This window comes from Schistocerca gregaria, chromosome 4 (assembly GCF_023897955.1).
Source record: "Schistocerca gregaria isolate iqSchGreg1 chromosome 4, iqSchGreg1.2, whole genome shotgun sequence".
NCBI classification, from domain to species: domain Eukaryota; kingdom Metazoa; phylum Arthropoda; class Insecta; order Orthoptera; family Acrididae; genus Schistocerca; species Schistocerca gregaria.
Window position 1 is genome coordinate 344997580 of NC_064923.1, and position 288358 is coordinate 345285937.

At 39.9% G+C, this 288358-nt stretch overlaps 2 protein-coding genes across 3 annotated transcripts; one reads left to right on the top strand and one right to left on the bottom strand.

Moving 5' to 3' along the window:
* Positions 1 to 66064: 66064 nt before the first annotated feature.
* LOC126365756 (zinc finger protein chinmo-like) lies at positions 66065 to 192318 on the bottom strand. Of its 2 annotated transcripts, none has more exons than XM_050008253.1 (6): positions 191804 to 192318; positions 191416 to 191559; positions 178273 to 178490; positions 145862 to 146708; positions 116263 to 116445; positions 66065 to 76737 (listed from the first exon to the last, which is right to left on the bottom strand). In XM_050008253.1, exons 2-6 carry the CDS (start codon positions 191531 to 191533, stop codon positions 76511 to 76513), a joined length of 1593 nt encoding a protein of 530 aa, XP_049864210.1. In that variant the 5' UTR covers positions 191534 to 191559; positions 191804 to 192318; the 3' UTR covers positions 66065 to 76510. The 2 variants fall into 2 exon arrangements, with proteins under 2 accessions (XP_049864210.1, XP_049864211.1); XM_050008254.1 differs by having other exon boundaries at positions 192223 to 192305.
* A 49-nt stretch (positions 192319 to 192367) lies between these two features.
* LOC126365757 (cytochrome b-c1 complex subunit Rieske, mitochondrial) lies at positions 192368 to 213538 on the top strand. The gene is made up of 5 exons (XM_050008255.1): positions 192368 to 192848; positions 192931 to 193071; positions 193423 to 193600; positions 207239 to 207387; positions 213166 to 213538. The coding sequence occupies exons 1-5, from the start codon at positions 192638 to 192640 to the stop codon at positions 213303 to 213305; spliced, it is 819 nt and encodes a 272-aa protein (XP_049864212.1). The 5' UTR covers positions 192368 to 192637; the 3' UTR covers positions 213306 to 213538.
* Positions 213539 to 288358: the final 74820 nt, after the last annotated feature.

A 288358-nucleotide genomic window follows, 5' to 3' on the forward strand; every position in this document is an offset into this window, starting at 1 on the left:
AATGCATTAAGTCTAGATTAAAAATAAAGTGGCAAACCAGATGTATGTAGAAGACAAAAGAAATGCATGTCGGTGGTGAAAGCTACATTCACACTGTCAAGGGTAAAATAAATCTCACAAAGTAAAGTTTGTATGATAGGTAACGAATGTCAAGTTTAGATAAAATGTTGCTTATGAAACAGATCATCTAGATTTTGATGGGGGGGGGGTCGGGTAGGTGGTGAGGGGGGAGGTGGGGATGGAGCTAAGAAAAGGTAGAATTCAGGGAAAATTGTCCTGATACAGAAAAAGTATAATAAGGATAAAGCGGAAAATCAGATGGGCTGTAAAAGTACAAAACGAATTATGTGAGGTGATAGGTCTAGTCTATGTAAAATGTTGTTTGGAAAACAGACCATCATCTAGGTAAAAGAAGGACTGGAGAAAAGAATCTTGTAACATTATATATACATACCACATGTGTAACATTGCCATGACAACATGAGGTCTGCAGTGACAATGTAGATTAACTGAGGTGAATCAGTGCTGGTACTGATAAGGAAACAGGTGTATCCACATGACAACATATGCAAGGTGAGGTGGCATAGCAATAGAATCATAAACAGTGGGAGGAGGGAAAGTTGGGTAGCATCATTTTAAGTAATGTCACATGTGAAAAGCAGAATAACCTAATATACACTTGTTATTTTATTTTTAAAATAAGGGTAGCAATCATGCATAATGGAATGCAACAACAAAATAATATGAATTATGTAGACTTTATTAATAAACTTCGTTATGAATTGTGATGTACAAATATCACAATGATTAACAATTCTAGAGGTCAAGGATGGAATGGCAGAGTAGAGAATTTTGATTTGAGGGATAAACATCAAATAACTGCATGTAAAAATGTTTTAAAAATATGAAACAAACATATGTACCAGGTTATTCTATCGAACCGATCAAAGTTTTACTTATCAGCACTGTTGCTGGTTCAGTTCAGTTTGTCTAGGTGTTCACTGTAGACCTCATATTGTCATAATGATGCAGCACATATGGTATGTCTGTATAATATTTTCAATTTTCCTTTCTCCAGTCCTTCTTTTATCTAGATGATGGTTTATTTTTTAAGTAGCATTTTATCAGGACTGGAGCCTCATTATCTATCATACAGTCATGCCTTTTCAGATAAATTTTACTGTACCAGGTGAACATTTGTTTACTCACCTACACTTCATTTGTTTTATACTTTCACAGTCCACCTTGTTTATTGTTTTATCCTTATTTTAGATATCCTGTATCTGGGTGATGTTCCCTATATTCTGTCTTTTCCCAGTCTTTCTTTTAGTTTGATAGTTTATTCTGTAAGCAGCATTTTATCTAAACTTGACCTTCATTACCCACAGTACAATCATACAAGCCCTGCTTTATGAGATTTTCTTTTACCCTTGCCAGTGCTCATGCAGCTTTCACCACCAACACATACCATTTGTTTTATATTTTAGATCCATTTGGTTTACTACATTATTCATATTCTAGATTTATTATATCAGGATGACATTTCCTGTATTTGGTCCTATTTTAAATTGGACTACTAACCTATTTTATCACAACTGGACAAAGTATGTTGGGCCATATACAGGTTATCATTTGAAATAAATTATAAAATAAATGTGAGCATATATTTTTTCCTGTATAGCTTCATGTTAGTTCAACTACATTTTAACCAAAGCAGGATATTTATTCATTTTACTCTTGTTTGTATACAGATGTTCTCCTGAAGATGTGGGTCAAACACTATGAAACCAGCTGGAGCATAAATAAAGATTCATCATACAGCTGAAGTAGTTTCTTTCATCATGGTATTAATTCTATAGCTATGGATGCCCACAATATAAAATGTGCTACACTGACAGGTGTTACTCATTAGAACATAACCAAAACTCAATGGAAATTAAATGAGTGTTTGGCGCTATTGGCCAGGAGGCCCCTTATGGGGCAGGTCCAACCGCCTTGGTGCAGGTCTTATTACATTCGGTGCCACATTGGGCAACCTGCATTCTGGTTGGGGATGACATGATGATGAAGACAACACAACACAACACCCAGCCAGGAATTGAACCCGGGCCCCTTAGGACGGCAGTCCACCATGTTGACCATTGAGCTATCAAGGTGGACACCAAAACTCTATTGGCCAAATGAACCTTTGGAAATGTTTCCTAAACAAAACCTTGCCTTCCTAAATCATAACAGGGAGCCAAATCTAGTTCATTCTCTGAATTAGATGATAGCTGCACAGGAAAGGCAGATCACTGTGGAGCAACTAATGCTGCACATTGAACATTACTAGGATGACAGAAGATGGATAGCCATTAACTTGAGTCTCTCTATTCCTAGCACCATAAGGAGTCTAACTTCGTTTTCCATTGCTTGTATTTATGTGAGATGGAGGAACAACCAATCTGTGGGTAATCTAGATCTCAATGGTCTGGAGAATATTTTGTAAGAGATAAATTTGTTAGACTTTAAGGAAGATTATAAGCACAGAGATAGCTTTGTCATGAGCAAAGATGTGTCATGGGCACAGATACAGAAAGAAAAGCCTTAGGTGTTAAAAGGAAGCTGCCATGAAATGTAATGTAATATAAGAAATGTATAGTACTTTAGACTGCTACCCGAGTATCATTTTGGAAGTATCACCTGTTTCGTAATTCAATGAAAAAAAGTAGTTACAGTGGCAAACCGGTCCTGAGCAAAACCTAGGGACTTGATCTTTCCCATGGAGAGGTGTTATGCAGTGCTGCGACATAGTCTTAGGTGAAATTTGTAAGAAACTGCTGTAAAGCACTGTATTAGCTGCCACTGGCCGGTAAGCACATAGAGGTGACACATAGGTTATAGCAACATGTACACACAAAGATTGCAAGGTGGCCTCATCGTGCTCTGCAAAACCTGCAATGTGCAGTAGTAACAGCCAGAGTGGGCAAGAGGGTGTGACCACACAAGGACTAGAACTTTGCTATGTGCTAAGTGACCGACAACCAGGCAATGATGCAACAAATGTGTCCTGGACCAGTATAAATAAATGTAAATGTTGTGATGGAGGTATTTGAAGCCCTGCAGTACTACAATGATGGAAGAACTACACTGTCAGCTGCAGCCACGTACTGAAGACCACTAAGTCCACCTTGGGGGGCTTGGTGCAGCAGTGCAGCAGTTCTACCACCAACACTAGCCACTGCCAGACACCTACCAGGAAGCAGTAGGTCAGGTTGCATGTACAGCAGTTATCTGTCATCACTGTGGAAGATGTGAGCTGTGGCCCCAGTGGCCCACCATTCACCATACCCTTGGGCAAGTAGCCACTGCAATAGAAATGAGGATGGTTAGGACGAGGAACTTGATGGTATAATTTCTGTTGAGGCAAAAGGAGAATTAGCAGAATTAGATGTTGATGATGAGACAAGTACTGGAAGTGAAGACACTGGCAATACAAATCATGACAGCCAGAGTTCACCAATGAAGATCAGTAATGCATTAACTGAAAAGGAGGACATAAGTAAAAATAATCATATGGTTAAAATTTTGAGAATGGTACATGATAATTATGAAGACAGTAATGAGAAAAAGGGAGTAAAGACCAAAATCATAGCGTTTTGAGAGAAATTTCATCCTGATTGGTGGGGGAAGTCAGGCCACAGTTCGAGTAAAATCTGTAGAAGTCAGTCAGTATGAAACTGCATTAGTGAAGAGTGATTTTGTGTTGTTCCAAGCAACTTATAAAGATTGTTGTTGTTGTTGTTGTTGTTGTTGTTGTTGTTGTTGTGGTCTTCAGTCCTGAGACTGGTTTAATGCAGCTCTCTATGCTACCTACATCCTTCTGAATCTGCTTAGTGTTCTCATCTCTTGGTCTCCCTCTATGAGTTTTACCCTCCACGCTGCCCTCCAATACTAAATTGGTGATCCCTTGATGCCTCAGAACATGTCCTACCAACCGATCCCTTCTTCTGGTCAAGTTGTGCCACAAACTTCTCCTCTCCCCAATCCTATTCAATACTTCCTCATTAGTTATGTGAGCTACCCATCTAATCTTCAGCATTCTTCTGTAGCATCACATTTCGAAAGCTTCTATTCTCTTCTTGTCCAAACTATTTATTGTCCATGTTTTGCTTCCATACATGGCTAAACTCCATAAAAGTACTTTCAGAAATGACTTCCTGACACTTAAATCTATACTCAATGTTAACAAATTTGTCTTCTTCAGGAACACTTTCCTTGCCATTGCCAGACTACATTTTATATCCTCTCTACTTCGACCACCATCAGTTATTTTGCTCCCCAAATAGCAAAATTCCTTTACTATTTTAAGTGTCTCATTTCCTAATCTAATTCTCTCAGCATCACCCGACTTAATTCGACTACATTCCATTATCCTCGTTTTGCTTTTGTTGATGTTCATCTTATATCCTCCTTTCAAGACACTATCCATTCCGTTCAACTGCTCTTCCAAGTCCTTTGCTGCCTCTGACAGAATTACGATGTCATCGGCAAACCTCAAAGTTTTGATTTCTTCTCCATGGATTTTAATACCTACTCCGAATTTTTCTTTTGTTTCCTTCACTGCTTGCTCAATATAGAGATTGAATAACATCGGGGAGAGACTACAACCCTGTCTCACTCCCTTCCTAACCACTGCCTCCCTTTCACGTCCCTTGACTCTAATAACTGCCATCTGGTTTCTATACAAATTGTAAATAGCCTTTCGCTCCCTGTATTTTACCCCTGCCACCTTTAGAATTTGAAAGAGAGTATTCCAGTCAACATTGTCAAAAGCTTTCTCTAAGTCTACAAATGCTAGAAATGTAGGTTTGCCTTTTCTTAATCTAGCTTCTAAGATAAGTTGTAGGGTCAGTATTGCCTCATGTGTTCCAACATTTCTACAGAATTCAAACTGATCTTCCCCTAGGTCAGCTTCTACTAGTTTTTCAATTCGTCTGTAAAGAATTCACGTTAGTATTTTGCAGCTGTGACTTATTAAACTGATAGTTCGGTAATTTTCACACCTGTCAACACCTGCTTCCTTTAAGATTGGAATTCTTATATTCTTCTTGAAGTCTGAGGGTATTTCGCCTGTCTCACACATCTTGCTCACCAAATGGTAGAGTTTTGTCAGGACTGGCTCTCCCAAGGCCGTCAGTAGTTCCAATGGAATGTTGTCTACTCCCGGGGCCTTGTTTCGACTCAGGTCTTTCAGTGCTCTGTCAAACTCTTCACGCATTATTGTATCTCCCATTTCATCTTCATCTACATCCTCTTCCATTTCCATAATATTGTCCTCAAGTACATCACCCTTGTATAGACCCTCTATATACTCCTTCCACCTTTCTGCTTTCCCTTCTTTGCTTAGAACTGGGTTTCCATCTGAGCTCTTGATGTTCATACAAATGGTTCTCTTATCTCCAAAGGTCTCTTTAATTTTCCTGCAGGCAGTATCTATCTTACCCCTAGTGAGGTAAGCCTCTACATCCATACATTTGTCCTCAAGCCATGCCTGCTTGGCCATTTTGCACTTCCTGTCGATCTCATTATTGAGACGTCTGTATTCCTTTTTGCCTGCTTCATTTACTGCATTTTTATATTTTCTCCTTTCATCAATTATATTCAATATTTCTTCTGTTACCCAAGGATTTCTACTAGCCCTCATCTTTTTACCTACTTAATCCTCTGCTGCCTTCGCTACTTCATCCCTCAAAGCTACCCATTATTCTTCTACTGTATTTCTTTCCCCCATTCCTGTCAATTGCTCCCTTATGCTCTCCCTGAAACTCTGTACAACCTCTGGTTCTTTTAGTTTATCCAGGTCCCATCTCCTTAAATTCCCACCTTTTTGCAGCTTCTTCAGTTTTAATCTACAGGTCATAACCAATAGATTGTGGTCAGAGTCCACATCTGCCCCTGGAAATGTCTTACAATTTAAAACCTGGTTCCTAAATCTCTGTCTTACCATTATATAATCTATCTGATACCTTTTAGTATCTCCAGGCTTCTTCCATGTATACAGCCTTCTTTTATGATTATTCAACCAAGTGTTAGCTATAATTAAGTTGTGCTCTGTACCAAATTCTACCAGACGGCTTCCTCTTTCATTTCTTAACCCCAATCCATATTCACCTACTATGTTTCCTTCTCTCCCTTTTCCTTCTGTCGAATTCCAGTCACCCATGACTATTAAATTTTCGTCTCCCTTCACTACCTGAATAATTTCTTTTATCTCATCATACACTTCTTCAATTTCTTCGTCATCTGCAGAGCTAGTTGGCACATAAACTTGTACTACTGTAGTAGGTATGGGCTTTGTATCTATCTTGGTCACAATAATGCATTCACTATGCTGTTTGTAGTAGCTTACCCACATTCCTGTTTTCCTATTCATTATTAAACCTACTCCTGCATTACCCCTATTTGATTTTGTGTTTATAACCCTGTATTCACTTGACCAAAAGTCTTGTTCCTCCTGCCACCGAACTTCACTAATTCCCACTATATCTAACATAAACCTATCCATTTCCCTTTTTAAATTTTCTAACCTACCTGCCCGATTAAGAGATCTGACATTGCACGCTCCGATCCGTAGAACGCCAGTTTTCTTTCTCCTGTTAACGACATCCTCTTGAGTAGTCCCCACCCGCAGATCCGAATGGGGGACTATTTTACCTCCGGAATATTTTACCCAAGAGGACGCCACCATCATTTAATCATACAGTCAAGCTGCATGCCCTCGGGAAAAATTACGGCCGTAGTTTCCCTTTGCTTTCAGCCATTCGCAGTACCAGCACAGCAAAGCCGTTTTGGTTATTGTTACAAGGCCAGATCAGTCAATCATCCAGACTGTTGCCCCTGCAACTACTAAAAAGGCTGCTGCCCCTCTTCAGGAACCACATGTTTGTCTGGCCTCTAACAGATACCCCTCCGTTGTCGTTGCACCTACGGTATGGATATCTGTATTGCTCAGGCACGCAAGCCTCCCCACGAACAGCAAGGTCCATGGTTCATGGGGGGAGGCTTATAAAGATAAAGAGAAAAATTAGCAAATAATTGTGAAGTAAAAGATACAGGCTTTAGAAACACTGTAGATGATTTTTTGTATAAGGAAGATGAGGGTAAAAAATACAGAGTGTTACAAAAAGCTACTGCCAAACTTTCAGGAAACATTCCTCACAAACAAACAAAGAAAATATGTTATGTGGACATGTGTCCGGAGACAGTTACTTTCCATGTTAGAGCTCATTTTATTACTTCTCTTCAAATCACATTAATCATGGAATGGAAACACACAGCAACAGAATGTACCATGCTCCATTGAAGAACATGGGGCCCAATCAAGACATCACCAACAATGCCTGCCCAAATGTTCACAGAAAATCTGTGTTGGTGATGTGATTGCACAATTGCAAGCGGATTCTCATCAGTCCACACATCTTGATTGTTACAATTTGATCACATTGGAATGAAGCCTCATCCATAAAGAGAACATTTGCACTGAAATGAGGACTGACACATTGTTGGATGAACCATTCGCAGAAGTGTACCCGCGGAGGCCATTCAGCTGCTGATAGTGCCAGCACACACTGTACATGGTACAGTAACAACTGGTTCTCCTGTAGCACTCTCCATACAGTGACGTGGTCAACATTACCTTGTACAGAAGCAACTTCTCTGATGCTGACATTAGGGTTATCGTCAACTGCAAGAAGAATTGCCTCATCCATTGCACCTGTCCTCATCATTCTAGGTCTTCCCCAGTTGCGAGTCATAGGCTGGAATATTCCGTGCTCCCTTAGATGCCGATCAATTGCCTCGAACATCTTCCTGTCGGGACACCTTCGTTCTGGAAATCTGTCTTGATACAAACATACCGCGCCACGGCTATTACCCCGTGCTAATCCATACATCAAATGGCCATCTGCCAACTCCGCATTTGTAAACACTGCACTGACTGCAAAACCACATGCGTGATTAATACTAACCTGTTGATGTTACGTACTGATGTGCTTGATGCTAGTACTGTAGAGCAATGAGTCGCATGTCAACACAAGCACCAAAGTCAACATTACCTTCCTTCAATTGGGCCAACTGATGGTGAATCGAGGAAGTACAGTATGTGCTGACGAAACTAAAATGAGCTCTAACATGGAAATTAAGTGTTTCTGGACACATGTCCACATAACATCTTCTCTTTATTTGTGTGTGAGGAATGTTTCCTGAAAGTTTGGCCGTACCTTTTTGTAACATCCTGTATAGCACTACATGGGAGCCCATACATTTACTTAAACAAAAGAAGATAGCAGGATAATTATTTAAACAATACTGGTAGTCCAATCTGCAAGGTTTTTGAAAAATAAAAAATAAATGCAGACAAAATTCTGATTTAACTGAAATTCCTGCTGTATGGGCAAAAATGAGGGGAGCAAATGGTAGTTATAGTAAAATTGTGAGCAGACAGGTATTTCCACATTTTTCTGTCAGGGATATCCAGTTCACACAAGGTTGACTTGTAGTTCCTGATTGTAGTGAAAATGTCATCTTTGGGATGGACTGGATACAAATGTAGAGGTAGGATTTTCCAATTTAATAATAAAAATAGTATTTACTTATCCAAAAAGCAAAATCACTTTAGAAACAAGACTGGCTATTTAGACCATATTAGGGGGTAACTTCAGCTGATGCTAGAGGATACTTTGATGATGATTGTTATTATAATGGATAAGAGTTTACTGATGAGTGTTATACAACTTACCAGAAACTACATTAGAGGAGGATGAAAAATTAAGTCATGACTAGAAGATACAATTAAGTGGACTATCATTGAAATAGTACAGTACTTTTGATGAGAAAAAAGAAAAATATAAATGTACATTAAAACTGAAACCACATGAACTAAATTTCATTAAAGGCAGTAGTAAGGGAATTGCAAAAGATGGAGAGCTGGAAAATAATTGAAAAGATACAATATTTCTATGGCTTCTGTCACCAAAAAAAAAGGGGGGGAGAGAGGGAGAGAGAGGGAGAGAGAGAGAGAGAGAGAGAGAGAGAGAGAGAGAGGGAGAGAGAGAGAGAGAGAGACAGGGGTGTAAGAATGGTATTGGATTTCAAGACAAATAAATCTGTGGAAAAAGAGACAGATCATCCACAAGATATTGATGTCCACATAAAGGTTGTCTTTAACACAAAAAGGGGCACACAATGTTGCAACGAAAAGTTATGATGACTTAGCTAGCAATATAAAATTTCTGAAAGACAGAAAAGTACAGTGTGAGAACAAAATGAGAAAGCTACCCCTTGACAAGTCCTTCTACTTCATAGAAAAATTTCTATTACTGGAATGTGTAAAAGGTGGAGGGTACAAATTACCAAATCACTTCTGTATACCAAATAGAACAAAAAAAAATAGAAATGTTGAGAATATAACCATATGTACATAATAGAGAGAAACATTCCACATCAGAAAAATACATATAAAAAACAAAGATGGTTTAACTTACGAAACAAGAAAGCGCTGGTATGTTGATAGACACAATAAAATAAAAAACCCACAAACACACACACAAATATTCAAGCTTTTGCAACCCATGGTTACTTCATCAGGAAAGAGGGAAGGGTAAGGAAAGATGAAAAGATGTGGGTTTTAAGGGAGAGGGTAAGGAGTCATTCCAATACCGGGAGCGGAAAGACTTACCTTAGAGGGAAAAAAGGACAGGTATACACTCAAGTACACACACACATCCATCCGCACATATACAGACACAGGCAGACATATGTAAATGCAAAGAGATTGGGCAGAGATGTCAGTTGAGGCGGAAGTACAGAGGCAAAGATGTTGAATGACAGGTGAAGTATGAGGGGCAGCAACATGAAATTAGTGGAGGTTGAGGCCTGGTGGGTAATGGGAAGAGAGAATATATTGAAGGGCAAGTTCCCATCTCCAGAGTTCTGATAGGCTGGTGTCAGTGGGAAGTATCCAGATAACCCGGACTGTGTAACACTGTGCCACGATTTGCAGGCCGTGCACCAAGGCATGTTTAGCCACAGGGTGATCCTCATTACCAACAAACACTGTCTGCCTGTGTCCGTTCATGCAAATGGACAGTTTGCTACATGATCAAAGGCAGAGCCATGTGTGAAAGCACCCACGTGATTTACCAAATGACATGCCTACACTGTGAAGCCTTCTATGTGGGAATGACCAGCAAAAAACTGACCATTCGCATGAACAGACACAGGCAGGCAGTGTACAACATCTTTACCTCTGTACTTACGCCTTGACTGATATCTCTGCTCAACCTCTTTGCATTTACACATGTCTGCCTGTGTCTGTATACAAGGTGTTACAAAAAGATATGGCCAAACTTTCAGGAAACATTCCTCACACACAAATAAAGAAAAGATGTTATGTGGACATGTGTCCGGAAACGCTTAATTTCCATGTTAGAATTCATTTTAGTTTCGTCCACCTACACTCAATGGAGCACGTTATCATGATTTCATACAGGATACTCTACCTGTGCTGCTAGAACATGTGCCTTTACAAGTACAACACATCATGTGGTTCATGCGCAATGGAGCTCCTGCACATTTCAGTCGAAGTGTTCGCACGCTTCTCAACAACAGATTCGATGACCGACGGATTGGTAGAGGCGGACCAATTCCATGGCCTCCACATTCTCCTGACCTCAGCCCTCTTGACTTTCATTTATGGGGGCATTTGAAAGCTCTTGTCTATGCAACCCCGGTACCAAATGTAGCGACTCTTCGTGCTCGTAGTGTGGACAGCTGTGATACAGTACGCCATTCTCCAGGGCTGCATCAGCGCATCAGGGATTCCAAGCGATGGAGGGTGGATGTATGTATCCTCACTAATGGAAGACATTTTGAACGTTTCCTGTAACAAAGTGTTTGAAGTCATTCTGGTACATTCTGTTGTGTGTTTCCATTCCATAATTAATGTGATTTGAAGGAAGTAATAAAATGAGCTCTAACATGGAAAGTAAGTGTTTCCGGACATATGTCCACATAACATATTTTCTTTCTTTGTGTGTGAGGAATGTTTCCTGAAAGTTTGGCCATACCTTTTAGTAACACCCTGTATGTGGGGATGGATGTGTGTGTGTGTGCGAGTGTATACCTGTCGTTTTTCCCCCCTAAGGTAAGTCTCTCCGCTCCTGTGATTGGAATGACTCCTTGCCCTCTCCCTTAAAACCCACTTCCTTTCGTTTTTCCCTCTCCTGGATCTTTCCTGATGAAGCAACTATGGGTTGCGAAAGTTTGAATATATGTGTGTGTGGTTTTTATTTTATTGTGTCTATCAACATACCAGCGCTTTCTTGTTTGGTAAGTTAAAGCATCTTTGTTTTTTATATGTAACCATATACATACATTAATATGAAATTTGAATGTAAAATGACTTATTCCACATCATTATGATTTATTGTGTAAAATGATCTATGGAAAATGTAACTTAATAACTTCAGATTTTGTCTTTTGGTGGGAACTTCTGGGTAAGTTAAACATTTACGTAAATGATGTCTTAATCACTGGGAAAAACTGGGAGTAATATTTTGTCTTATTGAGGGAAGTTAGTAAGAAATTGAGGCAGGGAGGGGGAGAGGGGTGTCACTGATGTTAGGAAAGTGTGAAGCATCTGGGACTTTTAGGCCACAGCATTACCAAACAAGGAGTTTTGAGACAGCAGTGACAGTGGGTTGGGGTTCACCTCCTCAAGGAAAAGACTTAGATGGAAAGATAGAACACATGCCAATAACGTTTGCAAGTAGGACACTACAGAAACATGAAGAGCGATACACCTTTACAGAGAAGGAATTTTTTACAATTCATTACACACAGTAAATTTAAAATTTAGGTATTGGGAAACATGACTGTAGTATATACTGATCATAATATTTTAATTTAATTACAAGAATGTAAGCTGTACCACAGCAGAATAACTATGTGGGCACTTTTTCTTCAACAGTTTGAGTGTACCATCGCATATATAAAAAGGAAGGACAACCTGAGTGCCAAAGCACTGTCAAGACTTACAGTGGAGACTGAATTTGAAAACAGCAGTGGGGAATTTGAGTAGATTAAATTAATAGATTTTAATGGGATTGAAGATAAAAAGGAGATAAGAAGCATAGGCCTATGCAATGATACCAGGAGAAACCAGAATAGTTATCAATCTTGGAGATTGGTAATCAGTTATTTGTGGAAAATGGGGAATGAAAAGGAGTGACAATATTATAAAGGACATAAGAGCTAATATTTAGAAGGACAAGTGTTGACAATGAGAACTGGAAGTTAAGTGCACCTGAACAGTGCACTGAGGTGTTAATAAAACTAGTACCTGAAAGTTTCAGGCATTTTGGGACACAAAATGCATTCAGAAAATTCAAGAAAACTTTTATCGTTATAATATCTCAGGGAGAGCTAGAAAACAATAAGCAACCAGCAATAGGCGTCAAAGGGTGAATCTCAGTACCAGACAGGTAGGGGAATATGCAGAATATTTTTCCTAAAGAACAGCTGGACTCATTGCTGCAGATTTGTATGTAGCATTGCCAAAATTGATAGGGGTTTTTTGGTATGTACTTGTGGTGGTTGATTTGTTTTCCACATTTATAATATTTATATATATTCACGAAAGTATCAAGTGAGAATATTATTTTCAACATCAGTAGAGACTATTTCACAAATGGCAGCAATGGTCAAGATGTCGCCAGTAGTACTGCGTGGTGAAAGGATACTCCAAAATCAATTAAAATGAAATGGTTCTTCATGCAGAAAGTATAAAAACGTGTTATCAAAGGAATTCAGTGCATTAAGTACAACTTTTGGTTACACAATAAGTGTGTGAACATAAGCCTGAAATTTATAATTATATTCAGTGGACATGCCTCGACTTACAAGTGAGTCACTAAAATAGATTTGTACCATGAGTGTAAAGTGCCTGACGTGCCGTAGGATCGTTAGCTCCGGGGTCTGGTGTGATGGATGTAGTAACTTTTTTCATTGGGGCGACTGTAGTGGCGTGGGAATTGGGAAAATGAGCGAGACTCATCAGTGGTTCTGTAGGCTATGCAGTAGAGATAGGAAGATTGTGGAACAGGAGGGGAAAATTGCTGCCCTTCAGGCTGAGTTAGATGAGGCTAGGCGAGAACTGGGCAGGTTAAGGGGGGAGAAGGGTAAACAGGGGTGGGAAGTGGCAACAGGCATGAGGAACAGGCCAAGAAATTCTTCTGACCGCTTTGCTATTAATGTACAAAATAGGTTTGACCTGTTGCCTCAGTCAGAAACTGATGAGCCTCTCACAGAAGTAGATGTACACAGGGCTCAACAAGCTTTCAGCAGCAAATTGATTAAGAATGTAGGGAAGTCTGCAAAGAGAAAGAAAGTCTTGTTGCTAGGTAGTTCGCATGCTAGGGGTGTGGGCCAACTTCTGCAGGATGAATTAGGGTTGGATTACCAGGTCACAAGTTTTTTCAAACCTAGTGCTGAACTTGGGCAGGTTACAGAGGATTTAGGAAGACACCGTGGTTATTGTGGGTGGGCCGGGCAACAGTATTGACAGAGATCCGAGGTACAGCATAGAGTGTGACCTGGCAAATATTGCATCGGCATCGAATCATACCAGTGTTGGGTTTGTGTCGGTTGTGGAGCGCCACGACCGACCTCATTTGACCTCTTCTGTCAGGAGAGTTAATTTGGAGTTGGAACGGCTACTTGGATCTGATGCGGGGTCACACATTGGTGTGGTTCGTGTTGATTCACTCTGTAGGTGGGACTATACTAGACATGGCCTACACCTCAACAGGAAAGGGAAGGGTAAACTGGCTGGGCTGATAGCAGGAAATTTAAAGGGGGGAGGAACTACATCTCATGGTGGAAACTCTTTTTTAGTGTAAGATCAGTGTCCAGTGGGAAACTCAGCCATGCAAGTACTAAAGATGTCAAAAAAGTTCAAGATAGTTGCAAAAGTAAAATGAAAAATGTTAGTATATTTCATCAAAATATTGGGGGATTGAACAATAAAATTGATGAGCTTCTGCTTTGTTTAGAAGATATAGAAACTGAGAATGTAATAGATGTACTATGCCTGTCTGAGCATCACATTGTCACTGATATGCAAAAGGTTAGCATCAATGGGTACAAATTAGCTGCACATGTAAGTAGAGATAATATGATGAGAGGAGGAGTTGCCATATATGTCAAAAGCTTCCACAGTGCAAAAAATTTAGAAACTAAAAAATTTTGTGTAGAGCAACATATGGAAGCATGTGCCACTGAACTTAAACTAAAGGATGGCACTTTCATAATTGTAACAGTGTATAGGTCCCCCTCAGGGAATTTCCAGCTATTTCTGGAAAACTTGGATGCTTTGTTGTGCTATCTGTCAGACAGGGGGAAGCAAATTATCATTTGTGGGGATTTCAATGTTGATTCCCTGAAAGAGTGTAATAGGAAGAATGACCTTTTAGTATTACTCAGTTCTTTCAATTTGAGCTCCGTCATTGATTTTCCTACTCGGATAACAAAGAACAGCAGTACATTGATAGATAACTTTTTTATAGACCAAGATAAGTTTAAGGACATAAATGCTTATCCTGTTGAGAATGGTCTTTCAGATCATAGTGCACAGCTAGTTACAGTACATGACATAGCTCCATGCAGTATAATAAATCAGACTTTCAAAGCAGTGCGTTCAATTAACAATATAAATATTGCAAACTTTAGGGAAAGCCTACAGCAGCTAGACTGGGATGAAGTGTATAAGGAACCCGATGCAAACTTGAAATATAACTTATTTCACAATACATTTTTAAGGGTATTTGAAAATTGTTTTCCCAAGAAAATAGTTAAACATAATTCCAAGAAAACATATAAAAAACCTTGGCTAACTAAAGGAATAAGAATATCTTGCAACCGCAAAAGAGAACTGTATCTAACAGCAAGATGGAGTACTGACCCCGAAATTGTTCAATATTATAAAAACTATTGTGCGGTACTAAGAAAAGTTATTAAAAAGTCCAGAAGCATGTGTATCATGTCTGAGATCAGTAACTCTGATAATAAAATTAAAGCAATTTGGAATATTATTGAAAGGGAAACAGGGCAACCAAGAGCACAGGAAGACTTGAATGACAAGTGCACTAACAAACAATCAGAAATTGAAAATATTTTGAATAATCATTTTTTAAATGTTGTGGAGAAAATAGGATCTAGATCTTCACTAGAAGAGGCAAGGCTATTAATAGAAGAGGCCATACCTGCACAGTTTGAAACAGCTGTAATTCCACCAACCTCTCCCTCTGAAATCAGTAAAATAATAAACTCACTGAAAAGTAAAAGCTCTTACGGAATTGATGGCGTTTCCAGCAAAGTACTTAAAGCTTGTTCCCCACAGATAAGTAGAATTCTCAGCCACGTATGTAATAGCTCTTTGGAGCAGGGTGTTTTCCCTGATAGACTGAAATATGCCATTGTAAAACCATTGCATAAAAAGGGGGATATGTCGGATGTCAACAACTACCGCCCAATCTCTCTTCTGACAGCTCTATCAAAAATTTTTGAGAAAGTAATGTATTCAAGAGTAGCCTCCCATATTTGTAAAAATAAAGTACTAACAAAATGTCAGTTTGGTTTTCAGAAAGGCTTTTCAACAGAAAATGCTATATATGCTTTCACTGATCAAATATTAAATGCTCTGAATAACCGGACATCACCCATTGGTATTTTTTGTGATCTCTCAAAGGCCTTTGATTGTGTAAATCATGGAATTCTTTTAGATAAGCTAAATCATTATGGTTTGAGTGGGGCAGTGCACAAATGGTTTAATTCATACTTAACTGGAAGAATGCAGAAAGTTGAAATAAGTGGTTCGTGTAATGTTAAAACAGCTGATTCCTCAAACTGGGGTGCTATCAAGCACGGGGTCCCACAGGGTTCGGTCTTAGGTCCTTTACTGTTCTTGATATACATTAATGACTTACCATTCCACATTGAGGAAGATGCAAAGTTAGTTCTTTTTGCTGATGATACAAGTATAGTAATAACATCCAAAAACCAAGAACTAAGTGATGTAATTGTAAATGATGTTTTTCACAAAATTATTAAGTGGTTCTCAGCAAACGGACTCTCTTTAAATTTTGATAAAACACAGTATATACAGTTCCGTACAGTAAATGGCAAAACTCCAGTAATAAATATAGAATTTGAACAGAAGTCTGTAGCTAAGGTAGAATTTTCAAAATTTTTAGGTGTGTCCATTGATGAGAGGTTAAACTGGAAGCAACACATTGATGGTCTGCTGAAACGTCTGAGTTCAGCTACGTATGCTATTAGGGTTATTGCAAATTTTGGTGATAAGAATCTCAGTAAATTAGCTTACTATGCCTACTTTCATTCACTGCTTTTGTATGGCATCATATTCTGGGGTAATTCATCGTTGAGTAGAAAAGTATTCATTGCACAAAAACGTGTAATCAGAATAATTGCTGGAGCCCACCCACGGTCATCCTGCAGACATCTATTTAAGGATCTAGGGATCCTCACAGTAACCTCACAGTATATATATTCCCTTATGAAATTTGTTGATAATAATCCAACCCAATTCAAAAGTAATAGCAGTGTGCATACCTATAACACCAGGAGAAAGGATGATCTTCACTATGCAGGGTTAAATCTGACTTTGGCACAGAAAGGGGTAAATTATGCTGCCACAAAAGTCTTTGGGCACCTACCAAACAGCATCAAAAGCCTGACAGATAGCCAACTAACATTTAAAAATAAATTAAAAGAATTTCTAGATGACAACTCCTTCTACTCATTGGCTGAATTTTTAGATATAAAGTAAGGAAAAAAAAAAAAAAAAAAACTTAATCATTAGTGTCATGCAATATTTTGTGTAATGTAATTTCTTGTACAGACATCTTTTATTAACCTGACACGTTCCACATCATTACGAAGTGTCGTATTCATGATCTATGGAACAAGTATTAATCTAATCTAATCTAATCTAATCAAAAATGCGCAATTAACATCCGCATTAAGTTCTAAAGATGAAATTATTCGTGTTCTTCAAAGTGACATTGATGCCCTGAAAGCAGAACTGATGTTGCTAAACCAGGAAAATATTGCATTGGAACATAAAAAAACGTTGTGTACTGAAAAAACTCCAGTATTAGATTGACCTACATCGACAAATATGCGTAGTGATACAACTGACAAACAACGAAAAAATTCAGCCACCATAATGAAACAAAAAGTAACTGAAGATACGGAAGAACTTAATAAATATAAGTGGAACAGAGTAACGTACTGTAAACTGGGGAGAATAGGGACAGTTTTGTGTTTGTTTTTTTTTTTTTACTCCTGGACATTAAATAACTTCTGTACTGATGTTAATGTTTTTATATTGTGTAACATTGCTCATGCAATCCATGCCAAGTAATAGAAATCTGTTCTCCTTTTTCTTCAGCATGTATATATTTCTTTTGTTTGTGTCCCTACTCCCGTCAATGTCGGGGTGAAAAGGGACATGTATTTAGTTATCATTGTGTTCCCTATCCAAATATCTGGTGGGCTGTATAGGGACATAATTTATCTTTTCAAGGCTGAGTTGATGATATTTATTACACAGGTGTGGCAGTATAAAGGAACTTTTGTTTATTTAAACCCACAACTATTATTTTTCCAATACAATTTACAATTATACAAACCAGGGGTGACAAAAAATAAACAAATTGATTATCCAAACAAATCAGTCATTACACAAATGGGTTTGGTTTGAAGGTGTAACGTCCTCTTCAGAATATCAGCTTTTGAGAAAATACACTCATTGCGCACATCAGGAAAAACAAACCAATCGGAGCACTTGTTCGACTGGCGAGAAAACGTTCCCTTGTACTGCCTATTTTATTTATCAATTTGAAGAATCTTTCCAATGAACACCTTCATACACTTATCATAGGAAAACTTGACCTTAACCCAGTCTCCTTCCTTTAAATTATTTATCTCAACATCTGTAGTGGCTGCATCTCCATTTTGCGCATCTTCTACAGAAGAGTCTAGGTCATCTAGAATGATTTCTTCCTCTTCATCTGGTAATTTTTTGTGATCATCTTCATCAGTTTTCTGAAGGTCCACTAGAGTAACACTGCGACAATCTGGGACATTCAGTCTCTTTTTCTGGCCCCTTGTCTGCTCTGTGTCATCATTCCCATAATGCATTACTTTTAAAAATTCTGTCAGACTCTCTGGTGGCAGCAGTTCCTGCACTTTCTTCAATTGGCAAGTTGTCAAGTACTTTCTTCAGGTTATGAGGAAATACACCTGCCTTTTGAAAATGAAATCGGATATTATCTTCCAACATTCTTTCATTAAATTCAATTCAATTCAATGATTTCTTCAGAACAGAAGGAATATACTTTTTTATCAAATGCTGTATGTCTGACATTTGCTCTGGATTTACTGTTTTCAAGAATTTTTCTCCACCGTATCTTGAGTGGTTGGAATAGGGCAACATCTAATGGTTGTGTCAAATGCGTCGAATTTGCAGGAAGGACTACAAATGAGATATTATGGTCCTTGCATAGCCTGACATCAGCTGGTGATAAGTGAGAACTTAAACTGTCACCTATCAAAAGCTTCCTCCCCTCAAATCAGCGATAATAGTATTATAACTCTCTGGAACCAGTCAAGGAAGCAATTTCCATCCAGTCACCCAGCCAGACTTACTGCAGTCATAAATGGCACCTTGAGGGCCACTTTCAGTCCACAAGTCATACATAAATGTTGCTTTGTAGATTACATAGGGAGGGGACAGCAACATCCCGGAAGCAGATGCTACAAACATGATAGATACCCTCTCTGGGTATTTGCACCCTCTTTTAAAAATAAGTTTCCGTCATTCTGGGTTGTCAGAGAGAGCAGTCTCGTCATAGTTAATTATCAGATGTGATGGTACACTGGCTCCAGTACCTTCATTGATGCTGTAAACTCATCAAAGTAAGTGTTGATAATTGCTGGGGATAGTTGTGCTTGACTCCATTAAATATTGTGACACATGCACAGGGTGATTTTAGTTTCGTGTCTAGTCAGGAAGTATAATGCACACTCATATACAGACATGTTGTCTTTAAATTTGGCTACATTCTTGCCCTCTATGCCCAAGTGGTATTTTACTAAGCAACACAAATCATAGGCACTTAAAGGATAGCCCCAATATGCACAAATTGGAAGGCATTCAACAAGTTATTGTTCTAGATGATTAGGAAGACAAGTCTGACCACCTTTCTTCCTGAACTCAATATTCCCAGCAAGAATGTCTCTTGATTGGTTCACATAATGCTTTAGGGCTGATTTAGAAACTTCAGTTTTTTTCTGCTTTTCTTATGGACATTCCAAGAGCAATTGCCTGAACATTCTGCGTTATCATCTTCTTATCAACAGGACGATGTATGTTCAACCAAGGGTCACTTTTGTATCTCCTAAGCATCGTGAAACACTGGAATGAGGTTAACATCGAGGTTAGGTTAACCAATAAGTAACTTAAGTTGTTAAAAGTAAATTTTGTCCGTTTTCAAATTAAATATATTTAAGTTAAATATGTCACCAGAACTACTTTCGTCATTTTTCATCTTGTCCCTATTCACCCCAATATAGCTACACAAACGCTACTTCAAACAAACAAATTAAATGGTTGCTTTCAGAGTGAAGGTAACTCAACATTTATTATGTCTAAATACTCACCAAAATACACTGCACTGAAAATATAGGTCCAATAACACGTTAATCCAGACATCAGCAAGCAACAAACAACAGTTTAAAAGGTATAAAAATTTTATTCAGATTACCAGTAGATTAAAATGTCTACCAGCATGATAAAAATAAAAACACGATTTTGGTGCCAAAACATCTTGTAGACAACAGAAGGGCCATCTTAACACCTTAGACGAAAACACAAGTGAGAGGTTACATTTAATTCGATTTTCCCAGTTTTTGTCCCTATCCACTCCCTATCCCTATTCACCCCAGTTTATGATGCAAAAAATAAAAAAAGGAGCGCTATAGTAAGGCAGAAAGTGAATTCTTTATTATAGATGACTCATTGTTGAAAAACATAGTCATTCCAAACTCCAAAATCGACGTTCGAACAGGAATCAGGATGCATTAATTGCATAAAAATCCAAACAACGACTTAAACTCAAGAGAGAGGGCAACATATAAGACTAACAGAAATCCAAAAGGCGTTTTTATCCATGTGGGAATAGATTTCCTTCGAAACAACAGCGAAGAAGAAATTGTACCGTAAAGTGGGGTGACTTTGAACATTTTAAATTTATTTTTGTAAATTAAACAGAAACTTCTTAAGATATTGACATGAAACTTTTTGAGAAGTTTCAAGAGGTATTGCTGACTATGATACAGCACATTATACATTTTTATCCCCCATGCCTGTTTTTTTTTTTTTTCATATGAAACAGCATGACATTTTGTATGTAAATTTAGTTTTGAAAGTCACTTTTTTAGAAAATTTGAGTATTTTTTATGAGTTTTCTTTAATCACCTGAAACTGTTTGTATGATTACAGCTTAATTTTGCTAATATGGAAATGGGTGCTGAGCTAGTTATGAAATAAGAAAATTATTTAAAACCATATCTTTTCAAAACAGTCTGTATGACTTTTAATAAAAGAAATGAACAAAAAGTTATCATATTTTAAAGAATTACATCTGTAAACACTCTACAGGATAGGAAGTTGCCATGAAAGAGTGTCCACTTTAGCAGATATCATAGACTTCAAAATTAAACTCAAAATGAAACCTTCCCCTTCTATCTACCGTAGAATCAGGTCATCTTTCTCAAAATCTGACACATTGGGAACGTTAGGCCACACAAAAAACTTCATCTGATTCCACCTTGGAATGCCATTTCCTCTGAAGTGCAATTTCATCATCAGTGATAACATGTCCAACACTATTTTACACTTTTCATGTAAACATGTTCCCCATAGAGCTGATGTGTCAAAGAATAGGGAAGGTGCTGTTCAAAGTCACCCCTTGAAAGACAAGCCTTCTTCTGCCTTTAGGAACAGTTTCCCACCCCAAGCACAAGATAGTGTCCTGAACCTCTCTCCACTCTCCTCTTTGACAAGACTGTTGGCAGAATGAGGGTGACTTCTTATGCTGGAAGCCTTCAGGTGCCAGTCCTGATTATTAATCAAAATTTAAGTGGTGGTGGGTTTGGAACCTGGGACCGAGAACATTTTGATTAGTAATCAAAGCTGCAACCCCACTTTTTTTATCTCATTTTGTTCTATATTGTTTGCTGAATTTGTTTGGGGCAGATGTCCAATGACACCCATTCAGGTTGTTGGTTGATCTGTTCAATTCAGTTTTTTTATTACAAAGGGTAGCTAATCCAGAGACCGAACACACTGAGTTGCTGTGCTGGTGCCCTAGACGATGGGTCTAGGCATAATGACCCCCTGATCATAGCAAAGGTAGACACTAAGCCACACCCACCACAGTAGTACAAGTTCATATGTCAACTAGCTCCACAAATGATGAAGAGATTGAAGAAATGTATAACGAGATAAAAGAAATTATGCACATAGTTAAGGGAGACACAAATTTAATTGTAATGAGGGACTGGAATTTGATAGTGGGTAAAGGAAGAGAAGGAAAAATGGTAGGTGAATATGTACTGGGGGAAATGAATGAAAGAGGAAGCTGCCTGGTAGAATTCTGCACAGAACATAACTTAATCATAGCTAACATTTTGTTTAAGAATCATGAAAGAAGGTTGTATATGTGGAAGAGTCTTGGAGACACCAGAAGGTTCCAGACTGATTATATAAGGGTAAGACAGAGATCCTGGAACCAGATTTTAAATTGCAAGACATTTCCAGGGGCAGATGTGGACTTTGACCATAATTTATTGGTTATGAAATGTAGATTAAAACTAAAGAAATTGCAAAAGTTGGGAATTGAAGGAAATTGGACCTGGATGATTTGAAAGAACCAGAGGTTGCAGAGAGTTTCTGAGGAAGCATTAGGGAGTGATTTACTAGACCATGGGAAAGGAATACTGTAGAAGATGAATGGCTAGTTTTGCGAGATGAAACACTGAAGGCAATTGAGTATCAAATAGCTAAAAAGACTAGGTCTAGTAGAAACTCTTGGGTGACACCGAATATAATGAAATCAGCTGATGAAAGGAGAAAGTATAAAAACCTGTCAAATGAAACAAACGAAAGAAAATAAAAATATCTAAAAGATGAGTTTTACAGAAAGCACAAAATGGCTAAGAAGGAATGGATAGAGGACAACTGTAGGAATGCATAGAGGACAACTGTACGGATTTAGAAGCATGGATCACTAGGGGAAAGATAAATACTGCCTGCAGGAAAATTAAAAAGGCCTTTGGAGAAAACAGAAGCAGTGGTATGAATATCAAGAGACCGAGCAAGGTGGCGCATTGGTTAGACACTGGACTCGCATTCGGGAGGACGGCGGTTCAATCCCCCATCCGGCCATCCTGATTTAGGTTTTCCAGGATTTCCCTAAATCGTTCCAGGCAAATGGCGGGATGATTCCTTTGAAAGGGCACGGCTGACTTCCTTCCCCATCCTTCCCTAATCCAATGAGACTGAAGACCTCACTGTCTGGTCTCCTTCCCCAAACAACCAATATCAAGAGCTCAGATGGAAAACTAACCCTAAGCAAAGAAGGGAAAGCTGAAAGGTGGAAGGAGTATGTAGAGAGTCTATACAATGAAGATGAACTTGCAGGAAATATTACAGAGATGGTGGAGCACACAGATTAAGATGAGATGGCAGACATTATTCTCTGAGAAGTTGAAATAAGACCTTAGGGGTAGATGACATTCCATCAGACCTACTGACACTCTTGGGAGAGCCAGCTGTGACAATACTCTTCCACCTGGTCTACAAGATGTATGAGACAGGAGAAATATCCTCAGACTTCAAGTTGAATGTAATCATTTTTATCCCAAAGAAAGCTGATGCTGACAGATGTGAATATTACTGAACTATCAGTTTAATAAGTCATGGTTGCAAAATACCAACACTAATGGAAAAACTGGTAGAAGCTGACTTTGGAAAAGATCTGTTTACATTCTGTGTCACAATACTGACACCATGACTTATTTTAGAACTTAGGTTAATGAAAGGCAAACCTACCTTTATATCATTCATAGACTTTAAGAAAGATTTTGACAATGTTACAATGTTGTGTGTGTGTGTGTGTGTGTGTGAGTGTGTGTGTGTGTGTGTGTGTGTGTGTGTGTGTGTGTGTGTGTGTTTGAGGTTTACTGGCACTAAACAGCATGGTCATCAGTGCCCAAAAGCATAGAAACAGGAACACATGCGGTGAAGGGACGAAGACGGACACCAAACAAGGAGAACGGCTAAAAGACACAGGCCTGACGCAGTTCCAAATGCTCACATACAGAGGCAAAACAAGAGGAGAAGAAACACACTAAAAAAGGAAAGAAAACACAAGGAAAAGAGAACAGAAACCGAAGGGAAACAAGGAGGTAATCGTGACTGGCGGACCTCTTACCTAAAACCTGGGTGAGCCAGTCACCCAGCAGCACATTAAAACCCACTCCCTAAAATCCGAGGCAACAGATTGGACAGGACACAAAACCGTAAGACCTTAACCACAGTCGCTGCGTAGTCTTGCAAAATAGAGGGCAAATCCGGTGGCAAAGAAACCACCACCCTCTGGTCAGAGAATAAAAGACAGTCAAGTAAAATGTGGCGGACAGTAATCTAGACGCCACAAGCACTGCAGATTGGGGGGTCCTCTCGCCGGAGTAAAAAACCATGCATTAAGGGACTGTGCCCAATGCGGAGGCGAGTGAGGAGAACCTCATCCCGCCTGTACGACTGGTAGGACGTACGGCATGTTCGCGTAGTGGCCTTTACCAGACGCAGCTTATTGTCAGAAACTGCCAGCCACTCCTCTTCCCATTGTTGCATAACACGAAAACGCAAAAGGGAGGTTACAGCATGGAGTGGGACGGCACATTCAACAACGTGAGGGAGGGAACATGCATCTTTGGCAGCCACATCCGCCAGTTCGTTTCCCCTAATACCCACGTGCCCCGGCACCCAGAAGAAAGAAACCTCTTTCCCCTGCCATTGCAGGTGGAGTAGGGCATCATGGATGTTCTGGACGACCGTATCCACTGGGTACAAGTGTTGCATGGTCTGAAGGGCACTCAGGGAGTCAGAACAGACGAGGAACTTAAGACTGGGAACACATCTCATCTGCTCCAATGCCCGCAAGATTGCAAACAATTCAGCATTGAGGATGGTAAACGCCGCAGGAAGCCGTAACTTGACGACTCCATCAGGGAAAACAACAGCACAACCAACAGAGTCCCCCTGTTTAGAGCCATCTGTGAATACAGGTACATGGTCCGGATGCTGGTTTAAAATACCGTAAAATAAGGAGGTAAAAACAAACGCTGGAGTGCAGTTCCTCCAGTTCTCCGACAAGTCTAGAAGGATGCTGGGCCTCTTGAGCAACCAGGGAGGCAGGCGAGTAAAACCTTGTCATTGGGGGGCCACATGTTCCACACCAAGGGACTCAAGCAAATGCTTGGCACGAATCCCAAATGGTCTCGTTGCCCTGGGATGACTGGAAAAGAGACGTTCCATAGGCAGTCGGGCAACGGTAGGGTACGCAGGGGAGGTAGGACAGGCAAGGAAATGACACACCCGTCGCACCATGAGGAGTTTCCGCTGGATGGCGAGCGGCGGTTCTCCTGCCTCAGCATACAGGCTGGGGATGGGACTGGTATGGAAGGCACCAGTGGCCAGCCTGATACCCACATGGTGTACTGCGCCAAAGGATCTTCAGATACGAAGGCCTTGCTGACCCATACACGGTGCAAGCATAGTCAAGACGCGATCGGATGAAAGCCCTATAAAACTGCAGCAGACGCACCTGATCTGCTCCCCAGGACCGATGGCTCAGACACTTCAAAATATTCAGTGCCTTCAGGACCCGCACCTTGAGGTCTTTAAGGTGAGGCAACCACGACAACTTGGAATCAAAAGTGAGGCCCAGGAACCTCACAGTGTCTCTAAAAGGAAGAACGGTGTCCCTCAGACGCAATTCAGGGGAGGTAAAAAGACGCCGAGAACGATTAAAATGAGCACACACAGATTTGTCTGCAGAAAAGGTAAAACCCGTCTTTGCAGTCCATGCCTCTAAGCACTTTATCGTAAGCTGCAACTGCCGACTAGCAGTGACAAGACTGGAGGAAGAACAGAAAACAGCAAAATCGTCCACAAACAAGGAGCATTGGGCAGGACTCTGGATAGTGGACGTGATACTGTTAATAGCGACGGCGAAGAGGGTGACACTTAAAACGCTGCCCTGAGGAACACCATTCTCCTGCACGTACAAATCCGATAACACATTACCAACCCGATACCGAAAGAGGCGGTGAGAAAGAAAGGACCGAATGAAGATGGGGAGATGGCCACGAAAGCCCCACTCATGGAGTTGATTGAGGATAAGGCGGCGCCAAGTACTGTCATATGCCTTATTAATGTCAAAGAAGACCAGTAGACAATGCTGGTTACGTAGAAAGGCCTGCTGGATGGCGGCCTCAAGCAGGGTCAAGTTGTCTATAGTGGAACGACATCTCCGAAAGCCACACTGAGAGGGGCTAAGGAGCTGCCTGGTCTCGAGCAGCCAAACCAGGCGGCGGTTGACCATGCGTTCCAACGTCTTCCCAACACAGCTCGTCAAAGCAATACTCCGATAACTACTGGGATGCGTTCGGTCCTTCCCTGGTTTGAGGAGGGGAATCAAAATCGCCTCCCTCCACGAGTCAGGGTACGTGCCGGATAACCATATCATATTGAAACAGTTCAGGAGAACTTCCTTGGATGGCAGCAACAGGTGCCGCAGCATGCTGTACCGGATTTGATCATGACCAGGCGCAGTATCATGAGCCACAGACAGTGCAGAATCCAGTTCCCACATTGTGAAGGGGCAGTTATAAGGTTCAGAATTTAGAGACCGGAAGTCCAAGTGACCCCTTTCGATGGCAGTGCAGAAGCGGCAGAAATCTGGATCACAGTTAATAGTGGCGGTAGAGTCCGCAAAATGCATGGCCAGTGTCTGGGCAATGTCTCTCGGCGCTGTGAGGAGACATCCCTGATGCAGCAATGCCGTGACAGGGAGCTGGCTGAGTTTCCCGGAAATCCTCCTGATGGCTTCCCATACTTTCGTAGAACTTGTGGAGTGAGAGATGGAGTTCAAGAACGATTGCCATGACTGTCGTTTGCTCTCTTTAATCACTCGCCGCACTCTGGCCCTTGCTACCCGAAAGGCCGCAAGATTGTCAGCTGAGGGACGGCACTTGAAGCGGCGCAGTGCTGCAAAGCAGGCGCGGATGGCTGAGTGGCACTCAGTGGTCCACCAAGGGACAGGACGCCTCTTGGGATGACCAGATGACCGTGGGATTGACAATTCAGCAGCATGTGAGATCACGGCTGTAACATGGTCTACCCATTCGTGGTCGCTGGCACGGTGTTCCAAAACAGCTAGTTGGCTGAAAAGTGTCCAGTCACCTCTGCAGAGGTGCCACTGGGGTGGCACTGGTAATGCCACAGCCTCATCCAGGAGGCGAATCCAGAGGGGGAAGTGGTCACTAGAATGGAGGTCAGCTGCAGCCTCCCACAGAGCAGAATCCGCGAGTGCTGGAGAGCAAAAGGAAAGGTTAATAGCCGATGACGACCTGGAAGCAGTACAGAAATGAGTGGGAGCACCAGAGTTGAGGAGGCACAGTTCTTCAGACATCATGACGCTTTCCAGAATGCGACCCCTGGGGCAAGTAGACGGAGAGCCCCATAAGACATTATGAGCGTTGAAGTCCCCCAGAAGAAGAAATGGGCGGGGGAGTTAGCTAATAAGGTCTGTGAGAGCCTCAGTGTCTATCGCATCCGGAGGTGGTAAATAAACTGAACATACTGTGAGCCTCTGACCCACAAGAATGTCAACTGCAACTGCTTGCAAGTCGGTGACGAGAGGGAGCTCAGATGAGGGGTGCATGTCACGGGCAAAAACAGCAACACCACCCTTTGCCCTTTGCCCCATCAGATCATCTTTTCGATATACGGTATAGCCCCGTAAAGAAGGAGAATCAGTGGCCCAAAAATGTGTCTCTTGGAGACATAAGCACAAAGGGCACTCTCGTATAAGGAGTTGTAATTCGGCCACATGCGTCCTGAACCCATTCAGGTTCCACTGTAATATGGGAGCCAGTGATCAGGGTGGCTGAACTTTCACCCTGCCTCTGTGCTTTGGAGGAGAGACCGTACTGGCTGGAGATTTATTCCTGGGGCGAGAAGATTGCCCCCGGTCGACATCAATGTCCATAAGCTCCAATGACGACCCACGGGAGATGTCAGACAGTACGATGGCCTCATCATCGGACTGACGCTGACTAGTCTCCTCAGGTGGCAGAACCTTCATCTTCTGAGGCTTTGTCTTGGGGGGCTTGGAATGCAGAGCCTTGTCAACAGTTGGAGGTTGACTCACCTGGGCAGAAGGCGCCATATGGGGAGAGGCAGGAAGTACCTCAATGTCAGCAACCACGGCCTTGTTACAATGTTGACTGGAATGCTCTCTTTCAAATTATGAGGGTAGCAGGGGTAAAATACAGGGAGTAAAAGACTATTTACAACATGCTCAGAAAGCAGATGGCAATTATAAGAGATGAGGGACATGAAAAGGAAGCAACTATTGAGAAGGCAGTGAGATAGGGTGGTAGGCTATCATAGTGTTATTCAGCGCGTACATTGGTAAAGGTCCAAACAAAAATTTGGAGAAGGAATTAAAATTCACAGAGCAGAAATAAAAATTTTGATGTTTACCAATGACAACATAATTCTATCAGAGTGTAGGGTGGCAGGTAAAAGTTAATCATTTGTTTGTTCCCCATTTTTCTCACACGAGTCTGGCAACTAATTTAGTGGGCAGCCAGAAAGCGAAGGGTAACATACTGACCTTAGTTTCCAGTGTGCATGGCCACATTCTCATCCAGCCCACTGAAATGAAAGTTTCTATTTTCCTATTTCTTTGTGGGATCAGGACTTTGATTTTAAATAAAAGTATGAAGTTCCAATAAAAATTATATTACATAAAGTTTCTCCCATACCACACTTGGAAATTCACTATTTTCAACTGAAAGCAAGTCTTTCTATTCTAACAGCACATTTATCAGTTCAGAGGCGACCTCTACAGTATGTTCCTACCAGACTGTCTTTCGTCCTGACTAAAATTACTCAATGAAAGTTTGCAATAAATGTTCAAAATTAATGCTGTCCGTAAAAGTGGAAAGAAAGTCACCATTTGCCACACAGAATTGTAATTCACATCAATGGCACACTAACAATTACTCTGGCAAATTCTAATCAATCCAGGACAGTATACAATCCTCTTGAGTTCACTATCCATTTTTACCGCAAAATATGCACTTTGACACAGTTCGGTTCTGACTTCATCTGAGGCACATCGCGATCGAACGTTTAACACATGTGGATCTTACAGTAGCTGAATGCAAAGTGAACCTTACTACTGCCTCTTGGGATGCATTTATATAGGTGCCAGAACAGACAGCCGAGGGAACATATGTTGTCTACAGCTAGCAGCATACTGCACCAGCCTCCGAACAACCGCTATCTCACGCACATAATCGCTAATAACATAGTCACAAATTACTTCAGAAAGTTCTTTATTTTTACTTATATATAGTTAAGCTGTTTTAAATCACAGACAAAGTTTCAGCTCACTAGACTGAAAACTTTGCCTTCTAGAATTTTTATAGTGGAACTAACGGTAGATCGTTACCTCTGAACCATATATTTACTAGACCTTTTGTCGGCAGTTATTAATACTACAACTCTCAAAATCAGTATAGCTCTATCACTTGGTATATTTTATCATCCAATTTAACCAAAATTCTCTATCATTAAGATCACAGGTAGTTAATCTGCAACAATTGGGTACATTTTAGCTAAAAATTGGTTTTTTACTTAATTACTCAAAAACTATAAAGTCGTCTTTCAGTTATTATTTCTGGGGTGAAGTGAAGCATAAAACAAATTTTCATGTTTCTAAGTCCATTATTTAGTGCCACTTATTTCCTCTTAAAATGGCATTTTTATGAAAACTGTTAAGTCTAGAACATAAAGACTATGTATTGGAACATTATAATACTAACTTATACTTTAACAGAGTTTTAAACATAAATTATGATTTTTAATTTCATACTTAATTGTGGCACAATACTTGCCCGCTATGCACAGATGTGTTAAGATGCTGTGATGCTACTAGCAGTGAACTGGGATAAGTCCCGGCACACTCTCTCACCTATGAATCTCACACACAATACAATGCTTGGCTTGCTTCACCACCCTCTTTTTAATTTTTGTGAAAAAAAATTACTTTTGAACAAAACAAAATATCCAGAAAGAAACAAACAAGTAATGTAATAATTTAGTTTACTCTTTTAAATAAAATGGATTTTAAGAAAATTCCTTATTACTGCACATACAAAATAACCATACATAAACAGGGTGGTCCATTGATAGTGACCAGGCCAAATATCTCACAAAATAAGCATCAAATGAAAAATCTACAAAGAACAAAACTCGTCTAGCTTGAAGGGGGAAACCAGATGGCGCTATGGTTGGCCCGCTAGATGGTGCTGCAATAGGTCAAACAGATTTGAACTGCGTTTTTAAAAATAGGAACCCCCATTTTTTATTACATATTCATGTAGTATATAAAGAAATATAAATGTTTTAGTTGGACCACTTTTTTCGCTTTGTGATAGGTGGTGCTGTAATAGTCACAAACATATAAGTACAAGGTATCACATAACATTCCGCCAGTGTGGGCGGTATTTGCTTCGTGATACATCACCCATGTTGAAATGGGCCGATTACCAATTGCGAAAAATGTCAATATCGTGTTGATGTATGACTATTGTGATGAAAATGCCGAACGGGTGTGTGCTATGTATGCTGCTCGGTATCCTGGATGGCATCATCCAAGTGTATGGACTGTTCGCTGGATAATTATGTTATTTAAGGAAACAGGAAGTGTTCAGCCACATGTGAAATGTCAACCACAACCTGCAACAAATAATGATGCCCAAGTAGGTGTTTTAGCTGCTGTTGCTGCTAATCTGCACATCAATAGCAGACAAACTGCGTGAGAATCAGGAATCTCAAAAACGTCAGTGTTGAGAATGCTACATCAACATTGATTGCACACGGACCATATTTCTATGCACCAGGAATTGCACGGTGATGACTTTGAACATCGTGTACAGTTCTGCCACTGGGCATAAGAGAAATTTCGGGATGGTGGAAGATTTTTTGCACACGTTCTATTTAGCGATGAAGTGTCATTCACCAACAGTGGTAACATAAACCGGCATAATATACACTATTGGGCAACAGAAAATTCACGATGGCTGCAACAATTGGAACATCAGCAATCTTGGCGGGTTAATACATGGTGCGGCATTACGAAACAAAGGATAATTGGCCCCCATTCTATCGATAGCAATCTGAATGGTGCAATGTATGCTGATTTCCTACGTAATGTTCTACTGATGTTACTACAAGATGTTTCACTGCATGACATAATGGCAATGTACTTCCAACATGATGAATGTCTGGCACATAGCTTGCATGCAGTTGGAGCAGTATTGAATAGCACTTTTCATGACTAGTGGATTAATCGTTGAAGCACATTCACCAGATCTGACGTCCCCGGATTTCTTTCTGTGGGGAAAGTTGAAGGATATTTGCTATTGTGATCCACTGACAATGCCTGACAACATGCATCAGTGCATAGTCAATGCATGTGCGATCTTTATGGAAGTGAACTACTCACTGCTGAGAGGAACGTCATAACATGTATTGCCAAATGCATTGAGGTTGACAGAAATCATTTTGAGCATTTATTGCATTAATGTGGTATTTAGAGGTAATCACACAGTAACAGCATGCATTCTCAGAAATGATAAGTTCACAAAGGTACATGTATTGCATAGGAACAACAAAAATAAAATGTTCAAACATACCTACGTTCTGTATTTCCATTTAAAAAACCTACCTTTTACCAGCTGTTTGTCTAAAACTGTGAGACATTGTTGTTGTTGTTGTGGTCTTTAGTCCTAAGATTGGTTTGATGCAGCTCTCAATGCTACTCTATCTTGTGCTAGCTGCTTCATCTCCCAGTACATACTGCAGCTTACATCATTCAGAATCTGCTTAGTTTATTCATCTCTTGGTCTCCCTTTACGATTTTTACCATCCACACTGACCTCCAATGCTAAATTTGTGATCCCTTGAGCCTCAGGACATATCCTACCAACCAATCCCTTCTTCTAGTCAAGTTGTGCCACAAACTCCTCTTCTCCCCAATTCTCTTCAGTACCTCCTCATTAGTTATGTGATCTATCCACGTAATCTTCAACATTCTTCTGTAGCACCACATTTTGAAAGATTCTATTCTCTTCCTGTCCAAACTATTTATTGTCCATGTTTTGCTTCCATACATGGCTACACTCCATACAAATACTTTCAGAAATGACTTCCTGACACTTAAATCTATAATCGATGTTAACAAATTTCTCTTCTTCAGAAACACTTTCCTTGCCATTGCCAGTCTACATTTTATATCCTCTCTACTTCGACCATCATCAGTTGTTTTGCTCCCCAAATAGCAAAACTCCTTTACTACTTTAGGTGTCTCATTTCCTAATCTAATTCTCTCAGCATCACCCGACTTAATTCGACTACATTCCATTATACTCGTATTCCTTTTGTTGATGTTCATCTTATATCCTCCTTTCAAGACACTGTCCATTTCACTCAAATGCTCTTCCAAGTCCTTTGATGTCTCTGACAGAATTACAATGTCATCGGTGAACCTCAAAGTTTTTATTTCTTCTCCGTGGATTTTAATACCTACTCCAAATTTTTCTTTTGTTTCCTTCACTGCTTGCTCAATATAGAGATTGAATAACATTGGGGAGAGGCTACAACCCTGTCTCACTCCCTTCCCAACCACTGCTTCCCTTTCATGCCCCTAAACTCTTATAACTGCCATCTGCTTTCTGTACAAATTGTAAATAGCCCTTCGCTCCCTGTATTTTACCCCTGCCACCTTTAGAATTTGAAAGAGAGTATTCCAGTCAACATTGTCAAAAGCTTTCTCTTAGTCTACAAATGCTAGAAATGTAGGTTTGCCTTTCCTTAATCTCCCTTCTAAGATAAGTCGTAACGTCAGTATTTCTTCACGTGTTCCAACATTTCTACGGAATCCAAACTGATCTTCCCCGAAGTCAGCTCCTACCAGTTTTTCCATTCGTCTGTAAATAATTTGCGTTATTATTTTGCAGCTGTGACTTATTGCACTGATAGTTTGGTAATTATAACATCTGTCAACACCTGCTTCCTTTGGGATTGGAATTATTCTATTATTCTTGAAGTCTGAGGGTATTTCGCCTGTCTCGTACATCTTGCTCACCAGATGGTAGAGTTTTGTCAGGACTGGTGCTCCCAAGGCCGTCAGTAGTTCTAATGGAATGTTGTCTACTCCAGGACCTTGTTTCGACTCAGGTCTTTCAGTGCTCTGTCAAACTCTTCACGCATTATTGTATCTCCCATTTCATCTTCATCTACATCCTCTTCCATTTCCATAATATTGTCCTCAAGCACATCACCCTTGTATAGACCCTCTATATACTCCTTCCACCTTTCTGCTTTCTCTTCTTTGCTTAGAACTGGGTTTCCATCTGAGCTCTTGATGTTCATACAAGTGGCTCTCTTATCTCCAAAGGTCTCTTTAATTTTCCTGTAGGCAGTATCTATCTTACCCCTATTGAGGTAAGCCTCTACATCCTTACATTTGTCCTCTAGCCATGCCTGCTTAGCCATTTTGCACTTCCTGTCGATCTCATTTTTGAAACGTCTGTATTCCTTTTTGCCTGCTTCATTTACTGCATTTTTATATTTTCTTCTTTAATCAATTAAATTCAATATTTCTTCTGTTACCCAAGGATTTCTACTAGCCCTCATCTTTTTACCTACTTAATCCTCTGCTGCCTTCGCTACTTCATCCCTCAAAGCTACCCATTATTCTTCTACTGTATTTCTTTCCCCCATTCCTGTCAATTGCTCCCTTATGCTCTCCCTGAAACTCTGTACAACCTCTGGTTCTTTTAGTTTATCCAGGTCCCATCTCCTTAAATTTCCACCTTTTTGCAGCTTCTTCAGTTTTAATCTACAGGTCATAACCAATAGATTGTGGTCAGAGTCCACATCTGCCCCTGGAAATGTCTTACAATTTAAAACCTGGTTCCTAAACCTCTGTCTTACCATTATATAATCTATCTGATACCTTTTAGTATCTCCAGGCTTCTTCCATGTATACAGCCTTCTTTTATGATTATTCAACCAAGTGTTAGCTATAATTAAGTTGTGCTCTGTACCAAATTCTACCAGACGGCTTCCTCTTTCATTTCTTAACCCCAATCCATATTCACCTACTATGTTTCCTTCTCTCCCTTTTCCTTCTGTCGAATTCCAGTCACCCATGACTATTAAATTTTCGTCTCCCTTCACTACCTGAATAATTTCTTTTATCTCATCATACACTTCTTCAATTTCTTCGTCATCTGCAGAGCTAGTTGGCATATAAACTTGTACTACTGTAGTAGGCATGGGCTTTGTGTCTATCTTGGCCACTATAATACGCACTCCCAGATAATTTATAGAATTAACTGCTTCCAGTTGCTGACCTGCTATATTGTAGCTAAATGATAAGGGATTTTTCTTTCTATGTATTGGCAGCACATTACACTTGTCTACATTGAGATTCAATTGCCATTCCCTGCGCCATGTGTCAATTCACTGCAGATCCTCCTGCATTTCAGTACAATTTTCGATTGTTACAACCTCTCAATATACCACAGCATCATCCGCAAAAAGCCTCAGTGAACTTCTGATGTCATCCACAAGGTCATTTATGTATAATGTGAATAGCAATGGTCCTAGGTCACTCCCCTGTGGCACACCTGAAATCACTCTCACTTCGGAATACTACTCTCCATGGAGAATGACATGCTGCATTCTGTTATCTAGGAACTCTTCAATCCAATCACACAATTGGTCTGATAGTCCATATGCTCTTACTTCATTAAACGACTGTGGGGAACTGTATCAAACGCCTTTCAGAAGTCAAGAAACACAGCATCTACCTGGGAACCCGTGTCTATGGTCCTCTGAGTCTCAAGGACGAATAGCGCAAGCTGGGTTTCACACGACCGTCTTTTTCGAAACCCATGCTGATTCTTACAGAGTAGATTTCTAGTCTCCAGAAAAGTCATTATACTCGAACATAATACGTGTTCCAAAATTCTACAACTGATTGACGTTAGAGATATAGGTCTATAGTTCTGCACATCTGTTCGATGTCACTTCTTGAAAATGGGGATGACCTGTGCCCTTTTCCAATCCTTTGGAATGCTACGCTCTTCTAGAGACCTACGGTACACCGCTGCAAAAAGGGTGGCAACTTGCTTCACATACTCTGTGTAAAATTGAACTGGTATCCCATCAGGTCCAGCAGCCTTTCCTCTTTTGAGTGATTGTAATTGTTTCTCTATCTATTTCGATATCTACCATTTTGTCATCTGTGCGACAATCTAGAGAAGGAACTGCAGTGCATTCTTCCTCTGTGAAACAGCTTTGGAAAAAGACATTTAGTATTTTGGCCTTCAGTCTGTCATCCGCTGTTTCAGTACCATTTTGGTCACAGTGTGTCTGGACATTTTGTTTTGATCCAACTACCGCTTTGGCATAAGACCAAAATTTCTTACGATTTTCTGCCAAGTCAGTACATAGAACTTTACTTCCGAAATCACTGAACGCCTCTCGCATAGCCCTCATCACATTACATTTCGCTTCACGTAATTTTTGTTTGTCTGCAAGGCTTTGTCTATGTTTATGTTTGCTGTGAAGTTCCCTTTGTTTCCGCAGCAGTTTTATAACTTGGTTGTTGTACCACGGTGGCTCTTTTCCATCTCTTACAATCTTGCTTGGCACATACTCAACTAATGCATATTGTATGATGGTTTTGAACTTTGTCCACTGATCCTCAACACTGTCTGTACTTGAGACAAAACTTTTTCATTGAGCTGTCAGGTACTCTGTACTCTGCTTTTTGTCACTTTTGCTAAACAGAAAAATCTTCCTACCTTTTTTAATATTTCTATTTACGGCTGTAATCATCGATGCAGTAACTGCTTTATGATCGCTGACTCCCTGTTCTGCATTAACTGTTTCAAATAGTTCGGCTCCGTTTGTCACCAGGAGGGCCAATATGTTATCGCCACAAGTCGGTTCTCTGTTTAACTGCTCAAGGTATTTTCAGATAAAGCACTTAAAAAATTTCACTGGATTCTTTGTCCCTGCCATCCGTTATGAATGTTTGAGTATCCCAGTCTATATCCGGCAAATTAAAATCTCCACCCAGAACTATAACATGGTGGGGATATCTGCTCAAAATATGTTCCAAATTATCCTTTAGGTGCTCAGCCACAACAGCTGCTGAGCCAGGGGGCTGCATTTATATATGTGTCGGAGTGGACGGCCGAGAGAACATCTGTTGTCTATGGCTATCTGCATACTGCAGCAGCCTCCGAACAACCGCTATCTCAGGCACATAATCTCTAATAACATAATCACAAATTACTTCATAAAGTACTTAATTTTTACTTGTATATAGTTAAGCTGTTTTAAATCACAGACAAAGTTTCAGCTTGCTAGACTGAAAACTTTGCCTTCTAGAATTTTTATAGTGGAACTAACTGTAGATCGTTACCTCTTAACCAAATATTTTCTAGACCTTTTGTCGGCAGTTATTAATACTACAACTCTCAAATTCAGTATAGCTCTATCATTTGGTATATTTTATCATCCAATTTAACTAAAATTCTCTATCATTAAAATCACAGGTACTTAATCGGCAACAATTGGGTGCATTTTAGCTACAAAATTGGTTTTTTACTTAATTACTCAAAAACTATAAAGTCGTCTTTCAGTTATTATTTCTGGGGTGAACTGAAGCATAAAACAAATTTTCATGTTTCAAATTCCATTATTTAGCGCCACTTATTTTTCTCTTAAAACGGAATTTTTACATAAACTGTTAAGTCTAGATCATAAAGACTTTGTATTTGGAACATTATAACACTAAATTATATTTTAACAGAGTTTTAAATATAAACTTTGATTTTTAATTTCACACTTAATTGTGGCGCAATACTTGCACGCTACACGCGGATGCGTTAAGGTGATGTGGTGCTACTAGCAGTCAACTGGGGTAAGTCACGGCACACTCACTTGCCTCTGTATCTCACACACTATACAGCACTTGGCTTGCTTCAAGAGACACCAGATGACTTGGAAGAGCAGTTGAATGGGGTGGATATAAGATGAACACCAATGAAAGCAAAACAAGGATAATAGAATGTAGTTGAATTAAACCAGGTGAAGTTGAGAGAATTAGATTAGGAAATGAGACTCTGAAAGTAGTAAACAAGTTTTACTGCTTGAGAAGTAAAATAACAGGTGATGGCCAAAGTAGAGAGGATATAAAATGTAGACTGGCAATGGCATGAAAAGCATTTCCGAAGAAGAGAAATTTATTAACATCAAATATAGATTTAAATATTAGGAAGTCCTCTGTTGAAGTATTTGTACAGACTTTGTCAGGAAGTGAAACATGGACAGTAAACAGTTTAGACAAGAAGAGAATAGAAGCTTCAGAGATGTGATGGTACAGAGGAATGCTGAAGATTGGATTGATAGACCACATAACTAATGAGGAGGTGCTGAATGGAATTGGAGAGAAAAAGTATCTGTGGTGCAACCTAATTAGAAGAAGGAACCATTTGACAGGACAAGTTCTGAGACATTAAGGAATCACAAGGTTGGAGGAAATGTAGGAGGCAAAAACCACAGAGGGAGACCAAGAGATGAATACAGTAAGCAGTTTCAGAAGAATGTAAGTTGCAGTAGTTATTCAGAGATGAAAAGGCTTGCACAGGATAGAGCAGCATGGAGAGCTGCATCAAACCAGTCTTTGGACTGAAGACTGCAACAGCAACCCAGATTTAGGTAGACTGAACCTAAGTTGTTCATGGTTTTGATTACTATTACCTATTTTTAATTTTGTGAACCTAATTCCCTACTATACTATACGCACAACTTTTACATGTTGCTTTCCATAAAAGAAGTGATAACAGTGAAGTGTCATTTTTATTATTGTTCTAAAACTGTCTAACACAAAAACATGACTGATTTTGCACCTGGATTAAAGGGGCCCTCACATACTCAATATTTATTCCACAATAATCATAATTGTTTTAATTTTTTATTTTGATTAGACAAAATTTCACTATAGTCTTCTGTAACACATCATCATTGTAGATACCATTGGTTGATAGTATTGATGATTACTGCCAAGAAACTGATGAACCTCATTACACCTAATGCACAGAGAAAAGATACAGTGACGAGTGCAGCAATCAGCCCCAGAATGTTTGTCCATTGTACTACTTTACCAGGCAACTGGAAACACTTTTGAAGACTTCAGATTTTCAACATTCCCCACGCCCAATACTGTATACATAATGGAAATCTGTGTGGCTATTTGGACCTGCCTGAAAAAAAATACATCAAAATGTGTGAAGTGCACACACTAACAAACTTCTGTACACAGCTCGTAAATTCTGTGGTTATAAATCATCATACGTTCTTATAATCAAACAATGGAAAATTCAGGATGGAATGTAACAACAATATGAAAAGGGAAGTTGCTACTCACCATATAGCAGAGATGCTGAGTTGCAGATAGGCACAACAAAAAAACACACACACAAATTCAACTCACACTCACAACTGCAGTATCAGGCAACTGAACTAAACTGAGTGTGGTTTCAGTTTTGTGTGTGTGTGTGTGGGGGGGGGGGGGTGAGGGGGGGGGGTGTTTTGTACCTATCTGTGACTCAGCATCTCTGCTATATGTCCTTGTAAACTTTGACAGTATCGTCTTTCAAAGTTAGCATGTAAAATGTGCCTTTAAAATAGATCATACATTCCTTGGCTGTAGACCTTAATTTTTTCTTGTAATCTTTGTCAATATTGTCTTTGACAGGTAGTCTGTAATATGCACCCTGCAATCCTGAACTTATTAGTTGTTATGATACATAATATTTCAAGAAATGTTTACCAAAATTACACAAATGTTGATTGAAATTTCAATTTTGACCGCATTCAAACAATCTAATGAAAATTAGCAAATGTCATTTATTTATGGATGGTGGAAGTGCCCACCAGTTGCTCAATCAATTGAGTGTTGTACGTATGTCAAAAGTTGGATAGATTCCATGTCGCTAATATTCATATTTTTATTGTGTGTTTTTGAAGACTTTATGTACCTTCATTAGGTATAATACTATGTCAAGAAGTCTCTGTAATAAATGCCAGAAAACATTAATTGCAAGCCTGGTGTTGGCTACATTATTTCAAGAACCTGTTCACACATAGGATTACTCCAGGCAGTGAACAGCAGATAAGACTCCCAGGTCATCGTGGAGGACAATGTCAAAACAGATGAGTATCAATGATGTAAACTACAATGTGAATTATGTTTTGTTGAAATTTATTACTTCATGATGCATGCTTGCTAAAAAGCTTTGTTGCTTGAGTTTAGTACCTTAAATATTGAATCGATTATTAGTTACAAACAATGGAACATCAAGTCAGTAGCAGGAACTTGTATGCTGGCAGGAGTTAGGTGCATTTGCTGGTGCATACTGCCGTGTTGAATGGAAGTTAATTCAAATGATTCTGTGTGATGAAAATTGTGAGTCTAAGTATGCATTGATATATTGTTTTACTTACATATACCTTTTTTGAAGATAATGCATAATTTTTGATTCGTGGAACCATTGTGACTATCTATAATGAAGAAGTACTAAATCTGATACAGCATGAAAACATGAAAACTACTATATATGAAAAGAAGGCAATAAACCAAAAATAAATGTCTCTTAATCACACAGCGTTCTTACACAAGAAGCAAAATCTGGATCATACTACCTACATGCAAATTACTCTTTCAATGAGCCATGTTTTCATTGGAGAGCCCCAAGAAAGAGATGAGTGACCTTTTTCTCAGATATTTTGACTGCACTACACTAGCATTGTCACTGCTTAAAAAGTTCACTCAATTGAAACAAGATTTAAGGACTTTTCTGAAGTTTTTACATTTTAATTGTATTGTGTATTAACTGAGAACGGTATTTCAGGGACGTCCTGCATCCTAATGAGTCCCTTCTCATGTAAGCATATCATAATATCAATTTTCAACAAGACAATGATCATCCACACATGACATGTGTCTCTATGAACTGTCTGCATGATGTTGAGGTACTACTCTGGCCAGCAGGATCCACAGCTCTGTCCCTGATAGAACATGTGCAATTTCAGCTTGGATGTCAATTCCATCTCACTACCAGTGTTTAGGATGGAAAGTACTGCTTACAACAGTTATGAAGCCACCTAACCTCAGGAGAGAATGCAATAGCTTTATGACAATCTCCCCAACTGAATTAATGCATGCATCCACACCAGAGTGGGTGCAACATGTGGTGTAATGTATCACTTTTGGTAAAATAATGAGTTATCTGTCTACTTGGCCAACAAATGATAATCACCACAAAGAAAGTGTTTGTTATTATTTAATTCGTTTAGAACTGTATATTGTTGAGAAGTTGTATCATTTGTGCATGTACACTGGCCCTTATGGGTGCTGCACACCTACAAGGCAGAATGAAGATGACAGTTCCAGAATGAAATTTTCACACTGCAGTGCACTGATATGAAAAATCATGTCAGAGTATAACTGTGTGCCAGACTGAGTCTTGAACTCAGGACCTTTGTCTACTGTGGGCAAGTGCTCTACAAACTGAGCTAACCAAGCACGACTCACAAACTGTCCTCATGGCTTTAATTCTGTCAGTACCTCATCTCCTACATTCCAAACTTCACAGAAGGTCTCCTGCAGAAGGATGACAATTTTCCTATGCATCATGGTACTTACTGGTTGAGTAGTTATTCCATGCTATGCCATATCGAAAAGTGGGATGTGCCATTGAGATAATCAGCATGCCATGACAATCATGCTTTTTTCAGAGGAGTAAAAAGTAGATTCATTCTATCATTGAGACTGGCATATACCTGTCACAAAGTACTCTCAAATTGAGTTTACATAACATGAGATCAAATGTATAAATGTTCATTGTAAATGTTGTGTTCTCTTACACCAACAATTGTGAAATATATTGGAAAGTATAATGGTGATATCATGCAATACAGGGCAGTTCCTGTTAATAAATTCTAATTTTCTGACAAGAACAATTGATCCAGCAATGTCAAATGAATATGTATACATTAGGAAAGACAGGTGAAAGGAATTGCCTGCCGGTGTGCACTAGGGTGAGTAGTTTGATTATATATTTAACATTTATTCAGTAATTAGCTGCAGAAACATTCAAAAAATGTTTTTTATTATTTGTTATGGAAATGTATAACAGCACTACCTCCCTACTTTTCATCTGAAGTAATATAGTTTAATCTTTTAAGGGTTATAAGTCACTTACAGGGCTTTGGAAATTGAAATGTGAAGAGTATATGAGTATATGAACAGAAACTTGAAAAATGAGGCCTACAGTGTGTCTATCAAGAAAAATACCCAGAAGCTAAAAATAATAAATTTGTCACATGCTGCCAGTGCTTCAAGCAATTCACACACTGTACAAAACAGTGCTACTCTATATTTTGCAAATTTGTATCCTTAGTTTTTCTAATGTCCTCCAGTATTCATATTTTATTAGTTTCTGGTCTTTATCATGTTGGATAAAGTAACCATTAAATAATTCCAATAAACTTCCATGTAATGTGTGTAACTTCAAATAAATTCATTATTTTACTCTTCTCATAAAAATCACTTTTGTAACATAGTGTACTTTTCATCTTGGATACAGAAGTTTGTTAGTGTGTGCACTTCACACCTTTTGATGTATTTTTTTCAGGCACGTCCAAATAGCTTCACAGGTTTCCATTACAATACAGCTGACAGTACTGGGTGTGGGGAATGTTGAAAATCTGAAGTCTTCATAAGTGTTTCCAGTTGACTAGTAAAGTAGTACAATGGACAAACTTTCTGGGGCTGATTGCTGCCCTCATCACAGTAACATTTCTGTGTGCATAACGTGTAATGAGGTTTATCAGTTTCTTGAATGATTTTTTGTTCATTCTTAAAAAATTACAGTATGTACCTGGCTCTGCTGAAGTTCTCTTGTAACATTAGTATGGTTGTGTGAAGAAGAGCTTCCAAACCAATTTTTCAGGCATTGTGTTTTTTTAACTGACTTTAATCCAGCTAGGGGTACTGACAGTCTTTGATCTGTAAGCCCTCAGTCACCTCAATCATGTAAAGGAAAACAAGAAAACATTTAGTATGAGGCAGAAATCCACTGTTACATGACTTAGAAAAAGTACCTCTAAATATGGAAAAATGTAAGTTAATGTGAATGAGTAGAAGGAACAAACCTGTAATATTTGGATGCAATATTTGTAGTGTCCAGCTTGACACAGTAAAGTCATTTATATATCTGGGCATAGTGTTGCAAAGCGATAAGAAATGGAAGAAGCTTGTGAGAACTGTGGTAGGTAAGGCAGGTGGTTGACTTCAGTTTATTGGGAGAATTTTAGGAAAGTGTGGTCCACACGTAAAGGAAATCACACACAGGATGCTGGTGTGACCTATTCTTAATAACTGTTCAAGTATACCCTTAAAGGCTGTAGCATTGTTCATGTGCTCTTTTACAGTTTCATCTAAAGTTGAAATGAAATTTATTAGCCCTCTGAATATTCCAGGGATCCGAATCAGGTTGGATTAAAGGAGGACATTCAAGCAATTCAGAGGTGGGCTGATAGATTTGTTACCACCTGGTTCAAATAACAGAGATGTTTTGGGAACTCAAATGGGAATCACAGGAGGGAAGGTGACATCCTTCTTGAGGAACACTACTGAGAAAATTTAGAGAACCAGCATTTGAAAGTGACTGTCAAACAATTTTACTGCTACCAACATACATTGTGCGTAAGGACTGAGAAGATAAGAGAAATTATCACACTTGTAGAGGCACACATACAGTCATTTTTCCCTCATTCTGTTTGCAAAAGGAATGTGGGAAGGAATGATTAGTGGTGGAACATGGTACCCTCTGCCACATGTCGTATGGTGGCTTGCAGAATATCTAAGTAGATTTAGATGTCGATGTAGTTTTAGACAACTCAAGCTGTCAATTACATTAAATATTTGGCAGTTATTCATTAGTGGCACTGATATTGTTTAATGCATTATATTCACTGGAAAGGTCCAAAACAAAAATGCAGAACACTCTGAGACAGTGATGTTTGTGGTGATTTCATGAATTTGTTGAGACTGATCTTGCAAAATAAATTTAATAATAATCTAAGAAGGCACCATTTTAAACTAATCAAAGCATTAGACGCATTTTTGATTACCAAGCAATATATTAACTTGATATGTTTTGTTAACATATTTCTGTTCTATTGTTTGTATATTCCTAATTTATGTATTCCTTTATTTTGACATAAGCTGCTCAGTAGATGCGGTAGTAAATGGTATCAACAAACAGTATACAACAGTATAATCAGCAGCACCACATCTTGGGTGTTCAGTGGTTCTGTAAACCCCTGGAATAAACCTGATTGTTTAAATACATACAATGATAATTTGCATAATCATTCTTCATTTATTTCTCACATTAAATCATTTTATCTGCATTTTAAAGCATTTTTTAAAATCATATGACAACTTTTAAGCTATTCAAATAGCACACACACACGTCAAAGCATTGCCCATCACTGCTCAGTTTGAATTTCCCTTCTGAAGATCCATGAGTAAGCTTATGGGTGTCCCTTTAGCAGGAAGGGGCAAGAGGAAATGAAGCTAGAAATATGTGCATTTGTGCCAGTGAAAGAACCAGCACAAATGCAAGTTGGACCTTGAAGGAAGTATACCTGAACTGAAAGACTGCAGCCCACAACTGTAGCAGTTAGCACATATGTCTTCATGATACCTGTAACTGTAACTGTAAAGATAGTGTATTAAGTTATTTATTATGCTTCAGTGTTTTTATATGCACATTTATCTGTTCTTGGGGTGTGTTTTCAAAAAGAATGAACAATGTTCAATACCTTTTAGAAACAAATTTCTCAGCTCTTTTCTTGGAAGAGAAATATGGAATAAAGAAGCTTGTTAGGTTGATGCTTTAGCTCAAATTAAAACAAGAACAAATAAGCCGAAGTGCAAAATTTTTCAAATCTTTTTAAATGGAAATATATATAAAAGAAATAGTTGGATTTTCAGCCCATTTCTACAAATAAACTATTTTATTTTCTGAGCTTGCTCTTTGCTAAGTGTAAAAATACAACCAGACATGCACTGCCATGTCAGATCTAAGTCATCTAGCACAGAAGGTTGAGATGTATGAGGAATGTTACACATAAGAATGCTTATTTATATTAATCACTTTTTGAAAAAATCAAAATTAGGCAACAGCTTAGTTCAGTTTTCAGACAGAATACAGAAATACACAGAGACAACACAAGGAAAAATTGCTGTGTTATTTCCAAAATAATTGGGACTTGATGACACAGCAGAATTTTAACAACCCTGGAATATTGAGGGCTGATAAATTTCACTTCAGCTTTAGATGAAGCCATAGAAGAGCACGTTAACAATTCTACAGTCTTTAAGGGTACATACAAGTACAGACTAAATGATTTACCAGAGCGTATGTTAAATGTGCTTCATGAGGAAATTAATGTAGAAATAGCTAAGGCAGATTTTGTGTTGTGATGGTAGATGAAACTTCTAATGTATCTTTCAAATTTCAATTGGTTGTAGTATTTCGCCATGTGTTATCTACTGGTGAGCCTGCTGAAAGATTTTGGACATTTTTAAATCCATGGATAACAGTGCCTCCTCCTCAGTATCTTGCATTAAAAATGTTCTCACTGAAGTAGTCCAAGAACAGAAAGAAAAACTAACATCTCAAACTTATGATGGTGCATGTGTTGTGTGGGCAACAAGCTCGGCCCCTAGTAACTGTAAGAGAACAGTATAAATTTACATATTATGTACATTGTTATGCAACCAACTGAACCAAGTTCTTGCCAAAGCTACACTTTGAAATAAACAAATAAAACTGTTTTTTAATTATATTGCAGAGTCTGTAATATTCTCCTCTCATTCATCTCAAATCTTGGATATCCAGATACAATTGTGTAATGAATAGTCCCTCATGGATCAACGCCAAGATGGAACATTAAATTCTCAGTCAGGCAGCAGTAACTAGCCACGACACAAGCAACAATAGGAAAGTAACCGATATTGTGACTTTTATGAGTTCCTAACCAGGAGCGAATTTTATATCATCACCTGTATGCTTTAATAGTTTAGTTTTTTGTGTTTCTGCATTTTTATTTAATATCTAATAGCCACAGTTCTCACATTTTTGTTCATGTCAGAAAGTAAATCGATTTTGTGACATATTATAAGTTCCTAATCAGGGGCGAAATATTTAGTTTCACCTGAGTGCTTTGGTGTTAATCTAATCTCTGCATGTTAATTTAATTTATTAGACACAGTTCCTGTGTTTTCTTCAGGGTCTACAGTAGAGTTGTGCAGCAAGTGCCGATTGTCCGTTTATCTGCAGTTTAGTTTCCCATGGTCTTTATTATGGGCAGGGACTGTGGTGGTTGTGTGCGCATGTGAGCCGAGTTGGTGACACTTTGATCTCAGCTTCAAGCTGTGATGGCTTCAGTTACTCAACTTGAGACAGCAGTGGATGGGCACCACTGTTCTGGGCTGGCCGGGGGGATCCAATGGATGTCCAGCAAGGCCGAGTCCTCCGATCGGTCCTCACCAGTGTACAGCCCAGTTACTGCACGCACTGAGGTTGACCCCTCACCTGTGGTCGAGTGGGAGGTCACCCCAGGACATTGCAGGCAGCAGAAGACTTCCCAGGCAACAGCACATAAAGCCTCCCTGGTTTGTCTGGCGAACAGGTTCCAGGCTCTGTCTGCGGCTGATGCTGCCACTGAGCCAGATGCTGTCGCCTGTCTTGTTTCAGAGGAAAGCTTTCAGCCTGCAAGACTGAACAATCACAGAGGGTGGGATTATTGATAATTGGGAGCTCCAATGTTAGGCGCATTATGGGGCCCCTTAGGGACATGGCTGCCAAGAAGGGAAAGAAAACCAATGTGCACTCCATATGCATACCAGGTGGAGTCATTCCAGATGTGGAACGGATCCTCCTGGATGTCATGAAGAGCACAGGGTGTAAACAACTGCAGGTGTTTGCCCATGTCAGTACGAATGATGTGTGTTGCTTTGGATCAGAAGAGATTCCCTTTTTGCAAGATGAAAGCAGAACTGACCATTTGCAGTATAGTCGACAGGACCAATTGTGGACCTCTGGCACAGAGCCAAGTGGAGGGTCTGAATCAGAGGCTCAGATGGTTCTGCGACCATGTAGGCTGCAGATTCCTCGACTTGTGCCAAAGTGTGGTTGGGTTTCGGGTTCTGCTGAATAGATAAGGTGTTCACTATGTGCAGCAGCTGGCTACATGGGTAACAGGGGCTGTGGGGTGTGAATTGGGCAGTTTTATAGGTTAGAGCACCTTGGGAAAAAACAAGAACGGCTTCAGCCACATAGGGTGCAGACTGAACACAGGAAGAACATAGATACAAGAACCATCAGTATAACAGTAGTAAATTGTAGTAGCTGTTTTGGGAAAGTACCAGAGCTCCAAACACTAATAGAAAGCAATTATGCTCAAATTGTTATAGGCACTGAAAGCTGGCTACAACCAGAGATAAGCTCAGCCAAAATTTTTGTGAAGAACCTAGCGATGTTCCGAAAGGATGGGCTAAACACAGTTGGTGGTGGCGTGTTTATTGCTGTTAGAAGTAGTTCATTTTGTCGCAAAATTGAAGTAGATAGTTCCTGTGAGTTAGTATGGCAACCAGAATAAAATAATATTTGGTTCCTTTTACCAATCTCCCAATTCAGACGATACATTTGCTGAAAGGTTCAAAGAAAAGTTGAGTTTGATTTCAAACACGTACCTGACTCATACAATTATAGTTGTGGTGACTTTAATTTATGCTTCATATGTTGGCGAAAATACATGTTTAATTCTGGGGGTATGCATAAAACATCATCCAAAATTGTGCTAAATGCATTCTCTGAAAATTATTTCGAGCAGTTCGTTCACAAGCTCATGCAAATAGTAAATGGTTGTGAAAACACACTTGACCTCTTAGAAACAAATAATCCTGAATTAATAACGAGCATCAAAACAGATACAGGGATTAGTGAGCATAGGGCTGTCATAGCGAGATTGAATATTGTCACCCCCCCCCCCAAATCCTCCAAAAATAAACAAAAAATATACCTATTCAAAAAAGCAGACAAAAATTCACTTGACACCTTGCTGACAGACAATCTCCACTCCTTCCAAATTAATGATATAAGTGTAGACCAGATGTTGCTTGAATTCAGAGAAATAGTATCAGCAGCAATTGAGAGATTTATACTAAATAAATTAATAAACAATGGAGCTGATCCTCCTTGATACACAAAACGGGTCAGAACACTGTTGCAGAAACAACGAAACAAACATGCTAAATTTAAACAGACACAAAATCTCCCAGATTGGCGATTTTTTACAGAAGCTCGAAATTTAGTGCGGACTTCAATGCGAGATGCTTATAACAGATCCCACAATGAAACTTTGTCTCTAAACCTGGCAGAAAATCCAAAGAGATTCTCGTTGTATGTGAAGTATATTAGTGGCAAGACATAATCAATGCCTTCTCTGTGCAATAGCAATGGAGGTACTATTGAAGACAGTGCTGCCAAAGCAGAGCTACTAAACAGAGCCTTCTGAAATGCCTTCACAAAAGAAGACGAAGTAATTATTCCAGAATTTGAATCAAGAACAGCTGCCAATAAGAGTAACATAGAAGTAAATATCTTCAGAGTAGTGAAGCAACTTAAATCACTTAATAAGAGCAAGTCTTCTGATCCAGACTGTATACCAATTAGGTTCCTTTCAGAGTATGCTGATGCATTAGCTCCATACTATACAATCATATACAACGGTTCGCTTGATGAAAGATCCACAGCCAAGGACCGGAAAGTTGCACAGGTCATACCAATATTCAAGAAAGGTAGTAACAGTAATCCACTTAATTACAGGCCCATATCATTAACGTCAATATGCAGCAGGATTCTGGAACATATATTGTGTTCGAACATTATGAATTACCTCGAAGAAAACGATCTATTGACACACAGTCAACATGTGTTTAGAAAACATCGTTCTTGTGAAACGCAACTAGCTCTTTATTTGCATGAAGTGTTGAGTGCTATTGACAAGGGATTTAGATCGATTCCATATTTCTGGATTTCCAGAAGGCTTTTGACACTGTATCACGCAAGTGGCTTATAGTGAAATTGCGTACTTAGGGAATATCATCTCAATTATGTGACTGGATTTGTGACTTCCTGTCAGAGAGGTCACAGTTCACAGTAACTGATGGAAAGTCATCGAGTAAAACATTAATGATTCCTGGCATTCCCTGAGGTAGTGTTATAGGCCCTTTGCTGTTCCTTATCTACATAAATGATTTGGGAAACAATCTGAGCCGCCGTCTTAGGTTGTTTGCAGATGATGCTGTTGTTTATCAATTAATAAAGTCATCAGAAGATCAAAACAAACTGCAAAATGATTTAGAAAATATATCTGAATTGTGCAAAAATTGGCAGTTGACCCTAAATAACAAAAAGTGTGAGGTCATCCACATGAGCGCTAACAGGAATCCATTAAACTTTGGTTACATGATAAATCAGTCAAATATAAAGGCCATAAATTCAACTAAGTACTTAGGAATTACAATTGCAAACAACTTAAATTGTAAGGAACACATAGAAAATGTTGTGGGGAAGGCTAACCAAAGACTGCATTTTATTGGCAGGACACTTAGAAAATGTAACAGATCTACTAAGGAGACTGCCTACACTACACTTCTCTGGCCTCTTTTAGAATACTGCTGCATGGTGTGGGATCCTTACCAGATAGGACTGACAGAGTACATCAAAAGAGTTCAAAGAAGGGTAGCATCTTTTGAATTATCACAAAATATGGAAGAGAGTGTCACTGAAATGATATAGGATTTGGGCTGGACATCATTAAGAGAAAGGCATTTTTCGTTGCGAAGTAACCTTCTCACGAAATTCCAGTCACCATCTTTCTTCTCTGAATGAGAAAATATTTTGTTGACACTGACCTACATAGGGAGTAATGATAACCATGATAAAATAAGGGACATCAGAGCTCATACAGAAAGATATAGGTGTTCATTCTTTATGTGTGCTATACGAAATTGGAATAATAGAGAATTGTGAAGGTGGTTTGATGAACCCTCTGCCAGGCACTTAAATGTGATTTTCAGAGTATCAATGTAGATGTAGATTGAGACCACTCCTTACAGTTCATGAGAATAAAGAGGCCATTCTAGAATGTCTTCAACACATTGAAGATACTAACAATCAGTTGATAACTGTGAATCAAGCATATGGTCCAAGGTTAAAACTGCAATGACCCAAATTTTCTGTTTTGTTACAAGTATGTTATAAAATAAAGTCCCTTGTGGATCTCTTGTACACACAATTACAAATGTGCACCACTGAACCTGTCTCAGTAAAGCAAGCAATGGCATCAATCAAAAATGAAATTTTGAAAATTAGAAACAATGTTGATAGTATCATAATTGAGAAAGAACAAAATTAGCAAGAACAAAGTGTGAAGATATTTATATAACAAGGAATGTCACAGCAATGGACATATGTGACATAATAATTCAGCTGAATTACCAGTGGTCTGAATTCCCAGGCACTTACTGTCTTGTAATTTATAAGTACTTGACCAGAACTTCCTCTCTTCATTGTAAAATAAAATTTCTTGAAAAATTTGTTTCTGCTGTTGTGCAGTCCCATCCATTTTTAAATAAATCTAAGTTAAAAATGCCACGCGGGATTAGCCGAGTGGTCTAGGGCGCTGCAGTCATGGACTGTGCGGCTGATCCCAGCGGAGGTTTGAGTCCTCCCTCGGGCATGAGTGTGTGTGTTTGTCCTTAGGATAATTTAGGTTAAGTAGTGTGTAAGCTTAGGGACTGATGACCTTAGCAGTTAAGTCCCATAAGATTTGACACACATTTGAACATTTTTTTAAGTTAAAAGCAGAACTACATGTCATTTACTCTCAGAATGATTTTCAAAAATGAAAAGTGCAACAGCTGTGCTGAAGTTTTTAATTGAAAAATCCTGGAATAGCATTTTGGTGGCATTATGAACTTTTTGAAATTAGTAGCTACTGTTCCAACGACAACATTTGAAGCAGGAAGTGTTTTTTCACTTTGTTGCAGATCAAAATGTTTCATGGTTCTGCTATGGATGAAGATAGACTGTCTGTTGTAGCCATTCTGTATTCTGAAAAGGGAAGGATGCACTTGCTTTCAGATTTCAATGATTGAATCATAGACAGATTTGCCATGAAAAAGGAAAGGAGACTGTATTTTTTTCTATAAATATACCTCTACATGAAATTACCCACAAGTAAACTCAGGCTCATTTTAAGATAATTTTAGAGCAACAAAAACATTTTAAGCAATTTAGAAAATTAAATTACTTGGAAACATAAATCATGTAATGTAGGTACAGTATTCAAGCTCAGTCATTTTAGGTGCTAGCTACCACTGGGTATAAAGACAATTAACAGAGTAATTAAAGGTAGGTTGTTTAGCTATTTTTGATGGATACACAGTACTGTTTCAAGGTTTAGGCTTTATTGGATGTACTTTGAATCATTAAATGATTGTAGAGGTAACTCAAGGGTTTGATAGTACTCAGCAAAAGATTTTGAGTCTCTATTAAAATACAATGTAGTCATAAGAACAGCTGCCTTTTTGAAGCCACTTTAGCAAATGTATATTTGACATTAATATTTTCCTGAGGTGTATTAACCTTTTCATTACCAACCTATATACTTTTTTTCCAATGCATGGAAGTTTTCATCACATTTGATGAAGAACAAACGGAATGTGTTATCATTTTTACAGAGCCATCATGGGTGAAGAGAATTCCTATTTTGTGACACAAAGTTCCAGATCTTGCATGGTACAAATGTTTTATTTTCTTGACATCAGATTGGAGAATTTTACAATAAAGTATGAATTATTCTTACTTGCAACATTCCTTCTAATAAAACAGACCTCTCTCTTCCTACCACAAAATTAATCTTGGGTGATATATTTCCTTGCTTCCAGCTTCCATTGGGAGACTTCACCCTTTTGTAATGTGAATTCTAATTAGATGACTAATTTTATGTGGAATAATAAATTTTATGAGGAACAGTTTTTCTTGTTTTTGTTCTCTAACACATGTAGTATTTTAAAAGTCTTTTTACTTTAAACCTTTAAGTATCTGTATCCTCAGCAGTAATCAACTCCATCCTGCAAAAAGTTCTGCAGAAGATTTCTGCTGCTTTTTCTACTGCTTACTCCCTTTATGTTGAAGGTAGTAGTATTGTGGTCATTTACTGGGCTTTGTCTATTTTTGCTCCTTCACATCTGTAATATCTTCTTGTCTGATCCATCTTTCTTATCATGTGGAGATCCAGTTGCACTACAATATCAATCAGCTAAGCCCTTTTCTCAGTTCACTAATGTGCAGTTTCATTCATTCCATGGCCCTAACAGTATTTCTTCATGATCATGCATATAGAGAATAATCAATGACTGAGAGTTCTCCAGCTTTGCCAAATTACTGACTTGGCACAATCGTCTAATTTTAAAATAAGTTTTCAGTTTATTTCCATAATGGCAGCAACCTCCAAACAATCAAGTACGGATCACGTGCACTCACTAAAACTATATATTTGGTGAATAGGTGTTTTCACACTATTACGTTGTTCTTACTGCCACTATGTCTTCATCACACATTTGCTACAGTTTCATTACAACCTGTTGCTCTCATCACATTCTTTTCTATTATTATTATTATGATTGTTACTACTAGCTAAAAATGCTCCTATTAGAGCACCAAAAAAAGGGAATATGCCCTTCCTTAAAAGACCCTGACAGCAAAGTGGAGAACCAGCTGCCTCAGTCCTCATTCCACCTTCGTCACCAAAAATTTTGGCATGCAAACATGTTCACACTCTTTTAAGACACAGTGTTCCATATTCAGCACCTCCCTTTCAGTGCCACTGTCTATACATGTCTCCCTCTCACTGTCTCCTTTTTCTCCCATTGGCACTTTCTCCTGTCTGTCTTTCCCCCCATCATTGTCTTCTTCCTTTTCTCTCTCTCTTCCTTACTACTGTTTCCTTCTCTGCCACTTTCACTGCATCTCTGTTCTACTGTCATTGTCTTGGTCCAATTTTTCTCTCTCCTACTGGTACTGTCTCTTTCTTTCTCACTTACTGTCTGCTCCCATTTTACTTTTTATTTATTTTGACAACATAGGGGATGTAGAGTACTGTACTTTATTAAACCAAAGTATACAATTTTAAAACATAGAGTATATACTCTATTAAATCCAAAAATACATTTATTTTTAAAGAAAACTTAATCCTTGAGTGTATACTCTACATAATTATACAGTCATATCATTCACTATGAAACATGTCCCTAATTTCTAACTGTTGCAATAATGATATGCGATGGTGGCATGCTTTATCACGCAGCCGCTTTACAAGCATTACATCGGTACTGCATGTATCTAGTTGTTGCATAATGTACTCCAGGAAGACCTCGGCAATTTCAGCACCAGCAGTGTGAGAAATCTTCATGCTCTCTCCTCCTATGTTCTCTTCTTCATCACTTTCATCATTACTTTCTTGCACGTTTTTGATTATTTCTTCATCAATTAAAGTTTGGTTCGTATCACAGTTTTCCTCATTCAGCCACTTAGTAACTCCTTCATCATCAATTTCTTCTCCTCCTGGAAGGTTGTGGAACATGTCAGTGTACAAAGTAATTGATAATTCTGAATTGACTGGCTCATTGCTGTCACTCACAACTGGATCCAACTCGGCATCAATGGATGACCATAATTTTCTCCAGTTCTTCACTTTGGTAGTGCTCTCCACTTTATCCCATGCCTCAGCTGCTTGGAAAACCAACATCACATATGTTAATAGCTTTCCACGCCTTCAGCATAGTCTCAATAGAGTCGTTTTCACTTTCGTTCAGCAAGGAGACAAGAAGTGAATGTCGATAATGACGTTTAATTGATTCCAAAATTCCCTGGTCCATGGGCTGAATTAGGGCTACCACATTGGGTGGGAGAACGTGTGCTTGTATACCAATGGACTTTAAAGAAACATCTGAAGGACGACTGGGAGCATTGTCAATTATAAGGATAGCTTCCAGTGGAAGCTTTTTCTTCTCTATTTCTTTTCTCACTGCTGGTACAAACGTTTCATGGAACCACCAAGAGAGTATTTGTCTGTCCATCAATACTGCACTGGTAGAGTATTTTTGTTAGTGTGGTGAAAACAATGTGGATGTTGGGATTTTCCAATCACCATAAGTGGTAGTTTATGACTCCCCTTTGCATTACACTGCACAATTAATGTTACATGCTGTTTCTGTTGCTTGTAACCATGTGCTTCCTTCTCATTCTTGGCAGCTAATGCTTTTTCATCAGCATTATACAAGGCATCCACACTTAAGTCTTCTTCCTTTATTATCTTCTGTATCTTGCTTACAAACTCATCAGTGTCCTTATCGTTAGCTGAGCGACTTTCACTGGTGACTGTCAGCTGCCGAATGTCATATAGTTTTTCCCAGTTTGATAACCAACCTTTGCTTGCTGCAAACAAGTTACTACCACTAAGTTGTTTGTTAAATGCAGCTGTTTTTTCCTGTATAATCGGGCCACTGACTGGAATTCCTTTACTGCACTGTTGTATGAACCATCTATAAATAGCTACATCCAATTCTTCATTCTCACTCTTTTGCACAATCTTCCATTTTCCTAACTCACTATCCATTTGCCTTGAGTACTGTGAAATGCCTTCTTTCTTTTTGATGTCATAAATAGTAGCTCGTCCAACAATGAACTCAGCACCACAGCATCAATGGCTTTCTGTGAAGAATCTTGATTTAACTTATCTAAAATTTCATAATTGCGAATGTTGCCAGTGTAGGAGTTTCTGCGTGATCTGACCTCTCAGTTTTTTTGTCGTACGTCTTTCGACTGGTTTGACGCAGCCCATCATGAATTCTTCTCCTGTTTCAACCTTTCTATCTTTCTATCTAGGAGTAGTACGTACAACTTATATCCTTGATTATTTGTTGGATATATTCCAATCTCTGTCTTTGTCTACAGGTTTTTCCCTCTACAGCTCCCTCTAGTGCCATGTAAGTTATTACCTGATGTTTTAAGGAGGGTAGGACGTCAGATAGGGCGACTTGGAGCAGGAGAGGCACCACAGGACATTTTAATTTTCACTGTCTATACTTTTACAAATAAATTCATAAAACTTTGTCAGCATGACCAGGAAAGGATTCAGCATTCACACTCACAGCAGTGGACGTTCAAAAAGAAAATAATTTTTTTCACAAGTGAAATTTCATCATTTTTTCACTTACTATTGGCTACATTTGTTGCTATAGATACACTTTTCTTCATAAGTCAGAGGGATTCTTCAATGAATTTCGCACAGCATACAAATCATACTTACAGGTGTATGAAACTCTTTCTGCCGTCCACCTAACCTTTGTAATGTCTTGGTTCATCCCTATGAAAACCCTAAACCACCTTTCCTACCCTCTGGCTCCTATCCTTGTAACTGCCCCTGGTGTAAAACCTGTCCCATGCACCCTTCCACCACCAACCCCCCCCTCCAGTTCTGTAACATGGAAGGTGTACATGATGAAAGACAGGGCCACGTGTGTAAATCAGATCCATCCTTCATGAAATCCTCCCCACTCCACCAAGAGTGTCTTTCCGCCATCCACCTAACCTTCGTAACCTCTTGATTCATCCCTATGAAATCCCCAAACCACCTTCCCTACCCTCTGGCTCCTACCCTTGTAACCGCCCCCGGTGTAAAACCTGTCCCATGCACCCTTCCACCACCACCTACTCCAGTCCTGGCAGAGCCACGTGTGAAAGCTACCACGTGATTTACCAACTGACCTGCCTACACTGTGAAGCTGTCTATGTGCGAATGACCAGCAACAAACTGTCCATTCTCATGAATGGACACAGGCAGAGAGTGTTCGTTGGTAATGAGGATCACCCTGTGGCTAAACATGCCTTGGTGCATGGCCAGCACATCTTGGCACAGTGTTACACCTTCCGGGTTATCTGGATACTTCCCACTAACACCAACCTGTCAGAACTCCGGAGATGGGAACTTGCCCTTCAGTATATCCTCTCTTCCCATTACCCACCAGGCCTCAACCTCCGCTAATTTCAAGTTGCCGGCGCTCATACCTCACCCATCATTCAGCAACATCTTTGCCTCTATCCTTCCACCTCAACTGACATCTCTGCCCAAACTCTTTGCCTTTACAAATGTCTGCTTGTGTCTGTGTACGTGCGGATGGATATATATGTGTGTGTGTGCGTGCGAGTGTATACCTATCCCTTTTCCCCCCCTAAGGTAAGTCTTTCCGCTACTGGGATTGAAATGACTCCTTACCCTCTCCCTTAAAACCCACATCCTTCCGTCTTTCCCTCTTTCCTGATGAAGCAACCATTGGTTGCGAAAGCTTGAATTTTGTGTGTCTATCAACATGCCAGCGATTTCGTTTGGTAAGTTACATAATCTTTATTTTTAGATATAAACTCTAGAATTTATTTGATTTATGAAAAAAATTAATGAGCTGTTACATTTTAAGCTTCATGTTTATAAAAAACTCAAATTTCATAGTTAATTATTTCAATTTTTAACACAGTTTTTAATAAATTTGGAAAATCTATCATCCCATCCCATCCTTTCTTCTTGTCAGCATTTTCCATGTATTCCTTTCCTCACCAATTCTGCAGAGAACCATCTTATTCCTTACCTTATCAGTCAATATTCTTCTATAGCACCACATCTCAAATGCTTCAAGTCTCTTTCTTTCCAGTTTTCCCACAGTCCAAGTATCACTACCATACAACAATGTGCTCAAAACGTACATTCTCAGAAATTTCATCTCACATCAAGGACTAGTAGACTTCTCTTGGACCTGAATGCCCTTTTTGTCAGTGTCAGTCTGTTTTTCATATCCTTGCTCCATCTGCAATCGGTTATTTTGCTGCCTAGATACCAGAATGCCTTGGCTTCATATACTTCGTGATCCCCACTTCTGGTGCTAAGTCTGTCAGTGTTCTCATTTATACTACTTCTCATCATTTTTGTCTTTCTTTGATTTACTCTCAGTTCATATTCTGTATTCACTAGAATGTTCATTCCATTCAGCAGATCCTGTGATTCTTCTAAACTTTCACCGAGAATAGCAACGTCATCAGCAAAGCTTATAAGCTTATGTCCTTTCATCCTGAATTTTGATCCCACACTTGAATCTTTCTTTTATTTCCATAATTGCTTCTTTGATGTATAGATGGAACATTAGGGGTTCATTTTACCCCCTTTTTTATCCAAGCTCTTTGTTCTTGGTCTCCCAGTCTTATTGTTCCCTCTTGGCTCTTGTATATATTATATATTACCCATCTTCCCGTATAGTTTACCCCTAGTTTTCTCAGAATTCCAAACTTTTTGCACCATTTTACATTGTCGAACACTTTTTCCAGGTCAAAAAACCCTTTGAACTGCTCTTCATTTTTCTTCAGTCTTGCTCCCATTATCAGTCGTAACATCAGAACTCTCTCTTTGGTACCTTTACCTCTCCTGCAGCCAAACTGACCATCATTTGACAGCTCCTCTATGTTCTTTTCCATTCTTTTATATATTATTTTTGATGGCAGCTTGGATAAATGAGATATTAAGTTAACTGCGCAATAATTCTCACACTTGTTGGCTCTTGCTGTCTTTGTAACTGGGTGGATGATGTTTCTCTGAGTGTCTGATTGCGTATTGCCAGTCTCATACATGGTACACATCAACATCAATAGTAATTTTGTAGCCACTGCTTCCAGTGATTTTAGAAATTCCGACGGAATGTTACGAGGGTGGTTTGGAAAGTTCTTGGAATCACCATGAGAGGTCAGCACTAGCGCAATAAGTTGTTCACATGATATTCTTTGGACTGTTGCCTGTAAACACATGCCAAGTCAGCGCTCTCAGAGGATAGCTGTGGCAGTGATGTGGCACTGTTGTTTTTCCCGCATATGAATTGCGAAGAAGGAAAAAAAATAAAAATCGAGATTTGAGCAGTGATTAAGTACTTCGTAAAGAAAGGTATGAAACCAAAGAACATTCATGGTGATTTCCAGAATAGATTGGGGGACTCCGTTCCTTCATATTCAATTGTTGGCAAGAGGACAAATGTATTTAAACTTGGTCAGGAGAGCTTAGATGATGATCTGCACAGTGGTTGGCTAAGATGTGTCATTACTCCAGAAATCATTGCAAAAGTGCACAAATTGGTCATGGAGGATCGCCGATCAAAAGTGCATGAAATTGCTCATGCTTTCCAGATGTCATCTGAGAGGGTATAACACATTTTAACTGAACAATTAGAAATGAAAAAAAAAAAAAATGTGCGTAATGGGTGTCGCGACTCTTGACCCTGGATCAAAAACATGTGCTGTCGAGGAAAAATTACACGAACGAAGGTATGAACTGTTGCCACACCTGCCTTATTCACACGATATGGCTCCATAAGACTTCCATCTCTTCCCAAAACTGAAAATTTTTCTTAGTGGACGAAGATTCACTTCAAATAAAGAACTGATAGCCGTAGTTGACAACTATTTTGCAGGCCTGGAGGAAACTCATTTTTGAGATGGGATCAAGGCACTGGAACATCATCAGACCAAGTGCATTAATCTACAAGGAGACTACACTGAAAAATAAAAAAAAGGTTCATTGACGTGAAGTATTTTTTTTCTATTCTGTTCCCAGAACTTTTCAAACCACCCTCATCCCTACCTCCTCCTGCATTACTTCATCTTAAGTCCTATAGTTGTTGTTGTGGTCTTCAGTCCTGACACTGTTTGATGCAGCTCTCCATGCTACTCTATCCTGTGCAAGTTTCTTCATCTACCAGTACCCACTGCAACCTACATCCTTCTGAATCTGCTTAGTGTAGTCATCTCTTGGTCTCCCTCTACGAGTTCTACCCTCTACGCTGCCTTCCAATACTAAATTGGTGATCCCTTGATGCCTCAGAACATTTCCTACCAACCGATCCCTTCTCTGGGCAAGTTGTGCCACAAACTTCTCTTCTGTCCAATCCTATTCAATACTTCCTCATTAGTTATGTGATCTACCCATTTAATCTTCAGCATTCTTCTGTAGCACCACATTTGGAAAACTTCTATTCTCTTCAAGTCCAAACTATTTATCGTCCATGTTTCACTTCCATACATGGCTACACTCCATACAAATACTTTCAGAAATGACTTCCTGACACTTAAATCTATACTCGATGTTAACAAATTTCTCTTCTTCAGAAACGCTTTCCTTGCCATTGCCAGTCTACATTTTATATCCTCTCTACTTCGACAATAATCAGTTATTTTGCTCCCCAAATAGCAAAATTCCTTTACTATTTTAAGTGTCTCATTTCCTAATCTAATTCCTTCAGCATCACCCGACTTAATTCGACTACATTCCATTATCCTCGTATTGCTTTTGTTGATGTTCATTTTATAGCCTCCTTTCAAGACACTATCCATTCCGTTCAACTGCTCTTCCAAGTCCTTTGCCGTCTCTGACAGAATTACAATGTCATCGGCGAACCTCAAAGTTTTTATTTCTTCTACATGGATTTTCATACCTATTCCGAATTTTTCTTTTGTTTCCCTCACTGTTTGCTCAATATACAGATAGAATAACTTCGGGGAGAGGTTACAACCTTGTCTCACTCCTTTCCCAACCACTGCTTCCCTTTCTGGTCCCTCGACTCGTATAACTGCCATCTGGTTTCTGTACAAATTGTAAATAGCCTTTCGCTCCCTGTATTTTACCCCTGCCACCTTCAGAATTTGAAAGAGAGTATTCCAGTCAACATTGTCAAAAGCTTTCTCTAAGTATACAAATGCTAGACACGTAGGTTTGCCCTTCCTTAATCTAGCTTCTAATATAAGTCGTAGGGTCAGTATTGTCTCACGTGTTCCAACATTTCTACACAATCCAAACTGATATTCCCCAAGGTCGGCTTCTACTAGTTTTTCCATTTGTCTGTAAAGAATCTGCATTAGTATTTTGCAGCTGTGACTTAATAAACTGATAGTTTGGTAATTTTCACATCTGTCAACATCTGCTTTCTTTGGGATTGGTATTATTATATTCTTCTTGACGTCTGAGGGCATTTCGCCTGTGTCATACATCTTGCTCACCAGATGGTAGAGCTTTGTCAGGACTGGCTCTCCCAAGGCCGTCAGTAGTTCCAATGGAATGTTGTCTACTCCGGGGGCCTTGTTTCGACTCAGGTCTTTCAGTGGTCTGTCAAACTCTACACGCAGTATTGTATCTCCCATTTCATCTTCATCTACATCCTCTTCCAATTCCATAATATTGTCCTCAAGTACATCACCCTTGTAGAGACCCTCTATATACTCCTTCCATCTTTCTGCTTTCACTTCTTTGCTTAGAACTGGGTTTCCATCTGAGCTCTTGATGTTCATACAAGTAGTTCTCTTATTTCCAAAGGTCTCTTTAATTTTACTGTAGGCAGTATATATCTTACCCCTAGTGAGATAAGCCTCTACATCCGTACATTTGTCCTCTAGCCATCCCTGCTTAGCCACTTTGCACTTACTGTCAATCTCATTTTTGAGACGCTTGTATTCCTTTTTGCCTGCTTCATTTACTGCATTTTTATATTTTCTCCTTTCATCAATTATATTCAATATTTCTACTGTTACCCAAGGATTTCTACTAGCCCTTGTCTTTTTACCTACTTGATCCTCTGCTGCCTTCACTACTTCATCCCTCAAAGCTACCCATTCTTCTTCTAGTGTATTTCTTTCCCCCATTCCTGTCAATTGCTCCCTTATGCTCTCCCTGAAACTCTGTACAACCTCTGGTTCTTTTAGTTTATCCATGTCCCATCTCCTTAAATTTCCACCTTTTTGCAGTTTCTTCAGTTTTAATCTACAGGTCATAACCAATAGATTGTGGTCAGAGTCCACATCTGCCCCTGGAAATGTCTTACAATTTAAAACCTGGTTCCTAAATCTCTGTCTTACCATTATATAATCTATCTGATACCTTTTAGTACCTCCAGGCTTCTTCTATGTATACAGCCTTCTTTTATGATTCTTGAACCAAGTGTTACCTATGATTAAGTTGTGCTCTGTGCAAAATTCTACCAGGTGGCTTCCTCTTTCATTTCTTAGCCCCAGTCCATATTCACCTACTACGTTTCCTTCTCTCCCTTTTCCTACTACCGAATTCCAGTCACCCATGACTATTAAATTTTCATCTCCCTTCACTATCTGAATAATTTCTTTTATTTGATCATTCATTTCTTCAATTTCTTCGTCATCTGCAAAGCTAGTTGGCATATAAACTTGTACTACTGTAGTAGGTGTGGGCTTCGTATCTATCTTGGGCACAGTAATGCGTTCACTATGCTGTTTGTAGTAGCTTACCCGCATTCCTATTTTCCTATTCATTATTAAACCTACTTCCGCATTACCCCTATTTGATTTTGTGTTTATAACCCTGTAGTCACCTGACCAGAAGTCTTGTTCCTCCTGCCACCGAACTTCACTAATTCCCACTATATCTAACTTTAACCTATCCATTTCCCTTTTTAAATTTTCTAACCTACCTGCCCGATTAAGGGATCTGACATTGCACGCTCCGCTCCGTAGAATGCCAGTTTTCTTTCTCCTGATAATGACATCCTCTTGAGTAGTCCCCGCCCGAAGATCCGAATGGGGGACTATTTTACCTCCAGAATATTTTACCAAAGAGGATGCCATCATCATTTAATCATACAGTAAAGCTGCATGCCCTCGGGAAAAATTACGGCCGTAGTTTCCCCTTGCTTTCAGCCGTTCGCAGTAGCAGCACAGCAAGGCCGTTTTGGTTATTTTTACAAGGGCAGATCAGTCAATCATCCAGACTGTTGCCCCTGCAACCGCTGAAAAGGCTGCTGCCCCTCTTCAGGAACCACACTTTGTCTGGCCTCTCAACAGATACCCCTCCATTGTGGTTGCACCTACGATACGGCTATCTGTATCGCTGAGGCACGCAAGCCTCCCCACCAATGGCAAGGTCCATGGTTCATGGGGGGAGGAAGTCCTATAGTTCTTTTTTAAATTCAGGCCCTAATACTGAGAACCCTATCTCTTTCCTGTCAACTACTGTTTCTTCTTCTGTCATGTCATCAGCTAAGTCCTCCCCCTCATAGAGCCATTCAGTGTACTCTTTTCAACAATCTGCTCTCTCCCCTGCATTTAACAGAAGTTCTCATTTCATTCTTAATGTTACCACCCATGCTTTTAATTTCACTGAAGATTGTTTTGACTTTCCTACATGCTGAGTCATTCCTTCTGCCAATCAATTCTTTGTCAATATCTTCGCATTTTTCATGCAGACATTTCATCTTAGCTTCACTGCACTTCCTGTTTATTTCTTTCCTAAGTGACTTGTATCTCTGAATTCCTGAACATTTTTGTACTTCCTTCTTTCGTCGAACAGCTGAAGTATTTCTTATGTTACCCATGGTTTCCTCACAGTTACCTTCTTTGTACCTATATTTTTCATTCATCTCATGTGACTGCCCTTTCTAGAGATTTCCATTCCCCTTTAACTGAACTGGCTAAAAGGCTATTCATTACCACAGTGCCTATAGCTTCAGAGAATTTGAAATGTAGCTCTTCATTCCTTAGCACTTCTGTGTCCCACCTTTTTGTGTGCTGATTATTCTTGACTATCTCTTAAACTTCAGCCTATGCTTTATCAGTACCAAATTATGATCTGAATCTATATCTGCTCCTGCCTTTAAATCCGGTACCTGATTTCAGAATCTCTGCCTGACCATGATGTAATCTAACTGAAATCTTCCCATATCTCCTGACCTTTACCAAGTACACCTTCCCTCTTGTGATTCTTGAACAGAATATTTGCTATTACTAGCTGAAATTTATTGCAAAACTCAATTAGTCTTTCCTCTCTCTCATTCCTAGTACCAAACCCATATTATCCAGTAATGCTTTCTTGTACTCCTTCCCCTACAATCACATTCCATTCCCCATGATTACTTCACTTTTGTCTCCCGTTAAGTACTGAATTACCCGGTCAGTATCCTCCTATACTTTCTCTCTCTCATCATCACCTGCTTGCGATGTTGGTATGTCTACCTGAACTATTGTTGACAGTGCTGGATTGCTGTGGATTCTGATGAGAGCAACCCTATCACTTAACTGTTCACAGTAACACTCTTGCCTACCTTTCTATACGTAACAAATCCTACTCATTTATACCATTTAATGCTGCGGTAGACAGTACCCTATACTTCTCTGGCCAGAAATCCTTGTCTTCTTTCCATTTCATTTCAATGATCCCCACTGTATAAAGATTGAGCCTTAGCATTCCCCTTTCCAGATTTTCTAGCCTCTCTACCAAGTCCAGACTTCTGACATCCCATGCCCCGACTCATAGAAACTTACTCTTTTGAAGGCAGTTTCTCACACTAATGGGAAGTGTGTGTCCTCAACCTCTGTCTACCTCTCTACCGTCTTTGATAAGGCAATCAGCCAAGTGAGGGCGAATTCTTATGCTGGAAGTATATGGCCACCATTGCTGATTATTTTTATTCAAGATTTAAGCAGTGGCGTGGTTTGAACCCAGGACCAAGGACATTTTAATTTCCAGTTAAAAGATGCTAGCCCTAGAGCACAGATTACTGCCTCAGTGTGATTATGTTCCGTAAATGTTCAATGGGACTCAAGCAGGCAATCTGGATGGTCAAATCATTCACTCGAATCATCCAGAATGTTCTCCACACGTCATGAACAGTTCTAGACTGGCAATTGGTGCATTGTCATTCATAAAAATTCCATCATTATTTAGAAATATGAATGACTGCAAATGACTCCAAGTAGCTGAACATAACAATTTGCAGTCAATGATTGGTTCAGTTGGACCAGAGGATCCATTCCATGCAAACACAGCCCACACCATTAGGGGAGCCACCAACAGCTTACACAGTACCTTGTTGACAACTTGGGTCTATGGCTTTGTGGGGTCTGCACCACACCATCAGCTCTTAATAGCTGAAATTGGAACTCATCAGACCAGGCTATGGTTTGCCAGTTGTCTAGGATCCAGCTGATGTACTCACGAGCCCAGGATGGCCCTGCAGGCACTTGCATTGGTGGTCTGCTGCCACGGCCCATTAACACCAGATTTCACCATACTGTTCTAATGCTAGGTTTGTCATACATCTCACATTGATTCCTGTGGTTATTTCATGCAGTGTTGCTTCTTTGTTAGCACTGACAGCTATACACGAACAGAACTGCTCCCAGTCATTGGGTGAACGCCTTCGGCCACTGCATTGCATTGCCTGTGGTGAGAGATAATGCATTATATCATCATATTTGCTATTATAAGCACATTCTTGATACTGTGGATCTCAAAATATTAAATTCCCTTAATGATTTCCAAAATGGAATGTCCCATGCATCTAGCACCTACTACCATTCTGCATTCAAAGTATATTAATTTCCATTGTGTGCCCTTAATCGTCAGAAACCCTTCCACATGAATCACCCACGTGCAAATGACTAGTCCGCCAATGCACTGCCATCTTATACCTTGTGTATGCGATCCTACCACCATCTGTATACGAGGGTCACTCCAAAAGAAATGCACACTATTTTTGTAAAAATGCAGTTTTTATTCTGCATGTGTGAAAGTTTTACAGTGTGTTGACACATTCTTCCCGCTTGTTTTCAAACTTAGTTCAACCAGTTCCCGTGAGTGGTGCAGTAACAGCACGTCTTCAAGAGGGCTGCTACACTTGATGTTCATCAGAGCAACATGCTGTCATAGAATTCCTGTGCTGTGAAAACGAGACAGTGGGGAATATCCACAAGAGGTTTAAAAAGGTGTAAGGAGATGCTGGTGTCGATCGCACTACAGTTAGTCGGTAGGCAAGCAGGTTACGTGATGAAAGTGGGCACGGCAATATTGAGGATTGTGCTCGCAGCGGCAGGCCTCATATTTTACACACTCCAGACAATGTGCAGTGTTAATGAATTGGTGACTGCTCAGAGACATATCACAGCGAACGAATTGTCTCACTACATTGGGATGGGGGGAAGGAAGTGTTTGCAGAATACTGAAAGTGTTGGCGTTAAAAAAGATTTGTGCCAGGTGGGTTCCCAGGATGCTGACAGTGGCTCACAAAGAAACAAGAAAAATAGTATGCAGTGTACTTTTGGAACAGTACGAGAATGGTGAGATGAATTTCTTGGAAGAATTGTGACAGGTGAAGAAACATGGCTCCATCATTTATCACCAGAGACGAAAAGGCAATCAATGGAGTGGCATCATGCAAATTCAACCAAGAAAAAAAATTCAAAACCACACCTTCTGCTGGAAAAGTTATGGCTATTGTGTTTTTTGATTCTGAAGGACTCTTGCTTGTGGACATCATACCAAGTGGAACCACCATAAATTCTGATGCATATGTGATGACACTGAAGAAACTTCAAGCTCGACTGAGTTGTGTTCGACCACATCGGCAAAAGCGGGATGTTTTGCTGTTGCGCGACAATGCTCGGCCACATGTCAGACAAAAAACCATGGAAGTGATCACAAAACTCGGATGAACAACACTGAAACACCTGCCTTACAGTCCTGACCTTTGGGAAACTGAAAGACTCTCTTCGTGGAACAAGGTTTGAAGATGATGACTCCCTTGTGCACGCTGCCAAACAGTGGCTCCAACAGGTTGGTCCAAAATTTTACCATTCGGGTATACAGGCACTGGTTCCAAGATGGCATAAGGCAGTTGAGAGGGAAAATATTATTCCTAAAGGATGAATCTACACACTGTAAAACTTTCAAACGTGTAGAATAAAAAGATGGATTTTTTTAAAAAAATAGCGTGCATTTCTTTTGGAGTGATCCTCGTACATGCATATCGCTGTCTCATCACTCTTGTAACCTATTAATAAGGCGTGTTGTTACCTATACTCCTTCCATTATTTATACTCTGCATACAACTTCCCATTACCACAGGAAGATAGATATAAATGAGGGTTCATATTAATAAACTTTCACTCCATTTCCTTTTTTAGTAGGCACAACAAATAATTGAGAATTCAATGTTTTTATCCATGACAGCAAGATCTTTGGATTTTGAAGAAAGGAAATGTTCGGTGAAATCCACAAAGCATTTTTGCTTAGAATGACGTCTGCAGCTTAGTCACTGAAAAGTGTTTCTCCAGATTTGTGCATCTAAATAATTCAGTTTTAAATGTAGCCTCTGGTGACTGTTGGCTATATTGATGGCTTTTGGAATGATCCATCTTTAGCCCTAATGTCTTATTTGCATTGTCTCCTCCACACTTTTAACTAAAAATAGATATTGCTTCACGTATGTGGGTGTTTGAGGATGTGAAACACCCTGGCATAATAAAACTGCAGTACAAACATGCATTCTGTTCACTCTGATATGTTTCGCTTGATTACAACTAATGTAGATAGCAATTGACAGGTTTTTTCCTTTTTTTCAGCCATGAGGAAGACATGCTACTTCAAAAATAGTATGGAGAGATACAAGTGCACTGACGTCATTGCTGGCAAAAACACATTTCCTACGTCTGACAATTTTTATTCATCCATTATTGATCAAAAACATTATTCAATTTGAACACGAGAGTTTTCAGTTCTGTGAGACACTATCACCTGCAAGAACATCTAACCTAGACTGTTTAGCAAAATATCCATAATTTGTTGCTTCTATAACACTTCTTCAAACAATGTCTTTGTGTTCACCTCCCCTCCCTCTCCCATTCATTTCAGAAAATTTAATCTTACAAAAATTACCGTATCTCCCATTCCCCACATCTAACAGCACACAGCACTCAGTGCATTTGAAATGTTAGTAATAGTCGTATTTCTACAATTTTTTTGTAAACGTATGCATCAATAATTAACTGAAGTAACTGTTATGAACAAGCAGAGGTAATAGTTTAATAATTCAAGCATTGTCAGTAATTAAGAAAGATGATTTTACCTTATATGCACTTTACATCTTATAACTTTTTCATTCATTATTTGTGCCTTTCTTTAATTCTGTTCGCCAACCCACTTGCTCTATAATCAGTTTCCTTCTTCTTTAAGAGAAAACAAGAAGTTGACTCTTGACACTGCTTTCTGCATTTTTATAAAAAAATCAGTTGCTTTCACACAGAAAATTAAAAATACACAGTTCAGAAACTACTTAGTTTAACTACAGTGGTGAATAAATCCATAACACAATTAAATTAAGGAAATATCTATTGAATTTTTTCACGATTTCCTTTTGAGTAGGTTAATAACCATAAATAAAAATAAAAACCAAAGTGGCAGAAAATATTTATTTGTGTTACATAATAATTTGATAAATGACTCTGTTTGACAATGTCTGATGGACTGAGGTAGATTTAAAATAAATGGCAGTGTGTAGCATGGAAACAAAAGGAAATATTTATACAATTAGCAACAGACGTTTATTAGTAATCTGTAAATACTTTCAAATTAACTAAAACACTCATTTTTTTCATTTTACAGTAATTATTATTACATCTCGTGCAAATTACATACCATTAAATGATTCAAGGCATGATCATTGCAAACCTGAAACAATCGCCGAAAACTCGATACCAAATCTCAGCAAAGAACTCTTTCAATGAACATGCATATCTGTTTTTGCTTCCTTCCCCCTTTTACACAAATAACCTTTGAGTATAGTTGTCATCAAACATTAGCAACACTGACCACATTTAATGCATCAATAGTTAAAATTAAGCTCCCAGAAGGATATATTGCACTCCCCTCTTTTATTGAAAAGGAGTATCACTACCACTCTCTCAATTTGAGAATTTTCAATGTACAGAATAAGTTTGAGGCTGGCTGATATTAATGAGGAGCATAATATCTGAAGTCTTACACAATTACGAGTTTTAGGAAAAATGCATCTTCCTCATATTTTATTTTCAAAAGTGAGGAAGTGCACAATATGACAAGAACCTGATATAATCATTCCAGTAGGATATAGATAGAAAGTAGACTTCACTGCAACCCTCTCGAAGACTTTAAAAAGGAGTATTTGCCATGCACAAAAATTATTGCACATTTACTGAGGATAAATGTCCCAAAAGTGAGAAAACAACATGCTGTACAAGAATAAGTTTCAACAACTGAAACATATTTCTTCTGATAATTAAAACAATTAAAAGAACACACATTTCACACAGCACCACTTATACAGTTTTATAATGGAACGTAAGATGCAACATGTAACTAATGACTGAATGTGTGCAGGTATACTTTTGTGAGTCACAGTTAATTTGACTATGGTATATGATTAATGTATGTGTAAAGATGTGTTGGGAGACAGCAGACCTTTCTGAGGGGGAGGGGGGAGGGTGTGTGATTGCAAATATACAACATAAGATGGATATGTAATGGAAGATCACAGAAAATTAGAATAATTTCCACCCACTATGCACAAGCCACTTCAGCTACTGGATCACATTTTATGTTGCACATGCAATTCAGGTATTTTGAGGAGCAAGCAGCCCTTTGAAACATTTAAATGTGGTCAGTCATCATGAAATTAAAGTGCTGCAAGAAAATTGCTCAACAAAGAAGTGTAAAAGAAAAATAATATGTTGTGAGATGCTCAATTTTCTGTTTCTTCTTCTTTTTCTTTTTTTTGAACAATTAATTTGTGGAATTTCAACACGAATGAATTTTAGAATATACCGAAAACTAACACCTACTTGCCAATAACACTAATTTTAAAGTAATTAAGTCACATATGTAGAATGGGACATCATTATCCACCTTCTCCAAGAAGAATATTCAGCTCAACTATGGCTTACGCCTAGAATACTTCAGTTTCTTTACCAGAAACATTCACCTCAATACAAGGTAAAGTAACTAGAAGTTACAAAAAGTAGCTTTGGCAGTTCTAGTCCATCACTAATCTTCAGGAAACTTTGTATTAAAATATTCTGGTTAATGGATAATGAGCCCATTTATGGTACATCAAAATTTCAAAAACTTTTACATCCAAACACACTTTAAGAATAATTGCTTTATTTTTAAAAATAAATTTCATATCAACATTGAAATATTTGTTCAGTATTTTGTAGGTCATTACCAAGCTTGGTTCTGACAACTAAGCAGTCCACTTTTTGAGCACATTCAGAGCATAAGGGAGTACTTGAAAAGGCACAAGTCAATTGCTAGATTTGCAGACTGTGCAGGTCAAAAACTTAATCAAATTTGTCTTCTAGGGGAAATGGACTGTAACTCATTCTCACACTGATACCAAATGTGATACAGTTAATGTTAATTATAATGCATTAGCTCTCATCATCTATAATTCCATTACAAGTGGGGGAGGGAGGGTTGGGCAGGGGGGGGGGAGAGATGGATTCAATAAATAAATACGCAAACAAACCTGCTATGTGAATGGAAATAGCATTAAATTCTAGGAAATAGACATCCCCTATAAAGAGAGGATTTTAATTGGTTAAAATGCAAGTTGTTAACTGCAAATGTAAAAATTAATGTTTGATTTAATAATGCTGTGGGGCAAAAGGTGTGGCAAAACCAAACTAACATATCCATTTCAAATATAAATCGATTCAGTTTCTGAGGTTCATGTAGAGCCTTTAATGTCAGCAATTGAACTGTGCCTTCAATTACAGACCTGTGAACTACTGTTCCTCAAGAATACAACACACTTACAATGTTCTCCTATTACGACTACACAATGAGAACACCAGAAAGCGTGCAGTATCATGCCTACTAGCAGAAACATTCAAGAGCTTCCATAACTACAATGTAACGTTTTTTAATAGTTATAGTACCAGTTTTTTTTTATCAAACTTAGTTTGACTGAAAATGATCAAATTTACACTATAATTTTACTAGCTTCAGGCACCAAGATGAATATAATTTTCCTGTCATTAATAATCAATACATCCTGATGACAAAGAAAAAAGTAATGTTGCTGTACCATTTCACACATTGTAGTAAGATAGTACAGCAACAGGTACTCTAATACCACACAGAACAATGAACAACTTAGTACAAATAAACAAAATTTAACATACAATTTTAACAACAGTAGAACATTTTAGTGTTGATTTAATACATACATCAAATAAACATATAACTTTATCATTATTTACATAGTCATAATGATAACTCATGTCATGATACTCATAAAAAATTACTCTCTGTGGACTGCAGTCAGGAAAACTGCTCTCAGAAGCTTAAAATGTATTAAGACAGAGGTGTGAATGAAAGGCTTCATTATGTTCTGTTGTATCACTGGAATATGCAATTTAGTTTGATGCTGCAGCATAATTTGCAAAGGACACAAGAACTGAAGCTAGTCAACAGTCCAGTGATTTTTATGGAATTTTTAAAATTAAAGAAAAAATATCTGTTATCGTAACAAGACAAAGGAGTCATTTAGTCATATAGCAAACCGAACTGTGCTTTATTTTTGTTATAGTCACAAATATTTCACAGACTTTTATTCACACCTACACCCTGAGAAAAATGGTATGTTTGTTAAATGTTAAAAATGGTTAAATTTGGTACAAGAAATTATTTCATGTACAGGTGCATACTCATTTAAACTATGGATACATATACCGAAAAATCCATGTTCTTTATTTATTTGTGTTCACATATATTATAATAAAGTTTCTCAATACACATATTTGAATACCATCAAACATTAATGCAATTTTTTGTAAATATCCAATACACATTACAGACAAAAACAATAACTATCCACATTCCACATAATAATGCAATTTTATGTCACCTGTAAGTTAATATTTAATTTCTAGTAGGGAGATCCAAAAAATAAGTTATACATTACATGAGAAACTGTAATGTAAATTTGTACATGGCACCAGTTTTTATAGGTAAATTAATGTGCCAATCATACCTATAAGGCACCCATCAGAATCAATGTTAGGCGATGACAAATTTTCTGCCAAACATATACCTTCTTTTTTTTTTAGATTCATCTGATGTGCCTGCTAAGGTGTACATGAACTTGCATTAATAAAGTAGGATGACACACTATTGAGTAACATAAAACATCAAGTGTCTAACAGGCAAATTCAGTTGCATTGCTAATGAAGCAAAACATTACCAATGGCACCCATTCACACACTGATGAAATTCCTTGCAGGAAATTCTTTTCTGAGCATTATTTTTGTGTGACATTCTTGGTTACTGAAGGTAATATAGCAGAATGATGATTGTTCAACCTTATTTAAATGACAGCAAGAATGAAAACATGAGAAGTGCAACATCACAATGTTTACAAATACAAAATATTTGTTTGGAATATGGTACCAAAACTTAAAACACATACACACACATGTGCACTAATCAGCACTGTGGATGATGGTGTGATTACAAACAATATTTGGCAACAGCATGTTGTCTGCTGTGTACACCTAGAACACTTCACAATACTTTTAATTTTTCATGCAAAGTTCTGTATCTAATCCACAATCAACAAGTAAATATCTAGAGTAACTTTGTTGGATAAACAAACTATATGTTTTATGGTGTCACAATCGCTTTCAAAACTAAAAATTTGGTGCAGCAGATAATTACAAGTGTGTGAAGTTGTGCAACTCTCAAGACTATTGTAATATACTTTGTCCGTATTAATAATTCATTTGATTTTTCTTCATTAGCAAAGACAAGACATCGAAACATGAAGACATTTAAAATGTTCAATATACATGGCAAATATTTTTTTAACATATCCAACATGAAAGACACAAACAACCCGAGCATAGAAGTTTTTTGAAGTTGTAACATATCAAAGAAAATGCTTATTTTTTACACCTATTTTCACACAGATTATACAATGCACTTAATTTTATAGCTGTTACAAATTTCACTATATTTCAAATCTGAAAGCAATGTACAGAATTTCTGAACACTGGATTGAATCTAAGAGCAAGTAACAAGATGCAACACTGATGAGGAGGAGTGTGTATCACACCCCCTGAAATAATTTCCTGTTTCTTTTTTTGTATATAAAAAAAAGACTGGGTAATACAAGCATTTCCATACATAACAAATTTTGGTTTCAATAGGCTTAAAATCAACAATCACATAGATCCAGTTAATATAATTCACATTCCATTACTGATAATTTGTGTAACTATACATGTACACACATTTTTTTTTTTTAATTTTCTTACAACTATGCACAGCTCTATATTTATGACTGTACAACAGATATTACCCAATAAAATAAACATCAAATAATAATAAAAACAATTACATATATTACATCTGAAACTAAGGTCACTGGTATAAAAAAATCACTGAAGATACATTGACAATGATGACTGGGTTTCACTCCCCACATATAGTTTTTATTATTTTCATTCATTACCTATGTCTGTTGCAAATATGCAAACGCACGCGCGCCCACACACACACACACACACACACACACACACACACACACACACACACACACACACAGAAGAGAGAGTTATCATTGCCTATAAAAAATCATTTGTTTTTCATACTGGCATGGGTGTACACACACACACACACACACACACACACACACACACACACACATTATTTAATAGCATACAACAAGGTGGATGGGACAGACATGCAAGTCCCCCACAATCACAGGACCAGCATCATTTTTCCACATACCACGCCACAAATTAAGGTGCAGCAACACCACTTTTTTTGAGCGATTTAAAAAATCTCTTCGGGGAAAAAGACTCTTATATACAAAGCTAACGACTCATTTGAAGCCATTACTGTACATATGACCTAGTGGCCACCTACAATAATATCCATGTCATGAATACTGCAGATAATTCCTAGTGGCCTTCCACAGCTGAACACTCACTATCAACCATCAACATTGGTGCCAAGTGTGAAAAACTACATTATTTATATATTTATATATATATATATATATATTCACAAATGTGAATTTACAGCAACTGGTGAGGACTACTTACCCGTTTAGTTTTTTGTTTTCCAGGACTATGACAAGGTTATTTTAGTATGTACTTTTCAAAAGAATTTTCATATAAAAATCCAAAGTGTAAATTTATATCAACACACATGGAGAACAAATGAAATTTATAAACAAATTTGCAATTTGTAGCCCACCAGTAAAATATCAGCAGCCACACCTCTATTAAAAAATCAAATTCTCTCTCTCTCTCTCTCTCTCTCTCTCTCTCTCCACACACACACACACACACACACACACACACACACACACATTGCTAAGCACGAGTGTGTGCTGTAAACACACACACACACACACACACACACACACACACACACACACAAATATTACATTAAATGTTTGCTTAATTTGTACAGCATTTATCTTGTACTTGTTCACAGACATTAATATCTGCCTTAATATTATATATAGTTTACATTTCTTTTGTATTCTGTGTATATTTTCTTTTGCAATAAATAAGACAATTATCTGCCAGGCAGCACGAGAAACGGGGTGATATAGGAAGCAAGCAATATATGAGAAAGTTTGGAGATATGAAACCAGAGTGCATTAGATGCAACCTGCAATGTAACCTTTCCAAACTCTGGCAGTAACAATAGCACCGGAACATTGTCAAATTGTGGTGAAAACTGCAAAATGTGATACTGTGTTAGCAATAGTTACTCTGTAATGAGCTGGATAGTTTTCAAAAGGAATTTGTACTTTCAAGGAACAAAACCCAGCCAGTAATGTAAGTATCTAACAAATGTGGAGCAACAACCACAATCTAGAAGATAAAAAGAATACAAGTTAAAAAAATACAGAGATTCCACAAACTCCTGTTCATTGGACCCAATGGACGTTAAGTTTCTGTGCTACAAAACATCTGCATTAAACCATCTGAGGATATCAAAATGTCATTATAAATACTAGTCTGAGGTAATGTGTAATACTATATTAAATGTAAATTGAGGTAGCATGGTATGTCTGAGACAGTAACTTCTCACACATGTACAAATATATAATGCCTGAAAATTACCTGAGTTCCAGTTGTGACAGTCTCAAGAAAGAAATGTACACATATATGATGAGTGTTCATAATAACTGGAGATTCAGAATGATACAGAACATTTCAAAGGAATATCAATAGTACAAGGAGGATTGTGATTAGTACAATTGTTTTAATGCAATAATGCACGACGTATAGAAATTTTCTGTCATTAATGGAGCTCTTGACAGAGAACCAGATGCAATACCCAAGAATATGTATTAAAGTGAGGTAGGTAGCTTTGTGCTATTGCATCTAGTTCAGCTGTGCCCTGAGATTATATTAGGTAAAGTAAACTAGTAAGACCAAGTGTTTGTGGAATCATCTTAAATTCAAAAAAGTGATGCATTATTTAAACTATTGGCTCTAAAAATGAATACATTAATTGAGAAAGCTGTGAAATACTTTTCGTACACTAGCATTACACAACTAAATATTTTATATCACTTTGTGTATTACTGCCTACAAAACTACATTATGACAATTGCCAAAATAATAAAATCTGTGCATTTACTACAAAGCACATTGAACATTTGTTTAACACAATACCAAATTTGTTTCTAAAAATTTGTACTTCAAATGAAATGTGTACTGCAACTGTAACAAGTTCACTTGCACAGACAGCAGTGACATTCATATAAAATATTATTAAAACACATAAAATACACAATTATGTGAAACATTAAATCCCTGAAATGAATTCCTGAGATTGTTTTCTGTTGTGTTATTCTACAGTTAACGAATCAAAGCACATCTAATCATGAATTCTGTAACAGTGTCCTTTTCCCAAAGAATTTGGGTAAGTAACCGACAAAGCCTCAACCAATCATTCACTTTCTTCAGTTCTCTGCTGACCCTGCTTAAAAATGTAGTGACAGTTCAAGGATGAAAGAACTTGAACCCAGCATCACAAAACATATCTACTTTACTGTGGATTGCAGCTATTAAATGAGACGGAATGGTCATAACAATTTCCCACTTCCCATAAATAAGGAGAAAGGACCATTTATTATATACATGACTATTTAGAAAACTGTGGGCATGTGAGCATGGAACTGGGTGTACAGTAATGTTACATCCAGTTTAAAGATGAAATACTTAGTAATTTGAAACCTTGTATTCCAATTCATCTTCTAGGTCAATCCAAGGAAACAATATTTCACCACAATTCAACTCACAGATACCCGTCAGAAAGGTTAGCATTAATACTTTCAACATTGCAAATGCAATACACTGCTGTAATACAAATGCAAGTTATTACTCCTGCTTAGTAAAGAAGAGTTGCCAGTAATTTGATTTACCCGTTTCATCACAAAGCACATAGTGCATCAAACAAATTTCTTACGTATAAAAAAGGGCCAATAATAAATTTTTCTGTAAAATGTTAGTAAATAAATACAGAAATAAGACTTCCATAAAAACAAACAACATTAAAATCTAAATTCTGTTACTTAAACCAATAACCATAGCCCATGATTAAAAGCACCAAAACACATAAAATCTAAAAGGCATTGTCAATTGCTTCAAACATAAAAATTTATCAACAATGAAAAACAAGTGAGAAAGAACCCACAAGCCAATTTCCATCCCCACATGCACAAAACTATGCAGTAAAGAAAATGACACTATGCCTGATTTTTCTCTGCTCAACAGAGGTTTGGATATGGTGTAAATAACAATGTGATTTCTACTGTACACTCCTTTGCACCACAGATGACAAGGTGCACGCAAAAGACACTTTAATGAGGAAGACCACAGACTACTGGTCTTTGTACTGTTAACACGCTATTTCAACAATGTAATAATATAGATCTTATATTACATAAACACAAAAATCGAGATAGACTATTTCACACATCTCCAAGCATTCACTCCCATATCTCTCACACTGTTTGCAGTTATAACATCTGCTTAGGTGCTACCTTGACTGCTGTGTTATGATGATCGGTACACACATTACTTTCACTTGTACAACTCTGAAATCACTTTTCTTGCACTTTCCAACTGTAACAACATAGTTTCATTACAAACAACAAAAATCACCAAGAAATAAAACTACGTCTTATAGTTTCTACAAGTTCAAAATTTACACATTCACAAAAAAGAACAAATAAAAAGTTGCTACGATCCTACACTTGTGACATTTAAAATGCCAACTACCTGAGATTGCATAGGGAAAACCTATCAAACAAGAACATGACTGTAAATCAAGCAATGGCTTTCTCCTCAAATAGGAAAAATATAAGGACATCGGTAAAAAGTACCTCCTAGAAAATGCAGTATTTAAAATAGCTGTATAAAATAACAGTTTTTGCATTCTTGTGATGCTTGATCCTGAGTTCTGTAAAAACTGTCATGAAATGTATCATTTCAGATCTGTCAAACACTGTACAGATTAATAACAATGGATATATATGAATATGCACATTATTCTTGTATGTAAACTGGAATCTATAAACTGTGTACAAATAATGTTATGACCAAATTACTGACAAACATCTATACACTACAGGAAAACATTGACTAGGAGCGAACAGTAAACATGAATATAAATATTGTGTGTATATAGAATATCTTAAAGAAACAGGATGAGAAGAGGTCAAATAATCATTAAGAAATAGACTGGTGTGAGGACAGAAAGACATAATAATTTAGCATTGCTGAAGTGCTGTGTGAACTAAGCTACAACTGCAACGTAAGCTGACTTCCTTCTACTGGGTGTACTCCAATAATAAGCTCATATTCAAAATTCCTAAAGATTCTTTAAAAAATAAAATACTTTATACATTGTGTATAGCGGTGATTTGGCACTAGATATTTTACTGTCCCTGATAACCCATCTGAATGGGGCCTGATAAATAAAAATATCTTCATTTACTACTGATTCCTGAGATGTAAAAGATGTGAGGTTGCACATTTCAATGACTAGTTATCTAACAGGAAAATGGCAATAATTTCTGTTTTAAATGACGGAATATCATAACAAAATAATGTGTACAACTTTAAATTGCTCAGTGTATCTTAAACATAACCCTCTTGTGGTCTTTAAGCCCACTGGAAGCAAGATGTTTAGGATGCAATTGAACAAGTTTATAGTATGTACACGCAATGCAAGTTGGTAATAAAATTGCAAACCACAAGTTATGGAGGGCAACAGTTTTATCATCACCCCTAGAAGAGGTTTGATAAAATTTTAACTGTATTAAATGTACAAATACACAATCAAACTATTATTTGAAGTTCAAATGTACATTTCAAAGCAGAACACAATTTACCACCAACTGCAATTCAAAAATTCTCATTTTGTAGCTTATCAGTGAGGCACCATTGTAGATAAACTGCTGCCTTTGGGCAACGAGATGAGGACAGCAATGAAGTTCATAAAGCCCTTTCTGTCATATATGTTTGCAGTTGCAAGCAAAAGTCATTTGCAATAACAAAATTTTGTGTTCTTGTGTCAAAGAGAGCCAATTAGTCCTCAGATATATGTCAGTGAGAAGAAAGAATTCTGAAGAAATAAAGAGAAAAAAAAAGAAAAAAAAGAAAGATCTGTTAACAGTTAACAGTACACTGTTTTACATTTCCTTAAACAATATAACATTTTTCATTTAATAATATATATATATCTATATATATAGATTTGTATATATCAATAATATATTTATGTATAAGATCGTTTGAGGTATTTCTGTTACTGTTGATTGGCTTGAGTTTACTGGTTGTTGTGATTATGGACTTGAGCTTGCTGGAACACTTTCAAGCTATATTCTGTTTTGTGCTCACGGGCAATGTGACGACGAACTGTATTGTTGCGGGTGAAGGTACGGCTGCAGAATGGACATGGAACCCGTATACCCTGGTGACGCTGCCGAATGTGTGCCCGCAAGTTCGTTTCATAGCCATACAGACGCTCACAAAATGGGCACTTCAGTTTTTTGCCTGGAAGTAAATAAATATTTTCTTTTTGTAAATAATAATTTTTTGAGAAGTATACAAGAAAAGAAAAACAGTTATTACTAATGGCAAAATATAAATACATGAAACACAGTGTTACAAGGATAGAAATTCCTGGGTGGAAAAATATGTGAAATAAAGGAAAGACAACCACAAACCTACCACACAAACACACAAAGAAACTATATGGATGGATGCTTGTATTCATACTAGAAAAAGGGCAAGAGCTTGAAAGCTAATGTTAACTGTTTTCTATTACATGTTTCTGTGTGCCACACACAAACAGCCTGTTGGCAAGTGGTTACTTTTCCCTTATTTAACATATTTTCTACATATAGCATTGGATTATACACTCAGACATTTATGTAATGTCCCACTAATGTATTACTGTTGGAATTGCAACACTTCCTCTCGATGTTGGATTACCTCCAAAAAGTATTTCAGTAACTAATAACTGATATTTGATAGCGAGTTAAACCTTCTTGTATGGCTACATGCTTGTATGACTATCTGCATTTTTAGAGTGTTGTAGATGGGACGATGTGTGGTGGATAATCTTCTTTTCTTCAAATGTTTTATGCTGCAGCTTGCATTACTACAGCAATAATCCATTCAAATGTCACAAGGAATGTAAATGTCAACTTACAATGGCTATGACAGAACCACACAAATAAAACAAATGCAGATCGTAACTGTTTCCCACAGATAACTACAATATGTGAAAAATGTGAACAAGGAATAACTATGATGCAGAATATATACTGATATCAGAACAGTATAAAACTGGATACAAACTAGGAAGGCAATATTTATCATAGAAACGGAATTTGCTATGAGCTTCAGTACAATGCTTATATTTCTATAATTTAGGAGTAAAGGAGACCACTTGCCAAAGAGCAGAAGTGCTGAGTTATTGAAAACCACACACAAAAGACAAAGGAAACTTCCTAACTTTCAGGATAACTCTGTTGACAACCTACAGTACTAACACACACACACACACACACACACACACACACACACACACACACACACACGGCAGGACTGGAGAAGAAAGTGCTGTGTTGATGGATTGGGCACATCTGGCACCAGGTCCTTTGTCGGGATACAAATGCTTGGCTAGGAATTGGGGACGAGAGTGGCATAGGGATGAACCAAGATGATTTATAGGTTGTGTGGGTGTTGAAATACCACTTTAGGAGGCTAGAAAGGATCTTGGGTAGGATGTCCCTCATTTCCAGCCATGACAATGGATAATCAAAGCTCAGGAGAAGGATATGGTTCACTGTTCTGCTACAGCACAATGCTATGTGATGAAATGACACAGGAAATCAGATTTTGGACTATTTTTGGGTGGAGGGGGGTAGTGCCTGTCCATTAGCCTCCCCCTCTGCTACCACTACCCCATACATCCTAGACCACCTGCTGAAACGCATTCCTGGCACTCTGTTTTCAGCCAACACAATGTAGGGACACAAGTGTGTGTGTTGTGTTGTGTGTATGTCTTTTAGAGAGAGAGAGAGAGAGAGAGAGAGAGAGAGAGAGAGAGAGAGAGAGTTTTCTTTCTCTTTCGTGTGCAGCTGTTAAAGACTCAGTATTTCTTGTTTTTGTCTGTGGTCTCCCCTAGTCGTAAATTAGTTACATTCAGTCAGAACTTTTGTTACTATATTTATACTGTTTAGTGGCTCCCTTCCATTATAAACCTCATACTGTCTTCCCCTCAGTATGTCCTCGTAATTTATGTCTACTTTTTCTCTCCCATACTGTGTTCGCATGTGTTCCTACATGTTCACATGTTTTCCTATGTTTTTCTTCTCACCTTTATTACACACATGCATCACTGGCCCTTTTGTGACAGCTTGTGGCACCGGTAACATCCATTTCGACTATGTCACGTGCTATTCTATGAACCACACATCAATCAAATCACAGATAAAACACTGTCCTCACAACAAAACTCTACATTTTATCTCCAAATTGACCCATCCCTATTCACACACCGCTCTCACTGGAATTATGTGTGCTTTAATTTGTTGCGCATGACAATAACTTACATGCAGTTAAATATCCCCACAACACAGAACTATCCTACTGCCCTCATCACAAATTCTTCCAGACTTTTCATTTCCCAAAAGTCCATTTTCTACATCCCACCCCTCCTTTCACAACCACCTTAATCTTTGCACATTCCACTAGTCCCTATCCCTCACAAATGTGATACTGCAGAGAAACATCTCTCCCAGAACTGTCTATGCTCTCTCCACAAGATATTGTTACTTGGCAATCCTAACAATATAAACATCTCCAAAATTGAAACTCTTGCCCTCCAATACCTTGAAGAGCATTGCAGACACTAACTCTGTAAACTGTACAACCTTCTGACATACTTATCCCACCATGGAGCAACACTACCAATCAGCACCTATCCTAACTACAGGAATCCCCCTGCAATCCTTCATAGCACCCAGGCACTGCCGAGCTGACCTATTCAATTTACCCCATGCTCCAAAACTTCCTCCGACACTGTACAAAATCCAGAACCCAAACAAAATAAAACGTTGTTAACCATTCCAAAATCTCCAATCCTACAGAAGTTTCAGTCCTATAAAAGCTCCTCACCTGCAGCTCCACCCCCCCCCCCCCCCCCGCACCACACACACACACACAAGTTTAACCATGATGGACTTGAAAAAGATCTACAAATCTCCACTCTCTCTTCTCCCAACCCCTTAAAGTTGAAACACATCTTTGCTACCAATCCCTCTAACCAAAACACACCTAATTCCAACACTGAACTATGCCTCTTCCAGTTTATACCACCAACCAAGGCCCTCCCCCCTTCCTACTTAGCCAACCCTTTCCTTGCCTTCCATGTGGCCTGATCATTCTTCCTTCTTCCCCCAATGCACCTCTCCAAGAACACTAATCTCTAACAGAAGAAAAGACAGCCATTCACAGCCTCATAACTGACCCTGACCTAATCATCCTCCCTGTAAACAAATGTTCCACCACTGTTGTGATGAATCACAGTGACAATCTGACAGAACACTTCTGCCAACTGTCTGGCTTCTCTACCAACTAGTGCTGCCATAGCAATCCCACCCCATTTATAAAATATAACCTCCAATCACTACTGAACTCTTTAGGCCCATCCCAGAACCTTGCCTCAAGTACACCTTTCTCTTCACTCCAACGAAACCCTGCATACCCACCTTCTATGAATTCCCCAAAATCTATAAACCCAACAATCCTAGTTCCTACCAAAAGAATTTTCACTCTTGTTGACCAACACCACCAACCAACTCCTCAAAGCCTAGTCTCTCACATCAAAGATAGTAGCCATCCTCACCCCTTTCTCACCAGAATACCTCATCACTGTTGATGCCAGCTCCCTATATACCAGCATCCCTCAGCCCATGGCCTTATAGAAACCTGCTACCTCATTTCTCATGTACCTTACCAACTATATCCTCACACTAACTACTCCTCCTTTGATGGGAAGGCATATAAATAAATCTTCAGCACAGCCATGGGTCCCTCCTATGTCACCTTTTTTAATGGGCCATCTCAATGAAAGTTTCTGAGCCTCCCAAAACCCAAACCTCGTGTCTGGTTCATGTTCATTCGTCATACCTTCATGATTTGAGCTCAGGGCCAAGACACCACTATCCTAATTTTTACACAATCTCAACACTTTCTCTCCCAGTTGCTTCACCTGGTCCTCCTCAATCCAACATGTCATTTTCCTGGGCATTGACCTCCACTTCTCTGATGGCCCCATCCACACCTCTGTCCATATTAAACACCCTAACCACAACCAGTACTTACATTCTGATAGCTGTCACTCCTTCCACATCAAAAACTCGCTATTGTATAGTCTAGCCACCTGTGGATGACGTATCTGCAGTATCCTGAAGGTCTCACAAAGGCCTTCACAGACAGACATTACCTTCCAAACCTAGTCCACCAAGTTACGATGTAAAATCTTCACGCACCCCAAAACCTCTCATCCCCCCCCCCCCCCCCCCCCCAAGATTCAGCTACAAAGAAGCACCCTCCTCATCATCAAATATCGCTATGGACAGTAGCAACTGGATCCTTTCCTTCCACATGTCTTTGATTATCTATCAGCATGCCCAGAAATGAGGGATATCCTACCCAAAGATCCTTTATTCTGTTGTCCACCCAACTTATACAACACCCTGATCCATCCTTATGCCACTCCTGTTCCCAACTCCTTGCCACATGGGTCACATGCTGCAGAGTACCGAGGAGCAAGACCTGCATGATCCACCCATCCAGCACTTCCTACTGCAGTACTGTCATAGGCTTATCCTATCTCACCTTTGAAAGCATATAACAACTCCACTGCAATCACTAAACAGCTTTTTATTTCAGCACACCAACCAATGAGCTATCCGCCAGAATAAATTGCCACCACTAAACTGTGGCCAAGTACAAAGCTAACACCCAGTTGGCACAACATACAGCTAAGCACAACATGCTCGAGTTAAACGGCTGCTTCTCTCCCCACCCCACCTTTGTCCACTTGTCGAGTTGCTATCCCAGCAAGTGTGTATCCATGCAAAGATTCAAATGCAGCCTCCAGCCCAGGTCTAATCTCTCCTCTCTACCTCCCCCAACTTGCCTGCCAACCATAGAGAATGTGGTGCCCCTCGAATGTGAATAAAGGAGCAATATCTTGACATTATGATAGAAGAAGAGTATGGCAATCATTGAAACATTAGAGCAATTCAATACAGCCACCCTGCTGTAAACCGGAGCTTTTTATCAGCAGTATAAACAGGAAACGTATATATCACACCAGTCACATATGTGGGGCCATCTGCAGTTCTAATTGGGGATTCCAATGTTGTCACCACCAGAGGAATTATTAGAGGCCAGCCATGGCTGGTCCTGGAGCCAATGCCATCAAAAACCTTCACAGGGCCACCAACACTGGACACTATTTGCATATGCTCAGGAGTTCTGGAAGCTTCCCTACTCCATAAGACGTGAAATAACAATACAGTTGCCTATATAGGCTGCCACCAAGAGTCTAAACAAGAATAATAACAGAATGGCTCCAAATCTTAACTTTGTTACGCAACAAAATTGAAGAGATATAGTACATCCAATAGCATCACATCTATGTAGAACATCTGGATCCTAGCCAATAAAATCAGAACTACCCATATGCCTCCTTGTCGTGCATGGTGGTGTCCCAGCCTCTATGTGGTTCCCATATTTTCTTAGAGCCACTAGAAGATCTTTCACACATTTTCTTTCACATAACTGGAAGGCTATGAGGTTCTATGCAGTTGAATGTCACTTGAACCGACACATTACCACATGAATGACATGGATAGCAGAGCAACACTGTCCTTCCCCCTCACTACCCACAACAATTGGACAATTAATTTTTAAGTTCATCTGAGAATCTCAACATTGGTAAATCATTATATGAATATTTTAACACCATGAACATCCTTTTTGGCAGTTTCACTTAAGAGCAGGGTGTATAAGTGGACAAAGAAATTTTTTTTTCCATATTCCCCAGTTAAAAATACACTTTTTCTCAGATGAAAAACACAATTCCTCGAATGAAAACACACTTTTTTCCCTATGTTAAATAAGAACATACATTACCCCAGAACTATAAAACTTATCAATCCTTCGAATCGTTAAGGTTTTACACACCATTGTAGAACTTCCTGGCACTTAGGAAACAAAACCCAGCAAAAAACATGTTTTGGAAAGATCTCTAATACACAGAAAGAAGTACTGTGTTTGTCAGTCTTTTTGTTGTGCCTGTCTGCAACCAAGCATCTCCACTATTTGATGAGCAGCAACTGTCCTTTTCATAATACTGAAAGTGTAAATACAAATTCCACCAAATACAGCACAGTAGCTTCTGAAGCACTGAAATCAAGATTGCACTGTGCAATGCGCCTTTGTCAGCCAATCAAAGCTGATGTCACGTGATCTTGTGAGCCAACGACAGCAAATATTCAGAGCATAGGACCCATGATTTAGAAAGCCAACAGCAACATCAGTGTTAAGTAGCACAAACACACAAATAGCAGAAGTTGATGGTTTAAGTTAATTTACATACAGCATAGCTACAAGAAAAGCTCAGCTTTCACATATAATATTGGTCTTTTTTAGTGTGCGTTACGCTTTAAGATATATAAAATACCAAAGTGCCAGGAATATTTTAAATAATGGCATAAATGGCTAGTCTTCAGAGGCCAAAATTTTTGTAAGTAGCAATTGTACAAGTGTTAAATGCACAATATTCAAGAAATTCATAGCACGTTCTCACAATTAATGTAATTCATCTTGTACAAAAGGAAATTTACTTTAATATTAACACTTCTCAAACCATCACTCAGAATATTTTCCTGTGATCTGTTAAATTATGTAAACAGTTGTGACTAAACACTCATCGAAAGCATGTTGTTGTTATGAAGTATTGCATAGTCTTCACCCTAAAGACTTTGACACTATTCGCTGTCATCAGGCGCTTGTGTGTGCACTGCGTTTTGTTGTTGTAAATGGCACACTTTCTTTTCAACTTAAGTTTATTCTGCAGTAGTGGGCTAAAGTAAAATTCTTTGTTAGAGTATCAATTTAGCCGAAAACTAAAACAAAGAAAAGTTTGCGGGTTTTATTCAAAAGAAAAAAATTCCAGCATTTTTCCCAAATCTCATAAGGAACATACATCCTGAACAGGCGTAGGACAGATAAAAATATCCAGTCCACAGAGCAGTTACTTGAAAGTGGATAATGATGAGGATGAGCATGAGAGCAGAATACAGTTTAGGTACTGTAGTCAACAACATCATAGCAGTGAGGAGACAATTTAGAATCACAAGTATCTGAAACGTTGTTCTTGAGTACATTTGACAACCAATCACTCACTAATTGTAGATTACACTGTCATAAAAGAGTGTCATGAATTCTTGTCCTCACACAGCTGAAATTACTAATTTTGCTTTGGCTAAATTTGTAGTTACTATAATTTGCACTGTGAAAGTCTACAGGTTACCATAGCATTCACTGTCATATTCCTATCCGAATTTTCAAAAAAGGTTTTGGGCACTGAAAAGGCCCCTTATTCCAGTCTTTAATCTCAGGGGACAAAAATTGAGACCATTTTTCATCAGTGATGATCACATCTCTGTACTCAAATACTGTAACGTAAAAGCAGATAACAAATTCTTCTAAACATGCTTTTGTATTAGTATATTTTAACACAGGGATCTGAAGATGCTTATCACCAACAAACCAGTCATATGATGTGATTCTTCAGTTTCTCCTGGCGTATTTCTGGCTCTAAAAGTCCAAGGGTGTACTGCCGGTCCTTAGTGTCCAACGGGCACAATATTTCAGCGATCAGACATGGCGCCATCGTCAGGTGCACTGATGAACTGGGCTCCTGAGGGCAGGCAGCCATCCTAAATCCCCTCCCCGCGCGAGGCGTTCTCTCTGCGGTCAGCGCCTGCGTGTCAGGAATCACTGAGACGCTGGCGTCGGCATCCTTGGTGGTGTCGATGTAATAGCCTCATCCGCCCTAGTCGCCCGTTTGTTTCTTTTGCTGAGCATCTTTTTAATTAGACGCCTTGCTGAGGTTGTAGCTGCAATCTCAGTTGTTGAGGCCATCCCTGGTACAAATTTTGATATACTCCCCAACAATGCTGTCCCAGTATTTAGACGTCTGGGCCAAGACCCTGGTATGTTGGTAGTCCATTTCGTGACTTTCGGACAAACAGTGCTCTGCGAGCGCCAACTTGTTTGGGTACCCAAGTCGAGTGTGCCTCTGATGTTCTCGGCAATGATCTTTGATAGTGCGAACTGTCTGTCCAATATAAGTCTTCCCACATTGATACGGAATCTGGTATATGCTGGCCTTCCGCAAACCGAGATCGCCTTTGACACTTCCCAATAATGCTAGTGTTTTATTTGGTGGGCAAAAGACAGTTCCTACTCAGTGTTTCCTCAATATTCATCCTATTTTCCCGATAGTGTGCCAGTATATGGTATGTAGGCAGTGACTATCTCATTCTCTGCGACTTCTTCCGTCTCCACAAACTGTACTGTGGAGGGGGGGGGGGGGGGGGGGGGGGGGCACGTCTGACCTGCCATTCCAAGTACCCGTTTTTCTGGAATACAGTTTTCAGGTGTTCCAGCTCTTGAGGCAGACACTCTGCGTCAGAGATGGTGCAAGCCCTATCCACCAGTGTTTTTAGCACCCCATTCCTCTGCGCAGGGTGGTGGCAGGTATCCACTTGCAAATATAGGTTGGTGTGTGTTTTCATCCTGTAAACCCTGTGGCCCAGGGTGCCATCCGCTCTTCTTTTGACCATGACATCCAGGAATGGTAATCTTCCTTTTGCTTCGGTCTCCAAAGTGAATTTTATGTTCAGACGTATGGGGTTCCTGTGTATAAGGAAGTCTAGGAGATTGTCCCTTTCAAGAGGCCAGATCACGAATGTGTCATCCACGTAACAGAGAAAAACAAGTATATTTTCCTTTGGATGACGGCAAAGCTTCCTTCTCGAAGTACTCCATATAGAAATTCATGACCACAGGCGAGTGTGGGCTCCCAATTGCAACTCCTCCTGTTTGCTCATAGTACTCTGCATTAAAGAGAATATATGTGGAGGTCAGAACGTGCTTGAAAAGGTCGGTCGTCGTCTTGTCAAATTTCTTTGCAATAAGCTCAACTGACTCACGAAGAGGCACCCTGGTGAATAATGAAACAACATCAAAATTCACCAGGATATCTGAGTCTTTTAGCTTGAGGTTGTCGAGACATTTTATGAAATCCACAGAATTACGAATGTGATGAGGGCATTTACCCACATAAGGGCTTAGTAATTCTGCCAGGTATTTGGCCTGCAAATATGTCCGTGCCCTAATGTTGCTGACAATTAAGTGTAATGCCACCCCTTCTTTGTGGAATTTAGGGAGTCCGTGAAGTCTTGGCAGTACAGGTCCTTGAGGAGTCAATTTCTTGGTGACATCATCTGCCAAATCTGCGTCCTTGAGAAGAGCCCTAGTCTTGTTCTCTACCTTCTTTGTGGGGTCAGTGTTGATCTTCCTCTAAGATTCGTCATTTAGCTGGCTCTGCATCCTCTCAATGTACTCCTCGTGGGAAAGAACAACTGAAGCATTGCCTATGTCAGCCGGTGAGAGAAACAATCTCAGGACTCTGTCTCAGGTCTCAAATGGCTGCCCTCTCAATGCTGGTAATATTCGACTTGATCGGTTTAGTTCTCGTCAGAGCACAGTAGGCTTCCCGACATACTTCTTCAGCTGCTTCTATTGGTAGTTGGGCAGCAACCTGTTCAACTGAAGTAAATCTAATCTAATCTAAAAATAGTGACAATTAGATTAGATTAGATTAGATTAGATTAGATTAATACTTGTTCCATAGATCATGAATACGACACTTCGTAATGATGTGGAACGTGTCAGGTTAATAAAAGATGTCTGTACAAGAAATTACATTACACAAAATATTGCATGACACTAATGATTAAGTTTTTTTTTTTTTTTTTTTTTTACTTACTTTATATCTAAAAATTCAGCCAATGAGTAGAAGGAGTTGTCATCTAGAAATTCTTTTAATTTATTTTTAAATGTTAGTTGGCTATCTGTCAGGCTTTTGATGCTGTTTGGTAGGTGCCCAAAGACTTTTGTGGCAGCATAATTTACCCCTTTCTGTGCCAAAGTCAGATTTAACCCTGCATAGTGAAGATCATCCTTTCTCCTGGTGTTATAGGTATGCACACTGCTATTACTTTTGAATTGGGTTGGATTATTATCAACAAATTTCATAAGGGAATATATATACTGTGAGGTTACTGTGAGGATCCCTAGATCCTTAAATAGATGTCTGCAGGATGACCGTGGGTGGGCTCCAGCAATTATTCTGATTACACGTTTTTGTGCAATGAATACTTTTCTACTCAACGATGAATTACCCCAGAATATGATGCCATACGAAAGCAGTGAATGAAAGTAGGCATAGTAAGCTAATTTACTGAGATTCTTATCACCAAAATTTGCAATAACCCTAATAGCATACGTAGCTGAACTCAGACGTTTCAGCAGACCATCAATGTGTTGCTTCCAGTTTAACCTCTCATCAATGGACACACCTAAAAATTTTGAAAATTCTACCTTAGCTACAGACTTCTGTTCAAATTCTATATTTATTACTGGAGTTTTGCCATTTACTGTACGGAACTGTATATACTGTGTTTTATCAAAATTTAAAGAGAGTCCGTTTGCTGAGAACCACTTAATAATTTTGTGAAAAACATCATTTACAATTACATCACTTAGTTCTTGGTTTTTGGATGTTATTACTATACTTGTATCATCAGCAAAAAGAACTAACTTTGCATCTTCATCAATGTGGAATGGTAAGTCATTAATGTATATCAAGAACAGTAAAGGACCTAAGACCGAACCCTGTGGGACCCCGTGCTTGATAGCACCCCAGTTTGAGGAATCAGCTGTTTTAACATTACACGAACCACTTATTTCAACTTTCTGCATTCTTCCAGTTAAGTATGAATTAAACCATTTGTGCACTGCCCCACTCAAACCATAATGATTTAGCTTATCTAAAAGAATTCCATGATTTACACAATCAAAGGCCTTTGAGAGATCACAAAAAATACCAATGGGTGATGTCCGGTTATTCAGAGCATTTAATATTTGATCAGTGAAAGCACATATAGCATTTTCTGTTGAAAAGCCTTTCTGAAAACCAAACTGACATTTTGTTAGTACTTTATTTTTACAAATATGGGAGGCTACTCTTGAATACATTACTTTCTCAAAAATTTTTGATAGAGCTGTCAGAAGAGAGATTGGGCGGTAGTTGTTGACATCCGACATATCCCCCTTTTTATGCAATGGTTTTACAATGGCATATTTCAGTCTATCAGGGAAAACACCCTGCTCCAAAGAGCTATTACATACGTGGCTGAGAATTCTACTTATCTGTGGGGAACAAGCTTTAAGTACTTTGCTGGAAATGCCATCAATTCCGTAAGAGCTTTTACTTTTCAGTGAGTTTATTATTTTACTGATTTCAGAGGGAGAGGTTGGTGGAATTACAGCTGTTTCAAACTGTGCAGGTATGGCCTCTTCTATTAATAGCCTTGCCTCTTCTAGTGAAGATCTAGATCCTATTTTCTCCACAACATTTAAAAAATGATTATTCAAAATATTTTCAATTTCTGATTGTTTGTTAGTGCACTTGTCATTCAATTTTATTGCACTAAAGTCTTCCTGTGCTCTTGGTTGCCCTGTTTCCCTTTCAATAATATTCCAAATTGCTTTAATTTTATTATCAGAGTTACTGATCTCAGACATGATACAAATGCTTCTGGACTTTTTAATAACTTTTCTTAGTACCGCACAATAGTTTTTATAATATTGAACAATTTCGGGGTCAGTACTCCATCTTGCTGTTAGATACAGTTCTCTTTTGCGGTTGCAAGATATTCTTATTCCTTTAGTTAGCCAAGGTTTTTTATATGTTTTCTTGGAATTATGTTTAACTATTTTCTTGGGAAAACAATTTTCAAATACCCTTAAAAATGTATTGTGAAATAAGTTATATTTCAAGTTTGCATCGGGTTCCTTATACACTTCATCCCAGTCTAGCTGCTGTAGGCTTTCCCTAAAGTTTGCAATATTTATATTGTTAATTGAACGCACTGCTTTGAAAGTCTGATTTATTATACTGCATGGAGCTATGTCATGTACTGTAACAAGCTGTGCACTATGATCTGAAAGACCATTCTCAACAGGATAAGCATTTATGTCCTTAAACTTATCTTGGTCTATAAAAAAGTTATCTATCAATGTACTGCTGTTCTTTGTTATCCGAGTAGGAAAATCAATGACGGAGCTCAAATTGAAAGAACTGAGTAATACTAAAAGGTCATTCTTCCTATTACACTCTTTCAGGGAATCAACATTGAAATCCCCACAAATGATAATTTGCTTCCCCCTGTCTGACAGATAGCACAACAAAGCATCCAAGTTTTCCAGAAATAGCTGGAAATTGCCTGAGGGAGACCTATACACTGTTACAATTATGAAAGTGCCATCCTTTAGTTTAAGTTCAGTGGCACATGCTTCCATATGTTGCTCTACACAAAATTTTTTAGTTTCTAAATTGTTTGCACTGTGGAAGCTTTTGACATATATGGCAACTCCTCCTCTCATCATATTATCTCTACTTACATGTGCAGCTAATTTGTACCCATTGATGCTAACCTTTTGCATATCAGTGACAATGTGATGCTCAGACAGGCATAGTACATCTATTACATTCTCAGTTTCTATATCTTCTAAACAAAGCAGAAGCTCATCAATTTTATTGTTCAATCCCCCAATATTTTGATGAAATATACTAACATTTTTCATTTTACTTTTGCAACTATCTTGAACTTTTTTGACATCTTTAGTACTTGCATGGCTGAGTTTCCCACTGGACACTGATCTTACACTAAAAAAGAGTTTCCACCATGAGATGTAGTTCCTCCCCCCTTTAAATTTCCTGCTATCAGCCCAGCCAGTTTACCCTTCCCTTTCCTGTTGAGGTGTAGGCCATGTCTAGTATAGTCCCACCTACAGAGTGAATCAACACGAACCACACCAATGTGTGACCCCGCACCAGATCCAAGTAGCCGTTCCAACTCCAAATTAACTCTCCTGACAGAAGAGGTCAAATGAGGTCGGTCGTGGCGCTCCAGAACCGACACAAACCCAACACCGGTATGATTCGATGCCGATGCAATCTTTGCCAGGTCACACTCTATGCTGTACCCCGGATCTCTGTCAATACTGTTGCCCGGCCCACCCACAATAACCACGGTGTCTTCCTTAGTAAAACCTTTACATAGTGAACCTAAATCCTCTGTAACCTGCCCAAGTTCAGCACTACCGGCGTGAAGCTCGGCGTGGGAGCAAAATTAAGTCCCTTCTCCAGAACAGAGACAGCATCCCCAGTCAGTTCAATATCCGTGAGATTGATGACCGCTTTGCGTGGGGCCTCCAGCGATGGTTTGTCAGAGACAAGAGAATTTAGATATCTGATGTCCCGAGGTGGTCTTATGTGCAGAATTGTCAGTCACCCAGGTAACACCATCAATCCAGTCCCAGGTCCCGGAATTAAAATGACTGGCTAGTTGTAGATGTAGTTTAAGTTGTTTCTGGGAGCTGTACTCAAGGCTGCGTCTGGTAAAGTGTACTCTCTCACGAACCAAGGAGAGGCTAGCATGCTTCGTAAGTCTCTTAACTGCTGCAGAATCGATGTGATGTGATACCTTAGCAAAGTTTGGCAAAACCTGATCAGCACGAGATCTCTTTAGAAAAGCAAGAGCACTTGGCAAACGGCTCCTTTGGTGGCACAGCTTGTCGTATTTCTTCATGCTGCGATACATCTCCCCCTAGGGGTATATGATGTGATTCTTCAGTTTCTCCGGGCGTATTTCTTGCTCGAACAGTCCACGGGTGCTCTACCCTCAGGAATCAAGTTCGTACTAGAAGATGCCGACATGTCTGATGGTCAAAATATTGTGCCCGTTGGACACTGTGAACCAGCAGTACACACGTGGACTGTCCAAGCAAACCGGTCATAATGTATTTTACAACAAATGATACATTGTAATACAAAACCTGGATCACTGTCATCTACACAGAGAAGATGCCATTACATATTACATATTGACTGGACAATGTAGAAATTAAAATCATGCATAATTAAACTTAAGTGATGAGATCATGTTGTTTCTGTTACCTTGTAATTTATTGCTTTTCTATACGATAATATCTCCCGACTTCTGTTACTTCGTTTTGCACAAATCCTGAGTTCCGTGATTTGTCTGTTTGAGCAATGTGCACCTCTATTCCCTCATTCCGACAACACTGTGTTTAGTTTATGACAGGTTCAGATGCATTTCGTAAGGGAATCGTTTGATCCATTGATTGATAGGTTCTAACTATGTCATTCATATGAAACAGAACTGTTTCATTTGTGTCAACCAAGAAAAGAAAAACATATTTCTGGAATATAAACTTAACATCTGTCAAAGACTTTGATGCACTAGTTCAAAAGTTGTAATCTGCAAAGGATTGCAGAAGTGGAGAGACAGGAATTGCTGATAAAGAGACTGTCACACTATCCAGAGAAATTTGGGGTAACGACAGGAGAAGGGGGTTATACAAGCCAAACCATTTTTAATGTAGCTGAAACTGGTCTGTTCTGGAAGAAGATGCCCAAAAGAACTTTTATCACACATGATACGGAAACCTTTCCATCTTTCAAGCCACCAAAGATTGACTGACAGTGATAGTTGGTACGAATGGTGATTGCAAATTAAAACCGGCATGAATCTATGAGAGAAAATAACGAACTCTCTGTTAAATAACTTTGGAAGCAATTCAATGTTTTGGATGCCATGAGAATTTCAGAATAAAATTTCACTAACAAAATTGTAAATGACATCTAGAAAAAGCTCCCCCCCCCCACCCCGTTTTTTCTTTTCACCACTGAAACTGAGGTGGAATCGGCACCAGATTCTGATCAAGTGAATAACATGAATGATGAAGCAGCTATCTTGCCAAAATATTTAGAGATGGATGGACAGTCAGGAGCTGAGAACTGATGAGCAAGAGCAAAAACTGAACAACCTGGTTCTTCAGAACCAGTTCAATCAGAAGATCAAACGACAGTTACAAACTTCACAGCAGGCTTCAGTTAACAGAAAAAAGGTTACAAATTTTAGAAAATGTAGTTCCCAATGAACTGTGCATTTCTGTTACAAAACAGTGAATAAAAAAATCTATTGGCATGCTATGAGCAAATTTTACATGAGTAGAAACAAAATTTGACTATTCAGACAACATTGTTAGATTTCATTACCCCTCCTGTGTTACAATAAGTTCAGTTTACTTTGTTTCAATGCATAATACCGCACTGTAATTTAATTTTTTTTTGTACTTTTGAATATTTTATTAAACATTTTTCTTCCTAATGCATTACCTTCTTTAGTCTCTAGTCCCAACTGAACATAATCTGTACGTATTTATATGCAAAATTGGATCCCGACCTACGCAAATTGGACTTAGATGGTTATCACTTGTGGTACTGTACTTTCCTTAGGTACTGGTGTAATTATTATTTGATTTACAGAAGAATCTTAACAAGTGTTTTAAATGCACATCCTTCATCTTCCATTGGTGATGGACATTTTTGCATTCATCATTTGTAAATGGGGTTTAATATCTTCTCTTGATCCAATTAAAAATGACTTGAATTCCTGTTACTTATATCATGCATTGTTCTACTGACACATCCTTCACACTGCATGTTGAATATACTAGCTCACTAGATTTGTTATCAGCACTGACCAATGGTGACTTTCTCGCACAGTATCAATATCACTATTCATGTTATGTTTGAACAACATGTTACTGTTGGAGTGCAGCGCCCTCTGCTGTTGTGGCTCCAGGAATGGTGGCTGCTTTGGTGAGCAGCACGGGCTGAGGAACAAAACTGTAATGAGCTTCCCATGGGCCTCTTTGTTGTGGTGTTAACTCTGCATGGGCAACCAATATTGGGGTCATGTTATCCCATGCAAGTTACTGAGTACCAATGTGGCTTATGTTGTGATTTATGAGAATAGTGTCAAGTTGTCAGTGCAGTGTTCATTGTCATTTTGGTCTATCTTCCTTCTGTTTGTTGGGTATGGATGCCTCTGTCTCCCCATGGTATTCAAAGAGCAATGTGATTGCAAGATCTGTCAGATATTTTAACTTGATTCACTGGGTGATATCTCATTATAATTTGTTTTATGTGTTAACCTTAGGTGTCCATGGTGCTTATGAACCATTAGCCAGTGTAAAGTGCTGTGTTCCAGAACAAATCTTATTTTGAATGTCGGTGGTGTGCATTAATATATCTGTTATCTGTTCTTGTTCTTATCCCCTTAATTCTTCTGATTTTTGAAGTAAATATTGGTCATGTAATTTTCAATTGGAGGCGGAGTGAAATGTTTAGTATTACAAGATACCACAGCTGATTAATTGTTCATGTCAGAGTGTGTGTGTGTGTGTGTGTGTGTGTGTTGCTGTTTTAATGACCTATTTATAATATGATTTTGTTGATCTGGTTTCTAAGCTGTCTAAGAAGCAACACAGGGTGAAGCGAAATTCGTGCACTTGGTCTTTGCAGCGTGGCTCCTCATATGCCAGCAATAAAAAAATGTTCTTCACAAAATTTCGTCTGGGGGGTACATCTGGCAGAAAAAGGACATTAAAGAGAGGAAATCTGGCAACACTGCAACCACATGTATGGTAAGTACCTCTGACAGCACGTTTTAGTTATGCACTACAGTTGGTGCTGTGGATAGAAATTTTGGGTTAGCATGTAGGATGTCAATGGTTTGATCCTGGGTCAAAGCATATGTTTTTTATTTGGTAAATGTAGTCCAGGTGATATGGTATCTGGCATCTTAATCATCAAGAGCAGTTGCAGCGGGTCCTCTAGAAAACATTTGTACTTACATACTATAATCGTAGAAATGGAAGAATGGTCTGCTCTGAAAGAAGCTCTTTCCACGTCACGGGCGTGAATTTACTCACATCACTTCATCTACTAGATGCGAAATCTGTTTCCCTTTGTACCTTCCTTCAGTGGTCCCATAGATTAGTACCAACTATTATTCTTGCCTTGTTCAGGTACATAACATTTTGCTAGGGCCTTACGTTACCAGTAGGACTAGCTACAGGCTTTGCTAATAATGTCCAAACTCGGTTACTATTTGTGTGTGTCATCACCATGGTCCCACTAATTATGCCTTTCAACAATGAGTCTGGTAACCACATGCTGTTTAGTACATTTCTCAATGCATTATTATTATTATTATTATTATTATTATTATTATTCTACCGATGGGATTTTGGAAACATCACATCTGTTACCATTAGGAAAACAGTGTAATTCGAAACTGAACATTTCACAATTAGTGGTGTCGGTATATATCATACAGAACAATGTCTGTCAGAGAGGTAACACTGTTAGATGTAACAACGCGCAGGGCAATGGCATGTTTATACTGTATGTGCTGTCCACCAGACAAGGACTAGTTGCAAGTGAAGTGACGCACACATGACATTGCAACGTACATGCGTACACGTATCAAATTTTCTCATCGTAAAACTCTAAACCAGTGTGGCAGATATATGGCATACATAAACGATGAATATGTGGATATGCTTCTGGTTCTTGGTGCATCTAATAACTGGGCTGGTGTTGCCACTCGTGAATATGCTGCTAGATATCCTCGTCGACGCCATCCAGATAAAAATGTGTTTCATCATCTGGAGCTGTGCCTTCGGGTGCCAGGTTCTCTCCTTCCACCATCGTGTGACAGAGGTCATCCATGGACTCGCCATACTCCAGCTACTGAGGGAGCTATTCTGGACGTCATACACCAACAACTTCAGTAAAGTACACATAGCACAGCAAGGCAGCTCTGTGTCTCACAATGCACGGTCGTTAACGTGCTGCACGGGCATGAGCTGCACCCCTATTATTATGCTTTCACACAACACCTGGATCCTGCAGATCGCCATCAGCGGATGTAGTTTAGGGAATGGTTCCAACAACAACAGAAAGCCAACGATGACTTTGTGAACAACATAATATGGTTTGATGAAGCAGCATTCACTCGTGGGCTGTCTTCAATATGCACAGTGCCCACCACTGGTGTGAGGTTAACCTGCATGTTACCCGCGACCGTGTATATCAAGTTCAATTTGGTATCAACACCTGGGCTGGAATATTGGGCTATAAGTGTTTGGGCCCCTACATGTTGCCTGACTGTTTGACTGCGCGAAGGTATCATGGATTCGTCTCAAACTATCTATCTGAGGCACTGGAAGATGTTACACTACATGTTCGGCAGAGGATATGGTTTCAACATGTTGGTGCACCTCCACACTCTGGAATTCATGTGCGACAGTATTTGGACAGAACATTTCCAGGGAAATGGCTCAGACATGGAGGTCCAGTTGTATGACCACCACATACACGTGACCTAAATCCCCTGGGTTTCTTCCTGTGGGGACACCTGAATGAGCACGTCTACTCTACTCTGTCTATAAATGTGGAAGAATTGGTAGGGCATGTTCATGCTGTTCTTGTTACTGTGGACGCAGCTTTGCTGCAAAGGGTCCAGAGCTGTATGAGCCGGTGGGTTGCAAAATGTTTGGATGTGCAGGGAAGTTGCTTTGAGCATCTGTTATTCTGAGGACAAGGTATTCTGTTATGAAGGTCATGAGGTCATTAATATGGCAATTATTATTGTCACTGGTTGCTAAAGTATGACATCTGAGCGCTCATATTACATATAGTATAAATGACAAGTAGATGTTGTGTTACTGTAGTGTGCCATTATCTTTAACATCTTGAAACTGATATTGATTTTGAAGTTATTCTGTTGTATGACAGGATATTTGTTTCAAGTGTCTATTTCTTATTTGTCTAACCACGTGTTTGTTATGTTCAGCAGTACAAAAGTCATAAATTTAGGATACATGTGACCTAACAAACGATGTATATTACAGCAGGAAATGTCAGAATTAAATAAAAAATGTACCTCAATGCGGGATCAAACCCTCGACCTCCTGCATGCTAATACACAACTCTGTCCACTGTACCAACCGTACAGCACAACTACTATATGACGACAGAGATAGTTACCTTACATGAGGTTACAGTGTTGTCAGATTGCCACTCTTTAACGTCCTTTTTCAGCCAGATGTACTTGCCAGACGAAATTTTATGAGAGACATTTTTTTATTGTTGGCCTGTGAGGAGTCGCACTGTGAAGCCCGAGTGTATGAATTTCGCTTCACCTATATAGCATGTTTGTTCTATTTAAGTGGTTCAGATAAATTTTAGTATGTACCAAGATGCAATTGTTTTCTCCGAATTGCTATGGACTAATGTGTGTACTATTGAGCTTTGAATGTCATGTGAGTGTCCTTGTGGCTGCTTTAATGGTTTGCTGGAAAGGAAAATTTTTCTGATATTAATATCTTATTGCTGAAATCATTTATTTAAAATACTTGTAGCTGGTTTCTTAAATATTTTGATTGACTTGTGAAAAGGTAGTGAAGGAATCGTGGTTTTTGGTAAGAGTTCAAATAATTAATGCTGTACCGTAGAGTTATTCATTTGATGTATGGCTGTGTGTTGAAATTCTGTCTAACTTAAATTACGTGTGCCGCAGGAAACTGTCATTAACAATCTCTTGTACTCATTGCTGATACTTGTTATCTAGAATTGGACCTCAGTTACTCACACCTCATCAACCTGCTTACATCATTTGGTGTGCATACACTCAGTGGCTCTCACCTCTGTATGTCTTTTGCACTGTTTCCTCCAACTGTGGCTGCACTACTTAATGTTCCTGTTCAAGTTAAGTTTATACTTGGAATAATTCTGAATTTGTATCCGTTAGCTTGTTGCCTACACCTTAAGCAAATGTTTACGTCTGTTGGGACCCCAACATATACCTTCATCCGTTGTAACTTAATTATCCAGCATTTCTGGAAAATGTGTTAAATCTTAAATTGATTTGTTTTCCTGAGTTTAAAATTACCTTGCCTAGATATTGGTGTTAAATTGTTTTTCTTTGTTTTATATATGGTTTTAGGTTTTTTTTCATCAGTCAAGTTTAAATTATGTTTTACGCTCACCATTTTGTAATTGAGGCTCTTCTGGTCTGTTCTCGTACTGTTGTTTGGACTGATGTCTGCCTTTAGTAAGGGTTTAACCTTATACATTATGTGCCTAATATGGGGGATGTCTTGCCTTAAAGAATGTTACATCTTACTGGGTTAAATTGAATTTTAAATTTATTGTAAATCATTTAAATCAGCACTGAATTTTAAATGAGTTTCACATTGCTTGGCCTTTCAATTAACTTATAAAAATAAAAGCTTAATTGGCTGCTATGTGACTGAAAATGTGTAAAATAAATTTGTGTTACACCAGTGAATGAAAAGTGTAAAATAACCACTGGTTCAATCCTTACCAGTTTTCCTTCCTGGCTGAATTAAGAGGCCATAATTATCACCATTTCAATAACCAATTACCACTTTCAAAAAAGAAGAAAGAAAAAATAAAACCACAGCACTACTAATGGAAATAACAATGCATAGGAAAGCAAGATGCTCACTTTATCACACCAAAAGTTTTATGATAACGGTGATGATGTGTCACCGCCAGACACCACACTTGCTAGGTGGTAGCCTTTAAATTGGCTGCGGTCCGGTAGTATACGTTGGACCTGCGTGTCACCACTATCAGTGATTGCAGACCGAGCGCCGCCACACGGCAGGTCTAGAGAGACTTCCTAGTACTCGCCTCAGTTGTACAGCCGACTTTGCTAGCGATGGTTCACTGACAAAATACGCTCTCATTTGCCGAGACGATAGCTAGCATAGCCTTCAGCTACGTCATTTGCTATGACCTAGCAAGGCGCCATATTCAGTTACCATTGATGTTGCGAATCATGTAATGTCAAGAGCAACATTCACCATTAATGGATTAAAATTAAGTATTCCACCAGCTACGTCCGTATTTATAAAGTCTAATTTCCTTGTCCTGTTCCAGACCCCACGCCAGCCTGCGTGAGCCAAAACGCGTGCCTTTCGGCCTCCTCTAGTGACACGGTGTTGGCTCTCCTGCCAACCACAACATTGGCGACGAGAGTAAAAGTAAAAGTAAATTGCCCTGATTTACTTGTGTAATGGCTTCGCCACAATCTCCAGATGAACTATCCGAATTTTATCGCTTACAGAATCAGCAGACGCAGGCATTACTGGATGCCCTTGGACAGCTCGTCCAGGGTCAACGTGCGATGCAAAACGATAAGGCAGCAGCTGCTTAACCGCTAACGCAGCCACAACACGCTGTTGCACCAACTTTTCGACCTTTCGATGCTGCACTGGAAAGCTGGACGGAGTGGTCACGCCAATTTCAATTCCATCTCGCCGCCTACAGAATTCAAGGTAACGAGCGGCAGCCTTTTCTCCTTTCATCTGTTGGGGTACAAACGTACCATGTGATAGTCAAATTATTTCCCCGACGTGACGTAGCAACTCTGTCCTACGAAGAAATTTTGTCTGCATTAGATGCATATCTCAGTCAATGTAGTTGCGAAAAGGTATACCTTCTTTCGTACAAAATGTACGGCAGGTCTGACTAATAGGGAGTGGGTTGCAACCTTGCAAGGCCTTACTAGGGATTATGCTTTTGAGTGTCAATGTGGACTTCCTTATTCAGATACTATGGTATGTGATGCAATTGCACAGAACGTTTCTGATGTTCCTAGAAGGGAACAGATTTTGAAACTAGTAAATCCCTCCCTTCAACAAGTGATGGACATATTGCATCGGCAGGACACACTTGACTTTGCTCAGGAATCATTTGAAACTTCGCCAGCAGTGTGTCAGGTTAACCGGCCCGCCAGGCGAGCTGCACAGAGCAGTAAACAGCCCTCGCGCCCGGCCGTGCCGCTGCCGCCAGACTCTCAGACACATGTGCCGCACCGGCAAGCAAATGCAGTGATCAGATCATGCCCGCGGTATGCTACTAAACATTTGCGTGAGGATGGCCCGTCACACCAAGCTATTTGCTTTTATTGTAATAAAAAAGGACATGTTCGGAGTGTTTGCCAGAAAAAGCTCAGATTGGAAGCTCAAAACCGTTCCAGGCCCTTTGCTTCGCGCCACAATCGGAATCGAACCAAGGATACTCAGGCTCGCGAACTTCGCCCATGGAAATTCGTGTAGTTCATTCCACTCCACCCAGTGCCACTCTCTCCAACAGTGACTGTGTTCTTTCCAAACAAAGTGTGCGTCGACATTGCCAGAAAACCCGTCAAGTCGCAAGTGATTATTTACCAGTGTCAGTTAACGTTGCACGAGACAGTCGCTCTTGTCGTCAGCAGGACAATAAACTTTTTGTAGACTTGGACATTAACGGCAAAGTGATACCATTCCAGCTCGATACCGCAGCTGCAGTTTCACTGATCAATCAAGACACTTACAAACTGCTGAGCACACCTCCGTTGCGTGCTGCAAATGTTACGTTAACAGCTATTCAGGACAAGAGATCCCTGTGTTAGGGCAGTGCAGCCTTCTTGCAACATACAAAGGACAAACAAAACTTGTGTCATTTTACGTCCTTCGTTCTTCTTCTGCAGTGAACTTGTTTGGTTTCAATTTATTTCAGTTGTTTAACTTGTCTATAGTAAATCAGGTCCTATCAGTGAACCAGACGGTGCCTTCAGACAGTGTTTCTCGTCTATTTGAAGAATTTGCAGACATTTTTGCACCGGGCCTCGGATGCGCTAAGAACTGTAAAGCACATTTGGAACTGAAAGTAAACTCGCAAACAAAATTTTTCAGAGCGTGCAATGTCCCCCACCCATTGCGCGATGAGGTCGCAAAACCATTACACGATTTGGAATCACAAGGTGTAATTGAACGTGTACAGGCTTCTCTCTGGGCATCACCCTTCGTAATTTTGCCAAAACCTTCCAGAAAATTGAGACTTTGTGTGGACTTCAAGGCAACAGTGAATCCATAACTAGTGATTGCAACTTTTCCTTTAACCCGCCCAGAAGATCTTTTTGACAAACTGTGCCCGGGTAAATATTTTTCAAAGTTAGACCTAGCAGATGCGTACTTGCAAATACCGGTGGACGAAGAATCCCACCGCGTTTTGGTGGTTAACACGCATCTTGGGTTGTATCGATTCAAACGACTTCCATTCAAGTGTGCATCTGCCCCTACATTGTTTCAGCAATACCTACAAACTGTTTGTGCATTGGTCCCTACTGCAGCAAATTATTTGGACGATATTGTGATCTCCGGAAAGACGGAAGAAGAACATTTGGCCAATCTCAGAACATTATTTCAGGTCTTGCGACAAAATGGTCTTCGCTTGGAGAAGGACAAATGTGTGTTTTTTGCTCGGGACTTGCCATAGTTGGGACATGTACTCAATGACCAAGGCATACATCCCAGTCCAATTCACCTCCGTGCCATACAAGACTTGCCTTCGCCACAGAATTTGAAGCAGCTACAGAGTGTGCTGGGAAAAATTACATATTATAACTGTTATATACCACACACCTCTTCCATTTCAGCTCCGCTTCATCGCTTACGCCGTAAGGGTGTTCCGTTCGTCTGGACGATGGAATGCGAACGCGCCTTTCGCCAGTTGAAATCGGCGTTGCTTTTTAATACTTGCTTTACGCCATTCGATCCCCAGAAGCCCCTCTTGTTGATGGTGTATGCATCGGATTTCGGGATCGGTGCTGCGCTTCTGCATAAAGATGGATCGCACAATCGCCCTATTGCCTTTGCGTCCAAATTGCTCTCGTCTGCTCAAAGAAATTATTCACAGATCAAGAAAGAAGCATTGGCTCTCGTATTTGGTGTTACAAAGTTTCACGATTTCTTGTATGGTCGTCACTTTACCATAATCACAGACCACAAACCTTTGACATTGCTTTTTCATCCGACCAAGCCACATACAGCACAGAAATTCATTTGCTGGTCTATTTTCCTCTCGCAGTACCACTACGATATCTTGTATCAGTCCACTGCTAAGCACAGAAATGCCGATGCGTTGTCCCACTTGCCTGTTGCTGAGGATAGAGCATTCGATTCCTCCAAACTTGCTTGCATGTTGATTGTTTCGGAAAACGATGACGTGGTCAAATCGTTTCCGATTGATTTTCGTCGTGTAGCTACAGCCACAGCTGCCGACCCTGTCCTTGCTACCATTCTGTGTTTTGTTGCTACACAATGGCCCTTGTCAAAGTCACGGATCGGGGACCCGTTGGTTCGCCGATTTTTTGCTCACAAGGAGAAACTTTTTGTACGACGTGGTGTTTTGCTGTTGCATTCTGATAATGATCAGTCCAGGGTCGTAGTACCACGTTCGTTACAGTCCTATGCCTTACAGCTTCTCCACCTAGGACATTGGGGTATAGTGAGAAAGAAACAAATTGCTCATAAGCACTGTACTTGGTTCGGAATCGATGCCGCGATTACGAATATGTGCTCTTCTTGCATGGTGTGTGCCGAACAACAATCAGCACCACCGCAGAAATTCTTTCCATGGCCAAAAGCCACTTTCCCTTGGCAACGCTTACACATCGATTTTGTTGGTCCATTCTGGAATGCTGGATGGTTGGTTGTGGTAAATTCATTCAGTAATTTTCCTTTAGTTGTCCGGATGTCTTCCACGACGTCATCTGCCACCATCCAAGCGTTATCCGATATCTTTTGCATTCAAGGTCTTCCACAGACTATTGTTTCTGACAATGGCCCACAATTCATGTCCGCTGAATTTCAGTCATTCTGCAGGGCCAATGGTATTCAACATCAGACGTCCGCACCGTTTTCGCCACAGTCAAACGGTGCTGCTGAATGATTGGTCAGGACTTTCAAGTCACAGACGTTGAAGTTGAAAGAGTCGCATTCTCAGGAGGACGCATTATTGCTCTTTTTGTCCTCATATCGCTCTCAGCCCCGAGATGGTCACTCGCCGGCTGAGTTGCTCCACGGTCACCCTCATCGAACCTTGATGTCTTTGCTACATCCGCTGCATCAGGTTCCTGTGCAGCGGCAGACGTCTGCTTTTGCTCCAGGTGACGTCTACTATCGCCACTATCGAGGATCACGGCATTGGCTCGAAGGGCGCATTCTTCGCTGCCTTGGATGCACTATGTATCTGGTTTTGGGGGCCTCGGGTGAGGTGCATCGGCATCTCAATCAGCTGCCCCTCTGTCGTCACATGGGATCTGCCGCTCGCTATCTGCTTTCAGTGATGGTGCCGTCAGGTCAGCGCCCCAGGGACCCATCTACTGGCTCGCTTCAGCCCCAGGTGTTACCGACACTGCCTTACATTTTGCCCCATGGTGACGCGCCGCCGCCGGGGCGACGCCCGCAGTGGACGCGTCGCTGCAACCTCCGGGCGCCTCCCTGGGTCATGCACCGCCGATCGCTTCCAGTGACCAGTTGTCCTCTGACGTGGAACTCTTGCCCGCTCCAGACCATATGTCGTCTTCGCCCGTCGGGTGCCCCGACCCGATGGAGGTCGACCCTTTGGCCCCTCCTGTCTCTCTACGGGCGCATACACCGCATTTTGGCGTGCACCCTGGAGCAGGTTTTCAGGCGTTTCCTAGCTCCCCGCGGTCCAATTGGCTGGGTGCGGGTGGCACAGCCTCGGCTGTTGTTAGGCTCCCTACCTCATCGCATACGTCAACATGGGGTCCTCCCCCGGCAGGTGGAACCCTTATGCCACAACCGTACGCCGATTTACGGGGGAGGAATGTGGTGTAACCGCCAAACACCACACTTGCTAGGTGGTAGCCTTTAAATCGGCCGCAGTCCGGTAGTATATGTCGGACCCGCGTGTTGCCACTATCAGTGATTGCAGACCGAGCGCCGCCACACGGCAGGTCTAGAGAGACTTCCTAGTACTCGCCCCATTTGTACAGCCGACTTTGCTAGCGATGGTTCACTGACAAAATACGCTCTCATTTGCTGAGACGATAGGTAGCATAGCCTTCAGCTATGTCATTTGCTACGACCTAGCAAGGCGCCACACACCGTTGGGTGGACAAAGAGGGAACATTGATTTCCCAGTGGAGGGAAGTGAGGAAGAATGCAACCAGTAAACCCACCCAAGGGAGGGCGGGCTGTGGCTGAGCGACACCTCAAAGCAATGATAGGAATAGTATAGAAGGGGTGAACAAGCAAAGAGTGGATAGCAGTGGCACTGTAAACCAAGAGGTGGAACCACAAAACTGAAAGGGAAAGGAACCAATCCCAGCGTCAACCAGAAGACTATTGACAAGCTAGTGCGAAAAGCACCAGTGGCCAAATGCTTATTATGATGGTGGACCAGGTGCAAGAACAGCACTGCAGAAAGGGCAGCTGACCCATAAACAATGCAAACATAGTCCAAAATGGACAGAATTGAGGCCCAATGAACATGGAGAAGAGTCAAATGATTTGTGCCCCAAGAGATATGGGCACAGAAGCACAAGACATTGAGTTTACAGAAACAGCCAATCTTCAGCCACTTAAGCTTGTTGCCATTCGCATACAGGGCATGGGTGACCAATGGTCCAACGGAGGTCACGAGTTCTTTAACAGTGATGGGAAAAACAAGCACACTTAATATAAAACCTTGTGCAACAACGTTCTCCTGGGGCCACAAAGCAGCCCGAATTCTGAATGACCTGCCTAACAGGAACAGGCCAATAAAATCGGGAGTGGGCTCCAAAGACCTCACTCTGAGTGCAATTATGTTCTGATGGAGCCAAGTCATGTCACAGGCCTTATACAGATCATAGGAAACCTTGGCAACATGGTGATGCTGAGAAAAGGCCTATTAAACTGTGGTTTCCAACTGAAGAAAATGACTGACCGGAGACCATCCCTCCAGAAAGCCACACTGGTAAAGAGAGAAAAGATCTCAAGATTCCAGAACCCAACAGACCACACAAGCCACCATCCATTCAAATAACTTGCGTGGGACATTGGTCAGACTGTTTGCCCAGTAATTATTAAAGGACAATGGGTTTTTATCAGGTTTAAGAACAGGTAGAACAATACTGTCATTCCACTGAGAGGGGAAAACACCTTGGTGCTAAATACGGTTAAACACCTGGAGGAGATATTGTCGTTGGGGAAATGAAATGTGTGTGTGACAAAGGCTTGCCGTGGGGTAGACCGATTGTGTAATACTAGTATTCTTAATTGATGTCATTTCAGTGACTTGCATGTCAATGAGGATGAAACGATGATCAGCACAAAACAACGCAAAACTCGGGCCTCAAGCAGAGAGAATCTCTGATTCGGCTGGACCCCTTGCATGGCATTCTGTCACACTGATATCTCAGCTTTGGAGGTGGACAGGTGGAAGGATAGAGGTGTTCAAGAATTAGTTTGGATGTGGTCAGGGCCAGCGGCTCAATTGTGGGAAAAGGAGAGGGCCAGAAGCAGTTCCCATTCAGTAAAAGGTTCATTGTAGGATTCTGCCTGACAAGGGGTAAAACAGAAATGGGAATGTTCAGTCCAACTGTTTCCAGAGAGGGAAGGCAGCCAGATAGGAGGCTGTCTCTGATACTGTCGCAAAATGGGTCACAAGGGCAAACACTGATGGATCCATACAAAGGGCACACAGGAGGGCATGGCCCACAATGGAAGGGTGTTGGCAACCTTGGATGGTGCTGAATGTAGCCTGCACCCATGACAGGGGAACAGAAGAACCCAGAAGGAGACAAAGTGTTCCCAACTCACCTGCTTGCTCTGTTTGATTAAATAACAGGCTTTGGCAAAAAAGCATTTAAAGGTGTTATGGCCAGTGGACGATGAGTGCCAATTAAGGCACTGCAAGGTTCGACGGATTTCACAGATGGTGATGGCAATGGCCTTGCTCCACCGTGGGACAGGCTGGTGACAAAAGAGGCCCATCGAGTGGGGATGGCAATGCCAGTGGTGTGAATCACCATATCGGACATGTTATGGATGACTTCATCAATACAGCCTGACAAAGAGGAGGTACATAAACATGACCTGGGAGGTACATATGGGGACCAAAAAGTGCAATGGAAAGCCCATCAGAGTAACCTGGCCACCTGGAGGTGGGAAAGGGATGAGAGAATCAATGGAAAGTGGTCACTATCACAGAGATCATCCTGCATCGACCTACATAATGAAAGGAGGAGGAGAGGAGGCGTGAGTGACAGAAAGATGGCAAAGAACGTGCCTAAGTGGCACTAAAATGGGTACGAGCACCATCGTTAATAAGGCACAATTTGTGGCCCACAAGAAACTGGCCTATGAGGAGACACCAACTGCCCCATACGAGGTGATGGGCATTAAAATTCCCGAGGAGGAAGAAGGGAGGGGGGTGTTGCTGAAGGAGGGCAGTTAGAGCAGCAGGTGTAGGTGGCCTGTCAGGAGAGGGAGGGGGAGGGAGAGGGGGGAGAGAGGGAGGGGGGGGAGGGAGGGAGAGAGAGAGAGAGAGAGAGAGAGAGAGAGAGAGATTGCAAAATCATGACTACAGAGTCCAAGTGGACCTAGACGACACCTGCTGCAATAAAGTGTAATGAACATAGGAACTCCAGCAAATATGCACCTTTTACAAGCAAATAAATTGAAGCAAATATGACACACGTGAACAGTACAGATGAGATATCAAGTAGGGCAGCAATGGTATGTACTGGCAGTGTACTAACCACTATTTATAAAACATATTCTTTCAGTCAAACATTTACCCAGGTAGACGTAGAATGCTGAGAGCTTCTGTAATAAGTTCATCAGTTAAAGCACTCCACCTGTCCTTGGAAGTAACAAGAGAAAAAATTTGATAAAAAACATTTAACTTTGTAGACCAGTTCTTTTAAAGAGGTGGTTTGGCAGCAATTGGTGGCTAATTGCTCTGAAATGTGTGATACAGTGATGTGGGGTAAGCAGAAACATGTTTAACAATTCACTATCTTCTGAAGCACAGGTATGTATTAATTTTTTGCACCTAAAAAGCAAGTGAGTACACGTCACTGCACTACATAGAGAGTGAAGCATTTCTATCTTTATGTTCCAAAAATCCCTATGACTGGCTTCATTTCCTCATGGCAGACTGCATCAAAGACCTTCAGTTACAATGCTTTGTCAGATCTGTATATTATGCACTCATAATCAGGGGCTTAAAAAGACTCTATAAAACTGCACATTATAAGATCCATCTACAAGGTACTATAAAATATTAAATGCGTCCAAGGATCTACTTTCCACCATCCTCTTGTGTGCCAACTATGTTTTTGATAAAAAATTATTTGAATGTGAGACAGAAGACACACTTCAGTAGTGGTGTAGAGTTGTTCTTTCAAACTAACTTACCATTTATAATATTTTCTGAGATAGCCTGCAGCAGTGAATCTCAACCTGGGGGAACTACCCTTTGAGGGGTGAGAACTAAAGGATTCAATTCTGTTTCAGTCACAAAACTAAATTATTTTCAAAAGATCATTACTATTTTACAAGTTGATAGTATAATTGGTATGATGTCAACTTTATCCTGATGCCACATGTCTGACTTCCTCACCAGTTGGATGTATTTTTCAATTTTTTCTCCTGTTTTCTTCTGTATATTTGTTGTATTGGGTATGATATTTCCATTAGTTGTGTTAATTTCTTCTTTTTATTGGTGAGTATGATTTCAGGTTTGTTATGAGGTGTTGTTTTATCTGTTATAATGCTTCTGTTCCAGTATAATTTGTATTCATCATCTCCAGTACATTTTGTGGTACATACTTGTATGTGGGAACATGTTGTTTTATTAGTGAATGTTGTATGGCAAGTTGTTGATGTATTATTTTTGCTACATTGTCATGTCTTCTGGCGTATTCTGTATTTGCTAGTATTGTACATCCGCCTGAGATATGATCTACTGTTTATTTGTTGTTTGCAAAGTCTGCATTTATCTGTTGTGGTATTGGGATCTTTAATAATATGCTTGCTGTAATATCTGGTGTTTATTGTTTGATCCTATATTGCAATCATGAATCCTTACACTTCACTGTATATATTGCCTTTTCTTAGCCATGTGTTGGATGCGTCTTGATCAATGTGTGGCTGTGTTAGATGATACGGGTGTTTGCCATGTAGTGTTTTCTTTTTCCAATTTACTTTCTTCGTATCTGTTGATGTTATGTTATCTAAAGGGTTGTAGAAGTGGTTATGAAATTGCAATTGTGTAGCCTATGTATTTATATGAGTGATTGCTTTGTGTATTTTGCTAGTTTCTGCTCATTCTACAAAGAATTTTCTTAAATTGTCTACCTGTCCATAATGTAGGTTTTTTATGTCGATAAATCCCCTTCCTCCTTCCTTTCTGCTTAATGTGAATCTTTCTGTTGCTGAATGTATGTGATGTATTCTACATTTGTGGCATTGTGACCGTGTAAGTGTACTGAGTGCTTCTAGGTCTGTGTTACTCCATTTCACTACTTCAAATGAGTAGGTCAATATTGGTATAGCATAGGTATTTATAGCTTTTGTCTTGTTTCTTGCTGTCAATTCTGTTTTCAGTATTTCTGTTCGTCTTTGCCTATATTTTTCTTTTAGTTCTTCTTTAATATTTGTATTATCTATTCCTATTTTTTGTCTGTATCCTAGATATTTATAGGCATCTGTTTTTTCCATTGCTTCTATGCAGTCGCTGTGGTGATCCAATATGTAATCTTCTTGTTTAGTGTGTTTTCCCTTGACTATGCTATTTTTCTTACATTTGTCTGTTCCAAAAGCCATATTTATATCATTGCTGAATACTTCTGTTACCTTTAGTCTTTGGTTGAGTTGTTGATTTGTTGCTGCCAGTAGTTTTAGATCATCCACGTATACCAAATGTGTTATTTTGTGTTGGTATGTTCCAGTAATATTGTATCCATAATTTGTATTATTTTACGTGTTGGATAGTGGATTCAGAGCAAGGCAGAGCCAGAGAGGACTTAATGAGTCTCCTTGGTATATTCCCCACTTAATCTGTATTGTCTGTGATGTGATATTATTTGAATTTGTTTGGCTATTAAGTGTGGTTTTCCAATTTTTCATTACTATGTTTAGGAACTGTATCAATTTAGGATCTACTTTGTATATTTCCAATATTTGTTGTAACCATGAGTGGGGTACACTATCAAAAGCTTTTCGGTAATCAATGTATGCATAGTGTAGTGACCTTTGTTTAGTTTTAGCTTGATATGTCACCTCTGCATCTATTATCAGTAGCTCTTTACATCCTCGTGCTCCTTTGCAACAGCCTTTTTGTTCTTCATTTATAATTTTGTTCTGAGTTGTATGTGTCATTAATTTCTGTGTAATGACTGAAGTTAATATTTTGTTTATTGTTGGTAGGCATGTTATGGGGCGATATTTTGCTGTGTCTGCTTGACCTTTAGGGTTCAGATAAGTTATTCCATGTGTGAGTGTATCAGGGAATGTGTATGGGTCTGCAATGTAACTGTTAACTAATTTTGTTAGATGTGAATGTGTTGAGGTGAACTTTTAGCCAGAAATTTGCTATTTTATCTTTTCCAGGGGCTTTCCAGTTATGCGTAGAATTAATTACTTGAGTGACTTCATGTTGCAAAATTATCACTTCACGTCAGGCATCCGTGGTATCATCTTGTATGTGTGTGTTTCTGCTTTTATCCACCGTGCATGTCTGTTATGTTTGGTGGGTTGTCTATTTTAATGTGTGTGTTATCTATTGTCGGATTAAATTTCCTTTGGTTTGTGTTGAATGTTTGGTTTTGTTTCCTTCTATTTTCACTTTTTTTTTATCTTCTAAGTCGTTTGGCCAATGCTTGTAATTTCTGCTTCTTTTCATCTAATTGCTCTATTGCTTCTTGTTGTGAGATTTTACCTAACCTTTTTCATTTCTTGTCTGATATTTCATTTCTTATAAATTGTGTTAGCTGTCTGATGTCTTTTCTCAGTTTTTCTATTCTGATCTGAAGCCTGTGTTGCCATGCTGGTTTTGTGGGTTTCTTCTGTGTGTTGGTTGGTTCTGATCTCTGCTTAGTGTGTATATTTAGTGTAGTGAGTGCTCCTATATAAACCAGTAGTTGTAACTCTTCCATAGTTAGATTTTCATTTATTTTGTTGTGTATGATTGTGTTGATAGTTGTTATTGTTGTTTCGACTTGTGGGTTATTTGGTGGTCTGTGCAAGATTGGTCTAATGCCTGTATTTGTGTCTTTGTATTCTATATATGTTAGCTGAAATTTTTCTTCCATATCTAACATGTGTGTCACTTCATGTTCTATTTGTGCTTGTTCTGGTGGCCGTCTTAAGATTTCGTTTTCCCCTGATTGTTTAATTGATGCGTGTTGTTCTTTGTTTGTTTGCTCTAGGATGTTTGAGTCCATTACTGTATTTTCTTCTTCTTCTGATTGCACATTATTTCGTTCCAGTATTTGTTGTACTTGTTGTTTGATGTTTTCTAATTCTGACTGGGGTATCTTGTTATTTTTGATTGTTACACGGATCTGATCAGCTAGTCATCGTTCTGTTAAAAATTTTAATTCTGGGTGTCTCGTAATAAATTTTGTGTATACTTGTGATCTGTATCCAGTTGTGTTGGTACTTAAGTTTGTTGCTTGGTAATAACAGAACATGAGGTGGCGGTAAACTTCATCTGACAATCTCATCCTCTGTCTTTGTTTTATTTCTAGAATGGTTGCAGGAAGCACATCCTGCAAAACACCTCTATTTGGATTTAAATCATTCTCCGTGTGGCTAGCACTGTCGTTACCATTGTGGATGGGCATGGGTTCAAGCGTCGTCCCCGCCCATGACAGCGCTTGTCCGAGACTTCGTTAGTTCTGCCCTGAACCAACTAATCACACTAAAAGGGGGGGGGGGGGGGTTAGCCCTATTAGTGGTTTGTTCTTTTTGTTGCCTTTTACAACTGACAGAACATACCGGAGGCCTATTCTTTCCTTATTATTATTATTATTATAATTATTATTATTATTACTATTACTATTACAGTGATTAGACACACGGCATAAACAGCCTGAAGTCATCCAATTTCTGCCTGTTCAGAAGAAAGGTGTGTGGCAATGAAGTGATTTACACACAGTCAGTATAGTGCTTGAACCATGAACCATGGGCCTTGTCATTGGTGGGGAGGCTTGCATGCCTCAGCAATACAAACAGCCATACCATAGGTGGAACCACAATGGAGGGGTACGTGTTGAGAAGCCACACAAATGTGTGGTTCCTAAAGAGGGGCAGCAGCCTCTTCAGTAGTTTCAGGGGCAACAGTCTGGATGATTGACTGATATGGCCTTGTAACATAAACCAAAACGACCTTGCTGTGCTGGTACTACGAACGGCTGAAAGCAAGGGGAAGCTACAGCCCTAATTTTTCTTGAGGACATGAAGCTTTACTGTATGGTTAAATGGTGATGGCATCCTCTTGGGTAAAATATTCCAGAAGTAAAATAGTACGGATCTCTAGGCAGGGACTACTCAGGATGACATAATTATCAGCATAAAAGATACTGGCATTCTAAGGTTCAGAGTGTGGAATGTCAGATTCCTTAATCGGGTAGGTAGGTCATAAAATTTAGAAAGCGAAATGGATAGGTCAAAGTTAGATATAGTCTGAATTAATGAAGTTCAGTGGCAGAAGGAACAAGACTTCTTGTCAAGTGAATACAGGGTTAGAAACGCAAAATCAAATAGAGAGTAGGTTTAATAATGAATAAGAAAATAGGAGCACAGAAAAGTTCTATGAACAGTATAATGAATGCATTATTGTAGCCAAAACAGACACGAAGCCCACACCTACCACTGTAGTACAAGTTATATGCCAAATAGCTCCACAGATGATGAAGAGATTGAAGAAATGTATGATGCGATAAAAGAAATTATTCAGATAGTTCATGGAGACGATTGGAATTTGATAGTAGGAAAAGGAAGAGAAGAGAAAGTAGTAGGTGAATATGGACTGGGGGTAAGGAATGAAAGAGGAAGCTGCCTGGCAGAATTTTGCACAGAGAATAACTTAATCATAGATAACACTTGGTTTAAATAGTGTGAAAGAAGGTTGTACATGTGGAAGAGGCCTGGAGACACTGGAAGGTTTCAGACAGATTATATAATGGTCAGACACAGATTTAGGAATCAGGTTTTAAATTGTAAGACATTTTGAAGGGCAGATGTTACTCCAGCCACAATTTATTGGTTATGAACTGTAGACTAAAACTGAAGAAACTGCAAAAAGGTAGGAATTTAAGGCTATGGGACCTGGATAAACTGAAAGAAGGCTGCAGAGAGTTTCAGAGAGAGCATTAGGGAGCGTTTGACAAGAATAGGGGAAACTGATACCATAGAAGAAAAATGGGTAGCTTTTAGATCTGAAATACTAAAGGTAGCAGAGGATCAAATAGGTAAAAAGATGAGAGCTAGTAGAAATCTATGGGTAACATAAAAGGCACACTCGCTACGGCAGGGAAAGTGTTTCTAAACTACAAAAGTGAAACATGGACGATAAATAGTTTAGACAGGAAGAGAACAGAAGCTTTTGAAATGTAGTGCCATAGAAGAATGCTGACGAATAGATGAGTAGGTCAGGTAACGAATGAGTTGGTACTGAATAGAACTGGGGTGAAGAGAAATTTGTGGCACAACTTGACTAGAAGAAAGGATCAGTTGATAAGACACATTCTGAAGCATCAAGGAATCACCAGTTTAGTATTGGAGGGAAGTGTCGAGTGTAAAAATTGTAGAGGGAGGCCAAGAAATGAATACACTAAGCAGATTCAGAAGGATGTAGGTTGCAGTAGTTTTTCGGAGATGAAGAGGCTTGCACAGGATAGTAGCATCAAGAGCTGAGTGTTCCAAGGAAAGTCTTTCATTTTTGAGTTAGCTACGTGCTAAAGTTGGTATAATGTGGGGGAGGAGCTAGTTAATGTGTAATTGCACTCAGGGGTAATGGTCTAAGAAAGGTTGGGAACCACTGGTCTACAGCATGAATAAATTTTAGAAAATGCAGGCTGACTTTGGTGTATTGAGTTTTATGCATTTAACCTGACCAGTTTCAGTTGTTAACCACCATCTTAAGAAAAAGCAAAAAATAATCTGACTTTCACATTTCATATAGTATGCTACAGATGAACGCCACACTACAGGGCACACTTTGGTACAAATCAACAGCTATCAGAGAAATATTGTGACTCATTCAACTGAGATACAAAAACTGTATCGCAGTTGAACAAGTTACAAAATTTCACTTATAACTGTTAATGTGTCTCAGTCGAATGAGTCAGAATATTTTCAGATAGCTATTGATGTGCATCATAATATGCCCAGTAGTATCATATTTGTTTGTCACATGATTCATGAAATCTAATAGTAGTATTGTTTTTTGCTTTTCCCTGGACGACGGTTGACAACCAAAACTGATTAGAATAAATGTGCAAAATTCAATAAAGCAAAGTTAACATGAATATTCTGAAGATCATTTACTCTCTGTGAACCTTGCAACACTCCCCTCCAAATGTTGTGCTATGCTGGACTGTCCAGTATTATGCAGCATGTTGTGTTATTCTATGCACGTACTGATAACTGTGACTGTGCCAACAGTCAGAGAATTGTTTCAGGGCAATCACTGGGTTTCAGATCGTGCCTTTTAGCATTATGTATGGCAATTAGACATAAGTGAATCATGACACTGGTACATTTCTCCCACATTTTGAAAGTTAGTTATGAAGACTGTTGGTGAACTTTCAATGTTCCTTTACAACAAAACCAATTGTGGCATAATAAACATACCTGAAATAGAGCTGTAATGGTTTTTATTAACATTTAGGATAGGAGCTGCCTATGATGGGACTGGAATAGTATATGCTGGGTAGGTGTATCAGACAGCTAATGCACTTGGTCTTTCACAGCGGCACAGCCCATGCGGCACAAGGCTGGGACTACATGTGGCAAAAGGATGGATCAAGATGTTGCACAGAGTGGGCGGGCAGACAAATACCACTCTGGTAGTGGAGGAAGGATTATGGATAACACCAATATCCCCCATGCCCATGTTGTTGCTGCTATGTAACACTATGTCTATTAATGTCCTTCCAACTCTAAACCCACCACCTCAACTCCTACACTTACCAAACTACATCGTTACAAAAGTTATTTATTTTTCTTTGGGGAAAATATACAAATATATCCTCCAAAATAAGGTAAAAAGTAAAGCGATAGTCAATTTGAAGATTGTGCTTTACCAGAGTGGTCCTATTGCAGGTAATGTGCCCTTCCTCCCTCCTACCTTTGAACTAACTTATCCACATACTTATTGTAGTACCTACAGTTTAGTGTGGATGCCAAAGTATGGCGTAACTGGCCTTCTTTTTAATGTACACAAACTGTTGCCTACGTAAAACCACAAATTTATTGAAAGGCACTGGAAAGTGAGGGGATCAGCGGCTACTGGCACTAACTCTCTTATGTGATCATACTCAAGTGTATGAATTAGATCACCAACCATCACCGCTTCAATACTACATACACTACCTTGGCACCATCCAAGGAGCCATTATGAAAGAACTCCCTGCTCACAGAGGACACCTTAAGTGATGTAAGATTGTATCTCCAAGACCTTCTGGTATGTCTGAATGTCATACTCGTTTATAACAGTTTCCTCCCCAAGATATGTTTTCACTGGTAATGTGCTACTTTAAACATCTGTTTAAGGTCATATCATTATATTCTGACCACCATACTCATCCTGGATGGTCAGGAGTATAACGAACATTCTACTGATGTTGCAAAATTTTTGTATGAATACACATTATTATTATTATTATTATTATTCAGAATTTTATATACCTTGTTACAAAAATCTGATATGGATCCTACACAATTGTACAGTATCCTAACATAGATCAAACAAATATTTTATAAAAATCTCTGTGGGTTAAAGTACAGTTCCTAATACACTATTAATGAAAGTTCCTATTTGTCTTACAACTGCTTCTTCCATTGTAACTAGTATATATAATAATTCCATATACTAAAAAGTGCATTACAAATACACCTGGCAATTCCTTTCAGTGATTGAAAAATTTGCCAGCCAGTGCTGGATGGTTATCTGATCAGCAAAAAGATCACATACAGTGTTTGCACTGCAGCAGCATCTTTCAGAAAATATCCATACCTTTTTTTTTCTTTCTCGTAAAACGTTCAAAAATGTTCACTGAGTATCAAATGGAATTAGTACTGTCCTCATTTAAAAAATTACATCAGTCTTTCCTCTGCTAGGAATCTTAGTTCCTATACTACCAATGTTCCAATGCGGTATGAAAATCATCTCAGCAGTGAGATGTTTCTCATTATTTCCTCTTTCTTCCGCCAAAGTGCTAAGTTTGCAGCAGAGGAGGAGTTACTTGAGGAACTTGCTCATCCCCTGACACCTACAATGATGTCCATAGGGTCATAAAAACGCCCATCTTCTGATCCGCAGACAGGACCAAGAGATTATGATTGGATGGTTCTGTAACAATTTTTTTTCCTTTTTTGTTTAAAAACCCTCGTCTGTATTTTGGTGAAGCTGTTTTACTAGAACTTTGCATCGTTGCTCTTTGTCTGCCAGCCACGAATGCATATTGTTCTTCCACAATAATCTGTTCTACTGCCACTACTGTTTCTGTTCTAGACATACTTGTAGATTTAATCACATTTACAGGTGAAGTCTGCTGTGCTTTCATCAGTTGTAATAGTCCAGGTGCCAATAATAGCCTTTGATGGAGGTTTTTTGGTTGCTGGAACAACAGATTTAATGAACTCAGATAGCTGCATGGCCTTCAATGCATTCTTTTCATCCTTTTCTTCACCTGAAGTGTTTGAGAAATGGCACGACCTTTATCTTCATATGTAAACTTAAGGTGGAAGAGGAAGAAAGAAAAAGAAAGGAAAGGGAAGGAATTATTGATGTCAGCTGCATCGGGATGGTATGCAGAATCGGCAGCCACAAGTGAAAATGTGTGTCTAGCCTTTCCCACTTACCAGGCACCTGCATCAACCACTGTGCTATCTGGACATAGTGTTTACCCCCCAATTGGGCAGAATATCTCAGCATGTCTCCCAGCTGACTCCCACTCCCACCAAGCGCTACCTATCTGCAGTCCCTGTCCATGTCTTCCATGTTGGCTACTTTGAAATTCCTTCAGTAGGTTGAATGTTCATCCTAACTGAATTTACTAGATTCATGGCCCACTAAGGCAAATCAGTAATATGAATGTGTGGTATCTGTTTTTTTGGACAATGTTCCGAAAAAACAGATACCATGCATTCATATAACTGATTCCCCTCAATGAGCCTTGATTTCACAACTTGCAGTGTGGACGCATAATTATGTTCCACCTCCTACTGGAATCTCAAAGTGCTGAGCATGGAGGGCACGGAGAGGGACTGCGGTTAAGGGAAGTGTGGGTCAGCTGGGAAGCTTACCAAGATAGTCCGCACAATTGCAATGAACACTGTGTCTGGGTGGTGCAGAGGTTAACACAACTGCCTAATAAGTGGGAGATTCCAGGTTCAAGTCCCAGTCTGGCACACATTTTCACTCATCATCACTGAATCCACATAAAGTCCCAATGCTGCCAACATAAATAATTCCTTCCGTTTTCTTCCTTTCTCCTCCCTCCACCTACAGTTTACATAATATGTATCACAGCTGTGGATTCCGTGCCGTATCTGTTCTTTTGAACATATCCGAAAGAATAGACACCACGTGTTCATAAAATTCATATACTTTATATTATTATTCTCTTTTTTTGTGGGCATTCTTTATTCCATAGTGGGTGCTGGTAGCATTCAATACCCATGGGTAGGGAAGTCCACTGAATATACTGTTTGTAGGCAGCTGGACTGTTCCTTTATGGTGACTGGTGGCGTTACCAAAATATTGCCACTTAAAACAGTGCATATGGAGTAATATACAAGGCCTAATTTACAGACAGCCAAAAACTTCCTACAGTGTAATCATGCACCTTTGTAACATTCAAAATAAGTAAAGGGCTAGTTTTTGAGCCAACCACTCTCTTTTCACTGTGTTGTTTGCTTCTCCGACATCCTCACCTTCCCATTTCTATTGCAGTTCTTTTGTGTCTGTTTATGATTTCCTAGCAACTGACAACACCCGTATTGATACTTAACATACTTTTCAGCTTACTTCTTATGGCAAACTCTCCAATCAAAATGGCATGTAACAGTTTGATTACTTGTTCCCCCCTCCCCCCCATCTTGGCTAGTAGTGTGCCACTGTTCAGCATCTTGATGGATTTAGGAGGCCCTCCAATGCTTTACTCATATAAAAAGGTAACCGTGTTATTAGATGTGCCTCCCACATGATGGATAACAATGAAAATGTTCACAGAACAAACTTTGTGACGGAGTATGTGCTTTCCTGAAGCTTTCTTAAACATTATAATCGTGTGCTAGACTGGAACTCCGGTTTAGTTTGTCAGAGAGTTTTATGAGAAGCATCATCTAAGTGGCTACCTTGGTAACACTGTGTTAGCTAAGTATATTCCCCATTTAAGTAAATAAATAAAATATGAAGTTATCTTTCTCATAACAGTCCTTCAAAATCAAGTAAAGAGTAGTAGAGGAGCTGCTATTTTTAAAAAAAATTTCATATATAAGGAAAGTTTTGTAATGTAATATAAGTAACATTTTGCTCCTACAGGCTTGTTTGGAGATATAAATACACATATATTTATACAAATTCTCAAAAGTTATGGATTTTAGGCTATTCTAAAAAGAAAATCAGGTACTGATTAAAGTAACTGATCTCACCATCTGCTGTGGCAATTGAGCTGCCCTTCTGCGGTGAAACCTTCATATTTGCACCAGAGTTCCATACATTGATTGGAATCATTTCTGGTGTTTGTTCTGCACTTGTATCTGCATACATAGCAGTAGATGAAGTATGCTGGTCTTCTGAATGAGAGCCTGATATCTCCAACTTCACTCGCAAATCTATAAATTGAAAATTTGGTTCCACTATAATGAACAAGTTACTTCATACTAAATACTATAATAATGTGATAATTATATACTAAGAAAACACGTAACAACAGCAAAAGAGACTTGTCTGGAAAACAAGTAGTGAATACCCAGTCCTCAAAAAATTGTAACATATGGAACCTACAACATTGCCTTACACATACATAGTTCTATTAAAATGGTGGCTCATTAAGAATTCTAATGGCACCAGTAGGTGGAAGTAGCCGTGTCATTGCACTTTGAAAAATTGTTGCAAGTTTGAGTGTTGAGACACACACACACACACACACACACACACACACACACACTGAAGTGTAAAACGTAATCAGGTTTTTCATTTAAATAAAATGCCTCCAGTTACAATTCTTCACCAAATAGCACAAGTTTACAGAACAAGTGTAGTATCACAAAAACAGGTATAGTTGATAACAGCAGAGCACATTTGTGAGATAAGCAAAAGTCTGGGCTACCAACCATGTTCACCCAAGAGGGCAATATGTGCCATTTTAAGAACTGATTTAAGCTAATAGTTGCATATACATGACGAAGATCGCACATGAACTCAACACCTCCACTGACAGTATAGTCAATATAGTACACAATGTGTTGGATTACCAGAAGATGTGGCAATTCTCAGATGAGAATTAAACCAACTGAATATGGTTGTTTCTCCACCATGTAAGACGTATTGTGCATCGTACTGTTACAGCTAACAAAATGCAGCTGCAGCGTATGAAACCCGAGACAAAAAAAAAAGGTGTCTATACCATGGAGGCAATCTTCCCCTCTCAAAAGGACATCAAAACAACAGTAGTTATCACAAAATTTGCAGTCACATTCTTTTGGGACACACAGGGACACATCGAGAGACCATGAATGGTGCCATTTATTGCAACCTGCTAACACAGTTGCAAAAGGTAACTAGGAGTAAATGAGCCAGATCGCTTTGGCAGGTATTGTGTTGTTGTACAACAACACCCAACAGCACACGGTCTCTGTTCTGGACGATTTAGTTCAGTGTTTCTGATGGAGCATATTGGAACAATTCGCATGCAGCCTAGCTCTCACAATACACGATTTTCATATCTTAAGACATTTAAAAAAAGCACCTGGTTGTCTTCACTTCAAAATCGAAGCCAACTTTCAGGACACTTTTGTTAAATGGTTCCTAGACCTGGATCCTGATTGCTTTTATTCCAGTTACAACAGACTGTGTTACTGACGGAACAAATGTTTAGATGATCATGGTGAGTGTAGGAAAGTAACACGCACCAGTGCCTCAATAACTTTGTTTACCTCTCTGATTTCCTGAATAAACCTTTCTGAGCCACCCCTGTATTTCTGAAATTACACAAACATTTTCTAGCAGACCTGATCACTCTAGTACCCTTGACAAAAAGGATACAAAAGAAAATTGTCATTTCCTCCATTTCTCAGCACAGGATCTCTTTGATTTTAGTAGTTATATGAGTGATTCTTAGTGCATACAATGCAACTAACACATTTTCAATATCTGTTCCAGAATTGCACTGAAAGAAAACTTAAGAGCATATCAATGGTGACACTGAGCAAAAACTTTATGTGCTAAACGAAGACATTTCACACAAACCAAGAAAATTTGTTCAATAGATAGTTTTCTGATTAAAATCTTCATAGTTTTCAAGCCATGTCAGTTCAAATAGAATTCTCAAACTCAAGAAAATGAAAATAGGCTGTAACAATCTAATGGTCTGGACATTGTGTCTCTTTTTACGAGGGTGCCATACAAGACATGCTGGATCTTTTGTCCCAAAAGTTTCTTCCTGGATTCATCAAGCTCTTCCATCAATTTAGAACTATGACATACTTCTTGTATCACGACGAACATTGTCAAATGACAGGTGGCTCAGCAATGGGATCACCACTGTCTCTGGCAGTCATGAATTTCTTCGTGGAGCAGGCTCTGAACACGTTGCTTCATTCTTGCTTCCCACAGCACATTGATGACACCTTCCTGATATGGCCTCATGTTGAAAATACACTGCAGAAGTTGATCGATCACATGAATGGTGTCCATCGCAATATTAAATTTGCCATTGAGAGGGAGAAGGGTGGAAAGTTACTGTTCTTGGATGTTTCTGTTGAGCAGGAGGCTGGCTCGGTCATTCAGTGTACAGGAAACCGCCACACACTGATCGATATCCTAACACTGATAGTTTGCACTATCTTGTACACAACACAGTGGTCCTGAGCACATTAGTACATACAGCAAAAGTTATTTCTGATGACAACCACCTACAGTCTGACTTGCATTCATTTGAGACATGTTCAGACAGAATGGTTACAGCCAAGAAGACACTGAAATGCCTACAGGTGCCACCAAAGAAGGATAGCTTGTGAATTGGTAGGAAAAGTCAAGCTGGCTGCTTTTCTGCTATACTTTCGGGCAATGTGTAGCAAGTTAGGACGAATGGTGCTGAGACCTGAACACAGACCAGTGTTCCGGCCATCCCCAGATACGAGACATGCTGTGACCTGTTAAAGACAACATAGCTCTTGGCATGCCTAGTGTGTATGGTACCTATAGAATGCAGCAGCATCCATATGGTCAGGCAATTTGTACAGCTGCAGAGCAGTGTACCGAGCACAAGCGACATATTCAACAAAAGGAGCTCGACAAGTTGGCCCCAGCTGAGCCCTGCCTAAAAAATGGACACAAAATAAAGTTTGAAAATGCGAGCATCTTGGCTCAAGCATCAATATATTGGCATTCCATATAAAGGAGGTGGTTGAGATTATAATGAACAGCAAAAAGTTTAACAATGACCAGCACCACACACTTAGTGGAACATGGGGGCAGGCTTTGGGTATTGAAAGGAAGTAAAGACAGATGCTTGACACTTGAAGGGAGACAGGGGCGTTAGTTTGAAATATGGCGCCAGTCCCTTGTGGCAGGCTGGAGCTGCTATGAGCTGCACAAGTCACCTACCATGCACACCATTTCAGCTCTCCCTGATTGGTGGTAGAGGCTGCAACTGTGCCTATATAAGCAAAAAACCCTGCCAGCACTGGCAGTTGGTGGTTTTTACTCCTGATGATGACTGCGGAAATACCCATCGAAAGCTCAAGATTTTATTCAAACTGATGTGGCTTGAAATTTGAGAAGATTTTATTCAGACATGCTACAGCAAAAGACTCAAGGGCAGATAATGTTCTGTTTCCACACATAGATATCTGCACAGTTTTGCCGACTAATGATGTGATGAACAGCTAGTTCATATCACACTTAACAAAACAAATTTAAAAATTCTGTGGTTAATAGCACTATAAAAAAGTTCTCAGACTGGGGTGAAGTCATGAACAGTATTCAAAAATGCACACGGCACACTGCAGTTTCTTGGGATATAATCCCTATCTACAATACATACCATCAATTTAACATACTTCCAAGACAATTTATAATAATACTTGCGCCGTCTGAGAAAAAGACATTAAAACATTCATTAAAAGGAGAAATGGCAAAAAATTAAGAAGTGTTTTGCTGCATATATTCTCTTCCATAATTAGCACAAACGTAACAGAAAGAAAGGAAACAGCTATGCATTGCAATGGATACACCAGTGATACAAGCATACACTGTTATAAACTTTTGAAGAATTTCAACTGTGCACATAGCAGCACATTTAAATTAGAAGAAAACACATTTATGAGCTGTTTCAACAATTAAAATGGTAATATTTGAACACATTGGCACTATGCACATCACCATGACAACAAATTAAAAAGTAAACACATCCGACAATTATATTATTTCAAAATATTTTGGACAAAAAATGAATATATTCACCTTATAAAAGAGTGACATTAATAATAATCTGTGGTGTTCATCCAAAATCACTTTCTACACACAATCATGTTGTCTGCCAAGCACTTGAAATCTTTACGTGGTGGGGTGGTCGGATAGTTAAATGGTCTATAGTGGTCTGTAGATATGAGGATCATTTAACAAAGATTGAGACTGATGCTCAAAAAACTTTATTACCAGATAATTAATTGAAGTCAATACATTTTCTGTGCAAATATAGTTGCCATTAAGAATGCTGTACTTGTCTCATCTTCTCACACACTTTTGGAAGCTTTCCTCAAATCTATTTCTTGATGATTGCTTCAAAATCAGCTCTAAAACCTTCAGTGTGTCATTTTCAGTGTCAAACTGAAATTATTTGAGATCTTTTCTTCAGTCAGAAAATGCAAGGGGCAAGGTCAGAGCTATATGGGAAGGGTGCAGGTAGAGAGAGGGCAACGGAGGGGGACTGTACAAAGACCCTCCTTCGCTAAAAATGAAGCTGCTGCTGCAACATGAGGCTGCACTTTGCCCTGGGGCAGTTTCCACTTTCCGTGGAGTTTTCACAGTTTCTTTGGGATATAATCTTTTATCAGTTGTTGCAGGACATTATACTTTTAGTACTCTGCATTTACTCCCTGACCAATGGGAACTTCCATTTACACCATGACACAATAATCACTGGGACCTTATTGGCTGATTTCTGGATCCACTCGTATGTTGAGCAGGACTGTCCATTTTGAATCCACTCTTTATCTTTTCATTTCAGGGTCAAAATTCATCTCCAAAGATTGAGGGTTTTCCACTATTCATCCTGCACATTGCCTGCCCCCACCCCCTCCTTTCAGCTCATAACTCCCTCTTCTATTTTTGAAAGCTTTATTCCAATGGAAACATGTGCAGCACATGACACTGTAGACTCAGTGCCCTATGGAGATCTTTAAGCATTTTTGAAGCAGTCTTCATCAGAATGCAAAACCTGATTGCAGAACGTTGCTCTCTACTTTTTGCATGCAACTTCCAGAGAAGGGCTAAAATAACCTGCACAACTTGTAGAGAGGACTGAGTAGACAATATTTTGAATTGCAACCTATGCTGGAAATGCACCATTTCTGAGCTAGGCATTTGAAAACATATCTGCTAGACAGGTATGCAACCAGACAGTCATGGTGGGTGTTGCTTACATCAGACAGGCTGATGTCATTTGATGTCCATCCTATCTCTTTGACCTATTTTGAGCCTCATTCACATTCTCGCCTTTATGGTGGCCATTACCCATAATGTCTGGCTCCAATGCATGCCCTTTTTACCACAATTACACAATGGCTTTGAGAAAGGGATACCTTCGTCAGCAGGCATGACTGTGACGCACCAAGGAGATGCAGCATGCCTGATTTGGAAGAGACATACTATACCAAGTTGATGAGAAACCATCAATGAGTACAAGAGCAAATAAGTGTGCAATGGATGTTGGTCACAGCACTGCTCGGAATGTTCTGCATGACAAACAACTACCTCCGTACCACCTCCAGAGGATATGGTCACTAATGCCAGCCGATTTTTGTACCACACATTAACTTTCGTACACAGTTCTTGTGCCACTGCATCAACATGCCCCTAGTGTTTCCATGGCATGTTCACTTCAGGGCTGTGTTCTCAAGTCTCGAAACAGCCATTTCTGGGCAGACGAAAACCCACATGCGATACATGTCCAGGGATTCCAATACAGGCTTGGTGTGAATGAGTGGGCAGGTATTCTAGATGAACATGTGATTGGACAATACATCCTTCCACTCACACTCATGTGTCCCATCTATTTGACCTTCTTACACCAAGTATCGGGTGTGTTGTTGGATGCTGTGACACTGAACATCCATCAAGACATGTGGTTTCAGCATGACAGCACATCCACTCACTTTTCACGTCACATTTGGTAACACTTGCACCAATTATTCGAACATAGACGAATAGGGTGAGGTGGTCCAATCACATGACCTCCACTACCAACATATTTGACACTATTTCACTTTTTCCTCCGGGGTCGAATGAAGAGTTTTGTTTATGAGACTCCTGTAGAGACAGAAGAAGATCTGGTGGCATGAGTTGTTGTTGCTGCCGGACAGACAGCAGAAATACCAGGTGTCATACAGCATGTGTACCACATTATCATTCATACATACAGCAAGTGCACCGATCTTGGTGGTTTCCACTTGTAGTGGATAAGAATGTTAAGCCTCCCTTGAAAGGGACAAAAACAGTTTAACTGTAGGCAAATGCATTTTTTAAAACTGATTAAGTTTCCTTTTTGTTTCTTTCGTTATTAACGAGTGAAATTGTGAACCAAGTGCAGGGTTGCCACAAGTTTTCAGTAGTGAAATCCTCTGATATTTCCCTGATTTCAAGACAAATTTTAGCATTGTTCCCTGACAAGTTTTGAGATCTCAACGGTAAGAAAAGACGTAAGTTGAAAAAATGCAAGGACTTCTGTATTTCTCCCCCACTTGATCAAAAATCTTAAGTATTTTGTAATGAACTGTTTTTAGATAGAGAAAGCAAGACAGAGGGTATACATGTTTCATTAAGACCACTGTTGTTATTTTATTTCAATAAAATGAAGCAAATTTGATGACAAAAATATGCATTTAACTGGAGTTGCAAGACATTTAAAATGCCTTCACTGATTTCAGAAATAACCTCAAAAAAAAGTAAGCCTCTTGAAAGTAGGGTAGAATTGTATAAACCAACATTATAGGTGACCACCAATAAAATTTTTGTTCTACTATGTTTGTTATTTCTTTCAAGAAAGATATGAGTACATAGCATACAAACCGCTAGCGACTACTACAATTTTCTTATTTGTATCATCCAGAACTTATTTTTCAAGTGCCAAAATGTACTAGAATAAATAAAATGCCTATACAACACTGCACTGTTCTTGTGGTGAGAAAGTCGCAATTTCTGAAATCCATCGATCGACCGAGACTAGATCCGATGGGAAGGGCTTACACATTAGTGGGAAATGATGGGCTTCAGATTGGCAGACCAGATCCGTTAGAGATACCCACAGAAATGGCCTGCAGTTTTGGCCCATCATGGAAGTGCACTAATGTGGCCAGCTATTCACATGTCACAGACACAATGTTGATGAAATGATCAATCCGCACAGCAGATAACTTGCACAAATATTCCGAGAATCAAATTTCCACAGCTTTTGCCAGAAAACAAAAGCGTGCGAGCGTGTGCGCGCGCGCACACACACACACACACACACACACACACACACACACACACACACACACACACACAGAGAGAGAGAGAGAGAGAGAGAGAGAGAGAGAGAGAGAGAGAGAGAGAGAGAGAGTCACAACTGCTGCCTCTGGCTGCAGCGTCAATGACCTCTGAGAATCCTAAATCCTATCCAAACAAACCATTCCTCACACCTCCCTGCTTCTGATCTACAGTTGCTAGGCTAGTAGCAAGAAAGGGTGCCAGCACTGACTGCAAGCTGAGGTGAGTGACAGGAAGGGGAGAAGCAGTGATAATGAGAGAGTAGGAAGTGGCACATGTACTCAACTGTGCACAGCCAATGACAATGCATGACATCTCAGTAAACAAAGCATTTTATCTACTGTGGCAAAAACACAATTTTTTCAGTTTTTTTTTTTCAAATTTCCCTAGTATTAACCTGACACATTTGAAATTCTCAGATATTTCCCTGATTTCCAGAACTTGGGGCAACCCTGTAAGTGATACACTGGGTCACGCCAAATAAATTACCTGTAAAAGTGGTTCTGTTACCAGAATGTTTTCAAATGGTTATAGCATGAAAACATAGGTTCAAATTCAAAATATTATCTACTCACGTCTCAGTTCCCTCTACAAATCATATAAGTTTGTAGGGGAATTTTAGAATACCCTCTCCCTTTTTTTCCACCTGAAGGCAATACAGTTCTGCAACACTGTTAACTTATTCACTAACTAGTTTTCATCAATTGATGATAGCATAACAAGTCTAAACTGGTTGATGAACAAATAAAATTTATTGCGAAGAACCAGGAACGTGTTCTTTTTGTCGATTCTTATTGTGTTCAGCCAAACACAAACAGAGAATTCATTTAATAAATTTCTTTTTATTTCCCTAATATAACATTGCATTTTCAACTCTTCTAACTTCAAAGAATCTACAAAAGGAAAGGTAAAAACAGTTCACTGTGACTTTTCTTTTAGACCAACAAACAATAAGTATTTCTCATGATGACACATGTTATTCTCTGTAAGTTGACATGAACAATAATCTGACAGCTGGTACTGAGTGGTTTGTCCTTGACCTGCACAACTCTTTGCACAATTAATAAAAAGTTATAACATAACTAGTGGTGTTGAAGTGATAAAGGTTGATAAAGTTAAAGTAATAACTCAGAGATATTCATAAAGTGTGATTCAATTTAAGAACCACCTGCAGGTGACACTTAGTACACATCAGAGAATCTAAAAATATACCTGAAGTAAAAAGGAAATTACAATAAACCTTCAACATGAGGCAATAAAATCACAAGAAAAGTTCTAAAAGCAAAGACACAGAATAAAACTTGGGTTCAAAGAGGAAGTCATTAAACATTTGGGTTGTTCATAAGAATATGGAATCACAGAGTAATTTCAAAGAAAGCCCTAGCCAAATGAAAGCCCCCCACAATTCCACATATGATTGTGTTTACTACTACTACTACTATTACTACAAAACAATAATTTCAGAAGGAAAACCAAAAGAACAATAGATCAGTGGAACTTGTTTAAATGTAAGGGGGGTGGGGGAAAAAGTGCATAGTGAAATAGGTACTAAAATCAATCACTTTGTTGATAAACTTAAGAGCTCCTCTCTGAATAGAAATGCCCACATTCAGAATAAATCTTCACATAAAACATGGCACATCATGTTTCTATGTTTGAAAGACTCATTTAATTCAATTTATTCGTCTCATTATATTACACTAAATGGGAAGTGCTGAACTAAAACATATCATCCTGGTGATAACAGGAAGGTATATAATTTCTGGAATGTAGCTTCTAATGACAGTTCTTGTATTTCATTAAAGTCCAAATGTCTTCACAGTGGGTTACGAAGATGACTAAGATACTGCTAATTAATGGTAGTTGCCCATGTGGTGCTTCACGAGAGTAGTAAGCTAAGTGCTCACATAGGGATTCTCTCTTTCTTTTTCTTTATTCTGAATACCCATTCATAAAAAGGCAGTAGTACTAAATTACACACAGTCAGACATTCTTTCACAACTTCTACTAGACAGTTACATATCTGATATTTAGAGACTGGACTTGTGACTGACTGAAGGAAGTCATGTGGAATCTTATAAGTACACTGGCAGCTCCTTGTCTAGAGGTTTGTTCTGCTGCTATATCACATGCTGCACAGGTGTGATCTCCCAGCCAATAATGCCATAATATGATCATTTCAATTATATAGGGTAGCAGGAAAGCTTTCCAACATTTTTGATTTTTCAAAAGAATCTGATGAAGTAAAACATTATGATTACTGCTCACTGTGAGAGTGAATGCCGCATGATGGCTTTGTAGGCAAGTGATGAGTTGAGGAAAGAATATAATGGTAATTGATCATTTCAGGGCACATAATTTTCTGTCAAATGTACAGCTTGGTTTCAGAAGAGGCTTAACAACTGAAAACGCTATATTTTCTTTTCGCGGTGAGGCACTGGATGTATTAAACAAAAAGTTGCGGACACTAGGCATCTGCTTTGATTTACCTAAGATGTGTGTGTATGTGTCGATCACTAAATGTTACTGTAGAAGTTGGTACTTTATGGAATGAGAAGTAGCTCACAACTGGTTTCTCTCTAACTTTAAAAACAGACAACAAAAGGTCATTCTCCACCATGATGAGAACGACTATGAGGGGCATCTGATTATGGCATGGTTAAGTGGGGGTGCCACAGGGATCTGTACTGGGATCACTACTGTTTTTTTTTTTTTTTTTTTTTTTTTTTTTTTTTTTTTTTTTTTATATACATGTAAATGATATCTTTCCAATATGACAGTTGATCCTAAAATATTTCTGTTTGCTGATGACATCAACTGGGTTGTGAAGAATGTTGAGTGCAATACTGGCAATGTATCAAATACTGCAGCTCAAGACAAATTCATGGTTTGAGAAAATAAACTGATGCTAAATCATAGTAAGACTCCGTTTTTACAGGTTCTAATACAAGATTCAAATAAAATTGGCATTTTCATTGGAAAGAATAAGCATATGATTAGTGAGTCTGAATAATTCAGATTTCTTCATGTTCAGGTAAGAAAGTAAACTGTCATGGAAAGCTCACGTCCAAGATTTTGTTCAAAAACTGAACACTGCTGTATTTACTGTTACAATACTAGCTGTAATAATTGTGGCTCCTACACAAAAATTGGTCTCCCCAATCACAAAGGGTATTTTAGCTCAGAAACAGTTCAAGCAATATGATGTGTAAATTTGCAAAGCTCTTGTCAAGCCCTGTCCAGCAGTCTGGGAATTTTGACAACGGCCTTTCTTTAATGTAATTTGATATAAACAATATGAGTTTATTCACAAAAATTAGCAGCTTTCACTCAGATAGTACTACGCAAAAATCCAAACTCCTTGAGTCTTGTGCAGAAAGGCAAGCAGTATTGTGCTGCACCCATTTTAAATTTAAAAAATCTCAGCAGTAATCCACGCACTTTCAAATCCAAACTGAAGAACTTCCTCATGAAGTACTCCTATTCTGCCACAAAGTTCCTGGAAAAATAAAGCTAATTCATGTGTTATATTGTTGATTATAGTAATATATACTTGCAACTTGTCACCTGCATAGGATTCTCCTATACTTTAATTCATTTATGTTAATTTCAGGTACAGACTTATTTCATGACCATGGAGATTTGCTCCACAATTTGGTCCTATAGAACCAGAAGTATAAAATAAAAATAAACAAAAATAAAATAATAAACATGGGGCAGACAAATGGGGATTCATTCTAGTGATTATATGAGTTACAAATGGGGAAATCTGATGGCATAAATAACATGGACAAAGGTCAGATTGTTATGGCCCAGAACCTGGCAAAGTGCGTCTCCTGAACAGCAAATCTGGTCGGTTGTTTGCATGCAGCTGTCAGCAGCATCTACAGAAAGTGGTTGGAACTTGGTAAAAGCACAAGGAGGGGACAAGAGTTGGGTGTAAATACCTCAGCACAGAACACGGAGGTTTGAAGACTTGCTTTTTCTGTAAAGCAGAATATGCAGATCTGGTGACAGCATATGATACCAGTGCTCCACAAATACTGTGGAGTACACTGTTCAAGGCACACAACTCCTACATGTTCCATGTTCACCCAATAACACTTTCAATTAATAATGCTGTGGGGTGATATTCATTAGGGTTTTCATGGAGGCTGTGGTAGCAACCGAAGATACCACGAACAACTGTGGACAATGTGTACATTATTGCAGACCACCTGTATCCCTTCGGGTTTGATTTCTTCCCCAAGCATGGCAACATCTTCCAGCAGGATAACACTCTGTGTCACATGGCCAGAAATGTGCTATAGTGGTTGAAATTCACGTTGATGTCTTGGCCACCAAATTAGTCTAAATTGAGCCTGATGGAACACATCTAAGATGCTTCCAGAAACTACTGACTTGTAATTTACAAAACTGCACAATCTATGTATATGTAGAGGTCTGGTGCCAAATACCTCTGGAAACCTATCACTGGCATGCTGAATACAGCCACTCAGGTTCACTGTAGTACTGTGTTCCAAAGGCAGACTAACACATTATAAAAATGTGCTCTTAATGTTCTGGTTCATCAGTATAATTTTCTCTTCATGCGATTCATCACTCTATCCTCATTAAATGGCCACAAAGCTTCTTTATTCCTTATGTAACTTATGTTTGCACAAGATACCATGCCTCTTCATGTGTAAAAAAATTATAATTCAACATAGATCTTACTTATGGAAACAAAGGAAACTCACATGGGGCTAGCTCAGAGTTTTAACGTTGGTGCTAAAAAGCTTTGAAACAGTTAAACAGCCTGTACAGTACTTTACCAAAGAGCTGGAGAGTTGTCATGGCGAACATCCCCTTAAAAAGTCTTCTAAAGACAGTTTTCAGCACCTCTGTGAACTGAGGTGAGCATTTTTCACATTATGTTTGTAATGAAAATGAAATTGAGATGGACAGGACATGCAACTAGGTAGCTGGTTGGTAAATGCACAACAAAAGTTCTCTGATGAATGCCAAGCGATAAGATCAAAGTAATGCCGTAATGGAAAGAAGTTAGTTGGAGTAACATGGATGCATTAGCTGACAACTTTAAAGCATGAGTAAGTCTAGTGGAGGCTATCAGCTAGCAATGGCTGTTAGATGGTCGATGACATGGAGCAACTATGTGCCACTGTAGATTGTTCATGTAAACTATGTTACCAACAAATTATTACTACTGTGCAATTAAAATAACTTTCAATATTTATCATTTTGGTTTGGTGGTGGTAACATGACAATGTTGCCTAGGTAACACCAATTATAAAGCTGTTTCCCCACCTGCATCACTAATAAGTCAATAGGTACAGCACAATCCCTTGCCATTTCACCAGTAAACAGTTGTCATTTCACCAGTAAACAGTAACATACACTAGCGAGCAGCTATGCTTCTGTGTTCCTCTCCTCTCGCTGAAAAGTGTAGCGTTATTTCCAGTGTTGGAGTGTTCTGCATTTGTCAGCTGTTGCTCTGAACTAATGTTATCATATCAGCACTGTTTCAGTGGCAGTGTGATAGGTCTCAAGATGAGACTTGCAGCAAATAATTCAGGAAAGAACTTGTTTGCAGGCTTCAAAGGTTCTGAGGATTGAAACTACAGACAGGGCTCATCAAACTTTTATGTTCTGTTCTTGAATTCTTTGGACAGGACTGGAATAATGGAGGTCCAATTTTAGAAGCTTCAAGAGTGGTGGACAGAAAAGCAGCTGCAATTAATATTCAAAGGCATACATTTTTGTTAATTTAAAAGGAAAAAGGAAAGAAAGAAGATGAAAAATGATGAATCATCAGCATGTCATTCTGTCCTCTAAACACCAGGCAAGCAATGTCAATACGTACATGGGAAAATTGCAAAGTTGTGTCAGGGAAGTCTCCACCAGTACACACATATGATGGAATACCTTGCTGCTTTGAGACTAGATACATGCCCAATTCTATTCGTGATAGCCTTTTTGCATTCTAGGTTAAACAAATCTTTTGAAGGCCATGTGAAACGATGGCCTGATGTTAGGGTGGCACAAGTTACGCAAGCTGTTGGGTATGTAGTTGGTAAAAAGCAACGAGGCATCAACTTGGTGCATAGCAGTATAACTTAAAATCTGTGCCAGGAATGTCAGCTAGTTCTAACTCTAACATTGATGATACATCATGGAACTCCAGGTATGTGTGTTGTGCCTTGGTGAGTTTTGTGAAATCAATGGTGCTTGAAACACTATCAATGTGAGAAAGATGGAGAACTGCCGCAATGTCAATGCCCAAAATATGCTTGATATCAGCACTGAACTGGGTAATATGTTCCAAATGGTTGTACTGATGTGCTGAGCAACTGTTGCAGTTTTGTCAAATGGTGTAGGTGAGCAGCTTATAATCCATGAGGACGGTGAACACACTGGCTTCTAACAGTGGATGAAAGTATTCAATTGCCTCATACAGTGTGAGAAGTTGTTGATCACATGTAGTCAACTTTTTCTGTGATGATGATGGCTTATACGAATAGAAATTGAGTGGTCGCCATGTGGCATTGTGTAACTATTGCAACAATGCACAAACAGCAGCCTGGCTCACATCTACCACTAACACAAGGGGTACATGAAGTTCGGGCTGTGCCAGGAGTGTGGCATTCGCTATGCTCTGTTTGCTGCTTTGAAGGCCGAACTCATCATGTCTGACCACTGAATCAGAGTATTTACATTGGTCAAGTGCTGAAGTCAGCAGTGCCTGTTATTCCGCTGAATGTCGCAAATGGCAATGATAAAAATTCAACATGACCAAGAAGTAGCATAAGTGCTTAACAGTGTCTTGTCATGTAATCATGTAATCTTCAGAATGGCTTCTAGTTTTATGTGCAATGATTGTGAGCCTGAGAAGGAAATCTGATGGTCTAAAAAATTAAATTGTGACTGGTCAAACAAACACTTAGCAGTGTTTAGAACCATTTCATGCTATTCTAAGCATTTAAAGATTTCAATTAGGTGTTGTTGGTGCTGTTCTCCAGAGGTCTAAATGACAAGAATGTCATCCAGGTAGGCAAAACAGAATCATGGACCCTGCAGCACGTATTTGACAAACCATTACCATGACTGTGCAGTGTTACATAGGCCAAATTTCAAAAAAAAAAAAAAAAAAAAAAAAAAAAAAAAAAAAAAAAAAAAAACCTCAAATAAATCAAATGGAGTGATGGTAGGTGTTCTGGGGATGTCCATTCTACCACCGGAATTTGAGTGAAGGCCTTAGCACAATTATACACAATGAACATGGCTGTAATCCCACAATAGGAGTACAAGATACCGGTTTAGCACTGTTGAAGCATTAAGTGCTCGATGGTCACCGCACAGGTGCCAAGCACCACACTTTTTCAGGCACAAGGTGGAGAAGAGGCAACCATGGGCTACTTGATGCGGGAATAATGCCTTCTTTGAGTTTGGAATCAAATTCTGCCATCACAATGGCCACACAGTCAAGACCTTTTTGTACAGCTCTACATGAGACAGGTGGGCCTTTATTAGTCTCAGGATGGCAAACAATGCTATGATGTATAGTCTTAGGATGGCAAACAGTGCTATGACGTATAGTCTTAGGATGGCAAACAGTGCTATGACGTATAGTCTTAGGATGGCAAACAGTGCTATGACGTATAGTCTTAGGATGGCAAACAGTGCTATAACGTATAGTCTTAGGATGGCAAACAGTGCTATAATGTATAGTCTTAGGATGGCAAACAGTGCTATAACGTATAGTCTTAGGCTGGCAAACAGTGCTATGACGTATAGCCTTAGGATGGCAAACAGTGCTATGATGTATTTCTTTAAGAGCTTCCGGAGATCATGTCACGGCTAGAAACCATTGCAATAGATCTGCATACTCACCACTTGACACTTGGACAAGTCTTGCGGTATGCACTGCTACACCACATTGGAAACCCATACCTGGAACATTCACAAAGTTCCTTTCGAAGGCACAGCACAGTCCCAAATCTAATTCAAACCACTGAGTACCATATGCTAATATCAAAGACTTTTTTGTCACAGATAAGCACAAAAATGTTGCTGGTCAACTACCGTAACAAGGTACATGGATTTCTGCACAAGTCTGTTCTGGTGTCCACCAAGAATTTCTGACTTGATTTTCGATCAGTGATGAGTAGGCACCTACATAAAACTGCCACTGGCATCTGAGTAGGCTCAAGGAGAGGTCCACTTGCGCACCTCGTCCAGGTGTTGAAGAGAATGTTTACGAATGGCTATTGACCTCTTGCGGTAGCGACTCCTGTCATTGTTAAGAGTTGTCACGCAAGAAAAATTTCCTAATCTGTTTTGTTAACACATTGACCTTGACTAAGAGAGAAACATACTCAGTGCACATAACCACTGATTTTGATACACTGTTAACACTGCACTGACACAAGTGGGTGTCATAGCATCTTGTATTTTGTCTGCCATGTCTGCAACTGCATCTAAAGGCATCTCAGTTTGTGACACTGCATAACTCTGACTTGCAGTGGTTGGCAGCTACTCCACAAGGTACATAGCAGATTGCAGGTACAATGCTGGTATCAATTTTGCTTCTCAAATGTCTCAGGTATTAGAATGGTTTCCAGATGCCAATGTCTTCCGTGTTAAGAGTTGGCACATGCACTCTTCTTGAGAGGCAGATACTCTGTGGATCAGTGTTGCCTTGAGATATTTTGTAGAAATTTGTCGGAGGTGGTGCCGTAATCACTTCCTCGACCTATCCTGAGAAATGGTGATCCAGTTTGATAATCACCAATACAAACTTCATGGAATCAGTAGATATTCTAGTATAATGAAAGCTTGCCTCAACTTGAATAAACAACAGTGCAGGGTTGTGCAACCAGGAAAGGGAAAATTACACAATGAGTCTGGACACTGGAAGTACTGTCATTTTGCAAAATTGTATTAACAGAGGTTCTTGCCTTTTCTGGGCTGTTTATGCAGGCTGATCACATCAGTCGCCAGTTTCGTAGAGGCTACGTATAAGCCATCCAAACAGGTTCATTTTGGGTGTTATAATATTCAGCCAGGATGGTACACGAAATACAACTCTCATGCACCATGGCAAAATACTATTTAATACAAGAAGGAAAATATCTTGTTATGAAAAATAGTTTAAGAGAATGACATATGAAGAGAACCATCTCTCTAGATGAAGAGAACCATCTCTCTAGAAGATTAATGTATAGCTATGTACTCTACTGACATCAATGAAAGTTGCACTCTTGAGGTCAAAGAATAAACAGAACTTGTCGATGCCGCTACACAGCGCCTTTGGTGGATCGTGCGTAAACACCTGAGAGAGCTGTGAAAAATAAAACCACAACACATTAGCAGTGGGAAGCATTCTCTGCAAGGAGAAAGAAAAGGAAGAAGAGGGGAATGACGAATCAGCAGCATGTCATTCTATGAATCGCCAGCATGTTATTCTCGCCTGGAACACCAGACAAAAAATGAAGACATATTCCAGCAGAATGCAATATGCAGAAACTTATATGGTTACTATCAGCACAAGGGACACCATACAATAAACAATCTTATTTTTAGCTTCAAAGAAGCAGCATCATTTAATGATATCGTCTTTCCAAGCTTGGTTTCTGGCACGAAAAGTTTTCACCTCTAAAGTTTATGATCAAGGGTAGTGATATAGTGGTCTAGAGAAGCTGATATCTTCATACCGTGAATAGCATTTCATTTGACATCATCATATAGCTTGATGAGCTGTGGGCTAATATATGCACAAATGGGAAAAGCTAATGGTTTAAATTAATATACATAGTGTTGCTACAAGAAAAGAAAAGCTTTCACATATAATATTGGTCTCTAAGATTAATAAGCTGCAAGAGAAGCTAAGCTCTCACACATCATATTGATCTTGTTGGCTCATGTTACAGTAAAAATTTTAATAACAACATAAATGTCTGATGATCTGGGCTCAAAATTTTTCTAAATGGTCATCCTCAAAGAATTATTTTTAAATGAGAGGTAAACACACTGATTTCTTGTACATTCTCACACATGGTTCAGCTTGCATAAAAGGAAATTTAATTTGAAAGTAATGTTTTTCAAACAACCATTCGCAATATTTTCCTGCGACCTGTTAGGAATAGGTCCGTCTGAGCAGTTGCCGGAGAGAGCCACGTAACAGGCATCACCGTGCTTGCGCAGCTGCTATGGCACAGGAAGCCTGTACGCTGGTACATGTAAAACATTAGAAGATCTTATATTATGTCATAAAAGAAACAAAACATCAGAGGATAATCCAAGAGTGTAGGAATTTCGTGAACCATACTAAAATGCATAATTCAGCTTACAGTGCACATTTGTGTGTCCAGATTCGGATGTAAATTTTCTTGGAGAACCAGTACTGTATTATCTCATGTTTGGTTCTTCATTATGGCATTATGCCATACGTGCTACAAGATGAAAAGATGTACTTTTGAAATGGAGTGAACAGTTGAAACTAGCCAATAGTTTGGAATTAAACACTTTGTTTCAAATAAATTGACTGCCTTAGCGGAAAAGATTAATAAAAGCCAAATTTCTTTAGCAAACCGACAAAAATAACTTCATTGTTCTGCAAGGCGCTTACTGCTTGACTGTCAGAAAGGTGGAATAAAATCTGAAACTAATAACATATTTTAGCCTTCCGTAATTATGTGAATGTATTTTAAATCACTTGCTAGCTCCTGGCCACAGAAATCCATTTTGTTTTCACTTGACATGAGTGCAATAAACAAAGAGGAAACAGCAAAATCACTAAATGTAAACACGGGTCACGTAGAGACTATCCATCTCCCCACTACAACTCAGACTGCTCAGTGCATCAGAACTGGATCAACAATATTTCCAAACCACGGTAATAGAAGATAGTGGTTCCCCTCCCCCTCCGCCCCTCTTCCTCCCCCCCCAAGTGTTTGTGATAGGACACAAAAAAATTTGGAAAAAAATAAGACTTTTAAAAAATATGTTTATTTTGTAGTGTACTTTCTGAAGAGTCTGATATATAAAACAAGTGTTCGAGGAAATGTAAGACATGTTATCTGGTCTTTAGTGTGCCAAATGGCAGTGCCACACCTCTTCACACAGCATTCTTCTATTGCAGGTCATCGTTTTTTGCTCTGTAGAATTCAAACGTATAATATTTTGTAATGGGTGCCATCAAACTATATTCAGGACAGTGGAAATTAAAATGTCCTGTGGTGTCTCTCCTGCTACCAGTTGCCCAGTTTGACATCCAGCCCCTCTTAAAAAACTCACAATTAATATTGGATGGGATTATTTGTAAACCGGAGAACAAGAACTCTTCAGAAAATTTGCACTATTTATCGCCTATTAGCTGATAACTTGCTTTTTTCGTGTAACATATAAGTAAATATAGGATACATGAAACCAATAAAGAAAAGTGACAAATAAGACAGTACACAGTTCTTCAATCCTTAAGTCCTAGCATTTTTCTCTCTCTAACCTTGCTACAACTTTACATGGTGTCCTTTCCTTTCTGGAAAAGGATCTATTACCACAAACTTCCTCAAATGTTCTGTCACATGAAAAAACAAAATGTCAATGTCTAATGCTACAAAAGCTGTTAATACAAACTGTACCCAAGATTGGTATGGTTTCTCGATCTGACTGCGTGTAATTTGTCACTGTCTGCCAGATAAAACGAAATAGGCCTGTCTAATATTGCAGCAACTGTAGCACACACCATATAAACAGGCTGTTTTAGCACAAATGGTCACTTTTTTTTTTAACATGACAGAATATAATTCAGTATGAATATCGAATGCCTATTAGGCCTACTACAAGCAAAAAGCCTTATGTTCGGAAATAGTTTCACATTTCATTCATACACTCCAGCTTCTCAAGCACGAGATTGAAAAGTAGTAGTACAAATTTTTTTTATAAATTTGGAATTATCATGTTGTTGTTGTTGTTGCTGTGGTCTTCAGTCCTGAGACTGGTTTGATGCAGCTCTCCATGCTACTCATCCTGTGCAAGGTTCTTCATCTCCCAGTACCTAACGCAACCTACATCCTTCTGAATCTGCTTAGTGTATTCATCTCTTGGTCTCCCTCTACGATTTTTACCCTCCACGCTGCCCTCCAATACTAAATTGGTGATCCCTTGATGCCTCAGAACATGTCCTACCAACTGATCCCCTCTTCTAGTCAAGTTGTGCCATAAACTTCTCTTCTCTCCAATCCTATTCAATACTTCCTCATTAGTTATGTGATCTACCCATCTAATCTTCAGCATTCTTCTGCAGCACCACATTTCAAAAGCTTCTATTCTCTTCTTGTCCAAACTATTTATCGTCCACGTTTCACTTCCATACATGGCTACACTCCATACAAATACTTTCAGAAACTACTTCGTGACATTTAAATTTATACTCGATGTTAACAAATTTCTCTTCTTCAGAAACGCTTTCCTTGCCAATGCCAGTCTACATTTTATATCTTCTCTACTTCGACCACCATCAGTTATTTTGCTCCCCAAATAGCAAAACTCCTATACTACTTTAAGGGTCTCATTTCCTAATCTAATTCCCTCAGCATCACCCATCTTAATTCGACTACATTCCATTATCCATTCCGTTCAACTGCTCTTCCAAGTCCTTTGCTGTTTCTGACAGAATTACGATGTCATCGGCGAACCTCAAAGTTTTTATTTCTTCTCCATGGATTTTAATACCTATTCCGAATTTTTCTTTTGTTTCCGTCACTGTTTGCTCAATATACAGATAGAATAACATCGGAGAGAGGCTACAACCTTGTCTTACTCCTTTCCCCACCACTGCTTCCCTTTCATGTCCATCAACTTGTATAACTGCCATCTGGTTTCTGTACAAATTGTAAATATTCTTGTGCTCCAAGTATTTCACCCCTGCCACCTTCAGAATTTGAAAGAGAGTATTCCAGTGAACATTGTCAAAAGCTTTCTCTAAGTCTACAAATGCTAGAATGTAGATTTGCCCTTCCTTAATAAATAAACTTCTAAGATAAGTCGTAGGGTCAGTATTGCCTCACGTGTTCCAACATTTCTACGGAATCCAAACTGATCTTCCCCGAGGTCAGCTTCTACTATCAATTTGTGTGATGACCCTCTTTCTTCTCCTTCCTTGTTCTAACATCAATCTTGTCATCACTAATTCTGTAACTATTCCTGCCAGTGTCAAAACTTATTCTCTAGTTAATTTCACGAACACTGCCACAATCAACTACTTTTATTCTCTGGTCAGGCATTATTACGTGTTCATACAACGCGTTTTCCGTGCTACTCAGAGAACAGAACTTAGGTGGCTGTTACTAGTGTAGCGGTCTGGCCAAAAATTTTCTATCAAATTTCATTTTCTTGGATAGACCGAGAACATAATATGTAATCTTTCTTATTTGTTATTCCTGTTAATTATAACAGCATTGATCATTCGCAAACCCAGTCAATCACATAACCAAATAGAGATTGTCAATCACCCTTTTGGCTTTATTCCGCTCAGCTCGTATAGCCCCCTCCCATTCTGTCTGCAAGAAAGATAATTCGAGATGCGATGTGGATTCCCCTAGCAGAGACATGACAGTATGCACACATTCAAAAATCAACTTACGATCCATTCAGAAATAAACTTCGAATATGTTCACAAATGTTCAAAAACCAACAGGGATGCATTTCAAAATCATATGAATAATTGATAGACCAACATGCACTTGATACTAGGCACTTTGTGAAACAAAGCTTTTTCCTCAAGAATATGAATTCTTGCCATCCGGAGCAGATAGCCCGGTTTGCCCTCATTGAATCTGGCAGCATTGTTTCTTACCAGTTAAAATTACAAAAATTTAACTGGAAACTAAAAACCAAACAATTCTCAGAATTCTAAAAAATTCCCCGGCTTTTCCCGGTTTTCTCCCAGATGAAAAAATTCCTGGGTTTTTGCTGGTTATCCCGGCTCGTACCCACCCTGCTGAATGGCAACGGCAGCATACAGTCGAAAGTCACAATTTGCATCCAGTTTGTATAATGCCTTTACTGGTGCCAGAATCCCTTTGTGAAAACTACTGAATCCTACATTAAGACAGTTTTTGAAGAAGTATACAGACAAGTAAGTGACCAGTAACTAAAGTTTGCAAAAAATTTTCAATTACGTGAATGTTATGATGAGGTAATGAAAATCAATAAAATAAATAATTAAATACACATAAGTGTGAATAGAATTCATGCACTGTGAGTTTGTACAAACTCAATAATGTACACAGATAGCTCATCCATCCTGGGAACTGAGAAGTTCAATGGTTTTGGCCTGTTATTGGTATTGATAATGGCAAGCTATCAAAGTAAGTGACAAAAAATGGCCAGATCTTTTGATTGCATTGACTTACAAGCTTAAAGTCTTTATATTGCAACTGTTAATTTTTTACATAGATAATTTTCCAGACCTTCTGTTATAGGCAGGAATGCTTTTACTGATCTGCCTTCTGCAGGATCTAATAACTTTTTCAGACAGTCTGTTGCAAGCAGGAATGCTTTTATTGATTCGCCTTCTGATGGATCTAATGGTCAAACAATGACACTGGCAATGAAACGACCGTGGGATCAGCTGACTCATCGATTGAAATCCAGATCTTTCTTAGGTTTCCGTATCTCAATTGGTAAAAACTGAATCATTATAGGATCAATTTGGTGTCTGCGTAATTGTTTGTCTATATGTCTTTCTGTCTGTCTGTCAAGAACCATTTTTCTCTCAAACGGATGGACATATCAAGTTTAAAATTATGTCACAGATAAACCATTTACTATGGAGCTCAGAACTACTTCATAAAAGACAGTTGGGTTTAAAAATAAATATCAAGTGCTGTTGCACTGTCATCCTATTCTTGTTAAAAGGGTACTGTGTGTAGCAAACCAAAGCATGAATAAGCAACTCTAAAAGATCTCAATCAGAACTATCCAAGATGAAATCAATACTGAAAGAGAACTATAATTACTTCCCTACTACTTCTACTAAATCGTTTCAGTACCCTCTCCAATAGCTTAATGGGGTTCCAGACATTTACTGTTGGATATTTGTACACTGTCAGAAGTGTTATCTTCTATGTTTACAAGTCTGCTGCTGAAGTGCAGCATTCAAACAGCTGTTCAGTGTAATATTCATTTACATCTATAGCCTGGGACTTTAATATATATACACAGTGGTCAGAAACAGTCTGACAAACTTGTAAGGGTGTTACAGGGCAGGTTGTGCTGAGAAATAACTGTTAAAAAAAATCTGTTATGTTGCACTGTTTCAGTTAATTAGCATTGTAGTTAGTCAATCCGGTCATTGCACATGCATATTCAAGTGACCTGCTGGATACGAGTACTGTCAGTTTTTCTCATAGCTTAGATGATAATGCATGAGATTGCTCTGCCTTTGGGTCAGGTTTGATCTTACTATTGACCCATGTCCAATTTCTGCATCACTCTCTTGTTCAATTTTAGGAAGCCAAACGAAGAACCTGCCTGGTAACACCATCTCTGGCAGTCCACTTAAATTTACATGCACATCGGCCTGACTGGTTGACTTCAGTGCTAATTAACTCGAAAATGGTGCAGTGTAATAATTTTTTTCTCCTAATTAACTATTTCTCAGAACAACCTACCCTGCAACACCCTTACAAGCTTAGGCATAGCACATCTTTAAAGTCTCTTTAAATATTTCAGTTTCCTGAACCAACACGAAAAGCTCATCTTCCTTACTTAATAAGCATATTATGTTCTGATTGTAACGTCCAAATGTATTATGACTATCACCCTTCCTACTCTCCAAGCTGCTGCCCTATTTTTTGCCACTGACTGTTACACCTACACCTGTAGTTTTTCAGCAATTCTGTTCTAATAAAAATTTACTCTCAAAATTGCCTAGCTAAAATATTGAAAATAATAGGGAGAGGACAAACACTGCACTGGTTATACTAAATGTTTCTGAAAATTAATTGTGCGAATAACCTCTTACTGGAAACACTCAGATGTAGTCCAGTGCTGCATGTAGCACACAGGGTGATGTGCGTGGTATGATGTATCAATCACACCAATGTGTGTGATCAGGCCATTCTGCTGAATGACTTCTGAAAACTCTGTGTTTACACATTTGTCATCTTTCTCAAAGAGTGTCACAATCTTTATGTCAGTGTGAGAAACATGCATATTGATGTGCTTGATGTCATATTCCAGCGTACAGTTTACATTACGTTCCAATGCTAATTCATAACACCACGAATAATGACTATATGAACCTCTTTACCAAGGTCTGCCCCATAAAGCCTAAATCACAGGTGATATCACCTAGCCCTTCACTTGGCTTAAAAATACTAGTTGCCTAGTATTTCTTAACCACGGAGTTCTGTACTATCTCAGACATCCCCTTTTATGACTACTACCCAGCAGATGGACCTCCTTTATCTTTTGAGCCCCAGATTACTACTTGCCTTAACTTGTACTTTTTCCAGTCTTATCAGACTGTTCCAGGCTGCCTTGGGTTGACAACATAATTTTGTCTATAGTCATCAAGGCAGTGACACTGTTGGAGGTGTTTAGAGTAAAGCCAGTCGAGTTTGCAGGTTTGGTCACAGTCCAGTTATCTATCCTATTTCTAAACTTACTCAAACTTCTCCAATTCTACTTGTGCTACTACTAGATCAGATCAGAGTTTTAAGGTCAACTATTCGTTCCCCTTAATAGTGGAGCAATAAGGCCACCTACTACAAGGCAACACTCTAGCCACACTCCACACAAGCTAATTGGTTTGCAACAACCAACATGAGAAAAACAAAGGCAGTCTTCAGACAGTACACCATTTCTCAAAGAGGATGAAACAATGAAACTTCCTGACAGATTAAAATTGTGTGCCGGACCGAGACTCGAACTTTGGACCGAGTTCAAGTCTCGGTCCGGCACACAGTTTTAATCTGTCAGGAAGTTTCATATCAGTGCACACTCTGCTGCAGAGTGAAAATCTCATTCAGGATGAAACTATTATTAGTGAATGAGAGGTACCCAGAAAGCAGGGAAAACTTGGCAAATGGCTACCATTCTCTCTGCTTCCAAATAATGCATCATGTCTTGTCTTTCAAGTCATTGTGACTAGAAATTGCCACTTTATGGTCATGAATTGCTATGTTCACAAAGTGAATTGGTCTATATGACAATCTTCCTGAATACAGGGAAGAGACTGGCTGCCATTAAACAGTTATGGAGAGTGAATCTACAAATCATCTTTATTTTCTGAATGAATCTAAAAGCAGAATGAAGTAAGTGTATCAAGTCACTAAATGCAAGAAGAGATTGTTACAGTAACTTAATAAATGACTCATATGAACATGAGCATTATTGAAACTCTTTGAAATATAGTTTTTTGATATACAATACAATGATGATGTGGAATTGATGGTTTACCACTCACTATCCTTGCAATTCTCTCCAATATATAACAGTCAACTTTATCAAAGAATAGAGATATTACTATGAAGAATAAATAATGATGTTTGTTATCAAGTTGGAGCTAATGTGTGAAATTAATAAAATATTAATAAGAAGCAAGATCTTTGCTTAACTTTTAATTTCTGTAGACTATATGTTTGTTTCTCACTTCCCTTCCTTCTGATATTTTCCCATTTTCTTCTATTTATGTTTCAGTTTATGCTCATCTTACAGTTTCTTCCACTTATCAAAGACCTCAATACCAAAACAAAACTAAATTTGATTTTCAAAGCTACTCTACTATTAATTAATATACTAAATAATCAAGTTCCCTCTCTTAGACAAGTATCCAAACCCATCTTTTAAAATATTTAAACATCCTCACTTTCTCTCTTCGGTTAATACCTCGCTAAGTCTAAGACTTTTTATCTTTGTGAGAGTCAGTTTCATATTCATCTGTGGATCTACTACTTCCTTAATTAGTGTACAAACACTTTCAATCATGTATGAAAATCAAACAATGGAAAATCCAGTCATTCGCAGACAGGTACAACAAGAAGACTGCTAAACAAGCAGTCTGGGTGGTGGGGTAAGGAGGAGGCTGGGAAGAGGAGGGAGATGTATAGCAGGACAGGACTGGGGAGCAGTAAGGTGCTGGCATTAGATGGAAGGCAGAGTGTGTGTGTGTGTGTGTGTGTGTGTGTGTGTGTGTGTGTGTGTGTGTGTGTGTGTGGCGGGGGGAGGTAGAGAAGTAAAAAGACAGTGGATATGTTGGTGGAATAGAAGACTGTGTAGTGTTGGAGTGGTAATAGAGAAGGGGTAGCTGGCTGAAGGATAGTGACTCACAAAGGCTGAGGCCAGGAGGGTTACAGGAACACAGGATATATTGAAGGGAGAATTCCCACCTGTGTAATTCACAAAAGCTGTCGTTGGTGTTGGTAGGGAGGATCCTGATAACACAGGCTTTGAGCAGTCATTGAAACAAAGAATATTTTGTTGGGCAGCATGCTCAGGAACTGAGTGGTCCAGCTGTTTCTTGGCCGTAATTTGTCAGTGGTCAATCATGTGGACAAGCAGCTTGTTCATTGTTACGTGCGCATAGAACAAAGCACAGTGGTTTCTAGCTTGTAGATCACATGGCTTGTTTCACAGATAGCCCTGCCTTTTCTGGGATAGGGGGTGCTTATGAATGGACTGCAGTAGGTAGTGGTGGAAGGATGTGTGGGGCAGGTCTTGCATCTAGGTTTATAAAATATACACGGGAGTGGGGGTTGAGTAAGGATGGACGAGGATATAGTGTGGGTTTGGTGGGCAGCGAAATACCACTGTGGGAGAAGTTGGAAGGATAATGAGTAGAGCATTCTTCATTTCAGGGCACGCCAGCAGGCATTCAAAATTGGCAGAGAAACAATTTAGTTGCTCCAGTCCTGGGTGGTACTGAGACATGAGGCGGATGCTCCTCTCTTGTCAGACAGTAGTAGTTTGGGAGGTGATGGGTCACTGGAGAGATAAGGCACAAGACATCTGTTTCTGTACAAGTGTGGAAGGGTAATGGTCTGTGATGGCCTCAGTGAGTTCCTTGGTATATTTTAAGAGGAACTGCTCGTCACAATACATACAATGGCCACAAGTTGGTAGGCCGTACGGAAGGGGCATATGGATGGAAGTACTACTGCAGTCATCTTTGAGGTGGAGATCATCATCAAGGAAGGTGGTTTGCTGGGTTGAGGAGGAGCAAATTAAGCAAATAGGGGAGAAGGTGTTGAGTTTCTGGAGAAATGTGGATGGGTTGTCCTCCCATGAAAGGTTGGCACAGGATGGTGCCAAGGATGGTGTCATGCAAGTGGCCATAGTGATACCCCGGATTTGTTTGTAAGTGATGCCTTCAAAGCAGAAATAATTGTGTGTGAGGATATTGTTGGTCATGGTGACCAGAAAGGCGGTTTAAGTTTGGAATTTATCGGGTGTTGGGGATGGTAGTGTTCAATAATGGTAAGGCCATGGGCATTGGGGATGTTAGTGTAAAGCGATGTGGCATCAATAGTGATATGCAGGGCATCATGTGGTAAATGAAATGGAACTGTGGAGAGTCTTTGGAGGAAATGGTTGGTGCCTTTTATGTAAGGGGGTAGGTTCCAGGTAACAGGTTGAAAATTGGTGGTCTATGAGAGCAGAGATTCTCTCAGGGGGGGGCACAGTAACCAGATGCTCCATTGTGGCCTGTTACTGTGCCCCCAATGAGAGAATCTCTGCTCTCGTAAGGCAACACCTTCAGCCTATTACCTCCAACTTACCCTCCTATATAAAAGACACCAATCATTTTCTCCACAGTTGTTGTTCCTTTACCACACAGTGCCCTGTTCATCACTACTGATGCCACTCCCCTTCACACTAACATCTATGTCCATGACCTTGCCATTATTGGAAAGTTCCATTCCCAATGCCTGATGCATTCCAAACCTACGACCTTCATCCTGGTTGCCACGACCAACTATACCCTCACCCACAATTACTTCCCCTTTGAAGGCATCACCTACAAACAAAATCCAGGATACAGCAATGGGCACCCACATAACACCATCCTATGCCAACCTACTCACTGGCCATCCACAGGACTCCTTCCTAACCAAACTTAATGCCAAACCCTTCACCAGGTTCAAATTCATCGATGACATTTTCGTGATCTGGATCAAGGGGAAGGACAAGCTACCCACATTCCTCCAGAACCTAAACACCTTCTCCATCATTTGCTTCACCTGGTCCTACTCAATCCAACAAGCCATTTTTCCTCAATGTTAACCTCAACCTCAAAATGGTTACATCAGTACCCCCGTCCATATCAAACGCACCACAAGCAATACCTCCACCTTGACAGATGCCACCCACTTGATACCAAGAAATCCCTTCCATACATCCTGGCCACCCAAGGCCGTTTTATAAGTAGTGACGAGCAGCTCTTTTCAAAATATACCAAGGGTCTCCCTGCAGCCTTCACAGACCATAATTACCCTCCCAATCTAATACAGAAATAGATCGACCGTGCCTTATCTCTCCACTCACCCATACGTCCTCAAGTTCTACTGTGACTCAGTATCACCAAGGACTGGGGCAACTGTATTGGGGTTCCAACTATCTCCTGTCATGCCCTGAAATGAGGTATGTTCTATGGACTATCCTCTCCACACATCCCACAGTGGTATTCAACCACCAACCAAACCTACACAATATCCTCATCCATCCCTACTCAGCCCCTTCTCCCAAACCCTTGTCTCATGGCTCATATCCCTGTAATAGACCTAGATGCAGGACTTGTCCTATGCATCCTCCCACCACCTCCTACTCCAGCCTGGTTACAAGCATCACCTATTCCATCAAATGCAGGTCTACCTGTGACGCGAGTCATGCAATTTACAGGCTAAGCTGCAACAAATGTGCTGCATTTTACATCAGCTTGACAACCAACAAGTTGTCTGACGACATTAATGACCACCAACAAAATGTGGCTAAGAATCATCTGGACCACCCAGTTCCTGAGCATGTTGACCAACCCAACCCTCTTCATTTCAATGACTGCTTCCCAGCCTGTGCCATCTGGATCCTTCCTACCAACAGCCTTTCTGAACTGCACAGGTGGGAACTCTTCCTGCAATATATCCTATGTCTCATAAACCCCACATACATCAACCATTGTCAGTCATTGTCCTTCAACCAACAATCCCCTTACTTGGTCCAGCATCACCAGCCTCCTATTCCTGCAACACACACACAGTCTTTACTTCTTTTCCACTCCATCACCCCCCCCCCCCCCCCCCCCCCCAGCATTTCACCTCCTGATGACACCTAGCTACCCTTCTCCGTTCCCACCATGTCCCTGTATGGCTCCACAAAGCAGTACTTTTACTACCTTGCTATCCCTCCCCCTCCCCTCCCCTTCCTCCTCCTTAACACTCATCCCCACATTGCTACTCCCATCATATTCTGTTGCTCTCAGTCTGGCCTTGGCACCCAGGCACAATGGCCATCTGTGAGTGAGTTGTGTTTGCATGCACGTGTGTTGTCTAATTGAGAAGGACTTACTTCTTTAGCAGTCTTTTTGTTGCACCTATCTGTGACTCAACACGTCCACTATAAGGTGAGCAGCAATCTATTCTTTTCATAATACTGTCATAACTGGTAAACGATGCCACACAATTACTCGCATTAAACAAACATTCAACAGAAAAATAACAACTAAACCTCAGAGTCATAAAAACAAAAGAGATTAGAAAGTCTACTAGAATACTATAAGTTTTTATTTCTTTGCAATAGTTGTAAATCCTCTTTGCTACACATGGATAATACCATACTTCGCACCAAAATTTGTGATCTAGAACATGCGGTTCCACTCATTAAGACCACCTGCGAGCACAGATGGACAATGAGACAGTTGAGTCACGTCCCACACAAATGTACTGCCTGAAGACATGAGTTGTCCTAGTGGCTCGCATACGTGGAAAACACATGCAACAGGATGTAGCAGTTAGCCTATTCTACCTCCGTCTATATGCAATGAGCTATTGGGTGCCTGTTGGCATCCATGTCCACAGTACTGCTGGAACAGCCTCGCCTAGAAGCTACTGCCAAAGTGCCTCACACTTCAATCCCTCACACTAGTGAAAGAAGTAATAAGCTGCGCAGGCATGCACGCGCATTCACGCCTGCGCACATGCGCACGCACACACACAGACTAGATCTTACATCCTATAAGTAATGTGTAACTAACTCAATTCTTCAGCAGAATGAACTTACCTTCGGGACAACTGCTCCCAGTATCCACTGAAGATCGGCGGCTGTCTGAGCCAATAGGATCTGAAGGGTCGACATCCACAGCAGCAGTTCTGTCATAAGTCACAGGTGTGGCAGCAGGATTTGGATCAGCAGCAGAATCATATCGCATATGGTGAGGACTCTGTACATAAGTTTTGTCTGGTTCAGATTTGAGTTCAGGCTCAGGTGGCGGCGGTGGAGGGGGAGGTGGTTGCTGGTTCTGTTGCTGACTTCCTGATGGACGGTAAGCCAGTGATAGCGGCGACAACTTCCCTGATGGCTTACTGCCATCACGCAATACGGATGCGCGTACTGCAGCAGCAGCAGCTGCATCTTGCATTACCTCCGACGAGCTGCGATGGTGACGTTTACGTGGAGGAGGAGCATCGTAATGGGAAGGAGATAATGGAACTCTCTGTTCATAGCGGTAATGTGATGGATGCATATACAATGCTGTTGTATATGATGAGGTAGATGGATGCTGTTGGTGCAGCTGTTGCTGTGGTTGAGTTTGTGGTTGATGATGATGGTGTTGCTGTGGTTGCTGTTGCTGCTGTTGAGGCGGTGGAGGTGGTTGTTGAAGTTGTTGCTGTTGCTGCTGCTGTTGCTGTTGTTGCTGCTGCTGCTGCTGCTGTTGCTGCTGCTGCTGTTGTTGTTGCTGTGTCTGTTCTGGGGTGTTTCCTTCATGGGATTCCTTCGAAAGACAGCTATTAAGCTTTGACTGTTTCCTGTTAGTGGGTGAGTCAAGTTGGCTGTCATGATTCACAGAGCCAGCCTGGGAGCTATGCACTACAGCCAGCTTCTCATGCTCTATTGAAAGACCTTTCACCTAGAACAGCAATTATCAAGTCATGCATTAGAATTCTGTGTTCATCATGTTGATATATTTAAATTACAGCTGTTATTCAACGTAAGACATAAAACATGGTTATCAGATAATAAGAGATAACAGGGTAACCTGTGCATTATATCTCTCAGAACTCACAGGACTACTCTGTATACACTAATGTACCAAAACGTTATGACCACCTGCTTAATAGTGTGTTCATCCACCTTTTGAATGCAACACACCAGTGATTCCGCTAGCAAGGATTCAATAAGTTCTGCATCAGTTTCAGCAGGCATGTGGCAGCAAGTGCCTATGCACAGATCACACGATTCCCATAAAGTGTGGGTTTGTGGTTTGTTGGCATGGAACTGGTACCCAACAGTGTCATAAATGTGTTCCGTTGGGTCCCGATAAGGTGAATTTGGAGGCCAAGACATCTACACAAGTTTGCTATCATGCTCTACAAACCACTATGGCATGACTATGGCCTTATGGCATGCTCAGCTATCCTGCTGGAAAATGGTTGGCTGGTTGGTTGGTCGGTTAGTTGGTGGATTTGAGGGAGGTGACCAAACAGTGAGGTCACTGGTTCCATCATCTAGGATGACAGAAATCAAGGGAGGAACAACACAAACAGGACAGACCATTCAAGGGGAAGGGATAACCTGCAAGCAAAGAGGGAAAAGGAATGTCACGGCATCAGGAAGAGGAATGTACAGGAGAAGTTTGGGTGGAAACAGGAATGCCCCAGAGGTACTATACACAATGGGGCACCAGCATTGTCACTATCCATCCTGATACCCACCTGGGAGTACAAACCACTTTCAGAACAAAATTAAGAACAGACATGTGAGTCCGCGAGTGGAGCCCTGCAATTACCGGGTGGGGGGGGGGGGGGCCCTCATTGCAGAGCAAAAAAAAAAAAACGAAGTAGGGCCAATACGCTCTCCCGCTGGGAGAGGCAGAGGTAAGAACGACAGATGGTGGGAGTCTCCTTGATGGCTTGAAGTCTGTTAGACGGGGGGAGGAGATTGGGGGGGGGGGGGGAGGGGGGGAGGTTGTAGCCTACCAAGAGTCAGCCCATGACTAAGTAGAAAAAGGGATTTGATGTAGAGCAGTGAATCGGCCTCAGAGGGGTCACGGAGAATGGGGGTAGGTGGTCTGTCCCCCTCCACAAAGAAAGACGACAGTGAGTTCATTGCCTGGGATACAGACATGGCCAGGAACCCAAAGGAAATCAACTGAACAAGCAGCATCACCAAGATCAGCAAAGAATTCATGGATGGCAAAGATCAAATGGTTGTAGGTAAAATACCAAGTGATAGCCTGAACAAAACTCAGGTGAGGAAGGACTGTTCAATAAAACAAAGGGCCCGATAGCTGGACATATTTTGCACTAAACACCTCCCACATGGCAGGTGAGAGATGGTGTTCCATGCCAACAGATGATGTGAAGGCATATCCCACATGATCAACAGAGTTTGAGCCATCGGTGTAAAAAACAATGGCATCCTGAAACTCCTGTAAGAGCGTCTGGAACAAACAATGGAACCCAAGTGACGCAATGGAGGCTTTCTGTCCACGGAAATGATCTAGTCGAATCTGTGGCTGAGGAACTAACCAAGAGCAGGTGTCGGGAGAGAACATAGGAAAGACAACAAGGAGGGGAGATGGAAGTCACGGCAATGGGAAGTGAGGCGGAGACCAATCAGTAAACCCACCTGAGTGCGGACAGTGGGCTAGAGATGGTACCAAGCCACAATAAGAATAGAATAGGAAGTGCAAGCAGTGGAAGATCGGATAGTGATGGCATAGGAAACCAGTATCTGTGACCACTGAATCAAAATGGGAGGGATCCCAGCATCAACCAGAAGACTATTGACAGGGCTATTGTGAAAAGCACCTCAGGGTAAACAGGTGAGTTGGGTCTATGAGCAGTAGCATATAAGGGGCAGCTCATCCTTAAACTTGAAAACCATAGTCAACATGGGACAGAACTAGTGCCCGATAAAGGCAGAGAAGGGTCGAACAATCTATGAGGCAAGGAAGCAAAAGACCCTGAGTTTATGAAAAAATCCAACCTTCAGATGATGGATATCAGACAACCAAGTAAGCTTGTTGTCAAAAAGAAGACCCAAGAAACAGAACTGGGGGACCATTGTCAGGCACTGGGCATCAAGAGAAAGCTCTTGATCAGGGTGAACCATAGTACGGCGACAGAAATGTGCTACCCTCAACTTAAAGGGAGAGAAATGGCAACCGTGCAAGTGTGTTCATGTGGAAGTGCAGTGGGTGGCAACTTGTTCTACAGAGGCCACCGTGTGGGAGCTGGCCCAAATACAGAAACCATCCACATACAGAGCAGGGGTAATCAACAGTCTAGCAGAGGCTACAATTCCATTATTTGTGATGAGAAAGGGAAGGACACTTAATACTGAGCCCTGTGGAACACCATTCTCCTGGGCTCCACAGAGAGCTGAGAACAGTGCCAACCTGAACTCTGAACAACCGGTGGCACAGGAACTGGTGAATACAAATCGGGAGAGTGCCCCAAAGGATGTAATGGCACCAAGCTGTGTTGTGGGCCTTACAACTGTGACAAGATGGTGGTGCTGAAAAAAGGTCTGATGAACTGTGGTTTCCAATCAAAGCAGATGATCAGAGACTGTCTCTCCCAAAAGCCGCGCTGGTAAAGAGAGACAAGTTTCCAAGATTCAAGAACCTAACTGAGCCGACAAACCAATATCCATTCTTATAACTTACAAGGAATACTGGTTAGACTGATGGGCCGGTAACTATCAAGGGATGACAGATCCTTGTCAGGCTGAAGGACATGAACCACAATACGAGGACGGTTTGAAAAGTTCTCTGAATCACCATGAGATGTCAGCGCTAGCACAATGAGTTGTTCATATGATATTCATTGGACAGTTGCCTGTCAACACATGCCACATCACTGCTCTTGGAAGAGAGCTGTGGCGGTGACATGACTCTGTTGTTGTTCCCACATAATGATTTGGGAAGATGGGAAAAAAAAAAGATTTGCGCAGTGATTAAGCACTTCGTAAACACAGGTATGAAAGCAAAGGACATTCGTGCTGGTTTCCAGAATACACTGAGGGACTCTGCTCCTTCATATTCAACTGTTGCCAAATAGACAAATGAATTTAAATTTGGTCAGGAAAGCTTAGATGATGATCCCTGCAATGGTTGTCCAAGAAGTGTCACTAATCCAGAAATCATTGCGAAAGTGCACAAAATGGCCACGGAAGATTGCTGACTAAAAAGTGTGTGAAATCGCTCAAGCTAGCCAGACATCATTGGGTGCACTACTATACCCCAGAGACAAAACAACAATCAAAGTAGTAGAAACATGCTTATTTTCTGCCATCAAAGAGAGCAAAGACAATTCCTTCGGCAGGAAAGGTCATGGATCACAATTTAACTTAATAATTAGAAATAAAAAAATTATCTACAAGCTAGGTGCCACGACTTTTGACACTGGATCAAAAACATGTGAGAGTGGACATATCGGAACAATGTTTGGTCTGTTTTAGGAGAAAAGATTAAGATTTTTTGTGTCGGTTTGTGACCACAGATGAAACTTGGGTGCACTACTATACCCCAGAGACAAAACAACAATCAAAGTAGTAGAAACATGCTTATTTTCTGCCACCAAAGAGAGCAAAGACAATTCCTTCGGCGGGAAAGGTCATGGATCAGTGTTCTATATCTACATTCACACTCCGCAAGCCACCCAACGGTGTGTGGCGGAGGGCGCTTTATGTGCCACTGTCATTACCTCCCTTTCCTGTTCCACTCGCATATGGTTCGCGAGAATAACGACTGCCGGAAAGCCTTCGTGCATGCTCAGATCTCTCTAATTTTACATTCATGATCTCCTCGGGAGGTATAAGTAGGGGGAAGCAATATATTCCATACCTCATCCAGAAACGCACCCTCTCGAAACCTGGTCAGCAAGCTACACCGCGATGTAGAGTGCCTCTCTTGAAGAGTCTGCCACTTGAGTTTGCTAAACATCTCCGTAACGCTATCAAGCTTACCAAATAACCGGGTGACGAAACGCGCTGCTCTTCTTTGGATCTTCTCTATCTCCTCTGTCAACCCGACCTGGTACAGATCCAACACTGATGAGCAATACTCAAGTATAGGCAGAACAAGTGTTTTGTAAGCCACATCCTTTGTTGATGGACTACATTTTCAAGGATTCTCCCAATGAATCTCAACATGGCACTCGCCTTACCAACAATTAATTTTATATGATCATTCCACTTCAAATCGTTCCGTACGCATACTTCCAGATATTTTACAGAAGTAACTGCTACCAGTGTTGTTCCGCTATCATATAATCATACAATAAAGGATCCTTCTTTTTATGTATTCGCAATACATTACATTTGTCTATGTTAAGAGTCAATTGCCACTCCTGCACCAAGTGCCTATCCTCTGTAGATCTTCCTGCATTTCACTGCAATTTTCTAATGCTGCAACTTCTCTGTATACTACAACATCATCTGCGAAAAGCCGCATGGAACTTCCAATACTATCTGCTAGGTCATTTACATATATTGTGAAAGGCAATGGTCCCATAACACTCCCCTGTGGTACGCCAGAGGTTACTTTAACGTCTGTGGACATCTCTCCATTGAGAACAACACGCTGTGTTCTGTTTGCTAAAAACTCTTCAATCCAGCCACACAGCTGGTCTGATATTCCGTAGACTCTTACTTTGTTTATCAGGCGACAGTGCGGAACTGTACTGAACGCCTTCCGGAAGTCAAGGTAAATGGCATCTACCTGGAAGCCTGTATCTAATATTTTCTGGCTCTCATGAACAAATAAAGCGAGTTGGGTCTAAAATTTTACAATAGATTGATGTCAGAGGCATAGGCATATAGTTTTGCGCATCTGCTCGATGACCTTTCTTGAAAACTGGGACTACCTGTACTCTTTTTCCAATCATATGGAACCTTCTGTTCCTCTAGAGACTTGCGGTACATGGCTGTTAGAAGGGGGGCAAGTTCTTTCGCGTACTCTGCGTAGAATCGAATTGGTCTCCTGTCAGGTCCAGTGGACTTTCCTCTGTTGACTGATTTCAATTGTTTTCTATTCCTTGGACACTTATTTCGATGTCAGCCATTTTTTCGTTCGTGTGAGGATTTAGAGAAGAAACTGCAGTGCGGTCTTCCTCTGTGAAACAGCTTTGGAAAAAGGTGTTTAGTATTTTAGCTTTACATGTGTCATCCTCTGTTTCAATGCCATCATCATCCCAGAGTGTCTGGATATGCTGTTTCGACCCACTTACTGATTTAACGTAAGACCAGAACTTCCTAGGATTTTCTCAAGTCGGTACATAGAATTTTACTTTCAAATTCTCTGAATGCTTCACGGATAGCCCTCCTTATGCCAACTTTGACATCGTTTAGCTTCTGTTTATCTGAGAGGTTTTGGCTGCGTTTAAACTTGGAGTGAAGCTCTCTCTGCTTTCGCAGTAGTTTCCTAATTTTGTTGTTGAACCACGCTGAGTTTTTGCCATTCCTCACAGTTTTACTCAGCACGTACCTGTCTGAAATGCATTTTACAATTGCCTTCAACTTTTTCCATAAACACTCAACATTGTCAGTGTCGGAACAGAAATTTTCATTTTGATCTGTTAGGTAGTCTGAAATCTGCCTTCTATTACTCCTGCTAAACAGATAAACCTTTCTCCCTTTTTTTATATCCCTATTTACTTCTATATGCAGGGATGCTGCAACGGCCTTATGATCACTGATTCCCTGTTCTGTGCTTACAGAGTGAAAAAGTTTGGGTCTGTTTGTTATCAGTAGGTCCAAGATGTTATCTCCATGAGTCGGTTCACTGTTTAATTGCTTGAGGTAATTTTCGGATAGTGCACTAAGTATACTGTCCCTCTATGCTCTTTCCCTACCACCCGTCCTAAACATCCAGTCTATATCTGGTAAATTGAAATCACCATCTAAGACTATAACATGCTGAGGAAATTTATGTGAAATGTGTTCCAGATTTTCTCTCAGTTGTTCTGCCACTAATGCTGCTGAGTTGGGAGGTCGGTAAAAGGAGCCAATTATTAACCTAGCTCGGTTGTTGAGTATAACCTGCACCCATAATATTTTACAGGAAGTATCCACTTCTATTTAACTACAGGATAAACTACTACTAACAGTGACAAACACGCCACCACTGGTTGCATGCAATCTATCCTTGCTAAACACAGTCTGTGCTTTTGTAAAAATTTTGGCAGAATTTATCTCTAGCTTCAGCCAGGTGTCCGTACCTTTAACAATTTCAACTTCGGTGCTTTCTATCAGCGCTTGAAGTTCCGGTACTTTACCAACGCAGCTTCAACAGTTTACAATTACAATACCAATTGCTGCTTGGTCCCTTCATGTCCTGACTTTGCCCCGCACCCTTTGAGGCTGTTGCCCTTTCTGCACTTGCCCGAGGCCATCTAACCTAAAGAAGCAACCAGTCCATGCCGCACAGCCCCTGCTACCCGTGTAGCCAACTGCTGAGTGTAGTGGACTCCTGACCTATCCACAGGAACCCTAAACCCCACCACACTATGGCACAAGTGGAGGAATCTGCAGCCCACACGATCGCAGAACCGTCTCAGCCTCTGATTCAGACCCTCCACTCGGCTCTGTACCAAAGGTCTGCAGTCAGTCCTGTCGACAATGCTGCAGATGGTGAGCTCTGCTTTTATCCCGCTAGCGAGACTGGCAGTCTTCACCAAATCAAATATCCGCCGGAAGCCAGACAGGATTTCCTCTGATCCATAGCGACACACATCACTGGTGCCGACATGAGCGACCACGTGCAGATGGGTGCACCCTGTACCCTTCATGGCATTCGGAAGGACCCTTTCCACATCTGGAATGACTCCCACTGGTATCCACACAGAGTGCACAATGGTTTTCTTCCCCTACCTTGCAGCCATATCCCTAAGGGGCCCCATTACACGTCTGACATTGGAGCTCCCAACTACTGGGATGCAAAGGGGATTCTGTTTGTAGATTATCACCCCCACTGGGCAAGCAATTACTGGAGAATACTATGCAAACCTCCTGAAAAAAAGATACGCTAAAAAAGGCCAGGTTAAGCAAGGAAGAAAGTCATCTTCCATCAAGACAATGCGCATCCTCACACGTGCTGTCGCCATGGCAAAATTAAACGAACTAAGGTATGAAATGTTGCCACATCCAACCTATTCACCTGATATGGCTCCTTCGGACTTCCATCTCTTCCCAAAACTGAAAATTTTTCTTCAAATGAAGAACTGATAGCCGGAGTTGACAACTATTTTGCAGAGATGGAGGAAACTCATTTTCAAGAAGGGATCAAGGCACTGGAACATCGTTGGACCAAGTGCATCAATCTACAAGGAAAAACAAAAAAAAACCTTTCAGTCATGTAAGTACTTTTTTCTATTCCATTCAGAGAACTTTTCAAACCAACCTTGTACTTTCTCTCCACTGAGAGAGGAAAATCCCTTGGAGCCCAACATAGTTAAACTTATGGAGGAGCTATCGGTGTTGTGGAGGTTTGAAATATTGAAGCAATTGGTTATGGAAGGAATCAGGACCAGTAGCTGAAGCGTGGGAAGAAAAGAGTGCCAGCAAAAGCTCCCATTCAGTAAAAGTTTCATTGTAGGTTTCCGCTGACAATCGCTAAAACATAAGCAGGAAGCTTCAGACCACTGTTTCCAGAGGCGAAAGGCAGCTGGATAGGGGGCTGACACTGATGCCGTTGTAAATGGGTCACGAGGAGTTCCAAGAGAACTGACGGATCTGTACAAACCTGGAAGGGCAAGGCCTGGAATGGCAGATAGCCACTGACCATCTTTGAGGGTGCAGAGAGTAGCTCACACTTGTGATGAATGGACATAAAGAACCTAGCGAGGAGACAACGAGTTCCTAACACACCCATCTGCTCTGTTTGACTAACGGGCTTTGTTGCATATATGTTTAAATGTAATAAGACCAGTGGAAAACAGGTGCCACCCAAGATGCTGCAAGGCGCGACGATAACCACGGATAGCGGTGGCAATAGCCGTGCTCCACAATGGAAATGGCCAATAGCGGATGGGGCTTGTCAAAACAGGGAATGGCAATACCAGCAGCACTGATTATCTTATCGGACATGTTATTGACAACTTCATCAATGCAACCTGACAGAGAAGCTAGAAACATGATGACCAGTGTAAGGAAGGAAGATGGGAGACGAAGAGAGCGAAATATCAATGGCAGAGAAAGTGTCACAAGCAGCACTAAAATGAGTAGTGGAACCATCATGAAGGCGGCACAGCTCATGGTCCACAAGAAAAGGGTCAATAAGGAACCCCCAAATAGATGAAGAAGCACTGCCCCATAAAGGGTGATGGGCATTAAAATCCCCAAGGACAAGAAAGGCAGGTGGGAGTTGCTGAAGGAGAGCAGTTAGGATAGCAGATGTAGGTGGCCTATCAGGAGGGAGATAGAGATTGCAAACCATGATGGCAGAGCCCAATTGGACCCAAACAGCAACCACTTCCAATGTGGTACAAAGTGGGAGCCACGTTCTAACAATAATCATATGGACCAACACATGCTGACATCACCAGAGCCCTCAAACGGCCAAGTTGGTTCTGACAGAAAGCACAGAACCCAAGACAGAACGGTGAATGAGCATCAGTGCAATGAGATTCCTGGAGAACGACACAAACTCCTGAGTAACAGGCAATGAAGGGTTGCAACCCTGGGAAGTGATGGTAGTACCCATTACATTTCCACCTAGTGATCACGGAGCAGGTACCCAAAAGGACAGTGAACAGTTTGTAGTCAATCCCACCACTAGATCACCATGTGTCACCAGGGAAGATCTGGTGACATCCTAAATAAGATGTCAGACTCAGTTGCAAGGGGTCAGATGGCACCTCTGGGAGGCACCGGGAGGGGGAGGAGGGGGTGCTTGTCCTGGGACTTAAGTTTCTTTTTCTTCTTTTGGAGGATGAGGTGAGTATGGCACAGAGAAGAGCTGGCCCCTGCAAGATCTGGAACCAAAAGAGAGTGGGCAACTTTGGGGTGCACAGACTATGCACTCCATGACTGACAGGCCTCCAGTCTGAGAGGCAGTTGGGGGAGGGGTCCTGGGGAGTGCGTCTCCATCACTGGCAGGTGCCAAAGAAAGGAAGCACTTCTTCGGCCAGGATGGGGGAGCACCACACAAAGGGGAGGGTGTGGGAACCACAGGGGTGGGGAAGAGGAAGGGGGGAAGGGACTAGGGTAAGGAAGACATAGAAGAGGGAAAGGATGTAACAGAGACAAAAGTAGAAGTCAGGCATATTTTTAATGAGCCTCACTGTAAGATAGACAATCCAGAGATTTATAACTCTTGCACCTTCTTTTCTGTCTTTTAAGCCGTGCAATCTGGCAAACATGATAATTTACACACATAGGTGGTGGAACACAGGGGCTTCCTTCATGGAGTGAGGGTCCACAGTCACCACACAGAGGGTCTGCTGTACTGCGAGAAGATGTGCCCAAAATGCAAGGACCAAAAGCACCTCATGGGTGGTGGGATATACGGCTACAAGTCACATTGGTAACACATAACCTTGACCTTCTCTGGGAGGGTATCTCCCTCAAATGCCAGAATAAAGGCACCAGTATCAGCACTGTTTTCTTCATGACCCTTCTGCACACGTAGAACAAAATGAATGCTGCGGCACTCCAGATTAGCCTGGGAGTCCCTCATCACTTTGAAGGATGAGGTCGCTATGAAAAATCACTCCCTGGATCATATTCAGAGACTGGTTCAGGGTAATAGACACCATGATGCCACCTAGATGATCACAAGCACGAAGAGTCGCAGACTGGGTGGCAGAAGCAGCTTTGATCAACAGGGAGCCCAATCACATCTTACTGGGAGACTCCACTTCGCCAAACTTGTCCTTGATATTCACCACAAAGAGCAACAGCTTTGTGGCAGTAAATGTGTCTCCATCTGTCTTAAGAAACACAAAGTGAGGGGAAGGGCGGGGGGGATAAGGAGTGGGGATGGTGAGGGAGAGGCACAGGGAAGAAAATGCAGACTGGGAAAGAAGAAAGAGATGCAATAGCTCAGTGCCCCCAAAAAACCTTGAGTCCCTTGGGGGGGGGGGGGGGGGGGCTGGAAGATGTCATCATGGTTAGTGAAGACATCAAGCTTGAAGGGGTGCAAATTGTTTACAGCAGTTGTCACATAATCCACAGCTGTCATGGTGCTTGTGATTAATACCATAGATCCCATGGAAGCCCAGACGAAAGTCCCCCATAGCATAATATTCTGTCCATGGTACAGGGCATGTTTCTAGCATCTGTTTGCCTGGATGACAGCTTATCCCAGCACACCCACTGACCTGTTGTAAAAAGGAACATTCTTCATGCCCTATTGACCCGCAACTCAACATTCATGATTCCGTGCCCACTGCAACTGTAATTGATGGTGACAATGAGTCAACATGGAAACAGGTAGGGGTTATCTGCTGCTCAGCCTCAAGTTAGCAATGTTTAATGAACAATATACTCCAAAACACTTATATCTGCTCCAGCACCAGATCTGACATCAGATCTTCCACAGATCATTGCCTGTCCCACTTTAAAGACAGACAAGTCCCTGTGTTCTGCGATGAACCATGCTGTCCAACAACTCATCATAAACTCATGGGTGCACTGTCCTCCAACTACTTTCCATAGATGCTCACAACAGTAGCAAGCTTTGGCATTCCCAAAATGCCCATTCCCTGGCAGCAGGGCATACTTACCCCCCCCCCCCTCCCCTCCTCCCCAAGTCATGGCCCGTATAGTCGTTAGAATGGTTCTCCATTTGCCTGAACTCTGCTTACACAGTTTCCTTACTGCATCCAATTTTACCCAGTCGATAAGTCTCAGATTAATTTGCAACAGGTAAAAATTTTGCTTTTACACTGACAAGTGCACCCACACAGCATCTGCTTATCTTAGATCGCACATAGGTTTAAGATTCAAATGGTGCAGGGAGTAAGAGGATAACACCTATGAAAATAAAAAGGAAAAAAAAACTTTACTGTATAGTATAACAAACCAATAACCAAGAGACGGTAGTCTGTTTGAAAATTACTATCTGTAAATCAAAATACGCTGCTGAGTAAAATTTACTACTAAGTGGCTCCATCCAATGCATTGTAGTATGATTCAATTCTCCCCAGCATACTGTCCACAAAGTGACTGAGGCACTGCTGCTCAAACATGTCTACCATACTGAAATCATTCAGAGAGTGCAGAATGTCTGTGCAAAGACACTCTTCAAGTCTCATTTGTTCCCATGTGCATTCAGTCACATTTGTGTCAGCAGATTCACAACACACCTCATTCAGTGGCTTCTTATCTCCTGAAGGAAAGTTTTAATAAGCTGGTGCAGCATGCTTTTACATCATCATCTTGGAAGGTAGAGCCATAACCAAAATATTTGCAATAGGGTTGGAGGATCATTTCTTGATACTGCACAATACTCAAACTTCCCTTGCTAGGAATGAGAGGTGTAACAGAAATTGTTACATGATATCAGCCCAAAACACAACTGGCCCATCCCCTGCTGAAAATGTGGAGCTGAATTCGTATCCATGTTTATCATTAGGTATCAGACAAATTCAGCACTCTCCAGAGACCACCGATTAAGGTTACATACCAGGTGACTACTTCATCACCTCCTACACGTACCATGGTTTGAGAGATTGTAATATTGTTTATAATGGTTGCTTACAGGCTGCACAGATTGTGCGAAGGTGGCTGTGTACTGTCCGAATCAACACAGCCTTTTCAGTTTCTTCCAAGGGAACAGTGCACAATAATGCATTCTCCTTGAGATACCTAAAATCGCTAATCTATAGGCAGCTGTCATCAGCTGGCATTGTTCAATGGAAGTAATCACTACAAGACCGATGTATAATGTTTATTGTTTCACAATAGCAGTCCAATGTTAGAATACGCCACTGTGGTGTACACCAATCTGGCAACAACTTCCTATGCTAGCTATCCTTCCCCTCATAAAGTAACAATGCACCCACAGTATAAAACTGAAATGCCTCTTTGAGTCATGTTGATGGACACAAACTGCGCTGCTATGTTCACAATTGGAGAGACAGTACATTTTAATGAACTGAACTGCACTGCATTGATAATGCAGGTTTACTTTTATTCCACCACACGCAGGCTGTGAGCAGAGATTTCCTATGGTATAGAGTATTAAAAATGAGATTTTGGGTCACAAACATGGTAAAAAACTATATCCATAAACTGTCACTTTCAATTCTTGATTGAGTCACCTGTCGTAGCTCATAATCTTTATTTACCTTACTACCAATGTAAATACCAGCAGAACAAGAGCTGCATTTACTGTCCTACTAAATTTGTTATTGGGCACTTAAATGGATCAGTGTTCCCACTTTGCACTGTTTTTTTCCGTTTATGGGCCTTCGCTGTTTTGTCACATGCTGGTTATCACTGTGAGGGCAACTTAGCTGGATGATGGTCCATCATCTTAAGGGTTTTGAACTGCCGATTATGTTAAGCTAAATCCCATTAACACCAATGCTAACAGTCTTCAGCTTTCTCATTGTTCCTTACTAAAACTCTCCAAGAAAGCCTGTATCTGCATTCCCATATGCTTAGTCAAAAACAGGCAATTCTGTGTTGTTTTGTTAGTCCTATTAACTTGTTATTTACATTGTGTAAATAATGACTTATATAATCATTGTGCAGTAGAAACTGGAAAAAATAAATACTATGTTACTCACTGAATTGATGCATGTTGCGGGCCTGTCAGAGAAGAAACAGAAAAGTAAAGTTCATGGTTTTTTGATCTTCTAAGTTCAGAAGAGTTTGCGTCACACAAGAGTTGGAATAGAGAACACACAGCATTATGAGAGACATTGAAAAAGTTCACAACTTGACACAAAAACTGCAAAATTTAATAACCGACCTTGTGTTAATTTCTCTACTTTATCTGTCTAAATCACTAAATAAATGACAGTTCCCCGTATACAAAAATCCATCATCTGGCAAAAACATACAGGCACGCAATCACCAGGTTGCCATCTTGTCACTGCCATTTCAACAAATATTGAGGGTTGCCACCTTGTCACTGCCATTTCAACAAATATTGAGCCAAATTAAAGAATACATTTACAACAATGATAATAATAATAAAATATGCTACCTACAGTTTAGGCACAACAATGAAGCTGTAAGGAAAAATCACGTCTTAGGCAGTACATCATGAAAAAAAAGCATAGTACAAGAACCTATTTTCAAAAATTCTAATCACCAAGTGGTGGCAGCAGGAGAAATCACATAAAGCTTGTGGTATTGTGTGAGCTTCTGGAGCCAGTGATCCCTTCTTCTGGAAGACGGATTGCATGGAAAGGAAGAAGAATGGAAGAAAAGGGCTGGTGAGGTTTAAGAAATGGTGAAAAGGGCTGGTGAGGTTTAAGAAATGATAAGCGTAAAGAGTAATAAAAAGGTCATGCAGATAAGTGGGCCAGAGGAGACTTGTTGGATGGGATGAGAAAGAAAGAATGATTGATGGGGCCTTCACCAGGTGAGAGTTGAAAAAATCTAATACAGTGCATGCACCAACAGTCTGTCTTTCCTTCTCAACCCGTGCCCAGGGTTCTGGGAGACTTTTCCATAACTCTTCCATCACCAGTTCCTTTCTTTCAGCTGCTCCTTTTCCCTTCAGCCCTTCTACCAGAAGAAGGGGCCACTGGCTCAGACAACTCATGTATTTCCACACCTTTTGTGTGTTTTCTCCTGCCGCCATTTGATAAGTAAACTTTTGATCTACCCATATCATATTTTCAAACCATGATTATTGTTGCTGATATATTTAAAAAATTCTTTGTTGGAAATGATGCATCACAAAATAACAACAGTGACTCTGTTATCCTTCAAGCATGAGATGCAAGAAGTGTGATGTAAATTTAATTTTCCATTGTCATCACAAAAATATGATCAGGAGGATTTAGTTGAATTTTTGGTAAGGATATTTAAGTATATACATAGCAAAATTATATTTTCATAAGTTTTGACTGCTAATAAGAAGATTGTTATGAGCAACTAAGTACAAATTAAGTTGATTTCAGGAACTCAGGTTAGTAATTCACAATGCTTGTATTATAATTGTTGTAGTACTGAGGTAGTGCATTTTGTTATCACTATCTTTATTCTTTCAAACTTATAAGCTTCCTCACCACCACTAACAGCCATAATTTATTCAGTTAGAAAATATAATGAAAGTTTTGAATATAAACCTAGCGATATATTCCTCTCAACAACACCAAATGGGCAAACTGAAACGGCTTTGAAGCACAAATTTAGCATAACACATCACATTTACCTAAAATTATCTCGTGCTAAGATAATCTCCACTCAAGCTGCAGTTTAGAGCATATGAAAAAATGACGTATTCTTAATATTTAGCAATTCGTCTAATTGAAAAAACAAAAATATTTCTGACATGTCGAAAATTTGGTAATGTCGTCGGAAAAAAGCATTTTTGTAAAGTTTCTGTATTTCATCTTAAAAATGAATAAAACTAAAATGAAAACAGTGTAGCTCATTCAGAAGACAATGATGTCAGTTACAACTTTGTACATAGAATGGTTTGTGAATCTGAGTTGAATGAAGTGTAAGATTATGTATGTATTCTAAGTGGGACAAGACAACTCAATACCGCGTCTCCAGGCATTCCTGCCACAGTGTCAATCCTAAAGTAATTTTGAACAGACAATAGGATGAAACACCAGATGTCTTTTTCAGAAACTTGTATTGTATCAGGGCAGTTTCCTCCCACCTGTTTAATCTCCAGTCAAACACTTTGTAAGGTTAAGATGATCAGTATGGAAGGCCAGTTAAACCACAAATGTGTTAAATGGGAGACAATAATCCATAACTCAAGCCAACGACCTTTACAAAGTTGAAGCAAGCACCATTTTCATATCTTTATGTCAACACTACACGAAAACAAATATATAAGTCATTTACTGCATAGTTATGGGAGATTTTGTTTAATGAACTTTCACTACCACTACAATAAATAGACCGTGAAGCCACCAGCTATGCTGTCAAGACTCAAAATACACCCAGAAGCCCTAACATTCAAGCGTTATATGTTACTAAAATACAATCTGTGGAAGAACACAGAGGTGGGAGAGTGGGAGGTGGGGAGGGGTGGGGGTGTACTCTCAGGATTTAGGTTTCAAACTTCTCCACTGAGCAGCCTCAGCAGACAGACAGATAAAAAGTTAAGGATTTATGCTGTGCAGATTAATTTCCATAGTTTCCATTTGATATTCAATTGGTGACAATGTGGTTGCAAGACAAACAACCTACTCATTTCCTGATGAGCATCCTTAGATGAAAAAGTGTATTTCACACACAGTATTCAAAAATGGAAAGAGGAGCATGTCATCAAATGACTTTCCCTCCCAACTTCACATATTATTAACCATGTGCACCATCTTTAACGGCCTTCATACCCTTACTGCCTTTCTGTGGGAGGCATATTTCCTTGTTATACATCACAATCGCAAAAGTGGACACAATACATTACTTCACTTTGTAAGGCTTCCAATATCAACATCACTGAACAGATATGTGAGCAAATGTCAGCAATGAGAGAGATGCAAATTATTCTTGCCCTGTGCCCTCCACCTATCATGGTAAGCCTTTGTTTCTCAAAGATAATGGTTCATTCTTTAAAAATTTATATTGTCCTCAGACAACCTTCTTTCTAAGTCATTTGTCTTCTGACTGGTTTGATGCGGCCCACCACGAATTCCTCTCCTGTGCCAACCTCTCCATCCCAGAGTAGCACTTGCAAACTACATCCTTAATTATTTGCTGGATGTATTCCAATCTCTGTCTTCCTCTACAGTTTTTGCCCTCTACAGCTCCCTCTAGCACCATGGAAGTCATTACCTCATGTCTTAACAGATGTCATATCATCCTGTCCTTTCTCCTTGTCAGTGTTTTCCACATACTCCTTTCCTCTCTGATTCTGCTTAGAACCTCCTCATTACTTATGTTATCAGTCCACCTAATTTTCAACATTCATATGTAGCACCACATCTCAAATGCTTCGACTCTCTTCTTTTCCAGTTTTCCCACAGTCCACGTTTCACTACCATACATGTTTGCTGCTAGTAGACTCCTCTTAGCCAGGAATGCCCTTTTTGACCGTGCTTGTCTACTTTTGATGTCCTCCCTGCTTCGTCTGTCATTGATTATTTTGCTACCTGGGTAGTAGAATCCCTTAACTTCATCTACTTCATGACCATCAATCCTGATGTTTCTCGCTGTTCTCATTTCCACTACTTCTCATTACTTTCATCTTTCTTCAATTTACTCTCAATCCGTATTCTGTTTATACCACTCAGTCCATCCTGTAATTCTTCTTCACTTTCACTCAGGAGAGCAACGTCATCAGCAAATCGTATTGTTGATAGCCTTTCACCGGGAATTTTAATTCCTCTGTCGTTGCTTCTTCGATGTACAGACTGAACAGTAGGCACGTAAGGTTATGTCGCTGTCTTACACGCTTTTTTATTCATGCACTTCATCCTTGGTCATCCACTCTTGTTGGTTCTTGTAAATAATGTATATTACCCATTTCTTTCTATAGCTTACCCCTATTTTTCTCATCATGTCAAACATCTTGCACCATTTTACACTGTTGAACGCTTTGTCCAGGTCAACAAATCCTGTGAACATGTCTGTATTTTCTTTAGCCTTGCTTCCATTATCAACTGCAACGTCAGAATTGCCTCTCTGGTGCCTGTACTGTTCCTAAAGCCAAATCGATTGTCGTCTAACAGACCCTCGATTTTCTTTTCCATTAGTCTGTATATTATTCTTGTCAGCAACATGGATGCATGAGCTGTTAATCTGATTTTGTGATAATTCTCGCACCTGTCAGCTCTTCCAGTCTTCAGAATTGCACGCATGATATTTTTTCCAAAAGTTGGGTGGTATGTCATGAGCCTCATACATTCTACACACCAATGTGACTAGTCTTTTAGCTGCCTTTTCCCCCAATGATGTTAGAAATTCTGATGTAATGTTATCCATCCCTTCTCCTTTATTTGATCTTAAGCCCTCCAAAGCTCTCTTAAATTTTGATTCTAATACTGGATTCCCTACCTCTTCTGAATTGACTCCTGTTTCTTCTTCTGCCACAGCAGACAAATCTCCCACCCCCACCCCCCACACAGGCCTGAAATGTACTTTTTCCACCTACCTGCTCTCTCCTCTGCATTTAACAGCTGCACTCTTAACATTACCATCCTTGGCTTTAATTTCACCAAAGTTTATTTTGAGTTTCCTATATGCTCAGTCAGTCCTTCCAACAATCATTTCCTTTTCGATTTCTTCACATTTTTCATGCAGCCATTTCGTCTTAGCTTCCCTGCACTTCCTGTTTATTTCATTGCTCAGTGACTTGTATTTCTGTATTCCTGAATTTCCCTGAACATTTCTGTATTTCCTCCTTTCATGGATCAAGTGAAGTATTTCTGCTAAGTGAAGTATTTCTGCTGTTACCTACGATTTCTTCACAGTTACCTTCTTCATATCTATGTTTTCCTTTCCAGCTTCTGTGACTTCCCTTTTTAGTGATGTCCATTCCTCTTCAACTGAACTGCCTACTGAGCTATTCCTTATTGCTTTATCTATAGCCTTAGACAACTTCAAGGGTATTTTGTCATTCCTTAGTACTTTCGAATTACACTTTTTTGCATATTGATTCTTCCTGACTACTCTTAATACTTTGGCTGCCGACCATGTAAACTGTGCCATTTCTTAGAAGCCCAGCAGTTTTTGCTAATATTGTACATTCATTTTATAGAAAACTAGCCTACATTTTGTTGTGGTACTAACTTTTTATGAAATCCGGCATCATCTTCTTCCAGAAAATGTATATACAGCTCCTTTGATTGTTTAGTTTTTTTTTCCTTATATTTTTAATGATTGTAAGGTTTTACAAAATATACAATAGTTTACGGAAATGAAAAACAAGTTTCACTGATATTTTATTCCTCATAATCTGTATTACATCCATTAACAGAAAACTGGTATTCTAAGTCCATAATTATTATAAATTGTTACATAGTATATTCACACAGTATAATGTTTTTTTGTGTGATATATTCTGTACTGCGTGAGTTCATACAGTGAATGCAATCTATCTGCTGTTTGAGGAACTAAATGTACGCGATCTGTCGACTATTTTGGACACTATATGTACCAAGTACAGCAATGAAGGTTGATCGGGCCGGCAACAAACGTGATTTTGTACTTAAAAGCACGAGAAAGCACATCACGTCAAATGACGTGATCAGCACTCTACAGAAATTCCCGCATCCAGTCAATTGACGTGATTGGCACGCAAAACATTAACTTTCAGCCTACTCTTCATCACAACTACATTGCATGTTTTAAAATTCAGTATATGGTTTGGTAATCCCTGTCTGACCATGATGTAATCTAACTGAAATCTTCTCATATCACCTGGCCTTTTCCAAGTATTCATCCTGCTCTTGTAATTATTAAACAGAGTATTCGCTATTACTAGCTGAAATTTATTACCAAACTCAGTTACTCTTTCCCCTCTCTCATTCCTTGTCCATAGCCCATATTGTCCAGTAAGCTTTTCTTGTACTCCTTCCCCTGTTAGTTTGCTGTCAGTTCTGATATGAATAACCCTATCATTGATGTGTTCAGAAAAACACACACTATACCCTACATTGCTGTTCATAATGAATTCTACTCCTGTTATAACATTTTCTGTTGCCACTGATACTACCCTTGTCTTCTTTCCATTTAACTTTACTGGTCCCTACCAAACCTAGATTGAGCCTTTGCATTTTCCTTTACAGATTTTCTAGCTTCCTTACCATGTTCAAGCTTTTGACATTCCACACCCTAACTCACAGAACATTATTATCTTTTTCTCATGGTCACCTCCCCATTGGCAGTCCCTGGCTGGAGATTCAAATGGGGGACTCTTCCAGAATCTTTTGCCAATGCAGAGATCATGGCATTTTTTCAATTCCTAACCATGTGTCCTGTGGATACACATCATGGGTCTCTAATGCAGTAGTTTCCATTGCCTTCTGCATCCTCACGCCGTTGATCACTGATTCTTCTGCCTTTAGGGGCAGTTTCCCACCCCAAGGACAAGAGAGTGCCCTGAACCTATGTCTGCTCCTCCATCCTCTTTGACAAGACCGTTAGCAGAATGAGGGTGACTTCTTATGCCAGAAGTCTTTGGCTGCCAATGTTGCTTATTAATCAAAATTTAAGTGGCAGCGGGTTTCAAATCCGGGATCAAGGACTGTTTGATTACTAATCGAAGACGCTACCCCTAGACCACATGTGTATTATAGCACCTGAATTGTAGAAAAACAGTATTTTTGGAAATCTGCAATGTATCACAACTTACAGCATGAAATAAACTGATGAATATTATGGTATCAGCAAAACAGAGCTTTTCACGACATGTGTAAAGGGTTGCACATTTCAGCGCATCACAAAATCTACAAGTCAAAAAATCTTAAGGCAGCAGATTAATCATTATTCTAAACTACTGTTGATTACATCCAATCAGCAAAGATAAGAGTCAAACACTATTCGGTAATTTTACTCTAACATTAATTACACTCAGCCAGAACTTTACATATCATATTTAGCTCAATGAAGCGAGTTAGACCTAAAATCCACCCGTTATTCATTCAAAAGAGGCAGATATATATTTTCCAAGTACTTTTTTGACAGTTTAGAATTTATTCTCATTCATTACAACAATCAGTCCACAAACAATGTGTTTATAAAACTAAATCAATATATTTCTTAGACTGATTTTTCAGCTTCACTTGGTGTATCAGTTTATTGAACAGTCCGTGGGGGTACTGGCAATTCATAGCATCCAATGGGCCCAATATTTTGGCAGACAGATATATCACCATAATCAGGTGCACTGACAAACTGATCTCCTCAGGCGCATGGCTGTCTTATATACCACTACTAGTAGGCCACTTCATACAGAAGTCTGTGCCCCAGAATATGCATTGGACACCAAAGAGACCAGTTTGGCTGCATTAGCAACGATGTGTGCACTTCATCCATTCTGGCCACAAGCTTGTTGTATTAGCCAAGTGAATTCTTAATTAAACTCAGTGCAGATAGCCAAACATTGCTGAGACTACAGCCACAGTCTCAGTTTAAAACAGTGTCACTGGTGAGTAATTTGATGGCCTCTCTAATGACGGTGTCCCAGCGTTTTGAAAACTTGGGATAAAAGTCAGGCACGTTCATATTCCAATGCACGAATCACAGACAAACAGTGCTCTGTTAAAACTTGCTCGTTAGGACACATTAGTTGAGTGTGCCGCTGATGCTGTCAGTATCAATCTTCGATGGTGTGCACTATTTGTCCAACACGTGTCTTGTGATAATGACACAGAATCTGGTATACATCAGCCTTTAGTAAACCAAGGTCATCATTGACACTCCCCAATAATGTCTGTGTCTTACTACGCGGGCAAAAGACAGTTCTTGCTGAGTGTTTTTTCAGCATGTGCTCGACATTTCCCAAAAACCTGCTGGTGTACATTATAAAGGCAGAGGCTGCTTCATTTTTCGTAACTTTTTACTCTCTCCATTGACTTTTATATCGCGGTGCAGAGTGCACCTAATCTGCCAATCTGAGTGTAAATTTTTCCAGGAGTCTGTTTCGAGTTGTTCCGGTTACAGCAGGGGGACTCACTGCACCTAAGATGGTGCACACTTTGTCTATTAGCATTTTCAGCACACCATTCTTCTGTGCAGTGCAGTGGCAGCTGTCTGCATACTAGTGCAGGTCTGTGTGGGTTTCCTCCCAATACACGCTTTGCCCCAGGGAGCCATCCACTCTTCTCCTGACCATAACATCCAGGAATGGTAGTCTTCCCTCTGCCTTGAACTCCATAGTTGATCTGAAGATGGAGTGTGTGGAGTTTGGGTGTGTGAGGAAACCATGGAGTTCGTCTCTTACATAGGTCAAATGACAAACTTTTAATCCACATAGTGGGAAAAGAAAGGTGTTTCTCATTTGGATGACTTCAAGAGTTCTTCCTCAAAGAGCTCCATATACAGTTTGGTGACCACAGGCTGCTAACAACAACTCCCTCCATCTGTTCACAGTATTTTCCATTAAACCCAAAATATAAGAGTTCAGTGGTTTTTGAGAAAAAATTCTGACCAATGAGTTCTAGTGACTCTTTGTAGAGGCACCCTGGTGAAAACTGAAACATCATTTCTTGGATTGATTATTGATATCCCAAGAGGTGTTTAACCAAACACACTATGTTCACAAATAATTCATACCAGGAGGTACCCCCTTGTTCTAACATCTGGCTATTTTTCCCTCAAAATGTAAAAACTTTTCCAAATATCTTCCCACTGCAAGAATAACAGTTCCTCCTGAAGGGTGTGGGAGAATGCAAAGGTCCACATTTTGTAGGACACCACTGAAACACTGATTAATACCATTATGGTAAAATTAAAAGAACATTAATTTCTGCCCAACTTACTTGTTTATCAATGGACAAGAAGTACAGGATGTGAGTGGATGAAAGATTAAGAAATTTCCAAATCCACCAATTTATTAGCGATTGAAATGTGAATTTATTTATTACTAAACTTATTTTGCAAGGAAAAAGTGAAAGTTGGACCAGGTGGCATGTGGTTGGTTGGTTGGTTGGTTTGTGGGGGTTAAAGGGACCAAACTGCTACGGTCATCGGTCCCTTTTTCCAAATACTAAAAACACCCACAGAGAATAAAAAAGATCAACAGACGATAAGACAGATGACACAGAACAAGAGAAACGTAGACAAAGACCAGACAAGACGAACTAAAATCACACAGAGTGTGACGGTGGTTGGACGACCATACAAACAAAAAGGGAAAAGCCAACCTCCGAGAAACACATGGAAAAAAATCAGACAAATCATAGGCCATAGGCCAGAATCAACACAAAAACTCACACACTTACATTAAGCGATAAAATCCCCCTGCCCGAATAAAATGCAGAACTATGTCTGCTATGGAAGAGTCGTCAGATAAAAGGGCAGAGCCCGTATCAGGCAGTGCAAAAGTCTGCCTGAGCACAGTTAAAAGGGCGCACTCCAACAAAATATGGACCACCGTCAAGGACGCCCCACAACAACTAAGAGGGGGATCCTCACGGCATAGTAAATAACTGTGCTTGAGTCGGGTGTGGCCAACGCGGAGCCGACAAAGGACGACTGATTCCCTGCGGTTGGCTCGCATGGATGACCGCCACACAGTAGTCGTCTCCTTGATACGGCGGAGTTTGTTTGGCACGGGCAGGTTGCGCCTATTAGTGTCCCATAAATCGAAAACTTTGCGGCATAATAGTGCCCGCAAATCAGTTGCCGGGAGGCCAATCTCCAGAGATGGTGCACTAGTGGCCTCCTTCGCCAGGCAGTCAACAGTTTCATTTCCGGGTATCCCAACATGGCCCGGGGTCCAAACAAAGACCACAGATCTGCCGCAACAGACAAGAGTATGCAGGAACTCCTGGATAGCCATCACCAGGCGAATTGAAGACTAGTCCCAAAAACGCGGTGCATCTCAACTGCAAGAAGTAACTGATTGTCTAGATAAGGTTCTGCATGAGAGTGGGGAGTAGATGGAGATAGGTGCCCATGACACAAGTCTTGGAGGCTGAAACCGTCAGTATAGACAACACCAGAGCCCTGATACGTGGCCAGGATGGAATAAAAGCGGCGTCGGAAGGCCACCGGAGGGACTGAGTCCTTCGGGCCCTGTGCCAAGTCAAGCCGAAGGCAAGGGCGAGGCACACACCATGGGGGTGTACGCAGAGGGGCCGGGAAAGGAGGTGGTACAGGGAAACACCCAAGCCCGTAGAGAAGCTGTCTGACGCGTAAGGCGATCGGACAACCCGACCGGGGCCGACGTTCTGGCAGACAGACGACTGACTGCGGGAACAGGACACGATAATTTGGATGCCCGGGCAAGCTAAACACATGGGCAGCATAAGCAGCCAGTAATTGTTGGCGTCGTAACTGCAGTGGAGGGACACCTGCCTCCACAAGTATGCTGTCCACAGGGCTGGTCCGGAAGGCACCAGTGGCAAGGCGTATCCCGCTGTGGAGGATGGGGACCAGCAGCCACAACGCAGATGGGGATGCTGAGCCATAAGCCAGACTCCCATAGTCCAGACGGGACTGGATTAACGCCTGGTAAAGCCGTAGGAGAGTAGATCAGTCGGCGCCCCACTTGGTGTGACTCAGGCATCGCAGAGTATTTAGATGCCGCCAACACGCCTGTTTAAACTGCCGAATATGAGGCAGCCATGTCAACCGGGCATCGAAAATCGAATGGCGCACCGTAGGCAACACTCAGCAACACCCTTCCTAGAAGAGCAATAATAAAAGCAAAAATCACCAATGTGTAAAGAGGGTGATACCAAAGACTCCCTGCCACCATTAGATAATTGAAGGCCACCAGAAAGATAGGGACACTCAGTACAGAGTCCAGGGCGACCCCATTTTCTCGAATATGGGAAGTACTGAGTGAAGCACCCACTTGAAAACAAACGTACGATGAGACAGGAAGTTCTTGACAAAAATCAGGTGTGGACCCCGGAAACACCACTCATGTAATGTAGCAAGGATGTAGTGATGCCATGTTATGTCAGAAGCCTTCTTTACGTTGAAAAACACAACAATGAGGTGCTGATGATGTGTAAAGGCCATCCAGATGGTAGACTCAAGTTGAACCAAATTATCAGTCCTAGAGCAGACTTTGCGAAAACTGCCCTGAGATGCAGCCAAAAGACTCAAGGAGCCAACACAGCAGTTTGCTCACCATGCATTCAGGCAGTCTGCAGAGTGTGTTGATAAGGACGATTGGATGGTAATTGTCCATCTATAGCAAGTTCTGACCTGAGTTCAGTACTGGAACTACCTCACCGCTGAGATGGGAACTCACCCTCATTTCAGATCCAATTAAAGAGGGCAAGGATGTGATGCTGGAAAGCCACTCAGAGATGTTTCAGCATTAGGTTGTGGATGTGGTATGTCCCTGGGGCCACATCAGGGCAATGGGAGAGGGCACAAGAGAGTTCCCATTCACTGAATTGAGCATTATATGACTCCATGTGGAAGGTAGTAAAAGGTAAGTGCATTCACTCCATCCACTGTATTATGAACCAAAAGGCAGGGTGGAACTTCTCAGACGCAGATGCATGAGCATAATGCTCAGAAAAATGTTCAGCATCTGGATCAGAATAAATGGCACCATCTAAGGAAATACGTAGTATACCTGAAAGGGATTGGAAGCTGTAGATGTGTCATCTTTGCCCATACCTGTGATGGAGAGGAATGTGATCCACTGGTGGAAACATACTGTTCCAAGGATTTTTGTTTTCATCATTCACAAGGTAGCAGACACAGGCACGAAGCCCTTTAAAGGCAATGAGGCGCTCCAGTGAAGGGTGCCACTTATGGCACTGGAAAGCTCGTCTATGACCTCTAATGGCCACAGCAATCTCTGGGGTCTTCCGAGGGGAAGGAGGGAGGGGGGGGAGGGGACCTGAGGAAAAGAAGATGGCTTGGTTGGCTGCCAAAGCAAAGACTGCCGTAGCATGCTGAACAGCTGCATCGATACTGCCTTGGATGGGGACCTAAGTATGACAGCAGACATGAACCCATCCCAGTCAGGATCACAAAGAATCGATCTGGGCAGGCATCCAAGGAAGCAATGCTGAGTGAGAGACAAGAAGATCAGTCAATGGCCAAATAAGTTCCATGTGCCAGACTGAAGAGTGTCAGGGCATCAGCGTTCCAGAGGCAAATATCAAGCCATGCCAATGAAGTTTCATTGTCTTTACCACAGCCAGTGATCACTGTACAAACCTGCAAAGGGTTATGGCTAGGAAACGTGAGGGGAGCTCAGAGAGTAATGCAGACAGTAATCCTGGGACACAACATCATTGGGACAGAAATAAACATTACAGATGGCAAAATCCTGATGCACCTTAACCCACACAGCCACAGTCTCCAAAGAAATATCACGAGGGACAAGGTCCGGTATACAAGAGTCCAGCACATACCTATAATACATTCCATCCAGTACCCTCTCATAATCAATACGATTCTTAAAATAACCTTAGCAGCCACGAAGGGCAGGGGTCCAAGTTGCTGGAAACCATGTTTCTTGCATGGCCGTGCACAATGCAGGATTAAGAGCATAACACTGCCAGAGCTCAGAGAGATGGTGGAAAAATCCATTAAAACTCTACTATTGGAGTATCAGACTGAATACTGTGGGGGCATGAAGTAATTTGAGGAGGAGGAGGAGGAGGAGGGGGAGAGGGAGGGGGAGGGGGGCAGGATATGACCAAGGGTCATATGTCAGGGGACGTCAGGGGATCCACTGACACAGTTTCTGCAGCACATTGCCAGGGAGATCTGGTGTCTCAGCGGCCACTGGGATCTCCAACTTGGGCACCGAAGGAGTACATACAGAGTCCAGTGGCATGGAAGTTTCCTTCATATTAGAGATTTCTTTTTGACCTCCTCCTCCTCAGAAGACGAAGACTGGGAAGGCATCCCTGAATTGGTTTCTGGGACAGAGGGAGAACGAGAAGTCCAGTGGCCAGAAGCCTGTAGTTCTTTCAGCCACTGGCTGGTGTCTGGCTGTGAACCAGCAATAACCATGGAAGGAAGAGTCATGAGGGCCCTATTCCTAGCTACAGCGGCTGGAGGAGGATGAGGTGCCTCTGGCTGAAGACTGGGGACTGGTGTCCCCGGCAGGTGGGGAGCCAATGCTCCTGAAGTGGGTGTGGTGGAAGCACCAGAAGTGTCCCCAACTGCCTGTGGGGACAAGGTAACAGCGGGCAGATCTGCAAGTCCACAGTAAGAGGTGCAACAAAATAAGGCATTGTCGACAGAAAAGGCAACAACGTTGTGGCTGTAGTGTAAGATTGTGTCATTTGTATGGCATTAAGATGCTCATACTATTTTCTGGCCTCTTCGTCTGTAAGCTTGTCGAGCATCTTATACTCCTCGATTTTCTTCCCATGCTTAAAAATGGAACAAATCTGATGAGCAGGAGAGTGAAGCTCATCGGAGTTTACACAGATGGAGGGAGGGTCACTAGGAACATTTGTGTGCAGTGGACGTCCACAATTCCAGACAGGGATGGTGGTGCAATGGGAAAATGTGTGTTCGAACTTCATACACCTGAAGCATCTCATAGGAGGAGGAACACATGGTTTCACATCACCCCATAGGCCATCATCTTGACCTTCTCAGGCAACATATCACTCCAGAAAGCCAAGATGAAGGGTACTGTAGCAACTCTGTTCTCCCTATGGGCACTAAGGGTCAGGTGCACACTCTGTTACTCTAAGTTCACCCACAGCTCATTATCAGATTGCAAAAGAAGATCACGGTGAAAGATAATGTCCTGGACCAGACTGGGACTTGTGTGGAGAGTGACACTCATGGAAATGTCATCCAATTTTCACAAGAGTGTAGTGCCTGTGACTGGCTAGGAGATGATGATTTAATCGGGGGGGGGGGGGGGGGGGGGGGGGGGGGGAGGGGCGGGGGGGGACCTCTCTTCATCTTAGAGATGGCTGCAACATCCCCACATTTATCTTCAATGTGTTTGACACAAAATAAAGGCTTTGTAGCCTGCTCCATTCAGTCCTGGTACAGACCAGGTGTTAGAGGGAGGGTTTTGCTCATTGTCATCTAGTCCTGCATTCCTCCCACAGCGTGGCCAGGAGAGAAAACGCATCAGGATCGAATTTTGCTGCATCATACGAGGCCTTTCCAGTCAAAGAGACTGCTGAGGCCATGTGACCACCAGCAAGAGAAAGTTTAAGTCACTTCATGTGTGAATTATCTGCCAGGAGTGCTACCCAATTTGAACGACGGCTCTCCCGTATGGGCGTCACCCCAGCCTCAGTAATGGCTACGTTGCCAGTAATCTGTTGCTGAGAGTCCCTGTGTCTCAGTCATGATGTGCATATACTCTATGGTATATGTGGGAAGTGCAATCCTTGCATGGTCAGGGGGGTTACCATTGTGCAGGTACTTGATGAATGGCAACCTCCCCCCCCCCCCCCCCTCTCTCTCTCTCTCTCTCTCTCTCTCTCTCTCCTCACACACACACACACACACACACACACACACACACACACACACAAAAATTGGGTGGCTACCAAGCAGGATTTTGGGTGTACTACAACAACAAGAAGGAAGGGTGACAGTGTGGAATGGCACACACACAACCTGCCACGACACACACTGCTGTAAAATTTGGAACAGATGAAGTGTCAAAACCCAATAATGGAAACCATATAATGATTAATGGAAGGTGGTGATAGCACCAACAGCAAAACTATGAATCAAGACGATGAACATGGCCCAATATCTGTCTCGCGTGTGTACCATCTGACAAAAAGTCAGAGGAGGTAAACACATGGTTGATGTGCAGATTTGCATCACAGAAAGAGGAAGTAGTGCTGCAAAGGCTAGGGCCCCGTGGCAGCCAAGCACATACTCAGAAAAGAGTGGAGAGCCTCCTCGCTGTTTCTAATTGAAGTTCTGAATTTTCCTCAGATTTCATCTCTGTTTCTCCCCCCCCCCCCCCCCCCTTGTGCATCCATTTCGTCCTTTTTGTACTTTTCACAAGTACTTTGTTGTATTTTTGCGTAATTTTTCGGACGAAATTCTACTTTCTTACGCAATTTTTCACATTTTTACACCACCTTGGATCCTTCCATCTGCGTCAAGACAGAAAAGTTTCCTTATCCCTAGGCGAATCCAGTCCCACATAATGTTCTTGCGTTGTTCCTTGGCTCATGAAATCCCCCTAATGGCCTTACCATCAAATTACCCATCTCTGGTGGCCACCCCTCCTTCCACAATGACCTCCACCTGTTCAGGTTCCGCCAGTCCTTAGCCCTCACCAACATAGTCCTGCAAAACCATATCAACCAAGCCCAATCCTACTTGCAATACCTTCTCTCCATCTGCAAAATTCTTCTGCTATGTAATCGCAAATTCTGAAACCCGTAACACACATTGGAACTCTTTCCCAGCAGGAACGTGAGCAACATTCACAATGCCACCTCAAAAAGCTCTCCATCCTGCTCACTTCCTACTCCCACCTCGGAGTACCAATGTCCACCACTTCTACAAACAACCTCCAAACCTCCCCCACACCCCCTCATAGCTCACTGTCTCACAGACCTACTACAATTATCCCACCCTCCAAAACTCCCTCCCACCACCACCACACAAAACCCAGAACCTAAACAGACCTGCAACACAGTTATGAACCTTTCCTTCAGAAGTCTTAGTCCAACAGAGATATCAGTCCTTTCCAAAGGCCTCACCTTTTGCCCCACTGCCAAATTCAACCATGCAGGACTAATTAAAGACCATCTCTCCTTCTCCCGGTCCCTACAGTGGAAACACATTTCGCCACCTACCCGACCAATCAGACTCGACCAAAGACCAATATTGAACCTTGCCTAACTCAATTCACTCCTCCATCCAACTGTGATTCCCCCTCCCCCGCCTCCAAACCAACCCCTGTTAACTTAACAGAATTTCTTAACCTCGAACCTTGCCTCACAATCATTCCCGAAATCCCTCAACATGCAAACTAACCTTGAATCTGCAGAAAAAACTGCAGTCCACCATCTAAAACTGATCCAACCTTATAATCCTACCTGCAGACAAAGGCCCCACCACCGTGGTTTTGAACCGCAAGGATTACATGGCAGAAGAACTCCACCATCTGTCAGATACTTCCACCTACAAACCATGCCACAGTGATCCCAGTCCAGTAATCCAGCAGGATCTCCAGTCACTACTCAAATCCTTAGGCCCATCCCAGAACCTCTCCCCAGAGTCCACCCCTCTACTTACCCCTACCACTCCCCGCACTCCCACCTTCTACAAGCTTCCTTAAGTCCATAAACCCAACCACCCAGGACGCCCCATTGTGGCCCATTTACTGTGCCCTCGCTGAGAGAATCTCTGCTGTCATAGACCAACACCTTCAACCTATTACCCGGAACCTATCCTCCTATATAAAAGATACACACCATTTCATCTACAGACTCTCCACAGTTCCTGTCCCTTTACCACGTGGTGCCCTGCTCGTCACTATTGATGCCACCTCCCTGTACACTAACATTCCTAATGCCCATGGCCTTACTGCTATCAAACACTACCTTTCCAGACGCCCTATGGATTCCAAACCAACAACCTCCTTCCTAGTCTCTATGACCAACTACATCCGCACCCACAATTACTTCTCCTTTGAAGGCATTACCTACAAACAAATCCGCGGTACGGCTATGGCCACCCGCATGGCACCATACTATGCTAACTTATTCATGGGCCATCTAGAGGTACCCTCCCAAAAACCCAGAATCCTAAACCCCTCACCTGGTTCAGATTCACTGATGACATCTTTGTATTCTAGATTGAAGGGAGGACACCTTATTCACATTCCTCCAGAACCTCAACTTCTCCCCCATTTACTTCACCTGGTCCTACTCACCCAGCAAGCCACCTTCCTAGATGTTGACCTCCACCTCAGAGATGGCTACATCAGTAGCTCCATCCATATCAAACCTACTAACCACCAGGAATACCTCCATGTCGGCAGATGCCACCCATTCCATACCAAGAAGTCCTTTCCGTACAGCCTAGCCACCCATGGTGGTTTCATCTGCAGTGACGAGGAGCCCCTCTCAAAAGTTACCGACGGTCTCACTCAAATCTTCACTGACCGTAATTATCCTCCCACCCTTGTACACAAACAAATCTCCCGTGACTTATCTTTCCAGTGTCTCACCACCTCCCAAAGTCCCCACAGTCCGGCCACAGAGGAGCAATCCCCTCATAACTCAGTACCATCCGGGACTGGAGCAACTGAATTACATTCTCCGCCAGGGTTTCGATTACCTCTCATCGTGCCCTGAAATGAGAAAGTCACCCCCACTATCCTTCCCATCCCTCCTACAGTGGTATTCCGCCGTCCACTAAACCTACACAATATACTCGTCCATCTTTACACAACCCCTGCTCCCAATCCCTTACCTCATGGCTCATACCCCTGTAATAGACCTAGGATCTGTCTCGCGTGTGTACATCCTCCTACCACCAACTGTCCCATCAAAGGCAAACTGTGAAACAAGTCATGTGATTTATAAGCTGAGCTGCAACCACTGTGATGCATTCTATGTAGGCATGACAACCAACAAGCTGTCTGTCCACATAACAGGCCACCGACAAACTGTGGCCAAAAAACAAGTGGAAAATCCTGTTGCTGAACACGGTGCCAACCATGATATCCCTCACCTCAATGACTGCTTTACAGCCTGTGCCGTATAGATCCTTCCCACCAACACCAAGTTTTCTGAATTGCGTAGGTGGGAACTTTCCCTGCAATACATCCTACATTCCCGTAACCCTCCTGGCCTCAACCTTCGTTAGTCATTGTTCCCACCCACCCAGCCCCTTCCCTGTTCTCATTCCAGTCTTTAATTTCTTTTCTTTTTATTCCTCTGCTTTCTGCTACTTACCCCCTTCCCCCTCCGCACCTTCTCTCCTGCCCTCCGTCTAAACTTAAACACTTCACTGTCCGCCATTCCCACCATACTATTTCCCTCTCTCACCCTGGTGCAGCCTCCTCCTTATCCCCATCCAGTCGCCACTCCCATCATGCAGCGGTGCTGCTGCTTGTAGTGTGGTTTCAGTTCTCCAAGAATGCAGACGTACGTGTGTGTGTGTGTGTGTGTGTGTGGGGGGGGGGGGGGGGGGGGGGGGGCGAGCGCTGCTGACAAAGGCAATACTGGCCGAAAGCTATAATTGTGTGAATCTTTTTGTTGTGCCTATCGCAATTCAGCATCGCCGCTCTATGGTGAGTAGCAACTTTCCTTCTCTGGTTTAATTCATGTCACTGTTACGGGAACTGGATTTTTCAGACACTTTTTGTCACCAGCAAAATGTGTCACATCTCTGATTTTCATTACTTAATATTTGGATTTTTTTACTTCATATGTTCCCACACACTATTCAATATTCCTAATTTCATGTATTTTTTCTTGTTACAAAATAAAACAAAAAGAGTAGTGGAAAAATGTGCCTGGAAATCACATGATACAAAAAAGGAAGTTACGGACAGCCTACACTATTTCGCATACTGGTAAAGGTATTCTAAGCGATATTACCAAGTCAGTAACAACACAATGAAAGTATAGTAGTGTAAAATACTTTAGAAATGGCCACTAATCTGAACATATCCAAATTATTTAACTTCAGTATGTATCAGGTAAGAATTTTTAGAAGCGTTTACAATGTAGGGAAAATACAATGATACACTACATCAGATACACTTGGAATCATACCTGCAAACATTCAGCTGCTTTCAAAAAGCTTGACAAGCTGTCCTGTGAAACGTGAACTTCACCTTTGTACATAAATTCTAGCAATGCTGACATATTTGAAGATGATGTGCCATCCAATATAACAAGGACACTCGGACATACTGGTGCTGTTTCAAAGAGATCCTGAAAGTGCTTGCTGCACGCTGCTAAGATCAATTTATGTGCTTTAAATGTGACACCTGTGTAAGAAAACAAAAGAAAAATTGGCACATATAATACTTGTTTACTGTGACAATGAAGTTCTCGCTTTATAAAAAACAGAACTTCAAAAATATGACATTTCATTACTGCAATTTTCAACATACTAATACAAAAGTAATTAAAATTTTCCTACTGTTGATATTCATATTTTAGTCCAAGGGTATACAGTGACATTCTATACACTACTTGAAATATAACAACTGTACACATTTATATAAATCCTGAAACAGAACACACCATTGAAGATAGGTCACTTTAACGTTCAGGCACATGTAAGCCAAAAATTACGTAACAGTTATGAAATCTGCACAACTTTTTATTTACTTCCAGATTCACCCAGTTGTTCCCATTTTGGTTGAAAGATAAATAGTTTAATGCCTGACAAATGTCTACAGTTAATTATTCACTCCACAAGCCAACTTGCGGCATTGGTAGAGGTACTTCTGGAACCACTATCACTTCCCTTCTTTCTTATTCCACTTGAGAACTGTGAGTGGGAAGAACAACTGCCAATAGACCCCTGCATACGCTCTAATTTCTCTGACTTTCTCATACTGGTGGTTTCGAGAGACACATATCACATTACAGAAGACTGAATTCAGTATTTTTATCTTCTGTCAGTCATCTATCTTTATGGTAGCAGTGTGGTCACCAAGTGACTGAACAAATGATTTTTTTCCACTTACTGACTGTACGTACAACCAAAACTTCTTATAATTTTTTGCCAGTTCAGTTGGCAACATTTTATTTTCAGTCATCAAAGTTATTAGACAAAATGTTCTGTATTATCCTATAATCCCCTCCCCCTCCTCTCTCATCGTCTACTGTAAACTGATACAGATCAAAACAATGTTTTTAAAAACGAACATCATTTCCATGAACATATTATGATGTTGACTTATATTCTTTCCATACAAACCACACGCACTGTTGTAATTTAAGAAATGTTATTCACATCAGGCATCACATCAGAGTTCCCTTCTCTCACACACTACTTCATAGTGATATTTTTACGGACTGTTCCAACCTCCACAACCTGAAGAATGAATAGCCAGACAGGGCCAATATACACACATGCATTGATTTATGAATAATAGACGGAACAACAAGTAAAATATCCAATAAAAATAACTATGGGTGTTGTCAAAAGCTTGCCTTAAAAGATGTGTACACTAAAACCATACATAGCTGTGGCATGGACTCTCAAACATTTCCAGCAAAACATAACAGAGAGAAGAGATTTGCTGGCAAACTATGTAATCAAATGTACCCCCAGTAACTACTGAAGATGTTCTAAATAGGATTTGAGAAAAAAAATTATGGCATTTGACTAAAAACAAAAGCAATAGGTTGACAGAACATGTTCTGATGCATCAAGGAAGAGTTAATTTGGTAATGACCGGTAGTAATCCTTCCTTCAGTTGTGTAACAGATGTTGCAAGAGATTTTTTGTGCTGACATCTACTTTTTAAAAAGAACATTTTCCAATTGCTAAGTATACATTAGGCATAAGCTTCTAAGTAGTTCAAAAAGGTTTTGCCACAAACCTCATGACTTGCATAGTTCCATGTCCACATCCCCTCCCCCCAATAGTCTTAAGCAGAGGACATCATTACAGACAGCCACATGTGTAATGAAGGTAAAAATGAACCTTAATTCTCAATGTAGTTTTGTAAAGTGCATTGCATCTCCAATTATGAATGGGACAACCCATCTTGTGTACACTGTTGAATCTGATAACATGACCTAAGAACATTTTCAATTTAGACTATTCATGCATTAGTACTTTACGGTGAGAGAAGTAGTCAGCACAGGAAGTTCCCCACCAAGTTGGTGAACACCAGAGTAGTACCACTAAAATATCTGCCTTCACCAGATTAAAATGACCACAAACAACTGTTCAAATATACCAGCACTGTAACACACAGGTTGAATGAGGAATCATCTGGATTAGAACCTGGGCCAATTGTATTGGATTCCCATCATCAATAAGTGCAAAATTTGATATCTGCTGATCATGCATGTGGAAGTGGCTCGTACTAATACATAACCCAGGCATGCAGTTCCACGGATGCAGCACAGAGGTCCCACGTACATACAGCTGACACTCCTTATCACTCTTGAGGGTGATATGGGGGCCTGTACAGTATAGGAACAAGATCCTTCAACCTGTCGTCCTGCTATATAGCCAGCATTTCGACAATGGGTTAGCCTTCCAAGATGATAAAGCAGCACATCTCACTCACTTTTTGACCATCTTCCTCCAGCCTCCAGGAGGAAGACATCAACTGAATGAAATAGCCAGCAGTATATGCTGCCAGGAGACTGATTCATCAATCTTGGGATCAGCTGAAACTTGCACTGTGTATTCACAGGAAACCTCTTCGCACTGTGGGAGTCTCTGAAGGGCTGCCATCGAGCATTGGGATAGGCTTGAGTAGCAATGTCTCGATCGCATTGTGGACAGCATGCTGGGGAGGATCAAAGTACGTTACAATGCTTCAGGCAGAGAAACACAGTATTGAATGTTACTCAACAGCAGATTTTGATTTCACAGGTGTGTAAAAATTTGCAAACGATCTGCTTTTATTTTCATAATTATTTTGTTTTATTTCAGAGTAAAGTCACCTCCAATTTTGTGGTCCCTTGAATATACGATCATACATTTGCAAGTATGCATGTGGTGCAAAACCTCCTTCTGGTCAGTTTGTATCAGACAGTGAGAGTACAAGTTCTAGATATAAGCTGGAGGAACTTAGTGTCTCAAATACAGATATGGACTACAGAGCTATTTTCTCTCTCAAGCAAATTGTGATACTGATAAAACTCTTTAGAAGCAAAACCAATATTCTTAGAGATGATTGTGGTTTATAATGATAAAATTTACTTGATAAATTACATTTCTTATTAGTATATAAAGACAAGACTATTTGCTTTTTACTTTCATTAAAAATGTTATTCATCAACTATATGAAGGTTACAAGACATCTTGAATACAAAACACTGATAAAATTTATGCATTTCAACTAAAGCACCCCTCCCCTTAGCCGCCCCCCCACACAAAACTCTTTGGTAAAAGTAAAGCCACAGTTTCACACAAAATTTACTTAAATCACATACAACTACAAAACAGGGCAAATTCCCTCTTAAAGGTAGAGCTGCCCTACCAGCAGAACATAAAATATACATAATTAGTGTGAAATACTGGTGCTACGGGGGCACAAATTCTTAGCTCCTCTGGGTGTGAAAGCTATCAACCAGTGTTCAATGGGCACTGCTTTATATACAGATGGGTCACTTTCATAACATTTCTGGGACCAGAAGGAATAACTCCACATCAGGATAGTTGATTTCACTGATGGCAACTTATTGTCCATAACTTTCATCCAACTTTCCTCCAATTGGCACAGCAGTTATCAACATTGCAAAAATGGAGACATGTACGCCTGCTGTGTGTTTCTGAGAAACTTTCTCAATTACAACATAATTTGTCAGAAGGGAACAATAAATCATTTGATGGGGCTTCTGTGAAATTATATTGAGATTACTAAGAAAATCACAGCTGATCACATCTCATTTGCTCCAGCAGCTTCAATCTTGGATACAGTAAGACACTGTAATGTATATGATAGGTGATTGATGGACATATTGGGAAGATGGTTGGTTGGTTGCTTGGGGAAGGAGACCAGACAGTGTGGTCATCGGTCACATCGGATTAGGGAAGAATGGGGAAGGAAGTCGGCCGTGCCCTTTCAGAGGAACCATCTCGGCATTTGCCTGAAGTGATTTAGGGAAATCACGGAAAACCTAAATCAGGATGGCCGGACGCAGGATTGAACCGTCGTCCTCCCGAATGCGAGTCCAGCGTCTAACCACTGCGCATATTGGGAAGAAAAATGGCTGAGCAGCAAAGAAAGTGTCTGCTTAGACTCATTGATATTCACTGTAGCGAACTCTTGACACTGATCTAAAATATGTAAAATGGTATTAAAGAACTAGTAGAGAGTGCTTTCCCTCTTAAAAGCTAATATATCTGAAATAACTCTGGAGCTCTTAAGGAACCAAGGTGGGTAATGCACTACAACCTCAGCAAAGGACAGTCATTTGTCATCTCCATTTCTAAGAGAAAGCTCTTTGTATGCAGTTCGCTTGCAGACCTCTGGTCCTGGACTGGTACATTTAAGTTTGGGGTGTGTCATATGAGGAGTCAGTGCCCTCCCCTCATTTTCAGTCCACAATGATGAGGCGGAACACAATAATTATGTGAAAAATACTTTATTTCTCATTAAAAGTGATATTCAGTAATACTTTAGAAGATGCCCACAGGCTGCGGCCCTTGGCTGGTCAAGACATCTGTCTGCTCACTGTCGTGCCTCCAGGCTACCTCAGGCCAATGCTCTCAATAGATGCTCAGCAGTGCCTGCTTGAACACAGAACCTGGGAAGTCCAGTTCTGCACACACAAAGTTTTAATATTTCCCAACAAGGAGCAGATTATGCTAAGACAGACCGACCTGTCCAATTTGTAAAATGCTGCTAGATGGCACTTGGAGTGTCAAGTGAGTTACAGAAATCAACACTCTTTCTACACGTCTCTGAGGACCCTACTGGTTTTCAAACAGTTTTTAAAATACTGTTCTATGAATTAGCTAGCAACAGTAGGGCATACATATGTCTGAAGGTACAATATAAATCTGATATGATTTTTCAACATGAGTAAGTGCCATCGGATGGAAACTGGAGACTTCCAAGCCTCAGCGCAGAGGTAGTGGATGAGACTGGTCCTAACATTTTATATGCCAGCCTGCTGTTCATGTTGTGTGCGTCAAAATTTTAAAATACTGCGCATTGCGAGGCACCAGGTTCTCAGATACCTCAATTGTAGCAATTAAGTAAGTATCATAAGAAAACTGAAGCATATGATCACATCAAATCCTTAAAATTTGAAATGGTGTCCCTCACTCTGATTTTTAAAAGATTAAAAACATGATATTAGCTGTTCAAAAGAAACATAAGGTGTCTTTCACATGTCACATAGAAAGTCATGTACATTTCTCTGTCTTGTTTCTGAGTTGTTGGCAACAATCTGATTCAAGTACACCACATATGATCATACATGTATATTCTTTTGCCATTATTTCCTCGCACTTCATAGCATTCTTGAGTGTGTGTGTGTGTGTGTGTGTGTGTGGGGGGGGGGGGGGGGTCCAAAGAGAGATAATCAACCCTCTCCCCTCCCCAATATTCACCTGATTTGGCTTCAGGAGACATCATGCTCTTCCCTGAACTTAAATCTGTCCTAAAGGACGAGCATTCTCAAGATCCTTAATAGCTTCAATGGAACTTGGTGGTGATTCTGAACAACATTCCAGTTGAAGAATTTCCAAAGGTGTTCCAGAACTTCTATGATTAGTGTTGTGAGTGTGTAGCAGGAAAAGGATTGTATGTGAAACTAACACAATAATTATTTTCAAATATTACAGACCCACTTCATCAATCATTTTCATATGATGAAACATCACATTCATCCCTTGGATTTAGTGCTGAAGTGTGTGGGGCCGATAACAATTAGGGCTAACAGAGGATGTTGTATACAAAGAAGGGCAGCACAAATGGTCACAGCTTTGCTTGACCCAAAGGAGAAGGTATCTAAGATGTAGAAAAACTTACTGGCAGATGCTTGAATATAAATGCCAAGTATGTGAAATCGAACAAAATATGACTGGATTGAGAATTTCTTGTAGGGTGGATGCAGGGTATTATCCCAAACCCAATGGAATTCCTGTGTGATTCCAAACAGAATTTGCAGCTGAAATAACTCTCATTTTAACCATAGCATACTGTAGATATCTCGGCGAAGAAAAATGTTCTGAATAAATAGAAGAAAGCACATAAAACACAGTCCACACAAAAAGTAGTAGAAATGATCCACAAAACTATTATCGAATCTCATTCACACTCATCTTCTTTGGAATCCTAAAACATATTCTGAACTCAAATTTAATGAGGTATTTTGAACAGAATGATCTCCTACATGGCAACTAGCATGGATTTCAAAAGCACTGATCAGCAATGATCAAGGTAATCAGGTGGCTTCTGAAAAGCATCTGACTTGGTACCAGACCAAAAGCGCAACAATATTGGGCATCAAACAAAATTTGTGATTGAATGAGGATTTCTTGATAAGGTGGATGCAACATATTATCTAGGGTGGAGAGTCATCAAAACACAACTAGAAGTTAATTCAACTGTGCACAGGGAAGTGTGTTGGGACCCTTGCTGTTCATGTTGTATGTTTTAATGACCTGGTAGAAAATATTCACATTAATTCAGACTTTATGAAAGTGGTGCAGTTATATATAATGAAATACTATTTGATAAAAATTTGCAAAAGTATCCAGTCAAATCTTAACAAGATTTTCAAGTTGTCCAAACACTGACAACTTGCTTTAGATGTACAGAAATATTCTATTGTAGGGAAAATAGTACCTTGTGACCACAAGTAAGTCACAACTGAAACCAATCAATTCATCCAAATACCTGGGTGCAACAATTTGCTGGGGTATGTAATGTAATAATGAATAGTAGACAAAATTGGCAGACTTCAATTCACTTGCAGGATAATGAGAAAATGGATTTGATCTACATTGGAGACTATGTTACAAAACATTTATATCTGACGAGTATGAACGTGTGGTAAGTGAAATGTCTTTTCCGCTGCTCTCCTTTTCTACTCCCCATTCCCCCCTCCCCTCTCCAACTAAGCCTCCTGATGCCACACCACGCAGCCTTGTCTGCCCACAATCTAGTCCCTGCACGATCTGCCAAGCAGTGATAACTCCTCTTTCTCCACCTGTACTCTGCCATCCCTCAACCTTTCCCATCCCATTCCAGACTGCTGCTTCCACTCGACATGATACATGCATTTTGGCCACAGCAGCCAGACAGAGCAGTCACGTAGGCATGAGGCTTGCTTTGTGTGTGTGTGTGTGTGTGTGTGTGTGTGTGTGTGTTTTTTTCTGAAGGTTTTGGCCGAAAACTCAGTGTGTAACAGTCCTCGCGTTGTGTTTGTCTGCAACTCAACATGTCATCTTTATGGTGAGTAGCAATCTATCCTTTTCTTAATAATACTAATATCCCAACCATTGTTTTGTTAATGTAATGTTGTAAAATTAAATTCAACTGAGGACAAAAAAGGCTAATATCTAGACCAAGACCAGGACCAGCATCAGGCAGGGCAGTGATTGCTTACTGTTCATAGGCTGGCAACTCATCAATTTCACTTACGCAATGAGATGATACTTTCACGTAGCCAGGGAGACACGAGGAGGAAGGCAATGAATTTTTAGCCCCACCATTGAAATCATTCTCTTCTTTGTTGTTTTCACAAATATCTGACCATTTTTCTCAAATGTGTCATGAATTATGAGATGGTGGTTAGGTTGAGACCGAATAGAACAGGTTGAATTGCTGCATGTGAAACAAGCAGCAATTTAAATTTATAGTCTTGATTGTGATAAAAAAAAATCAACCTTTTTTTCCTCTCGCTGAATGCATTATGATTTCTGACACAATGACATACAGACATGAGAATGTCACACTATTCCTTTGCCTCTTGCTTCGAACATGTCTTCTATCTGCTGCTGTCTCATTGGCTGCATAAAACCCCTCTTTCATTCCCTTCATACCTTACAGTGACTGCTGACAACAAAGCTGCACGAAGCATGTAAGCACTGGCCTCAATCTAGAAAAAAGAAAAGATTGCAAAAAAGGCGGTTTCAAAAGCATTAAAATATGATGCACCAACTTCTGATGATGACAAAGAAGATAGAAGAGTGGTTGAGAAAGCAAAGGATTTTGATGTAATGATTTCTCTTATGAAAGAGAAGATTTCATCTGTTGGGAGGTCTAGAAAAATCCAGATTCTGATCTTGGCTCCAGAGTCTTGGAGTCGAAATAAAGTGATGAAAGAATTTAATGCGAGTACATGGTGCGACAAGCTAGAAAGCTAAAATCTGAAATAGGTATTTTGGAAACTCCTGGTCCAAAAAAAGATAAAACTCTTTCTGAAAATACAGTAAGACTTGTAACAGATTTTTACGAAAAGGATGAAAGTTCCAGAGTGCTACCTGGAACAAAAGACAAAGTAAGTGTTCAAAAAAATGTGTACATGCAAAAAAGAGACTCATTTCGTGTAACTTGAGAGAACTCTATTATTCTTTCAAATGGGAGAATCCCGAGGTAGAAGTAGGATTTTCAAAATTTAGTTTCTTGAGACCTAAATGGTGTATCCTTGCTGGTGCTGCAGGCGCACACACACTGTATGTGTATGCAGTATCCACCAGAATGTTAAACTATTACTGGATGCTGTGAAAATTGAAGAATCTTATAAAGACCTAATTTAGATGCTTGTGTGCAACACGGAAAACCAAAACTGCATGCTACATCATTGCGACAGCTGTCCTGCAAATACTGCACTAACTGAGTGCTTAACTGAAAAACTAAGTGAAGATTATGATTTAGAAGAAGAAATTGTAATCAGTCAGTGCGTTAACACAGACAGGGCAGAAATGATCAAACAATCTTGAAGACTACATTTCTTTATTGGTTAGGTCATTGGAAAAGCTCACCCCGCACTCGTTTCTAGCAAAATCCCAATCAGCAGCCTTTAGAAGATTGAAAGAAGACCCACCACCCAAAGCAGCAATTATTGTGATGGATTTCAGTGAAAATTATTCCTTTTTTATACAAAATGAGATCCAAAGTTACCACTGGAATTGAGGTGGTTGTACTCTACACCCAGTTGGAGTTTTTCTAAGAAATGAGGAAAACAATGTTTTTGTTTCCAACCACTGTTTTATTAGTGATGACCAAGAACATGACACTGGTTTTGTTAACTTTGTACAAAAAGAAATTACAAAGTGGCTGTCATTACATCATACTGACATTGACTCAGTTCACTACTTTACAGATGGTTAGGCTGGGCAGCACAAAAATAGAAACAGTTTTAAAAATCTGACTGAACACTTGAGAGACTAATTTGAAGGCCCAACACTCTTTTTTTTTTTTTTTTTTGCAACAAGTCATGGGAAGTCAATTTGTGATGGCCTAGGAGAAACTATTACAAGCATTTTAAGGAAAACCGGTCTACAGCTTTCAGACGAAGAACAAATAATGACAGCAATCAATGTGCACAAGTTTTGTGAATATATATATATATATATATATATATATATATATATATATATATATATATATATATATATATATATATTAAAAACAAAGATTCCAAGACTTACCAAGCGGGAAAGCGCCGGCAGACAGGCACATGAACAAAACACACAAACACACACACAAATTACTGCAACCGATGGTTGCTTCTTCAGGAAGGAGAGGGAAAGACGAAAGGATGTGGGTTTTAAGGGAGAGGGTAAGGAGTCATTCCAATCCCGGGAGCGGAAAGACTTCCCTTAGGGGAAAAAAAGGACAGGTGTACAATCGCGCGCGCGCGCACACACACACACACACACACACACACACACACACACACACACACACACACACACACACACACACACATCCATCCGCACATACACGGACACAAGCAGATATATTTAAAGGCAAAGAGTAAGGGCAGAGATGTCAGTCGAGGCGGAAGTACAGAGGCAAAGAAGTTGTTGAAAGACAGGTGAGGTATGAGCGGCGGCAACTTGAAATTAGCGGAGGTTGAGGCCTGGCGGATATCGAGAAGAGAGGATATACTGAAGGGCGAGTTCCCATCTCCGGAGTTCGGATAGGTTGGTGTTGGTGGGAAGTATCCAGATAACTCGGACGGTGTAACACTGTGCCAAGATGTGCTGGCCGTGCATCAAGGCATGTTTAGCCACAGGGTGATCCTCATTACCAACAAACACTGTCTGCCTGTGTCCATTCATGTGAATGGACAGTTTGTTGCTGGTCATTCCCACGTAGAAAGCATCACAGTGCAGGCAGGTCAGTTGGTAAATCACGCGAGTGCTTTCACACGTGGCTCTTCCTTTGATCGTGTACACCTTCCGGGTTACAGGACTGGAGTAGGTGGTGGTGGGAGGGTGCATAGGACAGGTTTTACACCGGGGGCGGTTGCAAGGGTAGGAGCCAGAGGGTAATTGGTGTGTGTGTTTGTGTGTTTTGTTCATGTGCCTGTCTGCCGGCGCTTTCCCGCTTGGTAAGTATTGGAATCTTTGTTTTTAATATATTCATTTTCACTTTATTGACAAAAAAGAAGCTGATTTGCTACGGTTAAAACTAGAAAAACGTTTTCCAGCAACTCAAACCATTCCTGGAACAAGAAGTTTTCATAACTTCAAACCCCTTCCAACAGACAACCTTGAAATTAGAAGTACTACAGATAGTGTAAATCTTTCCTTAGTCTTTTCTTTCCATTCTTCTTCTGATTCGGTTCATGTTGAACCATCCATAAATAGCTATGTGGCTGCAAATTATGATGGTAACTGGTACTTTGGACTGGTAAAAACAATATTCAATGATTAAGAAGATGCAGAAATTCTATTTCTACATCCTTCAGGACCAGCTGCATCATTTTATTGGCCTGAAAGTGAAGATTCTTGCATAGTGCCTTTGGAGCACATAGTCTGTGTAGTAGACACACCTCAATCAAGCGGCACTGGAAGAATGTATTACTTCAAAAAAGACTGTATCAAAAGAACTGAAAGCTCTCGGATGAAGTGGAAAAACAGTTTGAATCAGCATTAATGTTTATTAAAAAGACAAAATTACTCAAAAAATTCAATGTTTCAAGCAATCGGTTGGATTATACATAAGTGTAGTAAGCACACTACCTTTGTACATAATTCTAATGTACTCTACTATAATTAATAAACATGTTTAAAAAAGCCATCATAATTTTTGTTTTATCAAGTAGCCTACATGTTTCAGAGTAAATTAAAACAAATTTGAGCATTCTATCAGGTCTGAGACTCTAGATATTGCAATTGTTATAAAACAAAACATCCGTTAAAAATAAAAAAATACATTTTTTTCCATAGAAAATATTAGGCTAATATATTTTAATAGTATCATTTTTATCTTCAAATATGTATAATAAATAAACTTGCTGCAAAAATTCATGATATTATCTAAAAGAGTTTTCAAGATAAGCAATTTTAAAGTTTTGAATACAAATTAAATTTACCATTTCCGAAGGTTCGGGAAACACAAAACATAAAAACTTTAAAAATTTATAAAAAAAAACTGTAAGAGATACAGAAAAAAATAATTGCAGGTGTTTTCAGGATGGTATTAGAACCATTTGAGCCAAATTTCATGAAAATCTAAGGAGGTGGGTGTAAAATTTATTTTTTATTGGGTGATTTGATATGGAATGACCCTCCTCCATGAGAGGAAAAGCTGTTTCCCTACACACAGTTCACAAGCAAAAGATACTGTCATTAATAAACACATAGCACTGTCAAGAAAAGCATGCTCATTGTTAGTATAACCAGCTGAGCAAAGTAACTAGGCCCTAATATGCTTCATGTAGTGTTTACAATAGACACAATACAACCTGAAACACACAATACAGATGACTGAATATGACTTGAAAAACAGCTAGTTCTCAGCAGATACACTGTTAGTGAATACAATTTGTTACAATCTGACTTTAGAGCTTGAAAGAATGCTTCAGAAGCAATGCAAAAAAATCATCAAACTTAATTTTGTCCATTGGTGTACATAACACAATTTGAAATGATGCTCCTCATATAGAAAAAAAAAAATCACTTTTTTGATACAAGAAAGTTTTAATTTTACTGCATCTGTATCTGCTAAAATTTTATGGAGGCAACAAATATACAGATTTATTTGTTTGGTACAATAAATGTAGCCTACAGATATCTCTACATCAATAACTACATTAACATGTGATTTGAAATAATCAGTCATAGTAATTGCTGAAAGATATGAAAAGTAGTTAGATCCAATAACATTGTTGAGTTATTACTGAAGACATCCATGTATTTCAGACAGTCAGCCCACTCACTTATTAACGGAAACAATAAGTTGTGATTAGTTACATCTAAATATGGGAGTGGGAAGTCCTTGGCTCCATACTGTCCTACACCTCATGCAGTGTACCCTTCGTTGCTAGCCCCATGTAGACCTACTCGGTTATTTAAGATACATCAGAGACTTTTTTCTCATTGTATGAACTGATGTTTGAAAAAACCACTTGATATACCATGAAATACTCCATCTAGTACTGAATAACTATAATCATGACTCCCTGATGAATTTCAGTACAGTACTATTTACGATTTTCCTTTTATTGGGGGGGGGGGTTCACACTCATGCAGAACTTTTCGAAAGAAATTTCCGCTACCTGACCAGAAACTACAGTTTATTTATTTCACACAACCACGGTTTCGGCTTTACAGCCATTCTCAAGCGCATGTTCCAATGCTCACCTCCCTGTATGATGTATTGTTTTGTGTGTGTGTGTGTGTGTGTGTGTGTGTGTGTGTGTGTGTGTGTGTCGTCCAGAAATATACGATAGCAGTACAAATGATTATTGCTATTGGTGATTTAAGAATGGAGAAACTTTTAAGTTTACTCTGCATATTTCCTCTCCCTAATGGTACAAGTGCTATCTGTGGAAACTTGGTGTACATGGGCAGTATTTTCAGACTGCAAAAAGTATGCTGTATAAGTCAAAATAAGAAACAGAGCAGCAGCACATCAATCACATTTTCAGGACAGAACTAATAATGAATGGTGATCAAATAAATATCGTTCATTGTTAATGCAATTTTATATTTACTTGGGTGACATGACAAGTTAAAAACACATATTGTCAACACATACAACACATACTGTCAGTCTCAAGTCATCTACATAAATATCTCACCTTCACAAAACAATGTAACGTCTGTTAAGCTCTCGGATCGAAATAAGTTTCCAAATGTTGTTGCTAGATTGCTGCCAAAACTGTTCCACTTAAGACAGAACTGCTGCTGTGAATCCATTCCAGATGTTGTTTGGAATGTATCAGCTGGAATGGAAGAATGACATAACACAACACTTCCAATTTCAACGCATTAGAATAAATTAACTTCACTGTCAAATCAATATAACTCATTAATGTTGTCGTATAAAGTGCATACTATTTCAAAACTAGTAGCGTTTCCGGACATCGCGTATATGATTTACAACAGCACTATGAACACAGCGTGATACTGACAGACGCAAAATGATCAATAAAGTGATGGTAAATAACTACGAATGTAAATACGCACCTCCCTGCTGTTCTTCAGACTCACATGGGGAAGCCTAGCTCTAAAATTAGTATAGTGCAGTAAATGCACTTAGGCCTAAATAAATTTTGGTTCGTAACTGCGTTTCCAAATAACGAGGCCAAATCTAATTACTGTCAATGTATATATGTGCTACGTTCCGATTTTCTACATAAACATGTTTAACAGGTGTTTTTATACAAATCCAACATCGTTCAAGGTAAACCTTGCGCCAAATCATAAACATGCAACCATCTTGACACGATTCATGCAACACCAATGCTAAGATTCCATGTCCGCTGCAGGAGACTCCCGCAAAATTCACAATTTGCAATATTGTATAATGAGGTCCATATAATTTGCGCTTACGCGATAACACATATACGGCGTTGCATTTAATTTCTATTTATTTCAAATAATACCTGAGATAGGTCCGTTCAATATTTATAAATAACTTAATTTCTCTAACCCGTGCATAAAAAGAAATGTTGGTGTAGGCTACAGCCGGAAACAGTTGTGTACGAATTATGAAAAATTTCGGTACATCAGCTTAAGTCTTTGGAATAGGAAAGTGACTGCTGTGGCCTTACAATGAGTCCTGTTGACTTTCAGGGGAACGCATTATGAGAAATTAATTGTTTGGTAGCTTTCTATATGTTATTACTGTCGTAATAGCTCACTTTACACTATTGGCACAGGGCAGATATCGAAATTTCTCATACCTCCCTAGTGGCGAAAATGCGAAGTAAAGTTCTATACGTTAGTTCTTTTGCAGTGGAGGTGAAGGTGGGATTGGCGTTGAAGGAGTGTAAGACGTAATACTAAGTTAACACAAGCATGATGAATATCGTATCTCGTGCGGGAAATTTAGCACCATACCTAAAAGCAACATCGCAGGTTGTTGCACCTCAATTAAAGGTACCAGCTACGCCGGTTGCAATTTCATCTGAAAAGATTGTGACCCCGAGTCTGCCGAAGCAACGCACAAGTTATTCTTTAAGCCAGACTTTACCCAAGGGTAACTTGAGGGTGTGTTCTGGCCCAACAGGTAAAACGGTAAATTATATTTGCTCCAATGTAGAATAAACCTTAATTCTCTGTTAATGTTGAGTGCTGATTTTGTTTTACAGTTACTACTCAAGTGAGATGTGCGCACACGGATATTCAGGTTCCAGATTTCAGTGCATACAGAAGACATTCAGTAGCAGATGCAACAGTGAAGAATACGGACCCGGAAGCCCGAAAATCTTTTACGTACCTAGTAGCGGGAAGTAAGAAGTTAAATATGAGTTTTGATAATCATCTAGATTTTAGCAGTTCTGTGCCTAATAACATATGTCTCCTGAAAGTAATTTTACGAGAATGGATTTAATAGTGACCTACGCCATGGTGTACTCCGTACACCTCAGTTGTACTTCTATTACAAACGCCTACCATCCTGGAGTGATACTTTCTGTGATGCTGTGCAGACAATAATAATAGTTAAAACCTGATTTTACTTAACCACATTATTCTTGTTTAAAACAGCTGATGCCATTACTAGTGGGTAACTTAAGTTAGCATGAATAAAGTATCTTTACATACGTGGGAAGAAGATACTAATCAAAAATCTTTACTTTCAGCTGGTGCCATTGGAGGAGCATATGCTGCGAAGGCAATAGTAACCCAGTTTGTCTCAAGTATGAGTGCATCTGCAGACGTGCTAGCTTTGGCGAAAATTGAAGTGAAACTGAGTGACATCCCAGAAGGAAAGAGTGTTACATTCAAATGGCGAGGGAAGCCACTGTTCATCAGGCACAGGTATCTAGAACTGGGTGACTCTAGTTAAACCTCAGAGTATGGTTGTGATGTGTCAGGGGATGTTCTACAATGAGCAGTTGCACAAGGATTCTCTTGTGTGTGATCTGCAGCTAAGTGAGTACATATAGCTCAGAGTAAGTACTTAGTGCCATCTCAGTCTCAGCAATATGGCTATCGTGACATTACACATTCAGGATGCAGACAGACAAGAAGTCTCATAATACAAAGTGTAACAAAAATGATTTGAAGAATGACATGAAGTTAATGGGAATTTTAGAGTTGTGGACGAGAAAAAACAAAATGACACTCCCAATGTAAAATTCATTCCTACCCAAACAAGAAATAATTCAGAACTTCAGTAAGCCACAAAAATTGAAGTTGGAAATTTCATTTGCCCTATATATCTCATATGAAGACCATAATCAGCACAAAAGCTGGCATCGAAATATTCACTTCGTCTTCATAGCTCAAACGAAGTCCATGATACAGTTTAATTTCCTATGGTTCCAGATGTGTATTGAAACCTTCACTTCACGTACATAGCTAGAAAAAACTCCACAATATAAAAAACCAAAAGTAACTGACATATTTTCAAAAATTTAACTTCTATGAAATAGCCAGAGCAACCTCCATTATACGCACAAGTCTTAAATTGTTTTTAACTGCAATTTGTAACGTATACTTTTTTTTTTTTTTTAAAGGTGTAAGGACAGTAATGTTGACAAATTTTGTGTACCAGGAAGAAATAACAGTGCAGAAAATTTCCACTCCTTGGAATTTGTATTGTTGAAAAATTAAAGCTAGAAAAACCACACACTAACCTACAACAACATTTACTTACAGCTACTTTTTTCACAAGAATATTGCCCAAAAAACTTCATGAACATAAAGCTGTAAGTTCGCATTTTGTAGATTTATTTGATGTATTAGTAGTAATTGACAAAAGAAGCAGACAAAGCAAAAGGCATAGTCATCATTGCTGGATAAAAACTTACTCTAGATGATGTGGCATGAATGAGATGCTGTGCTAACTGAACCTAGAAGATGGTTCTGGTTTCGTACCTTTGGTATGATGTCACCATCTGGGTTTGAAATTCTGAGGAATATTATAGTGCCAATTGTTACAAAGGAAGACACACGATTTCAGAAAATGAATCCTTGTGAGGCAGAGACTTGACCCTTTTTTTTCACATTTCAAAGCTAGCTAAATCTCAAGTAGTTGCAGTTAATTAAGCTTTGGTCGAACAATTAAAGGTATATGTATAGGTAATTCAGGTATGTTAATAGCACTGTATTATACTTTTAAAAATTTTATACACAGATTTAAATTATTCCAAATAACCATTTTCAACAAACAGAACTCCTTCCACCCCAGTGTCTATGACACTATCTACAATTGGAATCTGCCACATTCACTATTGACTCCTCTGTTAAACACAGTTCCACCTCTGCCTCAGAGACAGAGAGAGATCTTATTTAAAAAAAAGAGAGAAAGAAAGAGAGAGGGAGCAAGCTTGTGAAATTTGCTGACAATGAGCTTCCCGAAGTTAACAATCAAAGTTCTTTTTACCAGCAGAACATTCTGCAATATTACTGTTGCCTCATTTAATGTGTTCCTGCCAGTTCTCCGGGACCTGCAGCCTCTAAAATATTTCATATCTTCCGCTGGTAGAACTTGCGGAATGTGAAATCAAATTAACTTGTTTCAGATCCTGGTGAATGAAGATAGGCTAGTATGAAAAGGAAAGTGTGTTCAGTTAGGTAGTCCACTTCAACCATCATATGGGAGCAATTGATGGGAAGCATATTGTCCTACAGTGTCCTGTTGCTAGTGGTAGCAAATTTTGCAACTACAAGGGGTCATTTAATGTTGTGCTGCTTGATGTTTTTGCTGAGAATAACAACCTTTCATATGCTAACGTTGGCTGTCAAGGAAGGATTTCTTATGGAAGTGTTTTTAAAAATTCCTCAGTGTGAACTTAATTATAAAACAAGCTGAACTTGCCATCTAATGAATGTTTATGTGGAGGGACAAACCTGCTGCCACATGTATTCCTGGCAGATGATGCTTCCTGTTACCAGAAAGCTTCATGAAGTCATTTCCAGGAGAGCACAACCAATGTTCAAAAGAAAGAATTTTTAACTACAAATATTTAGATCTCAGTGTAAACTAGTGTTGCAGTCTAGAAGGCACGAACTATACTATGACAATTGTTTTCCACAAGTCCTTAAGCAGAAATGTTAAGCAAAGGAGCTGTTATAGCCCAGGAGGAAATTTCAACTCTTATTGCCTACAGGCAGGTAAAGTCATCTTAGGGACATGCGCTGCTGCATCATCTATTACTACACTCCCAAATTTACCATGGAGAATTTCAACCAGAAACAAAGAAATAAAAAAATGGAAAATCCAGGATGGAATGTAACAATATTAAGAAAAGGATAGTTGTGACTCCCTGTATAGTGGAGATGCTGAGTCGCCACACACACACACACACACACACACACACACACACACACACACACACAGAGAGAGAGAGAGAGAGAGAGAGAGAGAGAGAGAGAGAGAGAGAGAGAGAGAGAGAGAGTCTGGCAGCTGAAGCCAAACTATATGAACAGTAGCACATGATGGGAGAAGCAAAAGGGGGTTGGTGTGAGGAGGAGGCTGGTGCGAGGAGGGGACGGAATTGCAGGGTAGGGGTGGGGGATGGTAAAGTACTGCTAGTGGAAGTGTGCAGGGACGAGGTGGCAGTTAGGGTGTTAGACAAAGGGCAGGGGAGAGAGATGGGGGGGGGGGGGAGAAGTAAAAAGACTGGGTGTGTTGATGGAATAGAGGGCTGTGTAATGCTGAAATGGGAACAGGGAAGAGGCTAGATAGGTAAGGACAATGACTAAAGAAGTCTTGAGGCTAGGAGAGTTAAGGGAATGTAGGATATGCTGCAGGCAGAGATCCCACCTGCGCAATTTGGAAAAGCTGGTCTTGGTGGGAAGCATCTAAATGGCACAGGTTGTGAAGCAGTCATTGAAATGAAGAACACCATGTTGCGTGGCATTCTCAGCAGCAGGGTGGTCCAGTAGTTTCTTGGCCACAGTTTCAGTGGCCGTTCATACAGACAGACTGCTTATTGGTTGTCAAGCTCATTTAGAATGCAGAACGGTGATTGCAGCTTAGCTTGTAGATCACATGACTGGTTTCACAGATAGCCCTGCCTTTGACTGGCTAGATGTTGATTGAGACCAGACTGGAGCAGGTGATGATTGGAGGATGTATGGGAAGCTAGGTCTATTACAGGAATATGAGCCATAAGGCAAGGGGTTGGGAGCATTGTGTAGGGAAGGATAAGGGTATTGTGAAGATTGTTTGGTGGGCAGTGGAATACTACTTTAGGAGGGGAGGGAAGGGTAGTGGTAAGACATTTCTCATTTCAGGGTACAACGGGAGGTTGTTGAAACCTTGGCAGGCCTGGGTGGTACTGAGTCACAAGGGGAATGCTCCTCCGTGGCCAGACATGGGGTGGGGTTTTGGGAGGTAGTGGGTAACTGGAAGGATAAGGCATGGGAGGTGTGTTTTTGTACAAGGTTGGGAGGGCAATTATGACCAATGAAGGCCTCAGTGAGGCACTTGGTATATTCCAAGAGGGACAACTCGTCACTGCAGGTGTGATGTACACATGTGGCTAGACTGCATGGAAGGGCTTCTTGGTCTGCAATGGGTGGAAGCTGTTGAAGTGGAGATATTGCTGGTGGTTGACATGCTTTATATGGACAGAGGTATTAATGTGACCATCTTTGAGGTGGAGGTCAACATCAAGGAAGGTGGCTTGTTGGATTGAGTGGGACCAGGTGAAGGTCAAATTAATGGGGGAGAATGTATTGAGTTCGTGGAGGAATGTGAGTTGGGTGTTCTCACCCTTGATCCGGATCACTAAGATGTTGTCGAGAATCTGAACGAGTTCAGGGGCTTGGGATTCGGGTGTTTAGGAAGGGTTCCTTTAGATGGCCCACGAATAGGTTGGCATAGAATGATGCCATGTGAGTGCCCATAGCTGCACCCAAGATTTGTTTGCAAGTAATGCCTTCAAAGGAGATGTTATTGTTGGAGAGGGTGTAGTTGATCATGGTGACTAGGAAAGAGGTTGTGCATTTGGAATCTGTCAGGCATTGGGAAAGACAGTGTTCAATAGTGGTAAGGCCATGGGCATTGAGGATGTTAGTGTAAAGGTAGGTGCATCAATAGTAATGAGCAGGATGCCGTGTGGTAAAGGAACTGGGACTGTAGAGTGTCCGAGGAAACAGTTGTCTTTTGTATAAGAGGGTAGATTGCAGATAAGAGGCTTGAAGTGTTAGTCAACAAGAGCAGAAAGTCACTGTGGGAACCCAGTAAAGGACCACAATGAGGCATTTGCTTGGTAGGGTTTATGGACTTCAGGAAGATTAGATTATTACTTGTTCCATAGATCATGAATATGACACTTGTCACATTAATAAAAGGTGTCTATACAAGATATTACATTACACAAAATATTACATGACAATTTTTTTAGGAGTTGCCATTCAGAAATTCTTTTAATTTCCTTTTAAATGCTATATGGCTGTCAGACTATGCTATTAGGTAAGTGACCAAAGACTTTTGTGGCAGCATAATTTACCCTCTTATGAGCCCAATTTAGATTTAACCATGAGTAGTCTAATGTAATCTTAGAAGCATGTAGAAGGAAAGTGTCCAGGGAGTGGTAGGGGTGAGGAGAGATATAGACTCCAGGTAAAGGTTCTGGGATAGGTGAAGAATTTGAGGAGAGACTGAAGTTCCTACTGGATTTTTGGAATGGGGTCACTGTGGCAGGGTTTGTGGGTGGATGCATCTGACAGGTGGCAGTCCTTCTGCCAGGTAATCCTTGCAGTTAAAAATAGCACTGGTGGAGCCTTTGTAAGCAGGTAGGATTATAAGGTAGAGATCTGTTTTTAGTTGCTGGGTTGCGGTTCTTTCTGTAGATGTAAAGTTAATTTGCATGTTAAGGAGTTTGGGGAATTATGTTGAGGAAAGATTCGAAGTTAAGAAATTCTGCTAAGTTATCAGGGGTGATTTGGGAGCAGTGGGGGTATCACAGTTGTATGGAGAAGTGGACTGAGTCAGGCAGGGTTCAGTATTGGTCTTTGGTTGACTCTGGTAGGGTTGATGGCAGAAAAGTGTTTCCACTGTAGGGACTAGGAGGAGGAGGGAAGGTCTTTAACAAGTCCTTTATTATTGAATTTGAGTTGGGGAAAAAGGTGAGGCCTTTGGAAATGTCTATTTCTGTGGGACTAAGGCTTTTGGAGGAAAAGGTCATTACTATGTTTCAGGTCTGTTTTAGTTCTGAATTCTGGGAGGGAGTTTTTGAGGGTAGGGTATATTTAGTAGGTTTTGTGAGAAAGGGTTTGTCAGCTATGAGGGGATGTGGGTGGTTTTTCAGGTTATTGTGTAGGTGGACAGTGCTACTCCGAGGTGGGGGTAGGAAGTGAGCAAGCTGGAGAGTTTTTTGAGGTGGTGGTGTGCATGTTGCTCTGGTTCATATGTGACAAGAGTTCAGTGTGTGTGTGTGTGTGTGTGTGTGTGTGTGTGTGTTGGGATCCAGAACTTGGTTGCATAGCAGAATCATTTTATGGATGGAGATAAGTTATTGCAAGGAGGTATGAGTGTGATATGGTTTTGCAGGATTATGTTGGTGAGAGGTAAGGATTGGTGGAATTGGAACAAATGGAGGTTATTGTGGAAGGAAGAGTGGCAGAAATTTGAGATGAATTTTCAGAGTGCTTTTTACACACACAAGGATTTGTACTGCGATAAAATTATTAATAATATTGTTGTACAGTGCAGAATACAAATAAACATAAACAAGCATAACCTTGTTTATCTCTCTTTATTGTCTGTTCTTTGTTTGTTTCCTGAATAATCATCCAAAACCTGTAAATAATGGAAACTGAACCACTTTGATGTAAACAAAGATTCTGTACCACTGCCAGATTTCTTGTTCTCCAATTTTATTTTTCTCATGTCTGTACGGAGCTAAAAGAGATTTTGGCTTCCTGTCCACATCACTGCTGCTGGTAATAAGCAACAGTGGTTTTCTGTAGAGAGCCGTGCCCCATTTTTGTGTTTTTAGAACAGACGCAACATCCATTCTATTAGCATATAAGAAGTCGTACACTTCATTTTCAAAATGTGATAGTGTGCAGTGCAGCATACGACAACTCGCAGTGCTACACAAAGTAAGGCAGTGCATAAACAAACACTAGTTCTGTGTAGCTAATGAGAAACATTGTTACCTTCGGTCTATACTGATACAAATGTGGAACACTTCTTGTTCGCGAAGTGTTGCAAATTCTTGATTATGGAATTAGTGACAGAATTCAAAACAAGAACAGCTGCCAACATGAGTGACAAAAAAGCAAGATATTCTTGGCGTAGTGAAGCAGCTTAAATCTCTTACCAAAAGCAAGTCTTCCAGTCCCGACTATACACCAGTTAGGTTTCTTCCAGATTGTACTGATACAATACCTCCATACAATCAGTCATATACAACTGCTTGTTGACCAAAGATCTGTACCCAAAGATGGGAAAGTTGCGCAGGTCACATCAATATATAAGAAAGGCAGTAGGAGTAATCCACTAAATTACAGGCTCATATTGTTAATGTTAATATGCAGTGGGATTTTGGAACATATATTGCGTCTGAACATTGTGAATTACCTCAAGGAGAAAGTTGCTACTCACTATACAGTGAACATGCTGAGTCGCGATAGGCACAACAGAGATTCACACGATTATAGCTTTCGGCCATTAAGGCCTTTGCCAGCAAAAAACAAACACACACACACACACACACACACACACACACACACACACACACACACACACACATTCTCAGGCAACTGAAATCACACTGCCAAGTGTCTTTTTGTTATGCCTGTCTGTGACTCAGCATCTCCGCTGTATTGTGAGTGGCAACTTTCCTTCTCATAATATTGTTACATTCCATCCTGGATTTTCCATTGTTTTATCTTTACTTACACGAAGTGTTAGTGCTATTGGCAAGGGATTTCAAATTGATTCCATATTTCTAGAAGGCTTTTGACACCACCACACAAGTGGCTTGCAGTGAAATTGCTTGCTTATAGAATACCATTTCAGATATGTGACTGGATTCATGAGTTCCTGTCAGAGACGTCACAGTTACCTATGTAAATGAGTTAGGAGACAATTTGAGCAACCGTCTTAGGTTGTTTGCAGATGATGGTGTCATTTATTGGCTAGTGGAGTCATCATAAGATCAAAACAAATTGCAAAACAATTTACAAGAATATTTCTATGGTGCAAAAATTGGCAATTGAACCTAAATAACGAAAAGTGTGAGGTCGTCCACATGAGTGCTAAAAGGAATCTGTTAAACTTTGGTTACATGGTAAATCAGTCAAATCTAAAGGTCGTAAATTCAACTAAATACCCAGGAATTACAGTTGTGAAAAACTTAAATTGGAAGGAACACACACAATATGTTGTGAGGAAGACTAAGCAAAGACGGTGTTTCATTGGCAGGACACTTAAGAAGTGTAACAGATCTACTAATGAGACTGCCTGCAGTGTGCTTATCCATCCTCTTTTAGAATACTGCTGCACAGTGGGATCCTTACCAGATAGGATTGACAGAGTACATTGAGAAAGTTCACAGGAGGACAGCACAATAAATAGGAGAGAGAGTATTGCTGAAATGATACAGGGTTAGGTGTGGACATTACTAAAACAAAAGTGCTTGTTGCTGTGGCGAAATCTTCTCACAAAATTTCCATCACCAACTTTTTCCTCCTAATGCGAAACTACTTTGTTTATTCATGCTGACCTACATAGGGAGAAACGGTCATCATAATAAAATTGGGAAATCAGAGATCGTGTGGAAAGATATAGGTATTTGTTTTTTCTGCGTGCTGTATGAGATTGGAGTAGTAGAGAATTATTGTTAAGGTGGTTCAATTAATCTTTTGCCAGGCACTTAAATGTGATTTGCAGTGTATCTCTGTAGATAGAGATGTTGCAAAACATGTTTCAAACTCAGTGTAAACAACCTTTAGGTACACAAAACTAATTGGTATTTTGTGGGATTCACACAGTGCATCTTTCAGATATGTTTTTAAGCAATTTTGAATATTGACCACATTTTCATATTATTGAATCACAGTAGGAATTAGCTGCTCAGGTTCATAAGCCTGAGAGAAATGATCTACAATATGGACTAGCAGATCTGACTTCACCACATAAAGAAGTGAAACCCACAGTTATAAAATTCTTTGATAACCTACCTATAGAAATAAAATGTATACCAGCAGCAGTAGTGTCCAGATTACAACTAAGGTTCCTTTTTTGTTTTGCTTTTTCCGTAATAAATCTGAATTATAGTGGAGGGACATGACAGAGCAGAGCAGTGCATCAGGCAGCTGCTTCGTGTATAGTTATAGTGGGAAGGGATGAGCCCAGTAGCCAGTAGGCTCACTTCGCTGCTTCATCAGCAAAAGCACAATCTGGATGATCTGCAGTCTTTCTCCAACAATTTTAAAGAAACCACTAGGTAAAAAAAAATTCTCATGCATCTTAAGGATTTATTAGACAGTTTCGTGAAGAGCTGTTTATTGTTTCATTAATCATTGTGATATTTCAAAATTAAGTAGTCGACTGCGAGAAAGCTGAATAGTTTGCGTTGACACATAGATGTTGCTATGAATTTGCATTTGGTGCTTGTTAAGTCAAATGTTGTTGACATATTGAAATATTGTTTGATCTTGGAATGGCATTTATAACTTACTCCATTCTTGAGGAAATGGATCATGCACCCATAAAGCAAGAATCAAACATTCATAACACATGTGAATCTCGTAAGCACTATGAATCAATGAAACAAGATTTGGGCAAATGATAGTGCTCAAAGATGGGAGTATGTTGCCATTTGGTTGCTGTACAAAACTCCCTTATCTTATGTGATATAAGTACAGCTTTCTTTTATTTAACTTTTTTCCAACAGAATAATGTGACTTCTTAAGGGTCATCAACAGTTAGTGAAACAAGAATTGTTAAAAGTTCCTGGAGACCAGCAGTAGTTTTTGAGACATAGCTCTATATTCACAATAGGATTCGCAACCATTATAAGAAATGTGGAGTCAATTACCAAAGAGTTGTGGGACTGCCTTCAGCCACTCCACATGGAGTCTGTATTCTGCAGATGATTTTCTAAATACTATAAAAGATTATAGAACTTACAGAAACTTTCAAATGAATTGCTGATGCTTGTAGAAACCGCATTCATCTAAAATGTACAGAAAATTCTGGTATTATGTCTTACAGTTATAGGCATTTTCATTCAGTTGTACTACTAGCAGTTGCAAATACTCATGGGGAAAGTCATTATAATCAATGTTGGAGAATATAGGAAGGAAAGTGATTGTGGTAGATATAATTATTCTAGTGTATTTTGCTTGTTGCAAGAAGGGGTGCTTAATATATCAACACTCTCTCCATTACCAGAGATATCAGTTATATTGCCTTTTGTGTTCATTGAAGATGAAGCATAGCCACTGATGAGGCATTTTGTCAAATCTTGCAGTTGGCGGATTTTAAATCGGGGAAAAAATATTTCAACAAACGCTTTTCCAGACCTTGGCAATTGATGTGTTTTTTGAATAATGAGCAGTAAGCGTAGCATATTTTTTAAGCCAACAGAAACTTCACCCAAATTTGCTGCTGATATTGTGAGATGTATGTGTTCTCCACAACACTGGCATTGACGTAGAAGGATCCCTGAGTTGCAGTGAGCAACATGTGGTATAAACCGGGCATTCTGTGTACGGCACTTATCATAAAGGACGAAACTATTAAGAGGTTCAAATGAAGCTATTAACTGAGTCTTTGAAAAACTTTTTCTCACATGGTAAAAGATGGTTTTTGTGTGGTTATCAGCTCTGCTACTTTAATTTTGTTAGCCTCTTGTTTTAAGACAATGAAAGATATCAGAGATTAAGGAAATGTATTCTGCACTTTTTGAAAAGATATTTCTGCCATTCAACTGTATACAAAGTCTTTATTTCACAATCTACATTTCGGCCTTAGGTCATTTTCAAGTGACACAGTGTCAAAAACTATCAGATTTGTGTTGTTGAAAATGCACATCATGTTACATGTATAAACCCGTCGTACTGTAAGTCAGTATGACAAAATGGCTGTGTCACACAAAAAGGCTGGAAACTTGTATGTCTACCAAATATAGTGAAGCTGTGATGTAAATTAGACATACCTTAAAAGTGGGTATACACTTAGTTTCATTTGAATTCATGTTTACGTATAATGAAATGAAGCTTACACCCCTGCTTTGAATGTGATGTACATCACAGCTTCACTGAACTTGTCAGTTGTGCAAGTTTCCAGCCTTTTTATGTAACATAGGTATGTTCACACACTAATATAACCTGATATGTATTTTTCAACCATAACTTGTGTTTCACACAAGTCAGATGATTTTTTTATGTTGTGACACTTGAAAATGGCCTAAGGTCATAACCTAGCTACTGAAATGAATGCATTGTGTGTTCTGGACTTCAGTCCAGAGACTGGTTTGATGCAGCTCTCCATGCTACTCTATCCTGTGCAAGCGTCGACATCTCCGAGTAATGGCTGCAATGTACATCCTTCTGAATCTGCTTAGTGTATTCATCTCTTGGCCTCCCTCTACGATATTTCCCTTCCATGCTTCCCTCCAGTACTAAATAGGTGAGCCTTCGATGCCTCAGAATGTATCCTACTAACCGATTCCTCCTCCTAGTCAAGTTGTGCCACAAACTCCTCTTCTCCCCAATTCTATTCAGTACCTCCTCATTAGTTATGTGATCTACCCATCTAATCTTCAGCATTCTTCTGTAGCACCACATTTCAAAAGCTTCTATTCTCTTCTTGTCCAAACTATTTATCGTCCATGTTTCACTTCCATACATGGCTACACTCAATATAAAAACTTTCCGAAACTACTTCCTGACATTTAAATTTATACTCGATGTTAACGAATTTCTCTTCTTCAGAAACGCTTTCCTTGCCATTGCCAGTCTACATTTTGTATTCTTTCTACTTTGACCATCATCAGTTATTTTGCTCCCCAAATAGCAAAACTCATCTACTACTTTCTCTCTTTTCCTAATCTAATTCCCACAGCACCATCCGATTTAATACAACTACATTTCATTATCCTCGTTTTGCTTTTGTTGATATTCATTTTATACCCTCCTTTCAAGATGCTGTCCATTCCGTTCAACTGCTTTTCCAGGTCCTTTGCTGTCTCTGGCAGAATTACAATGTCATCGGCAAACCTCAGAGTTTTTATTTCTTTCCTTGGATTTTAATTCCTACTTCAAATTTTTGTTTCCTTCTTGCTCATTATACAGATTGAACATCATCATGGATAGGCTACAACCCTGTCTCACTCCCTTCCTAACCCCTGCTTCCCTTTCATGCCCCTCGACTCTTATAACTGCCATCTGGTTTCTGTACAAATAGTAAATATTCTTGCGCTCCCTGTATTTCACCCCTGCCACATTCAGAATTTTAAAGAGAGTATTCCAGTCAACATTGTCAAAACTTTCTCTAAGTCTACAAATGCTAGAAATGTAGGTTTGCCTTTCTTTAATCTATCTTCTAAGATAAGTCGTAGGGTCAGTATTGCCTCACATGATCCAACATTTCTAAGTGATCCAAACTGCTCTTCCCTGAAGTCATCTTCTACCAGTTTTTCCATTTGTGTATAAAGAATTCGTGTTAGTATTGTGCAGCTGTGACTTATTAAATTGATAGTTCAGTAATTTTCACACATGTCAGCACCTGCTTTTTTTGGGGATTGGAATTATAATATTCTTCTTGAAGTCTGAGGATGTTTCGCCTGTCTCGTACATCTTGCTCACCGGATGGTAGGGTTTTGTCACGGCTGGCTCTCCCAAGGCTATCAGTAGCTCTAATGGAATGTTGTCTACTCCTGGGACCTTGTTTCTACTTAGTTCTTTCAGTGCTCTATCAAAGTCTTCATACAGTATCATATCTCCCATTTCATCTTCATCTATGTACTCTTCCATTTCCATAATATGCCCTCAAGTACATTGCCCTGTATAAACCCTATATATACTCCTTCCACCTTTCTGCTTTCCCTTCAGTGCTTAAAACTGGTTTTCCATCAGATCTCTTGATATTCATAAAAGTGGTTCTCTTTTCTCCAAAGGTTTCATTAATTTTCCTGTAGGCAGTATCCATCTTATCCCTAGTGATATGTGCCTCTACATCGTTACATTTGTCCTCTAGCCATCCCTGCTTAGCCATTTTGCACATCCTGTCAATCTCATTATAGAGACGTTTGCACTCCTTTTTGACTGTTTCACCTACTGCGTTTTTATATTTTCTCCTACCATCAATTAAATTCAATATCTCTTCTGTTACGCAAGAGTTTCTACTAGCCCACGTCTTTTTACCTACTTGATCCTCTGCTGCCTTCACTACTTCATCCCTCAAAGCTACCCATTCTTCTTCTACTGTATTTCTTTCCCCCATTCTTGTCAATTGTTCCCCTATGCTCTCCCTGAAACTCTGTACAACCTCTGGTGTAGTCAGTTTATCCAGGTCCCATCTCCTTAAATTGTCACCTTTTTGCAGTTTCTTCAGTTTTAATCTACAGTTCATAACCAATAGATTGTGGTCAGAGTCCACATCTGCCCCTGGAAATGTCTTACAATTTAAAAACTGTGTCCTAAATCTCTGTCTTACCATTATATAATCTACCTGAAAGCTTCCCATATCTCTAGGTCTCTTCCATGTGTATAACCTCCTTCCATGATTCTTAAACCAAGTGTTAGCTATGATGAAGTTATGCTCTGTGCAGTGAATGCAGTATATACAGTCAAAAGGCATAAATATCTTTCTAAAAATTTTCTATGACTATGGCTTCAGAAAAAAATCATCTCTTCTGTACTTGTTTGTACATCTGTTGCTGCCTGATCAGATAACTTGTCTACAATCAATTGTGATCTTAGTTGTTTCACTGGTCCCATAAAGGGCACTATGTAAAAACAACTGTATCAAGGCTTCCACTGGTGCCATTTTCCCAGTAGTACAACGAAAGCAAGACAAATTCCAGAAATAATATTGACTCTGCTACCCACAGCAACAGCCAAATGCTGCTGGTGCAGCCGGAGTCATTTGAATGTTCTATTTGCAGCTCTGTGAAACAAACATATTGGATTCCCTCAGCACCACTCTGCGCTGCTCTGCTGGTTTGCCTTGCTTGCAGCACCACTATGATCATGTGCACAGACCTGCACTGGTTTGTTTCATCAGTGCTGCTCTGCTCACCATGTTGCGCTGCTCTGCTCTGGTCATGCCATGCAACTCCACGTAACCACAGCCTGACTCCTAAATAATAGAGGTTTCTTGATTAGAAGTAGTCAGTTAGAAATTTTTAAATGTCCAGTATATATGTAACATAAGTTGCTCTATTTGCCTATAATTATGTGTAAATTTTGTGAAATTGACATAGTATTTATCACAATGTTTATGATGTGTTTAACTAACTGTTTTGTGTTTATCTTTCCCAGAACAGCAGAAGAAATTCAGCAAGAACAGAGTGTAAATGTAAGCACACTAAGAGACCCTCAGCATGATAATGAAAGAGTGCAGAAACCAGAATGGCTGGTTGTACTTGGAGTGTGCACCCACCTTGGCTGTGTACCCATTGCCAATGCAGGTAAGGTTTAAGTATGTATTTTGTTAACATTGTTTATATTGTCTTTTGGGACTGAAATGATACTGTAGCAGGTTCATTGCTCTTACTTACAAGGAGGGCACAACTTGGGAACTCAGATTGGAATGAGTCTTGGTTGGCGTGTGGTTTACCTAAAGGATGCTATCCTGTAGGAGTAATAAAATGCACTAGCTTGCCAACCCTCCCAAAAATTTTCAAATATTTAAATGCATTTCATGCACCAGTTTAATGAACACGTGAACTTCTGAAAAAATAGCTCATTGGTGGCATGCTTGATTTTTAATTGGATGATATAGATTCATTTCGTGTTTCTGTCTTTTTTTCTGTTTTGAGGAGAGGTAAATACTAAAACAGTGCTATTGTCATAAAAAAAACATTAAGATATTATTCTGTTCCCCCCCCCCCCCCCCCCCCCCAAAAAAAAAAAAACTGTTGTTACATGTGAACAGGTGCAAGTTGTTCATTAGAACTGTTTTAACATATTTATTCCATGGAAGAGTTTGACTGTTGGTCTGTTGTTGAAAGGCAAACATTTCAGAATATCATAGATAGTACGGGAACAATTCAAGTAATAGTATGTACAGGCTACAGTACATTGCCATATTCTTCATATTAACTGGTTGTATTGAATAAACTTAAGTATATGTTCCAGTTCTTTCTGGAATATTGCTGAGGTTGGAGTGCTCATATTGTTAGATTGCTGAAGTGAATAGGTCTGTTAATAAGAAAACCATTAATGTATCAGAAGTTGGAGATGAAATTACTCAGGATTACTTATACAGTGGAAAGTTGAAGTTACTGTTGAGAGATGTTGTTCATTAACATAGGCTTGCTGACTGATGATGATTCAGTTGCACCAAAATCTTCAACTTAGATTTCTTATGAAGCAGGGTTGATAAGAAATGCACAATCACAGTGAGGAGATTGCTTTTAGAATGAATCTGTTGCTGTGCATTGTTGTTTGCACTGTTCTGAAACTTCCTGACAGACTGGACCTCAAGTGGGTAAAGTTCACCTCAATAGCTCAGATTGAGAGAGCATTACACATGAAGTGCAAGAATTTTAGTCAGTGTAGCACATACTTTTAATTTACAAGGATGCTTCATAACAGTACATACTGTGTATCAGAGTGAGTTTTTCATTATGCCACAAAGTGTTTCATGAAAAATCTTTCTTTGTCAGTAAGACCCATTACCTTTTTGTTCCCTACATGGCTGATTCACTTTTTCTGCTTGCAAGTTTCAAGAAATGAGATTGCTTATTTTTATGATACTGGCATAATGCAAAGGTGTTTTTAACTACATACCTGTTGGTGCCAGAAAGCTGACCACAGGTCATTGTAAAAGTTTTGGTGTTAGCATTAATTTGATGCAAACACAATAATGCAGCAATATTTGTTTGGTTTTACTAACATCCAAAGAACTGGTTCTGTAAAAAAATTCTAAAATGGCAATTTTCGTTTTTCTAAAAAAAAAAATATCCTTATGTGATTTTACAAAAAGTGGTTTAAATTTCAAGATGGGAGATATATTAAATAAAGAACACTAAGCAAAAGAACTAAGTTTTCCTTGACAGACCTTGGAACCAGTACTTCAAAATTAGCTGAGAGGTGGGCTTGCTAAGAACTGAATTGTATGTTTACTAATACCATAGTATAAACCTGATGAAAGTAGTAAGTCACCTGGAACATTGTCTGCATTTTTACTAAAATAGTTTTAAACAATCTTTTTCTAACTGAAGATAAAAAGTAAAGAAAATTAAAAAGCTGTGCAGAGCAATCACTTCAACTATTTTACTTGAAGTCTCACTTGTACAAAACCTTTCCCTTAAAAAAAAAAAAAAAAAAAAAAAGTGAGTTAGGGTGGTGGTACCTCACCCAAGGCTATAGTGTGGAGAGTCTTCCAGTAGACATAGTGGGCTCACCTTTACGTTAGGATTTGATCAGCTAGCGTGTCTTTAGATTTCAGAGTTTTGAGAATTTTTTTTAAAAAAAGGAAGCAGTTGGTTCCTTTGAATGAAGAACACTAACTCTGAATTTGTCAAATTGACATTGATAGTCCTTTTCAAGAATGCAAGCAATCTACCATATCTGATTAATCCAGTTTCCCCCCAGTATATCTTCAATAACACTCAAAGCCTCTGAGGAATTAAGTTTTGAGAAATGGTTTGCATACTTGATTTACCATTAAAGATGTGTGGCCCAATTGCAGCGCTGAAAATGGGTCACTGGAATGTGAGTGTGTACTAAGAATCCCTTCCATTCCTCTGGTGTGTAGTTAATTACTTGTCTCATAGATCATATTCACAATGGAATATTGTGGAATGTACAGGCCATATTTACCTGACAATAAGACATCCCCTTTTTTAAAGATGCTCCTTGGGAAATCTTTATTTTTATCAAACTGTGACTGATCACATTTACAACTGTTTTCTTGATGTAAGGTATCATAAGACTAGCCTAAAGAACTTAACACTGTTCAGCTGTGGTGTATTGTTACATTGTTTGACACTATATGCAAGTAGCTTTTCATTAAATGCCATGGAAAATTGCTAAGCTAGTGCTGTTCTAAATCCTTGTAAGACTCACCATCTTTATCATTGTGACACATGAGCACATGCTTGCTGAAAATTCTGCACATGCAGTTTGAAAATTCCTCTTTCTCCCCAACAGCTTCATTCGAATAATTGGGAAGCCTTAATCATGTTTCTTTCAAGCATAGTAAACAAACTGTCACTCCAATTCACAAATCCTTTTCTAATTCGACCCCCTGAAAGTTCAACATGCAGAACTGGTGATCTATAATTTGGTCTTAATCTTACACTACCTATGAACATTTGCTTCTGTAACATCAAATTGTCTACCTGTTTCTGGCCTTTTTAAGTCCTGGCTCACTCTGCTCAGATTTTTCAGTGTCATACAATACCAATCAGCATTTACGGTGTTCCCTCACAAAAGCTCACCACATCAATTCCAGAAGGCACTTGCACACACTTTAGGAAAACAAGGCCACCGGGAGACAATTTTGTTCAGTGGAAAGCGAGACATCTGAGAGAATTGATGTGAGAGTTCTGATTGCTTGCCACACTCCAACAGTTTTCATGTCACCAGGGTTGGTAAGCCACTATGGTCTTTGCTGTGAATACAGGTTTTTCTTTCAGTGTATGGCATGCACCATCATCTGACTGTACTGATTGTAATGATGTGCCTTTACGCTTGACACAATTGGTGATAGATATTGGCTGGAGATTGCCTCTGAATGTGCAAAAATTGAATAACTGCATGAACCTTACAGTTGGTGGGTAGACCACAATTACAAGATTGAAACTGCACTGTCTTACTCTCACATACATCCACTCTACTCCTGTGCATGTGCATTCCTATCCGACAACTTGTGCCATCGTTGGATGTGATTAGAACTTTCTTTCTGAATGCAACCTCATATGTTATCATCTTGGCTCCTTGGTAGTGAACTGGTCAAAATAAGAGCACTAAGAGGCAACAGCGCACTTCTTTATTTGTTGCCAACCTTGAAAATCAGCAGTGCTGTTGAGCAGTAGCTGCTGTAGCACCATTGTTGAACATTGTATTTCATTTATTAAGCATGTGTTTTGGTCATTGCGTGTGAACATATATTAGAATTAATGTCTTTCCTGTATAAATGTATGAGTATTTGTCCATTTGTAAAGTCAATTAAGTTCTGACCACATTTAGATTCCGGTGAACTGCAGTTGAAACATGGTAGATGTTCATAAAAAGAAAGGTACACTCGTCACTACCCTCCTGACGTACTGCTATGCTGGTGCCAGTGCACCCCATCCCATGTTTCTGAAATCATCAAATTACATCTTTGTGAGATCTCAATTACTGAAGCTTCATCTGCAAATGTAATACAAGCCCAGTAATAAGCTACAACACAGTATAAAAATGTTGATATCCAGAATGAAAGCTTTATCTGCAAATGTATGTGTCTGTGTGTTTATGGATGGATATGCGTGTGTGTGCGTGTGCGCGAGTATATACCTATCCTTTTTTCCCCCTAAGGTAAGGCTTTCCACTCCCGGGATTGGAATGACTCCTTACCCTCTCCCTTAAAACCCACATCCTTTCGTCTTTCCCTCTCCTTACCTCTTTCCTGAAGAAGCAACCGTCGGTTGCGAAAGCTAGAAATTCTGTGTATTTGTGTGTTTTATTTATTGTGCCTATCTACCGGCACTTCCCGCTTGGTAAGTCTTGGAATCTTTGTTTTTTATATATATATATATATATATATATATATATATATATATATATATATATATATATATATATATATATATATATATATATATATATATATATATATATATGCTGGGGGAAAAAAATTGTAAATGGAAAGTATTCCAACTGACAATTTTTCTAACCATTCCATCAATGTCGTATTGACTATTTGAGACGTGATGAGAAGCCTGATATATTGAACCTTCTACTCTGTGACTAGTGCTTTATCTGCGATTTGGGTATCTGTCAATAGTGGGGATGCATAGAGGTACTTCTTAATGTACAATTTAGTTGTAGCAGTAGGAGGTCAGTGAAGCCTGACATTATTGAAACTACTTCAGTGATTGCATTCAATAGATAAACATTTGTATATAGGCCTAAAGTGTGTGTTAATTTGAATAACAATTAACACTGTGGAGTTGTTTTACAGAAAGAATCAGTTTTCTCTATTTTTTTAAAGGAAACTGAATAATGAAATAGAAAAAATATAAGTGCTAAATTCAAATTTTAAAATGCTAAAAATTTCAAAGTTTATTTGCTAATTTCATGTAGCTTTACCAATGACTTACATTGATTTAGATTTTATAGGCAGAACTGAAGCTTGTAACACAAGAAATAGTTGTTTTTGCGTGCTCTCAAGAAAATCTGATGATGTTACAGTATAGCTGTTAACCCTCTATTAAACAGATCCCTGCTTCTACTGGTGAAGTCCTAGTGGAGAGACTACACTAGCAAATATTTGCCATTTTACAGCTTTTCCACTTTGAATCTCAGTTACAAGCATATGCTGTAGAAGAAATAATTCTATGCGTTAGCTTTACATATCATAATCCAATGTCAGGCCCGAAGAAGACCCTTACAGACCTTGCAACATTAACCTGATTTATATATCTGTTTTCCAAATCTAGGCTTTCTGCAATGTCTAATAATGTTCAGTATGAACTTCAAATCTGTTCTTTTGCATTAGATGTCACATATTCTAAAGACCAGTTATAACTTCCCTGTCTTCAAGAACAGAAAGAGAACCTCAACAGGAAGTCATTGGATTGTCACATGAGTGCTCCACAAATTTGTGGACTGCATCCACAAATGTCTGTAGGAATGGTATCTCCCTGATGATTGCCAGTTCAGTGAAGTTACTTTTGAAAGTAATTGACAAAAATTGCACTGTAATGGGTTTTATAAATAAAATATTTTTTCGTTGTTTAGTTTGAAATATGTTGCTCGGTAAAATTATGAAATGAACCTGTGACATGTTAATTCTTCTGAGACCTGTATTTTGTTACATGTGCTGTGCTCTGCATTTCATAATGTCAGAGGTTCATTAAAATGCCTTAAGTTAGTATGTGTTTTGTTTACAAAGTTAAGCATCTGTATATACCCTTACATCTGCTTAATATATTGGTGTGTGCTGGTTTTCAGTGTCAGTTTCAGTAAAAACTGTGATGTTTTAAACAAATGAACATTTCAGATATTTTAATTACTACTCCACTTCCTTTCAGGTGACTTTGGTGGATACTACTGTCCCTGTCACGGTTCTCACTATGATGCATCAGGTCGTATCAGAAAAGGCCCAGCACCTCTCAATTTAGAAGTTCCAACATATGTGTTTCAAGATGAAGGAACCTTAGTTGTTGGCTGATTTTACTCATAACTACTAGCATGTACTAGTTATGTGAAGTAAATCATATGTTCCCAAGATAATTAAGTTATTGTTCAGTTATATAGATATGTACATATTACCCTTTATTGTTCCTGATATGAAAGAAAACTGAGTTATCAATTGGTCTGTGGCTCTTAAAGTAAATATGAAACAATGTATATGTTGCAACACTTCCTTTTGTGTACATTAATTAAAATACTTTTTTTTAATTATTGGAATAGTTGATTAAATGCATGCATGGTTTCTCTTTGGTAGAGTACTGCTCAGGGATAAAGTAATCTGCTTCTCTTTAGACTGTTGGTCATAAATACTTACATTGACATTTTAAAATGGAGTATAAAGCCTTTCAGAATATACCAGTAAACTCCCCAGTGTTACCAAACATTGAATGAGTATAGTCTGCACAATTTGTGCTCCATTTTAAGGAAAGTTAGTTTTTCCCGCATCTCGGTGTTTATCTCCTGTGCTTTGTGTGATAGAATAGTATGATATTGCTGGTAAATTCAGTGATATATGTGGATACTGTCTGCAAAATGGCCTGCAAATATAGGAGTAAAGAAGTTATGAATTAAAACGTCATGCATGGCACTGAAGTTTTACTGAATGAACAGGGAAAATTTAGCAAGTGATAAACTTTTACCAGTGAGAAAAAGTTTTGTAAAGGTTTTAAATTACATGTAAAGTTATTTGACAGCTGCAAAGTGCTCTCATTCTCAAATACTGGAGGAATACACACTGATTAATTTGTGCAGAATGAGTTACACTGCCTCAGAACAAATATTCTATGTTCAATATTAGATTGGCGTGTAAGTTTGTAGCATTTTTGTTTTGCATGTTGGTCTTCCACTTATTATGGGTTTGTTTATTGATTCTCATTTTTAATTTGTAGTCCGCTGTTGATGTTTTGAGTTTACATACTGTCATTCAGAGATAGTGAGTGGAGTTATGGACATTATAAAGTGGAATGACAAGTGTACAAATCAGAACGTTTCTGACCTATTCTTCTGTTTGAGTTCAATAGTGGGGTAACAACAAGGGAGGCAACCAGAAACATTTACGCCTTGTATAAGGATAATGCCATTGGACAGAGCAAGGAAAGGAAAAAAAATGGTTTTCTCATTTTAAGGAGGATCATTTTGACATTGGTGTGTCCTCACATTTGGAAGACCTCCAGGGTTTGATGAAAATATTTTAAACTCATTTTTCCACAATGAGCCACATCAGTGTACTCGAGAACTGGCAAATGTGATGAACCATGATCATTCCACCATTGTGCGACATTTGTGTGCAAAGGAGAAGGTTCAAAAATCACAGAACTGACAGATGGCCATATGTGTATCTCTGCTTGCTCATTATCAGTTGGGTCAGGAGCAACAGTGACTATTCTTATCCTGTATTGTCACAGGTGACAAATGGTGTCTTCATGCTAACAGAAGGCCACCTCCCCATACAAAGACCTGCGGGTATCCACAGAAGATAGTGGTATGCATTTGGTGGAACAACAATGGTATGGTGTGCTACGAATTACTTCGTTGATGTGTAATCATCACTTCTGACACAACTGAGATGTTTTGCCAGAGACAGTCCAAGAGCAACGACCAGGAAGATCGCGTGAAGTTCTGCTACTCTGTGATAGCGCCTGCCCGCATTCTGCTCGACTGACAAAGAACAGTATACAGGAGTTGCGTTGGGTAGTCGCTCTGTACCAACATTATTCACTTGAGCTTGTGCCCTCAGATTTTCACCTTTTCTGCTCTCTATTGGAAAACCTTCAAGGATCTTCCTTTCTGTATGAAAATGCACTCAGCACATGGCTCAATGAATTCTTTGTCTCAAACCTCTAAACCACATGATTTCTGCAGTAGCAGAATTGAAAGTAACTGTAGCATTGGACCCCCCTGCAGGTCTGGGGGTATGAATAGGTCGGAGGTATTCCTGTCTGTTGTAACAGGTGACTAAAAGGAGTCACATGTTTCGGCCTTTGTGTGACAGTTCCCTGTAGGGTTTGACCTCCATTCTTCAAAATTTTTCTGAATAGTGAGCCAATTGGGTAAGGGAGCCTTACATGGTGCATTGTGTCCATCGTTCCTTGAAATCGGCAGCCCTCTTTCTCGTCGTCACATTGCAGTCCCGCACATTCTCAATCACTTGAGGGAGGACACCTTCCTGGGTGCGTTCTCCACCATGCACTATGCAGTGTCACTTTGTGCTCCAACGATGATCATGGACTTGTTTTCACCTTAATCCAGCATGGTAGCCAGTATGTTGTGGTGGGGTCGCCATGTACCCTGTTGGTTGTAGCCCCCCAACAACACGGATCGCTCTGCTGATGCCTGTGCCGTTAACTCCCCATATATGCCAAGGAGTAGATGCCAGTCATCCTGGGGCATTGGGACTCCCGAAAATGACCATCCTGCCAGGTGGTAGTTGCTGCGGCTGGGTGGCACCCGTGGGGAGGGCCTCTGGTCGGAGTGGATGGCATCAGCACGGATGACTCACCACAAAGAGTGGTATGTCATCTCTTGCTTGTGGTCTGCCGCGAACTGTCTCTAACTGGCAAAGTCTAACTACAATGCTAAGAAATATAACCCCAAGCCGTTCCCCTCTCTGGCCTCACCGTGAAAGGAACGCCAGGCTAAAGATGGCAGTGACGCTTATTCGCCCCGGTACCTTATATGTACAAGAGTTGATGGGAATCTTTCATGTCCATGAAGCCTCAGTTTTTTGTGGAGCATATCCCCGTGGGATAACCAGGTTTCCACCGGTGCCTTCATCTTTGCCTTCGAGGGTGACACATTGCCCAAGAATGTCAAGCGATGGTCTACTGCTGCGATGTCAAGCCATATATCCCTCCCCTGATGTGGTGCTTTAAGTGCTGGCAGTTTCTCCATATGCCTTCCCACTGTACTTCCAGCCCCACCTGTCGAGATTGTGGACGTCCATCACATTCCAATACTCCACGTGCCCCGCCTCCCATGTGTCAACTGCGGAGAGTTTCCTCCACCTTGCTTGCCAGGCTGCAGGGTTTTACAGAAAGAGAGGAAAATCATGGAATATAAGACCCTGGACAGACTGACCTACACTGGGGCTAAGAGGAAATTTGATCACCTACATCCTGTCCTATATGACCACCTCATATGCCGCCACTACAAGAACAGTGGTCGCCCCATCAGTTCCTTGAATTCCTGTCGCCTCTCAGAGCTGGGAGACTACACCTGCCCCTCTGATGGCGGAGGGCACTTCCCTCCCTGTTGCTCTTACACCAGCTACTTCGGGAGCAACAACCCTCACCTCCCAACCATCGAGGATTTCAGTCTCCATTTCTGAGCCAGAGAAGTGTAAGGCTTCTTCGGCTCCTCTCACTAGATTGGATCCCTTGGGTCACTCGCTTCCCAGGTTTCTGCTAGTGGAAAAGATGACACCTGCCAGTGGCTGAAGAGCCCAAAAGTAGCTGGTCGTAGGGCTTCACACTCATTCTCAGTCCCAGAGACTGATTAAGTGAATTCCTCCCAGCCAGGGAAACCCAAGGAACAGTGCAAGAAATCGAAAAAGAAGACCCCGAAGAACAAGGAACTTGCGGTGGCACCCACACCACCACTACCTAAAAGCCTGAGGATGGGGTGGATATTCTGGCATCCCTCAGTAACAGTGGATATATACTGTTCAGGCAAAAAGTTGGTGGCAGCTAGAGATCCTGAAGTGTAAACTGCCTCAATGAATGTTTGATGCCTTTTCTGTCTCACAGTGATGTCACCCTCCAGTGGAATTGTGGCGGTTTTTTTTCACCGCCTGGCTGAGCTACGGCAACTGTTAAGCTTTACACCTGCTTTCTGCATTGCCCTCCAGGCAACCTGGTTCCCGGCCATGCAGACCCCTGGTCTCCGTGGCTATAAGGGATATTACAGGAACCGTAGCAACTATAATAGAGTGGCAGGTGGAGTTTGTCTCTATCCTGAACTCGGTATGCAGTGAACCTGTGCCCCCTTCAAACCCCTCTTGAAGCTGTGGCTGTCAGGCAGGAAATAACTGTCTGCAATGTATATCTTCCTCCAGATGGTGCAATACCTCTGAACGCACTGATTGATCAACTCCCTAAACCTTGCCTACTTTTGGGAGATTTTAACACCCTACTGTCTCAGTTCGACGTCTGCCTCTTAAAATACTGGGGCCACCACATATTTCAGTGTGGCTCATTGTATCTACTCAGCCATTGATTTATCAGTTTGCAGCCCAGGACTTATCCCATCTACCCACTGGAGAGCACATGGTGACCTGTGTGGTAGTGACCAGTCCCCCATCTTCCTGTCACTGTCCTGGTGTCAGGCCCACGGAGCCTGCCCAGATGGGCTTAAACAAGCCAGGCTGGGAAACTTTCACCTCTGCTGTCACAATTGAATCTGCCCCACACAGTAACATCGATGTGGTGGTTGTATGGGTAACTAAAACGATTTTTTCTGCAGCGGAAAATGCGATCCCTTGCTCTTCAGGATGCCCCTGGAGAAAGACAGTCCCTTAGTGGTCGCCGGAAGTAGCCAAGGTGATTAAGGAGCGTTGGCGAGCTCTGCAGCAGCATAAGTGGCACCCTTCTTTGGAGCACCTCAAAGCCTTTAAACGGCCCCGTGCCTGCAGTTGTCAGCTTATCTAAAGGCAGAAACGGGAGTGTTGGGAGAGATATGTGTTGACCACTGGGTGCCATACGTCACCTTCCCAAGTCTGGAAAAAGATCAAATGAGTTTTTGGGTACCAGACTCCAACAAGTGTTCCTGGTGTTAACATAAATGGCGTGTTATCTACTGACATAAACACTATTGCCGAGCACTTTTCTGAGCACTATGCTCATGCCTCTGCATTGGAGAATTACCCCTCGGCCTATCGCACTCTCAAACGGCGGATGGAAGAGAAAGTCCTCTCGTTCACTACATGTCACTGTGAACCCTATAACGTCCCATTTACAGAGTGGGAGCTCCTCAGTGCCCTTGCACATTGCCCCGACACAGCTCCAGGGCCCAATCAGATCCGCAGTCAGATGATTAAACATATCTCGTCTGACTGTAAGTGACATCTCCTGGTGATCTTCAACCGGATCTGGTGCAATGTCATCTTTCCATCGCACTGGCAGGAGAGCACCATCATACCAGTGCTCAAACCAGGCAAAAACTCTTGATGTGGATAGCTATCGGCCCATCAGCCCATCAACGTTCTTTGTAAGCTCCTGGAATGGACAATATGTTGGAGGTTGGGTTGAGTCCTGGAGTCATGTGGTCTACTGGCTTGCGCTTGGGTCACTACCACTGATAACCTTGTGTCACTCGAGTCTGCCATCTGAGCAGTTTTTTCCAGATACCAATACCTTGTCATCTTTTTTAATTCACGAAAAGTGTATGACACCACCTGGCGACGATATATCCTTGTCACATTATAAGAGTGTGGTCTCTGAGTCCCGCTCCCGATGGCCAAGTTGATGCCTCCCATAGTCCCACCGCCCCTCAATATCCAGGAGAATGGGGTTCCACAAGGCTCTTTATTGGGTCTCTCACTATTTTTAGTGGCCATTAACGGCTTTCAGTTTTTGGCCAGTAAGTCACATCACGCACTTCTGTCAGCGTTATACAGTTCATCTGGAACCAGAACTTTACCTTCATGAAGGTCCATTAACTGTAGTGGAGACATTGATTCTTAGGACTGGTTTTAGACACTCGATTGACTTGGCTACCTCACCTTTGTCAGGTTAAGCAGAAGTGCTGGCAGCACCTCAATGCCTTCTGTTGCCTGAGCAACACCATCTGGGATGCAGATTGCTCTACTCTGCTGCAGCTGTACAAAGCCCTTGTTTAATCCTGCCTCGACTATGGGAGTCTCGTTTATGGTTTGGCGGTGCCATCAGCTTTGCTTATACTCAACTCAGTGCAGCACTGTGGTGTTCACCTAGTGAAGGGAGCTTTTAGAACATGTTAGGTGACCAATGTCCTGGTGGAGGCCGGTGTCCCTCCATTGCAGATTCGACGTGCGCAACTGCTCGCCAATTACGTTGCACACATTCATAGTCCTCCTGAGCATCTGAATTACCATCTCCTTTTTCCACCTGCGGCAGTTCATCTCCTGCATCAACGGCCCAGGTTAGTGCTAATGATTGCGGTTTGTGTGTGATCTTTATCACCTCCCATCCATGTTAGTCGGCATGCATCTCCATGGTGTACACCTAGGTCACAGGTCCATCTGGACCTCTCGCATTACCCTAAGGACTCAGTTACTCCTGCTGCTCTCCGCTGTCGCTTCCTCTCGATTCTTGACGTGTTCCGGGGCTCTGAAGTGGTTTACACCGATGGCTTGATGGCTGATGGTCATGTTGGCTTCACCTACGTCCACAGAGCCCATTTTGAACAGCATTCCTTGCCCGATGACTGCATTGCATTCACTGCAGAACTGAGCTGGTGGTCATCACTCATGCACTTCAGTATATCCGTTCATGTTTTGGGGAATTGTTTCTGACTCCTTGAGCAGCATACAAGCTATCAACCAGTGCTACCCTCGCCATCCTTTGGTAGCGTCCATCCGGGAGTCCATCTTTGCCCTAGACCAGTCCTATCATTCAATGGTGTTTGTGTGGACTCCAGGGCACATCGGCATCCCAGGCAATGAAATTGCCGGCAGGCTGGCCAAACAGGCTACACGAAAACCGCTTCTGAAGATGGGTGCCTCTGAATCTGACCTGCGTTCTGATATATGGCGTATGGTTTTTCAGCTTTGGGAGACGGAATGGCATAACAGTACACACAACAAACAGAATGTCATTAAGGAGACTATTTCCATGCGGGCCTCTCGCAGGGTTGTCCTCTGATGGCTCCGCATTGGCCACGCTTGGACGACCCACACTTACCTCCTGTGATGTGAAGACCCGCCTAAGTGTCGGTGCAGCACCCAATTGACAATGGCCCATATTCTGGTGCACTGTCCCGTTTTGACTGCCCAGCGACGAAATCTTGGGTTACCAAACTTGTTGCTGCTATTACAACGCCTCATCGGCTGATTTAGTTCTACGTTTTATTCATGAGGGTGGGTTTTATCATTTGATCTAAGTTTTAGCGCACATCTTTTGTCCCTCTGTGTCCTCCAACCTACTGCATCTAGGGTGGAGGTTTTAATGTGTTGCAGAGTGGTTGGCTTCTCCTTATTTATTCTCATGGTCAGCCAGCCATGGTAATCTGCTTTGTTGTTTTAATCTCTTCATCCCGTTTCTTGCATTTCTGTGGTTTTCTTGTCCCCTTTTGTCCATTTACATGTTTGTTGCTCTTCATCGTTTGTTGTGATTTTTCCTTTCCTTCTGTTTTGAGTTGTCAGTCTCATTTATTTTATTCTCACACTTGTGGCATTGTTTTATTCGGAACAAGGGACTGATGACCTCGTAGTTTGGTTCCTTTCCCCCTCTTTTAATCCAACTAATTAGTCTAGCATTGGCAGGTGGTTGTATATATTGAAGGAGAATATATCATTGGTGACTAAAGTCTCTGTTAAGGGGAAAACACGAAGCCCACGCCTACTACAGTAGTACAAGTTTATATGCCAACTAGCTCTGCAGATGATGAAGAAATTGATGAAATGTATCGTGAGATAAAAGAAATTATTCAGGTAGTGAAAAGAAATGAAAATTTAATAGTCATGGGTGACTGGAATTCAAGAGTAGGAAAAGGGAGAGAAGGAAACAGTAGGTGAATATGGATTGGGGGTAAGAAATGAAAGAGGAAGCCGCCTGGTAGAATTTTGCACAGAGCATAACTTAATCATAGCTAACACTTGGTTCAAGAATCATAAAAGAAAGTTGTATACATGGAAGAATCCTGGAGATACTAAAAGGTATTAGGTAAATTATATAATGGTAAGACAGAAATTTAGGAACCAGGTTTTAAATTGTAAGACACTTCCAGGGGCAGATGCAGACTCTGACCACAATCTATTGGTTATGAACTGTAGATTAAAACTGAAGAAACTGCAAAAAGGTGGCAATTTAAGGAGATGGGAGATGGATAAACTGACTAAACCAGAGGTTGTACAGAGTTTCAGGGAGAGGGCGTAAGGGAACAATTGACAGGAATGGAGATAAGAAATGCCGTAGAAGAAGAATGGGTAGCTTTGAGGGATGAAGTAGTGAAGGCAGCAGAGGATCAAGTAGGTAAAAAATCGAGGGCTAGTAGAAATACTTGGGTAACAGAAGAAATATTGAATTTAATTGATGAAAGGAGAAAATATAAGAATGCAGAAATGGTGCAGAAAAAAGGAATACAAATGTCTCAAAAATGAGATTGACAGTAAGTGCAAAATGGGTAAGCAGGGGTGGCTAGAGGACAAATGTAAGGATGTAGAGGCTTATCTCATAAGGGGTAAGATAGATACTGCCTACAGGAAAATTAGAGAGACCTTTTGAAGAAAAGAGAACCACTTGCATGAATATCAAGAGCTCAGATGGAATCCCAGTTCTAAGCAAAGGGACAGCAGAAAGGTGGAAGGAGCATATAGAGGGTCTATACAAGGACGATGAACTTGAGGGCAATGTTATAGAAATGGAAGAGGATGAAGATGAAGATGAAATGGGAGACATGATACTGCATGAAGAGTTTGACAGAGCACTGAAAGACCTGAGTCAGAACAAGGCCCCCGGAGTAGACAACATTCCATTAGAACTACTGACAGCCTTGGGAGAGCCAGTCCTGACAAAACTCTACCATCTGGTGAGCAACATGTATGAACAGGCGAATACCCTCAGACTTCAAGAAGAATATTATTATTCCAATCCCAAAGAAAGCAGGTGTTGACAGATGTGAAAATTACCGAACTATCAGTTTAATAAGTCACAGCTGTAAAATACTAACACTAATTCTTTACAGACGAATGGAAAAACTGGTAGAAGCAGACCTCGGGGAAGATTAGTTTGGATTCCGTAGAAATATTGGAACACGTGAGGCAATACTGACCTTAAGACTTATCTTAGAAGAAAGAAAAGGCAAACCTACATTCCTAGCATTTTTAGACTTACAGAAAGCTTTTGACAATGTTAACTGGAATACTCTCTTTCAAATTCTATAGTTGGCAGGGATAAAATACAGAGAGCGAAAGGCTATTTACAATTTGTACAGAAACCAGATGATTAGATTAATACTTGTTCCATAGATCATGGATACGACACTTCGTAATGATGTGGAACATGTCAGGTTAATGAAAGATGTCTGTACTAGATATTACATTACACAAAATATTGCATGACACTAATGTTTTTTTTCCCCTCCCTTAATTTATATCTAAAAATTCAGCCAATGACTAGAAGGAGTTGTCATCTAGAAATTCTTTTAATTTATTTTTAAATGTTGGTTGACTATGTGTTAGGCTTTTGATGCTGTTTGGTAGGTGACCAAAGACTTTTGTGGCAGCATAATTTACCCCTTTCTGTGCCAAAGTCAGATTTAACCCTGCATAGTGAAGATCATCCTTTCTCCCGGTGTTAAAGCTATGCACACTGCTATTACTTTTGAACTGGGTTGGATTATTAACAACAAATTTAATAAGTGAATATATATACTGTGAGGATCCCTAGATCCTTAAATAGATGTCTGCAGGATGACTGTGGGTGGGCTCCAGCAATTATTCTGATTACACGTTTTTGAGCAATGAATACTTTTCTACTAAACAATGAATTACCCCAGAATATGATGCCATACGAAAGCAGTGAATGAAAGTAGGCATAGTAAGCTAATTTACTGAGATTCTTATCACCAAAATGTACAATAACCCTAATAGCATACATAGCTGAACTCAGACGTTTCAGCAGACCATCAATGTGTTGCTTCCTGTTTAACCTCTCATCAATGGATACACCTAAAAATTTTGAAAATTCTACCTTAGCTACAGACTTCTGTTCAAAGTCAATATTTATTACTGGAGTTGTGCCATTTACTGTACGGAACTGTATATACTGTGTTTTATCAAAATTTAAAGAGAGTCCGTTTGCTGAGAACCACTTAATAATTTTGTGAAAAACATCATTTACAATTACATCACTTAGTTCTTGGTTTTTGGATGTTATTACTGTACTTGTATCATCATCAGCAGCAAAAAAAACTAACTTCACATCTTCATCAATATGGAATGGTAAGTCATTAATGTATATCGAGAACAGTAAAGGACCTAAGACCGAACCCTGAGGGACCCAGTACTTGATAGCCCCCCCAGTTTGAGGAATCAGCTGTTGTTTTAACATTACATGAACCACTTATTTAAACTTTCTGCATTCTTCCAGTTAAGTATGAATTAAACAATTTGTGCACTGCCCCCCTCAAATCATGATGATTTAGCTTATCTGAAAGAATTCCATGATTTACGCAATCAAAGGCCTTCGAGAGATCACAAAAAATACCAATGGGTGATGTCCGGTTATTCACAGCATTTAATATTTGATCAGTGAAAGTTTATATAGCATTTTCTCTTGAAAAGCCTTTCTGAAAACCAAACTGACATTTTGTTAGTACTTTATTTTTACAAATATGGGAGGCTACTCTTGAATACAATACTTTCTCAAAATTTTTTGATAGAGCTGTCAAAGAGAGATTGGGCGATAGCTGCTGACATCCGACGTATCCCCCTTTTTAGTCAATGGTTTTACAATGGCATATTTCAGTCTATCTGGGAAAACACCCTGCTCCAAAGAGCTATTACATACGTGGCTGAGAATCCTACTTATTTGTGGGGAACAAGCTTGAAGTATCTTGCTGGAAATGCCATCAATTCCGTGAGAGCTTTTACTTTTCAGTGAGTTTATTGATTTCAGAGGGAGAGGTTGGTGGAAATACAGTTGTTTCAAACTGCACAGGTATGGCCTCTTCTATTAGAAGCTTTGCCTCTTCTAGTGAAGATCTAGATCTTATTTTCTCCACAACATTAAAAAACGATTATTGAAAATATTTCCAATTTCTGATTGTTTGTTAGTACACTTGTCATTCAGTTTTATGGCACTAAAGTCTTCCTGTGCTCTTGGTTGCCCTGTTTTCCTTTCAGTAATATTCCAAATTGCTTTAATTTTATTATCAGAGTTACTAATCTCAGACATGATACACATGCTTCTGGTCTTTTTAATAACTTTTCTTAGTACCACACAATATTTTTTATAATATTGAACAATTTCGGGGTCATTACTCCCTCTTGCTGTTCGATACAGTTCTCTTTTATGGTTGCAAGATATTCTTATTCCTTTAGTTAGCCAAGGTTTTTTATGTGTTTTCTTGGAATTATTTTCTTGGGCAAACAATTTTCAAATACCCTTAAAAATGTATCGTGAAATAAGTTATATTTCAAGTTTGAATCGGGTTCCATATACACTTCATCCAAGTCTAGCTGCTTTAGGCTTTCCCTACAGTTTGCAGTATTTATATTGTTAATTGAATGCACAGCTTTGAAATTCAGATTTGATATACTGCATGGAGCTATGTCATTTACTGTAACTAGCTGTGAACCATGATCTGAAAGACCATTCTCAACAGGATAAGCATTTATGTCCTTAAACTTATATCTTGGTCTATAAAAAAGTTAGCCGGCCGCAGTGGCCGTGCGGTTCTGGCGCTGCAGTCTGGAATCGCGGGACTGCTATGGTCGCAGGTTCGAATCCTGCCTCGGGCATGGGTGTGTGTGATGTCCTTAGGTTAGTTAGGTTTAAGTAGTTCTAAGTTCTGCGGGACTTATGACCTAAGATGTTGAGCCCCATAGTGCTCAGAGCCATTTGAACCATTCTATAAAAAAGTTATCAATCAATGTCCTGCTGTTCTTTGTTATCCGAGTAGGAAAATCAATGACGGAGCTCAAATTGAAAGAACTGAGTAATACTACAAGGTCATTCTTCCTGTTACACTCTTTCAGGGAATCAACATTGAAATCCCCACAAATGATAATTTGCTTCCCCCTGTCTGACAGATAGCACAAGAAAGTATCCAAGTTTTCTAGAAATAGCTGGAAATTCCCTGGGAGGACCTATACACTGTTACAATTATGAAAGTGCCATCATTTAGTTTTAGTTCAGTGGCACATGTTGCTCTACACAATTTTTTTTAGTTTCTAATTTTTTTTGCGCTGTGGAAGCTTTTGACATATATGGCAACTCCTCCTCTCCTAATATTATCTCTACTTACATGTGCAGCTAATTTGTACCCATTGGTGCTAACTTTTTGCATATCAGTGACAATGTGATGCTCAGACAGGCATAGTACATCTATTACATTCTCAGTTTCTACATCTTCTAAACAAAGCAGAAGCTCATCAATTTCATTCTTCAATCCCCCAAAACATTATTTTTCATTTTACTTTTGTGAGTATCTTGATCTTTTTTAACATCTTTAGTACTTGCCTGGCTGAGTTTCCCACTGGACACTGATCTTACACTAAAAAAGAGTTACCACCATGAGATGTAGTTCCTCCCCCCTTTAAATTTCCTGCTATCAGCCCAGCCAGTTTACTCTTCCCTTTCTTGTTGAGGTGTAGGCCATGTCTAGTATAGTCCCACCTACAGAGTGAATCAACAGGAACCACACCAATGTGTGACCCTGAACCAGATCCAAGTGGTCGTTCCAACTCCAAATTAACTCTCCTGACAGAAGAGCTCAAGTGAGGCCGGTCGTGGCACTCCAGAACCAACACAAACCCAACACTGGTATGACTCGATGCTGATGCAATATTTGCCAGGTCACACTCTATGCTGTACCCCGAAACTTTGTCAATACTGTTGCCCGGCCACCCACAATAACCACGGTATCTTCCTTGGTAAAGCCTCTACATAGTGAACCTAAATCCTCTGTAATGTGCCCCAGTCCAGCACTAGGTTTGAAAAAACATGTGACCTGGTATTGTGACCCTAATTCATCCTGCAAGAGTTGGCCCACACCCCTAGCATGCGAACTACCTAGCAATAAGACTGTCTCTCTCTTTGCAGACTTCCCTACCTTCTTATTCAATTTGCTGCTGAAAGCTTGTTGAGCCCTGTCTACATCTACTTCTGTGAGAGGCTCATCAGTTTCTGACTGAGGCAACAGGTCAAACCTATTTTGTACATTAATAACAAAGCAGTCAGAAGAATTTCTTGGCCTGTTACTTATGCCTGTTGCCACTTCCCACCCCTGTTTACACTTCTTCCCCCTTAACCGGCCCAGTTCTCGCCTAGCCTCATCTAACTCAGCCTGAAGGGGAGCAATTTTCCCCTCCTGTTCCACAATCTTTCTATCTCTACTGCATAGCCTACAGAACCACTGATGAGTCTCGCTCATTTTCCCAATTCCCACGCCACTACAATCGCCCAATGAAAAAAGTTACTACATCCATCACACCAGACCCTGGACCTAACGATTCTACGGCACGTCAGGCACTTTACACTCATGGTACAAATCGATTTTAGTGACAGAAAGACAATTAAGTTACCGGAAAACAATTAAAATACATGTACGAAAAATTAGGCCTACTCGCGACAATTTAAACAATGGTTCAGAAGTTTATTACTGGAAATTACTTAAGAGATGACGATACTCTACAGATATAAAAGGGCAGCAAACGTATTTAGCACACTAGTAAATGCACTTAAAATTGCGGTATGAAGTTTAATCTGAAAGCTCATAAGTTCGGCCTGGCCGCGATATGTAAACAAAACGAACTTTGCGTGATTACTGTGAAAATACGCGAGTAAGAAAAAAACTTTTAATGGTACGCTTAAGAGCACTATAATTAACGTAATAAATTAGTTTAAAGTGTTAGAAACAGTTTATTACTGGCAGTTATAAGTGTCGAGGGATATGAAAGGGAAGCAGTGTTTGGGAAGGGAGTGAGACAGGGTTGTAGCCTCTCCCTGATGTTATTCAATGTGTATATTGAGAAGCAGTAAAGGAAACAAAAGAAAAATTCGGAGTAGGTATTAAAATCCATGGAGAAGAAATAAAAACTTTGAGGTTTGCTGATGACATTGTAATTCTGTCAGAGACAGCAAAGGACTTGGAAGAGCAGTTGAACGGAATGGACAGTGTCTTGAGAGGAGGATATAAGATGAACATCAACAAAAGCAAAAGAAGGATAATGGAATGTAGTCGAATTAAGTTGGGTGATGCTGAGGGAATTAGATTAGGAAATGAGACACTTAAAGTAGAAAAGGAGTTTTGCTATTTGGGGAGCAAAATAACTACTGATGATGGAAGTAGAGAGGATATAAAATGTAGACTGGCAATGGCAAGGAAAGGGTTTCTGAAGAAGAGAAATTTGTTAACATCGAGTATAGATTTGAGTGTCAGGAAGTCGTTTCTCAAAGTATTTGTATGGAGTGTAGCCACGTATGGAAGTGAAACATGGGCAATAAATAGTTTAGACAAGAAGAGAATAGAAGCTTTTGAAATGAGCTGCTACAGAAGAATGCTGAAGATTAGATGGGTAGATCACATAACTAATGAGGAGGTATTAAATAGAATTGGGGAGAAGAGGAGTTTGTGGCACAACTTGACAAGCAAAAGGGATTGGTTGGTAGGACATGTTCTGAAGCATCAAGGGATCACCAATTTAGTATTGGAGGGCAGTGTGGAGGGTAAAAACCGTAGAGGGAGACCAAGAGATGAATACACTAAGCAGATTCAGAAGGATGTAGGTTGAAGTAGTTACTCGGAGATGAAGCAACGTGCACAGGAGGTAGAATAGCATGGAGAGCTGCATAAAATCAGTCTCAGGACTGAAGACAACAACAAGAGGAACGGTCCGTGAATGCCAGGGCAAGCCTTGAAAAAATTGTCAAGTTTTCTTGACAGTGTAGGTCAAAGAATAAGATTTATAAGCCCATATAATGCTTACGATCTTTTAAGACATCTTTTAGGAACATTTTTATGTTTGAAACACAGCTTTAGCTGTCACACTTTTTTTAATTGTAATTTTTTTTGTTGCAAATGAAACAAGCCATGCTAATTATTTATATAGAAGGTGTATTTTTTTCTATAAGTTCTTTACACTAATATCTTTAAAACAGATTTTTGGAAAGATATTGCTGTCATAAATAGTGGTAGAAAAAAATTTCAGTATGATCATCAAAAATTTTGGAAATGAATTTAGGGTTTTTCTTCAAAAAAAGCATTCCATTTTCAGAGTTAACTCACAAGAGTAGTCTGCTTTTTAGTTAAATATATTTTAAGCTGATATACAAAATTTCAGCTCTGTATCTTTAATAGTTTTTAGCCAAAGTGTACCAGAAAATGAAATAATTTAACTTTCTGCAAATTTAAGTTAAAGTTAAAACTTACTTTTTCTTTTACACTTGCATGTCACCAATGCATCCCATGTCTATATTCATCTTGTTTCCTGTGTTGTTCTTCCCCCCTTTTCTTTTTCTTTGTATTCTTGCTTCCATCGTGACTTCCAACACTTGATTTTTCTGCTTTGAAGAGTCTCCTTCAGTCAGTGGCTATTAGAGCTCTGTGCCTATTTAGCACACCAGGCACTCCCATCAGTTCCATAACATAAAGCCTTGACATCCACCATCATTGAAACATAGAGCAGCATCTAGCACACCTATTTTCAAAGTATTTAGTCCTACTAGAATAGTTTTTGATATCTGTTTCCATATACAGTTGCTGAAACTTTCCTTTGGATTTTGAGTTCTATCATGTAAACATTTCTCTAATAATCTTGCCACTAGGATTCCTATACACAAGTTTTATAATTTTTATTATAGCAAATGGCAAAGAATATTTATGGTTGTAGGTCTCACTTTGAGTAACAGCCCTCTGGTAGCCACAGCATGAATCACTGGCAAGTGGGCAGAGTGCATGACGTGGGTTGTCATCTGTGGAGGATTTGTGAAAGAAGGTAGCCCCCTTATTGCTTTTTTCATTCCCTCAAGTTCATTTTTATTTTGTCTTATGGCTTGTCCATAATAATTCTCCAATCTGTGTATTTCTTCGTCTGTAAGCCAACCACATTCACTAATGCACTTACCATCAGCTAATTTCTTCCTCTTTAAATTCCTTTTGGAGTTCCTCAATCTTGTACCTAACCTTTTCAGGACATGTCAACACGTTCCATTTTTTTTTTTTTTTTTTTCAGTTTTTGTCAGCATAAGGTTTTTGGTACCCTTTTGAGTCTCCATCTCCACTGACATGTGAAATTTCTTCACAACACCTACAGATCCCATCCCTCCACCATAACCACTAAAATTAATCAAACATTTATGATTTTCTTGTTCCACTAGTACAACCATGACAGTATTTAGTAATACATCCCACATCAATGACATTGTCCAAAGAGGTAGCTTTCACACTACCATTTAGGGAACTATGGCAACCTCGTTGCCAGGATACATTCAGGGCTGCAGACATACATGCACTGCTGTCATTCATATCTACACTTTCCTGAACAGCGTTTTTCATACAATCATTTGCAACTTCTTCTAAAGTCTGTAGAATAATTTTATTGTACCTGTCAAACCTTGTAGGGGGAGGTAACTCCTTAAGAACACAGAAAGTTTGTGCACTTCTGTACCCTTTGCCTATACACCTCATAACATAAGCAAGTTTAATCTTTGTGTTATGCAGTCTCTGTTAACTACACTAAAAGTATAACCACATTCACTTAAATCACTAAAATTACAAACAATTCTTAATTGTGATGCACAAACTCTTCTAGCATATGTATGCTCAACTACCTTAACACTACTATTTCCACATTCCTTACACTGCAAAGCTTTATTTATTAGTTCAGATAGAGCAGAGTGTTCACCAGTAACACAACCTGAATCAGTAGTTGGTGTTTTTATTTATCAGCATTAATACTGCCAAGCCCATTGTCCAAATATTTCAGTTTTTCCTTCGAAGTACTTGGAATAGCTTATTCAATGTTGTATCACATTGTATTTCAGTATTAGCAGAGTTAATCCATTTGGTGAAACAATTTCCATAAAATTTATGTTGTTTACACTGAACTTCTTAATTCTTCTCATTGCTTTCAAGTGGAATAAGACATGTGCACAATTACTTCTCTGTAAACAAAATATTCACACTAAAACAGCAAACAATTACTAACTATGTATATAAACAAAAGATAAGTAACTGTAAAGCTTTCACATGTTGGTCAACTTAGGGGACTAAAAAATCATAAAAACGAAGCAAATGAGAGCAATACTTTATTTTTAACAGAGCTGACTGTATTCCTTGGGGACAACATGGTCATGCAGCCACTTTTAAATTCCTCTAATTTTGGTACTTTTTGTGGTCCATTTTCATGTAAGTAAACTTTTTCTCATTCACAAAACTGCAGAGAATTTTTTAAGACAAAAATTAAAAACTTGATTTTGTAAAAGTTACTCACATACAAGTCCCCTTCATTGTAACTGTTGTGTTTATTAAAATCATAGAAAAAGCTACAATTTGAATACTAACTGAATATTTGACTTATTCTGTTAAACTCTTAATGTAAGATAATACCTCTTAATGATTAATAGGCAGCATTTTAAAATTTCCCCAATAATTATATGAATTACTGAAAATTAAATTTTTGCTTGCCCTGGAAGCTTTTGGATCTGCACCTGGGACTAATACCGTGGTGCAAATACATGCCACAAAACTTAAAATTTCCATATACCTGATGTCCGTCACCGTAATAAGATGTGATTACCAATAGTGTTCAGTGATTCTGCAGCTCTGCAAAAGCACAGAATGTTGGAACTGCAAAAATAATTTATTCAGAAATTACAGTTTCAATATCTTGATAACTAAACCTGAATATTTGGAGAAAAGTTAAATATGCCCAAAGAATAGAGTTTAGTCATGCGAAAATATTAAACCTGGCAGCTGACAAGTGTAAGAGTCCTGATGTTTTAGATGCCATTAAAGGAATAGTGTAGACATAAGAAGAATGGCATTTTGCCAAAAGAAAAAAAATACTGAAGAAATTGTGAGCTAAAAGAGTATAAGAACAGATGAAACAGAACCTGTTAAACAGACATCATGTGAAACGGTTGGGACATTGCAGTCTGTAGTTTTGACCATAAAGTATGCTGTTGGGGTGTTTCACTCATAATGCAACAGGAGTGAGTAAATAAACATGTCAGTTATGTCTCTCCGATGTGTTAACTGATTTAGCTGTATAAAACCTGCTGCTAACAGGCCATGCTGATGGATGATTGAGCGAGCAAGGAGCTGCCCACCATAGGTTACTCTTGACGTGTCTGAAGGCTTATTCTAGAGGACATGTGATTAAAGTTTTCTACAATGGAGTATTGGTGGTTTTTCTAAATGTTGTTCCTTTGCCAACCATGCAAACTACAGTTAAAACTCCAGAAGTAAGTTTGTTATGCTTAAGTATAGCCCAGTTTTTAATCTTCTCTATTAATCTATTCAGAAGTAAAGGTGCATACAGTTTTTGGCAGTGATTTTTGCTTAATTGGTATGGCAGTGGACTTTTGAACTTGACTCAAAAAGTGATGGAGACTACTTTCTGTTTGATGTGAGTGCTATTCAGTGTCAGTAGATGATTATCCACCTGTTCTCACAATCTTAAGGTCACTTCTTCCCAGCTGATCCCATTCTGTTTATCTCTGTGAAAAGGTTTGCAGGAACGTCTTGCAAGTCACTACCACTGGTCCCAAAAGTTCCAATCTTTTGAATAGGGAAAAGCACATCATTTAGTCCAGCTTGCATTACTGCTCTGATTGTCAGTGATCAGTAAATCAGTATTAGGATACCCCAACAGACCCAGTCTTATTTGTTCCTTGCTATTCATTGTTCAGACACTGTGCCATTTGCACTTCATGGTGTTCATGTGGGATGTTTTCCAATAATCTAGAGTCGCTGACACATTGCTTACTAACAGGGAATCCTCAACTCTGAAGGTAGTGTAATCAAATCTTGCTGCAGACTGAGTGCTCCCTCTGTGGTGGTTGCTCCGTTAAAAACATTGTTTACATAAAACTCTTGGTAATGTGTTTGTAGCCCTCAGATGTGTCATTCTCTTTTCTTCTGTTAGTTGCAATAGAGATCTTGTTGCTGAAAATGGTACAGCTGCTGTACCACAGTTAACTATCAATCAACAGGCCCTGATTGGTTGAGAGACTCCTGCCGTAGAATCCTTTGTAGGACTTGACCTGCCTTTCAGACTTAAATCTTTTGGTCAGCATTTTTGTAATGTCGACAGTGTAAGTCTGTGTATTCAGAGCAACAGGATAATATAAAATGTAGTCCTGTGCTGTTGGTCCAACCAGCGAGATATCATTGATGAAAGTGTTCTGTGATTTGTTTAAGAGATTAAATACTTCTCAAAGTATAGAAGCACTGTGGTGTGTGCTATGTAACACACGCATTTTTCCATGTCTGATTGTCAGTTCCATGTGACTTAGTTATGTGTCTTCTCTCATATAATTGACAAGCTGTGCCCTTAACTGAGGCTGTCACTGTAGGCTTCTCTTTAAGTGTTGCAAGCTGTATGTAGTGTTATTTATGGGTTCTCCTAGTCCTGTTTTGTTTTTTCACAGGAAGTATCACCACAAGCTTACTGTTTGCATTCCTGTGAATGTTTTTTGCAAAATGTTATCCACACAATCACACTACCTCTGTGCATACAGATGCAGACTCTGTCTCTTCATACAGCCAGAACTTCTAACTTGAATATTAAGATTGTTGTTGCATGTAAGGCATGACAGTACCTTTTGCACATTGGACTTGATTGAGTGAGGTATTATCCTGTCTGACACAATCCAAGTGAGCAGAACTGTATTATAGTACTGATCACTAACACCCAAACCTCCAGATGTCTGTCAGTCAGATCAGTCATCAATAGCGTATCGATGAAAACTTGGATATAGTTTGTGCTATGTGCTGTCATCCAGGAGAACATGTGTAAATGGTAAGTAATAAGTAACACCTGATCTACAGACCACAGGAAAAGCATAATTGTGTGAATCTGTCATGTAGAGTTCCCGGGGGTAGATTATTAGTTCATGGTACCAAGGTTCATGGGTTGAAGCCCTGGTTGTGCCAGTTTTTGAACTGTAGTGCATGTAAAACTGTTATGTGGGACATGTTCATGGCATGTAAAAGTAAAGTGTTTATAGCAATTTTCTATTGGCAGTCCACTTTTGCTTCAGTTATATGAACATCACAAGCCTGTAGAGTAAATTAGTAGATTCACAAAAAGACATAAACAAACAAAGAAAGAACTGGAACTGAAGAATAAACAAACAATTGCATCACACATGTGTTAGTAGTAGTAGTAGTAGTAGTAGTAGTAGTGTTGTTATTCCAATAATTAACATAATAATCGGTATGTAACATTCTGGAATCAATATAACTGTGACAAAACACGCACAGTGTTGTTCATTCAGGGACAAAGGTTTCACAGTAGTGATTGTGTACAAGGAAATGCCTGAAGCAAATTACATTCATACACCAAACACATTTGATGAATTCCATATTTGCACATCCTACCTGTGGATTGCAGAATGGAAGCTTCTGTGTGAAACAGAAGTGTGTCGAAGTTTCAAAGCATAGGGGTTCATGAACAAGTTTAATCATTATCCATCTGTGCCAGTGAGAATTATAGAAATATGGAGAACCCATTTGATTTATATGAGGGACTGCAGCTTAATAAGATTATTCCATTTTTGCAGATTAATCTCTTCCAAAGAATCTCCAGTAGTATCGACACTTTTATGAATCATACACTTGAAGATTCTGAAGAAATGAAGGTCAAGCAGTTGACAAATGGAAGTTGTATTTCTTGGAATTACGTGAATTGTGATTTTGTCTTCTGGTGGGTTACTTGTACGTGCAGCTCACAAAGAACCCTGGTGTCTTTTTGTGACACACGAGAATCAAGTATTAGGACTTTTTCTTCGTAGATTTGTCCCATTACAGTTTCTTATAAAAATGTCCTGGACAGTTCTTTGGCCATTTTGCCAGAGTAGGGAGAGTGGAGAATGAAATTTGGTCCTTTATTGGAGTGACATCTATGAGCAGTTAAAGAATGAGGCTGTTGAAGGACTACAAACAGCTCTGGAGTGTTTGCCTGTGAAAGCAGTGGACTAATTGTGTACATATGGTTTGCCATGTGAATGGACTCTATAACCCCTACAATATATACAGATTCTCAAGCTGCAAGAATGCAGCCCACAGTCACCTCCTTATTGAATCCACTTTCATCGGCATTGTCAATATTTGCAACTGTGTAGGCTTAAGAGTGCACAAGTTACATGTTGCCAGGCTGCTACCATTTTCTGGGCGTCATTTATATTCTGGTATGTTTTCAATGTAACAAAAGATTTTACTTTACTTACAATGTTGTTTTTACACTTCCAGCACAAGAACAAACCATAACTTGCTGCAAAGCTTGGGGAAGTCAACTGCCTTGCTTTTGTTTTTGCCCACATTGTGAACACATTGACCCTATTGTCGAAGCTGTTTGCAGTTTACATGCAATGTAATGTTCGTACTTATTTTTCACAGATATTAACTCTCCACTTTCCCATTGCTGTTTACATTGCTAGGATGCACATCGTGCAGGACATCTAGTGGGAAATCTGTTTTTCATTGCAAATGTTTGGGTTGACTTTGGCTACTTTTTGACATTAGGCCAATATTTGAGCACTTTGAGGACTCCTCTGGTAACATTATGAAAGACATTGACTCTAGTCCAGGCATTTTGTCACAAACAAATGATTCCTCTCCATCTGCTGTACACTTGCTGTTATCTAATGTTTCCTCTTTGGTGATGTCTGTCACCCTCCACTTATCAATTACATCCAGCAGTAATGCTGCACACTTTCATCTTCAGTTATTTCCATTGTCATAGATCACAACTGCCACTATGCAAATAATTGATGTCAGCAGCATTCCACTGTCAGCTGCAACAGTAATGTGCGGAATGGACAGCTATTTCAGAGATGTGCGCATGAAAACGACACTAGCCACAACACACACATCTGATGTCTGGCAGTGCTGCCATCTTGCAGTCTTGTTGTTGTTGTTACTACTACTACTACTACTACTACTACTACTACTACTACTACTAATTTATCCACATTTTATGCAATTGCTTCTTTATTCATCTGTTCAGATTGTTTAAGTTTATTCTGTGAAACTACAAATATACACTCCAGTTTGCTATTTTCAAATAACCGAAGCAAAAGTGGACGACCGAGAGAACATTGCTATAAATTCCAAACAGTTTGTTTACATGTCATGTTGTCCCACATTACAGTTTCACACATACTACAGTACACTAACTGGCATAACCAGGACTCAAACCCAGTACCCTCAGTATGACAAAATAATGTTTTACTGACTTCCCCATGGGAACTCTACACAACGCTCACTGTTAGCTTTTACTGTACTCCTTAGGTCAGGTACTACTCATTACTTACTGTTTATGCACGTTTTCCTGGGTGATAGTGTGTAACACAAAATATCAGTGTTTTGGTTGATACTCTGTTGGTATACAATGTTTGGTCCAGTCTGATGGACTGACATCTGAAAGTTTGCATATGAAAAGCATAGGAAGTCCTCAGCCAATGAAAGATGGAGATACGCATCATGGAGGTCAAACTTGGCAAAAAACATTCTGCCCACAAGGCATGACAATGCGTCCTCCACCATGGGAATAAGATAATCGTCTGACAGATAGGGCATTAATGGTTATTTTGAAGTCCCTGCAAATGTGCAGCAAATTGGCTGTTGATTTTAATGATGTCCCTGTTGTCATTACACAGGGGAGCGTAAGAAGGCTTAAAGGGGAGGGGGAGGGGGGGGGGGGGGGCTAGCAACACAATAATAAGATTGCTAGTGTGTGATGATGGTTACGGAGGACGCTGTGTCTTATGTCCTATCTGTAGCTCAGTGGATATGTTCATGGCTGCTATGAATGTTCTGAGTGGGTAAGCACAGACTGGATATAGGTTATTTCCAAGAATGTTTATATATTGGTTACAACCAGGAATTTGTCTGCCCAGTCAGCCAACCCCATGTCTGAGGGGTCCATATGTGCACAGTTAACTTTAATTTTGAGTGCTGCTTGGCACACCGGCTTGGTCTGGATTTCCCACAAGAGGCGCACTTAGTGCACCAGTAGTTTCACTAGTGTCTCTGGTGACGAATAAAACTCCAGCTGCAGGAAGGGAGCAGCTGAGGAAGGCATCTAGCATCTTCTGGAGCAGTAACAACACCTGGGCAATGACATCTGCAGGTTCCATTGTGCAGAAAGCAACATGCTGGTATGTGTACTTGGAAGAGGAAGAACATGTGACAAAACCCTTGTTACCTTAGTCAGAGCACATTTGTATGACACTAACTCGAGTGGGGGGGGGGGGGGGGGGGGGGGGGGGGGAAATCTTGTTGCCAACGATATGGTCACTGAAGGTGGTGCAGAATATACTCTGGTATAAAATGAATATGAAATATATTGTAACATTCATAGACAATCTTCTCTGACAGGAGTTGGTCCGAAACACAATAATCCAAAACAAGTCATTTCTGGAATATTGAAAGAACAATCATAATATCAGAAGGCCTGAAAATGTCATTGTAAATTGAAAGGTCCATACCAACTGTACCCTGGGGTTGCCACAAATTCTGGAAATCAGGGAATTTCAAAAGTGCAAGGGGAATGTGAAAAAACTAATAAAAAACATTGCAAAAATCTCATTTCTTTATCTCAGTAGATGAAATGCTTTGTTTACTGAGATGTCATGTGTAGTCGCTGGCTGGGTGCAGCTGAGTACGTTCGTCACTTTCCTACTCCCTCATTCTTACTGCTGCTCCCCCTTCCTATCAATCCCCTCAGCTTGTAGCTAATGCTGCCACTGCTTCTTGCTGCTAGCCCAGCAGCTGCCAGTGAGAGGCAGGGGGACATGAGGAGTCATTTATTTTATTTAGATCTGATTTTCAGATTCTGTTGATGCAGTGGCCAGAGACGGCGTGAGTTGTGTCCAAGTGATTTAGTGAATTTGTGCATGCTCATTTCCTGACAAAGGCTATAGCTGAAAATTTAATTCTGTGAGTGTGACAGTCTCTTCCAAATGCCTGTCAGTGGCTCAGCAATCACCTTTGTAGTTAGTTGCTATGTATCATCATTAGCATTGATTCTCAGAGGATTCATGCAAGTTATCTGTTGCATGGATTGATAACTGCGATCTCATTATATCAACATGGTGTCTGTGACACTCGAATAGCTGGCCACACAAGTGGATTTCCATGATGGGGTCAAAACCGCAGGCCATTTCTGCGGGTATCTCTAATGGGTCCCTCCCCCTGTGGGTCCGGTGGCTAGAATAGGCCCGCGGTATTCCTGCCTGTCATAAGAGGGGAAGGGTGCCTTACATGGTGCATCATGTCCATAGTGTGTTGAGATCTTTAGCCCCCCCTTTCTCGTCGTCGCATTACAGTCCTGTTCATTCTCCATCTCTTGGGTGAGGATACGTTCCATGGTGTGGTTTCCGCTGTGCACTATGCAGTGTCTCTTTCTGCACCGATGACGACGACGACCATCGACTTCTTTGCACCTGATATGCAGCATGGTAGCCAGTCCATTGTGATGGGGTTGCAATGTACCCTGTTGGTTGTAGCCCCCTGACAATGCAAGGATGTGCTGATGCCTGCGCTGTTAACTCACCACATATGCCAAGGAGTAGATGTCTACCTCCCTGGGGCATCAGGACTCTCTGCAATGGGCATTGCTGAGGCTGGTTGGTGCTCATGGGGAGGGCCGTTGGTCGGAGTGGGTGGCATCAGGAAGAATAACATGCAGTGAAGCATTGTACATCTCTTGCTGATGGCCAGCCGCCAGCAGTCTCTAAGCATTCGAGGACTCACTTCAATGCACAGAAGTTTGACCCCCAAATCGTTCCCTTCCCTTGCCACACCATGGGAAGAACGAAAGGCTAAGGACGGCAGTGAAGCTTGTTCACTCCGGCACCTAGTGTGTATGAGAGTTGATGGAGAGTCTTTCATGACAATGTCTTCATTCCAGAAGATTGGTATTCTCTAAACAATTCAAATAAGTGGTGTTTAAGTTCACTTATAAGTGTTTTTGTGCTGGAAAAAATTCACAACTTTGAGCATGAGAATTGACTAAGTCCATAGACATTTTCTGTTGATAACTTACTTAAGGCTGAAATAATATATTTTTTTTATTGTCTTGTCCTGTGGTGTGATCAAATGGGGGTGCAACATGGACACATTTGTGAATAAAACAGGAAAGGGTCCTCTATGATTCTCCTCCCCCCCCCCCCCCCCCCCCCCCCTTCCCCAGTTTGGCAAAACCCTCGGTACCACCCACAGCCTTTGTTGAGCATGTCAGTGTCGCACTCCCTGGAAACATGCCACAGGGTGACACAAAATAGAAGTGCTGAAAAAGCATGAACATGCCACATGACAACACAAAATAGGAGCACTGATAAAGCATAAGCACCCTCAGCTGCTTTGGATCACGTTTAAATTTCGTCGAATGGTGTTGAACGGTCACTGTTGGTACCAGCTTGTACAGGAAAGCAAAAATTGTGATTACACTCCAGTCCTAAGGGGTGCGATCACATTCAATGAGGATGCAGCCCCACAATGTCCTTAAAGAGGGGATGAAATGCTGAAGAGTGTCAGCAGTGTCAAAGATTGCCAAGAACATCTTCCCGTTGCAAAATGCATGGGAATAAACGCCCAGGTAAAGGAGGGGTGGTTTCACTGGCACCCGTTATTTGTACTGATTCTGAGCAGTGGTGTGTGTGTAGGTTTTTCTTGGCCACTCATATATACATATTAAAAAAAAGAGAGAGAGGAAAAAAAGAAAACTGCATGTATCACGGTTCTCAACTGCTTTGCAGAGGCATGAAAAGAAGGGTGAAATCGGGGTAAGAGGGATTTTTGCAACCTTCTAACCATGTGACACATCCATGGTGGTACTGGATGGGATTATGGTGAAATTTTATGCTAATGTGACAACATTCAAGCTTGCACCTTACTTGAACTTCTGAGCTGTGACCTTTTTTTCCACATGCGTCGACACATTCCTTTTTGAAGCCTCATCGAGCCAGAGAGCAATGTCACAGGGTGCCACACTTTTACCTCGTTATAGGAGGAGGTTGTATGCACCTCAGAGCCAAATTTCAAACTTAACATCAGAATGGGTGGGAATTAAGCGAATTTAAAAAGTAATCCTTTGATTCTGTTGCACATTGTACATACTAAAGAAAAACCCATTCAGAACTGCATTGCTTTTCACAAATATCTGTGATGTCGAAAACCTGCTTCGTAAAAAAAAGTTAATAACCATGTCACAACTGACAGAATAGATATTTGTTGTTCTGTATTACTGTTTGGTTGCAGCAGTAAGTTTTTGCCTTCAATAATGGTAATATCTTTAAGTAATGTTATGAAGTGATTGTGGAATGAAGACTTGAAATCAATTTTGAGGAAGATGGAAGACTTACTGCTACTGGTAGTAAAAAGAATTCCAACAAAAGACATAAGCCAAGTACCATACTACTTGCAGGTTTGGGATTCCCATCAAATGACTTTAGATACTTTTTTTAAGGAATTCGGAGATGTGCTGCTAGAATTTGTAGCGCTAGTTTAATCAACGTGAAAATCTTGTAATAATGCTCAAAGATTTAAAATGAGAATCACTAAAACGCTGATGATGTGTGTGACATGTGGACAGTTATTTGCCTTCTATGACTTGAAACCTGTAAATGAGTCACCACCACCAACCTCAAGGTCTTACTACACTACTGTAATAATAGGTTCACTTTTCACAGTGTTCTGTAGTGCTTCCTATCTGTAACAGATACCATTGCAGTACGCACACCATGACGGTGTATTCCAGTGACTATTTACATTTACTGCTTCCAATGTCTCAGAAGATTTTAGAAATGTTCTAGCTCTATCGCGCAGTAGCAGGCAGGTAGCAGTACTAATGTGTGATTCGTTAATTTCAGCAATCACGTTCAGACACCTCACTATGTATAAATGCAAAAGAAATTTGTTAGTCTGGTTTCCCAATGGTGTGGGATCTGACAATTTGGATTGACTGTACCTTTCAAAATAAAAAAAATTAGAAAAACCGTGTGTTAATAGGCTCACTGTAAAATAACACTGCAAAGAACTTGAGGATGAAACTCCAACTACTAAAGAAAAACATGACAGAACGTATGGCATCAAGGAATCTGACAGTTCAAGAAATGATTTATTTTGATTTTTAACCAAGACTCAACAACCATTCAGTATTTTATGCTTTGCTGCCTGATACAAACCACCAGTTCCTGTACTAATTAGGAACATACACATTTTGTGTAAGTAGGTCATTTATTAATTCCTCAAATAAAAGATTAAAAATTTAATGGAATATTTAGTAGATTTATTAACAATTGATACTACAAGCTGGTGAGATATTGAACCACGTAGTAAATGCTTTAATATAGCCAAGATAGTTAAAAATTCAACACCCATCACAGTAGTAGGTGTTAAACATTTATGTACCTACTAGCATTCTCAATACTGGAAAAAAAATATATGACGCAATAAAAGTAATTATTGAATTTAACTGACGGAAGGAGAAAAAAAATAGAAATTCTGTAAATGGAGCTGGCAAAAGGAACACATCTGAAAAAAATGATTGATAAAAAGTGCTAAATTATTAAGCAGAAAGGCCTAGGGGACAAGTGCAAAGGTGTAGAAACATGCATGACAAAGGGAAAGATGTATTCTGCATACAGAAATATTAGAGAGATCTTTTGAAAAAAGACAAACAGCTGTATCTGATATCAAAAGCTCAGATGGCAAGCCACTACTAAGCAATGAAGGGAATGCTGAAAAAATGTGAAACTTTGGGAAGAATTTGACAGAACTCTGTAGGACTTAATTTTAAAAAAGGTATTTGTTCTAGATGACATATCCTCAGAATAGTTATGGTCCTTGGGAGAACATAACATGACAAAAAATTCCATTTGGCATACTAGATATACTCTTATGAGACGGACAAAATATCTTCAGGCTTGAAGAATGCAATAATTCCTGTTCCAAAGGAGGAAGGTGCTGACATTTAAATATTACCAAACTATCAGTTTAATAAGACATTGTTGCAAAATACTGACACTAATTGTTTTCAGAAGAACGGCAAACTGTTGGGAGTTGACCTTGGGGAAGACTAATTTGGGTTCCAGAGAAATTTAAGAACATGCAAGGCATTATTGGCCCTAAGACAGCTCTTAGCAGAGAGACTGAAGAAAGTAAAACCAAAGTATATAGAATTTATTGATTTAGAACAAGTTTTTTTACAGTGTTGGCTGGAATTCACTCTTTGAAGTTATGAAGGTATCAGGGGTAGAGTACAGGAATAGGAAGGTTACCTACAACTTGCAAGAAATCGAGATAGCAGTTATAGGAATCGAAGGACATGAAACAGAAGTTACAGCTGGAAAGGGATTGACACAGGGGTGTAGCCTGTCCTCCATGTAATTTAGTCTGTACATTGAGCAATCTGTGGAGGAACCAAAGTTAAATTTGGAATTAAGGTTCAAGGAAACAGACTGAAAAGTTTGAGGTTTGCTGATGACATTGTCTGCTGGTAGAGATGGCAAAGCACTCTGAACATCACCTGAACAGAATGGACAGTCTCCTGGAAAGATAAGATAAACATTGACGTCATGAAAACAAAGGTAATGAGATGCAGTCGAATTTCATCAGGATGCTGAGGGAATTAGATTAGGAATTGAGGCTCTAAAAGTAGTAAATGAGTTTTCCTCTTTGAGCAGCAAAGTAACTGATGATGGTTGACAGAGAGGATGTGAAATGCAGACTGATCATAGCAAGAAATCGTTTCTCAAAAACAATGTTAACATCAAACATAAATTTAACTGTTGGAAACTTTTTGAGGAATTTGTCTGTAGTGTAGCTTTGTATGGAAGTAAAACATGGACAATAAACAATTCAGACAAGAAGAGAATAGAAGTTTTTGAAATATGGTGCTACAGAATAATCCCTATGAGAAGATACTCAGTCAAACTGGGGAGAAAAGTAGCTACAGTAAACCACCCATTACCATGACCAAAAGAATCATTAATATCCAAACTAAAATTAAGACGACATCCATAAAAAACAGACGGTCCGTCCAGCAACGCTTGAGCAGCAACAGATTTAACTGGTATACGATTCTTCTTGTCTCCAGATGTTGTAGCAAATTCGATGTTCTTGTCGCCGTTCTAAACAGACAATCTAAAAAAACCATCGAGAACATCGAATTTGCTACATCATCTGGAGACAAGAAGAATCGTATACCAGTGAACTCTGTTGCTGCTCAAGCGTTGCCGGACGGACCATCTGTTTTTTATAGATGTCGTCTTAATTTTAGTTTAGATATTAATGATTCTTTTGGTCATGGTAACGGGTGGTTTACTGTAGCTGTTGTACGTGCAGGTACAGGAGTACCTAGTGTTGGTGGACTTGAAAGTTTTGTTGACAGAGACATTATTGCTTATCATACCTATCATATGGCAGAACTCGCTAGTAAAGACTTTGGTAAATCAGCATATATGTCGCCTTCTTCTTTGTCTTTATATACTCGTAATAAGAGAAAAAAATCTGTAAATGAGTCTGAGAAGAGAATAGAAGTTTTTGAAATATGGTGCTGCAGAATAATCCCTATGAGAAGGTACTCAGTCAAACTGGGGAGAAAAGAAATTTACTGCAGGTAGTTAGATTTGTGCAAGATGTTGTGTAACAAAATATTGGAAGCTGTCACGCTGCTGTTCTTACCACCCTATAAAATACAGGTGAGAATTAATACATTTCAAGAACTACTGAATTAAATTTATATACTTTATTTGTGTCCTATTCCAACTTTTTATTGCATGAATGTTTTTCTTTTGCTTCCTGTCAAACCAAGGGCGATACAGTATGCTGATGGTAGAATCTTTGCACTGCTGCCAGAGATTCTGTACTCACTGCCACAATTGAAGTGATGGCCAGCGATAGGGATATCCTGCTGGTGTTGTTACCAAACTCTGGTTTTCAGTTTGCAATAATTGAAGCTATTGTGTTTAAAAAATGAGAATAGATAGAGAGACTCAAAATGTGCTGTTGCCTGCAAATAAAGTCATATATATTGTCATATGTAATACGAAAGAAATAAAAGGGTTCTGATTTGAAAGTTAATTTTAAGTCATATTTACTTCTGAAATGAAGAAATCAATCTATTTTTAGAAGAAGATTATGTAGCAGTTCAAATTCTGTATGTACATGATTTCTATTTGTAAAGCATAAGATTTTTGCAGCTTCTCACGGAATTTGAGATTGCTAACACAGTCTGAGACAATTGAATGTGAGTACAAATGTTACCAAAATACAACACTTATGATTATCATCAAATTCTAACTATCAGAAGAATCAAAGAAATATTCCACAAATACAGATTTGATGTGGCTTACTTTCTGGTTAATGGAATCCAAGCACAATCAAAGAGATTAACAAAAAGCCAACCTCTTCAGAACAGAAGCATAACACCACAAGCACAACTAGCATCGAAAGCTTGTGGTGGTCCGAAGAAAGATTTGATATGTTCTAGTTTCCATCATGGTAGTTTTATCATATTAACTTACTGGTGCAGCAGCTGGGTTTATAATGATATGGCTTGAGCATTAATTGTTTATTATTATAGTTTTGCTTGTATGTGATTGTTTAAAAAACATTGTAGAGTAACAATACAAAAGTGGTGACATGTGTTAATGATTTGAGCAGCAAAGATAGTACCTGCATCAGTGGATGATAGCAGTGACAGTTTGAGTGGTAAAGATACTACAAACAGTGGAAGATGTCCATGAGAGGTTACAAAGGCCATCTAAAAAAAATTATTAAATAGTTACAAGTAATGGTGTTGCTATAAATTTATTTGTGTTAAGTAGTTCCAAAATGGTTTAACATGGGTCTTGTCATTAGGAGTCATGCTGGACAGCTAAATTCACACTGGGGAGTTCTCAGTGTAAGTATCATGCTGACAGTTATAGTAAGCTGTGGGTCGAATAGTCGTAGTAGAACTTGCCGTGGTAATAGATTTTTGGTACTAATAGGTCCGAGTGACTGCAGGCCCGAAATAGTTTATTTGTTTAGCTCTGTGAGTTTCCACATCTGAACTAGTGTTAAGCAGTTCCCATGGTTAATCACTTAATTGCTAGTGAGGGAGATCTGGCTAAGTATTGGTGCAAAGAGTGGACTTAAATAATTTGTGGAATGATAAAAATACATTAAGAGGACTGTACTGAGACCAAGCACTTGTTGATTCATGATTGGATTTAAACTCAAATACTGGTCATACAGTATTGATTGTCCATAAACAGTCAAGATACTTCCCATAATGGTAGACAGTAATCTATTGGAGCCATTTATGCAAGCATGTCACGCTATTATTATTACTTTCTGACTTGAAGTGGTAAGTGACCATTAATTAAATTAAAAAATGGTAGTGGGGCACAATTTGCCAATCCCAGAAGAGGCTTAATTTTGCTTGAATTGTTTAACTTCATGTCCCAAATAGTGGTGGCATGTAGGATTTTTTTAAATTATTATTTTGGGTAACAGGATTACTGGCACTCTTCCAATGCTGTAGAGTTCTTGATGTAAACGGAAAAAGCGAATATAACTTTGGTATATTATCCTGAAATAAAGGAGTTCCTGAATATTAACTTTGTCTTCATGTACACACTGCAAACCATTTTGTGGTGCGTGGCAGAGGATACTTCAGATATCAGTGTCACTTACCCATTTTCCTGTTAGAGTTGCCTCTGGTTCATGGAAAGAACGTTTGTTGGTAAGCCTCTGTGTAGGCTTGAATCTCTCTGATTATACATTTGTTTTCTTTTCACAAGACATAAGTGGGAGGAAGCAATATATTGGTTGACTCTGATAGGAATGCCCCTCCTTGCTGACCCGAAGTTAGGTTGATGAACAGGCGGCAGTTTCCATGTGGTACTGCCTCTCGTTGCTGAGGCCAGCAGCCTCTGTAGACCATGTCAGTGGTGCTTCAAGCTGTGGTCGTGATGGCGCTCCACTTGGGAGGCAGCTCCACATGTGATCATAGTGGCAGCATGTGCACTTCTTCCCTTGGCATCATGTAGGCATGGTGACCTTTCATCATACTCGTATCACTGCAATGGGACACAAAGGTGGCTGTACACAGGGAATGAACCAATGCACAGGGACAGCAGTTGCCTGGCAGCTGATGGGGCACTGAGTCCCATTAGGAACACAGCTCAGTCGGCAGGTGCAGATGGCAGATTGGGAGAGCTGTGACATTAAGTCGGGTGAAGGACTTAGTGCAAATGGCAGGCATAGCATAGTCTAGAACCCATGGGTGCAGCTGGTGAAGCCCAGTTATTTCACTGTCTGGCGTTGATCAGGCATTGTGGTGCTAGTACTGGCTTCCAGCAATGACAAGTGATTCCTTCCATAAAATTCAGACTGATTTATATGCATCCGGCGCCAATTTGTTTTGTTAAAACACAGTGCCTAGTCGTGTTGCCAAAACAAGAGACTGACCCTAGTGTGATGACAGTGCCCCATTTACTTAGCAGTTACAGCTGTGCAGCACTGTTTATGATGAACTGTGCTGTCCTCATTGTGCAGTCCACTGGCATCTCTGTTATTGTAACTCACATGTCACCACACTTGCGGCTACTGGCCTGCCACTATTAATGCAACACTGTGGTGCTTCCATAGTACTTTTGTTAAAGACTCATAATTTTCTTACCAAATACTGCGTCGTGATACTACATTGCCCTGCCCTAAGGAGAAAGCCTGGTCCTTTGGGTCTTACTTCAGCCTGGAGCTTTAGTGTAATTACTACTGTCACTAATGTGTAAAACTAGTACCTAACACTGAATTTGCTGTTCTTAACCACTATGCAAATTACTGTGTTCATCCCTGACTCCATAAAATTATATTCCATCCCTCCCCTTTTATCCAGTCTACAGGTACTTGGATTAGCCATTGGTTGGCCTTATGCATGGTTCATTGTTTCAAATGCGTGACAGCTAGGCAGGGCAAAATGAGAGTAACCCCAGTGCTGGGATTACTATGCTTGAAGTCACATTTACTTCACTTCTACTATACTGTTCCATGTGATGCAACAATTACTTTTCAATGATCCACCCCTCTTGGGCTGCTATCATTGGGCTTAGTGATTGGTTGAGAATAGGTTCTCAAGTATTACCAAGGAAGGGAAGAGTTTGTTTTTAAAGCACCTCTAAAGATACCTCTGGCCAGTACAGCTGTGGCTGTTTAACATTTAGTACAGCAACTCCTGTCGTAGTAGCTGCCAAAGAAACATGGGTCCCAAAATATCCACATAGTATCATTCATCAACAATCCACTGCCTCGTGATCCCATACATCTCACTCCATTAGTTTCCCCCAATCATAGCAACTAGTATATCCAATGCAAACCTGCCTTCCAATAATGCAGTTCTAGTTCCATCACATCTTTCTGGCAAGGACATCCCTATGTTTTACCACTGAGGAACTCCTTGATAAACGTACTCCTACTTGTCACAATTTCACAAGTCATGCATATGATGACTACCCCACTCTGCCATTGCTGGAGCTGCACCCTCGGTCATTACTGCTTGTTGATCCCCATATTAACTTCACTGGATAAATATATATTGTGTAACACATGAACACTTGCCCACTAGTGGTACCTTCACTGATACGTACAGTCATACACTACCTGGTGTTACACTCACTGTTGCACTGTGGTGGTAGAATGGCAAGCTATGGCTGCTCAGCCCCGCTACTAGCTGTAATTCCAGTACAATTCTCTTTGCACTTCCTTCAGTCCTCTCAAACACTGCTCAGTGTACAGGTGACAGCAAGACAGAACTGAACTTCCCATGTAACACATGGTGGATGGCTTCCTGCACATTCATTAATTCCACCCTTGCATCCCAGATCCTATCTCCTAGGGACTGCAGAAGCCTTGTTAACATTAGTCTTGTATCCCGTACCCACATTCAAGATTTTATTGCTTGCAAATCCCAGTTCAGAGTCCTATCTCAGGTCCTAGCATAATTCATAACTTAGTTAGTCAGGTTCAGTTCATGCATGTGTTGTTTAGCTTGCCTTTCTGCAAGTTCATGACCTGTGTAGAATGCCACTCCACAGTTATTTCATTTACGTCTGCTAATCTCCTTGCAGTCTCTCCCATTTCGTTTAACTTACTTACGTCATTCAAGTATGCTGTCCTGAAGATGGCCCTAAAATTCTACCCCCACTGTGTGTCCATCCCATTTTTACTCTCCTACATTCATGAGGAACAACTCCAGTCACCTCGTGCATCAGCTCCTTTAATTGTCCATTTGCTTCATGCTCCTTTAAGACTTCTCTCAGTTTCCTGCTAATAACCGGTAATTATTGTATCCTTGTGAAGACTTCTTCCAGCCTCCTAATTTCATTTTGCAGCTCCCACACATTAAGCTATAAACCTAATGATAACTCATCACTGGATAGCACCACACCTGGTTGTCTGTCCAGTTGATGATCCAGCAGCACCTCCATTCCACCTCTGGTGAAGGGGTACAGCACCGCCAAAACTAGCAACCTTTTTCTTCAACATTTCTCCCATACAGAATCCTGACGACGGGGACTAATGTCACCTCCCCTACCCCAGGAGCCTGCTGTGTCTCAACAACTACATTTCAATACACTTATGATAACACCTATCCTACACAAAAACATAATTGTATCAGAAACCGAGGTAACTCTCTATAGTACACTGATGAGCCAAACATGATGACCATGTGCTTAGAAGTGTTGGTCCATCATAGGAAACAATATAGCAGTGATTCTACATAACATGGTTTCGATATGTACTTGGTAAGCTTCCAGAGGTTTGTGGCACCAAGTGTGTACACACATATCACATGGTTCCTGTAATTTATGGGTGGGTGGTTTGTGTACACGGGGCTGGTACCCAATAGATCCCAGTTGTGTTTCATTGGATTAAGATAATTCGAATTCGATAGCCAAGACATCATGTTGAGTTCACTATCATGCTCCTCAAACCACTGCAGCACAATTCTGACCTTGTCATACAGGCAGTTATCCTGCTGGAAGGTGCCAAGCATAAGGGGTTGCAGGTGGTTCCTAATAATATTCACATAGTCCACAACTGTCAGTGTACCTTTGATTACTACTGCTGGTCCCATGGAAACCCAGTGAATGTTTCTCAGAACATAATACTGTTCTCGCCGACCTCCATCTGTGGTGCAGGGCACGTTTCGAGCAGCCATTCACCTGGATTACAATGTATCTGAGTATGACTGTCGACCTGGTTTAACAAGAAATGTGATTCATCTGACCAGGTGACATGATTCCATTGATCCAAGGTCAAATCACAATGATCATGTGCTCAGTGTAATCATAATTGACATTGCTGGGTCTACATGGGAAGCTGTGGGTGTCATTTGCTGCAGAATATTTAACACTGTGCACTGACTGGTGTGCTCCAGAACACTTTTGCCTGGCCAGCACTGTACTCTGTCATCAGATCTACCACAGATGACTGCCGATCCTGCTTTAGAAAGAGGCCAAGCCTCTGATTGCTATGTTCTGTGATGAGGTATGGATGTCCAACTTCTTGTGACACCAAATATCAGTTACTTCCTTTGTCTTATTGCATAACAGACCTGAGATTTCTGGACCTCTCTCTCTTGTCATGCATCTTTTTACTACTTCTTTTGCCTCTCTCCCCTTGCTTTCACCAATACCTCTCATGGAATTGCCTCCAACATGCCCTTGAATGGTCGTAGAAGCCTGATATGCACAATTGTTGTTCTATCGGCAGCTGTAGTTTCACATTTCCTGGTTATGTAGTTTCAGTTACTTGGTATGGGACCTGGGACTGAGTTAATAACTTCTTCATTTTTCCATTTGGGGTATAAGGGCTTAACAACCTCACCCACTGGCACACTTTATACTGAGGTAATGACCCCATTCATCTTATTGCCTTTTCCTGCTTCTCTAACACCTTAGGATTCCCTTGATGCACCTTCCTTCATGTTGTCTTACCATTCTAGCAAACTCTTTAACTCCCTCTCCTTTCTTGCCATCTACTGGCTAATTATGGATACATCAAATACCTGTGGCATCTTCTTCCCACAAACCACCTTGAATGATGACAACCCTGTACTTGTGTGTACTTTATAGTTGTATGCTCTCACCACAAAAGGCAGATACACATTCCAATCTGAACGGTGTCAGTTCATGTAATAACATAGCATCTTCCCAATTGTCTAATGCACTCATTGCATTTTACTGTTAATTTGTGGAGTAAGTAGACTGGTTCTCAATTTTCTCACCTTCAGTAACCAACAGAATTCTTTCACCAGTTCGGACATGAAGTTTGTCCCCTGGTCTGTTATGTAGTACCTGGCATCCCGAACTTCAATACCCACCTTTTCACCAACACTTGGAGTGTGACTGTGATCACCTGTAGGTCCAGCATCAGTACCAACTTGATGTAATGAGAAAAATGGTCTATTAGGGCTAGAGTGTCTTTAGGAAGATGCAAATGTTGACCATCTGACTGGAATACAGAATATGAAGTCGTTAATGACTGCTTGGATATCCAATTCATCCAAAACATCTTGGTGGGAATGAAGAGCAGCAAAGTTGTTCAATCGCTTCTGTCCCATTGTTGATCGGAGGTATGACTTCAGATGTCTAAGGGCACTAAATGACCATTCCGCTATTGCTGTCATGACAGGAACTACTTGAGAAGCTTAATGCGCTTCAATACTTCACATAACATTTCTACAACTGCAGGATCTTGTGTAATGTACTTTCTTACATCACAGAATTTTTCCATAGCCTTTGTCCAGTTAGAAAACCTTACGGAAGAAAATACATTTTCTTTTTTTTGAAGAAAATTGTAATATATTTTTAGCATCTGCCTCTTTACAGGTTATACAAAAAACTTTTTTGGTAGATGCTTCATATTCTAGCCATGTATATTTGATCAACCAAGACTTTTGAAATGGTCTTCGCCGGCCGGAGTGGTCAAGCAGTTCCAGGCGCTACAGTCTGGAACCGCACTGCCGCAGGTTCGAATCCTGCCTTGGGCATGGATGTGTATGATGTCCTTAGGTTAGTTAAGTTTAAGTAGTTCTAAGTTCTAGGGGACTGATGATCTCAGAAGTTAAGTCCCATAGTGCTCAGAGCCATTTGAACCATTCTTTAAATGATCTTCCTTACCAGGTTTTCCAGGTTTCGGCTGTGAACGGTTCTCATCTAAAGACGACAAAGCAATTGATGACACAATAATTGTTGGAGGTTGACTTGCAGTATCATCAACTTCCAAGCACACCTTTTTAGTAACAAATTTATCCATTGTAAACTTAATTCACAGTACACTAAGAGACTAAAGTAAATGAATAAAATATAATCATATAAAATAGTCCAGTAGACACTAAAGTTGGAACACTAAACATGTCTGCGGCATGCACTCAACGTAAATATCCACACTGAATGACTGCAACAGCAGGGTGGGATTTATATAGCCGCGGCATCGTAATGTCTCGAAGCATCGCTTCTGCTCCAGCCGTTTTGATGTCGCCGCGGCCTCAGCACTGGCCCACCAGCACCAGACTTTACCCGAAGGTTCGTGCACCGTGACAAATTCTAAGTGTGCCTGCAGCACCGTAACACTATCATGACTCACACCACTCGTTTTCAGTTAACCTTCTTACTACTGAAATAATTATTTGTTTTAACTCATTACTGAATCTATTTTAAAAGGTAACTATTGTCAAGCAAGGAAAACAAAAAATTTCAACATAATTTTGTGATTTTACAAAGCATAATATAACTAATAATTTTCTTAAATTAAGTGTCAGGAAGTCATTTCTGAAAGTATTTGTATGGAGTGTAGCCATGTATGGAAGTGAATCATGGACGATAAATAGTTTAGACAAGAAGAGAATAGAAGCTTTCGAAATGTGGTGCTACAGAAGAAGGCTGAAGATTAGATGGGTAGATCACGTAACTAATGAGGAAGTATTGATTAGGATTGGGGAGAAGAGAAGTTTGTGGCACAACTTGACCAGAAGAAGGGATCGGTTGGTGGGACATGTTCTGAGGCATCAAGGGATCACCAATTTAGTATTGGAGGGCAGCGTAGAGGGTAAAAATCGTAGAGGGAGACCAAGAGATGACTACACTAAGCAGATTCAGAAGGATGTGGATTGCAGTGGGTTCTGGGAGATGAAGAAGCTGGCACAGGATATAGTAGCATGGAGAGCTGCATCAAACCAGTCTCAGGACTGAAGACCACAACAACAACATTGTGGGGGCTCTGCCCTGCCAAATGAATTTTTGAGATCCCTCAGGCCCAATGGAGTCAGCACCTGTGCCTGTATCACACCTACTTTTTTATACTAGCCTGTATTACACCTACTTTTTTTTTGTACTAAGCCTGCCTGCATTGGCGTGTTTCTTTCCTGGTTTGTGGATTACTTGATACTAAAATTCACTGAATTTCAATGCTCACCTTGTCAATCTACTGGGTGGGTCCTTCAAACCAAGTAACTGTTTCAAAGCAGTATGATCCATCGTTACGTAGAACTCCCTCGCATACAAGTAACACCAGTAGTATGTTACCCATATATCAAGCTAAGCATTTCCTTTTTTCTTGTAGAATAATTCTTCTTTGCTGTGTTCAACTGCCTTGATGTCCGTCCCCAGTAGCCGAGTGGTCAGCACGACAGAATGTCAATCCTAATGGTCTGGGTTCAATTCCCGGCTGGGCCGGAGATGTCCTCTGCTTAGGGACTGGGTGTTGTGTTGTCCTAATCATCATCATTTCATCCGCAATGATGCGCAAGTCGCCAAAGTGGTATCAGCTCGAAAGACTTGCACCCGGTGAACGGTCTACCTGACAGGAGGGCCTAGCCACATGACATTTTATTTAACTGCCTTGATGCATAGGGAACAGGATATTCTTGCCCATCAGTCTCCTGGCTCAAGCTACACCTCAGAGCATGATTCAATGCATCACATGATAATATGAACTCTTGAAAGTCTTTGAACACCAACACCGGAGTCTATGTTTATATTCTCTTCACCTTGACAAATGCTTTCTGGTATTCTTCCGACCATAAAAATTGAATTCCCTTCTTCAGCAACTGCGTAAGTGGCCTGGCAATGACCGCAAATCCCTTCATGAATTTTCTATAATAATTTGTGAGACTGATAGAAGCTTGAAATTCCTTCATTGTTTATGGTACTGGAAAGTCTTGCAGTGTCTGTATTAACCTCGGATTGGTCCTCACACCAACCTTACCAATGATACGGCCCAGATAGTAAGCATCTTCCAGCACAAAACTACAGTTTACCATTCTGAATGTCAAATGGGCAGCTTGTAACCTTCTGAAAACTTCCGTCAGACGTTGCCTATGCTGTTGCATATCCCTTGAAAAGATGATTGTATCATCAAGATACATGAGGCATTGACACACTTTCAGTCCCTTCAGCACTCTGCCCAGCAGCCCTTGGAGAGGGCGAAAAGGCATCATTACACGCTTTGATAAAAGAAAAAAAAGAAATATATTTATTATGTAAAATGTGAAAAAATGGATGAAAATGGGGGAGAAATGGCTTTAAATATTTGTTATTTACTCTTTCAGTACGAACTTTGTTGTAGAACCCCTTATTTACGTGTGGTAATAAAAAATCATTTAGATAGAATTAAGCACATTTAAAATTACGTGACCCTTAGCAACCCTCTCATGCTGATGAATTCAAACTAACTGATTAATAACATTTATTTCAAACTTATTTAAATTAAAATTTTTTTACGTATTTCGGCCTTGGCACACATTTTCTAGATGCAGTGGGGTTTTAAATATTTACTCAATTCTTTCCCGGCGTTAACTATGGAAAACAAGACTGTCTCTGTTAGCATAAAATGGTTAAATATTGCCAAGCCGACCTGAACGCTTAATTATCATTGACAAAACACACTTCACTATACGTTTACGTTATTTGCTTTCGAAATGGAAAGAACCAACAGATTAACAACTTCAACGTTAATTATCCGCCTATGAATGCACAAATGTAAAACCAGTAGTAAATTCAGTCAGCCTCAGGATCGCTGTAAAAGAAAAATATTTCATAATTCACTGCTAATTTTACCTGCTCCCGATTTACGAGTTTGGTTAATTTTATAGCGGAACAATTTTTTAAATGTGCCGCGGCTGCAAATCGTTCGGTCGCAGCACTGCCCAGCAACACCAATGATAATCTCTAAAAGTGCTGAAAATTCTTTAAAAGAAATATTATAGATGGCATGGGCAAGCTAATTTACATTAGTAATACACAGTTTTGATAAATTATAATGTATTTAGACCATAACAATAATTAAAATTACACACCTTTATAATTTCTCCTCTAATGGCGGCTAAAGATAGATACAGACAAACGAAGTCTACTCATTCATACACTCCTGGAAATGGAAAAAAAGAACACATTGACACCGGTGTGTCAGACCCACCATACTTGCTCCGGACACTGCGAGAGGGCTGTACAACACACGCACGGCACATCGGACACACCAGGAACCGCGGTGTTGGCCGACGAATGGCGCTAGCTGCGCAGCATTTGTGCACCGCCGCCGTCAGTGTCAGCCAGTTTGCCATGGCATACGGAGCTCCATCGCAGTCTTTAACACTGGTAGCATGCCGCGACAGCGTGGACGTGAACCGTATGTGCAGTTGACGGACTTTGAGCGAGGGCGTATAGTGGGCATGCGGGAGGCCGGGTGGACGTACCGCCGAATTGCTCAACATGTGGGGCGTGAGGTCTCCACAGTACATCAATGTTGTCGCCAGTGGTCGGCGGAAGGAGCACGTGCCCGTCGACCTGGGACCGGACCGCAGCGACGCACGGATGCTCGCCAAGACCGTAGGATCCTACGCAGTGCCGTAGGGGACCGCACCGCCACTTCCCAGCAAATTAGGAACACTGTTGCTCCTGGGGTATCGGCGAGGACCATTCGCAACCATCTCCATGAAGCTGGGCTACGGTCCCGCACACCGTTAGGCCGTCTTCCGCTCACGCCCCAACATCGTGCAGCCCGCCTCCAATGGTGTCGCGACAGGCGTGAATGGAGGGACGAATGGAGACGTGTCGTCTTCAGCGATGAGAGTCGCTTCTGCCTTGGTGCCAGTGATGGTCGTATGCGTGTTTGGCGCCGTGCAGGTGAGCGCCACAATCAGGACTGCATACGACCGAGGCACACAGGGCCAACACCCGGCATCATGGTGTGGAGAGCGATCTCCTACACTGGCCGTACACCTCTGGTGATCGTCGAGGGGACACTGAATAGTGCACGGTACATCCAAACCGTCATCGAACTCATCGTTATACCATTCCTAGACCGGCAAGGGAAGTTGCTGTTCCAACAGGACAGTGCACGTCTGCATGTATCCCGTGCCATCCAACGTGCTCTAGAAGGTGTACGTCAACTACCCTGGCCAGCAAGATCTCCAGATCTGTCCCCCATTGAGCATGTTTGGCACTGGATGAAGCATCGTCTCACGCGGTCTGCACGTCCAGCACGACCGCTGGTCCAACTGAGGTGCCAGGTGGAAATGGCATGGCAAGCCGTTCCACAGGACTACATCCAGCATCTCTACGATCGTCTCCATGGGAGAATGGCAGCCTGCATTGCTGCGAAAGGTGGATATACACTGTACATCCAGCATCTCTACGATCGTCTCCATGGGAGAATAGCAGCCTGCATTGCTGCAAAAGGTGGATATACACTGTACTAGTGCCGACATTGTGCATGCTCTGTTGCCTGTGTCTATGTGCCTGTGGTTCTGTCAGTGTGATCATGTGATGTATCTGACCCCAGGAATGTGTCAATAAAGTTTCCCCTTCCTGGGACAATGAATTCACGGTGTTCTTATTTCAATTTCCAGGAGTGTATAATGCTACGTCACAGGTTCCTCTCTCTCTCTCTCTCTCTCTCTCTCTCTCTCTCTCTCTCTCTCTCTCTCTCTCGCAGCTCTCAAGGAAGACGACAAAGAATGCACATTATGTTGCGCTATTTATATTATTGCTGATTGTGAATGTCTCTTTGTAATCTTACAACATTATTTTCCTCTGTGGCTATATTTCACATTTTTTCATCACAGATATTAACATATTTCGTAATTACATTATGAGTATAGAAATATTACAATCATAAATACGTCGAGAATATTATTACAGAAAATATTACAATAATAGCCAACGTCCTTTGCACAGAATTAAATAACATTTTTTGTTAAACAATTATAGTACATACGAATTGCTTCATAGCGGCGTACATAGTACAATTAAATGTCATTTCATTTTATTAATTGTGTGTGTGCTGCCAGGGAACGTTACAACGCTGACAGTGTTGAAAAAGCTGTTTTCGGTCTATCTTTCTGGAGCAACTTCTAATTGATTTTAGCTATTTCTTAAGTCCATTGTCGAGAAGTACAGGCTGTACTCTAGGTTCTCTATCATCTATGTGATGTCTGGAATTCTGTAGGGATCTCAGTATTCAGGTAGCTGTCCCCAAGGCGGCCTTCAGCCAACTGTTGGTTTATGAATTCCACCAAAACTATTTGCAGCAATTGTGGGTTTCTTTATGGCTTCCGATACACAAGGGCTTCATTTCCTGTTGGATTCCATTTTTGTATTCCTGGCATAATGGGTAATGGCCCTTGTGGGGGGAAAAAAACAAATCTTTAATTCCTAGCAACGGGTCCCCCATCTGTGTCCTATGCGTTCCCTTAAATTCTTCAGTTTCTCACAAAATGCTGTCCTAGCAGCATCTTATGCTTCATCACAGCCCGAACCGCCTGCATGGCAATCTTCCTCTTCCAGAATCTCTAATGTAGCTAAAAACGATCCCTTTAACAACATAACTTTTTTGGCGCAAAAATCATTCACATTGATAGGTAGTACGTTGCCTCTGTATTTCCTTTGTATGTGTAAAGTACTATTTTTCATTGAACATCATGCTGTATCCAATATTCCAAGAAGCTCTTGTGGTTATATCTTTCACAGCCTGTCACCTGTCAATTCAGGCTCCACATTCACCCATAGTGACCTTCTGGTGCATCATGACACACAATATGCAAATGAAGCTTTAATGTCATTGCTCGCAGTGTAACTGAAATATCTTGTAATGAGACATTCCTCGTGGCAAACCAACTCTTGACAATGGTTTCCCCCAGCTGGAGTGTCTTTCCACTCAGTTCTATATGTCATTGGAAAGTCGGCTAAGGCATGATGACACAGAAGGTCAAAGACTTGAATCACGCTGATGCCCTCACATACATGAGACACGACGTCTTCACATTGTTTAAACCTGGTAGCTGTGAACAAAAAACTCAGCTCGCTTCATATATCACTATCCCCTAACCCACTTATAATGTTGTGGTTGCAATGCCTCCTTCCTGCCTGTCCTGTAAAGGGCAGTGACCCATTTGTCCCCATTTGAAACAAAACTTTATATTTCTTATTATCTTTCACAACCATTATGGCGCATTCCATCTCTTCATTTGTTCACATTACATTTACTTTTTCTGGGAATTCCTGCCAGCAGCTCTGCTATTCCCTTGTAAGTTTAGCAGATTCTTCCTTCCCCCTGGACCACCTCTATTACCATCCCTAAACCCTTATTGGTGACCTACACCTTCCCTGCTACCATTCCTATTAACTCAATGGACACCTGTAGTAACTCCATCACTCCTTTGTGGCTGGTAGCACTGCCTCCATCATTTCGCATTTGATGCAAATAAAAGTCTTCGATCTCTCACCCCCGTCAATCTAACAATTACTTCGCATTCCACTTCTAACCTAACCCCAGCGTGGGGATCCTTAGGTGCTCTCGTATGCACCCTCACAGGCGTCTCTAGAGGCAAACCCTTCAGAGAAGCATCAAGTGCTTCCTGCTTGACCTTCTGCAGCACTACTTTGTGCATCTAATTGTTCTACAATAACTCATAGGTGTGACGATTCAACTTCCTAATTGTATTGCTAAGTTCTCCACTGCTTCATTCTACCTCTTCCAGGAGGCACCGCTATCATAGCACTGTCCATGCAGGTGGGAGAGTTTGTGTGCTCCACTGAAGTTGGGAGCTCTACCAGAGGTAGCTTAGCTACTGGCAGGTCCTACCTAGCTGGACAGGTCTCAGCAGAGGAGCCAGACCAAGTGTGCCTTACAATGACCTAGCTTTCTTTTCTTTCCGTACCCATCCCTACTTCCTTCCACCACAACCAGTCCCAGGGTCAGAAAAGCCTCAGCAGTTTTTGTTTCTCTAGTCATCATAATCACTATGCCACTGGGCCAAGATTACAAAGCTGTCAGGGACCATATGATTGTTGTTGTGCAGGAACATTTACACATAAAAAAATTACATGCACTGTCGTCTTTTGGAGGATAATATCACCAGTCCATTATAGGAAAGCCTTGCAGCGATCAGCAAGTTGCAATGGGAGCAGGGCTGTCTAAACTGGAAGCTCTTAGTGACAAACCGACACGTGGGCAGTAGGTGTGTGATTGCCGTTTCGTTCGAGAAGGCTGTAGAGTAACTCGTGTGCTATACCTGTGACTGAGCAGGCCTATTCAGGATCAACTCTGCTCACCTTGCATGGCGAGAGGGCTTGAAAAGGTGCCCGAAATGCAGTCAGCCTAACCAACCAACTACCTGACTGGATGGGTAAACCATATGTGCCTGAAGCAAAAAGAAGAAACAAAACTTAAATATTGCTACCTGGAATGTTTGAACTCAGACAAAAGCAACAGACCAAAACCAAGAGCAGCTATTGTGGAACATGAACTAAAAAGATATAACATCGATATTGCTGCCCTCAGTGAAACAAGCCTTGCGGGCGAGGGTCACCTTAAAGAACAAGGTGGAGACAACACTTTCTATTAGAAAGGGAAAGATGAAAATGAGCCTTGTATCCATGGGTTATCGTTTGTTGTAAGGAATCAACTTGTCGATGATGTAAATGACCTACCCTCTGGATTAAATGAGAGACTTATGATCATCCATCTCAAACTCGTGAACTGCCAAAAGGCTACTATATATATGTGCACCAACCCTAGATTCAGAAGATGGTAAAAAGGAAGAGTTCTACAACCAGCTACACCGACTCTTATCAACGATACCTCAATGAGATAAAATTCTTCTACTAGGTTGTCAGAGACTATTCCCTATGGAAAGGTGTCAATGGTAAGGAGGGTATAGAAATGGCAACTCCAATGGAACCCTTATTCTGACTAAATGCTCAGAACATGATCTCATCATTGAAAACTCTCTCTTTCGACAGAAAAATAAGTATAAAACCACATGGCAACACCCCAAATCAAAACAGTGGCATCTCATAGAGTATGTGATTTTGCGGTCTAGAGATCAAAGTGATGTGATGATCACAAGATTTGTAGGTCAGGCTAAAGACTGCTGGACAGATCATTGAATGGTCAATTCAGTAACGGCTATATAAGTGCCACTCAAGCAATGGAAGCAAAATAAACAAGCAAAACATCTGCTAAATCTTGAACAACTAAAAGATAAAGAGGTCCAAATAAGTTCCAGATCATTGTGAGACAAACATTGCCTGCTAAGTATCCTGATAATGTTGAACACTGATCAATACTGAAACCATCATGCTTTCAGTTTGCCAACAATCAAATAGATTCATCAAAAGAAAACATCAAGACTAGTTTGATGAAAATGAAGATGAATTTCAAAGCATATTAGGAAAAAAAAAAGAAAGGCCTATAACACCTGGCAAAATGATCCAAAAACAAGCTTTTCTCCATGCCAAAACAGACGCTCAAAGGAAAACTAGAGCTCTCAAAAACCAGCGGTAGACTACAAAATCAACCGAAATGGAAAATTTAGCAGCAACCAACAACTCCAGAGCCTTCTTCACTGCCACAAAAGTGATCTATGGACCCTCCAAAAAAGACCTAAACCCCCTTCTATCCATAGACAGTACACAACTTTTTAAACACTCAGCATCTACTGGCTCTCGGTGCAAGGAGAACTTTGAAGAACTTTTAAACAGAGATTCAGAGGTGCATGAGGACATTTTTACAAAAATACCACAAAAACCCATTCAAGAACATATGAGTGATGACTCTTCCCTTCAAGAGGTTGAAGAAGCTATCCATCAACTGAAGAATGACAAAGCCCCTGGACTGGATAGAATCCTGGCCTGAGCTATTTAATAATAGTGGCACCAAATTAATCTGAAACTTTCACAGCCTTAGCATCAAAATATGGAACACTGAGACAATACTGCAGATCTACGTGACATCGCTATTCTTACTATAATCAAAAAAGGCAATAAGCCCCATTGTGGAAACTACCAAGGAATATCATTACCCTCAACAGCTGGAAAGATCCTTGCTAGGATTCTCTCTAACATACTACTTCCTCCGGCTGAAAAAATCCTACCTGAAACTCAGTGCAGCTTTAGACCTGATGAAGGCACAGTGGATATGATTTTCAGTGCAAGGCAAATGCAAGAAAAATCCAAATAACAGAACGAACCCCTGTGCATGATATTCATAGACCTTGCTAAAGTCTTTGACTCTGTTAATCAAGAAGCACTCTGGAAAATTCTGGCATCAAATGTATGTCCTGAAAAGTACATCAAAATAGTTCGGCATCTACATGACAACATGAATGCCTCTGTCCCTGCTGGCAATGGACCCAGAGAAACATTTAAGATTACCACAAGAGTCAGGCAGGGATGTGTTAAAGCACCTAGCCAATTCTTGATGTTTGTGGAAACCATACTTCACCTTGTTAAGGAAAACCTACTGTTGGATGTTGAAATAGCTTATAGGACCAATGTTAAGCTATTCAGCCTTAGCAGACTCGGAACTAAAAGCAAAATAACTATAACACCTGTCATTGAACTTCAGTACACTGATGATAACGTTATCTTGGTAAACACAGAGGATCTACAAGCTATCCAAAATGCATTCAGCCTGGCATGCAAATCCACTGGTCTAGAGCTTAACACAGACAAGAAAGTCCTCTATCAACCAGTCTCAAATTCCACTGCTGCAGCTCCAGTTACCACAATTGATGGAACACCTCTAGAGGTTGTAGAGTATTTGCCATACCTGGGAAGCCATCTTCTGCAAATTCAGATACAGATGCAGTAATTCAACACCAACTGGATTGTGCAGTACTGCATATGAGAGTATTTTTAAAAGAGTAATTAATTACTAAGATTTGCGTGTTAAAACTAAGCTCACAGTCTACATAGCCATTATCATGCCTACACTTATTTGTGAATGTGAAACCTGGACCACCGACAGGTGCCACTTAAAGTCCTACCACCAACACTGCCTAAGGAGAATACTGTAAGTAAAGTGGCAGGATCAGCGAATGAACAACAGTATTTTGGAAGAAACCAACTCCACCAGCACTGAAGCAAAAATTGTCAAAACACCAACTTCGCTGGGCAAGACATATCGACTGCATGCCAAACTCTCATCTCCCTAAGCAAATCATGTTCTCTCAATTGAAGAATGGCCAATGCAATCAGGGAGGACAAACAAAACAATATAAAGGTGCCCTCACATCAAATATGACAAAATGTCTCATAAACACAAATGATTGGGAAACTGTAGTCCTAGATAGATCCAAATGGCGACAAATTGTTCACCAAGAAACACTTATTTTGAAAAGCAGAGACAATTGCAGAAGAATAAGAAGAGAGATTGCAGAAGAGAAGAGGAGCTCTTGAGAGGAACAAACATGTTACACCATTCAGTCAACACCAACTGGGTATGCCATTACTGTGGGAGAATCTGTGACTCCTGAATAGGACTATTTAGCCACCAAACAATCCACAGATAACACTACCAAAAGAAATTTCATACTTGTCAACAAGTAAATTCCTATGATGATGATGATGATTATGTTGGTACCTTCTGGACACGGTACCAAAATACTCCAAAAAAACTGAGCACTGTTCTGCTTCTTGTACCATTGTTCCAACTCCTGTCTCAGTTGATCAAAAAGCTTTGGATTATGCAATGCTCTTGTGCATCTTACAAACAACTTCGCTTCCCCCATCAAACGCAATCTCAAAACCTGCAATAAATGCTTATCTGACCAACTCTTTAAGTTAGCTGATGATTTAAGATCATCTACAAATACTACCACATCCTCAGCTGCCCTCAGAGAAGGGAGAACAAGGTTAGCAACAGCTGGATTCACCCCTAGAACATGAGACCTCAAAATTCTGTTTCTTAATCCTTCTCTGCCAGTGCATGCTTCACAAATGCATTATCCTCTCTCATCTGAGCTACCTGGTTCACTAACAACTGCAAATCCTTCTCACTGGCGACATCTTGTGTGTCTGACTTTCCTCTGCTTCTGCCTTATCATTTACATGACTGATGAAAACACAAAGAAATAACAAAACTCACACAGATACACTGAAGAACAAAAGAAACTGGTACATCTAACTAATATTGTTTAGGGCCCCCAGAAGCTTGCAGAAGTGCTGCAATACAAAATGGCATGGACTCGATTTATGTCTGAAGTAGTGCTGGAGGAAATTGACACCAGAATACTGCAAGGCATCCCAGATATGCTCAACAATGTTCGTGTCTGGGGAGTTTAGTGGCCAACAGAAGTGTTTAAACTCAGAAGAGTGTTCCTGGGGCCACTCTGTAGCAATTCTGAATGTGTGGGGTGCTGCACTGTCCTGCTGGAATTGCCCAGGTCAGTCAGAATGCACAACAAACATGAACAGATGCAGGTGATCAGACAGGATAATTAGGTATGTGTCGCCTGTCAGAGTCATGTCTAGACATATCAGGGGTCCCATATCACTCCAACTACACATGTCCCACACCATTACAGAGCCTCCACCAGCTTGAACAGTCCCCTGCAGAGATGCAAGGTCCATGGATTTGTGAGTTTGTCTCCTACACGTCCACCCACTCCACAAAATTTGAAATGAGCCTCATCCGACCAGGCAACATGTTTCCAGTCATCAACAGTCCAATGTCGGTGTTGACAGGCTCAGACGAGGCATAAAACTTTGTGTTGTGCAGTCATCAAGGGTACACAAGTAGGCCTTCAGCTCCGAAAGCCCATATCGATATGTTCGTTTGGATGTGTTGGTTCGCATGCTAACACTTGTTGATGGCCCAGCATTGAAATCTGCAGCAATTTGCTGACGGCCATTCTTGTTGCTGTTGTCACAGGATCTTTTTCCAGCCACAGTGATGTCGGAGATTTGATGTTTTGTCAGATTCCTGATATTCGCTGTACACTCATGAAATGGTCATATGGGAAACTCACCACTTCATCACTACCTCATAGATGCTGTGTCTCATCACTCATGCATTGACAATAACACCAAGTCCCAACTCACTTAAATCTTGATAACTTGCCATTGCAGCAGCAGTAGCCAATCTAAAAACTCCACCAGACATTTGTTGTCTCATATAGGTGTTGCTGACAGCAGTGCCAGCAGCAGAGGACAATAAGCATCTCTCAAAAGATGGGGACGAATTGGGGAAAAAAAAAAAAATAAAAAAAAAAATATTGAAGTACACAGTTTTCTTTATTCACTTTATTCATACACTTCTTTCAAACATTGGATGATGTTAGTTTGTGACTTTACAGTTTTCATAAGGCATCACATTTAATTAAGTTACGATCCTATGGAGTGCCTATGTAAATATAAATATGTGACTGCCTGTTTGCATATCTCTGTATTTGAATATGCATGCCTATAGTAGTTTCTTTGGCACTTCAGTGAAGAACAGGTAGTGGCAAAATGCTCCATCAACCTACTACTTCAGTCTAATAGTGAGCCACCTGGATTGTGTACACTGTCTAGCTGTGTGCCCAAAACTATTACATGTTAAGCAATTCACTACTACCGATTCAAAACAAGGGGGAGAGTGCCCAAACATGTTAGAATGAGTACAAAGCCAAGACACCAAACATTCATATCTAAAATTCCTCTTAAATTGCAATAAGTCAGCTGGCTCCCTCCGGTCTTGTAAAGGTAATCCTCATATAATTATACACCCCCTAAACTCCAACCCATGACTACCACCACACAAGAGCAGAAACAGTCTCACTCACTGTAACTATGATCTGTGGGGGTGGTACCTCTCTGCTGATGATTGATGCGATATTGATTCTCCTGGCACCAGTCTGCAGCATCAGAGGGATGGTGACAGAAATTAGGGCATCTAAGGGAAATTACTGTTAATAACTACAAAGAGCTTTGTTTGGTTTGGTATGTGGCATAGTGAGGCAGGCCTGCCCCTCCTTGCTGAACTTGACTCTCAGTGATGAAGAAGCAGCAGCTTCCACTTGGTGGTGCTGAGCTCTTGACTTGCTTTGCTGAGCCTGCAGCCCCTGTAAGATATAGTCATTGATGTCAGTGGAACATAAAGTTGTGCTGTGATGGCGCTCCATTTGGGAGGTGGCCCCTTAGCTCAGCACACAACCACAGTGGTGACGTGTACACTACTTCGCTCAGCATCACGTAGGCTTGGCAGCCCCAGTACCACTCACATCACTGTGAAAGAATGCGAAAGTGACTGTGTGCAAGGTACAAACTACTGCACTTTGACAGCAGTTGGCTGGTGTTGTGGCGTTTAGTCCTGCTAGGGATTCAGCATTGGAGTCAGCAGGTGCAGCTGGCAGTAGTCCCTTGAAGAATGTAGTGCACATGTCAGTTGCAGTACACTCTCTGAACTTTAACAGTAACCATAATGTGATGCAGAACACCTCTCTTGCAGTGTCTGCTACTGGAGTTGGATGAGCATCTCCATGATCCTGTCATGCTTTCCAAATTAATCTGTAATGAAAGCTGTTCCCTTTCTTTGGGTCTTCTCTATTTCCTACATCAGTTCTGTCTGGTACGGTTCCCATACTGATGGACAATATTAAAGGTCGAACTAATGGTTGGTAAGCTACAGTACTTCCATTGTTGATAGACTAAGTTTCTTGAGGATTCTTTCAATGAATCTGTCAGGAATCTACCCTATTCATGATTAATTTTATGTGATTGTTACACTGAAACCACCCAAATGCATACTCCTAGATATATTTTGAAGCTAACTGCTTCCAGTGACTCTTCTCAGTTTTGTTATCATACAATAAAGGGTGTTTCTAACTATGTATTTGCAGTATGCTATGTTTGTTTATTCAAGGGTCAATTGCCGCTCTCTGCATCAAGCATCGATCCCTTGTAGGCATCTCTGGATTCTGTTACAATTTTCAAGAGTGATGACTTCTCTGTCTACAACAGCATCATTTGCAAAAAGCCTCGTTTAACTTCCAATGTTATTTACTATGTCATTTATATATATTGTGAAAACTAATGGTCCTGTAACACTTCCCTGGGGCATGCCTGAAGTTACTTTTATGTGTGAAGACTTCTGTCCATTCTGAATTGTCAGAAAATTACAAAAGTTACTTGAGTCTCAAAAAGAAAATAGTAATAAAATTAACTTGAAGAAATGTAACTTCAATAAGTTTCAAAAATAAAAGTAGATAAAAAGACTTTAGTAATGCTGCTGGTTACTTTAGGAATAAATAAAATTCAGAAATGGATTTATACAATAAAACACCCAATTTGACACTATTATTTGAGTAGAATTTTATGCACGAAATAAAAAAAGTAAGGGAATGTATTAGCCTTATAGTTGCAGAATATTTACAGAAATATTTCATAGTAAATATTTTGAAAAATTATATAAAGAAAGCGTAAAAGATATTGATTTTATATTGGAACAGAACAGAGATAGAACGGTATTGACCAAAACTGTATCCCTAGCTGAGTTTTAAATTATCTCTATGGTTTAAATAGTTGACATTGATTTAAAATTTGAGGAGAAACTTGGCCACTATGTATTATGAACTACTAAGTAAAACAAATTCCTTAAACAATAGGTTTGCACAGAATTAATCAACTATGGTTGACAGCAGGCTGTTTGTTTTTATGCTCATGGAACGATTGCCACATTAAGATGTGCTGTCTCATTATGAGTTGATTCTAAAAGTCAACATTAAATATAATTCATAATTGGATAATTTCCAAGGATGATTACTTATCGAGCCTATGGGCCCCAAACGGTATATATTGAACATGCGACTCTACGTTGACAAAACGACTCTGTTGACGTGAGTTATGGATACTGTTTCCAGAATTCACTAGAGCTTTGACAAAAGATGAACGTTTACTAAGTTACAATTAATTACAAATGAAAATATTAACTTTTCTTTCTTCATTTGTCAGCCACATCTTCCTCATGCACTCTTCCTCCTGTTGTATAAGCAGCTGGCAACAATCCTTTTTTCCTAAAACCCAGGTACACACTTGCTCTGTCAGTCATAAATATCAGGAGAGTATCAGGATGGTCAGTTTTTCCACACAACCATAAGTTGTGGAAATATACGCATTTGAAGAGGCAGAGTTCAGTCCCTATCTTGTAACTGTCCCTACTATTTTACAGATTTCCCCAAGCATTCAATGTTCTTTGTGTAAACAGATAGACCATTCGATGACACGAATCCAACAGAGTGATTCACAAATGTATGCTGAAATCCTTCTTTCTTTGAGGTGTTAACATGATTTAAAGCCATCTGCTATGTTTCATGGCTGTCATCAGAGAGACTAAAGTTTTCTTCCCCCTTGGGTTGCAGTATTCTCTGACAGTACCAGCAAACACCCAAATATGTGTATGTTCAATTTCAGTTTAAGTGACCTTCATGTATAGTATTTACTAGTAGCTATATATGATTCTTGTACTTTGACAACCTTGTTTTGTCCACTGATTAGAACACACTTTCGTCACTATGACGTAACACACTCATCTGCAGAAAACGTAGTACTCACACATGGTGTTCATGGGAAACTATATTTCAGAAGCTGATGCTTGTAGCGGATAGTTTCCTATCCTATAAGAAATAAAATGATGCTCTTCTCCATGGATAGCATGAACATGTTGTAATGTACCCTCTTTCGTCCAGGGTGAAAATCAAATATCAAGCGACAAACTTTCAATTAATTTAAATGCTATTTCAAACCCTGAGATTATGATGATCAATTGATGACACCCCGCCAGCTTGGGTGGTCTGTATCTACAACAGACGATGTTAAGCTTAATATTTAGACAAAAGAATGATACATCACAGAATACTAAAACTAATTAAAATACCTTATCTTTAGATGCTGAATTTGGTCTCATTGTCTTGATTCTCGCCATGGTGCGTTCCATCCATCTAACATTGTTAATATTAGGTCCGGGTCTTTGAGTGCTAATGAAAACTGGTACTTGCTTTTTGTTTTACTATTGATTCTTCATTTTTATTAATTTAACTTTTTCACAATAATTTCCATCTTCATATCACATACTATTTATAGATACTCTCTATATAAGACGACAGACTTCCTTCCGTACTCCCATCAACAGTCCACCTCACAAAACCACGCTCTCCCCACAACAGTCCAACTAACTCCCTCCAACAGTCACCTTAACAATGTCCGACTCTCTACCTTTCACACACGAATGTCTTTGGCTCACACTGGTGCCAACATATTCTCCAGAAATAAACAAATAAAGTTCACATTATAGAATAATATAATAAAAAGATTTGGGCAAAATTAAATACTACATACAATAATATTAAATAAAAAAATCATAGAAATGAAATTGGAGCACTGACCCTGCAAGGGCAGATGCGACTATAAGGGTGGTATCGCACTCTTCAGTAGTCCTTTACATTACACACACCCCTCGAGATTTCATGCAAAAGTATTTTGCAAGAGATGTCGACAGATATGCAAAGCAACGAACCACTGTTTTTTGTTTTTTTTTTTGTAATTAATGTAATCTTTTACAAAAAAAAAACAAAAAACAAAAAACAGTGGTTCGTTGCTTTGCATATCTGTCGACATCTCTTGCAAAATACTTTTGCATGAAATCTCGAGGGGTGTGTGTAATGTAAAGGACTACTGAAGAGTGCGATACCACCCTTATAGTCGCATCTGCCCTTGCAGGGTCAGTGCTCCAATTTCATTTCTGATTTTTTTATTTAATATTATTGTATGTAGTATTTAATTTTGCCCAAATCTTTTTATTATATTATTCTATAATGTGAACTTTATTTGTTTATTTCTGGAGAATATGTTGGCACCAGTGTGAGCCAAAGACATTCGTGTGTGAAAGGTAGAGAGTCGGACATTGTTAAGGTGACTGTTGGAGGGAGTTAGTTGGACTGTTGTGGGGAGAGCGTGGTTTTGTGAGGTGGACTGTTGATGGGAGTACGGAAGGAAGTCTGTCGTCTTAATTAATGTAGTCTTCCTCCCCCCATGAACCATGGACCTTGCCGTTGGTGGGGAGGCTTGCGTGCCTCAGCGATACAGATGGCCGTACCGTAGGTGCAACCACAACGGAGGGGTATCTGTTGAGAGGCCAGACAAACGTGTGGTTCCTGAAGAGGGGCAGCAGCCTTTTCAGTAGTTGCAGGGGCAACAGTCTGGATGATTGACTGATCTGGCCTTGCAACATTAACCAAAACGGCGTTGCTGTGCTGGTACTGCGAACGGCTGAAAGCAAGGGGAAACTATAGCCGTAATTTTTCCTGAGGACATGCAGCTTTACTGTATGATTAAATGATGATGGCATCCTCTTGATTAAATGATGATGGCATCCTCTTGGGTAAAATATTCCGGAGGTAAAATAGTCCCCCATTCGGATCTCCGGGCGGGGACTACTCAGGAGGATGTCGTTATCAGGAGAAAGAAAACTGGCATTCTACGGATCGGAGCGTGGAATGTCAGATCCCTTAATCGGGCAGGTAGGTTAGAAAATTTAAAAAGGGAAATGGATAGGTTAAAGTTAGATATAGTGGGAATTAGTGAGGTTCGGTGGCAGGAGGAACAAGACTTCTGGTCAGGTGACTACAGGGTTATAAACACAAAATCAAATAGGGGTAATGCAGGAGTAGGTTTAATAATGAATAGGAAAATAGGAATGCGGGTAAGCTACTACAAACAGCATAGTGAACGCATTATTGTGGCCAAGATAGATACGAAGCCCACACCTACTACAGTAGTACAAGTTTATATGCCAACTAGCTCTGCAGATGATGAAGAAATTGAAGAAATGTATGATGAAATAAAAGAAATTATTCAGATAGTGAAGGGAGACGAAAATTTAATAGTAATGGGTGACTGGAATTCGAGTGTAGGAAAAGGGAGAGAAGGAAACATAGTAGGTGAATATGGATTGGGGCTAAGAAATGAAAGAGGAAGCCGCCTAGTAGAATTTTGCACAGAGCACAACTTAATCATAGCTAACACTTGGTTTAAGAATCATGAAAGAAGGTTGTATACGTGGAAGAACCCTGGAGATACTAAAAGGTATCAGATAGATTATATAATGGTAAGACAGAGATTTAGGAACCAGGTTTTAAGTTGTAAGACATTTCCAGGGGCAGATGTGGACTCTGACCACAATCTATTGGTTATGACCTGTAGATTAAAACTGAAGAAACTGCAAAAATGTGAGAAATTAAGGAGATGGGACCTGAATAAACTGAAAGAACCAGAGGTTGTACAGAGTTTCAGAGAGAGCATAAGGGAACAATTGACAGGAATAGGGGAAAGAAATACAGTAGAAGAAGAATGGGTAGCTCTGAGGGATGTAGTAGTGAAGGCAGCAGAGGATAAAGTAGGTACAAAGACGAGGGCTGCTAGAAATCCTTGGGTAACAGAAGAAATATTGAATTTAATTGATGAAAGGAGAAAATATAAAAATGCAGTAAATTAAGCAGGCAAAAAGGAATACAAACGTCTCAAAAATGAGATCGACAGGAAGTGCAAAATGGCTAAACAGGGATGGCTAGAGGACAAATGTAAGGATGTAGAAGCTTATCTCACTAGGGGTAAGATAGATACTGCCTACAGGAAAATTAAAGAGACCTTTGGAGAGAAGAGAACCACGTGTATGAATATCAAGAGCTCAGATGGCAGCCCAGTTCTAAGCAAAGAAGGGAAGGCAGAAAGGTGGAAGGAGTATATAGAAGGCTTATACAAGGGCGATGTACTTGAGGACAATATTATGGAAATAGAAGAGGATGTAGATGAAGACGAAATGGGAGATACGATACTGCGTGAAGAGTTTGACAGAGCACTGAAAGACCTGAGTCGAAACAAGGCCCCCGGAGTAGACAACATTCCATTAGAACTACTGACGGCCTTGGGAGAGCCAGTCATGACAAAACTCTACCAGCTGGTGAGCAAGATGTATGAGACAGGCGAAATACCCTCAGACTTCAAGAAGAATATAATAATTCCAATCCCAAAGAAAGCAGGTGCTGACAGATGTGAAAATTACCGAACTATCAGTTTAATAAGCCACGGCTGCAAAATACTAACGCGAATTCTTTACAGACGAATGGAAAAACTGGTAGATGCAGACCTCGGGGAGGATCAGTTTGGATTCCGTCGAAATGTTGGAACACGTGAGGCAATACTGACCTTACGACTTATCTTAGAAGAAAGATTAAGAAAAGGCAAACCTACGTTTCTAGCATTTGTAGACTTAGAGAAAGCTTTTGACAATGTTGACTGGAATAATCTTTTTCAAATTCTAAAGGTGGCAGGGGTAAAATACAGGGAGCGAAAGGCTATTTATAATTTGTACAGAAACCAGATGGCAGTAATAAGAGTCGAGGGGCATGAAAGGGAAGCAGTGGTTGGGAAAGGAGTGAGACAGGGTTGTAGCCTCTCCCCGATGTTATTCAATCTGTATATTGAGCAAGCAGTAAAGGAAACAAAAGAAAAATTTGGAGTAGGTATTAAAATTCATGGAGACGAAGTAAAAACTTTGAGGTTCGCCGATGACATTGTAATTCTGTCAGAGACGGCAAAGGACTTGGAAGAGCAGTTGAACGGAATGGACAGTGTCTTGAAAGGAGGATATAAGATGAACATCAACAAAAGCAAAACGAGGATAATGGAATGTAGTCAAATTAAATCGGGTGATGCTGAGGGAATTAGATTAGGAAATGAGACACTTAAAGTAGTAAAGGAGTTTTGCTATTTAGGAAGTAAAATAACTGACGATGGTCGAAGTAGAGAGGATATAAAATGTAGACTGGCAATGGCAAGGAAAGCGTTTCTGAAGAAGAGAAATTTGTTAACATCGAATATAGATTTATGTGTCAGGAAGTCGTTTCTGAAAGTATTTGTTTGGAGTGTAGCCATGTATGGAAGTGAAACATGGACGATAACTAGTTTGGACAAGAAGTGAATAGAAGCTTTCAAAATGTGGTGCTACAGAAGAATACTGAAGATAAGGTGGATAGATCACGTAACTAATGAGGAGGTATTGAATAGGATTGGGGAGAAGAGAAGTTTGTGGCACAACTTGACTAGAAGAAGGGATCGGTTGGTAGGACATGTTTTGAGGCATCAAGGGATCACAAATTTAGCATTGGAGGGCAGCGTGGAGGGTAAAAATCGTAGAGGGAGACCGAGAGATGAGTACACTAAGCAGATTCAGAAGGATGTAGGTTGCAGTAGGTACTGGGAGATGAAGCAGCTTGCACAGGATAGAGTAGCATGGAGAGCTGCATCAAACCAGTCTCAGGACTGAAGACAACAACAACAACAACAACAACAACAATGTAATCTTCAATAGTTGTCTTCTCGTCTCTTTCTGCTGGTCTTCTCCTCTTTAATTTGTCCCCTTAATCGCCTCATCTGTCAAATTATATCATGGTAATTTTCCTGAAATCATACAACACTTAATTAATCACATATAAATACATTGGTATCTCACCCAGGATGACTCTTCCCTACCATACTGGGTTGGATTACCAGAGTTCACTTACATATTTATATAATGATTGTACAAATATATTAGACACTAAAAGTAAGACATAAAAGAGATAAATGTGGTCTTATATCGACTTGGTTTTAACATCAGCTAAAAAGGTTATTTTCAATTTAGTTCAGACATCTACTGAGAAATATGTGGCTAATATTTTTTTTATGTAAAGAGTATCATTTGAACAATCTCAGTTAAATAAGCGTCTCAGCATCCTCATATCAATAAGTTTTCCATAATGTAATGTAAAATAGCTAAAAAGTGAGAGTTTAGAAATGGCAGTGCAATGGTATCATGTTAACCCAGTTATCATCGTGGTATCATGCTTCACTTGTACGTATGTATAAAATAATTCAAATGTACAAATTTAGAGGTGGCATTGCAATGAGAATCTGTAAACCCTGTCAAATGTAGTGGGAAAATACTTTTCTCACAAATATAAATTAAATAGTAATAAAGTGAATACATGTAAATACTACACAAAGTTTTGTGTTTGTCAGTTCCTGCATGTACTTTATCCTCTAATCCTAATCCACTCCATGCTGACACTCATCCAACCTACCCTTATCTCATATTCTATGTCTATACAAGATTAATTTCTTTCAGAGTTAGTCAGTAAAACATAAATCTGTGGAGATACAGAGCTCCATCCACATAAAAGTGTTGTTGTTTTCTCAACTGATCAGAACAGAAGCTAGCAATTGCTTGGTCAGGTCAGTTTTTCAATATAAGATAATAAAATAGCAAACACACTTCTAATCCTAAAATTCAAATAAAATATAAATACATATATATGAAAATTCCCTCTACTCATGGCATCGGCAATGTGTAATCATGTAAAGTGTACATTTATGTACAGTGTATAGTCCTCTCTACATACCCAGTTCCTTTGTCACATAAAACATGTAGATTAGTTAATTATATTGCAGAATCATCCACCTTCTGCCACCAATTCTCAGCCTTCAATCAATCTTGGCCATATGCAAAGGACGCAAGACTAAACAGTATGCAGAAGTCCAACCAGTGCCAAGGCACACAGTGTCTATGTGTCTCCATGAGAACCACATAGTATACACAACTGTGGCAAAACAGGATCACCATCACTATTAGAGTATGAACGCTGGTTCACTCAAGATTAATTGCAGTTTTTTTCCTCATACTTCAACTCACACAGTTTGTAGTAAAGACATGTTACTCTGGTCATAACTTCTCACAGTCACATATCCATATCGTAGCATATAAGTCACTTCACAAGTGTAAATTTGTGGTTAGTGTAGTTGCCTATGTCATAAGACATGACGTCTACTCCCCATTTCATTAACCTCTACTGAGCTGACCACACAACAAAACCTAAGTTTCATAGCTTTGTGCATAAGTAAGTGAAATAGTCAGCATTTTGATATCTGCAGTTTCAATGTATATCTTCAGTAAGTGATTAATTCCAGATTTCTAACGTCATTTAGAGTGTACAGTTTTATCATATATAGACTGCTTTCACAGTTATTTCATAGATCTCAGAATCAAATCTTGACAGAATTACCTAAGTGTTTGTGTATTACAGACACAACATTGGCAGTGGCAAGGTAAGTTTCGAATGAGATGTCTCAGTGGTATAGAACAAACGTCACACCTCCGGAATTTTGACTAAGCAATAACGCAAGGCATAAAGAGATTTAAATATTACATAAAAAGGATTCACGAATAAAAGTTTACCACTGAAAAATCTCATCTAATGTTATTTCTCTCCAGTCCTATCATTGTGTTTTTATGTTAGGTATCAGTAAATCAAAATGTACATTTCTAAAGGGTATGGTATCCTATTAAATCCATATATACTTGAGTTAATAGTAGGTAAGTCTCACAACAGGCAATGGTACAAATTATTATACTTAAGTACTCATATTTTGTGAGTTATGCCCCAACAAGAAAAACAATGTATAGCATATATAAGTGTTCTAAAACTATAGTTCAGGTAAGTTTCACACAGAAATGATAATTGTTTCACTGGTTCAAGAGTAAATGCCTGTCCAGGTATCTACTTATGTGCACAGTGCACATGTTTTCAAACAAGATAAGACTAGTGATCTGCCTTGAAGCAACATGGCCCAATACTGCGTTAAAAGTCCATAGTTATTGGACAAGACAAAGTTATGCAATAAAAATGATAATACAAAAGTTAAAACTCCATAAGCATAAACAAGAATAGAAACATGAAAACTTCTCTCCCCAACACAAATAATTAGCATAAGAGTGTGTTGGTCAGTTACTCATAAAGTCTGGTACATAAAGGATCTTCAGTAACAAAATGTGACAAACGGTTTACACTGTGTATAATAAATATCAATAACAAAGATATTAAGCATAATGTCTAAATGAATAAGCTCTTTTGAGCACAACATAGCCATATTCAAACAGATGAAGTATGGCCTCATCAACTTACACTAACACAATGATACTAAGATTAAAAATCTATATTTTCAAATTACATGAGTATAAAGAAACATTTAAGTTTTGCACTCATCCTGCAAGGCAAGAGCATAAGATATTCATTGTAATAACCATAAATATATACAAAGCAAAATGCAAGATTAAACAGCAAAGATACAGATCAAGACAGAGTCCCAAGTTTTCAAAATTGTGACACTGTAAACTTAGCTTGGACTTTTATAATGCTTCAACTCCGTGATGTTACGTAGACCAAAAAGTTTTCTAGATTCAGGATAGATCAACCTATAGGCATTTGGATGTGGGTTCTCAGATATCACAAATGGTCCTATATAAATATCAAAGAATTTCTTAAGTTCCCCACACAATGATTTCGACTTTTCTACTGTTTTCACTAGGACTAAATCTCCCACATTAAACTCGCACATTTTTCCCCTCTTATCACGTCTACTTTTCCTAATTTCCCCTTGCTTTTTCATGTTGTTCCTTACAATCTCCTCTCTTTCTTCTTTTGACAAGCTGTTACATGCTGGAAACTCAATCAATTCACTAATAAGATTTGGTGGCTTTTTATCATAAAGTATCTCATGTGGAGAGAATCCTGTTGAACTGTGCTGTAAGCTATTCATCACATCTTCAAGTTTGCTAATGTAATGTATCCAAGTATTGTGGTCAGTATGACAGTAAGTCCTAAATAATCTCCCAATTTCACGCATGTATCTTTCGGCTGGGTTGCTGGATGGGTGATAAGCTGAAATAAGTATGTGGTTGATCTCCTCTCTATATATAAATGTTTCCCAACTTTTGGATGTAAACTGTGATCCGTTGTCACTAAGAATTGCCTTGGGTACACCTACACATTTAAAATAGTCACGGGTAAAACATGAAATAATGTTTTTGCTAGTAGCATTCCTCAATGGGTACAACTTAATAAATTTGGAAAATAAGTCCACCACTACAAAAACATACATAAACCCTCCTCTAGTGGTTGGCAGTCGCCCATACAAGTCAATTGTTACAACATCAAGCTGCTGTTTCGGAACTATATTTTGCATCTGACCTCTACTCGTTTGATTGGTTACCTTGACTTTCTGACACAAGTCACAAGTGGACAAGATTTTCCTCACAGTCCTCGCCATATTGTAAAAGTAAATGTTTTCTTGAATCTTTTGTATAGATTTTGCTGCCCCACAATGACCATAACTTTCATGGGTATATTTTACAAGTAATTTGACAAATTTATATAGCCAACATAACTTCCATACCTCACTATCTTCCTTCATCCTCCGAAATAATATTCCCCTATGAACTTTGTAATACTGCCCTACTTTTTCTTTTCCCTTCTTTCCAATATAACTTTTCACCAGTTTCCACTGTTCATCATGATTCTGAAACCGTCTAATGTCACTGCAGATTTTCATGACATCTTTCTCCTCATTTATCCCTTTCAAATACATAATTTTAAATTCATTCCCTCCTTCATCACCATTGTCACCAATAGATTCTCCCAAAGGATGCCTTGAAAGAGCATCTGCTATGCAATTTTCATCACCTTTAATATATTTGATGGTGTAGTTAAACTGCTGAAGAAAAAGTGCCCATCTCGTGATTCTACTATGGTATAATTTACATTCTTGTAAGTAGGATAGTGCTTTATGATCTGGAAAGACTATCACCTCGTGACCCAATAAATAATTCTTATTTTGGAGAAAGCCCAATGAACAGCTAATAGTTCCTTTTCTGTAATGGTGTACTGCCTCTCATGTTTCTGCAATGTCCTGCTGGCAAAAGCAATAGATCTATGTTCTTCCACCCCATTCTGACTTCTCACTTGGAAAAGGTGTGCCCCTAAACCATAGTTACTACTGTCAGTCATAATACAGAAAGGCAACCCAAAATCTGGCCTACATAAGATTTTACTATTTACCAACTGGTGTTTAATCTCTTCAAAAGCAATCTGACAATCTTTATTCCAATCCCATATAGTATTCTTTTAAAAAAAAATCCCTAAACAAGGTGCATTAAGAGTCTGAGTAGCACAATACTTCCTACAGAATCCACACAGTCCAAGAAATGACTTTAGCTGTTTCTTATTCCTAGGTGGTGGAAACTTTGCAATTGGTTCAATTTTCTCATCATCTGGCATAATTCCATTGTCAGATATAATGTGCCCCAAAAATTTTAATTGTTTCACTGCAAATTTACATTTTGATAACTTCAGTGACATTCCTCCTTTTCTAAACTCCTCACAAATTTCCTTAAGTAGTCCTATGTGTTCTTCCCAACTTTTACTGGATACCAAAATATCATCTACATATATAGTTAATTTATGTAACAATTCCTTTCCCAGCACATAATCTAAAGCTCTGATAAACTCTGCAACAGATACATTCAGCCCAAATGGTACTACATTTTCCATTCTGACATTGCCTTGCTAATGGTATTTGATGAAATCCAGAGGTCAGATCGATGCTAGACATAAACTTTACATGTTCAAACTTGTGTAGTAATTCATCAATGTTTTCAGGATGATCAGTTTCCCTACATAATAATTTATTGAGGAACCTAGAATCTAGGACAAGTCTTACACTATTATCCTTCTTGGCAAGTCTCCATCTTTTCCAACTCCCTCTCTACAGCTTTCCTCCTGCTTAATGGAATCCCATAAGATTTAATGAAAAATGGATCATGCGATTTGAGTACAAGTTTACATTCATACCCTTTCACTCTGCCTGGTCAGTCACTAAATACATCAGAATATTCCCATAAAAGTTCCATGAGATCAGATTGTTGTTCCCTAGTTAAACTCTCTGCTTCAGCAATCTTATTTTCTACTATGCTTTGATAATCTTTGTCATCAATAGAAGTCTGTTTTTCAAAAGGATCAGTGCATCTCCCATCATCTAAATAATCCACCCCCATGATCTGATTATGACTATTACTATTCTTCTCAATGAAGCTTTCTGTATACAGCTTATTTTTATCTGTTGGTTCCCTAAATTTGACAGTTTTGTTTTTCCAATTAAATCCCATATCCACTTTTACTATCCAATCCATACCTAGAATTATGTCCTCACTCAGGTCTGGAATGACAAGACAACCCTGATCAAAGACCACATCTCCAACTTTGAAAGACAAAAAAATTTGACATTTTACTGTTTTACTGAATCTTCCTGTCACTCCCCTAATTTAAACCCCAACTACTGGTAATTCTGCAAATTCATGGTTTTTATTTATCCTATCCCTCAATTTTTCACTGATTCCTGATATCAGGCTTCCAGTATCAATCAGACAATAACCTGTCCAATCATTAATACAAATTTGCATGTATGGGCTTCCTACAATTTCACTCTCCTGCTCACCAACATCTTCATGCATCAAGTCATTTTCTATGCTTTTAAAATTCAGATCTTCATTTTGTTTGACATAAGCTAAACTATTTTCAGTCTGCACATTGTGCAGAAGCCAACTAGGATTCCCAACACAAACATAATTAGACACATTATTATTATCAGTAATCATAGGCAATTCTTTACATTTTATACCTGGTTTTGCTTTTTCCCACCAAATAGGATATACCTTCTCACAGATGGATAACAATTGTATCCAAGACATATTATATTTATTAGCCTCATTAAGGCTGTCCCACAATCTACAAATGAACTCTTGTCCCTGGTTTCCTAAGTTAATAATTACCTTCTCTTCATTCACAACATTAATGTCATCCCTGTCTATCTCCTCGATTACTGGTGACGTATTAACCCTTGTGACTGCAACCTGATCCTCTTGTACTGAATGATTATTTTCTCTAACACTATTACCCTCCTCCTTCATAACTACATCTGCATCATTCTTAATCACAACAAATACTCTTATCTCACTTCTATATTCCATATCATCACTATCATCAACTGCCTCTTCCTCAGCATCATTTAACATCTCACCATTTGACTCAACTTCCCTAACCTTAGCTACTTCAGCATGACTTCTCACATCAACATCACACTCTACTTCTTCTAATTCTACAACCTTATTATTCAGTACTTGATTGACATTCTCACCCACAGAAGTTTTTACGTCACTCAGATCTCGATTTACTGCAGTTTCATCAGAATACATTAATGCATTTATTCCGAAGGTATCATAACTATTATTAACATAGGAACAACCACCTACATCCCCCCTCACATCACTTTCTTCCTGCCTAAACAAATTATTCATTATCTCCCCACTAACTTCTGTATCTTCATTACTAATGTGTCTAGAATTATCTGTGCTCATAGCCTTCTCACTGACTTGCTGCCAAAACTGTTTATCAAATGGTCTCTTATCAATTTCTGGTGCTCTTGTCATGTTATTACTATGTCTTTTTCTGTAATCATTTTGCCCATACCTATTCTGATTCCACTTAGCCTGATTTCTAGCATTATATCTGTTCATCCCAAACTGATAGGCCCTCATTGGGACGGCTCTTAGTTTAACCGGCCTTGCCTGTTCCCATCTTGTCTTCTATCTGGATTTTCCCATTGTCTATTTCTGTTCCCACCATAATAATTACCTCTCTTATTCTCATGTTGACGCCAGTTGCTATTCTCTCCTCTATTGAAATCTCCCTGAAAATTACCTTGACCATCCTGCTGATTATTCCCATTATGATTATTTCGCCTACCATTATTCCCATTATTAGAATTTTGGTTCCACACTCCATGATTTTGTTCATAATGATGCCCATTAAATCTTTTGCTTCTTTCTAATGCACGATCCAATTTCTCCACGTAATTCAAAAATTGTTCAACTGAATCATCTGGCCCATATACCAAGTCCCACTGAACTCTATTTGGTAACCTCCTTTTTAGAGCGTCTATTTGTGTTAGTTCATCAAAAGGTCTGTCTAAATGCGCCAACTTTCTTAGCTGTTTCTCGCAAAATTCCCTCATTGTACCATCACATTCTTTATAATTAGCCCCATTAAGAAAATCGCTTTTGATTTTGGCCTGAACAGACGCTGAGAAAAATTTGTTCAAAAAACTTTTTTCGAATTGACTATAGGTTCAATCAGAATTGGCGGTTAGATTAGCCCACGACAATGCTTCTCCATCTAAGAATTTTTTAACAAATTTGATCTTTACAGTGTCACTCATTTCGAACGAAAAATTGACATGACAATTCATAATGAAATCAACTGGGTGTTATTTTCCGTCTCCCGGAAAATTATGCACGTTTGTACCTGGCCAAAATCCGTTAAATGAAGTCGGTACCGATTTCATAGCTAAATTATCCCAAATTTCATTTAATTGTTTCTGTAGTCGAACTACCTCATGCTCATTGTCTTTAATTACATTGTTACAAGAATCTACATTATGTTCAATAATTTTCACTTTTTCTGTTACCTTGTTTTCGAACAATGACAATTTGTCATCGACATTTTTCGTATGTAAGTCAATTCTGGTAATCATTTCCCTATCTTTAATTTTTCTCTCACTCGAAAATGATTCAAAATACATCGCGGTTTCTTCCACTTCCCGTTTGCTTGTTAATTCAACTTTATTGAGTTTATCTTCCACATTGTCTACCCTATCTTCAATTTCGTATGTCCGCTCCTCCAAACTGGTTTTCGTCTCTTTCATTTCCGATCTGATAGTTGAACATTCATTAAATAATTCCTTAGCCAATTGGCAATTTTCTTTTAAAAGCTTCTCTTCTAAATCAGACACTTTCTTTTCCATGCTTTTCGCGTTTTCTGTAATTACATTATTCAAGAAACTAAATTGTTCAGAACATTGCTTATTCAAACAACTAAACCGTTTGTTCAAAGTATCGAATTGTTCAGCATTCTGTGTTAACAGTAATTGCAACATAGCGGACATATCTAATTCTTCAACCTTTCCTTCCGATTTTTTACCTGCTATTTCTGTACTAGCACTTGCTTGAACACTTTCGATAGACTTTTTATCCCCCTGTTGATTTTGTTCCAACTCATCTGTCACGGTCATTTTTAATCGAATTAAGAAACTCTTGCTCTGACAAAACGCCCAAAATGTCAACAATACAACTAACTTAATAGGTGTACTTCTCTCGTTTTTCTGCGTGGTCCCATGCCCGTTATTATTTACTTTTCTTATTCTTGTTGGGTTGTTACTTCCATTTGTCAGTAGATTATATTTCCTTTCATTTAGATCGTTCTCCTCTTCTTTCTAATACATTATTAGTCCATATCTGTTAACATAAAACGAGTATCAGTACAATAATGCAATGGATCCCGGACAAGAGCCCCCAATTGTAACGTACCCTCTTTCATCCAGGGTGAAAATCAAATATCAAGCGACAAACATTCAATTCATTAAAATGCTATTTCAAACCCTGAGATTATGATGATCAATTGACGACACCCCGCCAGCTTGGGTGGTCTGTATCTACAACAGACGATGTTAAGATTAATATTTAGACAAAAGAATGATAAATCACAGAATACTAAAACTAATTAAAATACCTTACCTTTAGATGCTGAATTTGGTCTCATTGTCTTGATTCTCGCCATGGTGCGTTCCATCCATCTAACATTGTTAATATTAGGTCCGGGTCTTTGAGTGCTAATGAAAACTGGTACTTGCTTTTTGTTTTACTATTGATTCTTCATTTTTATTAATTTAACTTTTTCACAATAATTTCCATCTTCATATCACATACTATTTATAGATACTCTCTATATAAGACGACAGACTTCCTTCCGTACTCCCATCAACAGTCCACCTCACAAAACCACGCTCTCCCCACAACAGTCCAACTAACTCCCTCCAACAGTCACCTTAACAATGTCCGACTCTCTACCTTTCACACACGAATGTCTTTGGCTCACACTGGTGCCAACATATTCTCCAGAAATAAACAAATAAAGTTCACATTATAGAATAATATAATAAAAAGATTTGAGCAAAATTAAATACTACATACAATAATATTAAATAAAAAAAATCATAGAAATGAAATTGGAGCACTGACCCTGCAAGGGCAGATGCGACTATAAGGGTGGTATCGCACTCTTCAGTAGTCCGTTACATTACAAGGGTCTACTGCATGGGTCCGTTGTCTCCATTTTGCTATATCACTTGCTGCATCTGGATGGATGGTCACTCATTTAAGGTCTTTATGAATTGTATCAACCCAACATTGCTTATGTCATTCTTTGGGTCTATTGTCGACGACTTCAAGTGTGTAACCCACCTTGGCAATAGAGTCATCAAAATCCTGTAAAACATGCCCAAACCATGGAAGACAACTCTCACGCATCTTGTCTTGGATCAGTGCAACACCAAACTGTTTCCTAATGCTGTCATTAGAAATGTGATGTAACTTAGTGAGGTCCACTGTCCATCTTAGCATCTTCATTTCCATTACATTTAGGCGGCGTTCTGTCTCAACTGTAGTCGACCAGCACTCCCAACCATGCAAGGTGACTGGTGGATGACAGTGTGATAGATTTTTTGTTTTAAATTATCTTTCATCCTGTGGTCGCAAATTACTGGTTGTTGTTTGCCACTTCACCCAGGCTGCCTGAGCTCTGGTGTTGACCTCTTCGGTGAGTCGGCCATCGACGGTGATCGTGGAACCGAGGTACATAAACTTACTCACACGAGTCAGATCTTCACTGTTAATCATGATGGTTCCCATTTCATGTCTGTCTGATGTTAGGTACTCGGTATTCTTCAAATTGAGGCACAAACCATATTGCGCTAACCAGTCACTCCATTCTTGAGTTAGGCTCTGCACATCAAGCTTGTTTTCTGCTGCCAGCTCACATTGTCAGCATAAAGTAGGGTTCATGGTAATGGCCGGTGCAGGTCAGCTGTCACACGGTCCATCACAAGAATGAACAGAAGTGGTGAGAATGCAGAACGTTGATGGACACCGACTGTAATGGAGAAGTCCTTGGATAGTCCTGAGGTTGTACGGACATAACTTCTCAGCTGTGCATAAAGTAAATGTACCCAGTTAATAAGCTGCTCTGGCACATCATGCTGTCGAAGTTCTAGCCAGATGAGACTGTATGACACCCGATCAAAGGCCTTTTCAAGATCCAGGAATGCTAGATGCAGCGGCTTGGCTTTCTCATGAAGTTTCTCAACTAAGAGTCTTGCAGTGGGTTGGAACTTAAATAGTGTCAACTACACTCCTGGAAATGGGAAAAAGAACACATTGACACCGGTGTGTCAGACCCACCATACATGCTCCAGATACTACGAGAGGGCTGTACAAACAATGATCACACGCACGGCACAGCAGACACACCAGGAACCGCGGTGTTGGCCGTCGAATGGCGCTAGCTGCGCAGCATTTGTGCACCGCCGCCGTCAGTGTCAGCCAGTTTGCCGTGGCATACGGAGCTCCATCGCAGTCTTTAACACTGGTAGCATGCCGCGACAGCGTGGACGTGAACCGTATTTGGAGTTGACGGACTTTGAGCGAGGGCGTATAGTGGGCATGAGGGAGGCCGGGTGCTTGTACCACCGAATTGCTCAACACGTGGGGCGTGAGGTCTCCACAGTACATCGATGTTGTCGCCAGTGGTCGGCGGAAGGTGCACGTGCCCGTCGACCTGGGACCGGACTGCAGCGACGCACGGATGCACGCCAAGACTGTAGGATCCTATGCAGTGCCGTAGGGGACCGCACCGCCACTTCCAAGCAAATTAGGGACACTGTTGCTCCTGGGGTATCGGCGAGGACCATTCGCAACCGTCTCCATGAAGCTGGGCTATGGTCCCGCACACCGTTAGGCCGTCTTCCGCTCACGTCCCAACATTGTGCAGCCCGCCTCCAGGGGTGGATGAAAGCCCCTTTTGAAAATATATCATTAGTAAAGAATCACTAAAGTATTTTAAAGCTACGTTTACAAACATTAGCATTTGAGTTCTTAGTTATAAATAAAGAAATACGTGTTTCAGTGCTCTGGAAATAGAACCTCTTTGGTCGTGAAACAGGGGATGAGATTTTTTGTGAAAATATTTATTATGAAAACATTTTTAAAGCTAAAGCTAGGAAAATTTAAATGTGGCTGTTTTTGGGGGTGAAACAGGGTCAGACTGATTCACAGTCTCATCATCGCCCAGCTCAAACTGCTAAGGATAGAAACTTGAAGTTTGGAGAGGGGTGTGGCTCTTATAGTGTTGGCATCGCTTAAGGAGGACTGTCAGAAATTCCACTTCTACAGGTTTGAAATAGACAATGAAAGCATATCGCTATTAAGGGAATTTTGGACTAGGACTATGAAAAATTGGTATTTGGTTTCCCAGTTATTAATTTAAAAAATATGTGTTTCAGCAACATTGGACATTCAACCACTAAGGGTTTAAAACAGTGGACGAAAACTTTTTTGAAAATAAATTGTTATTAAAGACCTACTGAAGCAATTTTATAGCTACATCTATGAAAATTGGTATTTGACGTCTGAGTTGGAAATAAAAAAATACGTATTTCATTGTTTCTGGAAATTCAACCCATATGAGAGTGAATTAGAGGATGAAAAGTTTGATGAAAATATTTCGTTATGAAAGCATTTTAAAAGCTAAATGTATTAAAATTTGTATTGGACTTCTCTGTTAGAAATTTTAAAAAGTCATGTTTCACTGTTCTTGGAGGTTCACCTCCTAAGGAGGATGAATTTAAAAAAAAAATATTTCCTTGTATTAAAAGAAAAGTAATGTTAACCTCTTTTAGGAAACTCCCAAGAAAAGCTGAAACATGGATATCTCCCAACCCACTGATAGGAGTATTTCAATTACATCATGTGACCATTTCGCAAAAAAGTACAATGGAAATTATGAATGTGAAAGCAGTAAGGAATGGTGAATTTCATTCAGATCATTACCTCTCTAAAATAATGTCATACTCCTACATAATTAAGAACAAAGAAAGTCACAAAAGTTAATAAAGAATAGCACAGACAGACTTACTATAACAAAAGAATCAGTTAAGAACTGTCAAGACAAAATTAAAGTGGCTAAACATGGTAACTGGAAAGAAATATCTAAAGCAATTAATAACGCTGCACAGGAAATACGAGGCATGTTTTTTAAGTACGTACCATTTTGAAATTAAAAAAACGTGCTAAGATATCTCAACAATTTTATTTTGACATGAAAGCCTCAACCTTAATCTACTTTTCTGCATAATTTCTGTCAATATTGAGGCACTTGTCATAACATTGTACCAGCTTTTTTGAATACCATTCTCATAGAAGTCTGCTGCCTGACTTGTTAACCACTCCATCACCACTGTTTTGACTTTGTCATGAAGATGCTGACTGCCCAGATGTTTCTTCAGGTGCAGGAACAGATGGTTGTCACTGGGGCTGTACGGAGGATGATCTAGAGTTTCCCATTGAAAAGACGTGATGAGATCTTTGGTCTGATTCACCACACGTGGACAGGCATTGTCTTGCAGTAAAACGATGCCCTTGCTCAACTTGTCACGTCTTTTGTTCTGAATTGAACAGTGCAGATTGTGCAGTGTCTTGCAGTAAGCTGCTGCATTGATTGTCTCATTATGAGGCAGAAATTCCAGAAGCAATACTCCTTTTCTGTCCCAAAAAACTGTGCAGATGATTTTCTGGGCAGAAATTGTTAGCTTGTACTTCACTTTTCTGGGTGAATCTGAATGCTACCTTTCCATGGCTTGTTGCTCTGATTCTGGTGTGACATAGGTCACTCATGTTTTATCATGAAGAAAGACCTGGGCGGTCAGTATCTTCAAGATGATGATGAAGTCAAAACTGGTGATCCAGTGGTTAACAAGTCAGGCAGCATACTTCTATGAGGAGGATATTCAAAACCTGGTACAATGTTATGACAAGTGCCTCAGTATTGACGAAAATTATGTAGAAAAGTAGAATAAGGTACAGCCTTCATGTAAAAATAAAATAGCACGTCTTTTTTTTTAATTTCAAAATGATACTTACTTAAAAAACACACCTCGTATTTGGGTCAATAAAAAAATAAAAGTAAAATATAGTGGAATGAAATATACAAAGAAGCCATAGCAGAGAGAACTGAAAATTTGGAAGAATGGAAATGCTCAAGATTATGATCAATTTAAACAACAAAGAAAGTAAACAGCCAGGTTATTCAGAAATATGAAACAGGTCTTTGAAAAGGAGAAATGTATGGAAATAAACAAAAAAATTGTAAAATATGACACTCATGACTCTTGTCAACAAATTAAAGGTGTACCAAACTCCAAATGTCTGTTTCAAAGATGAAAACTGCAAAATTGGGTTAAGCAATATTGAAAATTGTGAAATACTAGCAAGGTATTTTAATCAGCTTCTGAACTGTCCTGTATCAAATCATAAATTGGAATTTCAGATATTAATAAAGAGGTAAAAGAAGATTTAACACCAACTACAGAAGAAATTCAAGAAGTAATTAACACACTCAAAAACAACAAAGCGAGTGGAGAATATTTTATTACAGCTGAACTTTTGAAGTGGTCTTTGCCTAATATGTGGGCTTTCAAATTAAATGAAGTGTGGTGATGTGGCCCTCAACTACATGCCCACAGACTCAGAGTTGAAGTATTATAAGTTTTGGCTGGTTTCATTGTCTAGGGGCTGAGGTTCGTAGTTGCCACATTACAGGCCAAATACTGCTGAGTCTACAGTATACAATAAGAATATACATGAATCGAATGGTCGAAAGTTCCTATCAGTCAGCAATTGCGAATTATGAAAGTAACATATAAATTTATAAGTGAAAAATTGCAATTAAATAAAATCTGCAGGTACTATTATAATGACTTTAAATGATGAGTACAATAGTAGAAGTACTTTTGAGAATGTGGTATTTTTCTGCAAAACACTTATTGTTGTCGATGGTCCAGCAATTAAAAAAATATAAGTTGAATAACAGGGAAACAATAGATTCCTACTTCACTTACTTAGTTATGAATGACAACATAACTCGTGAGACATTCACTTCTAAATGCACATTATGCCTTCACTGTAGAAACCACAGAAATCTCACACGTCCACAAGTTGGCACTTCGAAGTATTTCTGTCTCCTGTGATCATGTGCAAAACGCTCCACACTCTCCAAGTCTTTCCTGCAACCATGTGTCCCACATGCCATACTGTCCCAAACTCTCTCGTGTCTTCTCCCCAACTCCTCATAACTCCCCCTCCATTCACTTCGGTAGACGCCTCCCTTAGTAACAAGCGCTGTGATTGGTGATAGCAATTCTGTCATGTCTCCAAGCCAATGTATACTCACAAATGTATTGAAACACATAAAAAATTCTGGATTTACATTTAAACAACTTGAAATTAAATAAATATTCCTTTGGCTGGACCATTTACAAGCTCTAACACACATGATTAAATACACAAACAAATTAAATGAACATATATCAAAGGAACAGCAACAAAAGGTAGGCCAGTAGCCTAATGTCTCTGTGATTTCTAGAACACAGTAAATATTTAAACTATTTCTTCATGAATAGTATATATCAGATACAAAGACATAGATGAATAAATATATTTATAAGCATGATGCTCTAGTTTTATTGTAAATGTGGAGTACTTATGGCCTGCTGCAATCGATAGTAATCAGCCACTTTGACCTCCAATAATGCATGTACTGTTCAAGTTACATGCCTGTAATTTATACCAATTTAGGTTTACACTAATAGCTTTCTAAAGACTTGTCGATTGACAAAATCTGAAGAACCGTTTAGATTTTGGAAATTCAATGCTGGGTGTTACTTGTATAATTTATCATCAGATATTAAACTTTAAACTAATAAAGATATTGAAAATCTGATTACACCATCAGAAATGTTGTGCAAATAATGGTAATGTACATGTTTCTTTTTGAGGTATCACAATTCATCTGGCTACTATTAATTTCTATACAAACTGTGAAATGGCTGCCATTAAGGTTTCACAAAGTCCACCATCTTTGGCACTCCTGGCATGTATACTTCATCAACACAGCGTCACCATGGAATTCCTAGCCACGCAGCTGGACCAGACATTGTGCGTCATCACGCGGTTGCTAAGCTAACGTTCAGCACCATGTGGTTGCTGCTGGGACACGACCCACCAAGAGGCCCCAGCTTGGCCACGTCGACTCTGAACTAAGAATATTTTCAGTGCACCACAACTCGCACGTTATCTCACAGGTACCAAACTCCAAATGTATGGTTCAAAGATGAAAATGGCAAAATTTGGTGAAGCAATACTGAAAATTGTGAAAAATTTTAATCAGCTTCTGATCTGTCCTGCATCAAGTCATAAATTGGAATTCTCAGATATGAATAAAAAGGTAAAAGAAGAATCACCACCAACTACAGAAGAATTTCAAGAAATAATTAAGACCCTCAAAAACAAAAGAGCTAGTGGAGAAGATTCTATTACAGCTGAACATTTGAAGTGGTGCTTGCCAAATATAGCAAAGGAGCTAAATTTACTCTTTAGAGACATCTGGAAAACAGAAGAAATCCCAGAGGAATGAAAATTTGCCTTGATACATCCACTCAATGAAAAGGTAATGAATAGAAAGTTGGTTTAGGAAAGGAAGGTCACGCTCAAAATAAATATTTAATCTTAAGTCAATAATTTGCCACAGATTATTTAATTTGAAGGATACTGTAGTTGTGTTTGTGGATTTCAAAAAGGCTTTTGATTCCTTTGACAGAGGAACTGTAGATAAAATAATTCGAGAATTTGGCATTAGCTCTAAACTGGCAAACCTAATCTATGAAACACTTACAGATACAGTCTGTAAAGTAAACCTTATAGAAGAAATTTCACAGCCTATCAAAATAAAAACAGGCATACAACAAGGTGATGGCCTATCCCCAACTCTTTTTAATAGTGTACTACAGAAAATAGTAATAATTTGGAAGGAAATACTTTAAAATTCAACATCTCACCTAAGAGGTTAGGAAGAGGAAATGAAAAGATGGAAATCAACTATCTTGCATTAGCAGATGATTTTGCTATACTTTCCAAAAATGTGGCATCTGCTATAACACAAATAAATCTCCTGGAAGAAATAGCCAGCAGAACTGGCTTCAGAATTTCTACAGAAAAAACCAAATTTCTAACAAACATTAGAGATGGTCCAAATTTTTTTAAAACCAATATTGGCCAAATAGAGAGGGTAAGAAAATTCAAATATCTAGGGGAGATAATCCTAGAAAATGCTTTGGAAAAATCTGCAATAGAAGAAAGGTTGCTTAAAATTGGGAGAGCATATGGTATCACCAAAGACCTCTACAATAAAAAATGACCATCCAAAAATACAAAAATAATGCATTCCAACACAGTAGTGAAGCCAGAATGCCTATAAGCAAGTGAATGCCTGATAAGCTATCATTTACATAATTTAGAAATGCAAGTTCTAAGGAAAATATTAGGACCACAAAACACAGCAGAAGGTTGGAAATTACGAAGTAATGCTGAAATATACCAAAATATTTCAAATGTAATGAGAAAAGAAGACTCATGTTTTTTGGACAAATATTTCGAATTTTTTTTATTTTTTTGCGGGAGGAGAATGAACTTTTTGTAAACATACTTGGAGCATTTAGCTATACATTAAGCTACTCAGTGTAACCTCCAACAGCTGTGACGCAT

Coding starts and splice junctions, on each gene's coding strand:
- LOC126365756 (XM_050008253.1), bottom strand. CDS start 191,533: ATGGATTCACAGCAGCAGTTCTGTCTTAAGTGGAACAGTTTTGGCAGC. Junction 146,709..178,272: donor AAGCAGCTGAATGTTTGCAG/GTATGATTCCAA, acceptor TTGCTGTTCTAG/GTGAAAGGTCTTTCAATAGA. Junction 116,446..145,861: donor TGGGAGCAGTTGTCCCGAAG/GTAAGTTCATTC, acceptor TTCAATTTATAG/ATTTGCGAGTGAAGTTGGAG.
- LOC126365757 (XM_050008255.1), top strand. CDS start 192,638: ATGATGAATATCGTATCTCGTGCGGGAAATTTAGCACCATACCTAAAA. Junction 193,072..193,422: donor TACGTACCTAGTAGCGGGAA/GTAAGAAGTTAA, acceptor CTTTACTTTCAG/CTGGTGCCATTGGAGGAGCA. Junction 207,388..213,165: donor TGTACCCATTGCCAATGCAG/GTAAGGTTTAAG, acceptor ACTTCCTTTCAG/GTGACTTTGGTGGATACTAC.